At 39.0% G+C, this 231,495-nt stretch overlaps 3 protein-coding genes and 1 long non-coding RNA gene across 8 annotated transcripts; all 4 read left to right on the top strand.

The window, feature by feature from the left end:
• The first annotated feature begins 11,308 nt into the window (after positions 1-11,308).
• Positions 11,309-39,508, top strand: LOC102404153 (E3 ubiquitin-protein ligase RNF113A). 3 transcript variants are annotated; one of them, XM_006046243.4, is made up of 3 exons: positions 11,314-11,503; positions 28,905-28,941; positions 31,329-33,253. In XM_006046243.4, the coding sequence occupies exon 3, from the start codon at positions 31,446-31,448 to the stop codon at positions 32,508-32,510; it is 1,065 nt and encodes a 354-aa protein (XP_006046305.2). In that variant the 5' UTR covers positions 11,314-11,503; positions 28,905-28,941; positions 31,329-31,445; the 3' UTR covers positions 32,511-33,253. The 3 variants fall into 3 exon arrangements, 1 of the variants encoding a protein (XP_006046305.2); XR_006551336.2 differs by lacking the exons at positions 28,905-28,941; positions 31,329-33,253 and adding an exon at positions 39,299-39,508 and having other exon boundaries at positions 11,309-11,503; XR_006551335.1 differs by lacking the exons at positions 11,314-11,503; positions 28,905-28,941; positions 31,329-33,253 and adding exons at positions 36,681-37,650; positions 39,299-39,508.
• A 1,715-nt stretch (positions 39,509-41,223) lies between these two features.
• Positions 41,224-55,608, top strand: HTATIP2 (HIV-1 Tat interactive protein 2). Of its 2 annotated transcripts, none has more exons than XM_006046242.3 (6): positions 41,224-41,360; positions 41,883-42,078; positions 43,964-44,071; positions 53,321-53,458; positions 53,955-54,016; positions 54,610-55,608. In XM_006046242.3, exons 2-6 carry the CDS (start codon positions 41,884-41,886, stop codon positions 54,833-54,835), a joined length of 729 nt encoding a protein of 242 aa, XP_006046304.1. In that variant the 5' UTR covers positions 41,224-41,360; position 41,883; the 3' UTR covers positions 54,836-55,608. The 2 variants fall into 2 exon arrangements, with proteins under 2 accessions (XP_006046304.1, XP_006046303.1); XM_006046241.3 differs by lacking the exon at positions 41,224-41,360 and adding an exon at positions 41,367-41,545.
• Positions 55,609-59,343: 3,735 nt separating this feature from the next.
• PRMT3 (protein arginine methyltransferase 3) lies at positions 59,344-189,044 on the top strand. 2 transcript variants are annotated; one of them, XM_025286293.2, is made up of 16 exons: positions 59,345-59,560; positions 59,784-59,904; positions 61,501-61,583; positions 63,385-63,434; positions 64,079-64,181; positions 73,661-73,820; positions 75,017-75,161; positions 79,756-79,821; positions 87,012-87,133; positions 105,795-105,894; positions 129,370-129,448; positions 140,820-141,007; positions 142,964-143,050; positions 173,675-173,725; positions 173,897-173,984; positions 188,118-189,044. In XM_025286293.2, exons 1-16 carry the CDS (start codon positions 59,533-59,535, stop codon positions 188,225-188,227), a joined length of 1,581 nt encoding a protein of 526 aa, XP_025142078.2. In that variant the 5' UTR covers positions 59,345-59,532; the 3' UTR covers positions 188,228-189,044. The 2 variants fall into 2 exon arrangements, with proteins under 2 accessions (XP_025142079.2, XP_025142078.2); XM_025286294.2 differs by lacking the exon at positions 63,385-63,434 and having other exon boundaries at positions 59,344-59,560.
• Positions 189,045-221,381: 32,337 nt separating this feature from the next.
• On the top strand, positions 221,382-226,396 carry LOC123333781. The gene is made up of 2 exons (XR_006551334.2): positions 221,382-223,043; positions 223,350-226,396. It is a non-coding gene; the product is annotated as an uncharacterized LOC123333781 (long non-coding RNA).
• Positions 226,397-231,495: the final 5,099 nt, after the last annotated feature.

The following is a 231,495-nucleotide window of genomic DNA, read 5'->3' as shown; positions in this document are numbered from 1 at the left end:
TCTCCTCCTGCCTTCAATCTTTCCCAGCATCAGGGTCTTCGCCAGTGACTCAGTTCTTTGCATCAGGTGGCCAAAGTATTGGAGTTTCAGCTTCAGCATCAGTCCTTCCAATGAATATTCAGGACTGATTTCCTTTAGGATGGACTGGTTGGATCTCCTTGCAGTCCAAGAGACTTTCAAGAGTCTTCTTCAATGCCACAGTTCTTTGGTGCTCAGCTTTCTTCATAGTCCAACTCTCACATCCATACATGGCTACTGGAAAAACCATAGCTTTGACTAGATGGACCTCTGTTGGCAAAGTAATGTCTCTGCTTTTTAATATGCTGTCTAGATTGGTTATAGCTTTTCTTCCAAGGAGCAAGCGTCTTTTAATTTCATGGCTGCAGTCACGAACCACAGTGATTTTGGAGCCCAAGAAAATAAAGTCTGTCACTGTTTCCATTGTTTCCCCATCTGTTTGCCATGAAGTGATGGGACCAGATGCCATGATTTTAGTTTTTTGAATGTTGAGTTTTAAGCCAAGTTTTCCACTCTCCTCTTTCACTTTCATCAAGAGGCTCTTTAGTTCTTTTTTGCTTTCTGCCATAAGGGTGGTGTCATCTGCATATCTCCTCTGGAAAATAGCAAATTTATCTGCCCATTATGGAAAGAGGTATCTTTCATCCTCCTGGGAACAATCCTACAATAAGTTGGACTTGTCAATTTTTTTAACTGTTACTTATTTTCCAAGGAATATTGTAACATACTAAAAAGCCAAGAGAGAGGGAGAGAGAAAGAGACGAAATGACCTCTAATCCCCGTTCCACACTGTTTTTATTATTTTTTCATGGTGTCTCTTACAGTCAGCCCACAAGCATACACAATTATAACACAATTGTTATCATAGCTTAAAAATAATTTTATATTCTATCCTTTCTTTTCATTAAGGCAAGGAGAAAAGGGGATATAACCGAGTTCTATTTGCAATTCCTTCTATGCATTGAATAATTGCCACTAATGCTTCCAGCAACCCTCTCCCCACAAATGTCACCTTTCTTCCAGATCCATACAGTTAAATTTTGTAGTTTATAGGGTTTGGAATTAGTTTCTTGTATAGTCACTTTGGTTTTACAAATTTTCTGGCCTATCATTGTAAAATCAAGCTGAACTCCTATCTGATTGGTGCCATGTTCGTATGAATTTGCCATGTGATCCTTTGCATTCCATCACTGCTAACATCTTCAGAATTCAGAAAGGTGATATGAACATTCTGGCTCTGGATAAATTTGACCAGAGGCCTTTTCAGAGTATGTTGTACAAACATCTAAAGAAATACTGTTTTCTCCCTTCAAAATGTCATTTTCCAGGTTCCTGATCTCATTCCTACAGAACTGCTTTTGAATAACAATGTGGCCAAAGCCAATGCTTAAAGACTTCGATGCATGACTGAAGACAATTTTTCTGGCCTTGGAATGTGTAGGGTTAGAGGGTGGGGCGAGGGCAGGCGTCCAATGAGTTTCTTTCCTCGTACTCTGAAATTGTTCCCTTCTTACCTGCCCTTGCCTCAAACCTAGTTTTTACTGAAAAATTCATTGCTCTTAAAAGTAAAAGAGCTATTAAAAGTATTCAGATGTCAGGGTATCAGGCAACCACTTGTATTCTTGGTGGTTCTGTTTGCTCTCAGGAAAAGTAATTCCAAATAAAAGTTATTGAACAGGGAGTCTTGCCAGCATGATGTTGGTTCTCAGAACACAAATGAGCTGCTGCGTGTGTGTTTATCTGTAATAATGTCCTCAAAATACAGGGAAACTTTTTAATCTTTTTGGTTCCCTTGGAGAAGAGAGGACCTAACTAAATTTCCCGAATTCTTCCACACAAAAGTCTTTTTTTGTTCCCTAAATACTTTTGCTGTTGGAAATAAAGAACTCGGCAGACTAAGTCCTTCAGCAAATGTTTCAAACACCTCGTTTGGGCCAACACCTTCTCCTGGGATTGGCCTGTTAACCTTTCACCCTTTACCCAGCCTGCCATGGGGCAGTGATCCTCTTAGAGTCCTCCCCAGAGAAGGCTGCAACATAGGATGATGCTTAAGTCTATTTAACCTGGGGATTTGGGGAGGCGGCTTTTCCACAATGCATTGTTCATCATCTCCATTTGTTTTCTATAGTTCTTCCCAATTAATTGGCCAGGGCTTTGAAAACACATGTGATTTTTAAGGCCTTGTAGGCTGTTCCTCTATGTTAAGTGGGAGAAACCAGAGTAGGCTCATGATTTATAAATGTCCTTATGTTTACATACTCAGAAATAGTCCATAAAGAAATAGGGGTCACACGTATTACAACAACACGTATGTGAACAACAATAACTGGCATTTGTAACATGCTTTAGAATTTACAAGCTGTTTTCTATGTCTAATTTATTTAGCTCCTTACAACGAACCTGTGGAGTAGGTGATAATTATAAATGCCCATTTTACAAATGAGCAAATTGAAGTTGAGGGAAGTAAAGGGCATTCCGAAGTTGTTTGGTTAGGTAAAACTGATTTTATTGCCTGTTTCCACTTGGATTTTTCACCATATGAATTATAAGCTTTAAAATTTCAATAATTTGCTTTTTCACTTGATTAACTTATTTTTATTAATAAACAACAGCTAACCAAGGAAAGCAAAATTTACCATAAGTCTCCTGTTCTAACAACAGAGAATTGGCAAGCACATAGAAAAAGAAAACTACAGTGTTGGAGCCAAATAGAAAAATCTAAAAAAAAATAGATACAGTGCATTTGAGAGCTTATTATATGAGACGTAGCATTCCATCTCAGTAAACATAGATATTCCATTTTATAAATGGTATTTGCTCTCGTCTCAGAAGAAAAAGACCCCTTAACTTGTACCTTATGTAAGAATTACAGGTGGATTAAATATTTCAACATTTTAAAATAAAGTGGAAAAATTTGAAAAATATTTGTAGGAAACCTGTTATATGGGAGACCATCTTCATCACAGGAAACCAGGAAGCCATGAAGGAAAAGACATGTTTTTTTAACATGGCAAAAGACACCGTGGCAAAATCAAAAAGCGAGTAGTAGCTTAGAAAAAATATGAAATGTATGGCAAACAAAACCAATATTTCTACCACACTAAACATTCCTACGAATTTTAAAAGGCACCTTAAAATTTACCAAATAATATGAACAGGAAATTCACGTAAGAGGAAATCCCAAAGTCTCAAAACACAAGGAAAAAAAGGCTTAACCTTAATAGTCAGGAAGATGTCAAATATAATAACAATGATGTATCGTTTTGACTCATAAAATTGACAAAGAATAAAAAGAACAATACTGTTGTGAATTGGAGAAGATGCTAGAGAACTAGCATTCCCATAAATTTATGGGGTATGGAAATTTGTCAGTTACTGCAACCTTTTGGGAAAGCAGTCTGGCAATATCTATTATAATATTCTTCATTTTCATATGTGAGAATTGCATTTGGCCTGACAATCCTACTTTAAAAAAATACATTCCACAGAAACAAAAACAAGAATAAGATTTGAAGTTCAAGGGTGTTTATTATAACAATGCTTATCATCATAAAAACGAAAATGAAACAAAATTAGAAATATTCAATAATAGTGGTATATGGTAAATGGTCAAGTGAGTGTGTCTACTCTATAGACTATTTTTCAGCCTCTAAAAAAAGTAGATTGTCTTTATTCTTTAACCCAGGTGAACCATGATATATTTAGTAAAAAACAGAAATGAATATGGCATGCCATATTTTTACTTTTTAAAACTTTACATGTGTGTGTATATGTGTGTATATCTATATGTATTTTGAACTTATCTAAGTCAACTTAGACATGCACCATTCTTAGGGTCATATGGGTCTAGGAAGTCAATACTAACTTCTTAATAGTTCCAGGCAGGTAAAGGTAGCTAGTCTCAGATAATCTCACTACTGGGCTATAGTAAAAGCAAGTGTCTGACTCAATTCTGCTGCATAAATAAACACTTTTAGCAAACAAGCATAAACAGAGCCTATCGCTAGTTCTGGAAGCTTAGTTAAGCCCTCTTGTTGCTTTACTCAGTCTTGCACAGCAGGCTCCCTTGAGCCAGATGTGACAATACTGCAGGGCTGGGATTCTGTTCTCTTTATGGTCTTTCGGGTCATCAGAAATCCCCCAGAACACACTGGACAGTACCCTTCAGGATCAGGCCTCAGACACCATCCCTAAGGAAGCAGGCTGCAGACCTTGCTGGAGTCTTAATCTCTGTCCATACAAGGAAATGGAGTGTCTCTAAAAGACTTTGGATAAGCCATATACAATTGAATACCACCAATTTCACCAATAAGAGGGGATTTTAACATCTATGATGTTAAAATCTACTCATTTTACCTGTGAAAAATCCATTCCTGACTTTCGCTGAACAATCAGTCAGGTGTCCTTGTGTCCATAAAGAAGATGAAAATCACTGAAGCAGTTATAACAGCCACATCTGGGTCACAGCAACTAGCTGTTCTTGGCTTGTGACTTCAACCAACCAACACACACATAATACCATCCTGTCTGGGTCCAAGCATTATGAAACAATTTAGCTATATATTAACTGTTTCATAGAGAGGAAGAGGAAGATTCCACATAAAAGTAATTCATATTGGCTGGGTAGAAATGGAAAGAGAATGGAGATAAAGAGAATATTAACTTATTCTTTTTTTTAAAGGGTGTTCCATTATCCTTTTAAATTGAAGTATAGCTGATTTACAATGTTTGTTAATTTCTGCTGTACAACAAGTGACTCGGTTATACACATATGTACATTTTTTAATATTATTTTCCATTATGGTTTATCCTGGAGATTGGATATAGTTCCCTGTGCCATACGGTAGGGCTTTGTTGTTTATCCATTCTATTGTTTTTGGCTGAGCTGCATGGCATACAGAGCTTCCTCCATCAAGGATGGAACCTGTACCCTCTGCCCTGGGAGCGAGCAGTCTTAACCACTGGACCACCAGGGAAGTCTTTTAACTTCATCATTTATAGACCTTTATGTTGTTTCATGTGGCACAACATACTTATATTATTTTTGTACTTTTAAAATCTTAGAAACATGTTTTAAAAAGATGCAATAACTTTACAAATATAAAAGCAAGATTGCCTTTGCACATATTCTTTCTTCCAGATGGAACTTCTCTGTCACCATTTATATCATCAGGAGTCTCTTCCTCCTTCAGTTCTCAGTTTATACTCTACATCCTTTGGGAAGTCTTGGAGAAGGCAATGGCACCCCACTCCAGTGCTCTTGCCTGGGAAATCCCATGGATGGAGGAGCCTGGCAGGCTGCAGTCCATGGGGTCGCGAAGAGTCGGACATGACTGAGCGACTTCACTTTCACTTTTCACTTTCATGCATTGGAGAAGGAAATGGCAACTCACTCCAGTGTTCTTGCCTGGAGAATCCCAGGGATGGGGGAGCCTAGTGGGCTGCCGTCTCTGGGGTCTCACAGAGTCGGACACGACTAAAGTGACTTAGCAGCAGCAGCAGTTCTAACTGTTCCAAATAGTCACAAGCCTGTTTTGTATGCTCCTACAGCACCCTAACCATTTCCTAGCTGAACACTCATAACAACGCTTATGTTTTTTTCTGTTAAGTTATACATTTTATGAGAGCAGGAGCTTGGCCTTATTAAGTATGCCTCCTAACACCATGCCTAGCAATCATAGACACTTGAAAAATATGTGCTTAATTTATGAAAGAAATAATGGATGAATGAATGTCAAGATATAGTATTTATTTTTTTTGCATTTTACATTTACAGTGTTTATGAAATAGACCTAATAGGATTTCAAACTTTCTGGCTCAACTAGTTTCTTACTATCATTTCATGAGAAAAGATATGGGTCACCAGCATAATTTTCAATACCAACATTTGCAATCCATAGGGAGGGAGTAAAATTCTCCTCCTATAATAAATAATCAAGCATCATAGAGTAGTAGAAATTACACTATTCCAGACCTATATGAATGGGCTCACCGTTCATTAGATGTGGAATTTTGAAAGAGACACTGAACCACTCCCTCTGAGTTTCAATTCCATCATCATCTATAAAACTGAATAAAAATTGCTACTGCAAAGGCTTATGGCCAGGATTGAATGAAATAATATATGTGAAACTGTGTTAACTATAAAGTGAGAGATACAATGTATTTTGATTAGAATGAAGGTGGAATAAGTTTCACTTTTCCTTCTGGAACATTAAGGTTTATCAATCGTTAGGTGCTAGGTGCACCACATTTAATCTTTTGGGCACATCAGAAGGGAAGAATCATAAAATAAGAGTTAGAACAGATGACAGAATCCTAGTTCACCCTCCCCATTTTGTAGTGAGGAAAACCAAGGTCCAGATAAATTGTATGACTTTACTTGGGCCACAGGGCAAGTTGGTTCAACTGAGGTCATCATATCCAAAGGATCATCTTAGCATCTTTTTCTAATTTACTTTTGTGTGTGTGTGCTGCAAAAAGAAACTCATTTCAGACAAAACTTGCCTTGCTTTGATAGAAAGAAATACTCTTAATCCCAAGCACAACACAAAGGCTTCTTTGAGGAATTTACTTGTGTGTTGAGCAGTGAATTCAATTATTGCAATGACAAATGCAAATTTCCCTGAAAAAAAAAAAGTGTCATCTGTTGGGCCATTCATAAATGAATCTTACTGCACACTTTTCATGAGCTTGTGCAAGTCTTATGCAATGCCAGTGAAACAAATATTAACAACTAAAGAACCACAAAAACTCTGAAGTCTGACACAATATAAAGAAAAACCATGAACCACAGACCTGGCCTTCCCGTTGATTTTGTGATTGCGGGAACTGTTTTGGGAAGAGAGCTTAGGGTTTTGGTTTTAGTATGGTGATAATAATGACTCCTTCCATTTCTGAAGGCCTTCAGAATTTTCAAAGTGAGATCACACACATTCCCACTTTGATCCTCACAACAGCCCTGTGATGGAAGCATGCAATTTTCTCAGAAAATCCACTCATGTTTTTCAACTGATCTCCTCTTTTGTTTCAGGCATATTGCTACTCAAGGAGCTACAAGTCTCAAGTGTGAAGGGTCAGAATAATTCAGAAAGACAAACATAGTGGTCGAGTTTTTCTGAAGGAGCTGTGTGTGTGTGTTTATGTGAATTGATAAAGAAATAATAAAACAAGAAAATGTGGGAGTGGAGTAGTGAATGAGAATCCTGGTAGCCTAAGGGACTAGAAAACCCACAGCAACTGGATTTACTGTTTTAAATTTTCTCTTTTTATGCTTCTCTTAAGATAAAGCTAAAGACTTTGTAGCTTCAGTTTTAGGGAATTTTTAAGTTGTGGCCGTGGTTGTTGTGGTTGGATCACTTCTTTAGTAACTGACATCACCAGCTATGTGATAGCACACATTTGGGACAATATACTATGGCCTCTGGAATCAGAGTATCTGAGTTCAAATCCCACATCTAAAACTTACTAGTTGTGTGAGATGTTGTGTGAGGCACTAAATCTTGCTGCCTGGTTTCCTTTCCTGAAAAATGGGCATAATAATAATACCTACCTAATAGGGTTATTGTGAAAATGGGATGAATATTAATAAAGGGCTGAGAACAGTCTGATACAAAGTAAGTACTATACGTTCCGCCCTCAGTATCTGCGGGTTCTGAGTCTGCAGATTTAACCAATCATAGATCAAAAATATTACAAAATATATTTTTTCATACAGTTCCAAAGAGCAAAACTTGAACTTGCCAACCAGTGGCAACTATTACATAGCATTTGCATTGTATTGAGAATTATAAATAACCTAGAGATGATTTAAAGTATCAGGAGGATATATGTAGGTTATATACAAATACTATGCCATTTATATGAGAGACTTGAACACTCAAGGGAGGACTGCTATCATCTTCATTGTTTGTGAATCTATGTCCCCAGCCTCTCTTTTCACTAGATATTAGAGTATGCATGTTATATGTCTATAGAGTATTGTGTTATGATGTACAAGGCTTCAAAGCTTGAGATCAATATTTTCTGAACCTTTTCACACAAAATTGGTGTGAAAGTATTTCACAACTTGGCTTAGAATTTCTTACACTGAGATTAAGAGTCCTGGTTTGAGAGCCAGATGACATGCACAGAATTTTTCCTCTATGATTTTCAAGCTGTGTGATCTTGAGCAAGTTATTTAATCTTCCTGGAGCTGAGTATAATAATGTTACCTATCCCACTGGGTTGTTTTCAGGGTTAAATGAGATAATACAATCAAAACATTTGCCAAAATGGTTGCCAAGTAGTTATGGAATTTCTCTTAGTCATCATAGGAGAAGAGGGAGGAAGAGAAGTATACTTGTACCCAGAAACTAAACTTTCATGTTTTAAAAAAAGGCAATCAAAAGAATAGCTAAAGTGTAACAGGTGCTTACTATTTGTGCTGAGTCTTATGCTAAACTCTGTATGTGCATTATCTCCCTTAATTATATTGTTATAATAGTATTATATATTACACATACAATAACATATGTGATATTATTGATAAATATATATATTGCACATATACCTCCTTTGGGGGGCTTCCCCAGTGGCTCAGTGGTAAAGAATCCACCTGCAATGCAAAAGACGCAAAAGACCTGGGTTCTATCTCTGGGTTTGGAAGATCCCCTGGAGGAGGGCATGGTAACCAATTCCAGTATTCTTGCCTGGAGAATCTCATGGATAGAGTAGGCAGGCAGGCTACAGTCCCTAGAGTTGGACACGACTGATGGTACTGAACACACAGACATATACCTCTTTTATCTCTGACACAATTTTGATGTCATTTTTTTCCTTTATTTTTCTCTCTGGCCAATCATTGTCAGCAGGCCTAGGCTTATGACACTTGAGTACGAATGCTAAAATAGTGAGAACCATGTCAGCTTCTTCAGCAGCTCATCAAGACAAAGTCCATCCTACAGTCCCCTGGTGAGGAAGGGCATTAGGCATCAAACTGCTGTTAATAGAATACATCTTCTGTAATCAACAGTGTGTTCACTTAGTATCTTTCCCTCCCTCATTGGGTAAGTGGAAAAAGTACAGATGGAGAAGGGAAATTAAAATTTCTCATTTTAGTTGGTAATACAGCTTGGAGGGAATCCTTGAGAAGTTTCTCTTAGAATCTCTGGTGTCCTTTGAAAGCTAAAACTGACTTTAAGTAGATAAACTGCTAGCCTGAAAGGCAACTTTGAAGGCATTGCTCTTTCTTTTGCTCTAAAGCCCATCCTGGATTGTTTGTATGCTTGTTACAGGTGGCATTGTATATTTAGTTTTTTAATGCCACCCCACTCCAGTACTCTTGCCTGGAAAATCCCATGGACGGAGGAGCCTGTTAGGCTGCAGTCCATGGGGTCACTACGAGTCGGACATGACTGAGCGACTTCACTTTCACTTTTAACTTTCGTGCATTGGAGAAGGAAATGGCAACCCACTCCAGTGTTCTTGCCTGGAGAGTCCTAGGGACTGGGGAGCCTGGTGGGCTGCTGTCTATGGGGTCGCACAGAGTTGGATACAACTGAAGCGACTTAGCAGCAGTAGCAGCAGCATAGTTGATTTACAAGATCATGTTAGTTTCAGGTGTATGGCAAAGTGATTGAGTTATATATATATATATTTAAAGATTATTTCCCATTATAGACTAAGATATTACAGTTCCCTGTGTTTTACAGTAAATCCTTGTTGCTTATCTATTTTATGTACAATAGTTTGTATTGGTTAATCCCTCCCCCTTTTCCCTAATGTATCTCTCCCTTCTTTCTCCTTTGATAACTATAACTTTTTGTATATTTAATTTATTGATGTTATGAAAAGTTTGACTTGAGTTTTATGCTTAATTTTTACAAGCAAACTGAAATAAATAATGCAGACAATTTGGGGCAGAAATTATCTAGATGGGCACTGCAATGATAGAAATGTTCCATATCTACAATGTCTTAGGTTTTTGTCACCAGCCACATGTGACTGTTGAGCACTTGAAATGTAGCTCCTGAAACTGAGGCATTAAATTTTAAATTGTATTTATTTTAAACTTATATATAAATAGCCAGGTAGCACTATTATCTGTGGTACCATGGCTGCTTCTTTTAAGGTCTGATCACTGAGAGGACCCAAGAGCCATGAAAGGGTCTGGAAGAAGCAAAACCCAAAAGCAGTAGCAACAGCAAATAGCGATCTAGCGCCCAGATCTTGGCTCCTAAATACCATTCTCTATAAAACAGAACCAGAACTCTTTTAAGAAATGAATGATTCAAGAGCTGGACAAAAAAATATAAGATGACCCTGGAACACCTTATTGAATCCAAAAGCAAAGATGTGTTCAAAGACTAATGGAGACATGATGAAAAAACACAGAAGATTTCTGGTTTTGGTCAGAATGGAATAAGCATAATACACCCCATTGCTTTCTCTGACTACAACTAAAAATTGTGGGTAGAACGTGTAAAGCAACTGTCAGAGGACTCTGCGAGGGGGATCGAAGCAGGAGGACTGGGTAGGGAACCCAGTCCTTGAGGGACAGCCCAGCTGTGGATCTCCTAGGTTGCTGCCTTTGTCCCTCCTGGACAGCCTGTCTCAGACTCGGGGGCACCCTGAAACCTACAAGTAGATACAGATGTAAAAGGCTTTGAGGAAAGCCCATGCATTCAAGGACCTGCAGGAGAGAATCCTGTGGACAGAGGTCTTTTAATGTTCCCTGGCTTACTCCAGGCAAGAGCCAGTAAGGAAACAGCAGACCTCTCTCCCCACCTGTGTGGCAGCAGCAGCAATGGAAGTGGCCCCAGGAGGGTGAAGCACTTGGGATTCTCCCCACCCTCTACCAGGTGAGTTCCAGCAAAGAAGGAACTTCCTTTTCCCCACATTCATGTGGTGGAGGTGGCTGCTTCAGGACTGAGCCCTTGTGAGTTTCTGACATACACCAAGTGCAACACAGGTACATTATTGAGATACTCTTTTTGCTGTGGCCAGCCATTCAAGATGGTTGTATCTGCCTGAGCTGGAAAACACGAATCTTTTATCAACTCTTTAGGTTGTACAAACAAAGGAAGGGGACAAGACTTTCCTGGTGGCCCAGTGGTTAGGAATCCACCTGCCAATGCGAGGGATATGGGTTTGATCCCTGGTTCGGGAGGAATCCACAACTACAAAACCCATGCACTTAGAGACTGTGCTCTGCAATAGGAGAAGCTACAGCAGTGAGAAGCCCCTGCACCACAACCAGAGTAGACCCTGTTCTCTACAACTAGAGAAAGCCCACACTCAACAATGAAGACCCTTTGCAACCAAAAATAAAAGAGCGAAAATAAATTTAAAAAGGAAGGAGATGGAATACAGAATAGAAAATAATATTGGGATGCAGGTATAACCATAGCACAGGGAAGCCTGGCCTGCTGTATTCTCTCTTCCTGCTGAGTACCCTCCACCTGGCTCTGTCGGAGACGGCCATTGACTGAGATGCAGCCTGGAGGTAAGAAAACATCAACTGTTTCCTACCTTAGGCTTTTATTTTGCTTAGAAGAGGCTAAAGTGTCACCTACTGATCAGAGTGGGAATTTGTTAAAGTGGGAAGACTGTTGCTAAGAGACAGAAACCACATTGGTAATGTCTACATTTAAGGATCACAGATAAGATCTCGGATTTGGACCTGAGTTCACGGTCACAGAATACTAACGGGAGCAGCCAACTGCAATTTTACATATTGTTATTGCCAGAGAGGTCAGAAGCTTGCAGAATAATGTCTTGAAATCAATCAGCTTTTTGTTTTTTTAGTTGGAGGAAAATTGCTTTATAGTGTTGTGTTGGTTTCTGCCACACAACAATGTGAATCAGTCATAATTTTATATGTGTGTGTGTATCCCCTTGTCAATCAGCTTTTTTGGTCAACACCTAGACGCCAGAATTCAAACTTATAGGAGAGAATGGCTTAACAGTAGAGCCTTCAAAATAGGAATTCCACTAGAATATACCTCCCTGGAGTGGCCATGGAGGCAAAGGACAATCAAATCTCTGCCACTTGCAACTTAAAAAGCCTTTACTAATAGAAACAGAACTTTGGTTCTCTTTTTCCCTTGCAAGTTGTCTCAGATTGTCTTGTTTTCTCTCATAGATTCCCAGTCCCAATATCCCTCCTTGGGTCATCCTTCCAGTTTCATGCCAGCTTTCAGAGTAGAAGGGGAAACGGTGTTCTCTTTGAACCCAGCTGATATCTTGATGTTCCAGTCATGACCTGGCACCTTTTTCCCACTTCAAGAAATACCCTAGCTTTGATGAGCATCATCACTGCTGACTGTAGTTTCCATCTTATGTGTAAAATGAGAGTTTGAACTAGATGAGTTTTCAAGTTTTTTCCAGATTCCTCTAGGGCATGGGACTCAGGCATCTCATTAACTAAAGTGCACCTGATTTAAGGAGCCATGGCGTATGAATGGGTCCCTCTAATTTCCTGGCACAAAGCCATGCTTATAGTAGGTTTCTTAGCGACTATTCTATTGATTATTAATCTGGGGCAAAGCCCACACAGCTAAAGCTTTCTCCATATAGGTTCATTTTGCCTTACTGTTCTTGCCTTGGGCTGTTGTAGTCTTCTGATGGAGGTCTTAAATTAACAAACTCATTTCACGTCTAGAACTAAGACAACCCTTCCTGTTCTCGCCATTCCAAATGAGGGCAATTTCATCCCAATCACTCCAAGATCCCTCGCCTCCGAAAGCTCAGATTCCAATTAGCCTCCACTGGAGATTAATCAACAATACAATAATGACAGATAAAAAGACGAATTCTGTGGCCAAGAGAATCACTTTAATTAATTTAATCCCAGCTGAAAGATCAGCTGTATTCAGGCCTGCACACCAGCAGGGCCCATTTATCCCAGTCTGTCCCTTCCTTGAAAACCAGGGTGTGCTTGGGAGCCGGCACTTAAACAACAATGAGAAACAGATTGTACTGTCAGGCTTCATTAAAGGTCATCATTAGTATTCCAATTTGAAGACAGTCACTCCAGCTCAACCTTTTACCAGTTCTTCCCCTGGTGCATTTGTGAAGTTTGGTTCAGCTGCGAAACGGAAAAATTCTCTCTGGGCTCCCAGCGTCGGGATGGGTATCATTTGATGCCTGTCGGCTGTGCAGCTTAAAGGGCAAATCCCCTGGGGAAGAGGTGGTCTGGGACTCTATTTGAAAATCAGGTCATGTGCAGCTGCCTATAAGCCAGACATTTCAAGGAATGGAACTTCCTAGGACTCAGCCATAGCAATCAAAAATAGAATAGCTTCATCTTCCCCAGGAGCCTATTTCCACTGTTTTCTTGTAAAAAAAAAAAAGGCCGAAGGAGATTTTTGAATGGAACCAGAGAGAATGACAAGTAGGAATCATCATCAAAGTAGGAAATTTCTCTGGGCCTAAGGCTCCAGAGAGGTCAGGAGATGAGCCTGGTAGACCTTTAAAGGCAACGACCCCCAGGGCACAATCTCAGCTGGCTTAGAGGAGCCAGTTTGCAGACTGCTCACTTCATACAAAATGTGAAATTTTAATTTTCTTTCTCTGCAAACTGCCAGTGTTTTTTTTTTTTTTTTAATTGGAGGATAGTTGCTTTACAATGTTGTGTTGGTTTCTGCCATACAACAACGTGAATCAGCTGTAAGTATACACTCATCCTCTCCCTCTTAAACCTCCCTCCCAACTCCCACCCTATAAACTGCCAATTTTTAATTGCTTTCACTCTGCTGAAGCAGTTTTTAGCTGTAGGTGATTGTGTGCAAAGAAGTAACATTTTACATTTTTTTTTCTTTTTTTACCTTTTTTTCCTAGTAAGTAGAGCAACAGCCCAGCCTGCTGATTGGGGAATTAGGTCATCTGTACCACGTGCTGCTTGTCACCTTTCTTCTCTGACTTACTCCTCTCAGAGCTTTTCAGTCCCTTACTTGATGGTTATTTTTTCCACCTTTTCCACATGCTTTTTCTCATTTGGTGCCAGTCTGTGCTGTTCCTTTCTAAAACTAGTGTCTCTTTTGCACTAGATTCTAATCTCAAATTAATGAGCCCCCAGAATCAACCTCTATCCTTTACTCCCTCCCCTCCCTTCCTTCTCTATCCTCCCTCCCTCTCTCTCTCTCTCTCCATCCTCCCTCTCTCTTTTTCAAATTGGTAAACAACATGTAAGTTTAAAGAAATAAGTAGAAGAGTCAGTACATCAGCCAGTCTTGTCAACATCCACCCAATATCTGGACTGGTACTGGAGTGGTCTCAATGGGGACATTTTAACAAAATCAGAGGGAAAGCTAATTTTTAAGTAACTGTGCTTGTAAATGAATCAAATGAAGCCTAAATCTGCTTTGCTGCAGTTGTTTCTGTTTCTCTTGGTATGTTTTCAGAAGCGGTAACATTTTGAATGACCCATTGTTAACCCTAAGGATGAAATCTTAACCCAACCTTCACAGATCCATCTGGTGAACTCTACTCTGTCCTTCCAAGCTCTTCCATGTCAATACTTCCTTGTGGTTTTCTCTGACTCCTTATTCCCAGTTAGAAGTAATAGCAACTTCACCTGTGCCCTGGAGCTCTAAAGTATGTCTTGGATGATAGCGATTTTCATATGTCAGCTTAGCTGCTGTCTTTGTGTCTATGAGTACCCTGCAAGTGAGGATGGATGGTTGTCATTGGTGTGCTTTGTTTTTTAATCTTTATATGTCTAGCACAAGGCTGGTACAGAAAAAACACTCAGTAAATACTGACTCAAAGAAATTACAATCACCACTGGCCCTTGACCCTCGATCCACTAGAGTTTATTTCCACAAGGACACAGAATGCATCGGTCTCATTCACTGCTGTAGCCTTAGCACTTACCATAGTACCTGGGGATACAGTAAATGATTACATGATCAAAAAATAGCTTTGATCATCCTCCAAGACTCTATCTTCCTGGAACCTGAAGCAGGGATCATGTGTTAAGCCCCTTCCTCCTCTATCTACAGTGATACTGATGATAATGGAAATCTCTGATATTTGCACGAAATCCTCTAGTTCACAGAGCCTGGCCCTTTAACTACCCTGTCAGATCTGTGTTTTCAATGCCCTTTGAAAGTAGCGGGTGAAGAAAAATGATGATAATCTCTTGGAATCACTGTTTTGCTAGCAGATCAATCAGCTGACAAGTTCCTGCTGCCCGGGAAAGAAGAGGTGCGTGAATATTTGATGAATGAACAAGTTAATGAAGTGTTTATTTCATGATTTGAATGTACAGCTCTGCATTACAGGTCCTGGGAAATATCTTTTCTTAAAAAAAGTATAAGATACAGAATTTGGCAAAATAGGCTCACTTGACTTTCGGCCACCCGGTTTGTTTCCTGCCCTTCTACACAGTGGGCTTCCCAGGTGGCTCAGTGGTAAAGTATGCCTGGCAATGCAGGAGATGGTCAGGGAAGATTCCTTGGAGAAGGAAACGGCAACCCACTCCAGTATTCTTGCCTGGGAAATCCCATGGACAGAGGAATCTGGCGGGCTACAGTCCATGGAGTCGCAAAGAGTCGGATGTGACTGAGCGACTAAATAACAACAACAACTTCTACGCAATAGTGTCTTTCTTACTGCTCTCGTCTACTTGGACATCCGTGCTGTCTGTGGTTACAAGTCCTACCAGTCATGCAGAGAACAGATCCAAGAAGTCATTTATTCTTTAGTGTAAATTAGTGCCAAAAGCTCCCACCACTGGTTGAACTCGGCTTCTCAAGTATACAAGGTAGGGTCAAGCACTGAACAGTTAGTCTATAAACTTGTAGAATGTGATAGAAATAAGAGGGGCGGCAGAGGACCCAAAGGTGGGCATTATCGGTGAAACAGTTTGCAATGTATATTAAGCTAGCAGGGCCTTCTTTGCTCCCGTTAAACTCTAACCAGCTACCCTTCCTTCACCTAATCCATGCCACACCCCATGCTTTCTGTAGAACTGCATGATTTAAAATAAATGCTCTTTGTTAGAAACCATTGAGTTTGAGGACAGGCTTATTAGGCCAGCTATCTGGCAATAATAGGTGACTCTCATAGCATCACACGGGTGACTCAAGAGAGTTGTCTGGGGAGTGGGGAGAGTGTGGATGAAGTAGGGGAAGCTGAACGGGTGGCTTAGAATTGTACCCCACTTTTTAATGAGTCTTTTCACCACTTTATTTTTTAATTGAAGGATAATTGCTTTACAGAATTTTGTTGTTTTCTGTCAACTCAACAAGAATCAGCCATAGTGACCCCACTTTTGTCTGCTTTCCATATCAGGCTCTGAAGAAGTGTGTCTGCAGCAAAAATATTTTCAAACCAGTGTGCTATTTGATTTCTAATGATTTTTACAGATTGGAGTTTCTAGGAATCTCTGAAAACTCCCAGGTTCTTAATTTAGATCTCACTGAAGATAAATGTGAATCTCGGACAAAAATATTATAAGGACATTCACCCGTCCCTACCTACTGGATCTTTCCTGAACTGTAGAGGTTTTGCTTGCACAATAGAGCCCCTGCATGTCATATAAATGGGAAGAATATGAATTTGGAACTTCTTTTGGCTCCTTCTTGGTATTCATTGGTGGTGCTGTCTGACCACCCATATCACCTACTTTTAACACCCAGGGAGATGTTTTCCATAAACAGGCTCAGTTTTCCTTGGAAAATGCTTTAGTCCAGAGATCTCTGCAGCGGGCATTTGTCATTATTTGGCTACCCAGCATCTAGTCGCATTCCTTTAAAAAAAAAATGACTTTATTGGGACTTCCTTGGAGGTCCTGTGATTAAGTCTTTGTGCGTCCACTGCAGGGGCCACAGGTTCGATCCCTGGTTGGGAAACTGATCCCAACACATGGCATTCAGCCAAAAAGAAAAAATTCCTGAACTGAATAAAAATGAAAACACTGGGACGACCCAGAGGGATGGTATGGGGAGGGAGGAGGGAGAAGGGTTCAGGATGGGAAACACATGTATACCTGTGGCAGATTCATTTCGATATATGGCAAAACCAATACATACTGTAAAGTTAAAAAATAAAATTAAATTAAAAAAATAAATAAAAATAAAAAAATTATATGGGAAAAGTAACAAAACTTTAAAAAAATGACTAGATATAATTTATATACAAAAAAGGCACATGTTTAATGTATACAGTTTGATGACTTTGGATATGAGCATATACCCATGATACTATCCCCATAATCAAGGTAATAAGCATATTCTTAACTTTCAAAAGTTTCCTTGTGTTCCCTCATCCTTTTTTGTGGTAAGAATGCCTAATGCAAGATGTGCCTTCTTAATGTTGCTATGGACATCCCTGGTGGCTCAGCCTGCAATGCAGGAGACCCATATTTGATACCTGGATTGGGAAGATCCCTCAGAGAAGGGAATGGCTACCCGGTCTAGTGTTCTTGCCTGGAGATTCCATGGACAGAGGAATCTGGCAGGATACAGTCCTTGGGGTTGCAAACGTTGCCCAAAAGTTCTCTAGAACTTATTCATCTTGCATAATTAAAACTTTATATCCATTGAACACCAACTCCCCATCTTAAGTTCCTGGCAACCACCATTCCACTCTCTGCTTTTAGAAGGTTGACTATAAGTTTGACTATTTATATTAGTGGAATCCTATGGTATTTGTCTTTCTGGGATTGGCTTATTTAGCTTATCATTTGTCCCAATTTTATCCATGTTGTTGTAAATGGTAAGGTTTCTTTTTTAAGCTGAATAATATTCTTTTGTGTTTATATGCCACCTTTTCTTTATCAGTTCATCTGTTTTTGGACAATTTGTGTGTTTGCATATCTTGGTTATGGTAAATAATGTTCCATTGAACATGGGAAAGTAGATTCCTCTTCAAGATCCTGATTTAAATTTTTTTGAGTAAATACGGAGAAGTGAAATTGTTAAACATGGTAGTTCTATTTTTATTTTTTTGAGGAACCTCCATGCTCTTTTCCATAGGAGCTATACTATTTTACATTCCCATCTACAGTGTACAAGTGTTCTGATTTCTGTACATTCTTGCCAATATTTATCTTTTTTAAAAAATAGCTATCCTAAGTAGGGTGTAAAGTGATATCTCATTGTGGTCTTGATCTGCACCTTCCTGTTGATTCGTGATGCTGAGCACTTTTTCATGTACCTCATGGCCGTTTATATGTCTTCATTGGAGAAATACCTATTTCCTTTGCCCATGTTTTAATCAGGTAATTTTTTTTTCCTTCTTACCTTCTTATAGGTAAGAAGGCCTCACTTCTTATTTCTTCTCTGGATACTTCCCTTTTATATATATAGTCTTCTTAGAAGAGAGTAGCTTTTAATTCAGATCCCCAAATGCCAGATTTCATTCTCTATCTCATGTGCAAAAGAACAGACATGTGATTTTCATTTGACCATTTGATCAAACACCTTCTCATCATCTCTACCTATTAATAATATCTAGCTAATGAACCCCCCTTTTTTCTAATACAGCCAGAATCTGTTTTTATTGCTGCAATAAAAAATCCCAGTGATATTCTCTGAAAATTCACTTCCATCTGCCTCTCCCTCTGTAGATTCCTCTGTGAAGACAGTGGTGTGTGTGTCAAATGTCTGAAAGGAAGGACACAGGCGAAAGAGACCTGAGTGAAACATCGTGTTAATAGAGTCTCAAACCTCAGTTTCTCTCTGAGGGCCTTTGGAATGAGGATGAATGGATTGCGCTTTAGTAAGTAGTTAGCTGAAGCCCTATAATCGTTGTAGGCTGTGATTGGGAAATCTGGAATAGGACTATGTGCTTTCTGCCTTCCTCTTTCAGGGCTCTCCATTGGTTTCTAATTTTTAGCATGTCTGAGTTATCTGAAATATTGCTCAAACATAAGATTCCTGGACATCCGTTCCCTACCATATACCCCAAGATTCTGGTTCAATAGAGTCCGATGAAGATGGTCTCAGAACCATACTCGGAAGAAATCTGGAAGCCAGCCTGAGGATAAATCCATTACACAAAGCAGGAAAAATTAGAGAAATTCGGAGAAAAATGAAGTTAGAGGCCCAATCAAGCTGTGCCTGAAGCTTGCTTGATCTACTATAGTTTTAATGTATTTCTCTTTGGGAAAGAGAATAAATTCCTTGTAGTATGTATGCCAAAATTAAAATTGGTTTTCTCTTACTTGTAACTGAACGCACCGCAACTGATATAAAAATACTTTCATTTCAGACATCATTTGATTGGATAGTCATCTCCACCCCATGAAGAAGGCTGTAGTTTTATTCCTATTTTATGAATGATGACATCAGCTTTAAAAGCTGAAATCTTTGCTTAATTTAAAGCAGTTAGAGTCAGATGCATGGAGGTGAATCTTATCAAGGCAGAGGGACCCTCTGTTAAGGAAAATTAAAAGTTTGCCCCTATTTTTACTGGATTCACGTTTCACCACCTTCTTTAAGTCTTTTCTGAAAATTGGACCCACGTTGATATTCATTATGTAAACAGATTCAGTGCTACAGACATAGAATTTAATTATTTTTAAATAGTTTGTTTCAGTATTTCTTTTATTTTCTCCAGCTCTACTGGAGAGTAAAGTTCTCCAGTACCATGCAAAATACTGGGTTGGTCAAATTCTTAGGTGGTACTAGTGGTAGAGAACCCACCTGCTAATGCAGGAGATGTAAGAGATGCTGGTTTGATCCCTGGGTTGGGAAGATACCTGGAAGAGGACATGGCAACCCATTCCAGTATTCTTGTCTGGAGAATCCCATGGACAGAGGAGCTTAGTGGGCTATAGTCCATAGGGTTACAAAGAGCTGGACATGACAAAAAACAACTTCTCACACACACACACACACAAATTTGTAATATCTTAAGGAAAAACCCAAACAAACTTTATGGATAACCCAATATGTAGATTCTGGACAATGAGTGATGTTTTCCCAACGAGAAAAGTTAAGAATGGAGGGAAAAAAAAAAAGAAAATAAATGCTGAGTGGGCACAAATCCTTTGTATGAATGGCACAGATTTACATTCTGGTGGATGGTAGTACCACAGCTCAGTTTGGCATACATCTGTATATTTATTTTATAGTTTTAAGATATTTAAGTGGTTTAATTCATGATCTTTCACTCTTTCCTTTTTGTTGCCACCTCTCAAATGCCTGAGATTACTACCATGATGAAAGTCATTATATATTTGGTTTGTAATATATAGAAGAGCTTAGAGAACTGTAAGATGTGGGATCTCGTTCAGGACCCGACGGTCGGCAGCCGCTTCTTTGGGGAGATCCCATGTGTTCTGCGGCTTTTTGCGGGGTTTGCTGTCACCTCAGCTGAAGGTGGCGGAGAAGGTGATGGCACCCCACTCCAGTACTCTTGCCTGGAAAATCCCATGGATGGAGGAGCCTGGTGAGCTGCAGTCCATGGGGTCGCTAAGAGTCGACTGAGTGACTTCACTTTCACTTTCCACTTTCATGCATTGGAGAAGGAAATGGCAACCCACTCCAGTGTTCTTGCCTGGAGAATCCCAGGGACAGGGAAGCCTGGTGGGCTGACCTCTATGGGGTCGCACAGAGTTGGACACGACTGAAGTGATTTAGCAGCAGAGAACTGTAAAGCAACTATTCAAATAGCAGATACTTTTCTTGCTACTTTGCTTGTCAGAATGGAGATACTAGCGAGTATGTTAGGATTGTGTGATTCTCTGAACAGTTGAGTTCCTCAGTAACGAGATCGATTCATAAAGGATAAACTTTATGGGCTTCCCTGGTGGCTTGGTGGTAAAGAATCTGCCTGCCAGTGCAGGAGACACAAATTTGATCCATGATCTAGGAAGATCCCTTGGAGAAGGAAACGGCAAGCTATTCCAGTATTCTTGCCTGGAAAATCCCCATGGACAGAGAGCCTGGTGGGCTACAGTCCATGAGTTCACAAAGAGTCAGACATGACTTAGCAACTGAACAACAGCAAACCTTAAGGGTTCCAAGAAAAAACTCAGCCCAGCTTTTATTAGACAATCTAACCCCAGGCTTTTCTGAAACAGGTGACTCACTGGCTTTTTTGTAACAGCTTAATGTGTATGATGACTTACAGTTCGTAAACTGTTTGAGAAGAGTCTGAGAGCAATGGATGCTGAAATTTTGTATATTTTGAGCCTGGGGTCAGGCCCCTAAGAGAGTGATATGTCTAGGCTAGCCTGAGAACTGACATAATCAAGATTCCTAATAGCATAGGTATTTAAGATCTAGAAACCCTAAATCTTCATTTCTTTCTGAACTTCCTAATTATCATAAGACGTAAGATAAAATCTGCAGTTTTATAATTATTTCAGGTTTTTATATGTCTTAGCTTATTTGATCCTTCCAACCTCCTTTGAGACAGGTAAGTGTTATTAGCTTTGCAGATGAGGAAACTGAACCCCAGAAAGGATAAAGGACTTGCCAAAGATCAAATAAGCTGTGTCAAGTCCCGGTTTTTTTATTCCGAGTCCAATACTCTTTCTACAACAGCATGGCATATACATTTGGAAATTTATGGGGACCCCAAAATATCAGTTTCACTTTAGACTCTAGGAAAGGACTTAGACATCTGTGTTAAAAAGCACTTAGAATCAATTAGTAAGATAGGAGTAGAATCTTCATCCTTAGAGAGTTTTACAAGTCAGAAGAATCTCCAGCCTAATCCGAACAGAGGCTACAGGAAGAGCTAAATGACTTAAAGGGTCCTTTAACTCTTAAATTTGAGAATCCATATTTCAAGGGCAGATCATCATTCCAAGAGTTTTGATTACACTGTTAAGAATAACTTACCCGTATTAAAGCATCTGTTTCTAACAACTGGCAGGTTTTACTAACAATCGGGTCCACTTTTGAACCATGACTACAGAAGGAACAAATGTTCTCAGGCAGTCCATCTTATCTTGGAAAAAGAGAGTAATACCAACCAAATGAATTCATGCTGGCTCTGTAGAAAGTGTGTGATCACCTCCAAGCAATTTCAAGGGAAAAGGCCATCCAATTTTAAACTGAGGAATTTGGTTTGCAGATGAAGTCATTCATCTTGTGGCCACTAACCACAGTTATCCAATTGATAACCGTGCCTCTCTTTGAATTCGAGTAGGTTTGATTTAAATCACTAGTTTTCCTACAAAGAGCACAGTTTTGTTTTTTGTTGTATAATCCTATATAACAGTCCTTGCAAGTTAGATAGTTACAGCATGCATTTCATTACAAAAGCACAATACATTTAAGGCAGTAATTTTGATATCCCATTTTTGTAGCATATTAGAAAACAGAAGGATAATCTTTTAACAAGCAGAGCTAATTTTAGCAGATGGATTTGAAGTTACTGGAGAAGATGGTGAATCATCTTCAAAGTGGAGATATGAGGGTTATTTTTTGTTGTGTTTGCATAGTGAAACTGTTACCAAAATACATTATCTTTGAATACGTACTTGTATTTTGGATGTTTTTTCTTAATCAGCATATGTAATTATTTTAACACAACAAGCACATGTTTATTTTAAAATGTAATTACTATGTTTTCGTTTAATTTCATTTCTTTACATATAGCTAGATTTATACCAAAGAGAATATGAAGCAAAATGTTAACTGTGCTCAGTCACTCAGTGGTGTCCAGCTCTTTGTGACCCCATGGACTGTAGCCCGCCAGGCTCCTCCTCTGTCTATGGACTTTACCAGGCAAGAATACTGGAGTGGGTTGCCATTTCCTACTCCAGGGGATTTCCTGACCCAGGGATCGAACCTGCATCTCTAGCATCTCCTGCACTGGCAGGCAGATTCTTTACTACTGAGCCACCTGGGAAACTTCATAAAACAGAATTCTGTCTTTTAATTTACAAGATTTTTAAATGAATTTACAAAGATTATTTCAGATTAACAAAAGAAATTTAAAATACTATCAGCTAACTTCACTCTCTTCTTTTTGTTTATATACAATTTGAAAGTAAACCTGAGTCTTTCCACTTTTCAATTCCCAAATGAATTCCTTTTTTTTTTTTTTTAATGAGTTCACTTTCATTTATACAAAAAACTTTTCCAGGAGCTATTCAGGCTAGTTCAGCCTGCATGTTCAAAAAGGTACACATATTTCCCTGAGAAAGAAATAGTAACCAAATGTAAAAGTAACAATTTAAGGAAAATCCAGCTTGAATGGACATGAATAATTTCCAGCTAAGGTGTTTTCTGGGCTTCCTGGTGGCCTAGTGGTAAAGAATCTGCTTTCCAATGCAGGAGACGCAAGTTCCATCCCTGGGTCAGGAAGATCCCCTGGAGTAGGAAATGGCAACCCACTCTAGTATTCTTGCCTGGAAAGTTCCGTGAACAGAGGAGCCTAGTAGGCTACAGTTCATTGAGTCGCAAAGAGTTGGACATGACTGAGCAACTCAACACACATACACAGGTGTTTTCTATATTCTATATATACCACCTCACTGATTACTGTCTGGAGTATTTATTCAGTCTTTGGGTCCAGCTGTACTTTCTGAAATTAAAAAAAAAATTTTTATTGCAATCGAGTTGATTTACAATGTTGTGTTGATTTCAAGTGTATACAAAGTGAATCAGTTATATATATGCACATATACTCTCTTTTTAAAGATTCTTTTCCCATAATAGTCCATTGCAGAGTATGGAGTATAGTTCCCTGTGCTATACAGTATGTTCTTACTAGTTATCTATTTTATATATAGCAGTGTGTATATGTCAGTCCCAATCTCCCAATTTATCCCTCTCCTGCATTATCCCTTAGTAACCATAAGTGTGTTTTCTACATCTGTGATTCTACTTCTTTTTGTAAATAAGTTCATTTGTACTCCTTTTTTAGATTCTATGTATAAGTGATATTGTATGATATTAGTCTTTCTGTTTCTGATTTACTTTGCTCAGTATCACAATCTCTAGGTCCATCCATGTTGCTGCAAATGACATTCTCTTGTTCTTTTTAATGGCTGAGTAATATTCCACATGAAACTGGATTGAACACTGAATTTGTCCAGGTCAGCAGTGATGGTAGAAATCTTTCTGAACTGCTATTAAATTTTAGATTCTCATGCAATAATCTCTAATGAACCAGCTATCTTCCATGACTCCTTCTATTCCTTGGTGCTTTTTTTCTCTATACTCTTACCAGCCAATATTTATTTGCTGAGTGATTTAACCATAGCACAGTGATTTATCATGACTGACATTATGTGCAGAATAACTGCTGGGTGCCCAGGTGAATTCTTCTCATCAATTAAGGCTTAGTAGTTTTGTGAACTGGACAAATAAGGACTATTGTCATTATCATGACTATTGTTATTGAATCGGGTATTGGGATTTGACAAGAAAAACTGGATTATAGATTCTTGGCTTGATGGGTTCTACTCAGAAACTTTTCCTTAACATCATCTTAATACACAATTGGACATTTTTATCTGCTGTGGCTCCGTTAGAACTCTGATTTCTATATTCGAATGAGTTATACTGATCTCTATCATCATTAGATGATTTTTTAGCCAGAGAATGAATGTGGAAGGGCTAAACTAATTATAATTTTCACCCGTGATGAGGACAAAAGTGAACTATTGGCTATTGTAATCAGATTGTGTATTACCTGACTTGTTCAGAAATGGTAGGTACTATGAAATTAATGTTTGGCAATAATAAGAGTTACCAGTTATGCTGCAGCTTTTAGGTCCCAGGCGCTTCCCGTACACTGTCTTAGATAATCCTCCCAAGACTCCTGTGTTCCCAAAATATCCATTTTACAGAATGCTTGTACCCCTCCCCATTCCTCCAACCTCCCAGCCCCTGATAAACACCTGTTTACTTTTTGTTTGTATGAGCTCGGCTTTTCTCCTTTGCTTATTGCCTTGTTTAGATGCAAGTCAGCATACATTTCAAGCAGTCGATGCTGCGATATTTAGCACTGCACTGCCCTCTTGTGCTTTTGACCACATTTACAGCATCACAGCGATTAAAACCTCACTGCCTTCTTTGCACTCAGTCTTCCCTCTTGCACTTCAACAGTTGAGTTTGCCCGCTTGTTTTAAATTTAAATGAAGGTTTATGAAGGCTCTTGGCAGAGAATGGTGTCTTTGTCCACACTGGAATCCTGAACGCTTCCTCCCCTGCACTCAAGATTTTCCCTTCTTCATTGCTCTCTCTTAATACTAAATTGTATAAAAGAGGTAAAAAGACCCCAAAGCAGCCAGTTTCCAAGAGCTCAAATGTTCGAAAGAGAAACTGCCATATCTATTGAGCTGCAAAGTTGTGTGTGTTCCAGTATTTCATTTTTATAATTAGACAATTATGAATTCCCAGTTATAAATAATTAATCAATGTTATCAGATCTGAGAGGAAACACATTTGACAAATGGTCAAACCAATGAGAAACCTAATTCAAGGCATCCTTAAAATGACTTTAAAAAGAAAAAAACTCTGAGAAATTCTTTAGACTGATAAAAATGCTGACATGTAAAAGACTCCCAAAGTAAACCAAAATAACCATTAAAAAAAAAAATAACTTGCTTCTTCAAACTATTATTTTGGCCTAATTGTCCCCTGAGCCAGTTTGATTTCAACCAAACTTGTTTCTTCCAAATCATATTTTGAGAACTTGTTTCTAATTAGTCTTTGGCCAAATCCCATGCTACCCACACAAGCCAATCAATACAAGGAATTCAGTCATCAAAATGAGAGTTTTTTTTAACCTTTTACCTAGAAATGTATGAATTCAATTTGTCTTCCCTTATATATACTGCTTGATTTTTTAGTGTTTTCATAACCATGTAATTTGATCCTCACAAAAAGCTAGGAGATTATTTCTGTTTTACATGGGAGGAAATGAAGTTTCAATGAGGCTAAAGGTTTGTCCAAGGCCCCATGGTTCGCTAGTGGACAAGTTAGAGACCCCAGATCTTTTAGGTTCTATATGTGTGTGCTCAGTTGCATCCAACTCTTTGCGACCCCATGGACTGTAGCCCACCAGGCTCCTCTGTCCATGGGATTCTCCAGGCAGAATACTGGAGTGGGTTGTCATGCCCTTTCCAGGGGATCTTCCCAACCCAGGGATCAAACCTGAGTTTGATCCTCTTAAGTCTCCTGCAATGTCAGGCGGGTTCTTTACCACTGAGCTTCTTTAGGCTGTATACTGGGACCAATTCCATCACAATAGTGGCAAGAATGTAGACCCTGCCTTGCCCTCAGGGGTGGAGCCTAGAACAGAGTTTAGGAACTTTTACACTCAGTTTCAATGTACTAACTGGGTGTTCACAGAATTTTGCTATGGAATCTGAGGGAATTGAGCTTGTTTTTAGGGTAGAGTTGGTATATCTATCAGTCAATTTCTGTGTGTGTATGTGTGTTTAGCTCCTATGATACGACAATATACAAAAACACACAAGGATTTTTGACCAGTGCTACCAAGTGTGAAATGTTCTCAAACATTCTGCTCTCCAAGTTGTGCAATATGATCAAGGAAAGCCCCATCTGTTTGTTCATTCATTCAGGAAATATTTATTTAACGTCTATGCTGTGTCAGGTACCATCCTAGGTGTTGGGGATATAACAGTGAGCAAAACAAAGTCCTACTTCATAGACTGTTCATTCTAGCAAGACAGTAAGTAGTATATAGCACAGTAGGTATTTGAGGGATAAATTAGATGGCTTTTCATAGTGACCATGGCCAATACTCAGGAAAAGGAGAAGTCAATGAAGGTTCAAGGAAGTATGTTGCTGTTACATGGAACCACAAGTGACTGAGGTCAAACTTTTTAAAGTGTGTTATACCAGAGGGTATTTGTGCCATTTTGGGGAATATCAGTTTTATTATAAGAGTAAGACTAGAAATGGATTCAGATCTTGATTCCTCTCTTTATTAGTTGTGTGATCTGAGATGTGTTACTCAGTGGTTTTTACTGTTTTCTCATCTGTAAAATGGAAGTAATATTAGTACCTATCATATCTCTACCTCTCTCTACTGTGAAAACTAAAAGGATAGATAAGATATGGAAAATTTAGCACAGTAACTAACACAAATCAAGAAATTAAATATAACTGCTGTGTCAGTCAGGAGGCTTTCTGTTGCAGGTGATAGAAATAAAAAAGTTACTGGTCCACATAGTTATATCAAACAATGCCTTTGGACCCAATCATTCTGTCTATAAGTTCAGCTGTGTTCCCAAGAACAAGTAATATCTGAGTAAAAATTCATAAATATGGAGCTCTTAAATATGACATGGTTCCAAGCACTTCGTATGGATTGTATTATTTAATCTTCACAACACTCAATGAGGTAGGTGATATAACCATCTCATTTTACAAGTGAGGAAACTGTGACACAGGGAGGTTAATAGCTGGAAAGAGCAAAAACTTTTACTTTAGAACCTTTGCGCTTAACTATTAAACAGAATCCTTCTGAAGAAATTAATAGGTGAAGAGGATAGAGTTTCAAATAAGAAAAAGTAAAGTATTATAGATAATTTTGACTTCTCATGTGACTAATAAATTCAGTGAAAAATTGTGGGCTCATTTATCTTGTCACCCAAAGCATCTAACCAGCATGCACACAGAAAGCAACTAATAAATATTTCACAACTGACTGATTCAGCATTAGCAATCTTCTTTACTCTCTGCTTTCTCCAACAATGCTTAAGTATTTTAGCTTTGCATTTGTTAACTACTCAAGGCAATGGCACCCCACTCCAGAACTCTTGCCTGGAAAATCCCATGGATGGAGGAGCCTGGTGGGCTGCAGTCCATGGGGTCGCTAAAAGTTGGACACGACTGAGCGACTTCACTTTCACTTCTCACTTTCCTGCATTGGAAAAGGAAATGGCAACCCACTCCAGCATTCTTGCCTGGAGAATCCCAGGGACAACGGAGCCTGGTGGGCTGCTGTCTATGGGGTCGCACAGAGTCGGACACGACTGAAGTGACTTAGCAGCAGCAGCACCTTGATCAAAAGTATTAGCCAACAAGCTTTGGCACACAGTTATTTCATTTTAAAAAACTCGAAAAGAACTAATAGTAAACACCCCTATATTGAGATCAGAAAGGACTTTCTAAAGTGGGTCCCTGGAAAACAAAACTTTCCACCTTCTCTGGCGCCCTCTTGTGCTTTGTCATGGAAACTAATCCAGGAGTTGAGAAGTCAAACAATCTTAAAAAATTCAACACACACACTCTTAGAGATTAAACTCTTTTCTGCCCATCTTTCCATGTTACACTAATCAGTGCTTGTGTCAGGAATTGTAAAATATTGTGTAACCTGGTTTTACCTAACCAGGTAGGCTGTAATTTACCTAACCGGTTTGAATTTCCTCCAGCTCTTGTTCCTAGAGATTCATACAACCTGTAAAATGAACTTATGTGTTTTTTGGAAGCATATGTGACTTGGGTTATCTGGCAGGACTGCCTTCTCTCTCTCTCTCATCCTTGGGTCAAGGCTCTGATTTCCTTAAAAAAATTTAAAGCTGCAAGAAGCTGTCTTTGGAAGAGGGCAGACCATCTACTTTTCCTTGACCTAAAGGGCCCCCTGAGGTAGTGCTGTTTATTCATCAAAGTCTTGCAGAGTTTTCATTGGTTCACCGGTACCACTTTTCAAGTCCCCCTTTCCTGTCCCCCTGCATCATTGGACTCTGACATGTGAGCACTGGAAAGGAATAGAGGCTTGGGAGGTAAAAATGCAAGTGACAGATTCTACATTGCCTTAAACGAGCTGTCCTGCCCCAGGAGCTGGCTAAACAGGCTCAGATGTTTCAGATTATTACACTTTAGCTGGAACCTGCATTATATTTCCATGAAACTGAATAATGATGATATTAAAATTATTAATAATAATGACTGAATTTTATTTAGTGCTTAATAGTTAAGCAATAAACACTAAATTCATGGCTTCATGTTTTACAGGCAGCATCTTGCTTCATTTGTACAAGTCTCCTAGGAAGTAAGTACTGTTATCATTGTCATGCACAGGTAAGAAAACTGAGATGCACAGAAGTGACATACTTTGAGAGACACCATAGCTTTGAGAGAATCTGTCTGCTGTAATTGAGCCATAAGACTACAGTTCCAGTGCTGGCTCTACTACTTTCTAACTGTGTGACTTCCAGTTATTTGCTTAATCTCTCTGTGCCTCAGTTTCCTTATCTATAATAACTCCTGCTTCAGAAGCATATTGCAGGTATTAAATGAGCTAATGGTCCTTATTGCTGCTGCTGCTAAGTCGCTTCAGTCGTGTCCGACTCTGTGCGACCCCATAGACGGCAGCCCACCAGGCTCCCCCGTCCCTGGGATTCTCCAGGCAAGAACACTGGACTGGGTTGCCATTTCCTTCTCCAATGCATGAAAGTGAAAAGTGAAAGGGAAGTCGCTCAGTCGTGTCCGACTCTTAGCCACCCCATGGACTGTAGCCCACCAGGCTCCTCCGTCCATGGGATTTTCCAGGCAAGAGTACTGGAGTGGGGTGCCATTGCCTTCCTTAGCATATCGTTAAGTGCTATAAAAGTACTTTTACAAAAGGAAGTGAAGCCTAGGTTGGTTCAGACCACTATATAGTCTCACTACGATGAAGATTATGCTTTTTCTCTTAACGGATATTGTTATGAAATGGATCCTAATAACATGTCTAGCCAAGGTGAATTTCTTCTGGGTGCAGCACAATCATCTAAGGATCTTTAAAAACGACTGATCCCAATTCAATAGGTCTAGGGCAAAGCCCAAGCATCTTTATTTTTCTGAAGTTTAAGAGATGCTCATCTATAGCCAAAACTACAAGTCACTGCTGTAGTACTTAGATGTTGACAAAGATCTTTTCCATAATAAGGTAATATTTATTCAGGGGTTGCTGCTGCTGTTGCTGCTGCTAAGTTGTTTCAGTCGTGTCCGACTCTGTGCGACCCCATAGACGACAGCCCACCAGGCTTCCCCGTCCCTGGGATTCTCCAGGCAAGAACACTGGAGTGGGTTGCCATTTCCTTCTCCAATGCAGGAAAGTGAAAAGTGAAAGTGAAGTCGCTCAGTCGTGTCTGACTCTTAGCGACCCCATGCACTGCAGGCCTACCAGGCTCCTCCGTCCATGGGATTTTCTAGGCAACAGTACTGGAGTGGGGTGCCATTGCCTTCTCTGATTCAGGGGTTACTATATGCTATATACTGAGTGCTTTATTTGAATCATCTCATTTTAATCCTCCAACAAAAGCTTCATGAGTTAGCTAACTACTGTCATCCACACTTTACAGACGGGAAAACCAAGGAAAAGAAGGTAAGGAACTTGCCCAAGGTCACTTACATAGCTGGTGGCAGAGTGGGGATTTTAAACCCAGTGGATCAATACCACGGCTTGTACATTTAACTAGCAGCTTAGACTACCTTCCCACATAGGGTCTAATTTGAACTTTGAATAAATCTTTCACATTAAAAAAAAAAAAAACAAACTTGCACATAAGTCTGTGCAGTAAGCTGGTTTTGCCATTATTCAAAGTTTATAACTGCAGAGACTAAAACTAAGGACTGGGCCAAATATACACAGTCAGTGTACAAGCTGAGGCTTACACCTGGGTCTTATAACCTGAAATCCTATTCTCTTTCTATATTGTCACAGAGAACTTCATATAAACCATATTAGTTGCTCAGTCATGTCCAACTTTTTGAACAGGAGCCTGCCAGGCACCTCTGTCCATGGAATTCTCCAGGCAAGAATACTGGACTAGGTTGCCCTTTCCTTCTCCCAAATAAACCAAGATAGTTCTTTTATAAGATCTATCTATCATAGGCTTTACCTTCTCTTTCCTACAATGACTGCTTTGATCCATGTCATCATCCCCTCTGGCAAGAGCTTCAACCAAAAGCCCTCTTCTATCTTTATCTCTTTTCTGCACACTACTTCCAGTTTCTTCATCTATTAAATGCTGCTGCTGCTGCTAAGTCACTTCAGTCGTGTCCGACTCTGTGCGACCCCATAGACGGCAGCCCACCAGGCTCTTCCGTCCCTGGGATTCTCCAGGCAAGAATACTGGAGTGGGTTGCCATTTCCTTCTCCAAAATGCAGAGCTCATCAATCAACTCTTTAGATTAAAATTTGGCTAACATCTGTTTTGTCTGCCATTTGCAGTAGGTTGAATGGTGCCTCCAAAATTTTATATATATATATATATATATATATATATACACATACACACACACACACACACACACACACACACACACACACACACATATACACCCTAGCCCCTGGGACCTGTGAGCCTGACCTTATTGGGGGGCGGGGGGAGTCTTTTAAAATGTAGCTAAGGAGTGGCGCGCGCACGCTCTCACGCACCCTTGCTCCCACAGTCCTCTGCGCAACCGGCTTTGCATCCACCTCGTGGCGGAGCGGAGGAGTGCAGTGACGCGCAGAAGCCCGCGCCACCCAGCAGGCCACAACAGTTTCAGAGCTCGCGACTCTTTAAAATGGCAGAGCAGCTTTCCCCGGGAAAGACGACGGACCAGGTGTGCACCTTTCTTTTTAAAAAGCCTGGACGAAAGGGGGGTGCAGGCCGCAGAAAACGCCGGATCTGCGACCAAGAGTCCGGAGGCGGCGGCGGCGGCGGCGGCGGCAGCGGCAGCAGCAGCAGCAGCAGCAGCGGTGACGAAGGCAACAGGGTGGTTCGCCCTGAAAAGAAGCGAGCGATCCACACTCGGATGATCCAGAAGACCTGGGGCGGTGGTAAACAGAAGGGGGCTTCCGGGGACCGGAGTAGCGAGGAGGAAGTAGAGGAGCCCGAGAGTCTCGGCGTGGTCTATAAGTCCACTCGCTCGGCGAAACCCGTGGGGCCGGAGGACATGGGGGCGACCGCTGTGTACGAGCTAGACACGGAGAAGGAGCGTGACGCACAAGCCATCTTTGAGCGCAGCCGGAAGATCCGGGAGGAGTTGAGAGGCAAGGAAGATGATAAGATCTACCGGGGAATGAATAATTATCAGAAACACATGAGGCCCAAAGATGCGTCTGCGGGTAGTGATTCCTCCGGAATGGCGAGGAAGGGCCCCATTCGAGCTCCCGAGCATCTGCGTGCCACCGTGCGCTGGGATTACCAGCCCGACATTTGCAAGGACTACAAAGAGACCGGCTTTTGCGGCTTCGGAGACAGTTGCAAATTCCTCCATGACCGCTCAGATTACAAGCACGGGTGGCAGATCCAACGCGAGCTCGACGAAGGTCGCTATGGCGTCGACGAGGATGAAAACTATGAAGTGGCAAGGGATGAGGAGGAACTACCATTCAAATGTTTCATCTGTCGCCAGACCTTCCAAAACCCTGTGGTCACCAAATGCAGGCATTATTTCTGCGAGGCCTGTGCACTTCAGCATTTCCGCACCACCTCGCGCTGCTACGTCTGTGACCAGCAGACCAACGGAGTCTTCAATCCAGCGAAAGAATTGATCGCCAAACTGGAGAAGCGTCGAGCTGCAGAAGAGGGTGGTGCTTCTAATTTCCCAGAAGACCCCGATAAGAGTCCAATTCCCATTACTTAATTTTCCCATTATTCTCAAATCTCGAAATGTTTTGTTGTTTTGGAAAAAAAAATGTAGCTAAGTTACAGATCTCTAGGTGAGATCATTCTGTATTTTTCGGGGTTGGCCCTAAATCCAGCGTTAAGTATCCTTTTAAGTCAGAAGAAAAGGCCATGTGAAGACAGAGGCAAAAAGACTGGTGTCCCCAGACATAAGCCAAGGGATCCCTGAAGCCACCAGAAGCTGGAAGAAGCAAAGAGCCTCTAGAAGGAACATGACCCCACCAACACCTTGATTTCGGACTTCTAGCCTCCAGAACTGTGACAGAATACACTGCTGTTGTTATAAGCCACTCAGTTAGTGTGAATTTGTTATGGCAGCTGTAGGAACCTAATATACCATTTCTTTACCTCTTCTTGACTTTGAGGGTTCATGACATCGCTGGCTTCCCTGCTCATCTGACTCTGTGTCTCAAATAAACCCTCAGCCCTTCTGGGACTCCTTCACTGCTTTCTGCGTGGGACCCTCGGGTCCTTTATGTGATATCCCTCATGTTGCTTCTTCTTTGTTGGAAAGAAGACATGCCATGGCAACAGAAGTCCCCCCTCAGAAGGGAACTGGCTTTTGGGTAACATGGGGAAGGAGATGAACTCTGTAAGGACAGATGGTGTGTAAGCAGAGCACCATTTGCCCATGAGTTCCTTTCTATGTTTTCTCCTTTCTTTAAAAAAAAAAAAAAATTATATATATATATAGTTTATTTACCTTTGGCTGGATCTTCATTGCTGCATGTGGGCTATTCTCTAGTTGTGGGGGCCACTCTTCTCATTGTGGTGGTGTCTCTTGTTGCAGAGCATGGTCTCTAGGCGTGCTGGCTCAGTAGCTGTGATGCATGGGCTTAGTTGCCTGCAGCATGTGGGGTCTTCTCGGACCAGGGATCAAAACCGTGTCCCTTGCATTGGCAGGAGGATTCTTTACCACCCATCAGGGAAGCCCCCCCTCCCCACTTTAATCCCTCTCTGTATGGTTTCCATTAAAGAGCACATCTGAGGGTTACTACCTGCACAATTTGTACCTCATTTTTGGGTACTACAAAGTAAGAATGTTTGACAAGTTGACTCCTTCCTCTCCTTCGGGGTCATATAAAAGATGAAATATACAAAAGTTTTTCATGAGTACCAGCTAAGTGTCAACTACAAATTGGCACTTACCAAGAGCATTGCCAATAACTGAACAACAAAGGCATTTGCCACCTGCCTCTATGGAGATTGAACCCCTTGCTGCTCTAGCTGTTGACCTTCAGCAACCCCTGAGGGAGTTCAGGGTAGAGTGAGACACTCTGTGCTCCAGGGAATCTGGTAGGACAGGTCTTTAGACAGTTGGATGTTTTTAGGAACAGATTTTATGATCTCAATCCTTGCATCTAGAGAAGCACTAAATCCCTTCATGGTGACATCATGACTAACAAGCCTTTTGTAAAATGAGTGCTTCATGGTACTGAACTCCGCCTTCACCAAAACCTTATAGACTTTCCCCCACTGCCGCTTTGGAGCAGTCTCTCAGAGCTATCTGAGATGCTGCCTCCTGGGCTGCAGTCCTCATTTTGCCCCAAATAAAACTTAACTCAGAACTCTCAAGTTGCACATCTTTTTTAGTTAACATAAGTATTAAACACTACCCCAAGAACCAGGACTATATCAGTGAGATAGATGTGGTGCCTGAACTCACAGGGTAGTCTTCCTGGGTTGATGAATACCATGCTTATCTACTTGGACTTGCCCAAGGTCACATAAGCTATTTTAGTGGCCAAGATTCAAATCTTCTGTCTGATTTCAAAGTTCACGCTTTCCACCACATCAGGCCTATTGATCAGTGTTCTGGCAGGACCAGGGCTTCCCTGGTGGCTCAGAGGTTAAAGTGTCTGCCTGCAATGCGGGAGACCTGGGTTTGATCCCTGGGTTGGGAAGATTCCTGGAGAAGAAAGTGGCAACCCACTCCAGTATTCTTGCCTGGAGAACCCCATGGACGGAGAGTTGTTCAAATGGGACAGTGGAGGAGAATTTAATAAGAGAAGATTTATAAGAGTGTGGGGAGGGTCAAGAGGGAATGGTGCTGTGTCTCAGTGCTAACAATAGCTGGGTCTGAAGAGGTGTAGCGGGGAGGTGGTTACAGGAACTTGGAGAGGGTGTCTGTATCTTTGAGGGAGATTTGAATGATGGGAGTTGTGCCTCTTGGCAGAGGACCAACCCCAGTGACTCTGTAGAGAAGGAGATGGGGAAATAAAGACCCTTAACTCACTCTCTTCCCCCTTTCAGATAACCAGTGCCTCCCATTGGCCAAATCCAACTAGAAACTAGAGGACAAGCCAGAATGTTACAGGCTTTAGAGGTCAGCTCTGCCGTCACAGAGAGAAGGGTGTAGAGGGTAGAAAGTGGATATGATGGGGCAAATGAGAAATGCCCAGTACACCAGTATTTCACAAACTTTTCCCATTCAGATATTACCTTCTTGAATTCATCATATCCCATATATCCTATATAATCATCTATTCTTAATATTTTTTAAATGTCCTTACTTTAAAATACCTTATTAAATGTATTAATAGGTCACAAAGAGTCAGACATGACTCAGAGACTGAACAACAACAACTAATAAATGTATTACTAGTAATTCAGGTAATATGTGGCTACCTTAAATAGAAGAAAACCAATAAAAATATAATGAAAAGAAATCATTCCCCCAAATTTAAAAATTAAAATTAATAATTATAAGTGATTGTTTATCTTTTGAAGTCAGGTACTGTCTGGCCCTGCCTGCTTGCTTATCCTGTCCCCACCCCTGCTCCAGGTGTTTATCCCTCCAGTTCAGCCATATTGATTTTTGGCCCCTTAAAACCAGCCATACTCTCACCCACTACAGTGTCTTTGCATCGGTTATTCTTTAGCATTGGTCAATGAGAGAACACTCTTAAAAATGCTAGGGAACTGAATAATACAACACATACAGGACAATCAGCTAAAAACAAGAGAAACTATGCTTTCCTGAAGACTATTCTAGAATTGCACTGGAATCACTAAACATTTGGTCATTGATCTGGGTATCCAAGGTCTTGTCCTGGTATCAAACTTTAATTCTATGATCTTACATAAAATATTTAACAGAAATGTGACTCAGTTTTCATCTATAAAATGAAACAAAAACTAGCATGGAAGCAGGAAACATGTGGGTACATATGCCAGCATCTCTTCACTTCTACAGCTTCCAAAAAGGAAAAAAGTTACTGTCAAGAACATGATAAATATACCAAATCAGCACCTAAATTGCTGAATGCAGTTCACGCCTGTATTTGTTCTGTGACAGGAATATAGCACAATTTTCTTCTAAACACCTACCTTTACCAAATCTAAATTCTTTGTGCCCCACCAGATATCTTAATAGTGCTACATTTATTTATAGCTCTCCTTTGTAAAAAAAGTCATCCAGCATACGTATTTATGAATAAATGGGATAATAAATGGGGAAGAAGTATGGCCACCTTGAATACTGTTTAAACCCATTCTTCTTTCTTTTTTAATAGTGACCTCTATTTTCTAGCCACAGCAATCAGAGAAGAAAAGAAAGGAATCCAAATTGCTGCTTTCCTTGAGGTGGTACTTTCAGACATGAGGAGTTGACCTCATCTAGGCTTCATTCTGGAGAAGGCAATGGCACCCCACTCCATACTCTTGCCTGAAAAATCCCATGGATGGAGGAGCCTGGTAGGCTATAGTCCATGGGGTCGCTGAGGGTCGGACAAGACTGAGCGACTTCACTTTCACTTTTCACTTTCCTGCATTGGAGAAGGAAATGACAACCCACTCCAGCGTTCTTGCCTGGAGAATCCCAGGTATGGGGGAGCCTGGTGGGCTGCTGTCTATGGGGTAGCACAGAGTCGGACACGACTGAAGCGACTTAGCAGCAGCAGCAGCAGCAGCAGCAGCGGGCTTCATTCCTCTGTCTACACTGATGGTCAGGATGGTCTCCTTAGTTCTTCTCAGTCAGAACTAAGGAGATGCAGTTAACTAAGAAGGAACTTTTACTTATGATTTGGCCTTTTCCACTGGACTTAAATCTCAGAGGATGCACTGATATCTTGAATAATCCACTCTCTTCATCCCTGCCCCTGTCTCTGTGCCCTGAATAAAACTGGTCTGCACAGTCTAAGCTCCTTCTGATCAATTAGTACCAGCAGGAGATCAAGGGAGGGGGAAGAGGATTCCCTGGCCAGCTAGTGATTAGGAATTCATGCTTCCACTGCAGGGGGCATGGGTTCAATCCCTGGTCAGGGACCTAAGGTCCCACAAGCTGCACCAAAAAGGTGGAAGGGAGTGAGGTTGGGCTATTATTATCTCAATTCCTTCTCTGTGCAGTTGCTCCAAACTCACTGTGTCCTATAAGACAGCCCTCTCTGTCTCAGTTTTGATGAACTGATCCCCTCTTCTCTTTTGCTCTTTGAAACATCATCCATTTTATACCCTTGCCTTCAATTACCCATTTTGAGTGCCATGTCTTTCCTATCTTGAACCTTTACTAAAACGGGGGGTGATAGGCTGGACCTTCCCACCACCTTTGAGTCACCTCGTGAGGTCTGAGAGGCCAACATGAAGGAGAGAGGAGCCAAGGGAGGACGAGGGACTGAGTCCTGGCTCTACTGGCTGATCGCCTGACTTCAGTGATGCCCAAGGCTTTCACGCACAGAATTTTTTTATTATTATTATGTAATCCAGTATATATTTTTTTCTTTGCTCAAAACATCTTGAGCTGACGTTTCAATAGCTTGAAACAGAAGTCTTAATGAAGGTGTTACTAAAAATATAGCTCTAAAGTGAAGACACCTGGATCCCTGATGGTAAAGACTCCACATCTGACTTAAATGCAGAACTACCTTCTAGTTCCATTCTGCCTGAGGCCTGATCCTACAGCTGATTCTGTTTTCAGATTTCTCTGAGTTTCTGTTTCCCATATGCACTACGTGGATATTACAATATTCATTGTCTTTACTGTAGTTAGCATGAGTGAGTCTCTGTTTCTTGGAGCAAAGTGAACATCATAAAACAATTCCCATTTTACACATAAGAAAATGGATGCCAAGATAAATGAAGAAACTTCATCTAAGTCAAAGGTAATGTCAAACGTGGACTTGGCAGGCAGGTCTTCTGGCCCAGGGCCTTTCCATGCTACCCTAGCTTTCTTGTGTTCCCTTATCTCCTTCCCTTATGCTTTTCCCTTCCTATTTGCTCTGAAATGTTGTGGCCCTGTTGCCTTAGTAGTCTAGGTTGTGTCCTTTTATCTAAGGGCATTGATGCTCACCAACTGTCAGAGAAGAAAAGTCACGGGCTTATCTTTTTCTGAGTTTCTATCCCTTGTCACTCATTTGCATTTAGCACGTGCTACCCTATGAAAGTTTGGGAGATGTTGGATAATGTTAACTTGTACTTTTATTTAGCTCCCCGAGTATTCATAACTTACCATCTCAGGTGAGAGTACATTTATCTTGTATTGGATTCATCCTGGAAAAGTCTATAGTACCTAGAATAGTATTTAGCTCACATTAGAGAATCAGTGTCCAGTATCCAGTGAGTATCCATCGACATGATTGACTCAAAGCATCTTATATTAGGCAAAATGCTGATGAAGCTGCTGTGACACATGATAGTGGCTCCAACATGCCAGAAGTCGACCTATCCCACAGCCCGGAAGTGGGCGAACAGTCCAGGGTAGTAGGCAGGTAGCTCTGTTCTATGAATTGATGCAGGGACTCAGGGTCCAGCTTCTTACTCCACCATTCTGCTTACGGTTAGAGCTGGCTCACTCATACCACATTCACATCTTGGCATAAGGAAAGGAGGAAAGGGAAAGGGAAGGGAAAGCAGGTAGTTTTCTTATTAAAATGTGACTTGAGTGCACACATATTATCTCCGCTTGTAGCTAATTGGCTAAAACATTGTCACATGTTCAAACAGACTTGCAAGTGATGTTGGGAAATATAGAATATAAATGGTCAGCCGTGTGGCTTGATAAAACTCAGAGCTCTATTGTTAAAGACAAGAAAGACCATGTAATATCCAGTGAAATGACTAAATTTTTAAAAGAGCGGGTGGGAGAAATCCTTGGTCATTCCTGTCCTAGGTATTTACCTAAGAGTAATCAAACCTGTGTCCACAGAAAGACAAGGAGATAAATGTTCATGGGAGTCTTAGTCATAATAGCCAAAAACAGGAAACAGACCAAATGTTTGTCAGCAGAATGTTTAAACATGTCATGGGCTATTCATTCAATGGACTATTACTCAGCAATAAAAAAGGAACAAAACTGCTGATACATGAAGCAACCAAGGTTGACTTACCCATTTAGCATAGTAGGCACAGTTCCCAGGCCCATGAAATGTTTTAATTTCTTTTAAAATCAGAAGGAAAAAAATGAACTTTTAGGTTGGTGAAAATGTTTTATTACATAATATATATTTGTCATTATAGCAACACAGTTATAAGAGATAAATTTTATTTTTTATGAAGGAAGGGGCTCATTGAAGTGCATAGGATCCATGAAAGTCATAACACAGAGCTACAAACAATAGAGATGACTCTTAAAAACATTATGCTGAGCAAAAACTTGAGACAGTAAAGAGTATGTGCTGTATGATTATATCTAATGAAGTCCTACAGCAGACAAAACTAACCTACTGACAGATTAGAAAATGGTTGCCTTTGGGATGGAAGGGATTGAAGGCACTTTCTGGGGTGACAGAAATGTCTGTATCTTGTTTCTAGTGGTGGTTGTGAAGATGAATACACAATTATCTAAAAGCATGGAACAGGACCTTTTCCATCCATGCATTTTATTCTATGTATCCATGCTGAAGAATTGATGCTTTTGAACTGTGGTGTTGGAGAAGACTCTTGAGACTCCCTTGGACTGCAAGGAGATCCAACCAGTCAATCCTAAAAGAAATCAGTCCTGAATATTCATTGGAAAGACTGATGCTGAAGCTGAAACTCCAATACTTTGGCCACCCGATGTGAAGAGCTGAGTTATTGGAAAAAAACCCTGATGTTGGGAAAGATCGAAGGCAGGAGAAGGGGATGACAGAGGATGAGATGGTTAGAACGCATCACTGACTTGCTCATAAGTTTGAGCAAACTCTGGGAGTTGGTGATGGACAGGGAAGCCTGGCATGCTGCAGTCCGTGGGGTTGCAAAGAGTCAGACACAACTGAGCAACTGAACTTAACTGATTTTATTGTATATTAATTATGACACTTTTTTTTTTAAAGAGAATTAACACTACAATGCTAATCATCTCTGCAACAGATTTGATTAATGAATTCTTGAGACAGTGTTAGCTGGCATGGTTTTAAGTTGCCTTTTAGCAGAAAAGCTCTAGGAACTCTAATAGAAGAATTCAACACTGTGGCACACCAGCAGGGAAGGAAACACTCTGCTCTGTATCAGTTAAGGTTTTTGGTTGCAAGCAACAGAAAATAGCTCTGGTTAGCTAAAGCAGAAAATGAAACTATTGCCAGAAAAATAGAAAGGAAAGAAAGAAAAGAATAAGAGGAAGTATAATAAACAGCCTTTGAACACAGGCAGGAATTAAAGAAAGTGAAGCAAACAATCAGACCATCAGATCACTGGCAGATCCCAGGATGCCATTACCCTATACAGTTGCTCTGTCCAACCAAACTCTATCTCAGCTTCCCACAGCATCATTGTATAACCTTCCAAAGTGAAAAACCTAGATGAGAAGTGTCTGACTGGCTGAGCCTAGGTCTCACCTGCATGTAAAATAATTCCCTGTCAGTTGGGAGAGGAAACATGTTTTACTTGACTTCTAGAGTAGGAGGTAGAGCCCTGTATCCCATTAATTTTGGAATTCCCTAAAATAAGACTTGAAGAAGGAAATGGCAACCCCCTGTAGTATCCTTGCCTGGAGAATCCCATGGACAGAGGAGCCTGACAGGCTACAGTCTATGGGGTCGCCAAGAGTTGGACACAACTGAATGACTAAGCACAGCACAAAATAAGACTAGTATTTGAATGCTGGGCAGCCAAAAATGACCAAAGTCCACAGCACAATCTATCTCTGTTGTACAGGTTCTGGCTTATGATTCTAACTCCTGTCCAGGACTTCCAAAATCCGGGACAGTCCCAGTGTAGATAGCTATGTTCTAATCCATGGATCTTGGCTCCAAAGAGTGTACAGGGGAACGGGTGTAGAAGGTTGCTTTGGCTCAACCATCTAGAACCTAAGCAGGGAAACCAGTTGTACTGGTGAGATAAGGTGCGAGCCAGAATTGTATAAGAGAAATATATAAAAGGCAGAGAGGATGGAGGCCTTGGTGATTAATCTAGAATGTGGAAAGGCCTGCCAAAGGAGTCAAAGGGGAGAGTCGGAATTTCTGACTTGAGAGGGAAGGGGTGAAGATTGCGCAAATGAATAGACAGTGACATCCAAGAGAGGCAAGGAGCAGACTGGTTTTACTGCTGTTTGGGGGCGGCTGGAAGGGAAGGGTTACGTTTCAATGTTGAATTCAAGATGAAGATGTTTGCAGTTGACATTATAGGTTTTGAAAAGGGTCAAACGCAGGTCAAGGCTACTGGCCGGAGACCTTGGATGCAGGCCAGCTCAGCCCAGAGAGTGAGGAAGAACGCTGGAGAGAGGAGCCCAGAGATCCCCGACATTGAGGTAGAGGTCTGCGAGCTTTCTACACAGATGGGCGCGGCCACGTGCTCAAGGCGCGCCTGGGCCGCACCCTCCGGCCCCCACAGGGCCCCACCCCTCTGGGCGGGGCGAGCAGCGATACCCGGAAGTCACCCGGAAGACGAAGTCCCGGTAGGCTTCGAGCTGGGAGGGGCCCCGCCGAGGCGTGCCAGGGGACGAGGAACTCGGGGCTGAAGGGATGGCCAGATGTCCCGGTGCGCAGCGCTGAGCGCCGCGGCTGCGGCGGGGGTGGCGGCGCTAGTAGCCGCCTTGCTCCTGCTGCAGCCCGAGGACGTGGGGCAGGGGGCCAGCCTCAGGTAACCCCTCCGCTTGGGGGACCGAGGTGGGCTCCGTACCCCCTGTGGTTGGAGGAAGGAGGGGCCAGAGTCGGGGACACGGGCTCCCTGGTAACTGCAATTTGTGGCACCTGGGCGCAGCCCCTGTTCCAGCCCCTTCTGAGGTGTGGATTGGCTCAGGTGCTGGGGAACGGCCAGGGAGCCACGCCCTGCCGGTGACTCTGCACTTTCCCCTGGGCCCCGACTGCGGAGAAGAACCGTACCTTCCTCCAGACCAACCCATCCACCTTGTTCCGGGGGAAGCACGGCCGCCCCTTAAACGTCCCGAGACCAGCACCTGTTAATGTTATTTCTGCAGCATGGCCGAGACAGAAGCCCTGCCGAAGCTTCGGGAAGACTTCAGGATGCAGAATAAATCCGTCTTTATTCTGGGCGCCAGCGGGGAAACCGGCAGAGTGCTCTTGAAAGAAATTCTGGAACAGGGCCTGTTTTCCAAAGTCACGCTGATTGGCCGGAGGAAGCTCACGTTGGACGAGGAAGCTTATAAAAACGTGGTGGGTATTTGCACTGTGACTCAAAAGTGTCCCCGCAGTGTTTCTGCAGGGTGAGGGTATTTTCTGCGGCATGGCTTGCGGTGGCCCCAAGAGGTGTTCGGACTTCCTTATAGCTCAGTTGGTAAAGAATCTGCCTGCAATGCAGGAGATCCCGGTTCAGTTCCTGTGTTGGGAAGATCCCCTGGAGAAGGGAAAGGCTACCCACTCCAGTATTCTTGCCTGGAGAATTCCATGGACTGTATAATCCATGGGGTCGCAAAGAGTCGGACACGACTGATTAACTTTCACTTCACTTCAAGAGGTGTGCAAGTGTGACCACGATTGGTCTATGAGAGGCTTTACTGGAAGCTGGATTGTATGTCCGAGTGGGCTTCCTCCTCACTTGAACAAAGTCCTTCTTTCAGTCCAGACCCCCATAAGGTGGAGCCTAGGTGAAAGGGAGGCCAGGGACGAAGAAAAGAGTCACATTGCCATGGCTTCTAGAGAAAACAGTCCTTGGGCAATTTTCTCAACCCCATTGCTTGTTTTGTTTACCTGTCTACTCCACACTAATGTCAGTGAATCAGAAGATGGTTTGTGGAGTGGGAAACACTTTCTGGCACTGAGAGGTGCGGTTTTTCAGCTGCAAGAATTTGCCCTGCCTGACTTCTCAGGGCTGCAGGCTTGTGTCTGTAAGTTGAATCATCCTTTTCCTGTCACTTACAGTTTCTTGGTTGACCCACTGACACAGCAGATTGCAGTCTGGTGCTAATTCTCTAAATATCTGAAGCTTGATCTTGGTGGAAATTTGTAAAGGGAGTAATTTGTAAACTGTGGTAAATTAAACTGTGGTGTAATTCTGATATCTCCAACTGTTGCCACAGGTTTCACAGGCAGAACATTCCAGTTAACAACTGTCTAACAGATGAATGTCCTTGACTCCTGCAGGTCATTTTGCATATGTTTTTGGTCTCAGGATTTTTCTGTTCCAAATAGACATCTTTGTTCAGACGTAGGCAGGTAATATGTGATCTTCATAGTCTGACTTCATGGGGCATGAAGTCGGACACTTCTGGCCATTAGAAACAAATGGAGTTCTGTGCTTTGATGGTGGAGTTTTGGTGGCACTTCTTTTGGTCAGGCACTTTCTGTAAGCATTCTTTTCTTCAGCATTCGGTACAGTGCCAGGAAAATGCTTTTGAAAGAGAGGGAAAAGCAACATTTTATGTAAACTCCTGGATGATGGGAACTTCTGAAACTTTTCTTTTTTAAATTTCACAGCAAACTTAAGAGGTTAGATGGAGTTTCATGAATGTTCATGAGTGTGAGAATTAGCAAGGGTGCTTATCGAAAGTGCAGTGTTGGCATGAGACCTAGGAATATGGCTTTTTGTCAAGCACCTGCTGCCTGATTGTAATGCTGGTTTAGACTGAAAGAAAGATTATCTTTCACATTTTATTGCTGAAGGAACTGAGGCATATGAATAACTTGGCCAAAATGATTATCATGCCTACCAAGCAGCAAACCTAAGACTCAAACCTAGGTTTTGAGATTCCAGACACCATTTCCTTCCTTGACATTATATCTCATTGGTATTTCTTCTGGTAATATACAGAGAGGTCTTTTATTTTTCCAGAGAGAAAATTATATTTGAACCTGACTTAAGAGAGCTAGATCACCTGTAGTCCAGTTGTGTGTACTGTAGACATTTAAGTACATTGTTGATGTTTAAATTTAGATTTATTGCTTTTTCTGGAAGAAAATGAGCTTGCAAAATGTGATCTTAAGTGAATGGACTCTACTAATATTCTCTCATTTATTCTTTAAATCTAGAGGGGGTATTTTTTTCCTGTTTGTTTTGTTTTAATAACGTCAAGTAATATACAACTATGTCTCTGTTGTCTAGAATCAAGAAGTGGTGGACTTTGAGAAACTGGATGACTATGCTTCTGCCTTTCAAGGTCATGATGTTGGATTCTGTTGCCTGGGTACCACCAGAAAAAAAGCCGGGGCGGTAAGGAAGAAATACACCCTTTTCCCTTTTCTCTTGTCAGTCACGTCAAAGATTCTGTTTTTGCTCCCCCTTTTGCTTTCTATTTGCTGTGCTTAATTAGCACATTAATTAGCTAATATTAGCACTTAACACTTAAGATTCCATGTGCTGCCCTAGTATTTGTTATACTTTGAATAGAACTGATAAATTCATCTTTCCTTCAACATAATCCTTGAGTTCATATCCCATCATAGATATTTCATGGTCTTGCCTTTTGCAAATATTGTGGTCACTCCATCCTCTAACTAAGGTTTGAGTAAAAGTAACTGGCTTATGCTCTTAGCAGTAAGTTTTTTTGTTTCTTTATAAATGTTTTAAATTGATCTCTCTCACTTGAGTGATTTGCTTCAACCTATTTCCATGCAGAGCCTTAAGCTTCTGCGCTAGAACATCAGAACAGAGGCATGATTCAGCTAGCTTCCAGTGATGACTCAGCCTCCAGCGATGATTCAACCCCTGTGGTGATTCAGCCTTAACTGATGAAGAACTGTCTTCACACACATTTTATTTGCTTTTTAATGATAAATTGCATTCTAAATTGTATCGGCCTCTATCTAGAAGTCAAACTTTACTATATAGTTAGAAAGCAAAGCTTACTATGTAGATCCTGGGCAAGTGTTAATGAGTACATCTTATTTAATTTATACCTTGACTATAGTTTATCTCTCTGACAGAATTTACTTGCTGGAGTTAAACATGTCTGTTAATATGCAGGACGACGATGGTCCCATGTGGGCTTACCATAGGTTTATAAACAGGCCCAGGCATCAGAATCATCCAGAGAACACACAGTTAAGAACTATTGATTCATACCAACCAAGAAGTTAGGCTCAAATGTATTTCTCTGGGCTCTCTGGGTGATCCAAAGAATAATTCTATTTATGCTTTCATTAGGGACAAATTTCCAGATTTTCTGTGGTTTTGCCATGTGCACAGAGGAACAGTCTGGTTTTTGAGTTCTTTGCTAAGAAGTGAGGATTATCAAGAAGTTTGACTCTCCCAGGAATTGGCACATCATCTCTCCTGCGAAGGGTCATTTTCCTGCCGAGCAGCTCATGCAGTCTTTTCTGTCCCAGGGACAGTCACAAGCCTTGTGTCCTCTAAAAGCATGGAAAAATTTTTGTTCTAGTACACTGCAGGTTCCACGGTCTCAACTGCCAACCTGACTTTGGTGGTGACTCAGCAAAATAAAAAACACTGCATTAGGCATAGAGCCGTTGATTTTCATGACAGAAGGCAAATCTCATAGGGCTCTCCAGGGGAGAAGGTCTAAATTGTTTTATTGCATTCAAATTGCGTAATGCAATTTTAATCAGGATTTGGGTGTGTTCCCTATCTAGAATATTTTTTGGGGGGAGGGAGTTTTTTCTCCACCCCACAGGCTGCTCAATACCTTTTATTCTCCAAACAGTTTGAAAAGATAAAAGTAACTAATGAGTAAGGAAAAGACTAGTAAACCAAATATATAATCTCAGAAATTAGTTAAGGCATAAATGGTTTAAGATAGTGACAGGAAATAAGCTGACATTTCCTCCAGAAAGTCTTTTTTGTTTTTAATTTGAAAATAATTTAGATTGGATGCAATATGAAGCTTGGAGGCTGTGATAACTTAAGGCAGTTTAAAAGAAGTAACAGTTGACGAGTGGCTAGGTAGTTGTTTGATGGGGGCCTCACCCCACTTGGTATTCTGGTCAGGAACCCTGTTTTTTTTTTTTTTTTAAAAAAAAAGGTCATTGGATGGCTTTTGCAAAGGTGGTGGCTGGCTAAGTGTCATTCTGTAGCTGTTTTGTAACTGAAATAGCCCACATTTTCATCTAGTACCCGGAGTTTCCAGTACAGGAACTTCAAGAAATTCAGGGTTTCTATCTCTAGTGTTGAGGTCATCTGAGTAGCCCACTTATTTCCCGCCGCCCTTCATTGTATTAGTTTGCCAGGGCTATCATAACAAAAAATGATAACCCCCGTCGCTTAAACAACAGGAATTTCCTATCTCCAGTCCTGAAGCCTGCACATCTGAGATTGGGGTATTGACAGTGTTGGTCGCTTTTGAGGGCTGGGAAGGAAGGATGCTTTCCAGGCTTCTCTCTTTGACCTGCAGATGGCTGACTTCTCCCTGTGTCTCTTCTCATGGCGTTTTTCCTACGTACTTGTGTGTGCATGCTAAGTCACTTCAGTCTGTCTGACTCTATGCGACCCTATGGACTATAGCCTGCCAGGCTCCTCGGTCCGTGGGATTCTCCAGGCAAGAATAACTGGAGTGAGTTGCCAGGCCCCTCTCCAAGGGATCTTCCTGACCCAGGGGTCAAACCTGAGTCAATGTCTCCTGCATTAGCAGGTGGGTTCTTTACCACTAGCGCCACTGCCTGTGGCCGTGTTCAAATTTTCCTTTTTATAACAAGACTAGTCGAACTGAATTAAGAACCACCATACTCAGTATGGGGCTTCCCTTGTGGCTCAGACTGTAAAGAATCTGCCTGCAATGCGGGAGACCTGGGTTCAGTCCCTGGGTCAGAAGGGTATAGCTTCCTGGAGGGTGTCCTCTGGAGAAGGGTACAGCTACCCACTCCAGGATTCTTGCCTGCAGAATTCCGTGGATAGAGGAGCCTGGCTGGCTATAGTCCATGGGGTTGCAAGGAGTTGGACATGACTGAGCAACTACTCAGTATGACCTCATCTGAACTAATTACATCTGCAAACAAGGGCACATTAACTGGAGATTAGGCCTTCAACATATGAATTTTGAGGTTGCAACCTCAAATGCAGTCTACCAAGATTTCTACTGACGCTGGTGCTAGGGTCTGTTAGCCCATCTTGAGCTGTTTGCAAAACCATTTCCTTTAGCAGCAGCTGGTGAGATGCTGATCTTCTTTTCACATTCACACGCCATAGTTGTCTAATCAATGCAGGGACTTCATGACCTAATCCAGATGTGTTGTATCAGAGGTTGACTTCATGACCTGGCCCTAATCCAGATGTGTTGTATCTGAAAGCGTGTTTTTAATAGGCTTCTTGGGGGGTTCTGATGCAGCCAACTCTCTTCCTCTTGTTGGGCCTGCTTTCAGGAGGCATTGGGCAGTATTAGTCCGCCTCACCTGTGGGTTTTCCAGGCACTGTTGACCCAGGTGACCTTCACATTGCTTTGGTATGTAACTTACGTGCCAGTGAAGTTTGAAATATCCCTTGAAAACCAGATCTACATTGGCTGTAAGTGAAGTGCAAAAAACTCACAGGTGCCACTGAGAATGGGGCTTTCTCCTTATTAAGAGAAGGATTTGGTTGGTGAGTTTGAGGGGGGTGTTATTGTAGTTTCATCTTTTCATTTATCTCCTCACCAGCTCAGCACAGGATTCCGAAGTCCAGGCTTTTGGAGTCTATCAAATGAACGGTGCCATTAATGTGATTAACACAGCTACTGACATGTTTATTAGGCATCATTGAAGTCTCTGGGCTTCTGATTCTAATAATACACTCTTCTAAACCAGGCGCTTGCACACTGCTGTGGGCCGAATACAGCCTGCCTGTTTTTGAATAGCCCTTGAGCTATGAATGTTTTTATATTTTTAAGTGGTTAAAAATTTTCAAAGAGGAAAAATGTGTCATGACACATGAGGATGTAAGAAATTCAAATTTCTGTATCCATAAATAAAATTTTATTGAAATATTCTCATTACTTTATATATTATTAATGGCTACATTTGCACGATGATGGCAGAGCTGTGTAATTACATTTGTAAATCTGCAAATATTTACTGTCTTATCCTATAGAGGGAAAGTTTGCCAGCCCCTGTTGTCACCTCTACTGTTTTCTTTGATGTCTAGAAGGGGACTTGTGAAGTGGTAAGGTCCCAGATGGTTCAGGGAACCCAGATTATAGGCTCTGTTTGGATACCGAGTGGCTATGGGGCCTTGGGTATGCCAGTTAGCTCCTGTGGACCACAGCCTCCTTGTCTGTGCTGAGAGGGAGGTGACCACTGCAGCTCCTTTGGCCTGCAAAATTCTTTGACTTTTAAAACACAGAGAAAAGAGTGCCCCGAATGGAAAAAAAAAATGTATGAGAACATGGAGATTGACTCAGGAATCTCTGTAAGATTTTGTTTTTCTCTCCAGAGCTCCTTCGCTCACCAAGACCTTGCTTCCTACTCTGTACATGAAGTACAGATGTGCTCTCCAGGACAGGAACAAATGGGGTCTCAGGTCCTACTGTCCACTGTTGGTCAGCATCTCTTTGTTTTCTAGTCTAATTTGTAGGGTTGGATTGAAAAGGGAGTGGAGGAGAAAGAATCTGAAACAGAAATATGGCCAAGTGGGACCCTTTGCGGGATGATAGATCCTCCTTTCTTGGAAAAGATTCTTCTTGACCTTGCGTCATTCCCTCTGCTTGCTTGTCGTATCAGTCAGAATTGAAATACTGTGTCAGGATGAATTATTCCTAAGGCACAGTGTTCCCAGTGTGCAGGCGTTGGCAGATTAGAAAGAATACTTAGTAGCTTTGGATTGTCATAAGATTTAAAGAGTAATTAGAGAATTTGTCTCCTTAGATGTTTGTGGAGCTCACAAAGCTCTCTCTGCTGTGTCATTTAAGTATATTGTGTTTATTCTTTTGAGCAGGTACTGGAAAAGGCAATTTATAGTGGCAATTTATTTAATCAATTCCTTTTTCTAGAAGGACTCTGATTCCTCTCTTAGGGTAAAACACACCGACTGTGGATCGTAAAGACACAATAATATAATGGACTTAATGCTCTCAGAAGAGACGTCTTTTTTTTCCTGCTATATGGTTAGGGAAACTAAATGTGATTTTTCTGAAAATTGTGTTTCTGGGATATGGAGTAGCGTGTTTTGGTTTCTTTTTCTATTGCTTTTTTATTTGAGTTGCTAGAGAACAAGAAAGGGTGTTAATAATTAGATTTTAAAGATAGCTCCCTTCGGTCTATAAACAGCATCTTCCTCACTCCAGAGAAAACCAGTTGTGTGTCGGTGTCTCTGACTCCGTCGCTGGGATCCGCGTTTAGTTTGGTTTCCAAGTCCTTGAAAGCCGTTGACCCCTTTGCTTTTGAGTTTCATTCACCAGCTAAAAGGCCACGCATCAGGGTGGGGGAAGTGAAATTCAAAGTTTGTGGGCTTGGAAAAGAGCGTATTTATAATCAGCTTGAGGGCTCAGAGGATTTGTGAAATCGTTTTGGATTAACAGCCATTGATTGCTAATAAAACAGTATTTCGCTTTGTCCAGAGAACAGCGGTGGAGAAAGGTATGGGCACCTTGTCAACAGGGCCCATTGAGCAGGGCTGATGGGCCAAGCGTGGGGGTCGCAGCAGCAGCGTGGGTGCTCGTCCCGCAAGGCGCCCTTGTCAGCCCTTCGCCAGGCGGGTGACAGGAGGGACGCCAGAGGCTGATGGCTGGGGTGCTATTGATGTGCCTTAGCTGACTAATCAGATTGAAAAAAGTCCCATGGTATTTATGTCACTTTAATTTTCATCAAACAATCGGAGACGACAGGACTCTATTAAGGAGAGGTTGATCCAGAACTAAAGCCAAATAAATTGGGGTCTCAGTTTAATCAAATTATCCCTTTACTGGCCCTGGATTAAGTGAGAGGCACGGCGTCGGTCTAGAGCCTTGTGATTGGCTGAAGCTTTCCCTTATTTTTAAAGATGCTGATGAAAGAAGAAACGTTTTTTAACAGATAGTTCTAATAATCCTTCTAAGAAATAGTGCTAAACCAGCAGCAGCAACAAAAAGGAATTTCACTAGTCACCAATGTAATTTTATTGGTAATCGAGGACCTGTTACCAAAATCAGAGTTCTGCTGAATTGGAGTGAGGGGAAGAAAATAGATATGGAAGAGAAGTAGAGTGTTTTCGAATTTTTTGGTGTCATTTTGGGTAGTTCTTGGCACATTTTCAGCACATATAAAATCTCAATTCAGAGAATGGCTCAGAGGAGATCCGTCCCATCCCACTCTCAGAGTGTGCTGAGTATTAAAGTGAGTGTGCTGCACACCCATCAAGAAAAGCAGCAAGAGGGAACTGCGATCAGTGTGTAGGATGGGTCTTCGAGTCCAGTATTAGGATTGAATCTCAAAGTCTACAGCACAAAAGGAGATGGGGATGATACCTGGCTAAGAGTGAAGGTTATATCATCTAAAAAAAGGAAAGGCAAAGGAACAACAGATGTGTCCTGCAGGTCGTGGACATAGTCAAAGATTCTCTGTGGGGAGTGATGAGAAGAGAGGACAAAACAGGATTCTGGGGTAACAATGATGCTCTGTTTCAGGGTCTGGGAGCTGGTTGCAGAAGATATTTAGCTTATGAACACTTTATAGCCAGTCCTATACTGAGAATATGTTTTCTTTTATGATCTACTGCCATACAAAGTCTGGAAAGTTCGCTTGGGCCCCTTGTTTTAGAATTGAATTCTGTATTAGTTTCCTATTGCTGCTGTAACAAATTCCCTCAAAGTTAGTGGCTTAAAACAGTGTAAATTTATCATCTTCTGGTTAGCAGGCTGATGTGGATTTTGCTGAGATAAAATCAAGGTGTTGACAGGGCTGCATTCTCTTCTGCAGGCTCTAGGGGAGAATCCATTTCTTTACCGTTTCTGGCTCTAGAGGCTGCGGGGGTTCATGGTCCCTTCCTCTATCTTTAAGGCCAGCAATGGGGGATCTAGTGCCCCTCACACTGCCTGACTCCAACCTCCTTTTCTGCTACCCTTTTCCACCATAAGGACTCTTGTGATTACGTTGGGTCCACTTGGATAATACAGAATAACCTTTTTCAGCGTCAAGGTTGTTGTTACTGAATGTTGTTGTTCAGGCGCTAAGTCGTGTCCGACTCTCTGCGACCCCATCAAACTGTGGAAAATTCTTAAAGAGATGGGAATACCAGGCCACCTTCCATATCTCCTGAGAATCCTGTATACAGGTCAACAGTTAGAACCGGACATGGAACAAAGGACTGTTTCAGAATTGGGAAAGGAGTACCTCAAGCCTGTGTATTGTCGCCCCACTTATTTGATTTATATGCAGAATAAATCATGCAAAAGCCCAGGCTGGGGTGAATAACAAGCTGGAATCAAGATTGCTGGGAGAAACATCAACAACCTCAGATACACAGATGATACCACTTTAATGGCAGAAAGTGAAGAGGAACTAGAGGGCCTCTTGATGAGGGTGAAAGAGGACACTGAAAAAGCTGGTTAGCAGCCGTAAGTCCACCTGCACCCTTCATTCACCTTGGCCATGCAGGCTCGAGCACAGTCACAGGTGTGGGGATTAGGATGTGGGCATCTTTGAGGGGCCAGTATTCTGCCTGCCACAACAATGGATTAGTCCTGTCATTAGCTGGGGATGGTGTGAGGTAAGAAGGAACATGGGTACAAGTGGGAAGCCCTGCTTAGAGAGTTGGGAATTTGCATCCTGCTCTCAGCTCTCTCCCTTATTAGCCGGGAGTTCTTGGATTGCTGGACCTTGTGGTCGGTCACATCTCCACAGTGAGGGGGTTGGCTGTGATGTTTCCAAAAGTGCCTTCTATCTATCCTATGAAAGATACATACATTTAGGGTCAAAAACTACGAGAGGGCAGATTTTTTAAAATTTATTTATTCTTAATTGAAGGATAACTGCTTGTTGTCAAGCATCAACAAGAATCAACCTTAGGTACACCCATGTGCCCTCCCTCCCAAACCTCCCTCCCATATCTCTCCCCGTCCCATCCCTGTAAATGGTTACAGAGACCCTATTTGAGCAGATTTTTAATTAAAAACAAACAAAAAAAAATCACTGGGACAGTAATCCAGCCTTCAGATTTGGAATCTTCCTTATGTGTAACCTCATTATATAATTGTGGGTACTTGTGAAGTTCAACTTCAGTGGACTTTAGACTTCCTTTCAGCTGTCCTGAATTTGAAGATGCCTGGCTTTGTGGTGGTCCCAAGAAGCTATTACATGGAATTCTCTTTTCTGGATACAGGCATATGTCCTTCAGTTAGACCCTAAAAATAAAAATGAATCTGTATTCTCTTGTTTACACCATCCTCTCCCCTCCTCCTTTGATTGCCTCTTATTTTTTTCCTAGTTGGATTTGCCTTTTTTCTGCTTTCACTGGACTTTTATTCATTCCAATATTTTTGGAGCCCCTACCATGTACTGGGCGTGTACAGATGCTGAGATGTGAACTAAGAAAGACCCAACTGCTGCCCTCACTGGACTGAGTCTAGATCAGGGGTCTCCCAACATTCTTAATTATATGTTGTTGTTTATTCAGCTTTTTTGTGACTCCATGGACTGTAGGCTACTAGGCTCCTCTGTCCATGGAATTTCCCAAGAAAGAATACTGGAGCATGTTGTCATTGCCTTCTCCAGGAGATCTTCCCAGCCCAGGGATCGAACCCATGTCTCCTGCCTGTCAGGTAGATTCTTTAACACTGAGCCACCTGGGAAACCCCCTTGATTATACACCTGTCAGTAAAAAATTTGCAGATGTACTCCTTACTAACATGTAAAGTGAAAGTGAAGTCGCTCAGTCATGTCCGACTCTTTGCGACCCCATGGACTGCAGCCTATCAGGCTCCTCCATCCATGGGATTTTCCAGGCAAGAGTGCTGGAGTGGATTGCCATTTCCTTCTCCGGGGAATCTTCTCGACCCAGGAATCGAACCAGGGTCTCCCGCATTGCAGGCAAATGCTTTACCGTCTGAGCCACCAGGGAAGTAATGTATGTTGTAAAACATACATAAAAGTTGGAAGTTAAATAGACTTCATTCTCATAGTGGATAGTGTTGGCAGCCATTCTTCTGAGACACTACCATGTTAAAGTTAACACTGAAAAAAACAGAGAAGACAGGAGGAGGGTGGTAAGGTTGTAAGTGACTAAAGACACAGAAACATGAGGCTAAACACCGTTTCCAAGCCTGATGATATTATCGTTCCTTTTGTTCGTTGCAGATTTGCTCGGTGTCTGTGTTTCAGTGTCACTGTCCTTGTTTTTTCATCACAGGCTGGCCTTGCTACCGAAGCTGGAACATCCATCCTGAGTGACATATCGGAGCCCTTCCCGGGGTCTGAGCCTGACGTTCATGTTTTACTCTGATTCATTTTGCTTGGATCCCCTCCCCTCCCCACCGCTGACTGCTTACCTGCCACCCAAGCTGAGGAGTAATTTTTAAGATGAACTCACAGCTGTTTGGAAATAACTCATTCTTTTTGCCCTTAGGAGGGATTTGTCCGTGTTGATCGTGATTATGTCCTGAAGTCTGCAGAGCTGGCGAAGTCTGGAGGGTGCAAGCATTTCAACTTGCTTTCCTCTAAGGGAGCTGATAAGTCAAGCAATTTTTTATATCTGCAAGTCAAGGTTTGTGCATGTTTCTGTCTTTTATGTACTTTGGGGAACCCTGGCTTTTTGGCAGTAATAATATAAAATGCTAGGTAATACCAAAATGCATTAAATGCATTATGTTATGCATTTTTTATAGCTGCAGGGACTGCTCTTTTGCAGGGTTATATTTAGTAATCAAGAGTGATTTGAAAGATAATTTCCCGTGTCTTCCCCTTTGTTGATTATCTGGTAAGCATGAAATGAAATGTTGCCATCTCTGGTATTAAAGATGCTCAGAACCCTAGCATTAGAAGAGACTTTGAGATAGTTTGGCACATCTTTTTTCATTTTCTACTGCACGTCATCTCTTCCTTCACTCTCCAGACTCTAGAATCTAAAACTCTGGAAGAGGATATTTACAAATATTGAGACCTGCAGAAGCAGATTGTCTTCAAAACCCCAAGTTACTCTTGTTGTTAGCATTACAGCAAGTCGGTCTTGATTACATACTAAACGTGTCTTTTGCTAACAGGGGGAAGTGGAAGCTAGAGTTGAAGAGTTAAAATTTGATCGTTATTCCATATTTAGGCCTGGGTAAGTATTCCTTCTGCCTAGGAGTACCCCTTTAAGTTGGTTATTCTCTAGGAGCTGGTTTTTCATTTGAAGAGACTGACAAATAAGATATCTATGATGTGAATAGAAGTTGTATGGAGGGAGAGCACTTCCTCGAAGAACCCAGCTTTGGGCTTTCAAGAAAGGGGTAGATGCCACGTTGTTGTTGCCACGTGCAGAATAGTCTGGAATTTCTTGGGTAGCGTTTGCTGCCTTCTTCAGAATCCTCTTCATGCCCAAATAAGGCTGTTTTCATGCTGGATTGGTGTTTGGGCTGTCCTAACAGAGTAACACCACAGAATGGGAGGTTACCAGTCCAAGATCAAGGTACCATCAGGTTTGGTGTTGGGTGACGTCACACTGGGGATTAGGGCTTTATCATGAATTTGGGGAGACACAGTTCAATTAACATCCTGTATGGTCTGAGACTCCGGGAAATAGGGGAGGAAGGGGAAGCCTGGTGTGCTGCAGGCCATGGGGTCGCAAAGAGTTGGACACGACTTAGTGACAGCAACAACAACAATGGTCTGAGTGCAATTTACCATCTCTTCCCCTGCTTTTCTTTTTCTCTTTAGAGTTCTCTTATGTGATAGGCAGGAATCTCGCCCAGGTGAATGGCTGGTTAGGAAGTTCTTTGGCTCCTTACCAGAATCTTGGGCCAGTGGGCACTCTGTGCCAGTGATAACTGTGGTCAGAGCAATGCTGAACAACGTGGTGAGACCAAGTGACAAGAAGAAGGAACTGCTGGATAACAAGGCCATCCATGACCTGGGGAAAGCTGATGACTCTCTCAAGCCATGACCACACTGGAGAAATGTTTTTTGTTTGTTTTTTTTTTATTGTCAGATTCAACACCTACCAGCTAATTGGTAATTTCAGAGTCTAAAAATAATGTGCTTTGACTATGGTTTTCAGTTTTTGTCCAGTCAAAAAATTATTGTGCTCTGCCTTAGTGTTTTAGAACCTGGGGCTTACCTCGTGGCTCAGATGGTAAAGAACCTGCTTGCAATGTGGGAGACCCAGGTTCAGTCCTTGGGTGGTGAAGATCCCTGGAGAAAGGAATGGCTACCCACTCCAGTATTCTTGCCTAGAGAATTCCAAGGACAGAGGAACCTAGCGGGCTACAGTCCATGGGGTTGCAAAAAGTCAGACATGACTGAGCAACTAACATTTGCTTGCTTGTACATAAGTAGACATCACCTGGGTAGCCTTTCAAAAATAGAGATCCACCAGCTCTCTGGTGGCCTAGTGTCTGATATTCTGCACAGAAATAAGGGGTTCATAAGGAGGGCCTGAGTCAGAATTTTCTGACTCAGAACTTTTGCGTTATGGGCACAGGAATCTGTTGTTGAAGCTTAATGTTCTGATGCTGCTGGCACAGAGGCCAGCTTTGAAATGCTTTTCTGCAGAGTCACAGCAGCAGTGCACACTTTATGTATCATGCAGATGAGTTCTGAACTAAAATTGTTTACATTTGTGTCTCTGAGTTACCCCGTGCTGACTGCATGTTCAATGTGTAAGTGAATATTGTGCCTTACTACTTCTTTTGGATATATAATAAAAGTTACTATGTAGCTGAGCTTATATAATTCATGGGAGAATTAAATAGAATAATTAGTATGAATGGATAAGTCGTGGGTGCCCTTAGATTGTTAGAAAATGCCCAGGTTTCATTCGGAATATGCAGTGCGTTGACCAGTGGGGTGATAGAATAGCAGCTAATATTTATCAGGGGATTGCTAAATGCCAACCTTTATACATGCTGTCTGTCCTTTAACCCTCCAAGCAATCCTTATAATTCACATCATCCCCATATCTCAGATGGGGAAACTGAGGCTCACTGTGGCTAAGTGCCTTGCCCAAAGGCCCAAAGCTAAAGCCAGGAAATAGAACCAGGATTCTAACCCAAGTCAGCCTGAATCCATAGCTTCTGTTTTCAGCCACTCGGCAAGAGGGTCCAGTGTCCGTGTATTTCCAGGAAATTCCACCTAGTTGTTACTGGATCAGTACATGCCATGGATGCATAAGATAGAAATATTTGGGTTTCTGTATTGGTCTAGGATTTCTCTAATGATTAACCACAAAATGTTCACATAGCCAGTTAACATGTCTCAAAGTGCTTCACTTTAAAAACTATGGAGAAGGAAAGGAAGATGCAGAAGGAAAGGTCAGAGTCAAGAGGAGCACACATCATGGGGCAAAGGATAGCAGTGAAATTCGTCCTAACTTCTGTGCTGGGGGAAGCCAAGTAGTGAATCTCAAGCTTCAGTGGACGCCAGAAGATAAACAGGCTATCCCCTTTAATGGGTGTGTGTGTGTTGTGCTCATTTGCTCAATCATGTTGGACTCTTTGCGACCCCACGGACTGTAGCCCGCCAGGCTCCTCTGTCCACAGGGATTCTCCAGGCCAGAATATTCAAGTGGGTTGCCATGCCCTCCTCCAGGGGATCTTCCCAACCCAGGGATGGAACCTAGGTCTCCCGCAATGCAGGTGGATTCTTTACCATTTGATCCATAAGGGAAGTGTGCACGCATGCGTGCATGTGTCTGTCTGTCTTAAGAGGGTATTGGACATTCCCAATGTCAGTCATCTAGGAAAGAGGCATATCTTAGGATGGGATAAGCCCAATGTCAATCATCTGGGAAAGAGGCATATTTTAGGATGAGATAAGATTTTGGAATGTGGCCTTTAAGAAGGAGGTAGAACATCTTCCTTCTTCATGGAGGGTGGGGTTCTTTTGGGGCTGAACTCTTGAAGAGTCTGTGTGGGTGATAACAAGCATGGGCTGCAAGAAGTGTGGCGTGAAGTGAGAGGACCCCACGAGGATATCTTAGGCTGGTGGGCTCTAAAAGCAGCTATACCCAGTGCCCAGTTTTAAATTATTCTGTTTGTTATTTCCTTACCCACAAACCTTCTGTCGGGTCTTCAACATTCTATTCTGATCTCAGTAGTGAAGCGGGGTGATGGGAGAGGGTCTGTGTTTTATCTTTGGAGTAAAGAAAAAAGCTGCTCCCTGCTAAGCCCAGCATTGTGGTGACAGATAAACTTCTGACCCTATCACCCCTCTAGACTGGATGTTATTTTGATTACTGTTAACATGGAGTTGTTCAGTCTCTTATGTTGTTCATGTCCGACTCTTATGCAACTCCATGGACTGTAGCCTGCCAGGCTCCTCTGTTGATGGGATTTTCCGCAAGAATACTGGAATGGGTTGCCATTTCCTTCTGCAGGGGGTCTTCCCAATCCAGGGATCAAACCTGTGGCTCCACTGAGCTACCTGGGGTGTTAATGGGATTTAGCACATTTTCCTCCAAATGTTACGCGGACAGGGAAAAGATAAGCCTTGCTGGAGAGTGTGTTGGAAGGATGAAGGAAAAAGCTGAATGAGCCCAGGTAACAAATGACTTTGAATTCATTAGTTCATTCAATAATATGTGGCACTCCTATGTGCCACTGGACATGTAGGCAGTGGGTTTACCACAGTAAACAGTAAACAGTGAACAGTAAGTCTAACCTAGTGGAGCCAGCAGATGGTCTGGCAGTATCCTACAACATGGGCTTCCCTGGTAGCTCAGCTGGTAAAGAATCCACCTGCAATGCAGGAGACCCTGGTTTGATTTGTGGGTCAGGAAGATCCCCTGGAGAAGGGATAGGCCACTCCAGTTTTCTTGGGCTTCTCTGCTGGCTCAGATGGTAAAAAAAATCTGCCTGCAATGCCAGAGACCTGGGTTCAATCCCTGGGTTTGGAAGATCCCCTAGAGAAGGGAATGGCAACGCACTCCAGTATTCCTGCCTGGATAATTCCATGGACAGAGGAGCCTGGCGGGCTATAGTCCATTGGGGTTTGCAAAGAGCTGGACACGACTGAGCGACTAAGCACAGCAGAGTGGCACATCCTGATATAAGGGGACCTCAAAACTAGTATTTGATAGATTCTGTCCCCTATGGGTTACAGTAAAAGGAGTAAACTTCAGAAGAGTGTAGCAATAATACAAGGAATTCTCATTAAGGAATTTTTTTTATTCACTCAGCAAATTTATTGAATACCTACTATAAGTTAGGCCACATATTATGTGCCAGAGAAATGAAAGTAGAGACATGGCCCTTCCCTCATGCTCAAACAGTACTGTGGCTAAAGACTGAAAGAAGAAAGGAAAAAGGGCTTCCCAGGTGGCGCTAGTGGTAAAGAACCCACCTGCAATGTAGGAGACAAGGGTTCGATCCCTGGGTCTGGAATATCCCCCGGAGAAAGAAACGGCAACCCACTCCAGTATTCTTGCCTGAAGAATCCCATGGACAGAGGAACCTGGTGGGCTACAGTCCATGGGGTCGCAAAGAGTCGGAGGCGACTGAAGAGACAGCACACACGCAGGTGCTAAGAAACTGGAGGCTGCTAGATTAACAATGGAAACTACTTTAGAAAAATGGTCTGAGGAGACTTGCTTGCGAAGACAAAAAGTACCTCCCAGGTGGGAAAATGGGTGGCACCAGATGAAAGGCTGGAGTGAAAGTTTAGTCGCTCAGTCGTGTTGGATTGTAGACTACCAGGCTCCTCCGTCTACAGGATTTTCCAGGCAAGAGTACTGGAGTGCGTTGCCATTTCCTTCTCCAGAGGATCTTCCCAACTGAGGGATCGAACCCAGGTCTCTCACATTGTAGGCAGACTCTTTACCATCTGAGCCACCAGGGAAGTCCCTGGAGAGCAGGGCCCAAGGAGGAGGCATGAGTTGAGATGTTAGATAAAATAAGAGCCTGGCAGGCCATAGCAGTCAGTTTAACTGGATAAATTTGTGGCAAGCCCAGTGCTAAACATCTGGTACTAGAACTTGGGACATATACTTCAAAGACAAAACTGCTTAAAACAGCCCTTCAGGCTTTGGCCCCTGGTACATTCCATTCAGTGGTCTCTGCAGTTCCCTTCCCCCAGTCGCACCCCAGAGGCGCCTCGGGCCCCGAGCCAGGGCGGAGTCCCAGGCTCTCGCCTGTGCTTGACCTTCTCCGCCACCAGAGGGCGCTGCAAGCAGCTCGTCCTCCACTAGCTGCTCTTCCCTCGAATAAGGAGTGGACTAGGGGAGCGAGGCGGGCCGCGGAGCCGCTGTTGGCTCTGGGCTGTAGGCGAGGGCGTCAACGCTAATGTCTGCCGCAGCCCGAGGAGAACACAAAAAGTACGTACAAGCTGCAAGGCCCAGCCCAGGCTTCCACGCACATTCGGCGCGCGCTGCTCCCACCCTGCCTTGAGGGGGCGGAGCCCCGCCCACCCCAGCTCACGCGAACGACGCCGCGCCCCTGAGGCCCGGAAGCTCTCGCGAGCCGGCGCGCGCGCTCTCGCGTTTCCGTCCACGAGGTTTCCTCGAGGTTTCCCCGAGCAACGGCGCCGCTGGGCGCTCACGTTGCTTCCGGGATTCCCGGACTGGCGTTGCTCTGAGGCGGCTACGCGCGCGCTGCTCCGGCCGTTACCCGCCCCGAGGCGCGCTGGTCTCCCGGGGCGGCCTCAGCCATGTGCTCGTTAGCGTCAGGCGCTGCCGGTGGGTACCCCGACCCCTCAGCGCGCAGGCCGCGCCGCCGTGGGGCCAGTGAGAGCCCCCTTTTCCCTCTGTGTCCCTGTTGGGGCGGAGGGGCCCAGCGGAGAGGGACGGGGAGGTGCGCGGGGGGAGGGCCGGCCGGGCCCAAAGCCTTCTCCCCTCCCTGCCCCTCGTGCGCCCGTTTAGCACTGGTGTCCGAGGCCGTCTGACCGTTTGCGTGTGCTAGGCGCCGCGGAGGAGGACCCGCCAGGCCTGTCAGACAGCGGAGATGAAGCCAGCTGGGAGGATGAGGACGACGCGGATCTCCCGCACTCCGAGCAGCAGACCCCCTGCCTGTTCTGTGACAGGTTCGTCCATCTCAGCGCCAGGCTAAAGCCCAGGGTGGCCGAGCCACGTGGGTTTTCGTGGCCGGTTCAGCTGGAGTCTGTAACCCAAGTGGCTGCCCTGGAAATGTGGAACCCATGTTTGGGAGTGAGGGTTTGTCCAGAGGGAGGAGCCATGAACTGGAAGCCAGGTTACACTATTGGTCTTCGACGGGCCTTAGTTTCCCCTTGTGTAAAAAGTGTTCTGGACTGGATCTGTGGTTCCCTGGTCTGGTTGTCACCTAAAATACTTAAGAAAAAGAATAACAGATGCTAAAATTTGCACCTCCGCCCTTCTAAATCAGGGTTAGTGTCTAGGAATCTGCTTTTTAACAAAGACACTGTCCGAAGGGATTCTAAAGAGTAACAAGGGAGTCACTAAACTAGATTAATCCCTCAGAATCCTTCCAGCTCTCCCTTTCTATATTTGTTTGACAAGTAGAAAGTTTTTCAGGTGTAAATAGTTCCATTTGAACCATTTAAAGAATCACCTTTGTTATAGGATCCCCACCTGTTGAAGGTTAAGGAAATTGATGCCTTTTTCGCTTTGAGAGAAAGACATTGCAATACCAGTAACTTGTTCAGAGTTGCAGAGCTGTGGTTTGTCTTATATCCAAAACTGTTCTTTCCATTTAAAATTCTGCCTCTTCATCTCAACAGACTTTGACTTTGGCTGCTTCTCTGGGCAAGTGGAGATCAAAGAGGACTGATTGCCATTGACTAGTATTACTTGAGTAAACATTTTACTAGTTCCCCCTGAGTTTGGGTATGCTGCTGATTGATGGTATATTAGCTTCTCTTGATTTCCTCAGTTTCCACGTGTAGCCTCATTTGGATAAATAAGGGATGTGTGCATATACTCTAGTCACAAAATAATATTTATTGAGTATCAGGGAGGTGCTTCTTTGTGGTAGGCTTCGTAAATACTACAAAAATAACCTGTCTTGGTAAATGTTTATTTAAAACTGCTGCCTATGTGCTAAGCATAAAGATGTGTCTCTCTTGTAAATTCCTAACTTATTGTGCATCCTTCAGATTTGCAGATAACATAATAAAGAAGCGTGGGCCTCCCAGTGTCTGTAATGCAAATCCTTGTGGAGCACGATAAGACCACTTTTTAAAATATTGCATTTTGGAAATGTGCCAGTTATAAAATTACATTTTATGCTTTATTTCTAAAAGATGTTTGAGCTGTGCCAGTTCACAGCCTCTGAAAACGAGAGTTGATACTTTGAGGAAAAAAGAGTCTTACATGGGGAATGTTCATGTCTTGAGAGAGAGAGATTATCAAAGGGATTTCTCTCTCTCAAAAGCTTTGTGATAAATTCATTGCTATTGTTTGGCAAGTTAATCTTGACTTTTAAAGGATAGTTTGTTTTAGGTGTAAAGTGGAACTCAGAAGTACTAATTCCCTTTAGAAGTGCTGGGATCCTCTTTACAGGTGGTTTTTATTATTATTAATTGGAAGTAAAACTGGAAACTTATAGAGTGAGGGGGAAAAATTTATATCTGATTAAGTATGAAATCAATACTGAGAGTTGTTAGGGGACTATTCCATGAAGCTATTGCTTGGTTTTTCAGGTTATTTACATCTGCTGAAGAAACATTTTCACACTGTAAGTTGGAGCATCAATTTAGTATTGATAACATGGTTCATAAACATGGTAAGTATTTTTTAGAATAAAGAAAATTTTATAATGAAATTCAAATTCAAACTTTGTTTTTCCACATTTCTTCTTTTTCTATGCAAGTCTAATAGAGTGAAACATATAGTAACAGTTTATGAAAATAAGGTGTTTTTGGCAAGTGGCTTTTGAGGAAAGATTAATAAGTCATTCTTCTAGATAAGAGTCACTCTTTTTAAGCTTAAATTGGCTTCACAGCTAAAAAGGAAAAAAAACACCCTTGGCACGTGATTGCCTTTTAATCATTTTAAGAGAAGGGGGGAATATTAGAATTAGGGAGAATAAGGGTAAAGGTGGACTTTGGAAAAGGAGGCAGATCATTATGAAAAAAGACAACTTACCAGCTCAGAGCATAACATAGACTTCAGGGCATAGAAGATTGAGTTTTATAAGGAGTTCGATAAGAGAGTATGGAAGTAGGGAGTGATAAAGTTAAGGTGGTAGCCAGAGGTTCAGATGATGATTCTGTTCTAACTTGGATCTGCTGTTGCTGTTAAGTCGCTTCAGCCGTGTCCGACTCTGTGCGACCCCATAGATGGCAGCCCACCAGGCTCCCCTGTCCCTGGGATCCTCCAGGCAAGAATACTGGAGTGGGTTGCCATTTCCTTCTCCAATGCATGAAGGTGAAAAGTGAAAGTGAAGTCGCTCAGTCATGTCCGACTCTTGAGTGACCCCATGGACTGCAGCCTACCGGGCTCCTCCATCCATGGGATTTTCCAGGCAAGAGTACTAGACATACTTAAAGCCTTCTACTTTAAATAAATATTGAAGAGCTACAGTATGGTACTAAAATTAATTCAGTAGAGAATTGACTTTTTGGTCCCTGTATTTACTAATAACTAGAAAGGACATTACTGAAGAATAGCAAATAGGCAGATTTTAGGTCTTAGATATACAGTTATGTTTGTGAACCGTAAGTTCAACCCCAGCTATTTTTGTAAGACAAAGTACTGTTTTCATTGTTTTTTTATATTTTATATTTCTAATGTGCCTTTTTAAATTGGAATCATGTTTAATATAGTTTTATGTTTTCACTTATCAAATGGGGGTTTTGTATGTTATGCATATGAAACACTTTCATATGCCAGTATGTTCTCATAATAGTCTTTTGCCAGGGCTTTCCTGGTGGCTTAGCGGTAAAGAATCTGCCTGCAGTGCAGGAGGCACAGGAGCTGCATGTTCAATCCCTGGGTCGGGAAGATCCCCTGGGGGAGGGCATGGCAACCCACTCCAGTGTTCTTGCCTGGAGAACCCCACGGACAGAGAAACCTGGAAGGCTGCAGTCCATAGGGTTGCACAGAGTCAGACATGAGAAGTGACTGAGCACAGCACATGTTCTCGTAACAGTCTTTCTCATGACAAATAATAATTGGTTGGACATGCTATTTGCTCTCCCTTATTTTAAATGCTGCTTCATTTCTGAAAAGATGAGAACCAGATAAAAGCCTTATTGTTTTTTCATTTGTATCATTTAACTTAATGTAAAAGCTAGTACATTTTATATACTCTGTGTTTGGTAGATACTATAAAAATTGGGAAATTAGAAAATTTGGCTCTAGTGTCAACTGCCAAATACTTGGTAAAATCTAGGGCCTAATTTTCCTTATTGATATTTTTCTGAGAAGAGTAGAATTCTAAAAATTCCCATTTTCTAGAAATGCAAGGAAGGCGTTCAGAAATTTGTCATCTATGGCTTTTGTCTCACCAGAGAAGCATCTCTGGAGCAAGTCAATGAAACAAAACTCATGTTGAAATACGTGAATTTTTTTTTCCCTTTTAGGACTTGAATTTTATGGATACATTAAACTGATAAATTTTATTAGACTTAAGGTAAGATGGTAGCTTAATTTACAATTTCATTTAAAACCTAAAGAAATACTGCAGTGATTATCAGTGCACCCATTTTTAAGAGAATATGAAGAGCTGCTGTATAAGGAAGTGTTTTAAATTTGACACTCATCATATTGGAATCCTGGACATTAGGAACTAGCACAACACGTAGCACCAGGTAAATGCATGGTGCTTACATGCATACACAAGTACTGTACTTAACGTGTGGTACCATACGTACTTACCATGCTTGAGTATGGTTTTTAATTGCATGTGAGAGATGAATCAGTATTATGTGGCAGAGTAATTCAGTGTCAGATAAAGAATACAGTCTTTCTGTAAAAGCAGAAATTTCTGATTTCTAGTGTGATTTTTTTAAGTGCTTTGGTTGCAATTTTTTTGTTCTGGTCAGTTGATATTTATATTGCCATTTCCCCCAAATCCAAACAGTATAAAACTGTGCACTGAAACAATTAAGCAATCATTCAGTCAAGTTAATGAAATGGCAGGTTGACACAGGTTCATTTTAAATAGCAATTGTGTGTTAATGTAGACATGCTTTCCTTTTTTGTTTAATTTTCTTTTGGTAAGGGGATTGTGTGATTATGTGCAGTGAAAAAATATGCAATTGGTTTTACTTCCAGAATCCTACAGTTGAATATATGAATTCCATATACAATTCAGTGCCTTGGGAGAAAGAAGAATATTTAAAGCCAGTATTAGAAGATGACCTTTTACTTCAATTTGGTAAGCTGAACATACGGCATCTACTTTAAAATAGGGTCATTTGTTACGGCAGAATAGTGGTTAGGTTTTACAGGAGATATGTTACGTCCTTGATTCTCGAAAGACCTTTTGGGTAGTTGGTTTCAGTAGGTAAGTTAAGTCACTTGAAAAGTGAGTCACGCTAACAGTTACCAGGGAGGGCTATGAGCTTGGGATAAACATTGTGTACAAGATGTTTGGAAACATAGGAAAGTTTAGAGTAATTTTTAGTTGGCAGACTAATTTTTAATGTAACTCAAATTGACAACTTTTAAATCTAAATTAAAAAAATTAAATCAGATATAATATTTAATAGATTTAAGTAAATTTAGCAATATTTGTTGTTTTTACCTCATCATCAGATAATTGACTTTTCTTAAGATATCTAATTTACAGAGCTGTTGTTTTGGTGCAGAGCAGACTCCATGCGAATTCTCATGGCCTTTCCCATGTACACTAACTCTTAAGCCTGCCTTGTGGCAGGTTCACTCATTTCTTGACTGTAGCTTTCTTTCTGAGTTATTTGCTCTGTGCTTTGGTTCATTCCTTATTGAACTGGAATCTTGTGAAAATTCATTTGGCTTCTTAATTGTCCTTTATAGATCTAATTTATTGGAGTTCATAATTTATTATTGTTATTTTTTAATTTATTACTTTCTTTCATGTTTCTCTGCCAGTTGGGTGACATAGAGGTTTGCTGTCTTTAGACCAGCAAGACTGTTCTAAATAGATACGTACTTTCACAGAGAGTAGTTGGACAATATATATTTGTGCAGTTCTCTGATAAGTGAGAACTGTGGGAAACCACTCCTTTCCTTAAGTGCCATTAACGGGAGTTGTATGGCAGTGTGATGCTGTAGTAAGAACCTTAAAGTATGATTCAGGGACTGAGTGACCCTGGACAAAGCACTTATGCTTTCTGTTTTTAAGTCTTCATCTGTAAAATGAGAACTGGGGCCAGATTTCCAAATTTATTTCTAATTCTAAAATTTAGTGAGGCCTAGGTTGATCCTTTCTTGTTTTTATAACCCCTCTTAAATTTTATTTTCTCCTCTGAAGTGACCAGAGTGATCTCTTTGATACATGACAAAGTGCCCTCTAGGTGTTCTTCATGACACCCTAAGCTCAAATTGAACACTCACAGGTTAAAAGTAGTATGTTAAATTCTTTTCATACCTAACAAATGAGTCCTTCTTATAAAGAGCCCATAATCTAATAGTAGGTATGTTTTGTTTTTGAGTGACTGTCCTGTGTATTTTATTAATAATATATGGTGGAATGTAGTAAGTTTCATGAGAAGTAGGAAGAATAGGGCAGTTCAGAAGAGAAAGCAATTACTCAGATCAATAGATACTGAGTGCTGTGTGCTGATGACAATGGATGCAGACCAGTATTGAACGCTTTACTTTCCAAAGGTATATAAACTTCATTCAGCCTTAATTTTAATTTGTAAAAAGGAGATAATGACACCTGTCTTACAAAATTGTTGCAAAGATAATGCATATTAGCACCTGTCAGGGTAAGTGCTTAATGACAGAGAATTTGTTATTACTAATAAATAGATGGACAAGGCAATGGCACCCCACTCCAGTACTCTTGCCTGGAGAATCCCATGGACGGAGGAGCCTGGTAGGCTACAGTCCATAGGGTCGCTAAGAGTCGGACACGACTGGGCAACTTCACTTTCACGCATTGGAGAAGGAAATGGCAACCCACTCCAGTGTTCTTGCCTGGAGAATCCCAGGGATGGGGGAGCCTGGTGGGCTGCCGTCTATGGGGTCGCACAGAGTCGAACACGACTGAAGTGACTTAGCAGCAGCAGTAAATAGATTCTAAGGAGTTAGATGAAGAAGTCATGACTGAGATTTGGAAGAGTTAAAGGGCCTAGGGAAGGAAGTGGACCTTGAACTGGCTATGCTCACTGTGTACTATTTGCATCTCTCAAAGGATCTGTGGGCTTCCCTGGTGGGCCTGCTTTAGGACTCCATGCTTCCACTGCAAGGGGCGCAGGTTCAGTCTCTGGTTGGGAAACTAAGATCCTGCAGCCAAACAAAAAAGCCTTAGAAAGGATCTGTGCTCCTGGCCGTTGGTGGAGCGAGATGGAAGAGAAGGTCTTCATTCCCCTGACTCCTAGCTTGGTGACCGACCTTTTCACCTCCACTGCCCTTCAGTAAATATTTATTGAGCATCTGCTTTGTATTTTGGCTTTTGAGGATATAAAGATGACTAAATTTAAAAAGATGACTAAGAAAATAGGCAATGAATGTCTAGTGTAAGAGGGGAGAAGTAACTATATGATGGAGAAACCTGTCAAACACTACCATAGCCAGGTAATCCAGGTTAGCATCATCAGTAATAAGTCATGTTGATAGTATAAGCCCTTTGTACGATGTGATGAAAATAACACTTTACTTCAGTGGTCTTCCCTCCAGACCAGTAACCTGAGTATAACCATGAAAAGCCATCAGACAGACACAAAGTGAGGGACATTGCACAGAGTGTCTGGCCAGTGCTTCTGAAAACTGTCCATGTTGTTAAAAACAAGGAAAGCCTGAAAAGCTGTCATAGACAAGAAGGGTTTAAGCTAAACACGTGTAGTATCCTGGGTGAAATTTTGGAACAGAAACAGGACATTAGGGAAAAACTAGTGAAATCTGAGTGAATAAAATGGAGTTTAGTCCATTTTTTCTTTTTAAATATGGTATAGTATTTGAAACATATTCCACAAGGGATTAATATCCTTTTCATATAAAAGGCCTCTTAAAAATTAAGGGACAGAGGATCAAACAATTGATGGAATAATAGGGAAAGATACGTAGTTGGACTGTAGACCAAAAAAAGGTATAAAAATAACCCAACAACAAGTTACCATTTCTCACTTCTTAGACTGGTAAAGATTTTTACAGTACGACGGCACAGTCTGTTGACAAGGCTTTGGAGAGATAGACATGTCATACACTGCTGCTGCTGCTGCTAAGTCACTTCAGTTGTGTCTGATTCTGTGCGACCCCATAGACAGCAGCCCACCAGGCTCCTCTGTCCCCGGGATTCTCCAGGCAAGAATACTGGAGTGGGTTGCCATTTCCTTCTCCAATGCATGAAAGTGAAAAGTGAAAGTGAAGTCGCCTAGTCGTGTCGACTCTTAGCGATCCCATGGACTGCAGCCTACCAGGCTCCTCCGTCCATGGGATTTTCCAGGCAAGAGTACTGGAGTGGGTTGCCATTGCCTTCTCCAGTGCATGAAAGTGAAAAGTGTTTGCCAGTACCTAACAAACCTGAACATGAACTTTTAAACTGAGCAGTTTCTCTCATAAGAATTGGTCTGGAAGATACACCTCCAACACTCTGAAAATACATAGAAAACGTGGTTATTCATTGCAGCATTGTAATTTCACAGTGTTGAAAACAACCTAACTGTCCATATATGGGAGAGTGGTTGAATAAACTGTGGCACGTCCATACTACAGAGCAGTATTCCTGTATTACAAGGAATGAACTGAGCTGGTGCAGAATGCTGTCCAGGACATTCTGTCTTTTTTGTTGTTTTCGTTTGTTTTTTTGTAATTTTTTGGTTGCTCTCTGTAGCATGTGGGATCTTAGTTCCCTGAACAGGGATCAAACCTGCACCCCCTGCATTGGAAGCACAGAGTCTTAATCATTAGACTGCTAGGGGAGTCCCAAGATGTAGTGTCAAATGAAAAAGGCAAAGCTCAAAAGAATATCTAGTATAATACTCTGTGTAGGGAGAGATTTGAGAAATGCTTATGGGTCTGCTCATTTTTGCGAATGAAATACAGGAAGCATAAACTAGAAATTGAGATTGGTTACTTACTTGGATTTGTGAGACAAGGATGGAAAGGAGAGCAGAGACTGATTGGTAACAGATGAGGGAGTGACACCTTCACTGAATATATCTTTGTACAGCTCTGACTCTCAGGACTGTAGTCATGTTTTTTATAGCCTTCATATAGTTAAAGAAATCAGCAATGATGAGTCTGAATGGGTATGAGGGTGGTGTTGGTGTGAGGTGGAATGCAAGCACTAACAGATGAACTGAACTGTAATACAAAGGAATAATGTAACCCTACTGCAGAGAGAGGGGAGGAAAAGAACTACGTGAGACCTTGACTGGATGTTGTGCTGAGGCTACAGATAAAAACAACTGCATCAGTGCTATAATCCAGTAAGAAAAGGGGTTTCTTGTGGGGGGCGCTGTGTGTGTGTGCACACGCATCAGTGCCATAATCCAGGAAGAAACGATGTGTGCATCAGTGCTATAATCCAGTAAGAAAAGGGGTTTCTTGCAGGGTGTGTGTGTGTATATATGTGTGTGTACTCAGTTGCTCTGTCATGTCCAACTCTTTGCGACCCCGTGCTCTGTAGTCTGCCAGGCTCCTCTGTCCATGGGATTTTCCAAGAAAGAATACTGGAGTGGGTTGCCATTTCCTTCTCCAGGGGATCTTCCCAACCTAGGGATTGAACCCATGTCTCCTGCATTGGCGGGCAGATTCATTACCACTGGCCACATGGGATTCCCTTCTTGGAGAGTATGGATTACCAATTCTGACACTATTTTTGCATATGCCAGAATGGAAAAAGTAAGTTAGTATGTATAAGAACCAGGTTTCTCATTGTTGGAGAAGGAGAATGAATTGAAGGATGAAATAAATCTTGTGATGATAGATGAGAATCAGAAGTACAAATTCACAGTATTTCTTATATAGACAGATAGACACAGAAATAAAGATGTGTGTGCATATATAGGCAGATACAGAAGTATAGATGTGTGTGGGTTAGTATAACATATTTATATATTGTCTAGCTCTGCTGAAAGGGCCTAGAAAAATGTCAGTAGCAGTGAGCATCCCTTGTGTTCAGACCTTGATTTACAATCCTTGATTAATATAAGGTGCCAAGGGTCCTGAGAGAGGTGATTGATTTAGTGATAAGGCAGGGAAAGTACAAGATAAACCTGGGACATCTTGTTCCAGAAAGTAAGGAAGTATTTAAGAAAAAGTGAAAAGAGACTTACCTAAAGAACTCAGGAAACCAACCTGAAGGAGCTCCTAATGGCCAAAACTAATGGAAGAATTTGATTAACACAGAAAAGGACAGTGTTCAGTTTTAACCCTTAGGATAATATAAAGTGAAAGTGAAGTCGCTTCATCCTTGTCCGACCCTTAGCAACCCCATGGACTGCAGCCTACCAGGCTCCTGTGTCCATGGGATTTTCCAGGCAAGAGTACTGGAGTGGGGTGCCATTGCCTTCTCCGATGCATGAAAGTGAAAAGTGAAAGTGAAGTTGCTCGGTCGTCTCTGACTCTTAGCGACCCCATGGACTGCACCCTACCAGGCTCCTCCCATCTGTGGGATTTTCTAGGCAAGAGTACTGGAGTGAGGTGCCATTGACAAAACTGGAACGGCTTCAATGCAGAAACCAAGGGGTTTCCAATGCCCATAGATAAAGATTTGCCCAAGCAAATTCTAGAGGACATGTACATAATTTCAAGAAGTGAGCTGCATGTCCATGAATTCATACTGACATGAATAATCAAATAAATGGGAAGAAGTAGCTCCACTTGAGCGTTCAGTTCAGTCGCTCAGTTGTGTCCGACTCTTTGCGACCCCATGAATCACAGCATGCCAGGCCTCCCTGTCCATCACCAACTCCCGGAGTCCACCCAAACCCGTGTCCATCAAGTTGGTGATGCCATCCAACCATCTCATCCTCTGTCATCCCCTTCTCCTCTTGCCCTCAGTCTTTCCCAGCATCAGGGTCTTTTCAAATGAGTCAGCTCTTCTCATTAGGTGGCCAAAGTACTGGAGTTTCAGCTTCAACATCAGTCCCTCCAATGTACACCCAGGACTGATCTCCTTTGGGATGGACTGGTTGGATCTCTTTGCAGTCCAAGGGACTCTCAAGAGTCCTCTCCAACACCACAGTTCAAAAGCATCAATTCTTCGGCATTCAGCCTTCTTTATAGTCCACCTCTCACATCCATACATGACTACTGGAAAAACCATAGCCTTGACTAGACAGACCTTTGTTGGCAAAGTAATGTCTCTGCTTTTGAATATGCTATCTAGGTTGGTCATAACTTTCCTTCCAAGGAGCAAGTGTCTTTTAATTTCATGCCTGCAATCACCATCTGCAGTGATCTTGGGGCCCAGAAAAATAGTCAGCTACTGTTTCCACTGTTTCCCCATCTATTTCCCATGCAGTGATGGGACCAGATGCCATGATCTTAGTTTTCTGAACGTTGAGCTTTAAACCAACTTTTTCACTCTGTGCTTTCACTTTCATCAAGAGGCTCTTCAGTTCCTCTTCACTTTCTGCCATAAGGGTGGTGTCATCTGCATATCTGAGGTTATTGATATTTCTCCCAGCAATCTTGATTCCAGCTTGTGCTTCATCCAGCCCAGCGTTTCTCATGATGTATATATCTGCATATAAGTTAAATAAGCAGGGTGACAATAGACGGCCTTGATGTACTCCTTTTCCTATTTGGAACCAGTCTGTTGTTCCATGGCCTAAGTGTTGCTTCCTGACCTGCACTCAGGTTTCTCAAGAGGCAGGTCAGGTGGTCTGGTATTCCCATCTCTTTCAGAATTTTCCACAGTTTATTGTGATCCACACAGTCAAAGGCTTTGGCATAGTCAATACAGCAGAAATAGATGTTTTTATGCAACTCTCTTGCTTTTTTGATGATCCAGTGGATGTTGGCAATTTGGTCTCTGGTTCCTCTGCCTTTTCTAAACCAGCTTGAACATCTGGAAGTTCACGGTTCACATATTACTGAAGCCTGGCTTGGAGAATTTTGAGCATTACTTTACTAGCGTGTGAGATGAGTGCAATTGTGCAGGTAGTTTGAGCATTCTTTGGCATTGCCTTTCTTTGGCATAGAATTTCTATTAATAAATGTTGGAGGAGAGAGACAGAAAATCAGCATTAGGCAAGTAGGCAGTAGTAACTTGCAGAGAATAGCCGCCCATGGATGCTAAGATTAGTGGGTGAAAACTTAGGTGGGTGAGATAGGATTTGCATAGCTCAAAGTATCTCCCCTAAGAAATTTGTTACAAGGGGATGTTAACTTTTGTGGAAAAGCCAAGCAGACCCCACCACAACCGAGTGATCAAGGTTAACATCACCAGTAATAACCTTATTGACATCATGAACCCCTTTGTGTAATGCTCTGAAGAGACAGCATTGTTTCTCTGTTGTCCTTGCCCCAAGTGTATAATCTCATTCCAGTAGTGAAAAGCTCATCAGACAGTCCCAGGCTGAGGGACATTGTACAAAATTACTGATGAGTGTTCTTCACAAGTGTCAAGGTAGTTATTGGGCACATTATTGTATAAATGGGTCACAGTTCTAGTATTTTTCTTCAGATCTTTTATGTCTTTTTGGAGTTTTAAAAATCTGCCTGTATCAATTGTTGATTGAGGTATATTTGAATCCCTGACCGTGATTAGAGGATTTTCTGCTTTTACCGTTAATTGTGTCAGCTTTGGCTTCATGTATTTTGAAGCTGTCTTGTGAGATTTATTCTCATAATTGTTAGGTCTTCGTGATAAACTGACTATCTTTTGTGGTTGTTTCCAGCTGCCAAGATGGAGTGTCCAGGTGATTTGAGCTTCCTCAGATAGAGTATAGATGTGGCAGTTCTTCCTGAGTGTGGTTTAGGACTTTGAATTAGACTGTTTTGGTATACTATAGGTATGAATGTTAATGTTTACTGAATCCTTTCTCATTTTCAAAGCTATACACTTAACCATTAATTTATAATTATCTGTGTGCAACTGGCCTGTTATATCCAGGAGTTGTACATCTTTGGATTCAACCAACCTTGGATCAAAAATATTCAGGAAAAAAAATTCCAGAAAATTAAAAAAAAAACTTGAATTTGCTGCCCAGTGGCAACTACTTACATTGTATTTACAACTATTTGTATAGCATTTATATTTTACTAGTTACTATAAGGACTCTAGAGATGATTTAAAGTGCTAAGTGTAAATTGCCATTTTATACAGGGACTTGAGCATTTGTGGGTTTTGGTACCTGAGGGAGGTCCTGAAACAGAGCCCCTGCAGATAGCAAGGGACAACTGTATTATTAATACTTAGTTTTTATTCTGACTAACTTATTGCAGCAGAAAGCAAAACAGAGAAACTAGCTGAAACAAATCAATTTCTTTGTTCAGTTCTTTAACAAGGTGGTTTGCAAACAGTTCAAAGAATTTTGAAGAGAAGATACACAATGAGAGTTGTAGTAGGAAGTAGAGAAATGGTACACCGTCCTTTAACAGTTTGGCAGTATTTTGTTGCTGCTGTTAATTTTGGGTGAATTAAATAGTGGATGAATCTATAGTTTTTAAAGCAAAGAGTCAGTATTCTGCCATACTGATTATCCTGCACTGCTTTTATAACAAGTTCAATTTATACGTTAGTCTTTAAGTTATATAATATTGTGAATTTGTTAAACTTAGTATTTTGTCCCAGCTCTAAAGAATTGTTGCAAGTAAAGACTGAATGGGGAAAAAAAAAGTCCTGTTTCCCTCAGTGCTGCTCTGAGGAGACAGTATAATACCTGCATTGTTTTTATTGCTTTAGGTTGATGTGAAAGTTAATTAGACTAGTCAATGGACATTGAAGTTCTATACAACTCACTAGCTCCGTATATTAATTTCTGTTTTCAGAATTAATGATTTGCATACATTAACTTCTATAGCAGAAGTTACTAATTTACATATAGTGAAATTAAATTTAAATCAATTTTTAATAATATTAGGAATTAGGATATTTAACAATATCAGCACTAAGGCAGTGTATAGATTGCATACCACCTTACCCAAGATGAAAAACTTAGTGAATGTACAAAATTCCTTACCTCCATGGTGTTCTTAAGGAATATCCAAATGTAATACCTGTTTTTCTACAGGTAAAGACCCAGAGACTAGAGGTGGCCCTCTGTGATGGCAGGACATGGGCTAGAAAGGCAGGAATGGGTTTGAATCATAGTTCCCTCATTAAACAGCTGTATGACTTTGGGCTAGTCAGTTTCTCTGAAATTTATTTTTCCCGTGTCTTAAAACAGGGATAAATGTTTATATTTTAGGTTTGTTTTGAAGATGAAATGAGATGTGATACATGAATTTGAAACATACCGGATCAGTAAATATTAGAACTTTTTTTCCTTGTACTTTTTTGCTTTGTCCTGGGTTTGATTCAGTGCAATTACTGTTTGTTTGTGTGTTCAGTTTAGCCAACTAGTGAAAAACTTAGACTAATAGCATGTTCTTTATAAACTCAAAACAATTTGGATATTAAGTATTTAATTAAATGTACTGATTTTTCTCAGTTGGCTGCATAATAGGCACTTAGTATATATTTATTTGTAACACATGTATATGTGCTTCGTTGTTATAAGATGGCCTGAAAATAATGTCCATTTATTTTTTTAGATGTAGAAGATCTTTATGAACCGGTCTCAGTCCCATTCTCATATCCCAATGGGCTCAGTGAAAATGCGTCTCTTGTTGAAAAATTGAAACACATGGAAACCAGGGCACTATCTGCTGAAGCTGCATTGGCTGGAGCACGTGAGGACCTGCAAAAAATGAAGTAATTTATCAATCTTACAGAAAATTAATGGTTTAGATCCCCCAAATAATACAGTTCAAGTGGAATAAAGTAAAATATTTCATGTACTAGAAGGCACAGTGTAGATATTTAATTTTAGTAATATTGAGGATATGCAGTATTTTTGTACATTGTGGCTACAACTAATTAACATAAAATTCTATTCTCATATACTTCTATATAATTACTTTTATATTAATGGTAATTGTCCTCAGGAGTGTTTTCCTCTTGAGTGCTTTTGTTCCTTAATACTACCTTCTTTCTAATAGCTTTCTCCACTTTACTTTTCTTCTCCTGGGCTTTTTAAAGTATAGGGATTAGTACTTTTTAGACTTGGGGAAAATACACAGTTGAAATATTTGTTTTTAAAGAATCAAGTGATAATTATGGTGAAGTATGTAATCAGAAAACTAGCTCCATAAGATGGTTTTCTACAGTGCGTAAATTAGCATTCTGCTGGCTTAGTATATATAGGTCACCTGGGTAACACAATAAACTATAAATTCTGATTCAGGAGGCCTTGAATAGAGTCTGAGATTCTGCTTTTCTATCTAGTATATATACCTCCAGCTTAACCTGTTAGATTTGTAAGTTGGTTGCTACTGCCTGAGTACCCATTTGCCAGAATATCCAGCAGGAAAAATAGTCAAGCGAATTGTAGTTTCCCTTCCCCTTTTCTGATATTTTATGCTGAGTAACCTAGTAACCAACAACTCTTTTATCTGCTTCTTTACACTTCTTTCCCATGTATACGTTATAGGTTCCTGATGTGTTGTGATCAGAGAGGGAACTGAGTTAGAGCCTGAGTGGATGGTGTTGGTGTGTGTAAATAATTTCCAGTTTGGATTTGCCCATATAACCCTTCCATGATATAATAAGATTTTGGAACAGTAGAAAAGTGAATATGAGTCATAGTATGCTTATTTTGTTGGTCGAAAAGGATCAACAGCCATAATTTGCAGTTGCCTATGCTTTTGTGGTGCAGAAGGAATGCTTCCAACTGGGTTTGAATGTGCCCGTTGCTTAAAATCCAGCAGGGGGAGCTTTTCGTTGCTTAAGGTAGAGCGTGATTTAGAGGCTCATCACACTCCACACTCCCCTCCTACCTCTGCCTCAGCCTTTCCTTTTTTCATGGTCCAATAAACTTGTCTCAAGGGTGTATTTCAAATTGATTACAGACAATTTGCTCAGGATTTTGTGATGAACGCAGATGTCAGAGCCTGCCCGTCATCTACCACTGCCATTGCAGACCTCCCGGAGGATGAGGATGGTGTTTATTTCAGCTCCTACGGGCATTATGGGATACACGAAGAAATGCTTAAGGTTAGAAAAGAGCACAGATGTGCAAAGTCCGTACTGAAGGAAAGATAGAGTGAAACTGGTTCTTAACACACATGCTGTGGTAGAACTGCCTTTTTCTTTTTTTTGAGAACTGCTTTTTAGATCTTTTTGGTACTTGATAGCTCATCTTACGTTGAAAAGATTATAGAAGCATCAGAATTACTGTAAATTCTACTTAAGATCATTATTAATCTTTGTTGTGAGATTACTTTTGCTTAAAATAGAACAATGGGAAAAATTGCTAATTTTAGGTTTCTCATGAGCAACTTTTAAATAGGAAGAAATAAATTCTGTGTTTGCCTTTTAATGTGTGAAGGAGAAATTAGTGTTTTAATTAGCAGTACTGTCATTAGTTTAGGCAAAGAATAATTCTTTGGTACAAAGTTAGTTGTAGATAATTCTCACAGTTATAGCATAACTTTTTTAATTTGAAATCAATGATAGAATTTCCTAAGTTGGATCAGAGACTTGAACTTGGTTGGTTTTAATTTTTGTAATGGTAATGATTATATAAACTATAAGTAGATTTCTAGCTGTACCTGGTATAATAGATACATTTTATCTTCTATTATAAATTATAAAATATCAAAGTGTAATTTTTTAATTTAGTAAAAGTGAAAATATCTAACAAATAGTTGGAGTTTAAAAATTATTGAAAATTTTCGATGTTTATCTCTGTCAATTTTAGATGTCACTACCTTTTTTTTTTCTTTCTTTCTTAAAACCAACAAAAGAAAAATTCCCTTTTGAATCCTTCCTCAGAAGATTGATTTATTTTACGGAAGCCTGAAGACTGTGTTCCTTGAAACATACCTATTTAAAATAACCAGGAATATTTAATAACATGTATATATTTTGTTGAGTCAGTTTTGCAGGATTGCAGAGTTGGAGGTTTGCTGATTAACAGTAATTGTAATTATTTGGAGTCTTTTAAAGCAATGTCATTTCATTTCTTCACTAATGACTTGTCACGGTTGGTTGTGCTTTTTGTTGTTACTTGGGTAGTTGCATAGGATTGCAAATAACAGTTGTAAGTAATAAATTATTTTAAGTCCAGGATGAATTTATTTAAAAGAAATGGACATACACTGTTTTCCTCATTAAAATTAATTTTATTGTGTCTAGAATATTTTCTTTAAAGGAGTTTTTCTTTGCCCATGTTTGTCATTTTAAATCACCCCATCAGTTTCAATGCCATGAACCTTTAATGCTTTTGATAGGGAAATTGTATTGGATTTTTCAGACTGGTAAGTTACTGAGACTCCTAGAAGATAGTACATCTGAGTGCTCTTGGTTTAGTCATCTGGAAAATCCAGTTTGGACTTATTTCCAAATCTCTCTTCTGGACCCTTGTAGCTATATTTCAGTAACTAGAGGATTTCATACCTGATAGAGTATCTTTAAGTCCTTTTGATAATACATTAAGAAGTTCCAGCTGAAAGTTCCCAGTGCTGTCTTTTTCTTTTAGATCTGGAATCACTTAAGAATTCTTATTAATATAATTTCCCATGCCTTAATTCCCCTTAGCTGATATATAGTATAACCACCTCTCCTTGTATCATAGGAAATATGGATATAGTTCATTCAAAAGACTGTCCATTTTATATTTTGCTGAGTTACATACTGTGGGGAAATATGAAATATTGCCTTATGTCACACAATATTTCTTCTGTTTCCTATCAAAACAATTCTTAGCACATACAATTTGTTTAAGGTTGTGCTACTACCAGAATCTTACATGATCTTTACAAATCATTTAAAATTGAGAAGCCATACATACAGGACTTGTTTTTATGCTTAGAATTGGCCTTGCTTTTATAAAAATATTATTTGGATTTTTTGTTGCTTAGTCTCAGATACAATATTTTAATGACACTATTTTGGATATGCCTTATTTAGTGATTATAAATAAGGGTAGTTTGTAATCTTATTTTTTAGAATCAAGATGAAGGTAACTTTGAATTCCAGAGATGTAGTTGATCCCAGAATAGATGACATGAACTTTCAAAATCCTTCGCCACTTTATCTTTCCTTTGTTGCTAATGTTTTAAATCTGAGATGTAGCTCTCTCTCTCTCTCTCTGTTTTTTTCCCCCCAAGAAAAACATTGTTTATCCTGGTGAACATTTATCCAAACTATAGTACCATTAAATAATTTTTCTTTACTTCATTTTCCTCCTTGTATTTGTAGCTGACTCAGGCATTCTGTCCACCTTCATGAGCCTGTATTTTAAAACATGCTGTTACTTATATCGGTAAAATTTATAGTATATAATTTTTCTGTTGTCTTTAGTCTCATACTTAAATTTTTAAAATATTTGTAGGAATAATTCCATGACACCATGTATTAGTCTTAAAAGATTATTTTGCTTCCTAATATTGAGAAGCAGAAGAACCTCTTGTTCTTTTGTGTTTCTTAGTTTTAATAGGTGAGTGCAAAAGATTAGTTTATTTTTGTTTATTACCTTATTTTGTATTGAACAGTTTTAGTCTTTTGTGACTGAGCGACTTCACTTTCCTGCATTGGAGAAGGAAATGGCAACCCACTCCAGCGTTCTTGCCTGGAGAATCCCAGGGATGGTGGAGCCTGGTGGGCTGCCATCTCTGGGATTGCAGAGTCGGACACAACTGAAGCGACTTAGTAGTAGTAGTAGTAGAATAAATTTTTAGGAATGGTTTGAGGCTTGTCTTTAATTTGTTTGGATTTTCACATTCAGTGGATTTTCCTCTCAAACATTCATTTATTAAATCAAAGCTCTGCTATGTCCAAAGCACTGTGTTTAGTATACTTTGAATTTCATTGCACCAGGGTGAGCATATGAGTGAAAGCAAATGGATGTGTAGGAAGAGCTGGATGAAGGGTTATGGTTGAACTGAGCAGCAGCGCATGGACTTAGGACAGGAGTTGGGGTGCTAGTGATTAAATTAGAGCAGTGTGATTGGTGAGAGCTTTCTGAATGGCTGCCTTCTTGACTGATGTGTTCACCCTCTGTGGGTTTTGTTGTGTCAGCAAAAATCACTGGTTATAGCGTAAGAGGAGTATAAAAATAGTAAGAATGTATGAAATGGTATTCTTTTTAAAGATTTGTAAAATTAATTACTTAATAGTATGTTTAAATTAATTTGAATATTAGATTCTAATAATCTTAAAATACATAAATTTAATAAACCTGATTTAAAATTTTGTTTGTAAAGCAGTTAGAACTAATACTATCATAAAACATGGAATTAATTATGGAATTCCCCCTGTAAAACAGCTTCTAATTTAAGACTTAGATATCTTTTTTTTTTAATTCCAATATTGGCATGAACATGGTTTTGTCAGGGATGTGAATGGTATAAATGTTGTAGTATTTGATGTTAACTACTTTTTACCAAGTGTGAAATTTAAAATTCCCGGTTTGAGATATTTTTATCAGACTCGTTTTACTCCCTTAGCAACTGTGCCCTTATTGCTTAATTTGCTGTCAGTACATGCCTCAGCTGAGGTGATTTAAAAGGGAATCGGCACTCTTCAGGAACCAACATAAATGTTAACGTTCAGTGCCTGCCTGAGTTACAGGTCATGTGAGACTCTGGAGTGAAGTCTCATAATGTGGGCTGTAGGGCTCCAATGATTTACTTTTAGGCTTATAGGCTTTTAAGCATCATTTCCTACTACAGACAGTTCTAGAAACAAAACAGGATTATAAACCACGTAGGTGCTGATTGACGACTTTCTTAGAAAACTGTACTTGGTTTAGCTTCATTTTTCATTGCTGCTGCTAAGTCGCTTCAGTCGTGTCTGACTCTGTGCGACCCCATAGACGGCAGCCCACCAGGCTCCCCCGTCCCTGGGATTCTCCAGGCAAGAACACTGGAGTGGGTTGCCATTTCCTTCTCCAATGCATGAAAGTGAAAAGTGAAAGTGAAGTCGCTCAGTCGTGTCCGACTCTTCGCGACCCCATGGACTGTAGTCCACCAGGCTCCTTCATCCATGGGATTTTCCAGGCAAGAGTACTGGAGTGGGGTGCCATTGCCTTCTCCGTCATTTTTCATTATGTAACTGTAATTTTCACATCTGTCTGTTTTGTCTTTTTTCTCTCATATTTTAACCTAGTTCTATTACAGGGAATCAGGCCCATTAGTATTAATCATCACTTGGAGTCTTATAGTGATGGTGCACATCAAGGCAAAAATATGTACATTTTTAAGAACTTAGGCCTTATTTGACTTTCATTGATGTTATTAAATGTTTTCTTTGTGTGTTGTTGCTGTTACTGTTCTTATTTTCTGTTTGAAAAAATATTTATTTGTCTGTGCTGGATGTTAGTTTCACCACACGAGATCTTTAGTTGTGGTTTATGGGATCTAGTTCCCCCACCAGGGATCGAACCTGAGACCCCTGCATTGAGAGCTTGGAGTCTTAGCCAGTGGACCAGAGGGAAGTCCCTATTATTTTCTTCTAGCAAAAAAGGATTAAACATGGGTTTCCAGGCAAAAAGTAGCTATAGAAATGTATGTGATAATTAGCAGATATCTTCCTTAAAAAATTTTATTTGTAAGTATAATGTGATGTTTTCCTTTCTCTGCCCTAGGACAAAGTACGAACAGAAAGTTACCGAGATTTTATATACCAAAACCCACATATCTTCAAAGACAAGGTGAGGAGCATAGGCTATAGAATTACATGTTTCATGTGGATCTTGGGTAGCAGAAATACTCTCTTGGGTCATTGTGACAGCAGTTGATTTCATGTGTGTACTGTGCTTAGTCACTCAGTCGTGTCCCACTCTTTGTGACCCCATGGACTGTAGCCCGCCAGGCTCCTCTGTTCACAGGGATTCTCCAGGCAAGAATACTGGAGTGGGTTGCCATGCCCTCCTCCAGGGGGTCTTCCCAACCCAGGGATCAAACCCAGATCTCACGCATCGCACGTGGATTCTTTACCATCTGAGCCACCAGGAAAGCCCAAGAAGACTGGAGTGGGTAGCCTATCCCTTCTCAAGAGGATCTTCCTGTCCCAGAAATTGAACCAGGGTCTCCTGCATTGCAGGTGTATTCTTCACCAGCTGAGCTACCAGGGAAGCCCGATTTCATGTATACTGGCTTTATTTCATGGAAGACTTTTGTGATGCTGATCTGTGGTGCAGAATACTGATAACAGAAATGCTGATTGGTGTTATTCATTACACTTTTTTTTTAATTGAAATTCATTAATTATAGTGATTTAACTTAAACTTTGCTCAGTCAGGTAAGTTTTTCTTAAACCATGTTTTTGATTTACTGTGATTCTTGTTAATTTCAAATGTACAAGATAAACCCCATATCAAAGCATTTATTTATTATTTTAGTTCACATTAATTAGTTAAAACTTAGTTTAAAAACTCATTTGGTAAATAGGGTCAAATATTTTCAGGTAGAATTTATTTTATGTGCTTTTTTTTGAGACCATTTTATGAGATACTTTATATTTTACAATTAGTCTTTATATTGCCTCTGGTTATTTCAAAGATGATCTTTCATGGTGTGTATATGCATGAAATTTGTGTCATATATTTTTTCCTTCCTTGTGAATTTTTCCATTTTTTCTTCACTTTCTCTTTACCTCCTTCTCTACATTGGCATGGTACCTAAGAGTTCAGGTTTTCTATTTGTTCTACCTTACTGGAAGTTAGTCCACTAATTTAGCCTAGTATATGATTGTCTCTGCCACTCACATACCTTTGCTTGGAAATTTTCCCCCTCTCTTGCTACTTCAGGGTCTTCCCAGGTGGCTCAGATGGTAAAGTATCTGCCTGCAGTGCGGGAGACCTGGGTTTGATCCCTGGGTCGGGAAGATCCCCTGAAGAAGGGTATGGCAACCCACTCCAGCATTTTTGCCTGGAGAATCCCATGGACAGAGGAGCCTGGTGGGCTACAGTCCATGAGATTGCAAAGAGTCAGACACGACTGAGTGACTAACATACACACACACTTTCTACTTCAAGACTATACTGGTAACATCAGGTTTTCATAGTTTCCCTTAATTTTAAAAGATACTTTTCTAAAGTTATTTCATGGACCTTATATGATATTGCAGTAGTGACCCACAACCTTAATATATTGAAAAGACTGTTTTCCTGAGTTTTATGTTGGTTGGAGTAACACATATATATATATATATGACTGGCTTTTCGTTTTCCATACCTAATGCCTAAGAGCAGTGTTTAACTTGTGACTTAGCTGAGTTGGAGATGTGAAATTTATATGGTTCTGATATCTTTTGGCCAATGCATTACCTATAAGGTAATGATGGTGTGTATTTCTTTGTTTTTGCTAATTCCCCAATAGGCAGATTATTTCCTTTTTTAAAATGTTAGTTTTTATCAGTTCTTTGTTGGCTTTTTTATTTGCGTTTTATTTATTATAGCAAAGACTAATTATTTTTTTAGTAGTTTTTATATGTGCATCTAAAATTCTAGAAGTTTATTTAATATCTTAAAAAACACTTTCTAGTGAAGCAAATAATGTTACTGTTAAAATTTTGCTTTAAAGTTACAGTTAGATTATGCCTAGGTTTTCATTTTATTTTTTGCTTAATATGTTCTATACAATTTAAACATGTACTAGTCTGGGAATCACTAGTTCTGCCTGGCTACTCAGGATCCAGCCACATAATAATTTTAGACAGTGGTGAGTCTTTGTGGGCCTCATCTATAAAATGATTTAAAAAAAAATTTTCTGGTTCTAAAATTTTAGGACTTCTGTTTTTATAAAAGCAGTATCTTTGAGCTATCTTGTAAAATATTTTAAAAATACTTTTTGATATGAATGCTGTAAATACTTTTTGATACCAATGCAGTAAGAATCTTTTAAGTAAAAGTAGTTTCTTTTTCAGTATGCTTTGAATAGACTTTTGTATTACATAAGAAAATAGTGAAAAGACAAAAGTATTAGTAATCATAAGATTAATCAGGAAATTAAGTAATTATGAATATTTCTATGTATATGAAACACATCTTACTGGGTTCATAGACCTGTACACAGTCATTATCTGCTTTAAATTTTTTATTTGTAACTTATAGAAATACCATATATATTATACACTTTTGGACAAAATACATGACCATGGAAAATATATAAAGTTTATTTTATATTGTACCTACTGCTTTTACTGAAGAGATTAAATCTGCCACACCTAAGAGAGGGCTTATTAATAAATTGGAAGTATTTTTCCTTAGTATTTTGGCTAACATGTTTTCTTTTATCAATGTGTGGTTAGGTTTGCTTGGCATTTATGGTTTCTTGAGTATAATGTAAAATATGTATCAATTTCTAACTCTTTAAAGCATATTCAGGATATAATTCTCTGTAATTAACAGTAGTAATCTGGAGATTTTATGTGATTTGGAATACTCTTCTTTGTATTGTACTATGGCTGCAGATGTAGAAAATATACTACCATACATTTAAATAGTGTTTGATAATTTATAGAATATTTTCAAACGTGTTGTCTCTGCTGTAACTAGGGATGGTAGGTATTTATCTCCATTTAATACATGAGGAATTTGAAACCAATAGGTTAAAGACTTGTCCTAAAATAGGCAACTAAAAACACAGGACTTGAAGGTTTTAGTCCTAGTCTAGTGCCCTTAACCCGGTGCCACTGTACTTTAAGGAGAAAATAATTAGGGTGGGATTCATTAATGAGTTGTTAATTCTTATTATTTTTCATGCATAGGTCCTGTGTGGCATGACAGAACATGTTCATGAAATTACTTAAATATAGTTCTTTTAAAAAATGTATGGAATAATATGTCTTCTTAAGTTTTATACCATTGTTTTTGTTTTCATTTTTCTTCATTAGGTAGACAAATTTCATATCACAGCTCTAGCTTCTGTATCATGTATTGTTTAGGGCACAGTAGAAGTTTATTTTTCAGAAAAGGGATTAAAATTTCTTTTCCTCTCCCTCCATCCTTCCTGCTTCCTTTCCTTCTTTCCTTTCTTAATATTGTTTTAATTCACAAAGCTCCTGTGGAGGCCATATGGTTTCTCAGATTTAATTTAACTTTGGGTGGCATAATCTTGTTATCGCTCACTCATAATTAATTTCTATTTGTAGTTCATTGAAGAAATTCACAGTTTGGTGCCTTTTTTATGCTTTTGATTATTATCTACAGTTAAAATGTTTTATATACATTCCTTCATTGTTTTATAAAATAATGTTAGTGTATTCTGTTATCATTCTCCCTCTTTATTGGTTCTATCAAGTTTTAGTTTATTTGCCCAAATACCTAAATCTGAGCTAGATGTAATAAATAATTAGTATGCAACTAAAAATATAATTTAAGTATGCACTTTTAAAAAAGCAGCTTGACCTATGTTTGAGTTCAAGCTTTACAGATTACCCGCTGTATGATCCTGAATCTGTTTCTTTCTCTAAACCTCTCTTTCCTTCAGAAAGAATTAAGTAAGATTTTATATATATATATATATGTATATAAATTATGTATGTGTGTAGTTTTACAAGATAATATATACTCTAATTGGAGTACATGATATATATCCTGCTGTACTTCGTTGTTGTCACTTAGCAGTTTCTCTAAGATAATCCCTTATTTAATGTTATTTTAATGGCTCAAAAATTCAGTGTAAATTGGTCATAGTTCTAATTTTTTATATTAGAAATAATGCATGTAAAAATATAAAATATTAAAAATCTTTTTATAAATGTAGGAATAGAATAATAAGATAAATTCTTGCAGAGGACTCTCTGGTTCAGAAAGGTTCTACCCTGGATGGAGTTAGTGCTGCCAGCTTGCCTTTCCAGAAACTGCATGAATGTTGATATTCAATATTCCCAAGCACCATTGCCAAAGCACTGTGCTGTCAAACTTGGTAAATTCTACACTGATCTTTTATTTTTAATTTTGCAAATATTTCAATGAAAGTTTCTGGGAAGTCATCACTTACTGTTGTGTTGTATATATTTTTACATTTTATTATTTTATGCCATGTAATATTTCAGGTTGATATACTATAACCATGCTGTAAATATATATGCTCTGTGTTATAGTATTTACTTGATGATGTGGTTAGTATATTTATTTGTAACTTAAAAAAATGGTTTTGCAGTGGTATTTTATAGATTTCATTTTACAGTTTTGAACTCTCTTAATGTGTGAAGTGGTTATGTTAAAATGTGCTGACTCACCCAAACAGGTAACATTACGGTCGGGGACAGTCGCATTCTCCCTAAGCAGCCTCAGCCTTCTAAGGGGGGCAGAGAGGATAGGGGACACAGAGTAGCAGCCTTTTGACAACCTTATTTCTTCAATAGAAATTAAGACTATTTAGATGCTGTCCTCTGGAGTCAGTTCTGATATATTTTAAAAATGTAATGAAACAGACTTCCCTTATACTAGTAAACAGTGCAGAAGATAAAATGCATAGGAACAGACTTGAGTGTGCAGGACTTACATGAAAAAGATTTTTAAAAAATGCCAGACTCCTTAAGAACATAACAGATGATTAAAACAAATGAAATTCTTACCATGTTCCTGAATAGAAAACACAAAATGAAATTGTCTGTGTTCTGTAAATTTATGTTTTCAGTCCCCATAAAAATACTGAGACTTAAAAAAAAAATAGACAAGCTGATTTTCTTATGTTTGTGGAAAAATGAATATATTACCTAGTGAAAAAGTAGTTGTTGAACAATGTAATAGATTCTTTTTAAAAAAATTTTATTTTATATTGAAGTATAGCCAGTTAATGGAGAAGGCGATGGCACCCCACTCCAGTACTCTTGCTTGGAAAATCCCATGGACAGAGGAGCCTGGTAGGCTGCAGTCCATGGGGTCGCTAGGAGTCGGAGACGACTGAGCAACTTCACTTTCACTTTTCACTTTGCATTGGAGAAGGAAATGGCAACCCACTCCAGTGTTCTTGCCTGGAGAATCTCAGGGATGGTGAAGCCTGATGGGCTGCCGTCTATGGGGTCGCACAGAGTTGGACATGACTGAAGTGACTTAGCAGCAGCAGCAGCAGCAGCCAGTTAACAATGTTATGATAGTTTCAGATAGACAGCAAAGGCACTCAGCCATACATATACATGTATCCATTCTCTCCCAAACTCCTCTCCCATCCAGGCTGTTTCATTGAGCACAGTTCCCTGTGCTATACGGTAGGTCCTTGTTGGTTTCCATTTTAAATAAAGCAGTGTGTACATGTCCATCCCAAACTTCCTGACTATCTCTTCCCCCAATTCGTCCTGCTCCGGCAACCATAAGTTTATTCTTTAAGCATGTGAGTCTGTTTCTGTTTTGTAAATAAGTTCATTTACAAAGATTTATTTCGTGTCTGACTCTTTGCAATCCCATGGAGTATAGCCCACCAGATTCCTCTGTCTGTGGGATTTCCCAGGCTAGAATACTGGAGTGGGTTGCCAATTCCTCCTTCAGGAGATCTTCCAACCCAGGGATTGAACCTGCATCTCCTACATTGCTGGCAGATTCTTTACTGTTGAGCCACTAGGGAAGCCCTATAGATTGAATAATACGATAGATAAATTCTAGTTCTGTTTTTCTTACAGTGGCTTCCCAGGTGGTGCAGTGGTAAAGAATCTACCTGCCAAGCAGGAGACGTCTCATGGGTTTGATCCCTGGGTCGGAAAGATCCCCTGGAGAAGGAAATGGAAATCCATTCCAATATTCTTGCTAGGAAAAGCGCTTCATGGACCTATTTAAAATTCTAAAAGAGTGTGTGTGTCCTCTCCCCTTGCCCTAAGCTCTGCTCTGTGCTTGAGTTTTCTTTATCACACTACTTTTCCCTATTACTCTCTATTTATTCTTGGTTGTTTCTGAGTATTTTGCTTAATGTGTTTCCTTGGTAATTTGTTTTGTTTATCTATTTATTTATTTTTTACTGTGAGCCATGCAGATTTCATTATTATTATTCTGGGAAGAACCATATGAAATTCTTGATTAGAAATAATTGTTACATTCCAATCCCCAATAACATATTAAATTTCATTCTTCTTACTGTTTCTACCATTGATAATGAATATCTTTTGAAAACTTAAATTCTCAAGTTACTGAATTCTTAAAAGCCTATTTTTTATTGTATCTATAATTAAATGAGTTGAATATTAAACTTTGGAAGTGGAGTGGGTATGACAATATTCTATATTATAACCATTTTTAAATTATATTGGATCAGACTATCCTGCTTAGGTTAACTTCTGGTCCTTAAACTTGAGAAAGCTTATTTCTGTTAAAATTTAGGATTACTGAATCTAAGTTAGAGCGTACATACAATAAGGAAATAAAAGACAGACTACTTCCCTAGTAAGTCTGTGGGAATTGCTCATTTCATATAAAACATTTCTTAAATTTACATTGTTGCATATGATTGCAATAAACTGTGGCCAAAACAGTTATGAATTTAAAATAATATAATTATATGTTCAATTTACCCAAGTAGAAATTATTACCATGTTTGGTGAAGTTTAAATTTTGTTATCTATTCCTAGCCAGAAACATCATCATGTATGAATAGGATTTAAAGTGTTGCTGCTAAGTCTGCTAAGTCACTTCAGTCGTGTCCGACTCTGTACAACCCCATAAACGGCAGCCCACCAGGCTCCCCCATCCCTGGGATTCTCCAGGCAAGAATACTGGAGTGGGTTGCCGTTTCCTTCTCCAGTGCATGAAAATGAGAAGTGAAAGTGAAGTCGTTCAGTCCTGTCTGACTCTTCGAGACCCCATGGACTGCAGCCCATCAGGCTCCTCCGTCCATGGGATTTTCCAGGCAAGAGTACTAGACCTTCTCAATAACATGTATTCTTTTTCTTTTATTATTATACCAGGTAGTTTTGGATGTTGGTTGTGGAACTGGAATTCTCTCTATGTTTGCTGCTAAAGCAGGGGCAAAGAAGGTTCTTGGAGTTGATCAGTCTGAAATACTTTACCAGGCAATGGATATCATAAGGTAAATGCATTTTAAGGCTTGAGTTAAGATTATTTTTAAATTTGATGATTAGTAGATTTTCTTGTCTTTAATAGCTGTCCAGTGCAGACCTAAAGCCCTTATCTTTCAGTAAAATTTCATTCCAGCACAATAAGATTTTAAGTTGAATTGACCTAAACATGTTTGAAGTATGAACAGTCTTTTCACTCTCCTTATTATGAGAATTATTTTTATATAGTTTTCTGTCTTTTCAATTATGACTATGGATATGCTAATTATAATAATATTAAATTAGAAATCATGGACGTATAGGGTAATGTTAGAAAATGCGCTACAAAAGTCAATATATCAGTCGTATTTTGTTTACCAGATAACAGTTCAGCCAAAAGAAAACTAAAGGTTATCATTTTCCTTTTAACAGTACTGGTAGCCCTATGCCTCCTCAAATTAAGATGTGAAGTCCAAAATGGCTACACACGGATTAGAGTGGATTTAGTTTATCCCCTAAAACTTAATTTTATTCTCTAAAAATACATCCTCTCTTTGAGGACTTAAGTTAGGTTAATTGACCAGTGGTTGATTTTACAGTTGGTTTATATTCTAGTAAGAAGACCTTTATTTGAATTACAACTTATAAAACTAGATTTGGTTAGTTGAGTACCTAACCAAAGCATGTTACACTTGCAACTCTTGAGTAATTTCCAAAATAATTTTAATAACAGGCTTCTCAGCAATTCTTTTTCCCCCCAGGGTTATTAAGATATAATTGACACATAACATTGTGTGAGTTTAATGAAAACAAATTATAAATGTATTTCTTTGCTACTTTAATGTATTAACATAATAGCTACCACCATAGTGTTAGTTAACATCGCCATTGCGTCACATGAAATATTGGGTTGGCCAAAAAGTTTGTTCCAGTTTTCCCTCACATCTTACAGAAAATCCTGAATCAACTTCTTGGCCAACCCAATAATTACCATTTCTTTTTTAGAGGGAGAACACTAAAGGTATACTCTCTAAACAACTTTCACCATGCTTATGTTACATTCTTGGCAGTGATCCTTCAATGGTCCTGTCACTGATGTGTATATTTTATTCTTAAAATTGATTAATGTTGATCTTTTCTGATTTGTATAACATTTAAATAAATACAATTGTGTAAAATGTTTAAATTTACGATTTTATTGCATAGTGTAGAGTGTAGTGTTGTGGTTAAGCATGCAAAGTGTCAGGCTTCCCTCATGGCTCAGAGGTTAAGAAACCGCTTGCAGGCAAGAGACCTGGGTTTGATCCCTGGCTTGGGAAGATCCCCTGGAGGAGAGCATGGCAACCTACTCCAGTATTCTTGCCTGGAGAATCCCATGGACAGAGGAGCCTGGCTGGCTACAGTCCATGGGGTTGCAAAGAGTCAGACATGACTGAGCATCTAAGCACATACATGAGAAGTTTCAGTTGGACAGTTTTGAGTCCTTGCTCTGCGCCTTCCCCATTGTTTGAACTTCGATTAAATATCTAACCTCTTTGAAACCTCAGCTGTTTCATTGTAAAAATGAAAGTAATGATGATAAGGAGTCAGTAATGGTTATGTACAAGGTAAATAAGTTGTAAGTAAAATACACACCTCAGTCTCTTTGGCATATTGCCTGACCTGATATGTAGTAGGTATTCAGAAGTTAACAACTGTTACTGTTAACAAGCACCAAATGAATGTTAATGAAAATATGCCATTGCTCTTGCTTAGATTTTTTTCATAGATAGAGGATGGTGGTTATTATTTTCATATTGGAGAATGTGCATATGTGTTGCATGTGTGTATACAGTTCCATAATCTGGGAAAGTTTTTTTAGTTCTTTTGTTACCATTAACTACAACATCATTTTGTGGATTCTGTAAATAGCACCCTGTCTTGCTTGCACCTTGCTTTCCAAACAGGTGTGAGAACTGATATCCCAGAGAAGAGATTGTTTTACGTAAATTAACAAAATTTATTGTTGATAGTAAGATTATGGTAAGATATTTCTATTAGAAATATGGGAGACCCATGTTCATTTATATATTTATTTGTCATTTTTGATTTCTGTGAGACTAGATGTGCTCTCATTTTTTTTAAAGAATACTTTAAAAAAATTATTTATTTTTGGCTGCTCTGGGTCTTTGTTGCTGTGTGCCGACTTGAGTTGCATTGAGTGGGGTCTGTCTTTGTTGTGATGTGCAGGCTTCTCAGTGTGGTGGCTTCTCTTGCGGTGGCGCATGGCTTCTAGGTTTTGGGCTTTGTAGTTGGTGCTTGTAGGCTCCAGAGCTCGGGCTCAGTAGTTGAGGTGTATGAGCTTAGTTGCCCCGTGGTATGTGGGATCTTCCCCGTCCAGGGATTGAACCCATGTCCCCTGCATTGGCAGGTGGATTCTTCATCACTGCACCACCAGGAGGGTCCAGTGTACTCTCATTGTAATTCCTCTGTGGAAGAAAACGATGGTGATACCACTCATTTGGTTTTCATTTTATTTCACAGAAGCCCTAATTCCTAGTGATGTTTTAGAAATACATTTTTACAATGATTATATTCAGATTCTTTGTGTATAAAAGTTAGTGCTGGAATATATAGAAATTTTACATGAGAGCATTTATGGAAAGTGACTTAGTATTCAGTTTTAGGTACTTCAACTTAATAATAAAAGTTGCTAACATTAACTTAGTACTTCCTATTGAATTTTTTTTTTTGAGGTAGGTACAAAAACAGTATAATATTATTTTTTTAGTAGAGATTAAGCAGTTGAGACATGGAGAACACATCCGTTTCCTTATTTGTAGTAGTGCCAGGATTGGATCCCATAGTTGATCCTGCCAGCCAGTCTACTATGCTGTGTCTCCGCTGCACTGCTCACAGGGCACATATTTATTGTGGCCAGTAGTTTGCTTTACTTAGAACCTAGCGTTTGAATATTAGACCTTTTTGTTTTGGATGAGCCAACATTATACTTTTCTTCAAAGATGTTCTCCTTTGCCTTTTTTATATCGTGAAAAGATAAGATAGCTATTTCCGTAGTGTTCATAGTATCTCTCCGTTGTTTTCCATTCAAAAACTTGAAATGTACACTGTGGATGAAATAACCTCTGTTCTTCTATTTGTGGATTTATCTGTAGAAGAATTTTCATGAAACAGTTTATTGTTAATGTGTGCAGCATTTTCTGGCTCTTTTTTCTACCAAATGAGAAAGCAGAATAGCATACTTCTCTCAGCATCTAGAACCATATGACTTGATTTCTAACTTTGGCTTTTTGACTAGCTTTATGCTAATGGAAAATTGCCTAACTTCTTTAACCCTGGTTTCTTCATTTATAAAATGAGGTTGATGGTAGTATCTGTCTCACAAGATTGTTACAAAGATTGAATCCACTTACAGTGTTTTGCAAAGTGGCTGACATGTAAGTGAAGTGAAGTGAAAGTTTCTCATTTGTGTCCGACTCTTTGTGACCCCACGGACTCAAATGTGACCCCATGGACCCCAGGCTCCTCCATCTGTGGAATTCTCCAGGCCAGAATACTGGCAGTGGGTAGCTGTTGCCCTTCTGCAGGGGATCTTACCAACCCAGGAATTGAACCCAGGTCTCCTGCATTGCAGGCGGTTTCTTTACAGTCTGAGCCACCAGAGCAGCCCGGTTGACGTGTAACTGCTTACTAAATGTTAGTAGTAATTATGATAATATTAATAGATAATTATAGTGATATGTTTGATTTGGCACCAATGCCTCCAATAATACTTTACATTTGATTGGTTATATTTCTGAAATGATCATTTCTTGCCACTATCCCACCAACATATGCTGACTCTCTTTTCTGTATTCTGTTTCATGATCTCTATTCTTTTATACCATAAAGTTTCAAGCTTTAGTCAGCTTTATTATGTATTCACTCTCCTCGCTTGAAATCTGCTCTCAGTTTCTCTTATACTTGTCTATTATTGCACTGGAGCTTTCTAGAACCATCATGAATCAATGAAAGCAGCTCTTCTGATTAGCAGGCTGTGAATTGTCTTTAGCAATTCTGAGGCTGCTTTTGCTGCCAGAAATTTGTACACAGCAGAATTTCTGTAAAACTCCCTAAGCTTACATCTATAACAAGATACTTTAAATTCTAAAAGATGGATAGTTCCCCCCCCCCCCCCCCACTTTGAGTAGGAAAAAATTTTTATTGTACCAGTCATGGAACTAGATTTCAACCAATAAAATCTACCACTGGCTATTTTAAGTCAAACTGATTGAAAGAGATTTGTTTTGTTTTTAAATATATTTATTTTTAATTGGAGGATAATTGTTTTATAGAATTGTGTTGGTTCCTGCCATACATAAAAGATGAATAATTACATGTTTCATATTCTTTTAAACATATTCAACTTAACAGCCCTTGAATTGTGCTCAAAAAGATGATAAAATAATTTTATCTGTTTTATTTAAAAAGGAGATGTAGCATTTCTAAAGAAATGAAAGATGTTTTATTAGTAGGGGTAAATAGAACTCAAAGTCATACGTGGGAGGAATGAAAAATTGTTTCTTTTTCTTGCTCTCACTCTCCGGTGAATAATCATTCCAGAAGCATAAATGTCCTGAGGATAGCAAAGCTATTCAGTTGTCAGGTTATCGTATCCATTGTTCACCCTCAGGAAGCAAAGGTAGCTTCTGGTAATATTTACCTTTACTCTGACTGCCTTTGGTTTTGCATTGACTCTGCAGTGGAAAGCTCATTATTCAGATTTTTGGATGTTTTTGCAGAATTTTCATGAGAAGGTTGATCTGTCATATGACTGTAATGCAGTATTTTCAATCTCACTATGACTTTAAAGATGCAATCTTTTATGTTACCTGTGCCTAGAATACTGTTAGAAATGAAACAGATCTGTTTCATTTTTATGCCTAGATCTGTTGTCATATTCATGTAAGTGTTCTCTAGATTCCAGGACTAGAGCTTTATCTTCTTAGTATTTTTAGGCACTTAGTAACTTAACACAATGAATTTAAAGATAGTGGTGGTATATATAAGATTTGGAACAAGATCACAAAATATACTAGGACATATTCTTGAAGTAAGGGATATTCTGTCATATCTTGTTTCTAAATTCATTTATTTTTGTTCATTTATTTATTAGCTCTGCTAGGTCTTCGCTGCTGCGTGCAGGCTTTCTTTAGTTGCTCAAGTGGGGGCTACTCTTCATGGAGGTGGCAGCTTCTTACTGTGGGCGCTTCTCTTGCTGTAGAGCGCACTAGCTTCAGGAGTTGCTTGTGGGCTCTAGGGTGTGGGCTTAGTTATTGTGGTGCACAGGCTTAGGTGCTCCATGGCATGTGGAATCTTCCCGGACCAGGGATCGAACCCTTGTTAACAGCATTGGCAGGTGGATTCTTTTTTTTTTAACTTAGAGGTTAACTCTGCTTTACAGTGTTGTGTTGGTTTCTCCCTACATGAACCATAGGTGTACACGTGTCCCCTCCTTCTTGAACTTCCCTCCCACCTGCTACCCCGTCCCACCCCTCTAGGTTGTCACAGAGCACCAGGTGAACCCCTTGTGCTACACAGCAACTTCCCATTAGTTCCCTGTTTTACACATGGTAATGTATATATTTCAATGCTACTCTCTCAATTCCTCCCTCCCTCTCCTTCCCCTACTGTGTCCATAAGTCTCTTCTGTCTGAATCTCTCCTGCCCTGGCAGGCATATTCTTAACCACTGAACAACCAGGGAAGTCCTCTAATAAATTTAATAGAAATAATAAAAAAGTAAGTAAAAGCTGAAGGAAACTTTGAAGCAGTGATGAGGATAAAAATGGTTAAAAACAATTTGCTGCTCAAAAGTCTTCTAATGAAGGTGATTAAGATGGTTTACATGGAAACTAAATTCTGTTTTTCTCACATCCTGCCACCTCCTTAATTTCCTGTCTACTCAATGGTCCTGTCTTGGGGATCCCATGACTACCTACTAGTTCAGTGATTCACTGAAAGAACTCACATGATTCAGTATAAAGTTGTATTCACAGCTTCACTGCTAAGATTTATGATAGCAAAGAATACAGTCCAGGGACAGCAAAGAAAAGGTACCCATCAGTAAAGAGGTCACATTACAGGCTCCCACAAAATCCTTTCTTTGCAAGAGTCACGCAAGATGTGCTTTTCCCTCTAGCTGTGAACCTCAGAGACTCTCAAGAGATGCCTCAACCCAAGCAAGTTCGAGTCTTAAGAGTTTATGGTTCTCAAAGAGAGCTGGTGGCATAGGCACATGACCGCTGTGTGATCAGCCATTGAGCAGTGGTTTCAGATGCCAGGTGCGTATCAGGAATCTTCCTGTTAACTTCACACATGCTGTTCTCCTGATTTGTCTTAGTTCACATCTTCAGGTGTTGAAGGCAATGGCACCCCACTCCAGTACTCTTGGCTGGAAAATCCCATGGACAGAGGAGCCTGGTAGGCTGCAGTCCATGGGGTCACGAAGTGTCGGACACGACTGAGCGACTTCACTTTGACTTTTCACTTTCATGCATTGGAGAAGGACATGGCAACCCACTCCAGTGTTCTTGCCTGGAGAATCCCAGGGGCGGCGGAGCCTGGTGGGCTTCTGTCTATGGGGTCGCACAGAGTCGGATATGACTGAAGCGACTTAGCAGCAGCAGCACATCTTCAGGTGTATTGAATAGCATCATTAACCAGTAAATATAAGAATGTTCAGGAATTTTGTTTTTAGGATTTGATCAAGAATTATTGCCATGGTTACAGAGATAAGAACCAAGAGAACAGACCTGTATTAACTCTTCTCATAGGTTAAAATTGAAAACCTGGGGCTGATACTTGACCTCGCCTTCTCTTTTACCAGCAGACTTACTGGAGATAGAGTCCTCGTGAGAATCCTTGCTGTTTCTCAAATCCATCCTTCTTCTACTCGTTGATGTAGCTTAAATTTATGCCTTCATTCACATTCTTGTATTTTTTATATACTTATCTGAATTAATGCATTTGTACATAAGTAGCTCAGTTATTTGGCTCTCTGTCATCTACTCTCTTAGTGTGGCCAGGTTGATTTCCTACCAGTTCTCGTCTCTTTTAAATAAATAAAGGAAGAAAGGGAGTGAAAAGATGTTTTTGTGTTGGGAAGATGTGAGAGGAAAATGGAGAAACTAAAAATTACCTCTGATCCTGGTATGAGATCTCACTATCAGCACTTTGGTAGGGCTTTTTAAAGACTTATCACATGAAAATGTAAGCTTTACTAGAATATCAGCTCCCCAAGGTTAGACAGGGATTTTTTTCTTATTCATGGACATACCCCAACCATCTGGAAGGGTACCAGGCATGCAGGTATTCAGTGTAAATACTTGTTGAATCAGTGAATGGGTTTTCAAGACCCAGGACATGAAATATTCAAAGCTTGCTGAAAACCCATTATCGTTCTGCTTGAATTCGCATTATTCTCTAACCTCCCCCCCCTCCATTTTATTAGAAGCTAAGCTATTGCTAACTTTAAACAGTAAATGTCCTCAGTGTTAGCTACACGCCTATAAACCTATAAACAGAAATTATACATTTGGGAGGGAGATAGCTTATGAAATACACTTAATAAAGGAAATTGGTATGTGTTTTCTGTTATCTGCCTCAGAAGAAAAGAGGGAGATCTGTTCTGGGCAACACTTCAGTCTTCTCTGATGTGTGCACTGAGCACTGGGTCCTTCCTCACGCGTTCACCAAAATGATTTGATTGCCCTTTTTTCCTCCACTGAATCATACCTTTGGTTCTTTGATATTACCATCTAAAATCTCCATGCATTTATCAGTTTATTACGTTTTACTTTGTTGTCATTTTGGCATGCTTGGGGAACGGGAGAAACATGTATGTTTGGGTGCCATGGTGAACTGAAAACAATATTATGCCTTGTATATTTTTGTATTGTGGTATTCCCCCCACCCCACCCCCATATGCATTTTGAAAAAATTATTACCTAGGTATTCTGCTAGGTGAATTTTATAGTCATTTTGTCACCAACTTTAAATGTCATTTAATTGATAAGATGTTCTTTGTATGAACACTTGGTGGTACTTTATGTTGTTTACACGTCTGTCTCCCTGCTAGACCATGTTCTTCGTTAGAATCTAGACTGTGTCTTTTTTTATCAAAATTGCATTGGGCAGAAGTACATTACAAATTTGATCCTGTTTTCTCATTCTGCTGCTGCTGTTGCTAAGTCCCTTCAGTCGTGTCTGACTCTATGCGATCCCATAGACGGCAGCCCACCAGGCTCCCTTGTCCCTGGGATTCTCCAGGCAAGAACACTGGAGTGGGTTGCCATTTCCTTCTCCAGTGCATGAAAGTGAAAAGAGAAAGTGAAGTCGCTCAGTTGTGTCTAACTCTTTGCGACCCTGTGGACTGCAGCCTACCAGGCTCCTCCGTCCATGGGATTTTCCAGGCAAGAGTACTAGAGTGTGTTGCCATTGCCTTCTCCTTTCTCCTTCTAAAAATCCTGAAATGGCTCCTCATTGCCTCTAAAAACTAGACTCCTTAGCATTACCTCTAACTACTTCCCAGCTTTGTCACTACATACTGCCTCTTGTTGCTCTAATCACACTAAACTATTTTTAGCTCTTCAAATTTGCGATTTGTCTTCCATACACACACACATACACACACAGGCAGTTTGTGCATACAGAGATGAGGCACCCTCTTTTACCCCCATATTCATACATATCTTTATGGATGCTCTCTCTTTTTCTGATTAAAATCGAATGTCACTCAGTTAAGGTCTTATTATATTAGCTCCTATGAAGCCTGTGTTCTTTACCTTTCTCAGTGCCGTAGACCATGTTCTTAAGTGCATGAACTCTCTCTCTCTTATCTCTGTAAGCCCAGTATCAGATAATTACTCATGATGATGTCCCTGTATCATGAGATATAAGTTAAATTGCTGCTTCTGAGATAGGAATTAATATAGGATAGTGATTATTACTCTAACAAAATATCCACTCGGAAAAATAATTTCAGTGTTTATTGGATTAGTTAAGAGACTTACTTAACATACCCTTTATATTATGGTGTTGTATTTCTGAAAATTAAAGCTATGCTAGTTTTTGAGCAGGTGTTTTCAGAGATAGAATTCATTTGGAATGCTTTTATGCTAAAGTAATGTTTAGTGATTGGCCTCTTGAGAGAAGAAAAGTAAGTAAAAATCTATAGTTTTTTTTTCATGAATGGTAAAATCAGGTGGTGATTAAGATGAGCAGGCTTGCAAAAGGGATTATCTCTGTGAATCACATCTGTGTTGCAATGTTTTAATACAGAATCACTGGGAATTATGGCCTTTTGTCTGTTTTTCTGTGTATTCCCTGAAATCTTAATCTTTCCAGTTGTATTTATATTCCAACAAGTAATTACTGAGGCAGATAGGATTATGACTTGTAGCAGACAATAAACAGCCTGAGCAGATGGCCTTTTACAGGACATGTCTTGTTTCAGCATGAGCATCCTGAAAATATTTCTAGGGCAGTAGGAACATTTTGATCTTCTAAGAATATTGCTCTTTGTTTCTTTTGAAGTGTTCGTACTTATTAAGCCTTAATAAAATATTTCAGTAAATGTAATCAACTACAGCAATTTCATCATAGAGAATTTTATTGAATACCTCTTTTAAAAAGCTCAAATAAGATATATAAGCATCCTTTTTAACCTTTGTCTGAAATGCACATATTAAAAAGTACATAGCACATAAATTACGTGGTAACATAAGTACAAATAAGTAATAGGAAAGAATATTTCCAACACTTTAGATTTCCTCCCCTCTCCATCTGTCCTTTCTCAGTAAGATGCTCTCCCTGTTTGATTGGGTAATGACCATCCTGGCTTTTGTAGTAATCACTTCCTTAATATTGCTTTATATTTCACTTTAATCATTTATTATGCATTATTTTAGTCTAGCTTGTTTTGTTCAACATTATTTTTAGTGTTCATTTATGTTTATTGTTACATAGAATGGTATTGATTAGTATATCCCAATTTATCTTATCTATTCTTGACGGGAATTTTTGTGTTTTCCGGTTTAGGTCTATTTAGAACGATTTTGTTATGAACCTTTTTGTCCATGTGCCTGGTACACATCTGTGAGGCATATATTTAAAAAATAGTTCAGACTTTAGGGAATACATATCTTCAGATTTTCTTGGTATTGCCAGACTGTTTTCCAAAGTGGTAATACCAATTTATACTTCTACCAGTAGTATGTAACAGTTCAGGTTGGTATTGCCTACCTTTAAGAACTTTTCCAGTTGGTTGTATAGCAGTGTCTCATTGAAATTTAAATTTGCATTTCTGTGATTGTCAATGTGACTGAGCACTTTTTCCTGTGATTATTGGCATTTGGATTTCCTTTTCTGTGAAGTATGTGTTTGTCTTTTTTTCACGTTTCCATTGACTTGGGCCTTTTTCTTATTTATTTGTAGACAGTCTTTATTTTGTGTGTGTGTTTGAAATGTTTGTAAGCTTTATGTAATGAAAAAATTCTTCTATCTTGCTTTTTTACTCTCTTCAAGTATCTTTTGATGTACTGAAATTCTCAGTTTTCATGTATCATCATCATTGTTTATGGTTATCACTATATGTGAATTGGGTAAAAATCCTTATGGAGGTGTTTTCCTATATGCTTGTGTAAAATTTTATAGTTTTTTAAAAATATTTAGATTTGTAATCTACTTGGCATTGTTTGTGTATATGGTATGAGGTAGTGGTCCAGCTTTTTAAAACTTAGTAGCAGTAGTAATAGTAGTATTACTGTTAAAAATGACCTAGTTTTTCCAAAGACCATTTTATCCCCTCTACTTCGTACTGTCATCTTTGTACAGGAATCAAGCATACATATATGAGGCCATTATAACCTTTATACCAGAACTCTGCTAAGGCAGGACAAAAACTTACAGGTCAATCATTTATGAACATATATGGAGAACATCCTGTTCAAACTATTAGAAAACTTAATTGAGCAGTGTGTGCTTAGTTGCTCAGTTGTGTCTGACTCGTGCAAGCCCTTGGACTGTAGCCCACCAGGCTCCTCTGTCCATGGAATTCTCCAGGCAAGAATACTGGAGTGGGTTGGCAAGCCCTTCTCCAGGGGATCTTCCCTACCTGGGTCTCCTACATTGCAAGCAGATTCTGTACCTTCTGAGCTATTGGGAAAGCCTATCGAGCGATATATTGGAAGATAAAGTTTATCCCAGGAATACAAGTTTGGTTAATTTGAGAAAATTAACCATAAAAATTTATTGAAGTATCTCAGTAGAGAAAGTTTGATAAAATTCCATATCCTTTCAGTCTATATATTAAACTCTTAGCAAACTAGAATTGGAATGTGTTATATCATAACACTTTACAGTGTATATCCAAAAACAAAAACTACAGCCCACAACTTGATGAAGCTTTGAAAGTTTAAGTTCAGGAACAGGACAGGGACGCTTGCCATCATCTCTTCTATTCAACACTGTAAAGGAGATCCTGGACAATGGAACAAGGCAATAAAAGAAAGATATAAGAATTGGAAATGAAGGATCAAGACTTTTTGTGTTTCCTAGTAGTATGTTTATGAATATAGATATCAGAAATAAACTATAAATAAGTTATTACAGCAGTAAAAGTATTAAGGTGCTTAATATTTTATTATGTATTTTTAAATGTGATACATAATTTTTAAATTGATATGATTTACAGTGCTGTATTAGTTCCTGGTGTACAGCAGAGTGAATCAGTTATACATATATATATATTCTTTTCCATTGTGGTTTATTATAAGATATTGAATATAGTTCTCTGTGCTATTCAGTAGGACCTTGTTTGTATCTATTTTATATATAGCAGTTTGTATCTGCTAATCCCAAACTCCTAATTTATTCCTGCCCTCTCCTCGTGCCGCCTTTCCCCTTTGGTAACCATAAGTTTGAATTCTATTTATATGAACCTGTTTCTGTTTTGTGTATACATTCATTTCTGTTACTTTCTGGATTTCACATATGAATGATATCATACAGTATCTTTCTCTGACTTCACTAAGCGTGGTATGCTCTAGGTCCATCCACATTTCATATTTTAATGGCTGGGTAATATTTCATTGTGTGTATCTCTGTGTGTGTGAGATCTTAAAAAAAACAAATTTATTTGGCTGCCCCTGGACTCAGTTGTAGCACGTGGGATCTTTTGTTGTAGCGCAGAGACTCTGGTTGTGGCACGAGGGCTCAGTAGTTGCTGCGTGTAGACTGCAGAGTGCTCGACCTTCAGTAGTTGTGGCACACGGGCTCCACAGTGTGAGGGCCCAGTCGTCATGGCACGTAGGCTTAGTTGCTCTGCGGCATGTGAGATCTCAGTTCCCCGACCAGGGATTGAGCCTGCATTACAAGGCAGATTCTTAATCACTGGACCATGAGGAAAGTCCCTGCCATATCTTATTAATCCAGTGATCTGTTGATGGACACTTGGGTAGCTTCCATGTCCTGGCTTCTGTATATAGTACTGCTGTGAACATGATGGTGAATGTATCTTTTTGAATTAATGTTTCTTTTTTTTTTTTAATATTTACCTAAGAGTGGAATTACTGGATCATATGGTAGTTCTATTTTTAATTTTTTAAGGAACCTCCATAATGTTTTCCATAGTGGCTGCACCAATTCACATTCCCACCAGCAGTGTAGGAGGGTTCCCATTTCTCCATACCCTCTTCAGCATTTGTTAATTGTAGAATTTTTAATGATGGTCATTCTGATCAGAGAGGTAGTATAATATTATAGTTTTGATTTACATTTCTCTAATAATTAGTAGTGATAATGAGCATCTTTTCATGTGCCTGTTGACCATCTGTATCTCTTCAGAGAAATGCCTATTTAGGTCTTCTCCCTATTTTTTTTATTGAATTGTTTTTTGGGTTGTTTTTTGTCATTGTATGAGCTGTTTGTATATTCTGGAAATTAAGCCCCTGTCTGCTGCATCATTTGCAAATATTTTCTCCCAGTCTGTCGGTGGTCTTTCTGTTTTATTTATGGTTTCCTTTGCTGTGCAAAGGTTATCAGTTTGATTAGGTCCCATTTGTTTATTTTTGCTTATATTTCTATTGCCTTGGAAGACTGACCTAAGAAAACATTGTTATGTATGTCAGAGATTGTTTTGCCTATGTTTTCTCTTAGGAATTTTATGGTGTCATGTCTTTGAGTCTTTAAGCCATTTTGAGTTTATTTTTATATATGCTGTGAGGGAGTGTTCTGACTTCATTGATATATATATTGTTATTCACCTTTCCCACCACCACTTGCTGAAGAGTCTTTCTTTTTTCCATTGTATATTCTTGCCTCTTATGTCAGAGATTCATTGACTGAAGGTATGTGGTTTATTTTGGGGCTCTTTTCGGTTCCATTGACCCATATGTCTGTTTTTGTGCCAATACTATGTTTTGATGGCTGTAGCTTTATAGCATAGTCTGAATTTCAGGACTCCAGCTTTGTTCTTTTTCCTCAGGATTTCTTTGGCAATTCTGAGCCTTTTGTGATTCCATATAAATTTTAGAATTATTTGTCTAGTTCTTTGAAAAATGTCATGGGTAATTTGATAGGGATCACATTAAATCTTTGGCTTGCTTTGGGTAGTATGACCATTTTAACAATATTAGTTCTTCCAGTCCAAGAGCATGGGATATCTTTCCATTTCTTTAAATCGTCTTCAGTTTCCTTTATCAGTGTTTTATAGTTCACAGTGTATAAGTCTTTCACCTTGATCAAGTTTATCCTCAGTATTTCTAGAGATTTCTTTTTCCTATTTCAGTGTAAAGAAATGCAGTGGATTTTTATATATTAATCTGCTACCTTCCTGAATTTGTTTATCAGTTCTAGTAGTTTTTGTGTGAAGGCTTTAGAGTTAAGTATCATATCATCTGTATATCATGACAGTTTTACCTCTTCCCTTCCAATTTGGATACCTTTTATTTCTTGTTTCATCGCTGTGGCTAGGACTTCTAATACTATGCTAAACAGAAGCAATGAGAGTGGACATTCTTGTCTTCTTCCTGTAGTCAGTTGGAAGGCTTTCAGCTTTTCCACCATTGAGTATATGTTGGCTGTAGATTTCTCATAAGTGGCTTTTATTATTTGAAATATGTTCTCTCTGTCACCACATTGATAAGAGTTTTTATTTTGAATTTATGTTGAATTTTTTTCAGATGCTTTTTCTGCATCTATTGAGATGATCATGTGGTTTTGTCTTGTCTTTTGTTGATGTGGTGTATCACATTGATTGATTTGAATGTGTTGAAATATCCTTTTGACCCTGGGATGAATCCAGCTTGATCATGGCATATGATCTTTTTTATGTGTTTTTGGATTTAGTTTACTAATACTTTGTATCTATATTCGTTCAAGATATTAGCTTCTTTGATGAATTCATCAAAGATATTAGAGACCATATATTTATATATATATATATATTAGGTATTCTGGCCTCTAATTTTATTTATATATATATATATTAAGTATTGTCTTTGATTTTGATATCACCGTGTTGATGGCTTCATAGAATGACTTTGGGAATGCTCCCTCCACTTTAGTCTTTTGGAAGAGTTTGAGACGGATCAATGTAAATTCTTCTTTGAATGTTTGGTAGAGTTCCTCAGTGAAGCCATCTGTTCCTGGACTTGTGTTTGCAGGGAATTTTTTATTATTATTTTTGCAGATTCTATTTCACTTCTAGTGGTTGGTCTGTTCAAATTATCTATTTCTTCTTGATTTAGTTTTGATAGGCATATATTTCTAGAAACTTGTCCATGTCTTCTAGGTTGTTCAGTTGGTTGGCATATAATTGTTCTTAGTATGAAAACATAGTATGTAAAAATTGGTTGTATTTCTATAAAAAACACAAAACAAGACAGTGAAAATTAAAGCATATCAAAGTGTATTGTTCATATTTCTAACAATCTTTCAGACAATGCTAGGATGCTGAGTCACATTTAATGGAAAATTCATCCATGAAATGAATGTCCCCCAGTAGGTGCTGTGCATGAACTGTTTTGACAGCTTCTTCCCCAGTGTACCCTCTGACATTGGTCAGTATTTCCTTGCCATGTATTTCTCTGGTATCTTGCAACATTTTCTACAGTAATACCTGCAAAGAAAAAGCCTGTGAAGATGCTCATGATCACCAGGATTTGAACCATTCCCTACAAAACTTACTAATAACTCAGTAGAAATGTTTTCTGATTTCTTTCTTTTTTTTTTTTTGAGGATATTTTAAATACTTATTTTTGCCTGCACTGGGTCTTCGTTGCTGTACACGGACTTTCCCTGGTTGTGGCAGGCAGGGGCTGCTCTTCCCTGTGGTGCAGAGCTCCTCACTGAAGTGCCTTCTCTCATTGCAGAGGACAAGCTCCAGGTGCACAGGTCTCCCTAGTTCTTTTTGTGGCGCAGGGCTCCTCACTGAAGTGCCTCTCTCGTCGCAGAGGACAGGCTCCAGGCGCACAGGTCTCCCTAGTTCTTTTTGTGGCGCAGGGCTCCTCACTGAAGTGCCTCTCTTGTCGCAGAGGACAGGCTCCAGGCGCACAGGTCTCCCTGGTCGCAGCATGCACGCTCAGTAGCTGCAGCTTGCACTCTAGGTAGGCTGGCTTCAGTAGTTATATAACACGTGGGCTTAGGTGCTCTGCAGCACGTGGAATCTTCCTGAACCAGGGATCCTGTATTGGCAGATGGATTCTTAACCACTGGACCATTAGGAAATGTATCTTAAGTAATAGTAAATGAATGCTGTCCCCTTATAACTGAAAATAAAACAAGGAATGTCCACTCTTGCCAATTCTATTCAGCATTGTCTCGGGGGATCTAACAAGTGCCATAAATACATTTAAAGGAAGGAAATAAGTGGCAGTAAATACAATAGAACTAAGACTCATTACTCCCAAGTGACATGATCAAGTACACATAAAATCCTAAGAAATCTATAAAATAGCCACTAAAACTGTGCTAAAGCTAAACCCTTTATGACAGTCAGTGGGATTCAGGGTCAAAATATGAAAATCAATTATGCTTCTGTTACTATCCATAAACAACTAGAAATTGAAACTTAAAAAGTACATACCATTACAATGCAATCAAAATCATTAAACATTTAGGGGTAAATTAACAAAATATGTTTAAGACATAAACACTAAAAAATGCAGAATGATACCATGAGCTGATCCTAAAATTCATATGGAAACAAATGGCCTAGAATATCCAAAAGAATTTTAAAAGAAGAATGAAGTTAAAGGATATATTCTGTCAGACTTTGTGACTTTAAGTATAAGAATCAAGAAAATGTTGTATTAGTGTGAGGATGTGCATCTAAATCTTGGGGCAGAATTGAAAGTCCAGAGATAAGCTTACACATCTATGCTTAGCTGGTTTTTGACAATGATTCTGAAGTAATTCCGTGGGTTGGTGAAACTTTTTCTTCAACAGAGTTGCAGCTATCACTCATGATAGTTTTTCTAACAAAGTTTTTTGATTATATATGGGAAAAAGATCATGATGATATATTGGAAAAATCAACTCAAAATGGAAACTAAAAAAATTTAGAAGAAAGCATAGGGCAAAATACTTGATGTAGGCAAAAATTTCTTGGATATGAAAAGCACCAAAAGCATGAACCATGAAAGAAAAAAAATGATAAATTGGTCTTTATCGAAATTAAAAAACTTTAGCCTTTAAAACATTACAGAAAAAAAAAAAAAACCACAGGTTGGAAGTGAATATTTTCTTCCAAAGTTTTTATCCAGAAATGTAAAGAATTTTTAAAATTCAAAAATAAGAATACAACTTTTCCAGTTTTTTAAATGGTTAAAATGTTTGAGCAAAAGATAATAGAGGATTATGACTGGTAAGCATATGGAAAAAAGACTTGCATTAGGAAAGTTCAATTTTTAACCATAATGAGATCTTACCAAAAAGTTAATATTAAAAAGATCCTATACTGGCTTCCCTGGTGGCTCAGATGGTAAAGTGTCTGCCTACAATGCGGAAGACCCGGGTTCAATCCCTGGGTCGGGAAGATTCCCCTGGAGAAGGAAATGGCAGCCCACTCCAGTATTCTTGCCTGGAAAATTCCATGGACTGAGGAACCTGGTAGGCTACAGTCCATGGGGTTGCAAAGAGTCCGACACGACTGAGCAACTTCATTTCACTTCACTTCATACTAAGTTTACAAGGATGTGAAACAATAGAAATGCTCACATATTGCTTTTAAGAATGTAAAATCATATATGAACTTTGTAAAACAAACTGGCAATTTCTTAAAAAGTTCTGTCACTTCCATTTGACAGAGTACTTCTTGTACATACATATTTATAGCAGCTTTGGAAATCCAGAAATCCATCGTCAGATGTGTGGATAGACAAAAAGTGTTTTATTCATATAGTGGGATACTACTCAACAATAACTAGGGATCGAACTTCCAATATACAGAAAAATAGGCATTAATTTAAAAGTACACTTATTGAAAGAAACCAGACACAAAAGAGTACATTCAATATGATCTGTTTATATAAAACTCTACAAAATACAAATCATAATATGTAGTAAAAGAAAGAAATCAGTAGTTGGGTGTAGATAGGGATAGGAAAGAGCAGTGATGAATCTTTTTGAGAAAATTGTAATATTCTACATAAAATAATCTATATGATGATGGTGGCCACTCAGGTATCTGTTGTTTTTTTATTTTTTTAGTTCAGAAAAATTTACCCTTAAAAATGCATTTAGTTTTATGTATATAATACTTCAGTGAAATTTACAGGAGGAAAATCGCTCCATTGTTTGCAGAAAAAAATCTTTTGTAATTCAGATATATAGCCTTTGAAGACTGCAAATTTATTTAGCTAGATACAAACTTAGTAGATTACTTTTAGCTTTTTGAAATTCTCTGTTATTTATTTGAAATTGCAAAAGGAGGGGATGAAAAATATATGCTAATCTTATGGCCAAGCATATAAAAGTATCTAATGAATGCTGTTGGACAAAGTTAAATAATTTATGATTGGAGGAAAGTTTCAAGTTTATGTAACATGCAATAAATTGTTATTCATGATAATGCCTTGCTGTTATATAGTGCTAGAGGACGTGTACATAGCTTTCACAAATGTCTCATCTTCATAATAGACTGTTAATAGAAGTGTTAATAGTTTGGGAAGATATCTATTTCTGTTTTACACATGATTTCAGGCTCAATGAGATGTTACATAATTTGTTGAAAATCACTTAGCTGACAAGTGCTAGAGGACCTGGAATTCAGAGTAAAGCTTCTGGGCCTAACTCTCTGCTGCTATGGCAAACTACTTCCCTTTAAAATATACTTTTGTTGTCTGGTCTGTTTCCACCTCTCCCGTTAAAAACTTTTTTTTTTTTTAAACTTTATTGATATGTATTCTTAATAGCATTTGAGTTTCTTTTCATGCTGTACTTCTAAACACTGGTTCGGCTGTATTGTGGTATTAACCACAAACATTCTTGGGGATTCATGAAGTGACCAAAGAGCGATTATAATGCCACGGAATAAGAACACTTTGAACAAACATACTTTGAGTTCTGTAAAGTAATAACAGTTGCCAAGAATTTTTGTAGTTTGACTAGTTTTCAGAATTTGTTTTAATTTGTCCATTATGGCATTTTTCAGATTAAATAAACTTGAAGATACTGTTACACTAATTAAAGGAAAAATTGAAGAAGTTCGTCTTCCTGTAGAAAAAGTGGATGTTATTATATCCGAGTGGATGGTAAGTGTTTGCACACAGAACTACTTTTATTAATTTTTTTTAAAGGCAATGAATGAAGTAGCAAGTATTATGTATTTTATTATATTTGATAAAGGGCAGAATGATAGCATTATTTTAAAAATAGCTACAGTGTTTTTAAGGTAGTTTATTCTGCAGCGGCACTTATTTACTGGCAATTTGTAATCTTTAAGAGAATAAATTATCTTTTTTAATTTTAAAGTCTTAATATTACTTTCTAGATTTGTTGAGACCTATGTTTGCCTAAAAGCCTGCCAGGATTCTTTAAGGATTTACTAAGACTGTTCATGTCAAAATAATGTGATGTTGCTACTGTTGTCATATCGAATAGCCTGTCTTTCTGATCTCTTTAGTCATGTGTCCTATACCACATAAAGTGAAAGTGAAAGTGAAGTCGCTCAGTTATGACTCCTAGCAACCCCATGGACTGCAGCCTACCAGGCTCCTCCGTCCATGGGATTTTCCAGGCAAGAGTACTGGAGTGAGTTACCACTGTCTTCTCCATGAGTTATTGAAGTAAAGTCACTCAGTCGTGTCCGACTCTTTGTGACCCCGTGGACTGTAGCCCACCAGGCTCCTCCATCCATGGGATTCTCCAGGCAAGAATACTGGAGTGGGTTGCCATTTCCTTTTCCACCTATACCACATAAAATAGTATTTATTGGCATTATTAAAATAATGAAATAAAGATATATTATTATATAGCTTTATAGTTGCTTTTAAAACCACAAATCAAGGTCAGAGTATTTAAAGTGTCTGTAAAGTAAAATTAATGGTATTTGTCAACTGATTTGACCTGTTGATACGCCACTTCTGTTAAGACTAGTATATAGTAGTTCTGGATAGCCATTTGGAAAGTGTTAAGGTTTTTTTTTTTAAAGAAACTGTATTTGATACCTGTATTTTAATTAAGTGAATTTATCAAAATTTCTTGAATGAGTTTTGCTTTGTAATTATCTATAACTTTTGAATAACAATTCTAGCAAAATAGCTAAAATTAGAGTGCTTTTGCAATGTTCAGATTTAATGTCGTGATTTCAGTTCAGAGCCTATGACAGTCACTGTTGTTGGCAGTTACTCTTTTGCATCTGAAACAGTATGTTGAGTTTTTTCATGCTAAGGTTGGCTTCTAACAATTCTTGATCATAATACCCTTGTTCTTCTTAACCAAGTAATGTGTATCTGTAAGTACACAGTACTTACAGTAAGTAATCGGTACTCTGATTTCCCTTTAAAATTGAGTGAGAAGTAATTTAGTTATATATAACTGAAAGTTATATATATATTATATAATTAAGTAATCAGTAAAATATATATAAGTAATCAGTATAATATATATAATATTATCAGTATAATATATATATTATAATATAATCAGTATAATATATATAAGTAATCAGTACTCTGATTTCCCTTTAAAATTGAGTGAGAAGTAATTTAGTTATATATAACTGAAAGTTATATATATATATAAAGTTATATATAACTAAATTATATATAATTTATATATTACAGTAAGTAATCAGTACTCTGATTTCCCTTTAAAATTGAGTGAGAAGTAATTTAGTTATATATAACTGAAAATCTAACATCTCTTTAAAGACCACAAAAAGGTGCTTTGGAAAAAGTGCATTTGAGGCATCTGCTTGACAGCAGCTTTAAGTAGTTTGTACTAAGTGTTGCCTAATGTAGTCCTTATTTCTCTACGGATCATTTTATTTTTCTTGGGAAATGCATCTTTTAAATTACCCCAAATTACACTGTAAGCAAACTAAAAGATAGACCTTACTAAAACTTCCTGTCACCTCAGTTAACTAGCTGGTAGTTCTTGGCCAGGCTAGCAGAATTATCCTTCTGGATATTGATGTTTCAGGAACTTTGATTTTGAAACTTGAAGCACTGTCTAGAAGTATTGTCATTCAGTCGCTCAGTCATTTCTCTTTGCAACCCCACAGACTGCAGCACACCAGGCTTCCTTCCTTAACTGCGGGAGTTTTGCGCAAACTCTTGCCCATTGAGTTGGTGATGCCATCCAACCATCTTGTCCTCTGTTGTCCCCTTCTCCTCGTGCCCTCAGTCTTTCCCAGCATCAGAGTCTTTCCCAGTGAGTCTGCTCTTCGCATCAGGTGGCCAAAAGTATATGACTTTCAGCTTCATCATCAGTCCTTCCAGTGAATATTCAGGACTGATTTCCTTTAGGATGGACTGGTTTGATCTCCTTGCAGTCCAAGGGACTCTCAAGAGAAGTATTAATATGAAATTGAAATCTTAGAACCAGTTGGTATAATAACAAAAACCTAGCTAGGTTGAGTGAATTTATGAGATTGTCACAGTTATGATGTGAGCTTTATGGAAAGGTGTGCTGGTCTTGGGCTTGTTTCCCTAAGACTCATTTTACACCCTTCTGTTTTCTGCTGTCTGATGGAGAAGGGCTAACACTGGCTTTTCCTCGGCTCCTGTGACAGCCAACTTCAGCTGGGCTTGGGAAATCTAATGGGAAACACTAATGGGAGATTTATGAAAGGAGAAGCCAGGGCATTTTCTTTTTTTTGTCTCTGGTGGTGTTGCTGGCAGAAATTGTTTGTTTTGTGGCTCCAATTCCTACCTGACAAACCACTCATAATTCTAGCATCCACTGTGTGACCCTGACCCTGGGCCCTTGTTGCAGTACTTTTTTATTTTGGGGGTTTGGTCAGGAATGATCTCTGCTTCTATCAGGAAGGCAGCGTCACTGAGCAATACTGAGTCACTGGAACCCAAGATGAAAAGGTGCATTCTGAGATGCTTTCGGAAACCCTTCAGAAAGGGAAAAAAATACATATGTCCAGCATGTGATGGCTAAGAAATTTCTTTTTCTCTGCACAAAGGTGTAATTTTAGACTTTGCATTATCTTGCTGTCAGCCTTTGCTTGTATGCATCAGTGAGGGTGGTGTCTAGTAGATTTGTTAAACACGTTAGAAGGAGCATTAGACACTGTAACTTACAGCAGTTATAGAGTCATCTTTGTGGCTTGGCAATATCATTTATAATATATTCTAGATCCTCTCCTAACTTTGGTACATATACTAGAATTTCTGAGCCTGGATGCTGGAAAATTCTAATTACGTAGTTAAACAAGAAGCAAGTATGCTTCCTAAAATACATCCAACATTTTTTCAGATCAGATCAGATCAGTCGCTCAGTCGTGTCCGACTCTTTGCAACCCCATGAATCGCAGCACACCAGGCCTCCCTGTCCATCACCAACTCCCGGAGTTCACTCAAACTCACGTCCATCGAGTCGGTGATGCCATCCAGCCATCTCATCCTCTGTCGTCCCCTTCTCCTCCTGCCCCCAATCCCTCCCAGCATCAGAGTCTTTTCCAATGAGTCAACTCTTCGCACCAGGTGGCCAAAGTACTGGAGTTTCAGCTTTAGCATCATTCCTTCCAAAGAAATCCCAGGGCTGATCTCCTTCAGAATGAACTGGTTGGATCTCCTTGCAGTCCAAGGGACTCGCAAGAATCTTCTCCAACACCACAGTTCAAAAGCATCAATTCTTCGGTGCTCAGCCTTCTTCACAGTCCAACTCTCACATCCATACATGACCACAGGAAAAACCATAGCCTTGACTAGACGAACCTTTGTTGGCAAAGTAATGTCTCTGCTTTTGAATATGCTATCTAGGTTGGTCATAACTTTCCTTCCAAGGAGTAAGCGTCTTTTAATTTCATGGCTGCAGTCACCATCTGTAGTGATTTTGGAGCCCAGAAAAATAAAGTCTGACACTGTTTCCACTGTTTCCCCATCTATTTCCCATGAGTGGTGGGACCGGATGCCATGATCTTCGTTTTCTGAATGTTGAGCTTTAAGCCAACTTTTTCACTCTCCACTTTCACTTTCATCAAGAGGCTTTTGAGTTCCTCTTCACTTTCTGCCATAAGGGTGGTGTCATCTGCGTATCTGAGGTTATTGATATTTCTCCCAGCAATCTTGATTCCAGCTTGTGTTTCTTTTAGTCCAGTGTTTCTCATGATGTACTCTGCATATAAGTTAAATAAACAGGGTGACAACATACAGCCTTGACGAACTCCTTTTCCTATTTGGAACCAGTCTGTTGTTCCATGTCCAGTTCTAACTGTTGCTTCCTGACCTGCACACAAATTTCTCAAGAGGCAGATCAGGTGGTCTGGTATTCCCATCTCTTTCAGAATTTTCCACCGTTTATTGTGATCCACACAGTCAAAGGCTTTGGCATAGTCAATAAAGCAGAAATAGATGTTTTTCTGGAACTCTCTTGCTTTTTTGATGATCCAGTGGATGTTGGCAATTTGATCTCTGGTTCCTCTGCCTTTTCTAAAACCAGCTTGAACATCAGGAAGTTCACGGTTAATGTATTGCTGAAGCCTGGCTTGGAGAATTTTGTGCATTACTTTACTAGCGTGTGAGATGAGTGCAATTGTGCATTAGTTTGAGCATTCTTTGGCATTGCCTTTCTTTGGGATTGGAATGAAAACTGATCTTTTCCAGTCCTGTGGCCACTGCTGAGTTTTCCAAATTTGCTGGCATATTGAGTGCAGCACTTTCACAGCATCATCTTTCAGGATTTGAAAGAGCTCAACTGGAATTCCATCACCTCCTCTAGCTTTGTTTGTAGTGATGCTTTCTAAGGCCCACTTGACTTCACATTCCAGGATGTCTGGCTCTAGGTCAGTGATCACACCATCGTGATTATCTGGGTCGTGAAGATCTTTTTTGTACTGTTCTTCTGTGTATTCTTGCCACCTCTTCTTAATATCTTCTGTTTCTGTTAGGTCTATACCATGTCTGTCCTTTATTGAGCTCACCTTTGCATGAAATGTTCGTTTGGTATCTCTGATTTTCTTGAAGAGATCCCTAGTCTTTCCCATTCTGTTGTTTTCCTCTATTTCTTTGCATTGATCGCTGAAGAAGGCTTTCTTATCTCTTCTTGCTCTTCTTTGGAACTCTGCATTCAGATGCTTATATCTTTCCTTTTCTCCTTTGCTTTTCGCTTCTCTTCTTTTCACAGCTATTTGTAAAGCCTCCCCAGACAGCCTTTTTGCTTTTTTGCATTTCTTTTCCATGGGGATGGTCTTGATCCCTGTCTCCTGTACAGTGTCACGAACCTCATTCCGTAGTTTATCAGGCACTCTATCTGTCAGATCTAGACCCTTAAATCTGTTTCTCACTTCCACTGTATGATCATAAGGGATTTGATTTAGGTCATACCTGAATGGTCTAGTGGTTTTCCCTACTTGCTTCAATTTAAGTCTGAATTTGGCAATAAGGAGTTCATGGTCTGAGCCACAGTCAGCTCCTAGTCTTGTTTTTGCTGACTGTATAGAGCTTCTCCATCTTTGGCTGCAAAGAATATAATCAGTCTGATTTCGGTGTTGACCATCTGGTGATGTCCATGTATAGAGTCTTCTCTTGTGTTGTTGGAAGAGGGTGTTTGTTATGACCAGTGCATTTTCCTACTTAAACCCAAGTTGTTGAAACAATGATTTTTAAAGCCATGTTTTCTTGGACCAGCATTTTAGAATTAAAATACCTTGCATAGAATCCTGTCTTCGGAAGTTTCTTTTTTTTGTTGTTGTTGTTACATATAGCAGTAGGGATTCAAAAATTAGAATAATTCAAATTTAAACTATGGCATAGTTTTTTTTTTTTTTCTTTTTAAAAGTATTTTGAACCAGAAAGAACCAAAAAAAAAAAAATGTACCTTGAAGAATTGGACACAGATGTTTAATGAACTTGTAATCCAATATAGCAATGTAGGCATCATGTATTGTAGAGGTGTACATCTCTTTGCTTTGACTATGGTCTGCTGTTTCATGGCTTAATTTAGATATGTTTTTTGTCTGCAGCTGTTCATGAACTTTGCTTTTATTTTGCAAGATGTTCTCAGATAAGAATGTGTTTTTAAAACCCAAATCATTGTTGTTATCATGTCATTTAATAAACTTGCCTCTTAGATTTACAAATTTCCATATTTAGGCCTCTCTTTACTTTTACATTTTCATTTTTATTGAATGAAATTTCTATTTGATAAAATTGTTATCGGTTAAATAGAGAGTTTAATTTCTATAGGATGTTACTATGTATGCCTATGAATATCTGTTCTCATATTTTACATTTTACTGTACCAATAGAGCCATTCTTTATGACCTCTCATTTCTGATGGCCTAATATTGCTGTTCAAAGTAAGCATCCCTGATTCTTGTCCTATGAGCCAGTAAGCCCAGATAGACTGATTTGATGATGTTGTTTGCCATCTAAGTTTTCAGCATGGTCTCCTTACAAATATTTACATAGATAAGATCCTGGCACTGCATAATACAATTGCCAGAGATGAATCTTGTTTGGACATGTTATTTTCTGTCATCAGGACCATCAGCAAAATTATAGATTAGGTGAACTTTAAGTTACCTTGTCACGATCACGTACTGTATACGTTCAAATTGTCCTTTGTAATTTTTCTGTCCAGGCTTGCTTTTCACAGAAGTGACCTAAAATTTTCTCAGCTTTCCCATCCCATTTCACCAGCACCAGTGTCTGTGTCATGTGCATGCATGTGCCGCCCACGCCCACAATGATGGGATATCTTTCATTCACATTTAATACTCTTTATTGTTGGTAAATAGCTTTTCAGGCTTTTATCACTTTAGACTTGATCACTTAGAAACATGACTTGTCATTTGGTTTATCAACACTGTAGAATCTGGGCCGTGAAGCGTATCATATGTTACATTTTCAACTGTTGGAATGTTTTTGTTGTTTTTAGTTTGGTCTGGCAGTGAAGCCATGCCATGTCAGCCAACTGCCATGAAGATTAGGTGGCCTCTCCTGATTTCTCTTCTTACCTTAAATGATGTAATAATAATTATGTAAGTAGTTTAGAAAGTTATATAAGCTAAATTAATCTTAGTGTTAGGGAAAGTATAAGAGATTGATTCGCAACACAAATTTTTAATCATACAGGTATATTTTTGCCTTTCCAGTCGTTGATAAGAAATATGCTTATGACCTGAATTTAAGGATTTGTTTAGTGTTTTTTCTCTTTTATGTATATTACCCTGAAAATTTTAAGCAAAATAAAGTTGTCTATGTCTAGTATGTATTTTGTTTACTTAAGAGTAGACATAATCTAATGTCCCGTGGTTCAAGATAAGGAAATGTAAGATGTAACTTTCAACTCTATATTCTCTGGTCAGTTTTTTCCCTTATTTTTCTTATTTTTTTTTTTTTTTTTTGTCGTTCCATCAGACAAAAAGTCATCTTTTTATTGCCCGACTTCTGGTATTTTTTAAAATCAATCAATATGATAATTAAAAAAACAAATGCTTAATCACTTTAGTCGTGTCTGACTCTGTGCAGCCCTTTGGACTGTAACCTGCCAGGCTCCTCTGTCCATGGGATTCTCCACATAAGAATACTGGAGTGGGTTGCCATGTCCATGTGTCCTGCATTGGCAGGCATGTTCTTTACCATTGGGAAGCCAGTAAATGCTTCAAAATAAAAAATAAGGTAAATTGTTACATAAAATTAATTGTAAAACATGTTCTTTTGATTACAGAGACTACTGTTGTTTTACTGTCCTTTATTTCTCTTTCTAAAATCATGTTATTTATATTTTTGACAAATAATTTGTCTTTTAATGGAATATACTGATGATGAGAGAAATATGTGTTAGCAGATTGACTTATTTCATTTAATGTGTTCTACCTTCCCTGTCTGGCAACCTGCCACAATTTCTGCACGACTCATTTCAGACATCATCTCACCTGTGCAGCTTTCCCTTTTTGCCCCTTGATCACATAAAAAATCTCTTTCCCCCTTTCTTTGCAATCTAGTTTAAGCTTCTATTATATACTTTTACAGTGTGTTAGAATTAATTGTTGATAAACCTTTCTCCATTCTCTGAGATTGGGAACCAGGTTTTACTTGATATGGTCAGAATTTGTCAAAGGGATCAGTATAAGTAAATGATGAGAGAATATATAAGAGAACTTTTCCAGATAGAAATTCACTGGCCACAGACACAATCTTATTTATAATTTTCTATATATCAGAGGAAGGCACAGATGAGACAGAGGTAAGAATATTTATTGCTCTAGAGTCAGACCACCTGAATTCTTGGTGCTCTTTTGCTGCATCTTGGTTTGTTACCTTGGGTCTATTACTGAACCTGTCTGTGCCTCAGTTTCCTTCTCTCTAAAATGAAGACAGCAATAGTACCTACTTTATATGGATTTTGTGAGGATTAAATGAATTAATACATGGAAATTTCATAAAACATTCTGGCACATAATAAGATCTCAGTAATTAGCCACTCATTTTGAAAGTTGTACAAACTTTTAAGGACTCTAACTAAAGAATGAGCTGCTTGAGTAGATTATTCAGTTAATAAAAGCTGGAAATGATAATATATGTGAAATCAGGAATATTAATACTTGAGGGAAGAACATACTTGGTGCTTCTCTCTTGGCTTTTGAGCCCTTTGTAAAAGCAGAACACCCTCTATTTCAATGGCTAGTATTTACTAATTGACTCTGCCTATAATGAATGCAAAGAAATACAAACATCAGCTGATGAATGTGGATTATTGGGGTTGGGGTTTTTTATATTTTTCTTCATATTAAAATGTATTATATGTCTATTTCAAGAATAATTCTGAGTTTGCTCTGTAAATAAATTAGAGACAGTACTAATATTATATAATGATTTCAGCTAAAGTATAAAATACACATTCAATAGGCTTTTTTTTTTAGTATTTTAAATATTAACAGAGAAATAGTTATAGTACTTGAATGCTGAATCAAAAATTGTGGTTTGTAAGTATTTTTTTTCTTTATTCTGAATTAAGAATAAAATGAAAACAGTAAAAATATAATTAAGAATAGGTCTCTTATGTTCAATTATTTCAGTTTTATAATCTTTATATATGTCCTTACTTGCATTCTTAATCACTCCCCAGCCTCTCCTTTATTTAATCTTAATATTTGTTTAAAGTTTAGATCACACTCTGCAGCCATTTTATTTCTTACTCTAGAGAGAAGGCTGTTTTGTAATCTTGAAAGCTATAGGAGAAATTTAACACTTTGGGGCTTGAGACCAAATGTAAGTGAAAATATTTAGTCCTTTAAGCAAAGTGTTTATATTGAAACACTTAGGTATTGTGGATAAAGGTTTTGCTTTTGAAATATATTTTAGATGTTTTATGTCTCTTTCATCAAAGTTCTGAAAGTTGCATTTACCAAGAGATTCTGTGCTCATATATGATATATGATTGATTTGATTGGATTTATTTGTTTTTGGCTCTCCATTATTATCTGTGCCATGTTGGATTCTAGTTGTGCTTAAGTCCTTTATGCATTACTTAAAAAAGTTTGCTCAATAAGTTGTAAATTATTCTAATTATGAAGGTAAAGGGCATAGGTTACTCAGAAGTATGAATCAACTGTCCTTAAAAAATTTTTCAGTATATTAGCTAGAGAACAGGAAGTTTTTGTTAATTTTGATTTCAAACTCTAAAATTGCATAGCAATTTAAAACATTTTTTTTTCCAATAATACTGTTTACCTCTGCCAGGGAATGAAAGTAAGCTCCTAAAATTTAACAGTTTGGATTTGCAAGCAGATGGGTGTTCATTACAAGTTCTGTTTCATGTAACTGAGTTGGCTCAGTCATAATTATTATAATAATTAGTATGAAGTGGTTCTACTAAATAATTATCCTGGGACAGATATTTGATTCATATGCCATGAGTAATCATATAAATTCCACCAGTTTATAATAAATAATCTTGATCCAGTGCTTCACAACATGGCTTTAGAAAACCCCTAATCATGTGCTTGAGAAATGACAAATTATATCTGTATGAAGCTTCAAGGGGGGCATCATTATTATTTTTATGGAGTGAAATACAAAATTCTCACAGATTCTTAAGATAAAACACCTGCCTTCCATACTTTTTTGAGCCCTTGCAGAGCTGATTTTAGTTAAGTATTCCCTAATTCCTTGGAATTTCAATTCATTCTCTTGAGCTATTCTTAGTACTTCAAGGGACAAGTTAAAGAAGCCATGATTTTCATTACCTTAGAAGGTGGGTCATAGAGGATCTTTCTGTGATTTATGTCCAAGAGTGTTCTGCTTATGTTTCTCTCAAATAGTTGTATAGTTTCTGGTCTTACGTTTAGGCCTTTAATCCATTTTGAGTTTATCTTTGTGTATGGTGTTAGGAAATGTTCTAATTTCATTCTTCTACACATAGTTGTCCAGTTTTCCCAGCAGTACTTATTGAAGAGACTATGTTTTCTCCATTGTCTTAATATATTCTTAGCTCCTTTGTCAAAGACAGGGTGCCCCTAGGTATGTGAATTTATCTCTGGGCTTTCTGTCATGTTCCATTGGTCTGTATTTTGTTTTGCACCAGTACTGTACTCTCCTGATGACTGTAACTTTGTAGTATAGTCTGAAGTCACGAAAACCAACTCAGTTCTTCTTTCTCAAGATTGCTCTGGATATTTGTGGTCTTTTGCAATTCCATACAAATTGTGAAATTTTCATTCTAGTTCTGTGAAAAAATGCCATTGTAATTTGATAGGGATTGCATTGAATCTATAGATTGGTTTGGGTAGTAGTCATTTTTACGATATTGATTCTTCCAATCCAAGAACATCGTATGTCTGTCCACCTGTTCATTCGTGTCTTATAGTTTTCTGTATACAGCTCTTTTGTCTCCATAGAGGTTTATTCCTCAGTTCAGTTCAGTCACTCAGTTGTGTCCGACTCTTTGCGACCCTGTGGACTGCAGTACTCCAGGCTTCCCTGTCCATCACCAGTTCCCGGAGCGTACTCAAACTCATGTCCATTGAGTTGGTGATGCCATCCAACCATCTCATTCTCTGTCGTCCCCTTCTTCCACTTTCAATCTTTCCCAGCGTCAGGTCTTTTCCAAGGAGTCAGTTCTTTGCATCAGGTGGCCAAAGTATTGGAGTTTCAGCTTCAGCATCAGTCTTTCAGGTGAATATTCAGGACTCATTTCCTTTAGGATTGACTGGTTGGATCTCCTTGCAGTCCAAGGGACTCGCAAGAGTCTTCAACACCACAGTTCAGAAGCATCAATTCTTTGGCGCTCAGCTTTATAGTCCAACTCTTCTCCTAGGTATCTTTTTTTGGTTGTTGCAGTGGTGAGTGAGTTGATTTCCTTAATTTCTCTTTCTGATTTTTCATTGTTAGTGTCTAGGAATGCAAAGGATTTTTGTGTACTGGTTTTGTATCCTGGGACTTCACTATATTCACCTATTAGCTCTAGTAATTTTCTGATAGTATCTTTAGGGTTTTCTCTGTATAGTATCATGTCATCTGCAAACAGAGTTTTACCTCAAAAAAAATTGCAGCCAAGGAAGGCAAAAAAAAACAAGATAAAAAGGCAGCCCTCAGAATGGGAGGATATAATTGCAAATGAAGCAGTTGACAGAGGATTAATCTCCAAAATATATAAGCAGCTCATATAGCTCAGCATCAGAAAAACGAACAACCCAATCAAAAAATGGGCAGAAGACCTCAACAGACATTTCTCTGAAGAAGACATACAGATGGCTAGTAGACACATGAAAAGATGCTCAAGACTGCTCATTATTAGATAAATGGAAATCAAAACTACAACGGTTTTAAATGAGCTTATAGCTCATTTCAGCATTTTCTTCTATAAAATTTCTGTTCATTTCTTTTGCTTATCATTCTGTTTGTGACTTTTGTCTTTTTATTTTCTAAAAGAGTTTCTTATGTGTTATAATTATCAAACTGTTACTTGGACTACTCTCATATCTTTTGCTTCTCTTTGTTTTGAGGCACATAATAGAATGTTTCTTTCTGTCTCCTTTGAAGTTAGGTATGGCCCTGTGACTTCCCTGATCCCTGAGTGATTATAATAAGCAATGTTTCTTGTCAATCTGTCGTATCAGAAAGAAGTCTGTTTTGGTTTTAGTTGGTTAATTGGGTGTTTGTTAATGCAGAGTAACCTAGCTTGTCTTAACAGATACATTATTCTCTATCAATTATATTTGTTGGCAGTGTGTGGCTTGTCATTTCTCTCTTTTTTTGGTGTAATTTGATGAATAGACATTCTTAACTTTGTGTATCAAATTTATCAAACTTCTTTATGGTTTGAGTTTTTTGTATCTTGTTTTAATAAATCTTTCTAAAGTTACCATTGTGTATTTATTAGACTTCTCCACTTTCCATGCCTGTTCACCTCTTTCATATTTTCTAATGTTTTGGTTTTCTGAACTGCACTCTGGATAATTTTTCAGTCCACATGTTTTTTTCTGAAGTTATTTTTCACCATCTGTTAAACTCATCCATTTTTTTATAGCCTCTTCTCTAGATATTTTTTTTAATTGAAGGATAGTTTGATTTACAATATTGTGGTATTTACAATATGTGTGTTATTTACAATATTGTGTTACTTTCAGCATGGTGATTCATGATTTTTGCAGATTATATTCCATTACAGGTTATTATAAGATAATGGGTATAATTCATCTGTTATATAGTATTTCCTTGTTGCTTATATGTATCTGGTGGCTCATACAGTAGAGAATTTGCCTGCCAATGCAGGAGACCTGAGTTCGATCCCTGGTTCAGGAAGATCCCCTGGAGAAGGAAGTGGCTACCCACTCCAGTATTCTTGACTGGAGAACTCCATGGACAGAGGAGCCTGGCAGGCTACAGTTGATGGGTTCACAAATAGTTGGACTGGACTGAGTGACTAACACTTCACAATTTGTACCTGTTAGTCTGTACCCCTAATTTGTCCCTTCTCCTTTTTCTCTCTCCTTTGGTGATTACCAGTTTGTGAGTCTATTTCTGTTGTACATGAACATTCATTTGTGCTATTTTTTAGGGTCCACAGATAGATGATATTATATAGTATTTGTCTTTTTCTGACATTTCACTAAGCATAAAATTCTTTAGGTCTGTTCACATTGCTGCAAATGGCAGTGTTTCATTATTTTTTATGGCTGAGTAATATTCGTGTGTGTGTGTTTCACATCTTCCTAGGCCAGTCATCTAGTGCTGGGCACTTGAGTTGCTTCTATGCCTTATTGTTGTTCAGTCTCTAGGTCATGTCTGATATTTGCAACCCCATGGACTGCAGCACTCCAGGCTTCCCTGTCCTTCACTATCTATGTCTGAAGTATTACAGATGGTGCTGCTGTGAACATTGGAGTACATGTATCCTGTTCAATTAGTGTTTCTGTTTTTTTCAGGATAGACACCCAGGAGTGGAATTGCTGGATCTTATGGTAGTTCTGTTTGTAATTTAAGGAGCCTGCAGTCTGTTTTGTATAATGGCTGCACTAATGTACGTTCCCAGCAACAGTGTAGAAGGGTTCCCTTTTCTTCACATCCTCTTCAGCATTTTTTATTTGTAGACTTTTTGATGATAGCCATTGTAACAGATGTGAGTGATATTTATTTCATTGTGATTTTGATTTGCATTTCTCTAATAATTAGCAGTATTGAACATCTTTTCATGTGTTTGTTAGCCATCTGTATGTCTTATTTGGAAAAATATCTGTTCAGATCTTCTGCCCATTTTTTAATTGGATTTGTTTGTTTTAATTCTTCAGTTCTTTTAAAATTGAATCATACAAACTAGTCACGGATTTAGTTCTCAGAAGTCACCACTTTCCCATCACAACATTTCTCTCTACTCCATGTGGCTTTAGTGGGGTTGTCATGGTGGAACACTCTCCCCTTCCTTCCCTCCCTTTTTCTGTTCTCAGGATCTTAGTTGGAATTCAGAACAGGAAAAAAAGTTCCCTATCAGTGTTTGACTTAAAGAGTTTAGAATTCATTGAAAATGATTTCTTAGATTCAGTATTTCATTAGCAGTTACAAAATTGTGGTATTCTATCATTTATTCTTTGTTACTAAGTACTTTCATCAAGTACTTGGTTATGAACTATAGCTTATAGTTGAAAGGGCGATAAATGCTGGATATTTTCTACCTAACATTTTTAGAATAATGAATTGTTCTGCAGCATTTTCTAAAGAGATTTTTGGAGGGTTTTTTTTTTTTTTTGCAGTGTCATTATAAACTCATATTTGGTGTGTTTTGAACCATTGTAATTATTATTCTGATTTTTGAATTGGCCCATGTTTAATGATAAGCATTTGAATTAACCTCTTAGATCCCTTTAACAATTTCTAGTTATCCTCGGTATAATGATGAGAAGAAAAAAATGTATGTTTATATTTCAGATTATACTTTCTGATAGTATAAAACTCTTTACCAGTCACTTTATACTGCCTAAACTTGGAAGGAACCAAAGAATCCTGATTCTTTCATTGGGAAACAGTATCTAGAGATCACAGTCTGGGTTCGTTGTATGTTATTCTTAGTAGACAGATATAGCTATTTTTTTTAATATTAAAAAAGCCATGAGTTTACACTGATATTTCCAATTTAAGATTATGGAATTTTTAATTCTTTAATTATATACTGTATCTCTTTGTAGAAAAATCTTGATTCTTAGAATAATAATTGCTTATTTGTTCTATCATATATCTGTATAATAGTTTCAAAAATTTTACATGAATTTTACTAGTAACAAAATTTGTAAATAAGTTTTATAACTTCATTTATGATTTTCTTATATTTTCTTTTGTCCTAGAATATATATCTCATGAGAAATATATAGTCTAAATACTGTGTTTTAAAGTTACTTGAGGGGGACTTGCCAGGTGATGCAGTGGTAAAGAATCTGCCTGCCAGTGCAGGAGATGCAAGAGACATGGGTTCAATCCCTGGAGTAGAAAATGGCAACCTGCTCCGGTATTCTTGCCTGGAAATTTCATGTACAGAGGAGCCTGGCGGGGTATAATCCGTGGAGTCACAAAGAGTCAGGCACAACTGAGCATACACACACAAAGTTATTTGAAGTAATTAGTTTCCTTTGGTTATGTAGCCAACCTGACATACCTTCAGATGTATTTGTTTTCTTTTTCTTCAGTTTGGAAGAATTGCTTCTTTTTTCTCTTTTTAGTTTAAATTTATGTTTTAATTACAAAAAAGTTCAGTGATTCCATTCTTATGTCCATTAGTTAACAGATAAATTTTTGTTTCCTTTTTAGCTTTTGGCTTATTTTTGAAATATTAGATATGTATGTATTTACATTTTTACCCTTGTGTTATGCAGAGTTAACACACACTATGTATTGTTCTATGCTTTGTGCTTTTTAATTTAAAATTATATCTTGACCATCATTCTATATCATTATAGAGAAATACTCCTCATTCTTTTCTATGGCTGGATAATATTCCATTGTCTAGATAAATGTAATGTAAATAACTAACATTCATGAAAATGTCTATCATTCTTTTGCTGTTACAAATAATAATGTATTGCATATTCTTATACATTATTCATTTTATTTCATGTTCCCAGAGGTGGGATTGATGGGTCAAAGACTTAATGCCTATGCAGTATTAACAATTTTTACCAAATTCTTCTTAGCACTTATCTTACCATTCTACTTTCTTGCCAACAGTAGTATGAGAATTCCTGTTTTTTCAGTCTTACCAACAAAGTATGTTGCAGAATTACTTTTAAATGATTGAAGTTTTTCTTGCCACCTGGACATTGTAAATTAGCATGGTGAATTAACAAGAGGACTAGCTTAAGTTAATAATTATTGGAAACGGTGTTGGGGTGGGGAGGAGATATGTGTTTGACCACGGTTCTCAACTGGGTTGGCAGGGAGGGGGCAAGGTGGCAGCAGATGAGATTTTAAGTTTATATTTACTCTGCAGATATATTTGGTTGTCTCTGTTTTATTATTTAGGATCATTTCCTCTTCTGTTCCTCACTTTGGCTGGATGATAGGTTTTATCTCCTGTTTCCCAGTTTATTCAGTTTATAATAGCTTTAGCAAATGACTCTCAAGGTGACAACCAGCTTACTGATGCATCTAACTAGATGGTCTGTTTTCTTTCTTCTGGTGTTGTTGAACTCAGAGGATCAGTAGCTCCTAAAATGCATTTTTGCAGGAAACAGAGTGCGATCTTGTTCTTCAAGCCTTGAATCATACTGTTAATAGAGTTCATCTTTCCTGTAGTCTCAAATACCTATAACTTATGAATATTGTATGACTACCCTATTATATAAATGTAACTTAATATGTCAACAATTCTCTTTAATAAAAGTGCTAGCAAGTAATTATTTTTATAAGTAGAATATCCAGTTAAAATTAACAATTTTTTTCAGTCACTGTGGGGATTGGGAATATTGTTTCAGAAATACACATATATCTTTCTCCAAAGAAGACATACAAGTTGCCAGCAGGCACATGAAAAAAATGCTCAGTATCACTAATTATTAGAGAAATGAAAATCCTAACCACAATGAAGTACACCTCACACAGATCAGAATGGCCATTATCCAAAAGTTTACAAATGAAAATACTGGAGAAGGTATGGAGAAAAAGGAACTCTACTACACTGTTGGTGGGAATGAAATTGGTGCAGCTCCTATGGAGAATAGTATGAAAATTCCTTAGGAAACTAAAAATAGGGTTAGCATACGATCCAGCTATTCCACTCTTGGGCTAATAAATCCGGAGAAAATTCTAATTTGAAAAGATACGTGTACCCCAGTGTTTATAGCAGCACTATTTACAATACCCAAGTCATGGAAGCAACCTAAATGTCCATTGACAGATAAATGGAAAAAGAAAAAACTGTGTGTGTGTGTGTGTGTGTGTACATGCAATGAGATATTAGCCATAAAAAAGAATGAAATAATAATGCTATTTGCAGCAGTATGGATGAACCTAGAGATTATCATAGTAACTGAAGTAAGTCAAATAAAGACAGCTAATCATGATATTATTTATATGTGCAGTCTAAAAGAAATGGGGCAAGTGAACTTACTTACAAAACAGAAGTGACGCATAGAAAACAAACACGGTTACCAGAGGGGACAGGGGGAATGTGATAAACAAGGAGTTTTGGACTGACATATACACACTACTGTATATAAAATAGATACACCACAGGGACCTCCTGTGTAACGCAAGGTGTGCGCATGCACACGCCCAGTCACGTCAGACTCTTGGCAGCCCTATCAACTGTAGCCTTCCAGGCTCCTCTGCCGTGGGATTTTCCAGGCAAGAATCCTGGAATGGGTTCATTTTCTCCTCCGGTGGTCTTTCTGACCCAGAGATTGAACCTGCATCTCCAGCATTGACAGGAGTATTCTTTACCACTGAGCTACCTCGGAAGCCCATAACACAAGGAACTATATTCAGTATCTTGTAGTAATCTGTAATGGAAAAGAATATGAAAAAATTTGGGATTAGATTTTATAGGCTTGTTTAGTTTTTGGAATAATCTTTTATTTTTATCTTTAAATCCATATCATTGCCTGTTTGTCACTAGACTTTCTACAGATTAGCTTTTTGTTTTATTTTTGCTTTCCCCTAGCCTCACTTTTATAACTAGTTAGTTCTGCCTAAGAGTGTATCAGTAATTCAGTTATTTGACCCCCCCCAAAAAAAAAATGAGTCAGGAGAAGCACCTTATTCTGAAGGTATCACATGAACAGACATTTTAAAATAAGGTTCCTATTTCAGTAAATAATGCTAATGGCTCTTTTAGTTCCAGATTTGATCCAGTGTGTTCCTTTAGTAGTAATTAATTTTTGAAGTGTAAATGCAAATTTTAATTTTAAAAAATGAATGTCAATTTGGGAAGAAGAGTGCTCCATGAGTATCATGGGAGAAAGTATGGAGTATAATTCTCTTCCAGATGGCACCCCTACAGGTGAGGCAGCAGCCTGTGAAATTACAGTCTGAATCACACTGCAGACAAGCAGGGCATTTGGAGCAAAGCCTTCTGATATCAGTAATAAATGACTTGGTTCAGAACCAAGGACAATTCCCAGGAAATTAAAGCCCATTCTGTCACGTAGGGAGCCTATAGTAAAATGAAGTTTAGCAAAGTGGAAAGTTGCGAGAAAGGACAATAACTGCAAGCAGTCCATATATGAATCTTTTCATCTGCTAATATACTTAACTAGACATTTTAATTTATCTCACAAATAATTAAGTTTTGTTTCTACATATATTTATGGATTTTCTAAAGTAATATTTTTCACAGTGAATGCTGGCTAACAGCCACTTGCCAACTAAGCTTTCACTCTGAAATATTATCAATCAGGTACCTGTTATAAAGCTAATCTTGTTTAATATGTGCTGGGCATTTTTTATTTCAGAACACTTGAGTCCTTAATTACAAATGTAGTATAATATAATACAGATGTGTGTGATAAGTCATGTCTGACTCTTTGCAACTCCATGGACTGTAGCCACTGAGCTTCTATGTCCATGGGATTTTCCAGGCAAGAATACTGGACACTGCCGCCATTTCCTCCTCCAGGGGATCTTCCTGACCCAGGGATCAAACCTGCATCTCCTGTATTGGCAGGGGGATTCTTTACCACTGAGCCACCTGGGAAGTCCCATAATATAATATGAATACCATGTCTTATTTTTACTCAGGTAAATCAGCAAGAAGCAACATAGAATAGTTACTCAGAACTTGGCCTCTATAGTCAGATAGACCAGGATTCAAATTCTGACTCCTTCAACTGTTTCTTTAACTGTGAGCTGTTTTTTTTTAAGTCTTATGATTTTAGGTTATTTAACGTTTCTAAGCCTTAGTTTCCTTGTCAGCTGAATGAAAATAATAACATGTGCTTTAGGGATGAATTAAATAAGATATTCCATAAAGGACACTTAATATTACTGTGATGATATTTACCACTATTAACATTTGAAAATTAATTTTAGAAAGCAAAACAGCATTTAAAAATAACCAGTTTTCATTAAAGTGCCATGATGGAGTACAAAGCAGAATAAAGAGATGGAGTTTGGTGGGGAAAGAAGATATTTAATATGGAGAATCAAGAAAATCCTTTTTGAGGAGGTAGTAGTTGAACAGATATCCAGATACTAAGTGAAATAAATGACTAGTAAAATTGTCAGTCTTCATCAAGTATTAAATAATGTGGCTTGAGTTTCCCCTGGTGGTCCAGTGGTTAGAGGGGCTTCCCAGGTGGCTCAGTGGTAAAGAATCTGCCTGCCAGTGCAGGAGACACAGGTTCAATCTCTGGGTCAGGCAGATTCCCCTGGAGGAGGAAGTGGCAACCCAGTCCAGTATTCTTGCCAGGATAATCTCATGTCTTGAGGAGCCTTGTGTACTAAACAGTCCACGGGTTTGCAAAGAGCCAGACCCAACTGAGCACGTACGCCAGTGGTTAGGACTCAGCATTTTCACTGCCAGGGCCTAAGTTTGATCCCTGATAGGGGAACTAAGAGCCCACTAGCTGCAAAAGTAGACCATAATAATAATAATGTGGCGTATTTAGTAGATAGGCTAAATATGAATATGTGTAATCCGTTGTTGTTTTGAAGAAATGCTGTTCTACTGATTTGCTAGTTCAGTTGATCTTTTACCATAAAGTTTAGAAGAGTACTCTGACAGAATAGAGCCCTTGTCGTATACTTACACTAGAAATATCTTACTTGTTGTTGTTCAGTTGCCAAGTTGTATCCGATTCTTTGTGACCCCATGGACTGCAGCAAGCCAGGCTTCCCTGTCCCTCATCATCTCCTGGAGTTTGCCCAAGTTCATGTCCATTCAAATATCTTGCTACAGAAATGAAGAAAGGTATTATCAGAAATAGATATAGGGTCTTTTGGTGAGGAGTTCGCCTGCCAGTGCTGGAGAGAGGTTTGATCCCTGTTTTGGTAAGATCCCACATGCCACAGAGCAGTTAGGCCCATTTGCCACAACTGTTGAGCCTGTGCTCTAGAGCCCGGGATCCAAAACTGCTGAAGCCCCCCACACCCCCCGCCCCTGAGCCCGTGCTCTGTAACAGAGCCACCACAGTGAGACCGTGCACCACAGCCGGAGAGTGGACCCTGCTGGCTGTAACTAGGGAAAAGTGCAGCAGTGAACATCGAGCACAACCAAAATAAAATTATTTTTAAAAAGTTAAAGAAATAGATTTAAAGTATTGTTTTTAATTATACACCAATGAAGAGAGAAAAAGGAGGGGGGGAAAGGAATGGGGAAAGAAGAAAACCTTTTGCTTCTACCATTTTAGCCCAGTTCTATCCCATAGTAGTAGACCCCATATGACTTCCGCCAAAATAGAGTCGTGTGATACAGTCTTTAGTAGGTTTTATGTGTTAACTCTGTGCCAGGCACTGTGCTAAATCCTTTACATGTATCAACAAAAACATTTAATTATTTGCTTTCAGAAATTCTCCTACCTAATAATGGTGGCTCACTCTAAAAATTGTGACATAAAGGCATGGCATCTAGGAAAGGATGTTCAAGCTTCGAGGGATGACTATCCTTCTTTTGTTTGCTTGCCCTCTATCTCAGGTTGAGTTTGGTTAGCAGCATTTGGAATTGAATCCTAAAGCCAGTGTTTATGATGGGATCTGAAGATTGTCCAGAGTTATTTTTCCAGCTACACATCCTAAAATAAGTCACTTAACCTCGCTGGTGCTGATTTCTCTGATGTGAAAATTATGTTGTTTAAATAGTTAGAACCTCAGAAGCTCTCTCTAATATTGTTTGATCAGGATTCTGGGTAATCATCATGGGGTATGTGGAAAAGGGCTTATTGATATTTTTTATTTTGAATGGAAGTAGACATATAGGAAATTCTTTTAAGTATAAATACCAAACTTCAGAGGATTAAGAAAAATTGACATTTTTAACCCAGGGGAAAAAAAATCTCTCTGAGAACCTTGAAGTTGGAATTGGCACTAATTTGGCCAACCTGATCAGATTATTTTGATTGGGTTTACAATTTTGTTTATCAATTTTAAAGAAATTTCAAGGATTTTAAAAAGAGTCTTTTTATTTTTTGTATGCACACACATATACATAGTCTTGGATAGTCTGGAAAAAAGTGAATCCTGGGGGAAAAAAGAAAAGGAATTTTAGTTCTGACTCAAGGATTTTAATAAAGGACCATTCACTAAGTAAATACTATATGATTCTGAAGAATCTGGTAAACCTTCCTTCTCTAATGTATTAAACATAATTTCACAAAATCTCCGTAGCCTTTACAAATATAATTTTCAGTACTTATTTAGTTAAACTGATAAGATTTACTGCTGTAAACCCTTTTATTAACATTTATTAACATATTTAGATCTCTCAACAGCACTATGATATAGAATACCGTTGTTATTGTCACTGTTGTTATCATGCATTTATGAATGCATACTCAGTTGTGTCCCAACTCCTTGAGACCCCACTGGCTGTAGCTTGCCAGGCTCCTCTGTCCATGGGATTTCCCAGGCAAGAATACTGGAGTGGGTTGCCATTTCCTCTCCAGGGGGTCTTCTGGACCCAGGGATTGAACCTGGGTCTCCTCCATTGCAGGCAGGTCGTTACTGTTTGAGCCACTAGGGAAGTCCAAATCCTTAATTTTCCTAAGTAAACACATTAATAAAAGAGTTTTGTTGCTAAGTCTGTGTTTTGTAGGCAGTTATTTTCTTATCAATCAATTAGTTGGGGGGAAAAGGTAAATGCCGGTGTAGAGTTGCTAGCAGCAATTTAATTAGGTTCCGTTATAAGTGATTCAAACATGAGAGCTGTATTTTCTGTAAATTTAAATTTGTTGTTAATCTCTTGGGAAAATTACACATTCTGGTTTTACAGGTTTTTCTGGTTGTATAGAAACTTTTGAAATGGCAACCCACTCCAGTGTTCTTGCCTGGAGAATCCCAGGGATGGGGGAGCCTGGTGGGCTGCCATCTATGGGGTCGCATAGAGTTGGACACGACTGAAGCAACTTAGCAGCAGCAGCAGCAGCAGAAACCTTTGAAACATCGTTCACTGTGTTGTATATTGATCTTGTTAGACACTTAATTTGTGCACAGAGCAAATGAATGAAAACAGTTTAGTTTCACAATGCTGAACGAGGGTAACACTCATATTCATTCACCTTTAGCAATAATAGGGTTTACTGTATGCTAATAAGCACTGTACTGAAGACTTAACTTTCCCTACTGTTCAGGGCTATTGGGAGATAGGCCCCAGAAGAAGACTAATAGAAACTGGCTTTGATCTCTCACTTATAATTACTTTATCATTTCTATAATAAACTGTGTAGCATACTGCTAGAATGTGTTGTGTATGTGACACTGATAGAGTAAGCCCCCTACATAACGAACCTTCAAGTAGCGAACTTTGAAAGATTCAAGTGTGCCAAGCTAGCACACTGTACTACTGTACTTTTCAAGTTGCTTTACTGTAAGAGTAAAAATGTTTCCTTAATTTTTTGTTTTTTTATGTTTTATTTGTATGAAATGTATTATAAACCTGTTACAGTACAGTACTATATAGCCAGTTGTGTTAGCTTGTTACTTAGGCTAACTTTGTTGGATTTACAAATCGGACTTACAACTGTGCTCTCAGAATGGAACTGGTTCATATGTAGGGGACTTACTGAAGTAGTGAGTTATCTTTTTATTTGTGCTGTGATTATCCTTTTTTGGTGAAGGAGTCAGCGGTGTTCTCCAGAATCTGGAGTGCACTGGGGCCAAGTTTCACGCAGTGTGTTTCACAACAGAGTTGTGCAAGATGTTGATACATGTTACATAGGAAAAGAAAGGTCTCTAGTCAGAAAGTGGGCGATACTTATTTAAAATATGTTCAGCCATACTCTTCACTGTAACACTTTTCAGAACTTGTTAATGTGCTGTTGTGCATTATGAATCTCTCCGAGGAGAATAGAACATCTGATCTCTTTGATTAAAAGTCCCCTCCCCTCTTTTTTAAAAAAAAAAACTCTTCAAAGAGAATGTCTTTGGGCAGAAAATAACTTTGGGAAAAGATATTCTAGACCAGTTTCTCAGCCTTAACCCTATAGACATTTGAGATCAGACATTTGTTTGTTTGGGGGGCCATCCTGTATCAGTAAAAGATGTTTATCAGTAAAGGATGTTTACCTCCTAAATAGTTGTGACAATCAAAAATGTTCTCTGGGGGCAAATAGAACAATTGGTCTAGATTCATACTGCAGTATTCCAGGAAGTTATACAATACATTAGCAATTTCTATGTGAAACTTTGCTTTTAATGGGGAAGAAACAATAGTCTAGGAAGTGGAAGCACAGGTAGAGAAGGTTCATTACATTCTACTGTAATAAACATTCTCGATCCACTTTGTACCCTGGCTTGATTTAATTATTACATGGGGAATTTCCTGCAAAAGGTAATTTCAAACTTTGAAGACTATTATATAGTAGAGACAAAAAATTATTTTTTGCTGAAATACTAGCCTAGATATTTAAAGTTATCTGCTTATGATATTGCACATTTCTGAAAACCACTTTTTCCTTTTTATTTATATAGGGCTATTTTCTTCTCTTTGAGTCTATGTTAGATTCTGTCCTTTATGCAAAGAACAAATACTTGGCAAAAGGAGGATCGGGTGAGTATAAAATTCTAGTTTTAGTAATCTAATTTTACTCTGGCAGAACCAAATGAACCTTTGGATTTCAAATAAACTATGCATGACTGAGAAAGTTCCCAATAGAGATGAAGGATGTTTCCATTAGAGGAAGCTTTAAGACATTTGTTTAGTGTACTGTTGGTAGTAGAACATTATATTAATATAAGATATGCAGGACTCCCAAGTTAATGGTATTCTCGTGAACACTTGAGTCTTTTGATTTGTTTGTTTGTTTTTATGACATTTAGTTGTTGTTTTTCCCCCAAAAGAGTGTTTCATACTAGGTTGAAAATCATTCACTTTGGTAGCAAATTTTCCATGACTTCACTAAATGTATAAACCTGTCTTCTCTGTGATTTAACAGGAACATTTAAATATTGGTTTCTGTTAAATTTATAAAGCACCGCATACCAGTCAGTATTTTTAAATAGATCCCAATAAATGTGGAAGGCTTCCTTTTCATGTCTGTAGTGAACTTTCACTCACATTATCTGCATACTTGGTGAGATTGTGTTTTATAGGCTTTCTGCTGTAAACAGCTGTATACAAATAGAGTGTCCTCAGGATTATGTTTTGCTCATCTTTGGCTCTCTACTGAGCTCTACAGCTCCTGGACTATAGATGGATCATAATACATGTTTATTGCATTGAATCATTAAAACTGAGTTGAATAGCATCTGTCTCCCTTCACTCACCTTTCCCTGGATCTTCCCTTTCTTAAAGCTTTAGAATTAGTAAGTCATTTCTGTGGTCAGAGTATAGTTGATAAAACTGCTATATAAAAGTAGATGAAAAGGAGGATACATTTTGAACTGATATCATAAAAGCACTTGAGCATACATATGCCTCCTGCGCATTCGTGTTCTATGAAATTACTTTGGCAGTAAAAATCAGTAAGGCCAAAACAGAAAGTGCACAGAAAATTCTCCAGTACAATTGAGGACTTTTTATAGTAGCATTTAAGTGGATTGCCTTTCTTTTGTAAAATGCTCTCATTTTATCGCTGTATTTTCTGCAACCGTTTCAAGATATGTTTCTGATCTGTGACATGAATGTGGCTAGAATGTTTTAGATATATTTTACCCTGTAATAATTGGCTATATATCGTAATAATTGCAGTTTTTTTTTTTTATGACAACTATACTTAATGACTAAAAACTAATATTATCTACTTTTGTCTGCTGCTGCTAAGTCACTTCAGTCGTGTCCAACTCTCTGCAACCCCATAGACAGCAGCCCACCAGGCTTCCCCGTCCCTGGGATTCTCCAGGCAAGAACACTGGAGTGGGTTGCCATTTCCTTCTCCAATGCATGAAAGTGAAGAGTGAAAGTGGAGTCACTCAGTCGTGTCCGACTCTGTATGACCCCATGGACTGCTGCCTACCAGGCTCCTCCGTCCATGGGATTTTCCAGGCAAGAGTACTGGAGTGGGGTGCTTCTCCACTACTTTTGTCTACTAGTTGCCCAATAATACAGTGTACCTTTATTTATTGTATTACATATAATCGTCACAACAGCCCTTTGAGATTTTAGAAACATAGATGTCCTGGATGGTACATTTAAATATCCAAGCCTTGAACTTGTTTTTCTAAACACAGATCTGCCAGACTCTAGTATTCATGTTCTATTGACTGTTCCTTGTTGTTTCTTTACTAAAATGCATTTTATTGAATCTCATTCTTGCCTTGAAGTTGTTTCAGGGGAAGATTCAGAAAACTGTTTCCATACCTCCCTGAGTGGTATTCATTGATCTTACTGAAGGACTGACAGCAGTTTAATACATTTAAATTGAATTCTTGATGAAATTCATTAAGAACTTACAGCCATGTGAATAAAGAGGTTGTAGCTGCAACAGTGGCAGAGCTATTTTCCATCATCGGAGGGATAAAATAGAGACACATAAATCTATCTCTTGCCATATTTTTATATAGCTGCTTTTAGCACTCAGATATTCTAGGGGTGTATTAAAGAGAGGTCAGCATTCAACTGCATCAGTGGTGCTATTGAATGTTACTTGTCAACAGAATTAAAAAAGTAGGAAAAGACAAAAATGAGTAACATGAAGTGGTTTAGCCTATTTTGTGTATTTGAGCATGCTTCGATGAATATCATTGGTCATCTAGATGCTCATTCTTTTATTGCAAACAAGAGTTTTATGTTTTTCTTAATGAAAGATTTACTAAGCAATTAGTAGTGTAAAGATTTAAGAAAGAATAACTGAATTATGAGAAACAGACTATTGAAGACTATATAAGCATGAAGGGACCACAATTTATTTTTACAGGAATCTTAGTTCAATTTATGTCTCACTTTATATATAATGGCAAGGCCTTCATAAAACATAGTCAGCCAATAGCTTAAGTATTCACTCTCCTAATCACCAAGTAATCCACAGTACTTTAGAGGTGCTCATTTTCTGTTATCACTAATAAAACTTTGTGGGGATTCCCTGGCAGTCCAGTGGTTAGGCTGACGCAGTGCATTCACTGCCTTGTGCCCTTGTTCAGTCCTCGGTTGGGGAACTAAGATTCCACATGCCATGTGGTGAGGCCAAATAAAATAATTAAAAATAATTTTTTTTAAGTTTTGTAAAGTTACTGAAAGTGGGTTTACTACTTTCTGCTTATTATCAGTTTACCAATTGTATATCAGAAATGTAGTGTTTTTACATCCAACCAACCAAAAACTCAGGAGGAACACCAGGAAAATGTTAGATCATGACCAGTGCATATTTTTACAAGAAATTAAGCAAAGAATCGGACACGACTGAGCAACTGAACTGAAGATGAAAACCAATGTATATTTTAGGATTGAAGCATAGATATAAATGTTTTATACACTAAAAGTGTCAAAATACCTGCACAGATTTATCTTTAATAGGAATTTATGTAATTCATTATTTCATAGTTCGAGGGTTGGCTGTTTTATGTCGTTTAAAAATGACAACTCACATCATAGCATTATAAGTACATTTCGTACTACAAAGGTAATATTAAAATGATACTGTTGATTAAAGTTGAATGGTGAGGCTTGTGGTCATGAGTCCTGTCTGTGTCTTGATTGTGGTGGTGATTGTATAACTGGTGTATTTATCAAGTCACATAGGATTATACACTGAAAAGGGCAAAGAGAGTGAGTTTTACTGCATATAAATTTTACCTCAGTAGAATTGACTTAAAAAAAAAAATGAAGCAGTATTACCTCCGTCAGGTCAAATGAATCATGATATAATTTGATTTCTAGCTGTTTTGAAAAATAAAGGTATGTACTAACTTTATGCCCACTTCTGTAATTTTTGTTAGTATTATCAATGTATCTCTCTATAACTAAAAAATAATTGGGTGATTAAGAAGAGGAAAGGAAAGGGAAGAACCAAGTAAATACACTAACTTTATCATTACTCGTGATAGGAGATTAGTAAATACTATTAAAAAGAGAAACAGAAGATATTTTGTAAGGTTGTAATTATAAAGTTAGCTATTAGCACAAAAAAGGCAGACTTTGTAAATAAAAGAATACCTAAGAAAAAAGGAAAAAGACTGTGCAGTTGAACTGCTTAACAAACAAAATAAAAACTACAGATACAGAGTAACATGATAGGAACAAAAGTTTTCATATCAATAATGTACATGGACTAAACTAATTTATAAAAGAAAAAAATTTTTACATTGGAACACAAGAGAAACCCCGATTCTGTGGTACACTTAAAACAAAATTACATAGAAAAGTCAGGACAAAAAAAAGATACTCAAGCAAAGAGGAAAATACAGTTACATTATTGATACCTAACAAAAGGGAATATGGGCAAAATATATAATTATTCATAAAAATAGGGCTTAGCACTAAGGAGCAAAGTCATGCCCATCTTCATAGCTACTGAAAAGGTTGATGTATATAAAATACGTGAACAATCTGAAAATTTGGTTAAGAATGGCATACTTAAGTTGTTTGTTTCTGAGAATCTTCCCCCATGAAATATCTTCTCATTATAAAAGGGAAAAGAGTAAATTTATCTGTAGAAGCCTAGCAAACTCCACTTTTAGTCATAATCAGAGTTGGCATCCTCGAGAATTGGGCTAATTAATACTGTTGGAGCACGAAGAAATAATTTGTTTCTTTGAAACATCCTCAGAACTGATGAGTTTTGTAAAATTATAATGTTGCATAGAAATGTAGAGGCCCATTAAAGGAGACATCTTCTCTGGTATTGGAAAAGAATGTTATTTTCATTGCCTTTCATTACAAGGAAAATGAAAGTTTTCTTCCCCTCTCATACAGTCAGAACAAAACTTAACTTCCTTATGAGGTCCTTCTCAGTATACCGCTTCTCTAATTTATAAATTGTCAGGATTATCAAGTTGAGAACTTTGTTTATGCAAAGCAGAGTTTTAAGACAGCCATTTCCTAAGTCATTATTTCCTGACCTTGACAGACCATCACAATGTCTGGGACCTTTTATTAAAATTCCGGATACTTTTGAACCAAAAACCACATCAGATACTTTTGACCCCGAAACTTGGGGAATCATCCTGTTTTTCAAATTTATTTAAGGTGTACACAGTAGTGGACTTCTGTGGTGGTTCAGTGGTAAAGAATCCGCCTGCCTAGCAGGAGACTCAGGTTGGGTCCCAGGGTCGGAAAGATCCCCTGGAGAAGCCCACTCCAGTATTCTTGCCTGGGTAATCCCATGGACAGAGGAGCCTGGAGGGCTACTGTGCATGGGATTGCAGAGTCTGACATGATTTAGCAAGTAAACAGCAATAATACACAGTAGTAGGTATTGCTGAGATTTAGGTGTGTATCATTAGTGGAGCCTCAGTCATGGACTCGTGCCTAACTTGCAAAGGAGGGAAAGCAACTTTTTCTCATTTTCAGCTTCTGTAAAAGAAAGCAGATCTGTCTCATAACAGGAAATCTCATGCAGAGTTCAGAAGAGGGCAGCAGAACAGAGTGGCAGATACATACATTGGAATCCTGGTCTATGCTAATAAGAAATTGCCTCTGTTAAGAGTTCCAGGTTTACAAATGCCTTTCCCTTGCAAGCTGAACTCTAGAGTGTATTGACTCCTCCCCCATTTCTGCTTGGTTGCTCTCCTTTTTAGTCTCTTTTTGCTTTATCACCTTATTCCTTTACTCAGATGAAATGGGTAAGGCAGAACGTTCCCATTTTCCTCACTTTGCCCTGAAGTTTTTATTATCTCTAATCTTTCTCAACACTTTTCTCTTTCCTCATTCTTTTCCAACAGGTGCTCATTAGGGCAGTTGAGTTCCTCTTTCCTTTTTCTCTGTTTGAAAAGCACAAAATGTGGCATCATGAATAATGGAAAGCACAAAATTTTGCAGTCAGACCTCGAATTAAATCCCTGCTTCATCAGATGACTAGTTACCTAGTTAGCTGATTAACAGTATTTAATTTGGGCAAGTTACTTTATTCCTCTGAACTTCAGGTTCCTTATCTTAAAAATGAAGATTATAATCTAGCTTTATAGAATCAGTCAAAAGTTTAAATGAGGTGCTTGACATAAAGTAGTTGCTCAATAAAAGTTAATTCCACTCCTGAGTTTTAGCTGATAAACATGAGATTCATGTTAAATTTATACATTATAAGAGTTTGCAATCAATTTAGGCATTTTCACCTGTCTTTTGTATAGTACTTTTACATAACTTATCTCAGTATAATCAGTCACTGAGTCTGTGTCATAGTGCTTAGAGGTTTCCTTCAGTATTTCCATAATTCACTGTGTACTTCCTCATCTTCAGATTCATTTTGCCCACATTTATTATTTTGGTTTTGTTCAGTGATATTGCAGTACTATTGTTTTCTACCTTTTTTAGTATAATTTTTTCAGTGTATATTACAGCCACAATTTAGCCTAGCTAAGCTTTAGAGTGGGCCCAGTCAGTATTTATTATAAGTTAATGATGAGAAAATGTTCCAATTTCCAAATAAACAGTTGATTTTTAAGATAACCTTATTATATAAATTGAAATTAATGTTTTAAAACTCTGCGATTATTTGATGATGTAGTTACCTAGTAGTACATTTTCCTTGATGTGTGATAGTCATTTTATCATTGACTATTATTTCACTGAAGTTTTCCTCTATGTGGTTCATATACTGTGAAAAGAACAGTCTATATTGACTTATTTTTTATCTCATTTTTGTTACAAACCTTTTCCTTCTCTGGTTACTTATATACAAACAATGATGCTAGTGTTTACTAGGAGTAGTTTCTTCATGCATCTCAGTCTTATCCTTTAGTGTTCAAAAGTTTGTGAGGCATTTCTAAGGGATAAAGGATTTCCCATCTTTATCTGTTCACCATGTGAGCTGTTCTAGTGACAGATGAATTCTGGGCAATGAATCGAGAAGGACACAGATGTCAAAGCCATGAATTTATAAATGGTCTGCTAAGAGAAGGCTTTTGTCCAATCAGTGCTTTGTTAATTTCACCTACAAGAGGGAATAATTATTCAATTATGCTTCTATCTGACAAAAATCAGATGACAAATGTGTCAGAATGTGAAGGTAAAGGGTTAGTCAGGATTCTGGCAGGTGGCCCAAAATGTTAGCCAGCTGTGAGGAGGTGGATAAAGAATCAGATTGACCTATAGCACTGATAGCAGGTCTTTTATGAATATTCGTATATCTTACTAACTGAAAGATAAAAACTTATTTCTAAATTCTAACACATACAGAGGCCATGATTTTTTATATCTTTGTGAAATATATTTGATAATTAGCTTGAAAAATAAACTTCAAAAAATTAAATCATATTCCTCTTTAGTCTGTTTCTTCTTATTACCAACATATTTTTTAAATTGTTTAACAGTTAAAATATGTTATTGTTACTTCCTATAATCTGCTAATTGTGTGAGCAATTTTTTTTAATTGGAGAATAATTGCTTTACAGTATTGTGTTGGTTTTTGCCATACATCAACATGAATCGGCCCCAGATATACATATATCCCCTCCCTCCTCAACTCCCCTTCCATCTCCCTCTCCATCCCACCCCTCTGGGTAGTCCCTGAGCACTGAGTTGAGCTCCTGTGTCACACAGCAAATTTCCACTCGCAGTCTATTTTGCATATGGTGATATATGTTTCCATGCTGTTCTCTTGATTCGTCCCACCCTCTCCTTCTCCAGCTGCGTCCACAAGTCTGTTCCCTATGTCTCTCTCCCTTGCTGCTCTGTAGATAGGTTCATCAGTACTGTCTTTGTAAATTCCATACGCATGTGTTAATATACAATGTCTTTCTGACTTACTTTACTCTGTATAATAGGCTCTAGGTTCAACCACCTCATTAGGACTGACTCGAATGTGTTCTTTTTTATAGTTGAGTAATATTCCATTATACACCCCACCCCCACCCCCCCCACGATTTCTGTAAGATTCATCTGTCGATGGACGTCTAGGTTGCTTCCATGTACTGGCTGTTGTAAAAAGTGCTGCCACAAACATTTGGGTACTTGCATCTTTTTCAATTATGGTTTTCTCAGGGTATATGCCCGGTAGTGGGATTTTTGTGTCATATGGTAGTTCTATTCCTAGTTGTTTAAGGAATCTCCATACTGTTCTCCATAGTGACTATATCAATTTATATGCCCACCAGTAGCAAGAGGGTTCCCTTCTTTCCACATCCACTCCAGAATTTATCGTTTGTAGAATCTTTAATGATGGTCATTCTGACTAGTGTGAGGTGATACCTCATTGTAGTTTTGATTTGCATTTCTCTAATATCAGAATTGCTTTTTAATTAGTTTAGTAACTGAGTTTTTCCTTATAAAAACAGTGGAAAAGTTATCCTTATTTCTTAATGCTATTACTAATGAGTACATCATATTACTTGATTCAGTGCCTGATTTCGGACATTTCTACAAAAGGCTAGATAGTATTTTAAGTCCAGTAGATTTTTAATAATATTCTAAAATAGAAGAATTATACACTGCCTCATCTGTATTAGGAATATCCGTAAGACGCTTGCTCCTTGGAAGAAAAGTTATGACCAACCTAGAGAGCATGTTAAAAAGCAGAGACATTACTTTGCCTGTAACAAAGGTCCGTCTAGTCAAAGCTATGGTGTTTCCAGTAGTCATGTATGGATGTGAGAGTTGGACTATGAAGAAAGCTGAGCACTGAAGAATTGATGCTTTTGAACTATGGTGTTGGAGAAGACTCTTGAGAGTCCCTTGGACTGCAAGGAGATCCAACCAGTCCATCCTAAAGGAAATCAGTCCTGAATATTCATTGGAAGGACTGATGCTGAAGCTGAAACTCCAATACTTTGGCCACCTGATGCGAAGAACTGAGTCATTTGATAATACCCTGATGCTGGGAAAGATTGAAGGTGGGAGAAGAAGGGGACGACAGAGAATGAGATGGTTGGATGGCATCACTGACTCGATGGACATGATTTTGAGCAAGCTCCGGGAGCTGGTAATGATGGACAGGGAAGCCTGGTGTGCAGGACTGCAGTCCATGGGGTTGCAAAGAGTTGGCAATGACTGAGGGACTGAACTGAACTGATACTTAGTGTCCTGCTTATTTTTGTAGATAAAGTTTTATTAGAAAATAGCCATGCTCATGTATTTATAATTATCTGTGGGGCTTTTACATCATAGCACACCAGAGATGAATAGTTTCAGTAAAGACCATATAGCTTACAAAACCTAATACAGTCACTTTATATAAAATGTTTGCTGACCCCTGATCTATTATGTTCCTCTTTAAGGGTGAAACTACAGGACATAATGTTGGAAAGCTTCTGTGATGGTCATATTAAGTCTGACAAAGTGTACATAAAAAACTTGGTGGTGGTTTAGTTGCTACGTCGTGTCCAGCTCTTGCGACCCCATGGACTATAGCCTACCGGCCTCCTCAGTCCATGGGATTCTCCAGGCAAGAATACTGGAGTGGGATGCCATTTCCTTCTCCAGGGGATCTTCCTGACCCAGATATCTAAAGTTGCTTCTATTTCTTCTTCAGTGTTCCTCATCGTAAGGACCTGGTTCAGAAACTAAACATGCATACCTTTCCTATAGCAGATAACTCGTGCTGAATCACCATTTGCAGTAGCATATCTTTTACTTTGAAGAATTTATATCAGTCAGAAATTTAAACACAGTCAAGAGGCTTACCACATTAGTGGAGGAAGAGGAAAATAGAAGTAATCCAGGTTACCCAGCAGTCAACTCCAGCCCTGGGGAGCTGTCACACCTGACTCACTTGCTGCTTTAGACAAGACTTGGGAAACTTACCAGTATCATAGCACCAGGATTTTTTTTCTGGGTATCTCAGATGTCAGGTTTGGAAGAAGCAGTTGCTTTGTTGTCAACAGATCTTACCATGGGCTTTATTTAGAAGATAATTTAGTACTGCTGTCATTGAATAATTCCTACAGCTGTGGAGAGAAAGTTTGGAGGAAGGAGGGTTATTTCTCTGATGTTTAAGTCTGAAGGCTAAGTTAATAATAGTGAAATTATTTCTTTTGTTTCTCCGGCACACATGTACTTGCTTTCATTGTGTTGATAGAGTAATGTGTACTTTATATTTTAATTCGCAAATTCCCTAAATGTTGACATTTGAAGGACAAAGTTAATTTTATTATTAACTTTTATAGAAATTTATATATTAAATTTTATAGAAATAATTTTATTATTGCCTAAAAAGCATCAGTATTGTTTTAAAATTTTTGTGCTGTAGACTTTTACTTGTTACTAGAAGAGGGTTTCTCTCAGCTTCCCTGGTGGCTCAGTAGTAAAGAATCCACCTGGCAATGCAAAGGACACAGGTTCATTCCCTTGTCCGAGAAGGTCGTATGTGCCATGGAGCTACTAAGTCCATGCGCCACACTGCTGAGCCTGTGCTCTAGAGCTCATGCTGCGCAACAAAAGAGGCCCCCGGCGTGAGAAGCCCGCTCACCACAACTAGAGAGTAGCCTCTGTTCTCTGAAACTACACACAGCAATGAGGACCAGAACAGCCAAAACTAAAAAAAAAAGAAGAGAGTCTCTCTGAACACACTATTCCCCTACCTCTCTTAACACTTTTCTCTTGGTATTGAATCCAGATCACCTCTTTTGAATTCCAGGCCTATGTATCAGCAGGTATTTGCATATTTTTACCTATTTGTCTAAGCATTAAACTCCCATATTCCTCTTGAATCTGCCCTTATTTTATTCGCTGTTGCCCTGGTTAGTACCATAGTTTGCCCAGTCACTAAGTATAAATCGTGTCATCCTTGCCTCTTCCCTGTTTCTCGCTTTCGCCAGCCTGTCTTACAGTCTGTAAGTTCTGCCTCCTAAACTTACCTTGACTGTATCTCCTCCTTTCCATTCCCACAGCCGTCACTCTACTTCAGATCAGCTGAATTATTACAAGTGCCTCTTTAAGTCTTGCTTCCTACCATTTATTCTCCACATTGCACTCCAGGTGGCTTTTCTGAAACCAAAATTTGACCAGGTGCTTCCTCATAGAAAATTTTTCACTGGCTTATCCTTATTCTCAGAATAAAGTCCAGTTTATTAATGTGGTTTACTCAGCCCTGGCTTTATTTTTTTTTGGTTTTACTTAGCTTTGTAGCTTAGTATTCCTTACTTACTCCTCTCAAGTTGGAGTGTACTATGTCCCTAGATGCCCACTGCCCACCCTACCTAGAACATATCTTCCCCGCCCCGCAAACATTCCAAACTTTCTTGTTCTTCAGCTCTCATCGTAATAATTTGTTTCCCTGCCATAAACAAACCTGAGTTAGCTGGGGAGTTTTTTTGTTGTTGTTTTTTTTTCTTTTCTGTAGGTCTCTTAGTACCTTATGCTTCCCCTTTCTTAGTATTTATTACATCACAAATAATTGTCAGTTTATTTGTCAAAATTATATAAATGTAAGTTTGAGTAGGGTCATGTATCCACAGTCTGTAAATTAGAGTAACTTGCACATATTTAGTGCTCATAAATATTTACCTTTTATAATAAATAAGAGAGGGTAATATGAACTGGTCTCCTGCACAACTATAAAATTCTGTCCCATAATTTTCTTTACATGTCACATAACATCTTTAGAAATGACTTATCTTTACACGTTTCAGAAGAACATATAAGGTAAAAATCTAGTACCTCTTTACAGTTAGCATGTTTAATATTAATAATTTCAAGCTTGTGTCATCCTTTTAAAATAATTTGAATAGGAGCTCATCATTGAAATCCTTGTTTTAATCTTACTACCCTCCATTGCTAGTAATCAATTGCTAATAATCTCTACTTTGGATTTGGTATTTCTGTTTAGCCTAATGATTATATTTTGTTATAAAGGGAGACAACACTAAATTGTTGGGTGTTTTATTTGTTACAGTCTACCCTGATATTTGCACTATCAGCCTTGTGGCAGTAAGTGATACGAATAAGCATGCTGATAGAATTGCTTTTTGGGATGACGTCTATGGCTTCAACATGTCCTGCATGAAGAAGGCAGTCATTCCGGAGGCTGTGGTGGATATTTTAGATCCAAAGACACTTATTTCAGACGCCTGTAGTATTAAGGTGGGTACTTACCTAATTTTCTTTAACGGTGTAGCTTTTTATTATTTTTCACTTATGAGGTTAGTATTTCAAATTAATGAATTGATTTTAAGTATGGGTCTTCAAAACTAATCATTCTTCATTTTAATTAAAGCGACTTGATGTCATAATATTTACCAGTTGATTGTGCCATCCGTTTGGAATCACTTCTCTTTATGTAGTAAAGTTTCTTACACTGAAGGCTTGAATCATTGACTTAGTAAAGGCAGAAAGTCCTGTTGTATTGTCATTTCTGCTTTACCACCACCTCTTGCCCTTAGTTCTAAGCTTCTTATTTACAGCCAGGTTATTCATTCATGTATGTTTCACACAGTTTAACTTCTCATTCAGATTTCTTCCAGCCTGTTCAGATTAAGTAATTATAGTGACTATGTCCATGAGACTACAACCGTGCTGTTTTAAATTTTATATTCTTCACCATGTTAATCTCTAGTTTTATTGACAGTTTGCTACGTCGAATTTGCATAGGTTGAGTAATTTTGCCGTTAGTGATAGTACTGTTGGTTTTGGTGAAAGACTCCTTAATTTATGTATTTCAATTGTATAATTAAATAAATATAGCTTGTTTAGTATTAAATTCAGAACACTGTCTCTTTTTAGTCACACTGTTACTTTCATAGTATCAATAATTATTCTTGGCACAAAATATTCAATAGATACTCAGTAAAAGTTCGTTAATTTTCTTAAGTGGATGAAGTCTTAATATGTAAAGTTTCTCAACAAGAAAACAAACTGATTAAAATTGCGTTCAGCTTTTAAGAAAAAAAATATAGCATGGTTAATGACTATAGGACTGTTCAATGCCCTGGTACACTGAGTGTAAAGGATCTATTTGGATTCTTCCACTCAGGGAAGGGGTATGGTTATAGCCAATTCAATCTTAAGATGGAACAGAAAGAGAAGGGTCCCATGTTGTAGTGCTAATTTCTCTTTCTAGTTATTTCTTGGCTTAATTCCCAAAAATGCTATGGGTAAATAAGATAGTTGAAATAGAAAATTTAGGACTGATAAACAAAGGTGTTTAAAAAGTATACATATCCTTTCTCTTTTTGTTTGTTTAGGTAAATGTTGCCTGTTCTGTATTCCCCAATCCTGTTATAAATAAAAGGCAACCACAGTGTAGCTTCTTTAAAATTTTCTCACTGTTTAAAATAGAGTAATGCCTCAAGTAGTCGTGTGAATTGTGTTCACTGTGTTATAACCTATTCATGGTCAGCCAAATGCCAATGACAGCCTTCACAGCACAGCATCCTTTGGTCACACTGCTGTACCCAAGTCCATCTACTCTCCATAGTGAATTGGAGAAGGCTTTGAACTGGGACAGAACAGGAAAATAAGGATATTTGGCCATTTTTTTCCCTGAAGTGAATCTTCGTAGTTGATTTTGTTCATTGGTTGGAATTGTTATGGTTGTTCTTAATGTCTAACAAACTTCAAATGCACTTACAAAAATGAATTCTAAAACATCTTGTTCTTCTAAATAGCATATGTTTTCAAGTTGGCATGTCCTACAAAAAAGATTGACTTAACCACACATAATTTATTGTGAATGTGTACCACTGGTGGTTTACAAAATGATTTTAGTTGGAACACAGGAAAACACTTTTTATTTGCGAGTATCTTAATCTATCTTAGAAAAAACTTGAGCACAACAGAGCCATGATTTGATATATATTATTCATATAACAAGTCTAAGTAAAAAATACTAATTTGATTAAAAGAAGATATAATTAAATATTAGTGCTAGTGGCCCTTAAGTTTAGAAATAATCCCCAAAGTAGAGTGTGGGTGATTAAAGTTTGCAAAGCATTGGTGTACAGTAATTTTTTTGCATAAAAAGAAATATTTATGTGTTTCTGATTTTGTTTTTACTATTTTTACTAAATCCTTCCCTCTACTCTTTTCTTTAATGGGTAGCATATAGATTGTCATACGACATCTGTCTCAGATTTGGAATTTTCTTCAGATTTTAACCTAAAAATCACAGAGACATCATTGTGCACGGTAAGCTGTTTCATTCTACTTGCACAAATCTCTCTAGTAGTGTGGTTGATTGGCAGGCTAATGAATTAATTACCAGGCTTGTGATAAATGAAAAAGACTATTGCCTTTGACAGTCTATCGAATCTGTCTGTTGAATAGATCTGTTTTAATAAGTCAGTAGACTTCAGAAAATTGAGAAGAGAGAGTATTAGGAAACCATGTTTACATAGTGATATTTCTTTATGAACTCTTCACTGTTACTTATATAATTAATGGAGAACACTCAACTTTATCTTCATAGATAAAAGTGAAATGCCCTGCTCCTCTCACTGACTCTTAACACTCAATTTAGATGGAAATAAGATGATTATTTGGTATAATATTTTATATTCCTGTGAGAAAAATAATGAAGAAACTGATGGTGTACCTGTCTTGAAAGATTCAGCCTGCTCTAATAGAAATAAGTAGATGTTTTAGAAAAGTTAGACAAATCTAGATTCACATTTGGTTCTGCCACTCCATAGTTTGTTACTTTGTTCAGCTTACCTAGGTAATAAGTACTGCAGACTAATTAACTGCTTTAAGAAAAATGGTTATTCTTTCTGTGTTGAAGACTAATTATATAGATTAGTGAGATATAACATGTGAAAACACCTACAATGTAGCCAGAAATGTTATTACTAAAATACATTAATTTTTCTTAAATAATTTCTAAATGTGTATTAACACTAAGTTTACAGTATATACCTTTACCAGGAGACTTAGAATGTTAACAAAATGTGGACCTTTCCTTACCAACGTATAAATTTACATAGGTATTATAGGTATATTTTTATGATCTTAAAATTTAATTACATGGTTTAAAAAATACTAACTATATCTTCAAAATGAAAAATTTTATTGAAAACTGTATCGTCAGAAACTGTGAAACAGATTATGGTCATGTAAACTTTGACTCTTCAACCTGATTCTTTTAAATACTTTGCTCAAATCAACGTACAAAGATTATATGATTTCTTTAAGAGTTTTTTCAGTTCATTTTGAGCCAAAAATTATTTTATATCCAAAAATGTTTTAGCTATTCTTTGATGTTATGAGAAAGTCTTTTTTTCATCAACGTTGGTTTTGTAGTTTAAAAAAATATCTAAATCCCAGACTTATGATTGTTAAGCACCCATTATATTAATGTATTTAGTTGGTGAAAAGCAAAATTTCATTTTTCCCATTTGTTTATCCCAGACTTTCTAATTCTGCTTTTTATTAATAGAAACTGAAGTTATTTGGTCAGTTGAAATTACAGACCACAGCCTTTAACTCCTAGACTTACTCTGTGTTTTGGTATTCATAATCCTTGAGTGTTAAAAATGACCTCGTTTTTAAAAAAAATATTTTATTGAAGTGTGGTTGATTTACAAATGTGTTAATTTCTGCTGTGCAGCAGAGTGATTCAGTTATACATATATATACATTCTTTTTCATATTCTTTTTCATTATGGTTTATTATATGATGTTGAATATAGTTCCCTGTGGTATACAGTAGGACCTTGTTGTTTATCCATTCTGTATATAATACTTTGCATCTGCTAATCCCAACCACCCACTCCATCCCTCCCCACTACACCAAATCACAGTCTGTTCTCTGTATCCATGGGTCTGTTTCTGTTTTGTAGGTAATTTCATTTGTGTCATATTTTAGATTCCACATATAATTGATGTCATATTATATTTGTCCTCTGACTTATTTCAGTTAGTATGATAATCTCTAGGTCCGTCCTTGTTGCTGCAAATGGCATTCTCTCATTCTTTTTCTATGGCTGAGGAGTATTCCATTGTGTATATCTGTACCTCATCTTTTTTATCCATTCATCTGTCAACATTTAGCTTGCTTTCGTGTTTTGGTTATTATGAATAGTGCTATTATGAACATAGGGGTACATGTATCTTTTTGAGTTATAATTTTTTCTAGATATGTGCCTAGGAGTGGGATTGCTGAATCACATGGTAGCTCTGTTTTTAGTTTTTTTAGCAACCTCCATACGGCTTTCCATAGTAGCTATACCAATGTACATTCCCACCAACAATGTAGGAGGATTCCCTTTTCTCCACACCCTCTCCAGCATTTGTTATTTGTTGATTTTTAATGGTGACCATTCTGACTGGTGTGAGGTGGTACCTTGTTGTAGTTTTGATTTGAAAAGTGAAAGTCATTCAGTCATGTCCAACTCTTTGTGACACCATGGACTGTAGCCCACTGGCTTCCTCTGTCCATGGAATTCTCCAGGCAGGAATTCTGGAGTGGGTTGCCATTTCCTTCTCCAGGGGATCTTCCCAACCCAGGGATCAAACCCAGGGCACCTGCATTGCAGGCAGACTTTTTACCGACTGAGATTTGATTTACATTCCTTTAATAATTAGTGATATTGAGCATCTTTTCGTGTGCCTGTCGGCCATCTGTATGTGTTCTTTGGAGAAATTTAGGTCCTTATTTAGGTCGTTTATTTAGGTCTTCTGCCCCTCTTTTGGTTGAGCTGGTTTTTTGTTCCTGAGCTGCATGAGCTGTTGAATAGTTTGGAGATTAGTCCCTTGGTGGTGGTGGTGGTTGTCATCTTTCCTCCCGGTCTGTAGGTTGTGTTTCCTTTTGCTTATGGTTTCCTTTGCTGTGCAACAGCTTATGTTTGAGTAGGTCCCATTTGTTTATTTTTCCTTTTACTTCTATTGCCTTGGGAGACTGCCCTAAGAAAACAGTGGTACAATTTATGTGAGAGAATATCTTGCCTATATTCCCTTCTAGTTTTATGGGGTCATGTCTTATGTTTAAATCTTTAAGCCGTTTTGAGTTTATTTTTGAGTATGGTGTGAGGATATGTTCTAATTTCATTGATTTACATGTGACTGTCCAACTTTGCGTACACTGCTTGCTGAAGAGAGACTGTCTAAAAGAGAGCTTGATTAATGGCCATTGATCTATAAAGTAACTCTTAGAAGTTACTTGTTGTATTACCACTACTATTAAATAATATTATTTCAAATCTACTTGCAGTGATCTCCACACAAATCAAAGTAGAGCAAATATGAAACTTGTGAAGACTTCAAGACTGTGTTTGTTTTTAGTTGTGCATATTTTTGAACTTTATTTATATGAGTTTATTGAGTTTTATTGAAATGTTTTTTATTTTCTGGGTATCATTTGAGGTTCTTAGTTTCAGACAACAGAATCCAGATAAGCTTGTTTAAGCAGAAAGAATTTGCTAAATAAGAGGATTTCCAGACACAGTGGCAGAGCTAAAGGATAGACTACATTTTGAACTTCCAGAAACAACTTATAGAACCACACCACCTTAGAACTCGCCTGCTACAAAAGCTGTCTTCCCCACTGCAGGCCCTATAAGCCCCAGTACCCTTGGCCCACTGAGGCACCACCAATGACAGCCCCAGATGCATAACCACTTCACTGCCATTCTATTCCTGTCCTCTACCCACCACCCAACTCATGCTGTCCAGTTCCTCCTTACAAATCTTCATTCAACACCTCTACATAGCTGAATGCAGATTATGTTGTACCCTAGTTACAGAAACTCTTGGAAAATACTTTTAGCCACAGAAGTGTTAGGCTGGAGAAAGTATCATAACACATAAGCTGGGTTCCCTTGCTATCTGAAAGTAGAGTGTTCTGTGAAACTTTTTGTAAACTGAAATGGTGTAAAGCGAAGAAAGTTACCTTAGAACCACATCTTGCTAAAGATGCATAAGCTAAATTGGTATAAAGTGTAGATGCAATTCATAGCTCTGGTGGCTTGATGCTGAGGTGCCTAGTGTGAATCCTGGGAAAGGAGTGTGGCACTCTCTCCAGAACAAACACTGAATGCTACTTTTGCTTTTCACCTTTTTTTGTAAAAGCAAAAATCCTCTTCAAATTTATTTCTGTTAGGGAAAACATAGTAACGTAGGTCTTTTTTAAAAGGGACATGGTGTAAAGCGAACTTTTGAAAAGCAGGAGATACCTATATAGAATTATTTTTATTGTTATTTGGGATAGAGTACAAGAAAGAAGCTTTATGTTAAAAGAAATTGTATTTATCCTTTGATGATCTTAGTTTTATTTTGTATATTTAAAAGAGTAAAATAGAATGAAAAAAGGGAAAAAACTGGTAGTCTGCTTAATCCAAAGATTGTAATCAAAATGTTTATGTTGAAAAATAATGTGTCAAATAGGTGTTATTGCATTTGTCCTTGTACATTTGGAGTTCCATATCTGTGAAGAACCATTTAGAATTACATTTTTATTCCGAACTTGCCTGAATGATTGTAATGTAAAAGTCTGGATTGAGACTGGCCCAGAGTTTGAGAGAAAGGTGGCAGGAGATTGGAGGGGACCCGTATGTGTGTGATCACACTGCTAAATAACATAGTTCTGTAACTCACCTTGAGAGGAATGTATAGTCTTAAATCATATTTATTGGTTGCGTGCCAAGTTTTGAAGATAAAAATTTTAGTACTCAACGTTTATGCTAACTCCTCTGATACTATGTGGTCAAATAGTCAATATAAATTATCTTTGATGGTGATAATATCTAGCAGGCATTGAACATTTGTATGTCAGGCAATGTGCTAATCACTTTAAAAGCATTATTTCATTTAGTTTGCATAATGACTAGTTGACATGGATACTAATATTCCCATTTTATGGGTGAAGAAAAAGGTAAATCACTGTAATATTTTGAGCAATACACTTACTCTTTCCTAATCCAAAGAAACTTTCATAGTGGGATCATACAAACTATTAAAGGAACATTGAGAAACGTTATGAATGAGTTCTTCCAGGTGTGAAAGACAGGAGGTTGCATGTTCTCTATTTGAAACAGGTTTGAAAAATCTTATTCCCAGCCAGTAGTCTAGCAGTTGTTGAGAGGGAGAGGGAAGAGAATGTGTATGATCACAGTGTGCTCTTTATCCGGGGTAGGACTGACAGACTCATAGGATACAATAAGCCCCATAGTCCATCCTCTTGGCAGCAAAGAAAAAGTATATCTTAGAAAAATCTTTTCTTTACCCTGTCAGAGTAAGCTTATAGTTGTTTGATTAATCATGTACATTTTGTAAAACCCTCCTTTCCTTCCAAGTATGTTACTCTAACATGAACCTGACTTGAGTGAGATTTTATGGCCTAATGCTTGTATTGCATTTTCATTGTTTGTGAATCTCAACCATCCACCCATATCTACTCCAGGTATCTTTGGCTCTTTTGCTGTTGTCGTTGTTTAGTCACTCAGTCGTATCCAACTTTTGCCACCCCATGGACTGCAGCACACCAGGCTTCCCTGTCCTTCACCATCTCCCAAAGCTTGTTCAAACTCATGTCCATTGCATCAGTGATGCCATCCAGCCTTCTCGTCCTCTTTCATCCCCTTCCCCTCCTGCCTTCAGTCTTTCCCAGCATCAGGGTCTTTTCCAATGAGTCGGCTCTTCACATCAGGTGGCCAAAGTATCGGGGCTTCAGCTTCAGCATCAGTCCTTCCAATGAATTTTCAGGACTGATTTCTTTTAGGATGGACTGGTTGGATCTCCTTGCAATCCAAGGGACTCTCAAGAGCCTTCTCCAACACCACAGTTTGAAAGCATCACTTCTTCGGTGCTTATCCTTCTTTATGGTCCAAGTCTCATATCCATATGAGACTAGTGCATAAACCTTAACTTTGACTATATGGACCCTTGTCATTAAAGTGATATCTCTGTTTTTTAATATGCTGTCTTAATACGCTGTCTAGGTTTGTCATAGCTCTTCTTCCAGGGAGTAAGTGTCTTTAAATGTCATGGCTGCAGTTACAGTCTGCAGTAATTTTAGAGCCCAAGAAAATAAAGTCTGTCACTGTTTCCATTGTTTCCCCATCTACTTGCTATGAGATGGGATGAGATGCCATAATCTTAGTTTTTTGAATGTTGTTTTAAGCCAGCTATTTCATTCTCCTTTTCACCTTCATCAATAGGCTCTTTTGTTCCTCTTTGCTTTCTGCCATAAGAGTGGTATCATCTGCATATCTGAGGTTATTGATATTTCTCTGGCAATCTTGATTCCAGCTTGTGCTTCATCCAGCCTGGCATTTAGCATTTGCTCTTTGACAGAGTGCCAACTCCTTAACCTCTTCACTTAACAACTGTCTGGAGCTACTCTGCAAGCCTAGTCTTCAAGGCTACTTTTTAGATTATTTGCCTGGTTACTTGGTAATAATCCATTAATAAAGGTGTTAAGAGAGGATGAGTGCCTAATTGGAATTTAGTTATTCTGTTACATAATCAGAAGAATTAATTAAAATATGGGAAATAAAAAGCAATGTCTGGTAAAGAGATGGAAAAAGTTACTCTGGGGAGGAAGAGGTATGGCTTTCTTAAGTGAAGAAAAAGGTCCCCGATTTTGTGGAGAAAGTTGCTCTGGGAGGAAAAGGTGTGCTTTTCTTAGAGTTAAGAGAAAGGTGCCCAGTTTTGTATTGCTAAGTACAAACCTTCAAATACATTAAACGCTTTCTTTCTTGTGCTTGAAACCTGAATGCGTAGCTAAAAAATAAGATAGAGAATTTCTCTGAGTAGTTAAGCCCATAAAGCTCAACATTCAGAAAACTAAGATCATGGCATCTGGCCCCATCACTTCATGGGAAATAGATCTGTGTCAGACTTTATTTTGAGGGGCTCCAAAATCACTGCAGATGGTGACTGCAGCCATGAAATTAAAAGACGCTTACTCCTTGGAAGAAAAGTTATGACCAACCTAGATAGCATATTCAAAAGCAGAGACATTACTTTGCCAACAAAGGTCTGTCTAGTCAAGGCTATGGTTTTTCCAGTGGTCATGTATGGCTGTGAGAGTTGGACTGTGAAGAAAGCTGAGCGCCGAAGAATTGATGCTTTTGAAGTGTGGTGTTGGAGAAGGCTCTTGAGAGTCCCTTGGACTGCAGGGAAATCCAACCAGTCCATTCTGAAGGAGAACAGCCCTGGGATTTCTTTGGAAGGAATGGTGCTAAAGCTGAAACTCCAGTACTTTGGCCACCTCATGCGAAGAGTTGACTCATTGGAAAAGACTCTGATTCTGGGAGGGATTGGGGGCAGGAGGAGAAGGGGACGACAGAGGATGAGATGGCTGGATGGCATCACTGACTCGATGAACAGGGAGGCCTGGTGTGCTGTGATTCATAGGGTCGCAAAGAGTTGGACACGACTGAGAGACTAAACTGAATTGAATGCAGCTTTAGTTAGCAATTGACTTCCTACCTATCATATCAGCCTGTCTAACCTTGCAGTAAATGAACAATAAAGTCCATTATTTTCATGGAAATTTCATAGGTGTTCAGAAGCAAATGATTTAAGGCTATATAATTTAGAACCAGTGTGTTTTATCTTGTGAGTTAAGGTTTATTTTTTAATGCCATTTATATAATTGTGTAATGTTCTCTTACTCTGTATTCTAGCAGCATTTGTATTGCTATCAGTTTGAATAAGCTCCATAAAGATACAGAAAAGCATCCTTTTTCCTAATCCTGGGTATACATTAAATGACTTCTCATAGTTCCTTTCATATAAAAATGAGTTGTTTATACCTTAAAAATGAAAATACTTAAGCTAGTTATATCAGATTACATGCTCACATATATAAAGTCTTTGACATGTAAAGATTTTTTATTTAATGCATCATCTCTTAAAGCGATCATTTTTACATCTTAATTTTAGCATTATGTTTTCTTTTGTTCTACCTCTATATTGGCATGGACTAGAATAATGTTCAGTTTGTATAAACTTTCCTTAATATGATTTTAAACCTCATTTAAAGAAGAATATTTTTCCAGCCATTTTTTTTACTGCACTTGTTAAACATAAAACAGTGGATTAAATTTAAAAAATCAGACTTTTTAAATATTTGGATTTAGTAACCTTTATTTTGGATTTAATGATCTCTTACAATAAAGTCTTTATTTTGAATTTTATCAAAGTGCAAGAGTTCAGTGGCATTTGAGAGCTATTTGGTTTTTAATGTAACTTTTAAAATCTTTATAACAATGTAAAATTTTGTATCAACAGATATTTCAGTTTGTTAAACAAATATGAAATGCTGACCATGTGCCAGATACTTGTTTGAAATGTTTGGTCACAGATAACAACAACCAAAAAATCTTTCCTGTATCCTGAAAAGACACTTAAGTGAGAGGAGGCAGATACTGACTGACTAGATTTTAGTATGAAAAGTGAAGATAGGAATATAGAGGGATGAATAGGGTGGTCTGAGTTTGGGGGCTCAGAAGTGAGGTATTTTTCTAATGGAAAAATTACAGTTGGTGATCAGATTTTATAGCCAAGATTTCATGACAAAGAATGATAAAAATCATTGCCCCCTCAAAAAAAAAAAAAATTTGTATTTTAAACAAGAAAGTCTATTCTGTTTCCAAGGATGAAAAGACTGACAGAAAGCTGAGGTATGGTAGCCATGTAATAACTTGACTTTGGGATAATTTTTGTTCACCTAATTTTTAATTCACTAGTCTTTTCTTTATCTGTATTCTTTCTATTGCTAAGGTCACCAATAAATATTTTCATTTTAAATATCATGTTTTTTAGTTCTAGCATTCTTATTTTGATTTTTTTGAGTTATATTTTGTCTTTCTAACCACTTTGGTTAATCTTTTTATCTTAATTGCTTAACATATATATAATAATTCTTTTAAGACCTGTTTACTGATTCTATGAGCTGCCTGTGATTGTACTTCTATTGCTTTTTCTTTTGACTGTGGGTCAGATTTTCCTATTTCTTCTCATTTTTCATACCTTTGTATTTTATGCTAGTCATTGTGTTGGGTTGGCCAAAAAGTTTGCTCCGGTTTTTTTCATAAGATCACATAGAAAAATCTGAACTAACTTTTTGACCAACACAAGTTAAAAGATAGTACAGACTTATCTAATATTTTCACCTAGAAGGACCTTTACTTACCTCTGTCTGGTAGCTACTCTGAGGACCTGATCCCTTTTATCTAATCTGAAGTTGAGCTTGATTGGGTCTAGATTCCACTGCAGTTAATTTACTTGGTCTTGAGCATAAAATTAGACTTCTGCCTTTTTCCAACTTCATAGAAAGACCATCAAAATGAAGCTGACTTTAGGGAGGAGAACAAAATCAGGATATTTGTAAGGTTTAGGAGATCTGATTTTTGAAGGATCTCTCACTTCAGAGCAAGAGATTAGAGGGGAGAGGAAAGGTTCTGCTCTGGGTTTGGCATGGTTCATGATGCCAGTCAAAAATTGTCAATTGCCTTCTGCCTCCTCAAGGTCACTAGCTACTGCAGTCGCTGACCTTTAACACTCTTAAGAGTTCAGAGTGGAATGATGCCCTTCGTGCTCTGGGAAAAAACAGGGGGGTGCAGATAGATATTTTGGTAAGATTTTATGAGACCAGTTTCTTGCATCCCTCTTATCTAGAGAAGCACTAAAATCATTGAAGGAGACATCTGTTCCTCATGGCTAGCAACAGCTTTCTCGTGACTAGCAGCAACTCTCTGCCCAAATGTGTCCTTGACTGCACATGTCCCCCTTCACCAAAATGACAGGTGTACTAACCCTCCCCACCCCATCTCTTCAAAGCAATTCCTCAGAGCTGTCTTAAGATGCTGTCTCCTGGGCTTTAGTCCTCATTTTGCCCCAAATAAGGTAACTCACAACTCTCACAGGAGAAGGCAGTGGTACCCCACTCCAATACTCTTGCCTGGAAAATCCCATGGACGGAGGAGCCTGGTAGGCTGTAGTCCATGGGGTCCCTAAGAGTTGGACACAACTGAGCGACTTCACTTTCACTTTTCACTTTCATGCATTGGAGAAGGAAATGGCAACCCACTCCAGTGATCTTGCCTGGAGAATCCCAGGGACGGGGGAGCCTGGTGGGCTGCCGTCTATGGGGTCACACAGAGTCGGACACGACTGAAGTGACTTAGCAGCAGCAACTCTCACATTGTGCTTTTTTTTTGGTTGACCATAGACATAGTAATGGTTGGGTTTCAGCTTGAGTTTTGAAGAGTTAACAGTGTAGTTGAGCCTTCTGTTTGAGAAGAGGGTATTTTACTGTCAGGGTAACAAGGTTATTGTTCATATACATGGATTTTCTTGAGGTACCTGAAAGAAACTGCCTCATCTTCCTGGACAAGAGTTTGTGGAATAACAAGAGAGCTGAATAGCAAGACCATGCTAATGGTGCCAGTGAACCCTGTGGTTGCAGATGATTTTGGCTTTGCGATCTAAACACCACAAGAAAACCTCTCTCTTCCTACTTTCTAGTATAAGCACCAGCTTCATCAACTTTCTTAGCTTGCAGAGAGGACTAGCCAAGCCTTTGAGAATTTTCCAGAAGCCACTGCACCATACTACCCCAGACTTGAACATTAAAAATTGGTTGGTTTTTCCTTGAACCAGCAAGGTTGCTATGCCGTGACATTTTTGCTTCTTTGCCCCTGCATTGGATAGATGCTCTCAGGTGAAAGCAACTGTTTGCTCGACTAGGAAGTGCTAATCCCTTACTTTTACTTATTTGTATCCAAAGCTCTTTGATGGTTGAAAAATATAGTTGTTCCATTTACTCAGTGTTTTGTTGTAGTAGCTATATCAGGTTGAGAAGAGGGTCTTTTGTACACTGGAAAGAGAAGTCCCTGAAAGCTTTGTTTTAAAAACCCTGGGTTTTTAAAGATAAATCTTTAAAAATCTGGAAGATAAATCTGTGTCTGCTTATTCAACTTTTTTTTTTTTAAATTAGGAAGAGTAAATGAAATTTTTTTTTTAAAAGTTACGGTATTTATGATTTTAAGTTAGGAAAAGTAGAATTTTATGAAAATAAAAATTAACTGAAACTGAATTATGTGTTATCTCTCAGTTCTTTTTTTTTCTATTTTAAAAAAGTATGATATACTTGATAAACAGTAGAAACATATTTAAGAGTCACTGGTACTTAGAACAGGTCTTGAGTTACAGTTTTTTAAGGATAATATAGATGTTATAAAAGAAACTTTAAAATGTTTGCCATTCAAACTTTCATGGTTCTCAAGGAGTACTCATGGTACTCCTAGTTTTCATTTTATGTTTTAATTAAGCTTTAAATTTTTCTAATGGTTTAAGAAGAAACATGAAAATGAGCCCATTTATTTGCAATTGTATTCTTTAAGTCTTCTTTTAAAGCTTTTGAAAAATTCCTGACACGTGAAGCCTACTAATTTTAAACTCATTCCTTGGTATTGAATCAGTTCTTAGTACTTTTGGGTGCAAATTGACCTAATTTTGACCCAGTAGAGCTAATCAGCTAAAGAAACTAATTATTAAAACACATCTGCACTGCTTCAAAATAGTAAGATTTTTCTTGAACTTGCATCATAGATTTTAATGGGACATCTGCTATATATTTTCACAGGCTTCATTAAGTAAGTTTTATGTCTTAGAGGGAGAGCATTTCTAATGAGATTCCACCTCTACAGTCAGTTTTAGGTTTCTACTTTAATGAATGACCATACAGTCTAGAGCCTGGTCCTGAACTTCCTGTTCTCTCTGTGAACCTTTGGAGTTAGGCTTAGATGTTGTTGAGAATACTTACATCTATTTCCATGAACTGGTTTTTGAGTAGTAGGATGTGTTAAGAGCTACAAGGCATTGGGAATATAGTAATAAGCCAGAACAAGCAGCTCTTCTCTTCATGAGGCATTAATGGGGGAGATAGATGTTAAAGTTCGCTTTGTGGATATTAGATAATACCAAGGAATTATTGAAAATTTAGTTACATGTGATAAAGGTATTGTAGTTATATAAGGAAATGTTCATATTTTTTAGAGATGTACACAGGTAAGGGAGAAATGATGTGTCAGGCATTTGCTTCAAGATAGTTGAGCAAAAAAGGGGGAAGCAGAGGGAGAGTATATGGAGCAAACGTGCCAAATATTGGTCACTGTTGTATATAGGTGATAGGTGCTCAGGTTCTATAATCGTGTATATGTTTGAAGTTTTTTGGTAGTCCAATCTTTTTAAACAATCATACTAACAACAGTATTCTAAGAAACGCATAAGAGTGATGAGGCAAAGGTGCTAGCCTACATTGTTTCTGCAAAACTCAGCTCTCTGCTGTAGCTACCAAGGCTAAACACATACTTGCACTGTGCTTCTCGTTTTCACACTTAGACATGTGTTCATATGTTCACCAAAAAGACCTATACAAGAATTCTATTGCAGCATTGTTTCTGGAAACCTAGACCAGGAGTAAGCCAGACATTCATCAGTAGTAGAATGGATAAACGGTGCAGTATATTTATGAAGTAATATACATCAGTGGGGAGAAAAATGTGATCTTGACTGTACACTATGACATGGATGAATTTCATGAATAGAACATTCATGAAAAAGGAGGGGAGAAAGCCAAATACACAAAAGCTTTTGCCTTTAAATTTGCATAAAAAGCTAAATTAGTATAGTGATAAACATCAGAATAATGGTTACATTTTGTGGGAGGACTTAATGATTCAGATCAGTTCAATCACTCAGTCATGTCCAACTCTTTGTGACCCCATGGACTGCAGCACACCAGGCTTCCCTGTCCATCACCAACTCCTGTAGCTTGCTCAGACTTGTGTCTGTCGAGTCGGTGATGCCATCCAACCATCTCATCCTCTGTCGTCCCCTTCTCCTCCTGCCATCAATCTTTCCCAGCAGCAGGGTCTTTTCCAGTGAGTCTGTTCTTGGCATCAGGTGGCCAAAGTGTTGGAGCTTCAGCTTTAGCATCATATTCCAATGAATATTCACGATTGATTTCCTTTAGGATTGACTCGTTTGATCTCCTTGCAGTCCAAGGGACTCCCAAGAGTTTTCTCCAATACCACAATTCAAAAGCATCAGTTCCTCAGCACTCAGCTTTCTTTATGGTCCAATTCTCACATCTGTACATGACTACTGGAAAAACCGTAGCAAACCATAGCTTTGACTAGATGGACCTTTGTTGGCAAAGTAATATCTCTGCTTTTAATAGGCTTTCTGTGTTTGTCATAGCTTTTCTTCCAAGGAACGAGTATCTTTTAATTTCATGGCTGCAGTCACTGTCGGCAGTGATTTTGGAGTCCAAGAAAATAAAGTCGGTCACTGTTTCCATTCTTTCCCCATCTGTTTGCTATGAAGTGATGGGACTGGATGCCATGATACTTGTTTTTTGAATGTTGAGTTTTAAGCCAGCTTTTTCACTCTCTTCTTTCACCTTCATCAAAAGGCTCTTCAGTTCCTCTTCACTTGCTGCCATAAGGGTGTTGTCATCTGCATATTTGAGCTTATTGATATTTTCCCCGGCAGTCTTGATTCCAGCTTGTGCTTTATCCAACCTGGCATTTCGCATTATATACTCTGCATATAAGTTAAATAAGCATGGTAACAGTAAACAGCCTTGACATACTTCTTTCCCAGTTTGGAACCAGTCCGTTGTTCCATGTCTAGTTTTAACTGTTGCTTCTTGACCCGCATACAGATTTCTCAGGAGGCAGGTCAGGTGGTCTGGTATTCCCATCTCTTTCAGAGTTTTCCAGAGTTTGTTGAGATCCACACAAAGTCTTTGGCATAGTCAGTAAAGCAGAAGTAGATATTTTTCTGGAATTCTCTTATTTTTTCTATGATCCAGATGTTTGCAATTTGTTCTTTAGTTCCTCTGCCTTTTCTAAATCCAGCTTGAACATCTGGAAGTTTTTGGTTCATGTACTGTTGAAGCCTGGCTTGGAGGATTTTGAGCATTACTCTGCTGGCATGTGAAATGAGTGCAATTGTGTGGTAGTTTGAACACTCTTTGGCATTGCCTTTCTTTGGGATTAGACTGAAAACTGACCTTTACCAGTCCTGTGGCCACTGCTGAGTTTCCCAAATTTGCTGGCATATTGAGTATAGCACTTTAACAGCATCATCTTTTAGGATTTGAAATAGCTTCATCATTGGAAGGGGAATAATAGAGGCCCTGCATCTTGATCTGGGTAACAGTTGAGTGTCTTTACTTTGTAAAGGCTCACTGTAAAGTTCACTGGGCTCTGTCAATGATTTCCTCACTTTTAGATGTGTGTTGTATGTTTTATTCTTGTATTCTTCAGTAAAATATTTTTTTAAAATAACTGATTCTTGCATTGAGCTAAAAGAAACATCTATAGTTTTGCATGTATATAATATTTCGGTTAAAAAGTTTATAAAGAACAAACCACAAAAGGGCCCCCTTTGGTCAGAAACTTGGTGAGTGAAAGGAGTTCAGAGAAGCCCAGTGTGGCTGGAAGACGTAGACTACTGTTGAAGAAAAGTGGTAAGCTGTCCAGGTCATTTAGCACCTGTGCTGTTTACACTTTTCCTTAAATCAGTGGGAAATAATTGAGGTTTTTGTTAAAGAGAATGATGTGACCTGAAGGGCACATTGAAAAGATCATGGATGGAGTATGAAGAACAATTAGGAGACTAGAGTATATATATGGATGTGAGAGTTGGACTGTAAAGAAAACTGAGCACCAAAGAGTTGATGCTTTTGAACTGTCATGTTGGAGAAGACTCTTGAGAGTTCCTTGTGCTGCAAGGAGATCCAACCAGTCCATCCTAAAGGAAATCAGTCCTGAATATTCATTGGAAGGACTGATGCTGAAGCTGAAACTCCAATACTTTGGCCACCTGATGCAAAGAACGGACTCATTGGAAAAGACCCTGCTGCTGGGAAAGATTGACGGCAGGAGTAGAAGTGGATGACGGGGATGGAATGGTTGGATGGCATCACTGACACGATGGACATGAGTTTGAGTAAGCTCTGGGTGTTGGTGATGGACAGGGAAGCCTGGCATGCTGCAGTCCCTGGGGCCGCAAAGAGTTGGACACGACTGAGTGACTGAACTGAACTGATGGGTCTGCTGTCACAGTACCTCAGACAAGAAATAGACTTACATAAAGATAGCTTTAGTGGAGATGGAGAAAAGTGTATGTGTTTGAGAGCTACCTAGAAGGTAAAACGGAGAAGGCAATGGCACCCCTCTCCAGTACTCTTGCCTGGGAAATCCCATGGACAGAGGAGCCTGGTGGGCTGCAGTCCATGGAGTCGCTAAGAGTTGGACATGACTGAGTGACTTCACTTTCACTTTTCACTTTCATGCACTGGAGAAGGCAATGGCAACCCACTCCATTGTTCTTGCCTGGAGAATCCCAGGGACAGGGGAGCCTGGTGGGCTGCAGTCCATGGGGTCACACACAGTCGGACACGACTGAAGTGACTTAGCAGCAGCAGAAGGTAAAATGTCCAGACTTGAGGATGGATTAGATAGGGAGGGATGAAGGAAGGAATTCACAATGGTGACTCTATGGTTTCTCTCTTTTACTGTTTGAAGAATGATGATACTATTTTGTAAGACAAAGAAACCTGAAAGAAGAACAGGTTTAGAGTTAAGGATAAGAAGCTCATTTATTGGTGTGTTGAATTTGAAATGCCTCTGAGATATCCAAGTGGTGATTTCCAGTTGAAAATTAGGATACTCTTCCATGGTCGGTTCTATCAAGTCAGACTTATGACATATTCCATCCAGATATGATATATAATAGTGGAAGCAAAAGCAATCATAAAATTATACAAATTGCTCTTGCCCTAGGATGCATTTTCTAACCTGTGGTACTTCTCAAGGTTGATAGGCTCTAGAAGTTTTTTTTTCTCTTCTTTCTTTTTAATAATCAAATCCGGTGGAGTAGCATCATGTGCAAATAGAACTTAATCCAAATTAACTATTCAAGTAGAAGAAAAAGAGTCCATGAGAGAAATAATGGTCTAATTAGTGCAGATGATACTACCCTCCATTTTACTTAATGAATATGTGCCCTAGAATGAGCCTGAGGTGGGAAACACATACGTTCTTTCTTCAGTTATGTTCAGTCTGCAAGTTTATCAGTAGTATGAATATCTTGCTGGATTGCATGTGATTCTTTTCTCAAAGTATTTGCAGCTGTCACCTTCATGCTCAGAGGACACATTCTAAGACATGCCTAAAATCAAGGATCGTACCATACTTTTTATATACACTGTGTTTTTTCTTATATATACATACCTGTGGTAAACTTTAATTTATAACTAGACCTAATAAGGGAATGTTCAAACTGTCTGCATCATACTCTTGCACTTCGAGGCCGTTACTAAATACTATAAGGTTTACTCAACAATCTGATAACTGAGTTGTCTATTAAAGTGATTAATGACACTTTAATTAATAAGTAGGGTAAACTGCAGTGGTACTGTTGGCAGAAGGATTATTGTCAGCCTGAGCGAAATGGAGCAGGAAAGCGTGAGGTTTTGTCGCACTACTCAGAAGGTCTTGAAATTTAAAACTTACTGCTGCTTTCTGGAAATTTTCATTCAGTACTTTCCTGGGTAGCAGATAACCAAAGAAATAAAAATTGCAGGTAAGTGGGGAGTACTGTATTTTTAATACAGCATGACACCCTGAAAGCCATCTACTTCATCTGGATTCCAGCCAAAGAAATGTTGATCTTTGCCATTGCCAGGAGATCTGGTTGTCTTGAACATACTGAAGAATGGTTTATATTTCACTCTCCAGTGCAAAACCTTAAGGGATTTTCCTGAGTGATTTTGATTATCTTAAGATTTTTCCTTATGTGACTTACCCACTATATAATATATGACTCTACTGTAATAGGATGCTTTGTCTCTTATTTGAAGAGATTCTAGTTAGTTCTCATTTTTTTATATTTGATTAAAATCCAGGTGTACCCTATGCATTGTCTACAAAATTTTGGACATTTCCACTTAATCCTCTCTTAGTTTTCAGTCTTCCCAGCCACAGAGGGAAACTGGGCCCCTGAGGGTTTTAACCTTTTAAAATCTAGATTTCTTAAACCCATTCTCTATGTTTAGTTGCCTTCTTACCTACTTCCATTCTCTGTCCTTGGAAACATATCATTAATAAAAACTTAATTTTAAAAAGTTATCTTTCACACTTCATATTAACTTTGAATCCCTTCAAATAAGAGACAAAGCATCCTATTAAAGTCTTTTCACGTTCATTGAATAGAATAGTGGAAGGGATCATCAGCAATATTAAACCATTATTTAACCAACGCAGACACAGTGCAGAAGTCCAAAAAATGAGGAACCCTGAAATTGAGTAAAGGATTCTAACCTCAGTTCTGAAATACAGTTAGAGTGCAATGTTAAAATCTTAAGCTACATTACAATCACAGTTTAATTCTAGATAGGTATAGGGTCATGCTTGAAGTTAGCCCAGGGAGAGAATAAATTTATGAGAGAAATAATCACACTGAAGCAGGACTAAAATATTGTCTTCAGCACAGCAATAAGCATAAAAATGTAATAATCAGTATTAGTGAACTCTTGATTAGAGATGTCAGGGGAGTTCTCCCCAGTCTTATCTCAGAGGCTGCCAATTAGCATTGTTATGTTGTGATAGTAAATGAGTTTGACCAGGTATTTTCCTCTCTGATTCAGGCAGTTATCCCTGGAGTAATGACCTCTAAGTAATTTTCTGAGTTCAAATTCCCTTTGACTTATGTTCTGGCAGAAACCATCATTAATATTGGCATCCAGGTCTTCAAAAAATCCTAAAACATCCAATGTTTCCAGACATATATATGTATGTATGTATGTATTCATAGGAACGCTCAGTCCTTGTGGAAAGATGAGTCAAGAATTGGAAAAATAAATTTTTGTTCTATATACTAGATGGCTCAGAACTTAATATTTACCTTAATCTGTCTTTCTGTTTTCTAGAAGACTAGATGAGAAAAGGACCAGTCTTAAAATAGAGTTTTCTAAAAAATAATGTAAATCATAGAAGAAAGTTTAGACGATGGTAGCATAGTGCTGCAGTTAAAAACTTCAAGCTTTAAACCCAGTGGGCCACGTTTACCAGTATGATTTTTTTTTCCCGGAATGACTTTAGAAAAGACATTTAACTTCACCTGACCTTGGAATTTCTCATGTGAAAAGTGGAGATTATAACACCAATAGTTACCTCCTGGGTGTTATTTTGAGGGTGAAATGAGGCAGTGCATAAAAGCATTTACCACTATGTCTGGCACATAGAAAATGCTCATAAAATGATCTGGTTAATATTTCCATTCACTTCCCTATCTTTTTAAAGAAGGGATTGTTTGTTTATTTTTAACTTATTCATTTGTTTATGGGGAGTGTGATTTCATAGGTTGAATTTACTTACTCCATCAGGATTAAATAAGTGTCACTGGTTTGTCTATCGTGCGTGCTAAGTTGCTCCAGTTATGTCCGACTCTTTGCACCCCATTGGACTGTTGCCCACCAGGCTCCTCTGTCTGTGGAATTCTCCAGGCAAGAATACTGGCATGGGTTGCCAGGCCCTCCTCCAGGGTATCTTCCCCACCCAGGGATCGAATCCACATCTCATTATGTCTCCTGCGCTGCAGGTGGGTTCTTTACCACTAGTGCCACCTGGGAAGCCCTGATTTGTCTGTCAGTACCAATTTCTTCACAGCCAAAGATATGCAGTAAACTTTGTAAGCTGTTCATATCCCTGAATACCTAATGTATTAGAGAAATGAGACATTCTTTCAAAATGCCACATTTATGCAAGCCAGGTGCTCCTCAAAGCAAAATCACTCTTTAATGCCTACAGTTTTTCAGAGTCACAGTTTTCCCCTCTAGGTCACTAAGACAGTGACATAACTATTACAGTAGGTGATATGTCCTGGCTGTCCCTGAAGACTGTACCATAGCCTTAAATCTGATTTCTTTTTTCTCTTCTTCTCATCCTTTTATTCAGCATCCAACCCATGAATATGGGATGGGCTAGTCTCACTTAGTATTCAAAGATCACAATAAAAAAAAAAATCTGAATGTCTACTAACTAGATTTTTAGTTCTCACCCCAGATGTTGGATGCTTCTTAGAAGGGCTCAAATGGAAAGGTAATAGCTATCTTTTTAGTTCACATTTCAAGAGAGAAAAAACAGCCCTATTCATTCCTGGAAATTAAAGTATATCACATCTTCTACCTGCCCCTCCTTTTTCTTTCCTGTCTGTCAGGATTTCTTTCAGTATTCCATCTCTTAGTTTATACTTCTGAAGGTTTATAAAGACAAGAAGTATGTTGCAGAGCTTGATCTCCTAGCCACAAAAATGAGTTTTAGTAGTTTTCAATTTTAAACCTCTGTAGCAGTCAGAAAACTAATTTTTTTTGTTCTGCATTGATTTTTTTAAATTCAGTTTATCTACTATTTTGTTCTTAAACTTTTAAATTTAATGTTTTCTTACCATTGATAGTATTTTCTGGCATTTGAAGAATGAGTAATGGGCCATGTAGTTCTTACAGCTTTTATGGAATATTGGAAAGCAGCATGAAAGGTGGAATATAATGAAACAGTAACCATTGACATTGAGCTGTGAGAAACTGATGACGTGAGGAACCAAGAGATAGAAAAGAGATAGAAGAGATAGAAAGCTCGAGAAGCAGTTGCTGCAAAAGTTCTTAAATGGCAAGCAAACAAGCACACACACACACACCTTTTCACGATGACTTTTTATTCAGATATGTATTGGATTCTAGTGCTGTGTTAGGCATCGTGAGGGCAACAGAAAATAGAGTCTCTGATGCCAGAGACCTTCACTTAGTAGGAGAGGTCAGCATATAAATAGATGATTGTACTATGTGCTCTGTAATAGAATTTTAATGATACAGGCATATGTAAAAGGGACCCTTGACCTGGCAAACTCTCACTCACATTTAAGGTTTTACCTTAGGCATGACTTTCTTCCAAAAAGCCTTCATCATACAGTTTGCACTAAATTAGTGGGGAGTGATTAATTGTTAGTACAGACATCAAGGAATATTCCTCTAGAGCAGTTGACATCAAATTCCAGTTTTGAATAAAAAGTAGGAAATGATAAGAGAAGTAAAGCATCGTAGTTTTCTTTTCCTGAAGGTTGATAGGAGTGCAGCATATGATATCATTTCATTCTTTAATTGTTCTCTCAATTAACAAATCTTTATTAATTTCCTGTGGTCCCTGAACATCCCAGGCTATTTCATGCCCTTGTAACTGCATGGCAGTTTTCACTAAATGTTTAGATTGAACACCCAGTCATTGTGCCTAGGCAGTGAATATAGGGAGGTAAGCACAGATACAGAGAGATTGCCCTAAAGGGCCTATTGGGATTTTCAGTCGAACAGAAAGCATTATGAATATGATGAATATTGTTACAGGAAACGCAGGAACATTTAATGAGTATGTTATAATCTCTGCGGAATTAGGGAAGGCTGCTCAGGGAAAGTAACATTTAAACTGAGACATAACAAGTGAGAAGAAGCTAGTTTAGACGATGACAGACCTTAGATAGGAAAAAAACCAAAAACAGTCCAGTGATGAATCTGCCTCCTGTAACAGCAGACTGTGTAAAATGGAGTAACCCTTTTACTGAGACCAACTTCAAAATATTATGTGGGTATAGAAAATAGTGAAATCCTGATACATGCTGCAGAATGTATGAACCCTGAGATAATGAGTGAAAATGCTAAGTAAAAAAGGCCTGCTGTGAAAGGATTCCATTTATATGATGTTCCAGTTCTATGATTCCACTTATCTGAAATGTTCATAATAGGAAAATCTGAGGACTGAGAATAAAAGGAGCAGTATGGATACAAGGTTTCTTTGGGTTTGATAAAAATCTAAAATTAGATTGTGGTGATGGTTGTACAATTCAGAATATACTTTTTAAAAACTGAATTATACAGTTTACTTAAATGGGGAAATTTTTATGGTATGTGAATTGTATTTCAATCTAAAAAGGAAGAAGACTTTCCCTAGAATATCCCTAGATACATTCTACTAAAACCAAAAAGGACATCTTAGAAGCCTCAGTGGGGTTGTAAGAAGAACATTGAAATTATCTTCAAAAGAACAATAAATAGTTGATTTCTCCACAGGAACAATAGAATTGGAAAGACAAAAGGTAATTCAGTGATGACATCCTCACTGTGCTGAAAGAAAATAACTGCCAACCCTGAATTTTACCCAACTAAAATAACTTTGCCAACAAAGGTCCGTCTAGTCAAAGCTGTGATGTTTCCAGTAGTCATATATGAATGTGAGAGTTGGACTATAAAGAAAGCTGAACGCCAAGAGTGATACTTTTGAACTGTGGTGTTGGAGAAGACTCTTGAGTCCTTTGGACTGCAAGGAGATCCAACTAATCAATCCTAAAGGAAATCAGTCCTGAATATTCATTGGAAGGACTGGTGCTGAAGCTCCAATACTTTGGCCACCTGATGCAAAGAACAGACTCATTGGAAAAGACCCTGCTGCTGGGAAAGATTGACGGCAGGAGGAGAAGGGAACGACAGGGGATGAGATGGTTGGATGGCATCACTGACTTGATGACATGAGTTTGAGTAAGCTCTGGGAGTTGGTGATGGTCAGGGAAGCCTGGCATGCTGCAGTCCATGGGGTCACAAAGAGTCAGACGTGACTGAGTGAACTGAACTGAACTGAAAGTAACTTTTAAGAATGAAGCTGAGAGCTTCCCTGGTGGAACAGTGGATTGGAACCCACCTGCCAGTCCAGGAGACATGGGTTCTATCCCTGGTCTGGGAAGATCCCACATGCCACGGAGCAGCTGAGCCCATGTGCCACAACTACTGAAGCCTGCACCCCTAGAGCCTGTGCTTCGCAACAAGGGAAGCCACCTCAGTGAGAAGCCTGTGCACTGCAACAAAGAGTAGCCCCACTCACTGCAGCTGGAGAAAGCGCGCATGCAGCAGTGAAACCCAGCATGGCCAAAAACAAACCTAAAAAATGAAGAACGAAGCTGAAATAGATACTTCAGGTGAACAACAACAAAAAAGGATTTGCCCCAGGAAACTGATTAATGAAGGGAATAAAAGCAAACAAAAAGTGATCCTAGATGGAAGTCCAGAAGTACAGGAAGCAATGAAAGTGAACAAAAGTGGTATATGTGCATATAGCAGTAGTTCCACTCCCAGGTATATACCCAACAGCATTGAGTACTTAAGTTCATCAAAATACGTTCATAAAAGAATGTTCATAAAAACGGCACTTAATACTTGTCAACAGTAGACTGGATAAATAAATTTTATAGTCACATATGTCTTAGAGCCATATAACTATTTAGGTGATATGCAATCGTATAAGTGAATGTCAAAAACAATAATAAAATTAGCTAGGCACAAAAGACTATGATATTGGTGAAGCATGTAATAGGGAAAATGAATCTGCGCTTAGAAATTGGAGAGAGAAGTCTTGGCAAGGACGTAGAGAAAAGGGAACTCTGTACACTTGTAGTGGAAATGTAAATTGGTACAGCCACTATAGGAACAGTACAGAGGTTCCTCAGAAAATTAAAAATAGAAACACCATATGACCCAGCAATCCTGCTTCTGGGTGCATATCCAGAGGAAATGAAAACAGGGTCTTGATTATTCACAATAGTCGAGATATAGAAACATCCAAAGTGTGTACAATGGACTAGATAAAGAAGATACGAGATTATATATACACACACATGCAGTGGAGTATTATTCCACTGTAAAAAGAAGGAAATCTTGCCATTTACCACAGCATGGATGGATCTTGAGGGTATTTGGCCAAGTGAAAGAAGTCAGAAGGAAACAAATAACTCGTATACATAGAACCTAAATAAAAAGGCCAGACTCAGAAACAGAGAACAGAATGGTGGTTACTGATAGGTTGGGAACTGGGAAAAATGGGGAAATGTTGGTTAAGAGTACAGACTTCTAGTTAGAAGTTGAGTAAGTTCTGGGGATCCATTGTACATCAAGGTGATTATACCATAGTTAATGATGCTATATTATATAGTTGAAGATTACTAAAAGTAGATTTTAAATGTTCTCACTGCAAAAAAAAAAAAAGGATAATCATGTGGCATGATGGAGATTTAGTTAATGCTCTGGTGGTAGTCGTTTTGCGGTATGTAAGTGTATCAAATCAACACATGGCACACCTTACATTATATATGGTTAGGTTGGTTACATCATTGACTGTATAAATTAATAGTATCTTGTGTTTCTAGCTAGGAAGAAGTGTTGAGGAGTAAGGCCATATAAGCTATTGATTTATGAAATGTCAGAATTCAAGTACCTATGTTTTAGTCTCTGAAGCAGTGATCCCTTCTGCTTTCTAAAACTGCCCTTTTAGGTAATTTTGTAGGTAAACTACAAGGGAGCAATCTTAGTAAATTTTAAAGGAATTTCAGTTGTACTTTGGGAATATTTTAGTAGATCAAAAATGATTTATGTTGAGTTTCTTTTAGTAAAAGTACCTTTTAAAAATATTCTTGGGCCTATTGTCTGTTTTGATGCTTTCCATATTGCTTGATCCATTTCTAAACGATACTCAGTTTGGTGATACCCTTGGGAAGTATATGGCACTTAATGTGTATTGTTCCCTAGAGGAATCATGAAAGAAAGAAAAGATGCAAATTTCCTCCTGGGATAAAATAGAAAATTAATTGAAGAGGGAAGAGTCTATAATTTAAGCTATAGTTAATATTGGGAGAATAATGTAATATGTAATTTTCATTTTCTTGGTTATGTCTTCTTAAATACCAGTTATCACCAGCAGAGTTCATGCTCTTTATGTAGCAGCTTTTTATGGCCTGTATTTGTATTTTCATCTGATTGGTTTATAGACAATGATGTAAGTTTAAAATGTATAATCTTTTTTATGCATTATCTTCTTACTCTTGCTTTACTTGCTTCAGACTCATCATCAGTTAGCTTTTGAATTCCATGTTAAGGTTTTGAAAGAAATACTCCAACAAAAAATGAATTGTATTTTTGTTATAGTGATTCTGCTGCATGGATTACATGCACTCTATCTCCATGCTTGGATAAACTCCATCAAAAGCACATTATCCTCCTATTTCTGTGGCCAGCTGCCTAATTGTATCTGCTGTAACCACACGCTGCTGGAACATGATACCAATGAAGAACAGAAATGATAAATTACTCCCTGCAGGTGATAGTGATAATGATAATTTTTAATTTCCTTCTTCCTCATAAGGTCTAGTCTGATCTCACTTCATTGGCTGCCATCCTGTTATACACACACACGATATGTCCTCTTTAAAGAAATACTCATCACAGTAAAATATATGAGAAAGCAATTCATTTTTATTCCATGTCATTGTTCTTCATATGAGCATGTATCATACTACTTTGTATGTATGGGATGAAAAAACAAAATGTAGCTTAAAACAGATTTTTTAAATGGTTCAATGTACACATGAAATGATTTGTGAAATCCACAAAGCAGAAACAAATAGCTCATTCTGAAACTATCTTATAATACTTCAGAATATTTAAGATGCCCAATAGAGCTACATGTCTGTATTATTTTCCTATGTACTTCAGAGTAATTATGGAAGATTCTCACCAAATTATAAGCATGATCAAACTATCCCAGAAATTTACTGTATGCGTATATTTTCCTTTCATTCTGTTTATTTGTTATCACTGTTGTTCTTAATTACTATTAACTTTCTCTCAGTCTTAGTGACTTTATACCTGTATTTTTCTGCCTGTGGTATAAGGCAGTGAATTTTATTTCATTGTGACCTTGCCTTTGCAAACTAACCTAGCTCCTATAGATACTTAATTTAAATGCTTATTTCTCTCCTTAGCATTCCCCTTGCCCCTAATTAGAGATATATATGGAACAAAAGGGAAATTCATTCTGCGGCCAGGTCTTCCAAACTATCTGATCTTTTTTAAGCACATGTCAAGTTGTGCCCCAGTTATTTATTGCCATTGCCTGTTTGGCATCATTTTCAATTTCCTGTGCTGATTGTTTATTCTTGTATTTGAATGACTTCCAGAGAGAGAGTGAGTTCATTGAAATTAACATTTAAAACACCTAGAGATATCGTGTCAAAGTGGTGGTAACAAGGAGGTTAAACTGTAATTGAAAAAACAGTTGCATGTTTATATTCTGCAGTGAAATGAATAGTTTTGTCCCCAAATCATCTGACATATTTGACTGTTTATAACATCCTTGCAGAAATAAAAACAGTGATCATAGTTCAACTAGTTTATATGATGTTTCAAGTTTAAGGATTTTTTTCCTCTTTTTTCCTCATCTCTATTTTAATTATCAAGGATCACTTATATATTTAAAAAGAAAAAAAGCTCTTTCCTTAAAGTGGCATTCTAGGCATTGCTAGTATTAGAGGGTAAATACCATTTAGTTCTCTGATGAGTACATTATGTGCATGTGATTTTAAATCCCAGGTGAATTTTTTCCTGACTTCTCAAGCTTCTGCTTAATGTTTGCCGTGGAACTGATCTTAACACTACCCTTAAACAAACATCATTAGGAAGGTAGATCTGCATGAAGAGTTGGATATCCTATAATGTCCTTCACAGGGAACTATGATATAGATATGTCTTCTATTTTTCTTTCTTATTTTATTTATTTGTCTTTGGGTTTATAAACTATTTGTTTTTTGGTTATGCTAAACTACCCAGTATTTCTTTCACTGTATTTTTGGGTTAGTTTCTTATTTGAGAACTAAATTTCATAGAAAATTATATTTAGGGATTGAAAGACAATTCTAAAATGCCTTTATATTCTCAGATCTTTTTTATTTTTTAACTTTTTGTAAACTTGTGTATCAGCCTCTTGTGTTCATTAAGACCTATACTCCATGATTATAGTTCTGTAATGTTTTGTTATATTAACATTACCAGCCTGTTTTTGCTTTTTTTTTAACCAGAGTTAAATAGGCCATTTCTCTTCATATAGTTTATATATTTCAAACTCTGGTCGCATTTTCTGATAACGTTGTAAGAGCTGCTTTTCAGCCCAAATTTTGTTGTTTCCACAAAAGGTTTTATTAGGTCACTGAAGTTTTTCTTTCTTCACTTCCATTTTTGGTAACATAGAATATACAACATATGTATAACTTAAAGAATACTTATAAAGTAACCCTCTCCCTCTAGAACCCTAGAAGTCTTCATAATGTTTTCATATATACACTGTGTGCTTGCTCAGTTGTTCAGTCATGTCTGACTCTTTGCAGCCCGACAGACTCCTCTGTTCATGGAATTATCTAGACAAGAATAGTGGTGTGAAGTGCCATTTCCTACTCCAGGGGAATCTTTCCAGCACAGGAATTGAACCTGCATCTCCTGCACTGGCAGGCAGATTCTTTACCACTAAGCCACCTGGAAAGCCCATCCCCATATATACACTACTATGTATAAAATAGGTAACTAATGAGAGCCTACTAGATAGCAGAGGGAACTTTGCTCAGTGCTCTGTGGAGACCTAAATGAGATGGAAATCCAAAAAGAGGGGATATATATATACATGTAACTGTTTCAGTTTGCTGTATAGCAGAAACAAATATTGTAAAGCAACTATTCTTCAATAAAAATTAATGCAAAGCAATACAAATAAAATTTTTCATTTTTCAACGATTTTATAATAAAATATATATATACATATAGAGAGGGTTTCAATAATTTCTATTACTTTCCCATTTGCATCTTTTCATCTCTATGTGCAACTTTAGGGACTTCCCTGGTGGCTCAGACGGTAAAGTGTCTGCCTACAGTGTGGGAGACCCGGGTTCAGTCCCTGGGTCGGGAAGATCCTCTGGAGAAGGCAATGGCAACCCACTCCAGTACTCTTGCCTGGAAAATCCCATGGGCGGAGGAGCCTGTTAGTCTACAATCCATAGGGTCACAAAGAGTCGGACACGATTCAGTGACTAAACTTTCACTTTTGCTACTCTCCTCATTGGAAAATGTGTGTGTGTGTGTGTGTGTGTGTGTGTGTGTGTTAGTCGTTCAGTCATATCCAACTCTTTGTGACCTGTGGACTGTAGCCCACCAGGCTCCTCTATCCATGGAGTTCTCCAGGCAAGAATACTGGACTGGGTGGCCATTCCCTTCTCCAGGGGATCTTCCTGACTCAGGAGTCAAACCCAGGTCTCCTGCATTGCAAGCAGATTCTTTACCATCTCAGTCACCAGGGAAGCCCTGGAAAATGTTATTTTTCTAGAATTACTAGCTGGGGAAAACTTGTCATTCTTTTTATTTAAATTAGTTTAGTTCCTTTTACATGTTAGATACTACCCTAGCCTTTGGGGTACAGAGAGGACTGATTTTTTTGAGAGTCACTAAGGGAAATAATCAGAGATAACAGCTGAAATGAATGCCTCTCCATGCAATACTATGGATTATTTAGCTCAAGTCCTATTAAAAATAACTTATCACAGTTCTTCATATTTGTGAGAAATGGATAGATAAACATGAAGAATATCGATATTCCAAATCTATCTGTTACTTTCAATAGCTTGGTCAGATCTTCCCAGATAGTTATATATTCACATTTGTGTAACACAGAATAAGTGCCCCAAACAAATATATATTATTTTTTTCACTTAATAGTATACCACAACTCTTTTTCCAAATCAGTAAGTACTTACTGTAGGTTTACTTTTGATGGCCAAATAGTATTCTATTATTTGTAGATTTTATGATTTAGTAACTGATTACCTGTTGTTGAAAATTTGGGCTAAAATTGACATAGTTAAATCTTTGCAAGCATACTTAGTAATTTCCTTAGAATAACTTTTTGAAGTTTTGAATTACTGGGTCAACCAGTATTACATTGTAAAAAATCTTAATTGAGTGAATGAAAACAGAAAAGTATACAAGTCATAAATAGTTTAATAAAATTACACAAAGTGATTTTTCCCTCATGTATATATACCCAGCGTTCAACTTAAGAAACAGAATACTACCAGAAACCCAGGAGCCCACCAGGGAATCCCTTCCAGTTTCTATCCTTGTTGCAAGGGTAACTCCTCTTCTGACTTGTAACACTATGAATTAGGTTTGCTATTTTTGGATTTCTGTATATAAACTGAGTCGTATCATGTGTGCTATTTTGCATCTGATTTCTTTGTAATATGTATTAGTTATTTTCCCTAGAAAAGTTATTTCATTTTATTTTCCCAGCATGAATGCTTCTTTCTCCACTAGCTGTGAATACTGCCATTTAAAAAACACAGTCAAGGAAAATTGTATCCAGTTGTCTTAATTTACCTATTTTTTTCTAAGTAGGTGAAACAGTTTTTTTTAACATGTCTATTAATCATTTGTTTTTCTTTTGTGAATCTCTTGCTTTGTCTTTTGTTAGCTTCTTTTGATACATTGCTGTCTTGCTAATTTGTACTAGCTTAATATACAAAGAACAGTGACCCTTTGTTATATGTGTGGCAAATATTCTCCGATCTCTTGCTTATCTTTTAGTTTTGATTCTAAAATTTAAATATTTCTTATATTAAGTTTCTGCCTTGTGTATGATGTTTAAGAGCCTTCTTTATTTGCAGACTTTATAGACATTATTTATTGTTTAGATTTCATTCTACCTCCTACCCTCCAGCCCCTGCACTGATCTTTGTGCTTATGTGTGCTTACATTGAAAACCCCACCAGATGATGATATAATTTGTGCCTTAAATAATCATAGGTATCAAATTCAGAGGGGATTATAGTTACCCAACTATTTATCATTTCTTTTGTTTTCTTATTTTTGATATTTCAGGTTTCCTTCCAATATTATTGCCTGTCAGCCTAAAGAACTTCCTTTAAAATGTCTTCTAAAAAGCCTGTTGGCAATGGATTCTGTAATTTTCCTTCACTTGGAAATATTTTTATCCTTCATTCTCTAAAGGATGTTTTTCCTGGATATAGAATTTTTAAAGTGGTTTTTTTTTTCCCCCTCCTGTTCCATCATATTTTTCTTTTCAGTCTGGACCTCCAGTCAGATGTCTGTTAATTCCATAGGTCCCCGAGTCTCTGGGCATTTTATTTCAATCTTTTCCCCTTGTTTTTAAAAATTGGTTCATTTCTATTGGTTTCACTTCAAATTCAGACTTTTCCCCCTGTATCTTCTCCATTCTACAATTGATCCTAGGAAGTTTTTTGTTTCAGTTAATTGTGTTTTTCAGTTCTGAAATTCCCTTTAGGTTCTCTTTTTGTCGTTTCTGTTTCTCCACTGAGAATCTCTCTTTTGATTTATTTCAGTGTGTCTCTGCTGTGGCTTTGCTGTTAACTCATACCAACATAGTTATAGTTTCTGCTTTAAGTCTTTGTCTGATAGTCCAGCATCTGGGTCATCTCAGCACTGACATCTGTTGACTGTCTTTCCTCTTGACAGTTGGTTCCATTTTCCTGGACTTTGTATGCTGAGTAGTATTAGATTGTATCCTGGGTATCGTGGACTCTTTGCTGACTTATCATCATCTGGACCTTATTGATGTTTGATGTTAACAGGCGATCAGTGCAGTTAAAGTCAGGACATAAGTTCTGTCAGCAGTGTCTCAGCAGATAGTGGTTCAAACCTCATTTCTGCTCTCTAAGAGTGTGCTGTTCTTTCTGTTTTGGGGTTCTCTCCTGCAGGAACACAGTTTAGGAATTGGTCTGAGACCAATGTTTTTTTCTGTTTGACAGAATTATAAATAGTATTTTGATTCTCTCTTGGTATCTGAAGCATAATGAACCTCAAGGTTAAATACTGAATTTGGTTTGGGCCCAATCTGCATTAACCCTGTGGAATCGGTAAAACTCCACGTTTTTAACAAAAGCAGGAAAGTACACAAATCAGCTTTATATGACTTTCTGATAATCAGTTTCTAATTTTTAACACTTTATAAGCTTTATTTAATGCCAGTTTTAAAATAGGTTGAGTCAAGCCTGTCCCACTAGTGAAAGAAAAAGAAATGATCATTTAAATTTTAAACAAAAAGACATTAAAATTTATATTTGATTAACATATTAATTTCTTCTAGCAGCCTTTTATACAATTACAGTGAACCTTAGAGTTACATCAGATTTCTTCTTTGTGTGTATACCTAAAACATAAGTTTTATTTGAATGATGTAATTTTTATTTTCCGAAACCAAATATGTAATATTTTAAAATTTCATTTATCTCATCATAAAAATAATCATACTACTTTAAAATTGGATGAATTAAATCAGAAGAAAAATGAAACGAACTGGGTTTGTACAAAAGAGTATGTGTCAGTTATTTATTTCTGTGTATCAGACCACTCCAAAACTTAGTGTCTTGACGTCAAAATCATGTAGATTTATTTGTCTGTGTTTCTATTCTGGATTGTTCTGCTGGTCTAGTTCAATACTAGTTCTCCTGGTCTCTCCTGGGCTGTCTCACACTGCTGCGGCTGTATGGGGACTTGACTTACATGGCAGCATCTCAGTGGGGGAGTCTGGATGGGTAAGGGGCCGGATGAGCCTCGCTCCATGTAGATTCTCACTTTTCAGTGGTCCAGCACTGTCATTTCTTTAATTGAACACATATTGAGTATCTGATTAGCCTTATTATCTTGTTTATATGGGGAAAAGCCAAGTTACATTACTTTATTTTTATTTATAACATCTTTTCTAGAGAAAATAGTGACCTGCCATTTGTTTAAGAGTGTCTGATCTTTGAAATGGTTTCTTACTTGCCTTGACTTAAAAGACCATGAAATCAATTGTCACATGATTTGTTTAATAATTATTTATATTACTTCTTTTTTAAAAAAAACAGGCAATTGCTGGCTACTTCGATATATATTTTGAGAAGAATTGCCACAACAAGGTAAGTATTTCATAACTAGGCAAGTATTTTATCTTTGTGCCCCAAGGTATTTGATCATAAGCATTTTGCTTTTGTAAGTAGTTGGAGCTTGTATTTGATGTAGTAAATTAATGTACCGTGATATTAAAAATCTTGTACTTCATCAGACATTTTTGAACTCTACCAATGCAGGTTGTGTTTTCTACGGGCCCACTGAGCACCAAAACACACTGGAAGCAAACAATATTTCTATTGGAAAAGCCATTTTCAGTTAAAGCAGGTAAGAAAGGGGGGCGGGTGTCTTATTCATTCTGAAATAAACAGTATTCATCCATTCTACAACCACTTTTCCTGTGCCCACTGTATTTGAAGCAATATAGCATACTAAGGTAAGTAGTTCTTAGAGTTTACCATGTACATAAAGTTTAGGTGGCATATCATTTCATTAAAGAAGTAAGTTAAAACTTTTATTTGAATCTAATGTCTGCCAGTTACAATGTATGTGCCATTATGTAGCTCTTATGTTGAGTACTACAGAGTAATTGAGAAAATTTTTCGTTAAGCATTATCTAGTATATACTAAGTTGAAACTATAACTAAAAGAAAATATTTTAATTTCCCAAGTGACTAAACAGAAATATTACCAATAGAAGTAAAGTGTAAATTAAAAGAGAATGTCATTCAGTAGTTATTATATTCAAAATATATTTGTTTAGAATGCTCTCCACTGGGTCCACCTCCTCACATCTAGCCTAGTGTTTAAAGACTGATCTGATGCTGCATTCCTTTGTCTTACATCTTGTTGATTGTTCACTTACATGAGCACCTATAGTTCTTATGTATCTACACATTTAACACCAAAAGTTAGAATTTGATTATGGACTCTTTTTTTTTTTAACTGCTTGTTACATGTATGTCTTGTCCCATCTTCACTGAAAGCCTCTTGACTGTGGGAAAACGGAATGCACACCAAACTTCAGTGCACAGATACTCAACATCAGATTATTTGTGTGTCTCTTAAAAGCAACATTGAGCAAAGATTTGCAGAAGGATTTCTAAAATATATGATTTTGATTTATATGAAGTTTTAAAAACATGTAAAACAACAGTCTATACACGCACATAGTAAATTAAGAAGCAGCACTTATGATAACCACTGAATTCATCGATGTGGTCACCTCTAGAGAAGGATAGAAATAAGATTGCAGAAAGGGGCTTTAGTGCCATATATCTGAACTATTTCTTTGAAAAACTGAAGGAACTGTGCAGAATGTCAAGATGTGACAAAACTGAGGAAGTGGTTGTTATATCATTCTCCATGTTTAAAATATTTCATAAAATTGTAATGTTTTTATTTCACTATTGAAGTGTAAAGGAATTTAGTAGATGCAAATAAACACCATTAGAGTAAAGCAGCGCTGTGTTGTCATTCTTTCACTTTGAGGTTGTAATGCTATGGAAATAAAACTTTGATGGTGTCATTTTCTCTTTCTCTGGAAAGCTATAGCACAGCAAAACTGAAATGAAGCAAAGACATCTTCATTTATGTTTCTTTGCTTTTTTTTTTAACTCTTATATTTGGATTAACTTTGGGAAAATTGAAAATACTGCTTTTTCCCTCGCTGTGACCATTTGTTGTCTTACTACTAGAATTCTAAAGGCAATACTAATTCTTTCATGTTTTAATCTTGAGAGAGATTTAAGATAGCCTTTGAATTTTCTCCTACCTAATTGCAACACAATATTATTTATACCTAGTGAAAATTTGAAATCCCAACTATTCTTTACACAGTAATCCTTCGAGTAATTGATTTCTCAGAATACTGTGTAGAAGATATATAATTCTAATGTTGCCCTGTGGCACCATCTACATTCTATATTTCTTTTATTGCCATTGTGTGTACTTACATTTAAATAGTAAGTCCAATAGGCTCCCCTAAAACAGTACAACCAGAGGAAAGTTTGTGAAAACAAAATTTCAAAGAAAGGAGAAAAAATAGTCATTCTCAGTTATAAGAATTTTTTTTTACTCTACTAATCATTAGCCTCTGATGGTATTACTGATAAATAGAAGCCAGAAGCTGTGGGGCAGAGTATTGGGATAGAAGCTAGTCAGAAAAAAGAGCTCTAGGGACCTCTGTATCAATATCGAACATGTTGATAATTGTATTAAATATAAATGGTCCATACATCTAGAAGATAAAATTTCATTCAGTGCTAAAAAAAAATGAACTATCAACCTGTGAAAATACATGGAGGAATCTTAAACCCATATTCCTGAGTGAAAGAAGCCACCCACTTAAAGAAATAACACCAACTCGACACAGTCTCTTCCAGAAAAAAGAAAAGGACTGATTTTATGAGGGTAGTATTTCTTTGATATCAAAAATTAGACAAAGATAGTACAAGAAAATTAAACTATAAACCAGTGTCCCTCATGAATAAATCCTCAACAAATAGTAGCAAAATGAATCCAGTGATGTGTAGAAAATACACTGTGACCAAATGGGTTTTATTCCAAGAATTCAAGGCTGATTTCATTAGACTGCTAGCAGTCTAAAGAAGAAAAGCTTCATGATCGTATCAGTGGATGCAGAAAAAAAAAAAGTTTGACAAAATGTAGTATCAATTCATGACAAATACAGCAAACTAGAAACAAAAGAGAGCTTCATCATCCTGACAGAAGGCATCCATACAGGCATCCATACAGCCTATCGCTAGCATCATGCTGAATAAAGAAAGACTAAATTTGAGATAAGGCAGTGGTGTCTACTTGCTCCACTCCTACACTGTTTTTTTTCCTTAGAATTTATTTTAATTGGAGGGTAATTAATGTACAGTATTGTGATGGTTTTTTCCATGTATCAGTATGAATTGGCCATAGGTAGTACATGTGTTCCCTCCATCCTGAACCCCCTCCTGCCTCCCTCCCTACCCTATCCCTCTAGGTTGTCACAGAGCACCAGTTTTGGGTGCCCTGCTTCATGCATCAAACTCGCACTGGTTGTCTGTTTTACATATGACAGTGTATATGTTTGAATGGTATTCTCTCAAATCATCCCACCTTCTCCTTTTCCCACTGAGTCCAAAAGTCTCTTCTTTACATCTGGGTCTCCTTTGCTACCGTTTATGTAGGATCATTGGTACCATCTTTCTAGATTCAATATATATGCATTAATATGCAGTATTTGTCTTTCTCTTTCTGACTTACTTCACTCTGTATAATAGGCTCTAGGTTCATCCACCTTGTTAGAACTGACTCAAATGCATTCCTTTTTATAAAGGCTGAATAATATTCTGTTGTATATATATACCACAACTTCCTTATCCATTCATCTGCTGATGGACATTAGGTTGCTTCCATATCCTAGCTGTTGTAAATGGTGCTGCATTGAACGTTCAGGTACATGTGTCTTTTTCAGTTATGGTTTCCTTAGAGTATATGCCCAGAAATGGAATTGCTGGGTCATATGGTAGTTTTATTCCTAGTTTTTTAAGGAATGTTCCTACTGTTCTCCATAGTGGTTGTATCAGTTTGCATTCCCACCAACAGTGTAACAAGGTTCCCTTTTCTCCACACCCTCTCCAGCATTTATTTGTAGACTTTTTGATGATGGCCATTCTGACTGGTGTGAGATGATACCTCATTGTGGTTTTGATTTGCATTTCTCTAATAATAAGTGATGTTGAGCATCTTTTCATTTGTTTATTAGCCTAAGCAAAAATTAGACAAAGATGGTACAAGAAAATGAAACTACAGACCAATGTCCCTCGCGAATAAATCCTCAACAAAATAGTAGCAAATTGAATCCAGTGATGTGTAACAAGAAAATACACTGTGACCACAGTGTGTATGTCTGCACTCCTGCACTCTTAAACTGGAAGTGTTATTAGCCAGTGCAATAAGAAATGAAAAAGAATTAAAAAGCATTGGGAAGGAAGAAATAAAGCTGTTATTATTTATGGATAATGTATACATAGAAAATTCTAGGAAATCTACCAAAAAAAAAAAAAAAATACAGAGCTAGTAAGTGAATTTAGCAAGAGAGAAATTACTGTGCTGATTCTAAAGTTTATATATAAATGATCTAGACTATTGTAGCCAAACAATTTTAAGTACCATATTGTACTTCTTACACTATGTAAATTCTGAACTGAAAAATTATATTAACACAAGCAGTATAGTGTTGACATATAAAAGATGGATATATAGATTAATACACTGATAGAAAATCCAAAAATAGCCTCATTTTTGTATAGTCAATTAAGTTTTTTCAAAGGGCCAGTATAAATTTAATTGGAAAAGGATAGTCTTCTCAGAAAATTGTGTTAGAACAACTGAATATTCATAAAGGAAAATAATGACTCTTCTTATCTGACACCAAATATATAAAAACTGACTTTACATGAATAATAGACATAAAAGCTTACAACTGTGAAATTTCTAGATAACATAAGACAGCATCTTGACACTTGAGGTAGGTGAAAGTTTACAAAAGTGAAATATTAAGTAAAACTCATTGTACTGCAATTTTACGTGTTACAGTTTTATTATATATAAACTACACCTTAATAAAGTTAAGGTGAGGGTGCGATGATTTGAGAGAAAAGCAGTGAAACATGTATATTATCATATCTGAAATAGGTCGACGGTCCAGGTTTGATGCATAATACAGGGTGCTCAGGGCTGGTGCACTGGGACGACCCTGAGGGATGGGATGGGGAGGGAGGTGGGAAGAGGGTTCAGAATGGGAAATACATGTATACCCATGGCTGATTCATGTCAATGTATGGCAAAAACCACTACAATATTGTAATTAGCCTCCATTAAAATTAATTAATTTAAAATTTAAAAAAAAGCCCTCACTGGACCCTCAGTATATCCAGGATCAAATCCAGATTCTTTCCATGACCCTTTACAGTCTGACCATTTTTCATTGTTTCCAGCCCTGACCTGTCAGAACCGTGCAGAAGCCCATCATACGCTCCAGCTGTACTGCTCATTTTTTAGCTAGTTTTCCTATCTTTTCTTCCTCATTGCCTTTATCTGAGATACTTTTCTACCTAGGAAACTACTTTGACCTCTTTCACTTGATGAATTACACTTTTCGCTTTATAACCCAGCTTATTTCTGTACATCTTTCCTCATTGTCTTAAAAAGTTAACTGTTCTGTTATTTTTTTCTCCCAGATCAATTCATACGTATATCTGTGTTATAACATACCAGTGTGCTCTGATAAGGGGTTCTCGTAGATGAGTTATTTGCCCCTCTCACTTCTTTTTTATCTGGTGCAGTATTTGGCATGTCATAAATACCCTCCTGAATGAATGAATAAGTACAGTAATATGCATTGTCATTGAAATATAACTTCCTTTCATCACCGTGGGTGACACATGCCAGGGGCATTTATCTAGTTGCTGTATTGGGTTGCCCCATTTTGTCAACTCTGATGTTCTCTGAAATTGTGGCATGGCTGAGGAGAGTATTGTTGAGTTGAAAAATAGCTTGAGTCAAAGACTATTTTTTGACTTAATATGGTGTACAATTTTTAGATAAAATTAAATAAAGCCAAGTGTCTAATCATGACAATTTGCTCTTGTGCATAAAGTTTATTTTACTGTCCAGACAGTAATGTGACAAAATTTTTTTAACAAAATATTGTGAACATACCTATACAGTTATTCCACCCAGCTTGTGTGTGTGTGTGTATGTGTACATATTAATATTTTGAATAATGATAAGTCTTTTTTTGGTAATGGTAAATCTACCATTGGACTTCCCTGGCAGCTCAGTGGTAAAGAATCCACCTGACAATGCAGAAGACATGGGTTTGATCCCTGTGTTGGGAAGGTCCCTTGGAAAAGGAAATGGCAACCCACTCCAGTATTCTTGCCTGGGAAATCCCATGGACAGTGGAGTCTGGCAGGCTGTAGTCTGTGGGGTCACAAAGAGTTGAACACAACTTATCTACTAAACAACAACAAAATCTACCGTTGGGGGCAGACAGGATATTTGGAAAGCAAAGAAAAAGACAGTGTGAATAGGAAATTTCTCAGAATAGGAATTTTACACTTGACCAAAAGCACAAGGTAACTATAAGATGATGAACCTAATATGTTTTTGCTTTGGTTTGGGATTTTGTCTGTTGTTGTTACTGTTATTTTCACAACATAGTTCTAACAATAGTTTCCAAAGAAATACTGTACAACATTTGAGCATTTCCAGCACTGTGGGAGTTAAGAGACTAGCCTCCCAGAATGAATACTTTTAAAGGATTTAAAGGTCAGTTTTAAAGTTTAAATTCAGAGTGTTTTTTTTCCCCCTTTTTCTTTAAAAAATAATGTATAATTTTATTGTACAAACTTATGTGACAGTATTTATTTTAAAGATCCAGATTTTTTTTTCTTGTGGTTTGGCTTTGAAAAATATTATTAAAATCATACTGTTTAGATCTCTTTATATGTTATTCAGTTCAGTCGCTTCTATGTTATTAGTAAGCTTTTATGTGGTGGAGCATCCTTTTTTTTTTTTTTTTTTTTTTTCTTTTCATTTTTTTAACTCGAAGCTTTGGTAGTGATAATACTGATTTTTATTTATCCCCCTTGTGGGGAATGAAATTTTATTGCTCTGGAAGAAACTAATTTGAAAAAACCACTAGGACCAAATTGAAATGAAATCAATTTTGTTCTTGATTGAACTGCAGTGCTGCTTTGTGATATACTAATAGCCGTCTGCTGATGATAAAAACAAGGTGATACAGCTCAGCTGCATAGAGACTGTCCTTTGCAGCTCTCACCAGTTTACACACTTAACAACATTAGTCATTTTATATCTATTTGACACTGATTAATTACTCCTATCTCCACTGCATTATAGCTGTTACCTTGGCACTTTAGCCAGGCTTGAACAATTGAAGTGGGTGCAGCAGTGTGAACTGTGTATTTATTACTGTGACCCTTCATGCTGTATAATTAACTTAAATAAGTATTGTTTTACATCTCCATTTTGAAATTAAGCTTACAAAATAACTATTACAGCAAGAGTTATTTTGCTTGTATTTTGTTTTAAAACATGAAAATTACAATATCAGCTTATAAGACAGTGTTAAGACTTTTTAATTACTCAAATATTTTATTTAATATTGATGCTGAAAATTTTTTCTTCTGTGAAAATTTAACAAAATTATCTGCTATTCATGCATCTTGAGCTGTATTTTAAGTTAAGGGATACATAAACCTCTTAAATACATTCTTCTTTTTAAACATATTTTTTAAACTTGAAATGCAGTATTTGATAACCTGCTTTATAGGCACCAGAGAACATTTGCATTTTGACCCTACACTAAGGATCAAATAGGACATTTATAAACAAGCGAACTTAACATTTTTAACATGTCTAAAGCCGCTTAAAGAGCAACTACCCTTAGGGCACATCAACAAGAAAATCACTGAGTTAAATAAAATGCTCAAAGAATCTTTTTAGATGGTGGTTAAACATTTGAGATAATAGCATCACTACTGATAATCACCAAAATGCAAATCAGAGCAGTCAGATACTGGTTGTTGTTTGTTACTGGTTTCTTTCATTCTTTTTCTGTTGTGGTTGGATTCTAACAGCCAAATTTTGGTAAAGATGGCTGGAATGTAAAAATTGAACACATTTTATGCCTTTTTAAAGTATCTTGCTTTATAGAATTTGTTTCATTTTTGTATAAACAAATCATCAACCTTTTCCTTTTGGTTTCTAACTTTTTTTCCATACTAAGAAATACTGTGTTATTATATTTATACATTTCTTTTGACTCCTTTCGTTCCTCAGTGATGTAAAATGCCCCAATTAGAATGTACTGAATCTCTATAATGAATCTTTATTCCATTTATCTATGAGTTTATTCCTAAGCCATCACATTTTTAAAAATTATTTTTTTTAATTATATTTACATACAGTAAATATATTTAAATTAAATTATATTTACATACAGTAAAGATTTACGCATTTTATTTATACAGTTTAATAAATTTTGGCAAATGTATGTTCCACTCTATTCAGTTCAGTTCAGTGACCCCATGAACCGCAGCACGCCAGGCCTCCCTGTCCATCACCAACTCCCAGAGTTCACCGAAACCCATGTCCTTTGTGTCGGTGATGCCATCCAGCCATCTCATCCTCTGTCATCCCCTTCTCCTCCTGCCCTCAATCTTTCCCAGCATCAGAGTCTTTTCAAATGAATCAGCTCTCCTCATCAGGTGGCCAAAGTATTTAAGTTTCAGCTTCAACATCAGTCCCTCCAATGAACACCCAGGACTGATTTCCTTTAGGATGGACTGGTTGGATCTCCTTGCAGTCCAAGGAACTCTCAAGAGTATTCTCCAACACCACAGTTCAAAAGCATCAATTCTTCAGCGCTCAGCTTTTTTATTGTCCAATTCTCACATCCATATTTAACTACTGGAAAAACCATAGCCTTGACTAGACGGACCTTTGTTGGCAAAGTAATGTCTCTGCTTTTTAATATGCTGTCTAGGTTGGTCATAACTTTCCTTCCAAGGAGCAAGCATCTTTTAATTTCATGGCTGCAGTCACCATTTGCAGGGATTTTGGAGCCCAAAAAATAGTCAGCCATAGTTTCCTCTGTTTCCCTATCTATTTGCCATGAAGTGATGGGACCAGATGCCATGATCTTTGTTTTCTGAATATTGAGCTTTAAGCCAACTTTTTCACTCTTTCACTTTCATCAAGAGGCTCTTTAGTTCCTCTTCACTTTCTGCCATAAGGGTGGTGTCATCTGCATATCTGAGGTTATTGATATTTCTCTCGGCAATCTTGATGCCAGCTTGTGCTTCTTCCAGCCCAGCGTTTCTCATGATGTACTCTGCATATAAGTTAAATAAGCAGGGTGACAATGTACAGCCTTGACGTACTCCTTTTCCTATTTGGAACCAGTCTGTTGTTCCATGTCCAGTTCTAACTGTTGCTTCCTGACCTGTATACAGGTTTCTCAAGAGGCAGGTCAGGTGGTCTGGTATTCCCATGTCTTTCAAGATATAGAATATTTACTTCACCCTAAAAAGTTTCCTTGTTGATCCCTTGTGCAGTTAGTCATCCCCATCTTCAGTTTTCAGACTGGACAACCATTGATCTGCTTTCTGTCACTACGTATTATATTACTATTAATAATAGTAAGGCATTAGTATTCTTTTAGAATTTTATATCAAAGTTACTATACAGAACATACTCCAGCTTTGCTTTTAGCATATTTTAAAGTGCATCTGTGAATCAGTAATTTGTTCCTTTTTATTGCCAAGTAGTGTTCCTTTGTATGGACTTACTGTAATGTGCATAGGCTTTCACTTGCTGATAGACTTTTGGATTGTTTTCAGTCAGGCACCATTATGGATAAAATTAATATGAACATTTTTGTAAAAGTTTTTGTGTGGACATATGTTTTCATTTCTCCTAGGCAGATACGTAGGAGTAGAATTATTAGGTCTTATGATAAATACTTCATAAGAAGCTGGCAAACTTTTTCACAATGACTGTACTATTCAAGGTTCCTACACTGTTGTGGGTTTGTTTGCTCCACATCTTTGTCAACACTTATATAAAAGGGCAGTCATTTTAATATGTTTTAATATGTCATTGTGTTACAAGTGTATGTGGTGACAGCTGTGTTTTTAATTTGCTTTTACCTCATGACTAATGATGTTGGGCATCTTTTCATATGTTCATTGGTCATTTGTATGTCTTCTTTGGTGAGGTTTCTTTTAAGATATTTTGCTCAATTTTGGTTGGGTTGTCATCTTACTGGGTTATAAGAATCTTAATAAGGTAAAAGTTGTTTGTCCGATATATGCATTGCTGATATTTATGTCTCAATCCTAGTTTTTCCTTTCATTTTCTTAAGGTCTTTTGAACTTTGTGCTATTGTGGCCTAAGTGAAGAAATCTTTGCTACTCTAACATCACAGCTTTTCCTATACGGTTCTTCTAAAAGCTTTATATTTTTGCCTGTACATTTAGGATTATAAACAATTTCATGTTGATTTTAAAAGTAATATTCATCTTTTTCCAAATTTATATTAGGTGGTTTCATCATCATTTTTTGAAAAGACTTTTCTTTTCCCATTTAATTACCTTGGCTCTTTTGTCAGAAATTAACTAACAATGTATGCATGTCTGTTTCTGAACTTTGTTTCCTTGATCTATGTGTCTTTTCTTACGCCAGTAAGACACTGTAAGATGATATAAATCCTCCTGCTTTATTCTGTTCTCTCACTATTCTGGGCTCTTTAAATTTGCATATGCGTTTTAAAGTCAACTTAAATTCTGCCCAAATAAAACAGTCCTGCTGGGATTTTGATTGAGACCGTGTTGAATCTATAGATTAGTTTGGGGAGAATTAACATCTTAAAACAGTATTGAGTGTCATCCACAAACAATATGTCTCATTTACTTAGATCATCTTCAGCAGTGTTTCATAATTTGATATAAATAAATGATGCGTATATGTTGTTACATTTATCTCAAGAATTATATGTTTTTTCAATGCTATTATAAATGCTATTGTTATTTCAGTTTCTAATTCTTCATTGCTCATGTATAGAAATGCAGTTATGTCCTGAGATTGCTAAACATTCTGAGAGTTTTAGTAGCTGTTTTCCTTTTTTTTTTTTGCATAGTGCTTAAGAATTTTTTATGTGTAAGACCATATGGTCTGCAAATAGACCATTTTACCATTTTTTCCCCCAGTCTATATTTTTTTTCTTCCTCTGCATCTTAATGCCCTGACCAGGACATCCAATAGAATACTAATTAGAGGCAGTCAGAATGAAGATCCTTACTTCAGTCCCAGTCTTAGGAAGAAACCTTTCAGTTTTTCACAGTTAATAATGATGTTATCTATAGTTTCTCATTGATTTTCTTTATCAGGTTAAAGAAGTTTCCTTCTATTCCTAGCTTGCTGAAAGTTGTTCGAAATTAACTTTGTCAGAGGCTTGGCAACCCACTCCAGTGTTGCCTGGCAAATCCCATGGACGGAGGAGCCTGGTAGGCCGCAGTCCATGGGGTCACTAGGAGTCGGACACAACTGAGCGACTTCACTTTCACTTGTCACTTTCCTGCATTGGAGAAGGAAATGGCAACCCACTCCAGTGTTCTTGCCTGGAGAATCCCAGGGACGGGGGAGCCTGGTGGGCTACTGTCTTTGGGGTCTCTCTGAGTTGGACACGACTGAAGCGACTTAGCAGCAGCAGCAGAGGCTTTTTCTACATTTGTGTGACACAATCATGTTTTTTCTCTTTTGTTCAAAGAATTTTTGAATCTTTGTTCATGAGGAATATATATCTCTGTAGTTTTCTTCAAATAACTTTATCTAATTTTGGTATAAGGGTAATGCTGCCCTTAAAAGATGAACTGAGGAGTATTCCTTCCTCTGTTTTTTATACATTTGTTATTATTTTTCCTTAACTGTTGGATACAGTTACCCCAGTGAAGACATTTGTGTCTGTCTGCTTTTCTAATATAAGCATTTAAAGTTAACGGTTTTTCATCTAAGCAGTGTTGTAGTTATAGGCCACCTATTTTTATATGTTGGTTTCATAATCATTCAAATCAAAATGTCATCTAATTTTCTTCTTGATTTTTATTTTGATTTATGAAATTTTTTTTTTCACCACATGGCATGTGGTATTTTAGTTCACTGACTAGGGATTGAACCTGCACCCCATGTAGTAGAAGCATGGAGTCTTACCCACTGGACCACCAGGGAGGTCCCTGATTTATGGAATATTTAGAAATCTGTTGTTTAATTTCTAAATATTTTGGGATTTACTGATTTTTACTTTCATTCTGTTTTGGTCAGAGAACATAATCTATATGATGTCTGTATGTTTAAATGTATAAAGATCTGTATCTATTAAATAAGTTTTCAAAAGGAAAAAACATCTTTTATTTACCAGATATTTACTATAGTCGAGCACCGGTTTATTCCTTTGTGTAGATTCAGGTATCTTTTTGGTGTCATTTTCCTCCTGTCTAAAGAACTTCCTTTAACATTTCTTATAGTGCAGGCCTCCCGGAAAAGAATGCTTTTGTTTCTTTGAAAAAATAAATAAATAAATAAAAACTTGTTCTTAGTTTTCATTTTTTTTTAAGGATTTTTGCTCGATATCAAATTCTTAATAGGTTTTCTTTCATCACTTCAGAAATATGTCTAGCTGATAAAAATTTTGAGGTTGCTCTTTTTTCTCTTATACGTAATATCTTCATTTTCCCCCTCTGGAAGTTTTAACGATTATTGTTTTTATCACTGGTTTTCAGGAATTTAATTAAGATATGCCTAAATGTGTTTTTGTTATTACTGTAACTTTTTTTTTCCTGCTCATAAGCCTCATTTTGCAGCTATTTAAAAATCTAGACATTTTAAATGAATGTCAGACACAAGAAATACTGTTTTGCTGAATGTTTGCATTTTGGTTATTTTCTTTTAAAAGCATTGAAGTTTGCTTAGGCAGACATTTAAGTTATTTAAAGATTACCTTGATCTTTACCAAAAAAAAAATGTTTTAAAGCTTTGTTAAGGAGCATTGGTGTTGACTTTACTCTTAAGGTGGTTTAACACTAAACTGTAACCTGGAGTCTCTAGTGAATCATCCTAAGTGTTCAGCAGTCTTCTATTCTAGCTGCTTGAGTCCTTAGATAATTTATCCCTTTCTTGTTGTTCATTCATTCATTCAGTCATGTCCGACTCTTTGCGACCCCGTGGGCTGCAGCTCACCATGCTTCCCTGACCTTTGCTATCTCCTGAAGTTTGCTCAAACTCGTATCCATTGAGTCAGTGATGCCATCCAACCATCTCATCCTCTATCGCCCCCTTCTCCTCCTGCCATCAATCTTTCCCAGCATCAGGGTGTTTTCCAAGGAGTCAGTCCTTTGCATCAGGTGGCCAAAGTATTGGAGCTTCAGCATCAGTCCTTCCAATCAGTGTTCAGGATTAATTTCCTTTAGGATTGACTGGTTTGTTCTCCTTGCAGTCCAAGGGACTCTCAAGAGTCTTCTCCAGCACCACAATTCAAAAGCATCAATTCTTCAACACTCAGCCTTTATGGTCCAACTCTCACATCCATACATGACTACTGGAAAAACCATAGCTTTGACCTTAGGGACCTTTGTTGGCAAAGTAATATCTCTGCTTTTTGATACACTGTCTAGGTTTGTTATAGCTTTTCTTCCAAGGAGCAAGCGTTTTTTAATTTCATGGGTGCATTCACCATCCACAGTGATTGGAGTCCAAAAAAATAAAGTCTGACACTGCTTCCATTCTTTCCCCATCTATTTGACATGAAGTGATGGGACCAGATACCATGATCTTCATTTTTTGAATGTTGAGTTTTAAGGCAGCTTTTTCACACTTTTCTTTCACTTTCATCAAGCGGCTCTTTAGTTCCTCTTTGCTTTCTGCCATAAGAGTGGTGTCATCTGCATATCTGAGGTTGTTGATATTTCTCCCGGCAATCTTTGCCAGCTTGTGCTTCATCCAGCCCTGCATTTCACATAATGTACTCTGCAAGTAAGTGATATAAGTGACAATATGTAGCCTTGACGTACTCCTTTCCCAATTTTGAACCGGTCCATTGTTCCATGTCTAACTGTTGCTTCTTGACCTGCATCAGGTTTCTCAGGAGGCAGTTATGGTGGTGTGGTATTCGCATCTCTTTAAGAATTTCCAGGTTATGACTGTGGTCCACACAGTCAAAGGCTTTAGTATAGTCAGTGAAGCAGAAGTAGATATTTTTCTGGAATTCTCTTGCATTTTCTGTGATCCAACGGATGTTGGCAATTGATCTGTCGTTCCTCTGCCTTTTCTAAATCCAGATTGTACATCTAGATAATACTCAGTTCACATACTGTTGAAGCCTAGCTTGAAGGATTTTGAGCATTACCTTGCTATCATGTGAATTAATTCTTGTGAAACCTTGCCTTTTACTGCCTTCCAACCATCCCCAGTCCTCTGTGCCAGCATACCCTATTAGACCTCTTGCATAATTGTCAGTACCTCTATTTTCTTCTCCGTGAACTGTGAACACTTTGAGGTCAGGGACCACGTCTTTTTTATAATAAGCCCAGGACATACCTCAGGGCCTCATATTGAGGAGTCCAGTAAACAGTCCCCAACCCTGCAGTGACTGCTGTAGTTATGCTTTTTCACAAGCATTTGACACCCATGCTAGCTAAGTTAGATCTGCTTTCTTCAAAAATTAAACATAAAATTGTCCTGAAATTTTTTAAGTTAAAAAAAAAGTGAAACATCTCACAACAAAAAATAAGAAGTATCAATTCTAAGTGTACCATGTTGCTTTTCTGCTGCACTGTATTCCTTGAATTCTGAAACCCAATTTTTGCCTTTCTTCTATAGGTGAAGCCTTGAAAGGAAAGATCACAGTACACAAGAATAAGAAAGATCCGCGTTCTCTCATTGTGACCCTCACATTGAACAATACAACTCAAACTTATGGTCTCCAGTAAAAAGGCTACAAATGCACCAACTAATCTGCAGCTTTTATGGTTGGGGAGGGGCGGGCAGTAGGGGAGGAAGCTTATGTGAACACATGGATGTTGAATCTTTGAATCTGGTAATTCAGCTACAGAGGGAACTGATCCTCGTGATCCACCTCTGGAATCACATTCTTGAAAGTCTAGTCAGTGAGATTTAACAAAATGTAATCCCTGCATTGAGTTCAGCTGTATTGAAAGTCATTCAAATTGGCCTAAATTTGGAACAGAGGTATAAACTTTTGTTGTTTTTAATAATTTTCTTACTATAAATTTTAAACACTAGTAATTGTTATTTGGATAATGTTTTATGAAACTAGTAACTGTACACAAGGTATTACACATTTTATTGAAAATTTCCTTTCTAAGAAATAGTTTTAATTGTATCTGCTAGAATATCAGGATATAATATAGAGCAAGTGTAAGGGACTAAAATGTGGAAGAGACCACACAAACTGTATTTGAAGACAGCTTAGTTGATTGTTGTATATAATTCTGTTCTCATTTTTTAATCTTCTTCTCTCTTTGCAAATATTCTTCAGTCATATAGTTGTCTATTACTGCCCAGGACATCTAATTTCAATACATTTGCCCTAGATTTAAAAAAAATTTTTAAAGATTGGGATAAATATGTATGTATTTACTAATAGTTTTTTTAAACTAGATTTATGTACAAAGTTAAACATGTAACTGTTAATATACTTTTATCACTTTATACAATTGTGTAATTTACAATTATTAACCCAGTTTGGAATACAGAAAACATTCAAATAAACATATACAACAGCCATTAGTATTATAAAGTGACATTTCCACATACCAAAGCCGTTTACAAAATTAGAAGCATTTACAACAAGTCTTAGCAAAGGAATCGTTTTTAAGAAAATAGGAATTTTAAGGCGAGGGGATCACATGGTTCATTTCCATTCATCAGCTGGTTCATTTTCACAACAACACACATACAAAGCAGCATAGCGTTGTGTTGAGAAGCATGAATTCTGGAGCCAGTTCAAGCCTTGCCTGCAGCTCTTAACTTGCTGTGTAATCCTATGTTCCTTAACCTCTCTCTCCCTCCATAAATGTGCCAGTTCATGAGCTGATACATTTCAACTACTGAAATGTATACATTTCAACAGCTTGTATGTGCTTAGTACATAGAAAACACTTAGTCCATGCTCAGTGATATCATCATCATCAAACAGTCAAGGACCCCTTCCAAAGACTGTAGTGGCATCTGCATTAGATCAGTTTGAGAATTGTCAACCTTATGAGACACTACTGTAGTGTGTGAATGAGTGGGAAGATTACAAGAGAATTTAATATTCATTTAGCAAAAAAAATGCATCAAAAAGAAACTGTCTTTTGGTCTTCAGTAGAAAACTGGAGTTCCAGCAATAGGAAAAATAGCCCCATCAAACGATGGTATTTCAGACCTTAATGTAAGTCTTCCTTCTTCGTAAGCATGGTTTCTTTTTTCACTGAGCCAAACTAGTCAGCTTGTTTTCACGGTGGTTTGGATTCCGGCCACTACTGGAAATGTGTACTGCTGCTAATACAGCTCAAAATATTTTAAATTTCTGTCTAGGGTGTTTCATGTAACAATTTGAGTAATGGGATGATGGATCAAAAGTAAAAAGATTTACCATTGATTTTTAAAAATTTTTAATAGCATATACTTACTTTACAATGTTGTGTTAGTTTCTGTTGTACAACAGTGTAAATCAGCTATATATATATATGTCTGTCTGCTCCCTCCTGCCCCCCATCCCCCTCTGGGTCATCACAGAGCCCCGAGCTGAGCTCCTGGTGCTTACGCAGCAGCTTCCCACTAGCTATCTAGTGGTGGTATATATATGTCAGATTTACCATATATGAAGATTTGCCATTAAATTTTTACAGTAACCGAAAAACATTTATTTTTTTTGTTTGTTTTTCTTTCTTAACAAATATTTTTTACTATTTAAAAAAGTGCTTCTCAAAAATGATTTCTCATTAAAAGTCTTGTTTGATTTTCAGGGGATTTTCAGCCAGTGTCTCTTGATATTCTCCTCCTGGTAGCCTCCCCAGGCTGGAACATCCTAATTTGTGTACCTAAACATTTTCTGAGATGTGAGAGTCTGAATATTAGCTCTTTGGTTAGAATTTCAGCCATTAAACTGCTATAGAAAATAAGCACTTCATAGCTCTTTATAGTGATAAATACAGCATTCTTTCCTGCTGTGGCAGATGGGCACTTAGGGGTAGCAGTTTGCTCTGTCCCAAGAATCTTATTCCCATTAAGAAAATACATTTTTCTCCTATTTTCCTTTGTGAAAACTAATGTTATAATGTGTGGGGTTCATCCAAGGTTAATAGTCATCTCTGATTGGTAGAACAGTATTTTCTAAACAGAGCACTTTGGAAGCAGTGTTCCAAGAAAACAGAACTGCAGGTGTACAGCATTGCCTAGACAAGGTGGTCCAGTGAGTAGCCCTGAATGCTAGGAACACACTTCACAGTGAATCAGGGAGCTGTCAGATAACTGAAATAATCCCTCTTTGTGGAGGTGAGTAAGTAATACTGCTTAAATATTGAATTTTTTTCTTTCTTATCACTTAATCTGAATTGTAGTCTGGTTCACCTGTGTCTTTCAGCATTCTACCCCTATCACTTCTTAGAATGGAATATTTAAAATGTACTGTGTGACCTTATGGATTTGAGATCACTTTATACTCATCTCACTGATGATGCCCATGCTATCAAGTAGAGGAAGTAGGGTAACAGTGCTCTAAGAGCATTCAACAGGAAAAATTGAAACAGGATGAGGCACTGTTTAGCTTCTGCTGGCCATATATTAAGCTTCTGGACCATAGCAAATCTAAACGTCCCAGTATTCAGACTTTTTCTGTGTAGTGAAATATCTCAAAATGCATATCTCATATGCAGTTACTGTCATGGAGTTTCAGCCTATTATGAAAGGTTAGGTAAGTAAGATATAGCTGAAGTCAAGTGTTGTCTACTATTGGATTGGTGAACTACAGGCCAGAGCTGACTCCACCACGTTGCTCATTTCAGTCAATAAAATTTTACTGAACCTGAGATAAGCAATATTTTAGAAATCATATTTCTTCATATGACTCACTAATGGCCATGGCAGAGAAGATACAATAAGTTATAGCTTATAAGGACTATTTCTTAAAATATGGAGACCTTCCATTTATGAAGACTTCAAGGATTGACCAAGATGTACCAATTACAGTATTAATGAGACTGATGTCTTAAACTGTAACATTTAATGCTCTGCAACAGGAATCAATAAGTAGAAACTAGCTGATTATCAGCTTCATGTAGAAAGTTTTAAAAAAGAGTAGAGAAATGGACAAATTTTCACAGTTAGAGATGGTAGAAGGCAATGGCACCCTACTCCAGTACTCTTGCCTGGAAAATCCCATGGACGGAGGAGCCTGGTGGGCTACAGTCCATGGGGTCGCGAAGAGTCAGACACGACTGAGCGACTTCACTTTCACTTTTCACTCTCACGCACTGGAGAAGGAAATGGCAACCCACTCCAGTGTTCTTGCCTGGAGAATCCCAGGGACTAGGGGAGCCTGGTGGGCTGCCGTCTATGGAGTCGCACAGAGTCGGACACGACTGAAGCGACTTAGCAGCAGCAGCAGAACCTTACCCACAAGCTGCAAGCAGAGTCAGCTAATGAATGACTGCTGAGCCTAAAAGAGAATTTGCATGCAGCTCATTAACCTCTGGGTTTTTAAGAGACTTAGGGCCCGAAACTGTCAACCTTAGGAAAGACAGTTGGGGGAATGGCCTTATATCAGTACTTTTCAACATGCCTGAGGCTCCTCGGTGCCTTCCTTGCTTGGTTTTAGCCTAAAATGTGGTATTGCTTTTGTACTAAGGTACTAGGCATCCTGGGAAGGTATGTGAAGTCCCTTTCCAGCTATCAGATAAAGCCACGTTGCTTTTTTTTTTTTTTTTTTTTAAGATGTGTTCATTTATTTATTTTTGGTTGCACTGGGTCTTCGTTGCTGTCCGTGGGCCTCCTGTAGTTTCAGCAAGCCGGGGCTGCTCTTCATTGTGGAGTGCAGGCTTCTCTTGTGGACCGCAGGCTGTAGGTGCGCCGGCTTCAGTACTTGCAGTGTGCATGCTCAGTAGTTGAGGTGCATGGACTTAGTTGCTCCTCCTCATGTGAAATCTTGGATCAGGGATTGAGCCCATGTCCCTGTGTTGGAAGGTGGGTTCTTAATCACTGGGCCACCAGGGAAAACCCAAAGCTGTGGTGCTCTAAGGCCTTGTGTCTGTTTCCTTGCCGAAAAGGTAAACTTTTCCACGCAGAATGATGAAATATGGTTAAGATTCATTTACATCTAGAGTATAGTTACATACATACATACATAAAGATTGTCTATCACTGAGTTATTTAAAATTAAGGAAATCAACAGTAGTCTAAACCTCATTCTTCCAGCTCAAGTCCTTGTTTCCTATTTTATTAAGAAAATCAAGCCAGTTGGAGGAGAACTTAACAGGTTTCCATACTATACTCCCCAGCCAACCTTGATGCCCATGTACGGGTTTCACACCAAGTGAACTTTCACCACATCTGGCCAAGCCAGCTCCTCGCCCTGTGCCTCACAGCCCATTCCCTCAGTCACTCAGATACTGCTTCAGCATGTCTCCTGTGTCACCAGGTTTTCCCTCTGCTGCTCCATGATCAGCATGAAAGGTGAAAAGTGTTACTCAGTCTTGTCCAACCCGTTGCAACCCTGTGGACTGCAGCCCACCAGTATCCTCTGTCCATGGGACTTCGCAGGCAAGGATACTGGAGTGGATTGCATTCTCCTCTCCAAGGGGATCTTCCTGACCCAGAGATTGAACCCAGGTCTCCTGCATTGCAGGCAGATTCTTTACTGTCCGAGCCATTGTCCAGATTTGATCAGCATTCAGAAAGGATGTTGTTTCTCCTACAGCAAAAAAAAATTTCAACTCCCACTTCTACCTCCCACTGTTGTCACAGTTCTACCTTCCCTTTACACTGAGACTACACAGAAAGGATTGTCAGTGTTCACTGTTTTCTCTCTCCCCATTATTTTAAACAACTATAAAGAGTTGGACCATATAGAAGGCTGAGCACCGAGGAATTGATGCTTTTGAATTGTGCTGGAGAAGACTCTTGAGAGTCTCTTGGACAGCAAGGAGATTAAACCAGTCCATCCCAAAGGAAATCAATCTTGAATATTCATTGGAAGGTCTGATGTGGAAGCTTCAATACTTTGGCCACCTGATGCAAAGAGCCAACTCATTGGAAAAGACGCTCATGCTGGGAACGATTGAGGGCAGGAAGAGAAGGGGGCAACAGAGGATGAGATGGTGGAGTGGCATCACCGACTCAGTAGACTTAAGTTTGAGCGAACCAGTAGATAGTGAAGGACAGGGAATTCTGGCGTGCTGCGGTTTATGGAGTTGCAAAGAGTGACATGACCTAGCAACTGAACAACAACAAATTGAGGTATATATATATATACAATAAAATGTACAAAGTCCAAGTGTATGGGAAATGAGTTTTAATGTATGCCTATAATCAGCACCCCTATTCGTAGTTTAAAAATTTCCTAAGTACCAAAAAGTTGTGCCACTTTGCAGTCAACACTTATCCCCAATCCCCTCCCTAGGCAAACACTAATCTGGTTTCTATTTGTTTTGCCTGGTTTAGTACTTCATATAAATGGAATCAGGTAGTAGGTACTTTAATTTCCAGCATAGTTTTTTTTTTTTGAGATTCATCTATGTTGGTGTGTGTCTGTAGTATATTTTTTTATTACTGAATATTCCACTTTATAAATGGAATTCTGCTCCTTTGTTATCTATTCATCTGTCGGCGAACACTTGGATTGTTTCCAGGTTGTAGGTATTGTGAATAAAGCTGCTATGAACATTTGCGTACAACTCTTTGCTTGAGCCCACCCTCACCAGGACTTCTGCCTTCACAACTCCATTGAAACTACTCTTATCATAGTCACCAGCGAACTGCATGTTGCCAATTCCAGCCAATTAGCTTGTGACCAATTTTCAACCCTGGTTTTACTTGCCCCACCAGTAGTACTCAATGCTGATGATCACCCTTCTGGAAACATGGGGCTTGGCTTTCCCCACCCTCCTCCTTACTTTTTGGCCAGTCTTCAGTTTCCTTTGTTGGCTTTTTCTCACCTTTTCACCTTTTACATGTTGGCACCTTAGTCTTGGGAATGTTTTTCTGTCCATCTTCCCTCCCTTGGTGATTTCACCTAGACTTATGGTTATAAATACCAAGGCACTGATGATTCCTAAAACTATCACCATGGCAATCTATATCCAACTTCTCACATAACATGTCTATATAGATGCCTCCTGAACATCTCCAAATTAACATTCAAAGCTGAATTTCTGATCTTCTCCAAACCCTGCTATTTTCCTCCATCTTACTAGGACAGAAAACAGAGAGACATCCTTGACCCCTTTCTTTCACTCCGCATCCAAGTTAGGCAGCAAATCTTACAGAATCTATCTTCAAAATATGTCCAGAACCAAAATAGATCTCACTACGCCATGCTAGTCCAAGCTGCCATCATGTTTTACCTCCATCACTGGTTCTCAAACTGTGGTCAGCGGACCCCTCATGACTCTTGAAAACCTCTTAGAGAAAGTCCAGGAAATCAAAACTAGTTTTGCAATAGTACTAAGGTATTGTTTGCCTTTTCACTGTATTCATATTTACATCGATGGTACAAAAGCAATCGGGTAAAATTGCTGGCTGTAGCACAGATCAAGGCACCAAAGTATACTAATTGTCATTGTATTCTTCACTGCCACATACTCTATTTAAAATGTCCTTGATTAAAAAAATTTTTTTTTCATTAAATCTTGACCGTTGAGTACTCAGCTTTTTAACATTCTATATGATATACTAATAAAGCACTTCTTTTGCATATGGCAATAACAATATCTGTCTCCAGGAAAGCATTTGTGTGAGTTGCAAGCTGATCTGGCCACTTTTTTAATGTAACATTTTTACTTGGAAAGAATAACTATGACAGACATTGTCCTGGAAAGAAAAAAAAGTGACATCACTTCAAGTGAAGACAACTGATATAATTTGTTTCTAGTTTCCAGTTTTTAAGCTATAGTTATAATTTTGGAAAGTATGTATCCATCACCAAGGACTTGACAGCTTCCTAATTCTTTCAGACTGGTGGGAAAAGGAAGGAAAACCTTTTCCTCTACCACTTGGAGAAGGAAATGGCAACCCTGGAGAATCCCAGGGGTATGGGAGCCTGGTGGGCTGCCGTCTATGGGGTCGCACAGAGTCGGACACGACTGAAGCGACTTAGCAGCAGCAGCAGCTACCACTTGAGGTTCTCAACTGAAACCTCTGTAACAAAGGACATTAACAAGAGAAAAGCATATGGATGTATTTAATAGAAGTTTTTATGTGATACACAAGCCTTCACAAGGAAGTGAATGAAGACCTGAAGAAGAAAAAAACCCAAGTGGTTTTAGGCTGAATGAAGAGTGGAAAGTCTTGGGAAGACATCACAGGACAAAGATGAGCTGAGCTTAGTAGACGGGGACACTGCAAGCCCTGACTGATCGGGTTCTTCCTGGCATCCCAGTGTCTGGAGATAAGGACATGCCTTTCCTCCGGGCACTGGGAGTGCAACTCTCGCATGAGGGTGTTATGACCTGGTTCAGGGGAAGCCTAGGAAGTCCTTCCTGAAGATGAAAGAAATCACCAGAACAAATGAGTGTTGATTCTAACGGCCTCTGTTGGACACTGTGGGTTTCAGTTCACCTGTTTACTGAGAAGCAATGAGTCAAACAGACAAGCAAATAGAAAAAAAAAGACTCTTCCCCTCATGTGCCATCTCGCAGATTTCTTCAGCTTGAAATACTATGCCAAGATGCCATATTTGGAGGTCACATATGGTGAACCAGTAATGGTGTAATAACTGATTTTGATGCTGTATAACAAAACATGTCAATCTTGGAATATCTGCATGATTCACTGAGCTAAAAGTATACCCCCCACCAGCACCAAATTGCATAATGTTGACAAATATTCTTTCAAAGGATAAACTGTTGGTCCTGTTTGGCTTTAGTATTGAAGATTATATGAGGCTGTAGGGAAGATCCCCTGGAGGAGTAAGTGACACCCCACTCCAGTATCCTTGCCTGGAGAATCCCATAGACAGAGGAGTCTTGTGGGCTACAGTCCATGGGGTCACAAAGAGTTGGAGACAACTGAGTGTCTAGGCACACAGCACATATTTTCTTCATATACTTCAACCAAAACAGTGTATCATAGCAGACTGAATGCAGAAGCCACTATGATAATCCAGCTGTGTGCTATTCCAAACCTGATAATAGAGATTTGTAAACATGTTATATAATACCACTCATCATTAAATACTATTTTGCAAAAGTTATTAAAAAATGTTATTCCTGTCAATGTGTGTGTTTGTTATTCAATATAATTAGTCCAGAAATGTAAGTTCCAGAAGAAAAAGGATTTTTGTGTATTTTAATAACTGCTGTATTATGCCCTGGCATATAGTAGGAGCTCAACAAGTATCTGTTGAATTTAAAAATGAATGCAGGTAATTACCTTGTGGTCCAGTGGTTAGGACTTGGTACTTTCACTGCTGTGAACCAGGTTCAATCGCTGATTGGAGAACTAAAATCAAGAAACAAAAAAAGGAATGCATCATCTAACGGGCTGATCATCTAGATGAGTGGTTTACTGCAATTAACCAATGATACTATGCCAGTTTCTTCTACTTAATTATTTTATTATGTATGACTTTATTTTTGCTTTTCTGAATTAGGAAACCTCTTGCATATCATTTTTACATATTTAAATGTTTATTTTTCTCAACCACTTGGATGTTTTAAAATTTCAGAGCCCGTGACCATCACATGGTTTTGAGCCCACAGAACCCTGGGTTTGCAAATGGTTAAGTCGTTTAATCGACATATACACATTCACATAGTTTGTAATTGATTTGTATGTTGATCCTTTTCAAAAAGTAGATAATTTTGTGTAATTTAGATTTGGCAAAGGCTAATTCTGGTGTTTCAGTAAGTGTGTGGAAACAGCACACAGATGTAGCTTAAACTTCTTTTAAAACATTAAAAAAAATCCAATAAGTCATTTCTAAAACAATACGGTTTTTCTTCATTAGGAATTAATAGCTAAGAAAATAAGGACACAATTATGAGTGACTCTCAAAATCTCTAAAGCACACAGCTACATAAACTAATGACATTAATAATTAGGAACATTTTAGCTAATGAGAAATTCTGAGTTTCATAACAGTGACAGCAAGGAATTTTTTAAGTCAAATTTTTGTCCCCATCTGTACCCTAGAGGATGTTTACCCCTAGAAAGACAGAAGGTCTTGTGTGGTTTAAGCAGGGCCTTTGGAGTGCTTTTTGGAAGCAGACAGCACGTTTTTTCCTCCTCGGGGACTGGAGCTGAGTCCGCGTGAATGTGAATACAGCCCCAGGTCTTTATTTCATTAGCGTGTGTGTCTCTCCAAGGAGCCTCCTGCTGGGAACCCTAATAGGATTTCTTCCCCTTACACCTTCATCTGCCCTGGCTTCTCATGCTGCGCTATGATGTTTGGTTTAATGAGTCAACTCCTGTGATCCAGGAAAAAAAAAAAAAAAGCCTTTTTCCTTTAATAGATAGCTGAGGAAATTCAAAATTATGTTCTCTGTTTCCTGCCATTATATGTGACCAATATTTGCTGACGGGCCTGAATATGTTGAGCCCGGAAGATCACAGTGGTTACTTAAGTTCAAATCTCAGCCGTGGCTGGGCAGGTTATATCTTGCAAAAGCCCACCTAGCCTTCATAATGTGAAAAGACAAGCCACAAGCTGGGAGCAGAAAGGAGTGTGTGCAGGAAAGCAGAGGAGAAAGCAGAGACACTAAAATTCTTCTGCTGAAGTAACTCAAAACACAATCTAGTGTCAATGGGATAAGCCAAAAAAAGTTTATGTGTAAGGTGTTTGAAGTAATCAATTATGGACATAGGAAGAATATTAGATGCTAGGAAGGTTAAAGGCCTCTCCTACTGTAGAGAAAGACAGTAACAGATACTGCCTAAAATGGATGTGTCACAAAACAGTTACATTATTTAAGGATTTAAAGATGATGGCAAGAAAAATTTAAAGCAAATTGTTTAGCAAGTTAAAATAGGTCAGTTCTGGGAAGGAGGGGTGGAGTTGAAGAGGAATGGGAAAATGGAGTCTTCTTACAATGATCTCTTATAGTTTTCAATTTTGTAACCAATGTGTATGGTCATATAGATATATCTTCTAGGTAATAAAACATTTAAAATTGAGCCAAAACTAGTGACCCCTCTGAAAGTGAGGCTGGGATGGGCTGGAGAGGCAGGATGGTTTCTGGGATGTCTGGGTCAGGGGTCTGGTTTGGTACATCAGCTTTGGTTGGCTTTTGGCCTTGTTCAGGGGCTTCCCTGATGGCTCAGTTGGTAAAGAATCCACCTGCGATGTAGGGGACCCTGGTTTGATACCTGGGTTGGGAAGATCTGGAGAAGGGAAAGGCTACCCACTCAGTATTCTTGGGCTTCCCTCGTGACTCAGCTGGTAAAAATCCACCTGCAATGCAGGAGACCTGGGTTTGATCCCTGGGTTGGAAAGATCCCCTGGAGAAGGGAAAGGCTACCCCCTCCAGTATTCTGGCCTGGAGAATTCCATGGACTGTGTAGTCCATGGGGTCACAAAGAGTCGGACACAACTGAGCAACTTTCACTTTCTGGTGTGAATGATGCATGGAGAATTAGAGCAGCCTGTACTTAAATCCTGGTGTCTCTGCCTTGCTTTGTTTGCAAGACAAGTTAAAAAGCTCCTGACAGTAAAAAAAAATTACTGAATAAAATTTCAAAACTGTATTTGCACATCCTTTAGATGGCCTAGAGAAATGGTCCTGGCCTAGTTTGGTTACTACAGAGAATAATAGACAGAAAGTAGCTGTCAGGAGCAGGGGCACCCTGTCTCACCTCAGCTCTGTTGTTATTCAGTTGCCAAGTCATGTCCAGTTCTTTGAGACCCCATAGACTGCAGCATGCCAGACCTCCCTGTCCCTTGACATCTCTTAAAGTTTGCCCAAGTTCGTGTCCATTGAATTGGTGATGCCATCCAACTATCCATCCTCTGTCGCCCTCTTCTGCCTTCAATCTTTCCCAGCATCAGGGTCTTTTCCAATGAGTTGACTCTTCACATTACATGCCCAAAGTATTGGAGCTTCAGCATCAGTCCTTCCAATGAATATTCAGGGTTGATTTCTTTTAGGATGGACTGGTTTGACCTCCTTGCTGTCAGTGGGACTCTCAAGAGTCTTCTCCAACACCACAATTTGAAAGCATCAATCCTTTGGCACTCAGCCTTCTTTATGGTCCAACTTTCACATCCGTACATGACTACTGAAAAAACCATAACCTTGACTATATAGATCTTTGTTGGCTAAGTGATGTCTGCTTTTTAATACACCTTCTAGATTTATTATAGCCTTCTTTTGAAGAGTCAATCATCTGATTTCATGGCTGCAGCCACCATCCGCAGTGATTTTAGAGCCCAAGAAGAGGAAATCTGTCACTGCTTCCACCTTTTTCTCTTCAATTTGCCATGACGTGATGGGACTGGATACCATGATCTTAGTTTTTTAATACTGAATTTTAAGCCAGCTTTTTCACTCCCTTCTTGCACCCTCATCAAGAGGGTCTTTAGTTCCTCTTTGCTTTCTGCCATTTGAGTGGTATTATCTGCATACCTGAGGTTGTTGATATTTCTCTCAGCAATCTTGATTCCAGCTTATAACTCATGCAGTCTGACATTTTGCATGATGTGCTCTGCATATAAGTTAAATAAACAGGGTGACAATATATGGAATTGTATATATTGAACAATTTTTCAATATTGAACCAGTCAGTTGTTCCATATGAGGTTCTAACTATTGCTTCTTGACTTCCCTGATGGCTCAAATGGTAAAGCATCTGCCTACAATGCAGAGGACCCGGGTTCAATCCCTGGGTCGGGAAGATCTCCTGGAGAAGGAAATGGCACCCCACTCCAGTATTCTTGCCTGGAGAATCCCATGGACGGAGAAGCCTGGTAGGCTACAGTCCATGGGGTCGCAAAGAGTCGGACATGACTGATCGACTTCACTTTCAATTGCTTCTTGACGCACATATAGGTTTCTCAGTAGACAGGTAAATGGTCTGATATTCCTGTCTCTTTAAGAATTTTCCACAATTTGTTATGGTCCACACAGTCAAAGGCTTTAGCATAGTCAATGAAACTGAAGTAGACATTTTTTGGAATTCTCTTGCTTTTTAGTGATACTCTTCCATGGTGTGATACTCTTCCATGGCTTACTTCAAGCTATTAGCATGACATCACTGAACTTGGAGGTGGGAAGAGATGCCCAAGAGATCACAGATATTTCTATCCTGTAGATATGACAACATAAATAGACATATAGACAGAAATAACCTTAAGAGCACAGATTAAGGTATAATAAAATAATTAGGAAGTGGTAAATTTTGAGTATCCATTACCTGTGTTATATAATCTAATTGTAAAAAGTAAAGTGAAAGTCGCTCAGGCATGTCCAACTCTTTGTAACCCCATGGACTATACAGTCCATGGAATTCTCTAGGCTAGAATACTGGAGTGTGTAGCTTTTCCCTTCTCCAGGGGATTTTCCCAATGCAGGGATTGAACCCAGGTCTCCTGCATTGCAGGCAGATTTTTTACTAGCTGAGCCACAAAGGAAGCCCTTTATCCAATTTAATTTTTAATATTGATTGAGTTTAACAACTGGCTTTCACAATTTCTGAAAATTTAACAGTTGGCTCTCATGAGCTGATGCCAACCCGCTCCAGTGGCCTCGTGCATCTGACCCCAAAACCCTCTATCCTAGTGTTTAATACCATGTGGTCTATGGAATATGAGTTCTTGAGAATCTCCTGAAACAAGATTTTAAAGAATCAAATGTGTTAGGGAAATACTGCAAGGTTAATTTGCTTCTTTAAAATCTACCACTGAGTCCTAAGAAGTGCCAAGGAAAAGAGGCCTGATAACTTCAACCCAAAGATTCCTTTCTGTTCCTTAGAACCCCCTTGGAGACAGGCTTTGCATTTGGGCAAAATCTAGCAGGTTGATTAAAGCATAGACTCTGGAGCCAACCAGACAACTTGAGTTTGAATCTTGGCTCCACCATTTACGAGTTGTGGGTCTTTGGGCAAATAAAACCTTCTTGTCTTGGTTCCTCAGCCATAAAATAGGTATAATAATTATAAGCATATCTCAGATATGCCTCAGGTATGGTTCCACACCACTGCAATAAAAGCATGTTGCATGAATATTTTGGTTTCCCAGGGCATAAAAGTTATGTTTATGCCATACTGTAGTCTATTAAGAGTGCAATAGTATAATATCTTAAAAAATGTGTATGTTTTAAAAATACTTTATTACTAAAAAAGCTATCATCTGAGGCTTCAGCAAGTTGAAGGAGTAATGTCAAAGATCTCTGATCACAGGCCACTATAACAAATAGAATAATAATGAAGTTTGAAATATTGTGAGAATTACCCGAAACGTGACACAGAGACATGAAGGGAGCAAATGCTGTTGGAAAAATGGCACCCATTGATTTACTCAGCACAGGGCTGCCTCAAACCTTCAGTTTGAAAAAAAAAAAAAAATGCACTATATGCAAAGCACAATAAAGTGAAGTAAAATAAAATGAGGTCTGCAACCAAAAGACATAGACTGGCTGAGCAGATGAAAACATGTGCTTGTATGCAATTCTACTTACCACATCACTCTGCTTGACCACTCCCCCCCACAAATTATATGTAATTTATATTGTGAGGTTAATCATGTTCCCATTATGGCTTGCAATTGTAATTATCTTTTTTTTTCCTGGCTATTGACTATATGAAAACTGATAGTAATAGTAATAGTAAAGTCATGTATGGATGTGAGAGTTGGACTGTGAAGAAAGCTGAGCGCCGAAGAATTGATGCTTTTGAACTGTGGTGTTGGAGAAGACTCTTGAGAGTCTCTTGGACTGCAAGGAGATCCAACCAGTCCATTCTAAAGGCGATTAGCCCTGGGTGTTCTTTGGAAGGAATGATGCTAAAGCTGAAACTCCAGTACTTTGGCCACTTCATGCGAAGAGTTGACTCATTGGAAGACTCTGATGCTGGGAGGGATTGGGGGCAGGAGGAAAAGGGGACAACAGAGGATTAGATGGCTGGATGGCATCACCGACTCGATGGACGTGAGTCTGAGTGAACTCCGGGAGTTGGTGATGGGCAGGGAGGCCTGGCGTGCTGCAGTTCATGGGGTCGCAAAGAGTCAGACACGACTGAGCGGCTGAACTGAACTGAACTCAACTGAAAATACTATTACTAAATAGTAAAAGATTTAACTATTGTGATTATGTAACTATTACTCAGTGCCATTGTATCATGATTGGTCAATGGAAAAATAATAGAATTCTATATCACCAAAACTACCATTCAGTAGAAAAACCTGTAATCACTTTTTAAAATCCAGATACATAGTAGAAATATCTTGAAATTCTTTGCAAAGTACAAATGTCCCAGGTATTGCTTTTTTTCCTCCAGAGCTCAAGATATGTTTCTAATGAGCAGCCATGTTTAAAAACAACTGGAATATATGAGAATCTTTTATCTAGTTTGTTTCACTTTTTCTATTTTACATTCAGTGCTTCCATTTCATTTAGTTTGTTTTCTAATTTCTCCATCTCTCCTTTTATTAGATGTTCTTTCTCAAGCCTTTATCAAGCATAATAGAAAAACTTTTGTATACATATATATAAATGATATGTATGATAATATATTTTAGAAAACTTATAAATTTTTGCCTAACTAAAAATTTATGACATTTTAAAGCCACTTGTTTGACTTAGTATGAATAGAATGCTAGATTTCTAATTTAGAAGAATAGATATACAACAAGCAACAAAGGTTTACTGTATAGCACAGGGAATGACAGTTGATATCTTGTAATAGCCTATAATGGAAAATAATTTCAAAAATAATATATGTGTATATGTATAACTGAATCACAGACACAAAAAAAAGAATTCTACTTTTTGAAGGAAAAAAAATGAGGTCTGCCTGTAGTACCTATTTCATATTTGTTAAGATTAAATGAGTTAACATACAAGTAAAATTCATAGAGCAATGCCAGGCATCTAAAAAGTGCTATGTTGGTATAAGCTTATATTGTCGTTGGCATTCTCATGCCATTCGGCTTCCAGCCCAATCATTCCAGTCTCCCCAACTCTCAGATCTCCTGTCAAGCGATCTGGAAGAAGGCAGAGGGATGGGAAGGAAGCATCTCTTGACATTCTTTTCTGAGTTCAAAGCATTTCTAACCACACTAGGATATAGGATTTACCAGTTTCTTTCTAGAACCTGCCAACTGGGACTGTGGTTTTAGATGTGCATATATTTTAATAAAAATGCCCTTAACTGGAAACCATTTAGATATCCCATGACACTGGTTATAGAGGAATTTTCCCTTCCTTTGAAAAAAAATAAAATTGTGATTTTTAGCAGGCCTCTTCCTTCTGAGTCAGCATCATCAGGAGCAAGAATTGTTACCCTTCATAGAGGATTGGTTCCAGGTTCAGACCCATAGCTATCTCATATCCTTGAATTTTTCCCAGTCAAATGAAGGGCATGAACGCTCCAATGCTTTGTTTTCTTGCCAACTTGGCTGATTGCATTCTTCTCAGTAAAGGAGATGGTGGTGAGGTGACAGTATACAGAATTCCATAAGGGCTGGGTTAAGAGAAGCTAGTGGTGACTTCATCCTAGTTTTGTGAAAATGATTTTATTCAAAAAAGAGTGAGTTGAAGTAAAGACAATGAAGAAGTCATTCAAAAAATATATATCTAAAAGGCCAACAAACATAAAAACATTTCTAACCTCACTAATCATCAAAGAAATGTAATAAAATTAGGATGTCGTATTTCCTCTATCAGAGCGAAGTTTTTTTTTAGATGACAAAACCTAGTAGTGGCCAAAGTGAGAAAATTAGCACCTTATACAGTGTTATTTGGAGTATACAACCTTTTTGGAATAATATTAGATAATATGTCTCAGTATTCAAAATGCATATGCACTTTGACATAACAATTGGTCTTTAGAAATTTACTACAAGAAGAAATTGAACATGTAAACAAAAATATACCTTCAAAGAGGTTCATAGTGGCTCATAATAAGAAAAAATTGGAAACTATGAGTCCCTTGGACTGCAAGGAGATCAAACCAATCAATCCTAAAGGAAATCAACCCTGAATACTCATTGGAAGAGCTGATACTGAAGCTGAAGCTCCAGTACTTTGGCCACTGATGTGAAGATCTGACTCATTGAAAAAAGCCCAAAATATCATATTGGGAAAGGTTGAAGGCAACAGGAGAAGGGGGCAGCAGAGGATGAGATGGTTAGATAGCATCACCTACTCAGTGGATATGAGTTTGAGCAAACTCTGAGAGAGAGTAAAGGACAGAGGAACCTGGCGTGGTGCAGTCCATGGGGTCACAAAGAGTCATACACAGCGTAGCAGCTGAACATCCATACTAGTTATCTGTATAATAGATTGAATGGTTGGCCTCTTCACCTCCATCTGTATATGTCGTCATTGTAGGCAATACCTGTTTCCCCACCCTGTGACTTTGGGCTTGGCCATGTGTATGCTTTGATCAGTGATATGTGGGCAGAAGTGACATTAAGCCTAAATTTTAAGAGGCTTCAAGTGTTTCTGCTTTCCCGCCTGTGTTTTTGTATTCTCTCTAGCATTCCTCAGCTGGCTCTTTGGCCCCAGAGAGAGGATAAAGAGATACACAGAGAAGAGCCATTCTTGCTAATCTATAAATAGAGCAGCTATAGATCAAGCAGAGTTGCCCAGCTGAGGCCAGGCTAGGTCAGCCAAACTCCAGGCCAACCTGCAGACATGTGATATATAAATGAAATTTACATAGAATGTGTATAATTTATACAGAATATGTATATTGCTTATAATTGTTTTAAGTCACTGAGTTTGAGGATGGTTATGTAGCACTAGTTATCCAATACAGTCTATCAGTAGAACATATTTTAGTAAACCATACTATGCAACTGTTATAAATGGTGATATGATCAATATTTACTGACATAAAAAGATGTCTGTTCAATATTATTAAGTGAAAGAAACCAGATTTCAGAACACTATCTAGGCATAATTACACACACATACATACGCACACAGAAGTAAGAAAGGATGTTTTATAGTGGTTATTTCTTAGGTGGGTGAGGGGCTGGAATCTGGAAATTTTTTTCCTTTCCTCTGTAGTTTTGTGTGTGGTTTGATTTTATTTCTCAAAGTGCATCCACCCATTTTATAGTTGGAAATAGGGCAGTAGCAATGATTATCATATGTCCTGTCCTGGGAGAACAAAAAGATGAACCTTTGTAGAATAAAGAGAAATGTTAGGAAAAGAGCCTAGATTACATGCAGCCTTGAAAGGTGTCTAGAGATCAGAGTTGATGTATAAAGAATTCGAAATAGATACAGTAATATAGTTAGCATTGATTATTGCTTATGCTAAGTATGCCAGTACATACACAGCCATATTTGGTTCTCATAGCAACCATTTGAGGGGGCCTCCCTGGTGACTCAGTGGTAAAAAAATCTGCCTGCAATGCAGGAGACCCCGGTTCAATTCCTAGGTTCGGAAGATCCTCTGGAAAAGGGATAGGTTACCCACTCTAGTATTCTCGGGCTTCTCTTGTGTCTCAGCTGGTAAAGAATCTTACTGCAATGTGAGAGACCCTGCTTCAATCCCTGGGTTGTGAAGGTCCCCTGGAGAAGGGAAAGGCTACCCACTCCAGTATTCTGGCCTGGAGAATTCCATGGGCTATTATCTATGGGTTGCAAAGAGTTGGACATGACTGAGCGACTTGTACTTTCACACAGCTTGGATTTAAACCCAGTCTGTGTCCAGAGCTCATCTTCTCTCTGGAATACACACTTTTTCTCATTGCATGCTGTGAGAAGAAGGAGTGACATGGAGAAGTCACCTGGAAGCAGCAGTTATGGAATCCAAATACCTGAGGGTCTGTGAATAAGAGATAAGTAGAGAGCATTAGAGCACAGGGCATAGGTCACAGAATCAGCCAGAATCAGGGGTCAAATCCCATGCCTACACTTAGGAGATGAGAAATTGTGCACCTCCAGTTACTTCAGCCCCTCCACCTCTGGCTTTCTCCTTCCATGAAGACATAGAGTAAATAACAAATATCTCTGTCATACTCATAGGAATCACTTCAGCACCTGGTACGAAAGACACCAATAGATGATTGCTAATATTTTCATTTACGTGGAGGCACTCTGGAAACTGTAAAATGCTGCTGCTGCTGCTGCTGCTAAGTCGCTTCAGTCGTGTCTGACCCTGTGCAACCCCATAGACGGCAGCCCACCAGGCTCCCCCATCCCTGGGATTCTCTAGGCAAGAACACTGGAGTGGGTTGCCATTTCCTTCTCCAATGCATGAAAAGTGAAAAGTCAGAGTAAAGTTGCTCAGTCATGTCCGATTCTTAGCGACCCCATGGACTGCAGCCTACCAGGCTCCTCTGTCCATGGGATTTTCCAGGCAAGGGTGCTGGAGTGGGGTGCCATTGTAAAATGCTAATCAGATACTAATCATTGTGATCTGTAATTTGAATGAATACGGTAGTTAAAGGAAATTCACCAAGTAGGCTGACATGAGACTGGAGTCGAGTGAGAGCCTGCTCGCCTGACCTGTGAGTGTAGTGATGAGCTTGGCTTATGGCCGGCAGTGGGAATGCTGGTCAGGCAAAATAGTGATGATCTTCATTATCTGTTTGTTGAAATGTATTGAAAAGTCAGGAGAAAACTCTCTATGAAGCATTTGTTCATTCATTCATTTATTCACAAATGTGTGAAGTGCTTGCCATGTGCCTGGCACGCTAGTCTCCTCAAGTAGATTAGGGTGTGTGTGTGTGACGTAGTGAGGGACAAATATTAATCTAACGTGCATGCAAATAAATGTAACATATGCCTGTGATACAGGAGGTGATGGAAGCATAGAACTGGAAAATGTTTCCTGGGAAAGTGATGATTCAGCTGAGATCTGAAGGAGAGTAGAAATGTGACCAGAGTTTAGCTCAGGCTATTACTCCATAGATGCACAGATCAGCTGTCCCAGAGGCCATTTATATCTCGCTGTATAAATCAGAGATTCTCAAACTTGGTGTGCCCTTGAATCATCCGGGAGGGCCTGTCAATACACCGACTGCTGGGCCGTCCCTCTCTGAGTTTCTGATTCCATATGTCTGGGTGGGGCCTGACTATGTGCATATCTAACAGATTCCCAGATGTTGCTGTTCTGGGGGCCACCCTTTGAGAACCACTACTCTCAATGAACACCCACACCACCTCTTACCAGTTCATAGTTCAAAACATGAGCAACTTTTTAACAAATGTTTCCCAGGTTGCTCACCACAAAAATCAATTTCTAAAGTCTTTGGGTTGAAATGTTTTTACACCAGGTTGAATGTTAACATTACAAGTTCAACCTTTCTCTTGATTGAAAAAATAAGACTCCACTGTAATTGTAGAATTGCCCTGCAGTTAGCTCTGGGTGAACAAATGTCAAGGTGCTGCCAACAACTGTAATGGAATCTTTGAAAGGGGACGGTGAGGGCCTGGCCTCTGGGATGGGCGTGGGTGCAGAGCCAGGTGAGGCCCATGCTGTGGGGAGGGGGTGGTTTGGGGTGATCCTGGAGTAGGAATTCTGTTCCTTGGAGCCTAGGAAAAGGGGAGACTGCCAGCCATCAACTGCTAATATATTTTAATATTTGAAAAAAAAATCTTTAAGGTTACACAAGTCATGCACAAATACATTGCCTTTCTAAACAAGCCAGAGCAGTAAAGACAGGGGTTCCCCAGCAGTGATTCTTGTTTCCCTTTCCCCAGCACAGATTTATGCTGTCAATTTGGCATTTATGTTTCCAGGCTCTCTTCTATACAGTTTCTATGGGAACAATTGATTACTGTTTCCTGATGATGTGATGGTATCATCACATCATGTGATGATGTGATACTCTTTTATTCCACAACTTACCCTTTTTTTTTACCCATGGGTGTGTGTTATGGATTTTTCCATGTCAGTACATAACACCACCACACTTTTCTTTTTTTTTTTTTTGAAATGTAGTAACATATGCAACTTATTTTATGTTTCATGAGGGTTTTTAATTTTTTTTTTCCCACTGGAGTATAGTTACTTTACAATGTTAGTTTCACACTCTTCTTGTTTTGCATATTACTGCATAATATCAAACACAGGTTTATTTATAGACCAGCCTTGAAGTGGCTTCCTCTCCTTCTATATTTGTTGCTGTTTTGTCTTGTTTGTGTAGAAATGACAAACAATGCTGGAGTCACCGTGCTTTATGGGCATCCCCATAGGCCGGTGTGGGTGCTCCTCTAAGGGACATATTGAGAAACAGAACCACTGAGTCCCGATATTTGAAGGTTTTACATTTTAACAGCTACTGCCAAACTGTCTCCCCCTCCCACCAGCGGGGTCACTGCTTGTCCATTCAGCAAGCTCCTCTTGTCCCCAGGTTTCACGCAGCCCCAGGAAAACCACTCCTCCAGCCTCTGCCTGTCCTGTAGGGCTCACACATGAGTCTGCGGGACCAGGCGGGGACGAGCAGCTGAGCAGACCCCCTCCCCCAACCCTGTTTTTCCCCCTTAACTCCAGCCACATTTCAGGATTAGGAAGCCCAGCTCATCTGTTCATCTCATGGATGGCAGAATCCTATCTTTAGACTTTAGCTGAGTCTTCTGGTATCAGTTCAGTTCAGTTGCTCAGTCGTGTCCGACTCTTTGCGACCCCATGAATCACAGCACGCCAGGCCTCCCTGTCCATCACAAACTCCCGGAGTTCACTCAGACTCACATCCATCGAGTCAGTGATGCCATCCAGCCATCTCATCCTCTGTCGTCCCCTTCTCCTCCTGCCCCCAATCCCTCCCAGCATCAGAGTCTTTTCCAATGAGTCAACTCTTGGCATGAGGTGGCCAAAGTACTGGAGTTTCAGCTTTAGCGTCATTCCTTCCAAAGAAATCCCAGGGCTGATCTCCTTCAGAATGGACTGGTTGGATCTCCTTGCAGTCCAAGGGACTCTCAAGAGTCTTCTCCAACACCACAGTTCAAAAGCATCAATTCTTCGGCACTCAGCTTTCTTCACAGTCCAACTCTTACATCCACACATGACCACTGGAAAAACCATAGCCTTGACTAGATGAACCTTTGTTGGCAAAGTAATGTCTCTGCTTTTGAATATGCTATCCAGGTTGGTCATAACTTTCCTTCCAAGGAGTAAACGTCTTTTAATTTCATGGCTGTAGTCACCATCTGCAGTGATTTTGAAGCCCAAAGAAATAAAGTCTGACACGGTTTCCACTGTTTCCCCATCTATTTCCCATGAAGTGATGGGACCAGATGCCATGATCTTTGTTTTCTGAATGTTGAGCTTTAAGCCAACTTTTTCACTCTCCTCTTTCACTTTCATCAAGAGGCTTTTGATTTCCTCTTCACTTTCTGCCATAAGGGTGGTGTCATCTGCATATCTGAGGTTATTGATATTTTTCCCGGCAATCTTGAGTCCAGCTTGTGCTTCTTCCAGCCCAGCGTTTCTCATGATGTACTCTACATATAAGTTAAATAAGCAGGGTGACAATATACAGCCTTGACGTACTCCTTTTCCTATTTGGAACCAGTCTGTTGTTCCATGTCCAGTTTTAACTGTTGCTTCCTGACCTGCATACAAATTTCTCAAGAGGCAGGTCAGATGGTCTGGTATTCCCATCTGTTTCAGAATTTTCCAGTTTATTGTGATCCACACAGTCAAAGGCTTTGGCATACCTGACTGATAAAGGGTCCCCAGGAATTTTACTACTGCTGATGCCTGTGCTTCAGGTGGAATCCTTTTCACTGGCCCTGAGACATAGCCCAGTGGCTTTCATTCACTCTCAGAACTTAGCTCAGCCCCTGTGGCCCCAAAGCCTTTTTGGCGCCCCTTCTCCAGACAAGTGGAGGGCTCCTTTTGGTCTTTAGACAGAGGCCTGTGGGGGATCTGACTCCTGTCTGACTTGGTGGCAGCCGTTCATGTTTTAATTTTTAAATTAATTTTCTTCAGTGCATACTGTGGGATGTTAAACGTTGAAGCGCACAGACTCTAGTTGTGACTCGGGGGCTCAGTAGTTGTGGTGCTCAGGCTTAGTTGCTCCACAGCATGTGGGATGTTAGTTCCCCCATCAGGTATCAAACCCTTGTCCCCTGAATTGCAAGGTGGATTCTTAACCACTGGACCACCAGGAAAGTCCCAGCTGCTGCCATTTTTAGTGCTGCCACTCCCATCAGACTGGCTGCATCTTGAGAACAGATGATGCTGCTTGCCTTTTAAATTCCCAGTTTACAACCTGGAGCTTCTAGGCACACAGAAAAGGTTTTTGCAGTGATTGAAGGAGGCAATGAGACATTGAGATCTTCTGGAAAGCAGAACTGTCACCAACAGATGGGTTCAAACACAGACCAGCTCGACATGGCAGGGTAACATGGAGGCCTCTCAGTGTGCGCTGGGTGACATCTGTCCCTTTCTCTAGGCTGTGCACTCATGACAACAAAGACTCCTTCCTGCTTACTGCTGTATCCCCACACCTAGAGCAGAGCTTGGGACAGATATAGGCCCTCCTTCAATATTTATTGAATAAATGAATGAACTCCAAGCATATTTCCATCTGTCTTCTCTTTGGAGACACTAGCTTGATTTTCTGGTTTTCTTCTCCTCCTTGGGGAGGAGGGCATGGAGCTAATATTTCTTCTCCCTCCTAAAATGATGGTGTACTGCAAATGTATATTTGCAGATGTGAGCTTGAACCTCAATGGAGGCAAGACAGAAGTGTGCCCCAGAGAGCTGTCAGCCGGAGTCACGGTGAGCTGTCACCTGGAGTCACGGTGAGCTGTCAGCCTGAGTCACGGTGAGCTGTCACCCGGAGTCACGGTGAGCTGTCAGCCGGAGTCACGGTGAGCTGTCAGCCGGAGTCACGGTGAGCTGTCAGCCAGTGTCACGGTGAGCTGTCACCCGGAATCACGGTGAGCTGTCACCCGGAGTCACGGTGAGCTGTCAGCCGGAGTCACGGTGAGCTGTCCCCTGGAGTCACGGTGAGCTGTCAGCCAGAGTCACGGTGAGCTGTCACCCGGAGTCACGGTGAGCTGTCAGCCGGAGTCACGGTGAGCTGTCACCCGGAGTCATGGTGAGCTGTCACCCGGAGTCACGTGAGCTGTCAGCTGGAGTCATGGTGAGCTGTCAGCCAGAGTCACAATGCTACGGATGGGCTGAGGGCAGGTGAGAATTTGGCCACTGAACCAAAACTGTAGGGCAGAAGGTAGAGGTTATTATGCTATATTTTTCTTTGATGTAGTGCTTTTGTAAGAAGTGGCCCATGTACCCAGAGAACGATAAAGATAACATAAAAACCACTACAAACCCTGCACTCCTGCGGCAGTCACTGTTGACAGGATGATGGACATCCTTGCAGGCATGTTTTTAGGCATGTGCACACCCATATGTGTGCACACGTTAGGTTATGCTTGGCTACAAATGATGGACAACCAGAATTATCGATGATGGAAGTGGGATAGCAGCTCATTCCTCTCTCACGCGCAGCTCTCGGTGGGTGGTTCAGGGTGGCAAGGTTCTCCCTGATGTTGGTTGTACAGGCTTGTGCCATCTTCTTCTTATACTGTTTATGGCCTCCACCTCATGGTCCAAAGGACAGCATCTGCATTCTAGAAAGCAGGAAGAGGAAGAAACAAAAGAGAGATTGAGAGAGAGAGAGAGGGAAAAATGCCAAAGGAATACATAATATTTCTGTTTATATCCCATTGGCCAGAACTAAGTTACATGGTTAGACCCAGCTGCAAGGGACTTTGGGAAATGTAGTCCTTATTCTGACAGCCATGTGCCCAGCAAGTGGGATATGAAGGGGTATCTTGCAGTCTTTGTCATACTGTTTATGCAACATTATTTAACAGGATCACAGAGACAGTATAATATAGATTACAGGCTCTGAAGATGACTATGGACTGAAATCTGGCTTCACCAGTTACTTTTCAGTTCACTGGTTTATAAATTAGGGATCATAATAGAACAAACCTACTTCACAGGACCAATGTGAGGATTGAATGAGCTAATGTATATAAAAGGGCTTAGCATGGCGCCTGGCAGTAATCTTTCAGCATGAGTTGTTAGTCTGCTTTTTTTTAAAACACCAGTATAACATGGGCAAAGTTCTGTGTTATCACCTGTATTATATTATCCTTTTCAATAGCTGCATACGCTTTCATTATATGGCGAGAACATAATTTATTCAACTAGTCCCCCATTGATCACCATCTTAGATTGTTCCTGGTTTTTTCCCAGTGTCAACAATTTCTGCATCCACATCCTTTTGAACTTGATTATCCCTTTAGGATAAATTCCTAGATGTGGGCTCTCTGGGTCAAACCTACACATATTTAACATGTACTGACATATCACCAAAAGTGGGTACAGTATTACTAACAGCTGGATCTGGGAACACTGGAGCGTTGCACATTGACAGCAAGTTTTTGAGCACCTGCTGTGTGCTGAGCCTTGTTCTAGGCGCTACAGAGAGTCCAGAGATAAACAAGACGTGCCCTGACATCAGCAAGGAAATAACCGGTCAGGATTTGTGGATAGGAAATTCAGGAGGTGAGAATGTCTCCCTGAGGAAGGGCTATTTCACCTCAAACCTGAGGCCTAAAATGTGTGGGTGTGGTGGGACGGGGAGAATTGGAGAAGGAGAACATATTCTAGGGGAGAAGGAATGCCTGTTGAACAGTAGAATGTAGGGGTGAAGCACATGCGTTGGGCAGCCAGAGTGTCTAGGTCTAAGTCATGGCTCAGCCACTTATTACCTGAGAAAGACATCTGTGCTCAGCTTCCTCATCTTTACAATGGGGGCACTAGTAACAATGGGATGGTTATGAAGATCGACAAAGATAACACACAAAAGTACTTAGAAGAGTCCTGGCTGGATAGAAAGTGCACTGTGTCCATTAACATCAATAATTTCATTCTGCCTTTGCTTAAAAGTCTTAGCCCAAGACTGTGAGGGTTCAACAGCATCAAAGGCCCCTTGTCATTTTCCCCAATATTGAACTCATCCATTCAAGGAGTATGACTGAACACCTCTAAGGGAGATGTTATAAGGAAAATCCTCCCAGACCCACGCTTCAAGGAACAAACTGGCTAGTGGTGAAGGTATTTTTTTACTTTAAATTTGTCTATTTTTAATTGGAGAATAATTGCCTTACAGTATTGTGTTGGTTTCTGCCGCACAGTAACATGAATCAACAGTAGGTATACATATGTTCCCTCCCTCCTGAACCTCCCTCCCACCCCCCGCCATCCCACTCCTTTAGGCTGTCACAGAGCCCCAGGCGGAGGTCTCTGTGTTATGTAGCTATATGTGCTATATAGCTATATAACCATTAGCTATCTGTTTTACATGTGGGAATGTATATGTTTCAATGCTACTCTCTCAGTTCACCCCACCTTCTCCTGCTGTGTCCATAAGTCTGTTCTCTCTGTCTGAGTTTCTATTCCTGCCCTGCAAATAGGTTCATCAGTACCATTTTTCTAAATTCCATATATATGTGTTAATATATGATATTGGTTTTTCTCTTTCTGACTTATTTCACTCTGTAGAACAGGCTGTAGGTCCACCTACCTTTTTAGAACTGACTCAGATTTGTTCCTTTTATGGCTGAGTAATATTCCATTGTGTATATGTACCATAACTTTATCTATTCATCTGTCAATGGACATCTAGGTTACTTCCATGTCTTGGATACTGTAAATATTGCTTCAGTGAACGTTCGGGTATATGTGTCCTTTTCTGTTATGATTTGCTCAGGGTATATGCCTAGTAATGGAGTGCTAGGTGGTGGTGAAGGGGTTTCAAATGAAAAATCCCAGACAAACAGAAGCCATTTAGCTACAAACCCGATCTGTGCCCTGTTGAGAAGCACAGGGTGATCTCTGAGAGCCCATGAGGGGCTTGTCCAATGAGGACATGACAAAGAAAATGACAAAGAAGACAAGACCAAGGGGATGAGGAGGCTCCAGCCAAGTGGAGGGAGTGAAGGAAGAGAATAGACCAGGCTGAGGGAGAGCCTATGTGTGCAAAGACCCTGAGAAGGGATGTCTAACACATCAGAGGAAATGGGGGGGGGGCGGGGGTGGACAGTGAGGGGAATGCGTGGAGCAAGTGGGGGAGAAGTCAAGGGTGACACGCAGAGGTGGGTGGGGCTGGGTCCCATGGGGTTTCCAGCTCCCCAGCCAAGATGATCCCTGGAGTCTAATGGTGAGTATGGAGACCAAGTCCCCTCACCAACACATCTGTCGCCCTGCCAAGGTCTTCATTCTTGCCAAGCAAAAGGTACTTCCTATCTAGTCAGTCCTCAAAACTTTTCTTGCCTTTGGCTCTCAAAGAATCCTGAGACTCAGCAGAAAAGTCCTCCACACCAGCACTTTCTCAGGAAAGAAAGAGCATTTAATGGACACCTGTTATGGGCCAAGGAATGCTCTGAGTCTTTACCCATTTTACTTCATTTACTGCCCAACAATCTGTGAGATAAGTAGTAGTACCAAGAAAATAGAGACTCAGAGAGCACAAGTCACTTGCCCAAAGTCACACAGCGGTCAAATAGTAGAGTCAGGTCACCGAAGGCAATGTTATGATCATTGACTCCACGTTGCTCTGACCATGTGGCAGGCCTGGCCTGTTTCACACAGGCTTCTTCGAGTCTCAGGAAGCCACTTCCTGTGTATTGTGATACATTTTCAGGCAGCAGTGAGCTAAAAATTACAGAAATCTCTCTTCTACCAAATATAGAGTTCATTAAGCTGCAGGGAGCTCTTAATATCTTTGGCATTTCCAGGCAGCTCTATGCTCCACGAATAAAGGAAAGAACTAATACCCATCCCTAAAAAGGTGAATGAAAGCCTTTGCTAACTAAATACTGCAGATAAGCATCTTCCCCATTTGACTGCAATTACCTTGGTCCCAAGTTACAGCATTGCTAGTGAAATGATTAAGAAAATAATGGTAATGATACCGATGGTAAATTAAATGGAAATAAAAGGAGCTCAGTGTACTGTTCAATTTCTCACTTGGGGACCACTCCTAAGTTGTGTTCTTCAGCTTCCCACTGGGAATTTCCACATGTAAATAATATGCCTGATTGAAACTGCAAACCTAGACCTCTGTGCATGGCTAAGCCTAGGATTGCTTCTCTTCATCCTAAGACTCATGTCAGGGAAGATGGATTTTCCCCTCATGAAATGTTCTAATGAATTATGTAAATAGAGATAAACACCTTATAGGACTGACCTCTGCCACAGAATTTGACATCCTCCTGCCCTGGCCAAACCAAGTGGAAAATTGGATTTAAAGGAAAATGATCAAGACTTCATGGCAACCCAAATGCTTGTTGTGTCTGGGTTCTCGCCTCCACAAATCAACACAACCCCACCAAGAGAAATTACCACAGATGTGACAAAGAATGGGCATGACAGTTGGGGTCCAGTTCAAGTCATCAGGAGATTCCTATCTTGTTAGAAGCCACTTATTAGGGTTTCAGCAACCATCATTAGTTTTTCTAATAGGACACCCTACAAGAAGAGCAGGAGCTGTGAGTTTAAAACCCAGCTCTGCCTCTTATTAACTGTGGGAATTTTAAGAAAGCTTACTTAAAAAGCTTTCTGAGCATGCATTTCCCCATCTTTAAAATAAGGATAATAATAGCATTTACATACTATGTGGCTTTGAGAATTAGAGAATACATGTTGCACAGTGCCTGACCCAGACTGATTGCTCAAGAAATGGGTTCTGTTCTTATCATTGTTGGCCTCAAATAAAAGGTTGATTCTATTTAAGGGTGAATATAAATTGGGTTTTAGACTCTGATTTTTTTTTTTTTTTTCACATGACTTGAGACCCTCTTTGGTCTTAAAGTTATATTGATTTAAGATTGTACACAATTAAACTATTTTTTAAAATTACTTATCTGACACTTATTAGCAATGTAATTTGGAGAAGGCAATGGCATCCCACTCCAGTACTCTTGTCTGGAAAATCCCGTGGACAGAGGAACCTGGTAGGCTGCAGTCTATGGGGTCGCTCACAGTCAGACACGACTGAGTGACTTCACTTTCACTTTTCACTTTCATGCATTGGAGAAGGAAATGGCAACCCACTCCAGTGTTCTTGCCTGGAGAGTCCCAGGGACGGGGGAGCCTGGTGGGCTGCCGTCTATGGGGTCGCACAGAGTCGGACACGAATGAAGCAACTTAGCAGCAGCAGCAGCAGCAATGTAATTTGGAGCAAATCATACCTTCACTTGGTCTTAGTTTCCCTGTTGGTTTAAATTAAATAGTTGAAGCTAAAACTATAAAATTCCTAGAAGAAAACAATGGAGTAAATTTTCATGATCTCGGATTAGGCAATGATTTCTTAGATATGACAAAAAGTGTGTAAGTGATAAAAGAGAAGTTGGGACTATATCTGAATTGAAAATTTTGTGCTTCAAAGGACACCATCAAGAAAATGAAAAAAGTAATCGTCAGTCAACGGACATTTGGTTGTTTCTACTTTTTGGCTATTATGAATATTGCTGCTGTGAATATTCATGTACAAGATTCTGTGTGGACGTATGTCTTCATTTCTCTTAGGTACCAGGATTGGAGCTGCTAGGGCTTATAGTAACTCTACATTCATCCTTTGAGGAACTTCCAAACTTTTCCAAAAGTGGCTGAGACATTTTACTTAACACTGGCAATGTACGAATGTCCCAATTTCTCCACATCATCACCAACACTTGTTATTGCCTTTTTTTGTTGTTGTTGTTATTGTCTTTTTTATTGCGATTCATGGGGTCGCAAAGAGTCGGACACGACTGAGTGACTGAACTGAACTGAACCGATGGGTATAAAGTGACGATGACTCTTGAAAGCATTAGGCTAAGTGAAGAAGTCAGTGACAAAAAACTACATATTATATGATTCTATTTTTATCAAGTGTTCAGAATAGGCAAATCTATAGGGACAGAAGTAGATGGGTGGTTGCCCAGGGCTGGGGGCTGGTGAGGAGAGGAACTAGAAAATGACTGCTCCCAGGTACCATTTTTGTGGGGTGGTGTGATGAAAATGTTTCAAAATTAGATTATGGTAATAGTTGATCAACTCTGAAAATATACTAAAAACCACTGAATTGTACATTTAAAAAACCAAATGGTCTGGACATGATGATTCGTTTGGATCTTGCCCAATTTAACATTTTCTGGATGAGAAGCACATCTTAGAATGGAGCCAGGCCCTACTGGAAAAGAATGACCCTGGCCATGTGAGTGCATCAAGAAGGGAGAAGGGGTGGGTAACTTCACCTGCGTACATGACAGGATGCCACCTCTGTAAGCATTAGATAATTCACAAGCTAGCTGCCAAGTATACAAATTAGTGGTCACGTGATTGGCAGTCACCAATGCTTCATGATGACTAGACCATTCAGGTATGACCTAAATCAAATCCCTTATGATTATACAGTGGAAGTGAGAAATAGATTTAAGGGCCTAGATCTGATAGATAGAGTGCCAGATGAACTATGGACAGAGGTTCGTGACATTGTACAGGAGACAGGGATCAAGACCATCCCCATGGAAAAGAAATGCAAAAATAGCAAAATGGCTGTCTAGGGAGGCCTTACAAATAGCTGTGAAAAGAAGAGAAGTGAAAAGCAAAGGAGAAAAGGAAAGATATAAACATCTGAATGCAGAGTTCCAAAGAATAGCAAGAAGAGATAAGAAAGCCTTCCTCAGAGTTCAATGCAAAAAAATAGAGGAAAACAACAGAATGGGAAAGACTAGAGATCTCTTCAAGAAAATTAGAGATACCAAGGGGACATTTCATGCAAAGATAGGCTCGATAAAGGACAGAAATAGTATGGACCTAACAGAAGCAGAAGATATTAAGAAGAGGTGGCAAGAATACACAGAAAAACTGTACAAAAAAGAGCTTCACGACCCAGATAATCACGATGATGTGATCACTTACCTAGAGTCAGACATCCTAGGATGTGAAGTCAAGTGGGCCTTAGGAAGCATCACTATGAACAAAGCTAGTGGAGGTGATGGAATTCCAGTTGAGCTCTTTCAAATCCAGAAAGATGATGCTGTGAAAGTGCTGCACTCAACATGCCAGCAAATTTGGAAAACTCAGCAGTGGCCACAGGACTGGAAAAGGTCAGTTTTCATTCCAATCCCAAATAAAGGGGATTGGAATGCTTTATTGACTATGCCAAAGAATGCTCAAACTACCGCATAGTTGCACTCATCTCACATGCTAGTAAAGTAATGCACAAAATTCTCCAAGCCAGGCTTCAGCAATACGTGAACTGTGAACTTCCTGATGTTCAAGCTGGTTTTAGAAAAGGCAGAGGAACCAGAGATCAAATTGCCAACATCCACTGGATCATGGAAAAAACAAGAGAGTTCCAGAAAAACATCTATTTCTGCTTTATTGACTATGCCAAAGCCTTTGACTGTGTGGATCACAATAAACTGTGGAAAATTTTGAAAGAGATGGGAATACCAGACCACCTGACCTGCCTCTTGAGAAATCTGTATGCAGGTCAGGAAGCAACAGTTAAAACTGGACATGGAACAACAGACTGGTTCCAAATAGGAAAAGGAGTACGTCAAGGCTGTATATTGTCACCCTGCTTATTTAACTTATATGCAGAGTATATCATGAGAAACCCTGGACTGGAAGAAACACAAGCTGGAATCAAGATTGCTGGGAAAAATATCAATAACCTCAGATATGCAGATGACACCACCCTTATGGCAGAAAGTGAAGAGGAAATCAAAAGCCTCTTGATGAAAGTGAAAGTGGAGAGTCAAAAAGCTGGCTTAAAGCTCAACATTCAGAAAACGAAGATCATGGCATCTGGTCCCATCACTTCATGGGAAATAGATGTGGAAACAGTGTCAGACTTTATTTTTTGGGGCTCCAAAATCACTGCAGATGGTGACTACAGCCATGAAATTATAAGATGCTTACTCCTTGCAAGGAAAGTTATGACCAACCTAGATAGCATATTCAAAAGCAGAGACATTACTTTGCCAACAAAGGTTCATCTAGTCAAGGCTATGGTTTTTCCTGTGATCATGTATGGATGTGAGAGTTGGACTGTGAAGAAGGCTGAGTGCTGAAGAATTGATGCTTTTGAACTGTGGTGTTGGAGAAGACTCTTGAGAGTCCCTTGGACTGCAAGGAGATCCAACCAGTCCATTCTGAAGGAGATCAGCCCTGGGATTTCTTTGGAAGGAATGATGCTAAAGCTGAAACTCCAGTACTTTGGCCACCTCATGCCAAGAGTTGACTCATTGGAAAAGACTCTGATGCTGGGAGGGATTGGGGGCAGGAGGAGAAGGGGACGACAGAGGATGAGATGGCTGGATGGCATCACTGACTCGATGGACGTGAGTCTGAGTGAACTCCGGGAGTTTGTGATGGACAGGGAGGCCTGGCGTGCTGCGCTTCATGGGGTCGCAAAGAGTCGGACACGACTGAGCGACTGAACTCAACTGAGCAACTGAATTCAACTGAACTGAACTGAATGCTTCATGGGCTACTTGCCATTTGCCTGGGTCTAAACATCTATTTCTGCTTTATTGACTATGCCAACGCCTTTGACTGTGTGGATCACAATAAACTGTGGGAAATTCTGAAAGAGATGGGCATACCAGACCACCTGACCTGCCTCTTGAGAAACCTGTATGCAGGTCAGGAAGCAACAGTTAGAACTGGACATGAAACAACAGACTGGTTCCAAATAGGAAAAGGAGTACGTCAAGGCTGTCTATCGTCACCCTGCTTATTTAACTTATATGCAGAGTACATCATGAGAAATGCTGGGCTGGAAGAAGCACAAGCTGGAATCAAGATTGCCGGGAGAAATATCAATAACCTCAGATATGCAGATGACACCACCTTTATGGCAGAAAGTGAAGAGAAACTAAAGAGCCTCTTGATGAAAGTGAAAGAGGAGAGTGAGAAAGTTGGCTTGAGGCTCAACAGTCAGAAAACGAAGATCATGGCATCTGGTCCCATCACTTCATGGCAAACAGATGGGGAAACAGTGGCTGACTTTATTTTTCTGGGCTCCAAAATCACTGCAGATGGTGATTGCAGCCATGAAATTAAAAGACGCTTACTCCTTGGAAGGAAAGTTATGACCAATCTAGACATCATATTAAAAAGCAGAGACGTTACTTTGCCAACAAAGGTCCATATAGTCAAGGCTATGGTTTTTCCAGTGGTCATGTATGGAGGTGAGAGTTGGACTGTGAAAAAAGCCGAGCGTCAAAGAACTGATGCTTTTGAACTGTGGTGTTGGAGAAGACTCTTGAGAGTCCTTTGGACTGCAAGGAGATCCAACCAGTCCATCCTAAAGGAGACCAGTCCTGGGTGTTCATTGGAAGGACTGATGTTGAAGCTGAAAGTCCAATACTTTGGCCACTTGATGGAGCTGACTCATTGGAAAAGACCCTGATGCTGGGAAAGATTGAGGGCAGGAGGAGAAGCAGACGACAGAGGATGTGATGGTTGGATGGCATCACTGACTCAATGGCCATAGGTTTGGGTGGACTCCGGGAGTTGGTGATGGACAGGAAGGCCTGGCGTGCTGCGGTTCATGGGGTCCCAAAGAGTCAGACACGACTGGGCGACTGAACTGAACTGAAGCATTTTCTGGTCGCTCTATGGTAAAGAATCTGCCTGCAATGCTGGAGACCCAGGTTCAATCCCTGGGTTGGGAAGATCCCCTCGTGGAGGCATGGCAACCCACTCCAGTGTTCTTGCCTGGAGACTCTGATGGACAGAGGAGACTGGCGGGCTACAATCTGTGGGGTTGCAAAGGATCAGACATGACTGAGCGACTCACACACAAAAGCATTTTCTGTGGATCTCATTTAATCCTCATGAAAGCCCTTTGAGGCTTCAGATCAGAAACAATATCAGAGGATTGCAAAGATAGAAAGTTGAGGGGTCAGATGCAAATGCAGACAGCTTGACCGGTGGTCCAAGGCCTATGGTCCTAATCTCCCTCCATCCTGCCCAGCTTTCTCTCTACTGCTTTCTGTCTACATCCACCTGGGTGCAAGGAAGCGTGTGCTTCATCAGCAGTGAGCAAATAACTGAGTTAAAAATAACCTTACCGTTTCTTGCTCTAGTTCTTGAAAGCAATGGGTATGATCATTTCATTTTTAAAAGCCCTGCATTCAGCTTTCTCAGTGCTCAGACAGGCACTGCTGTTTGCTTGCAAGGCACACGCTCCAGGCTTCCCAGAGCTAAATGTGCGCTGCTCATCTAAACCAGGATGCCTGTTCTCTTTCCTGTGCAAATGTCTTTAATCCAGCAGCTTCCTGCTGGGCTCCAGGAGCTCCAATCGCCCCACACCTGGGAAGTTTGCTACAGATGCCTTACAAGAGCCAGATTTTAAAGTGCCTGCTATTTGTTTTGCCTCTCACCTCCAACCATAATGCTTTGTTTGCAACACAGTGACTGTTCCACAGCCAGTGATTCCTCCATCATAAACACACGAAAAATGACTCTGGGAATGTGGTGAGCAGCAGGAGACAGGAATTGTGCTGCCAGCCTTTGCCGTGGGCTGTCCTGGCATCAGAGCCCAGGCTGCAGGGCGGTTGCCTCTCCACCCACCTCTTGCTGCTCACCCAGGAGGCCCAGGCCAAAGCTTAAACCCAACAAAGGACTTAAACCCACAAAAGGACTTGCATGTCTGCTTTTAACTCCAGTCCAGCTTTGGAGCTTGCTGTGGCTATATGGAAGGTTGGTGCCCAAGCCTGGGCAGGAACTGCCAGCTCCATACAGGTATCTGGGTCTGCACCCCATGGGTGGTCTGTCAGGTGAGATGAGTCTGCCATCCTGCCCCATCCTCGCTCGCATCTCTGTGCAGCCACAGTCACGGGCTCTCTGTGGACTGCTCTGGGTACCAGAGGTCTCTTCGGAATGATGCCTCCTTTGAAGATAGCTACGGGTTATGTGAATGAAGTGCCAAGGTCTGTGTTTTCTAAAAATTCCAAAACCCCACAACTGAAGTTACATGATGATGTCATCTGGGATGTCAAAACAGCCTGGAGCACTGGATTTCAGCCCCTCCACACACCTCACTTCCAGTGAGGGCCCCCCTGGGAAGGGCTGAGCCCAGCCCTGGGACTCCTTGTCTACCACAGATTTAAGGGGTGGTTGAGAGAGGGTTCCAGGGCTACCCTTGACCTACCTTGTTGCATGGCCTGATCTCCTCAGAGTCAGATTTACTGTTCTAATGAATGCTCATCTCTGCTTTAACTATCGAGGCTGCTGGGAGAGAGAAGAGCCTAACTGGGCACAGAGCCAGGTCAAAAGGCAAATCTACTGTCTCCAGTCCCTGCAACAAGGAGTGCCCAGAAAGCAGCAGTAAACCTAAGGGAAAGGAGAACATTCTGTATATTCTTCCAGGACTCCATGGAGGTAAAGGAACACAGGCATACTCTGATAAATCACCAAGAGTGGGTGCAGGTGGGGAGACCTTAACACCATTTCCAGAGTAACAGCAGATAAGTGTTGCCTTCTGGGCTGGAAAGGTGGGTCAGGTTAACTGGAGGAGACGCAAGCCTGAGCCGGGGCTGCTTGAGGAAGGAAGGGGACACAGCTCTGCTCTCCGCGTTCTCCATCTCAGCCATCCCCCACATGGCTCAGTGTTAGTGGTTTTGTTGCTAAGTCATGTCCGACTCTTTGCAACCTCATGGAATATAGCCCACCGGGCTTCTTTTTCAGGCAAGAATACTGGAGTGGATGGTCATTTCCTTCTCCTGGAGATCGTCCCCACCCAGGGATCAAACCTGGGTCTCCTGCTCAGACTCTTCTCTAAATGACTGCAGAATGTCTGACTGAAGAGGCATCTAATTACCAGGCCTCCTTGGAGCCCCCAGACCTGGGTATGGGGCTGGTCCATCCCCCAATCCCACTCCTCTTCCAGCCCTCCCTTTCTGATGCGTGGAATATAGACCCCCCCACAGGGGTCTCTCAGGGTTGGACTTCTTGCACCAGCCTGTCTGAGCTGTTATTCACGCTGAAACCCAGGTTGAGTTATAGAATCTGAAGCTCTTTCTGTAAGTTTCATGATGGTTCTCATGGGTTTGCTTACCCCTCTCAGTTTCTCTGACTCTGGCCTGAATCTGAATCTAGGCCACAGTCTGATGATCAAAGCAACTGGTGCAAGACAATTGCTTAGATTTGTTGTTTGCTTCAAATCTGGATTACCAGTTACCCTTCTAATTAAGCCTTTCTGAGGACAGGATTTAAAAATTCACAGGTATCAAAGTCCTTAAAATCACCAGTCCTGAAACTCTTTCTTTATAAAACCCTCCTTACAATCCTGAAGTGAAACTCACCTGTGTACATAATTCTTAAAAAATCACTATTATATCCTTATTTATATATAATGATCCATGTCACAGTACGGATGAACCTCAAAAAAAATATGCTCAGTAAAAGAAGAGAAACACAAAAGACCATATATACTGTATGATTCTATTTATGTGAAATTTTAGAAAAGACGACTCGGGGGGAAAAAAAAAGAAGACAACTCCGTAGAGACAGTAATCAGATCAGTGACTTCCTGGGGCTGAAGGTGAGCATGAAAATTAACTGCAAAGAGACCAAAGAGAACATTTTAGGAGGATGGAAATGTTCTGAAATCGCCTTTTGGTGATGGTAGCCCAACTTATCAACTTTACCAAATCACTGGATTGATTAAAAACTTGCCTGAATTGTTAACTCTTTAAAAATGAGTGGATTTTATAGTATGTAAAATGAGTGAAGTCTTCTCTTTTATTTTTTAGAGTTTCACATAGAATCATACAGTATGTAGTCTTTGTGTTTCTCTAATTTTTCTTTCTAATTGAAACTAGATTTCAATTAGAAAGAAAAATAGTTATGATTTACATACTGTAAGTGTACTTTATCCTTGATTTACATGGCAATTCCGTTTTTTAAAAATTCAGTGTATACAGGTTGTGAAAAAATGAATCGTGTTCCTAATTTTTCAAAGATGGATTCATTTTTAAATCCCAGCGGTTATTTTTGTTGGTTTTCGGCTGTGCTGTGTTTCTGTTGCCGCGCTCGAGTTTCCTCTGGTTGTGGCGAGCCGGGACTGCTCCCTCGTGGTGCACAGGCTTCTCACTGCGGTGGCTTCTGGCGGTGCACAGGCGCTAGGGTGCTTGGGCTTCAGTAGTTGGTGAGCTTTAGGGCGTGGGCTCAGTAGTTGTGGCACGTGGGCTTAGTTGCCCGGCAGCATGTGGAATCTTCCCAGACCAGGGATCAAACCCGTGTCCCCTGCATTGGGAGAGGGAAGTCCTGCATTCATATTTAAAGCAGAGCTACATTCCAGAGTCAGATAACTGTGAACAAGTTCTTCAGCTCCCTGTGTCCAGTAGCACCTATGACAGCTGTGTTGGGTATGGGATAATTCTTCACTGTGAGGGACTTTCCTGGACACTGTAGGATATCTAACATTCTTGTGCCCTGCCCACTAAATTCCAGAAGCAGCCTCTAATCACTGTGACACTGAAAAATGCCCTTACAGAAGTCCACATCAACCCCTAGGAGTTCCTATTATGTGACCAGACCTGGTGCTAGATACTAAGTTAGAGTGGTGAGCAAGGCTTGATACTGCCCACTGCTCAAACCCCATCCCTACACCTCAGAGAGGTCTCCTTGCTAATCTGGAATCAGAGCAGTTTCTCTCCCTGCTCTTCATTTTGCTGGGCTGGCAATACCCTAGCTTCCTAGCAGATTAGAGTGATCACAAGTATCTTTGAATAGGTCTCTTTCCTGGAGAAAAAGAAGGAAAAGAAACAACACAAACCAGATGGGTCTAAATTGAACACTCTTTTCTCGGCACTTAATTTCCCTTACATGGAGCACTGAAGGCATTTTGGCGGCCTTCTGGGAATACTTCCCAGGCAACGACTGGGGTTTTAACCATTCGACAGCTATTAACCATATTGAGCCTCACAGGGCTTAGCTCCCCACCCACCACTGAGGAGCTCGATCGGAAACTACCATTTACCCTGGGAAAATGCCCCGTAAGTATCACCAACCAATCTTCCCCCAATAAGGACAGCCCGCAAGCAGTGCTGACAGTGGTGCTCAGAGGGCCTCATCTGAACATGCCGAGGAGAACAGAGAAAGACCCAAGAAAGCCCCTTAGAAGCAAATTCCCCCATCTTCCCCAGTTAAGATGTCCATGCCTCTGTCGTTACATTTTGTTGGTTGTGCTGTCCCTGAGCAATCATGGGGTTAAAGGCAGATCTGTAGGAGCTGGAATCACAGACATTGTTACTATCATCTCTTATATCTAGTTGGCTATGGGTCAGGTCTACTCAACGATGGGTCTTATATGTCCATGGGATTCTCCAGGCAAGAATACTGGAGTAGGTTGCCATTTCCTTCTCTGGGGAATCTTCCCTACCCAGGAATTGAACCCAGGTCTCCTGCACTGCAGGCACATTCTTTACCAACTGAGCTACCAGGGAAGCCAGGATGTCTAATGAGCTGTGGGTCAGGTCTACTCAGTGATGGGTCTTCTGTTCATCCCACTCTGTGCATTGCTAGTGTGTATTTCCTAGATCAACAGAGTTCACTGCAACTATTGGAGTTCTGTCAACACTCAGCTGAGGGCACAAATCCTAACAATGCTTCTTTCTAATTGTTGACTTCCAGCAAGTTACTTAATTTTGAGACATGGTCATAACAGTTTAAGGAAGAAACCAGAGACGAATGAATGTTATTGTAAAGATTAAGTGAGAGTCACATTACAAGTGCCCGTTGCTGCTGATACCTACTAGATGCTCAATAAATATAACCTGTTGTGCTGATGAAGTAAGAGTGGAGACTTCCAAGTAAATGTGGTATAATTTACATATATGAGTAATCCCTTCTCCAGGGGATCTTCCCAGCCCAGGAAATGAACTGGGGTCTTCTGCATTGCAGGTGGATTCTTTACCAACTGAGCTATCGGAGAAGCCCACTCCTTTAGCAAACCACACTAAAGTGGTATTACAGAGCTAAAAAAAGGCTTAACCTGCAAGGACCCATAGAACAAAAGCAGCACAGCCTTGATATGTGAAGCCTACAAATGCAAAGGGACCCAAAGAGAACCTCAGTGTAACACCTCTGATTCAGTATCACGTCTGTAACAAACCACCCCAAAACTTAATGGTTTAAAATAAGTGTCATTTTATTTGCTCACAAATGTGTGAGTCAGTGATTTGGGCTAGGCTCAGGTAAGTGGATCTTCTGTTGGAATTAACTAGCTCACTCATTTGCAGTCAGCTGGGAGCTGGTATGACTGAGTGCTGGGCTCTGCTGGGATGATTTGACTTCTCCCTCCATGTGGTCTCACCATCCAGGATGCTGGCTTTTGCTTCTCCACCCAGTTCACCAGAGGATAAAACTTGGTATACTAGCCTCTGTGTGCCTCACATTTGCTAATATCCCATTAGCAAGTCACAGATTCAGGGAACAAGCCCAGACTCGATATGGGAGGGATCTACACAAGGTCACAGATACTCTGGTTCATTACTGCAACCGTCTACCACAAGCTATGAACCACATATACCATCTTCCCCAATTGAGATATCATGTCTCTTGTCTCTTTTTAATGGTGATGCTACCCAGTGTTTCTGACAGTCAAAGCTAGATTAAAAGATATGAAAAGCGGAAAAAAGTTGGGCAAGAAAGACCAACTTAGCAGATCAGAGAAAATGGAAACCAAAGCCTGACTGGTTCATTCTATAAAATCCTAAAGACTCAGAAATTGAAGGCACCAAATGCATCTGAAATTCAGAGTGCAAGTGGGACTAAAAACAGAAGAATAAGCTGAAAGTCTGTGTAAGAGGTAGTGTCTTGACCTTCTTTATTGCTGCCCCGACACGATCAACTGAATACTCTTCCATATCCCAGGATTGAGGGATAGTCTGGAGAGGTAAAAATGGAAAGATTCTTATATTGGGATATCAGGCATTGCTAAAGGTAGGGGCACCATACTGAAAACAGGGAGATAAGCCAGATGACACTGAAAAAATTAGATGATTCCACAACTGATTAATGGAGAAGGCAATGGCACCCCACTCCAGTACTCTTGCCTGGAAAATCCCATGGACAGAGGAGCCTGGTGGGCTGCAGTCCATGGGGTCGCTAGAGTCGGACACAACTGAGCGACTTCACTTTCACTTTTCACTTTCATGCATTGGAGAAGGAAATGGCAACCCACTCCAGTGTTCTTGCCTGGAGAATCCCAGGGACGGTGGAGCCTGGTGGGCTGCTGTCTATGGGGTCGCACAGAGTCAGACACGACTGAAGCGATTTAGCAGCAGCAGCAGCAGCAACAACTGATTAATAGTAATTCCAAAGAACAAGAAGACAGAGAAAAAAGGAGGTGAACAGGTTATCAAAGACTTGAATACATTTCAATAAAAATTTCCAGAACTTAAGGAAATGAGTTGGAAAAAACCTAGTGCACTTTGCAGATAATTAAAAACAACAACAACAACAACAAAAAAACAAAAACCGAACAGAACTAAGGCAAATCATTGTGAAGTGGATACCAGGGTATTAGGATACCAGGGATAGGATAAAGAGAAAATCCTGAAAGCTTCCACAGAGAAAAGATCCAAGAGACAAGAAGGAAAACAGGTGACATACAAAAGTTCAGAAACCCACATGGCATCAGACTTAGTGGCCACAGGAGATGCTAGATGATAATGGAGCAATGCCTTCAAAATAAGAGTGGAAATAATTTGCACACTGGAGTGCCATACTCAGCCAAACCAGAATTGTGATATAGACTAAGCATATTTTAGACATTAAAGATGTGAGGAAATATACCTTACATGCCTTCTTCCTTACAGAGTTACAAGAAATGAGGAAGACCTAGAAATCTGAGAACAGGTGTGCCAGTTATCAGCTTACTGACCCTTAGTTTCAACCCCATGTGTCTATACTGTGTTGTGTGATGCTGAAGCCAAGGCTCTAAAAACCTCTTTGCCTTGGCCAGCTAGCCCCCTGTTAAGCTCACTAATGGGGAGCGGTTACTAGAGGGAGACTGGAGAAGGAAGAAGGAACTTGCTCCTTCCTGTTTGCTTCCTGTGTGCTTGTAGTTCCTGAGAGAATCACACTGGCCTCACCCCGGCAGAACCAGTTCCTTCCTGTCGTGACAGTTGAGTCCAGTTTGCAGCTTTCCCAACACTTGCAGAAGCAACCTTACTATGGCCCTTTAGAGATACCAGCCCTGGCTAAGCCACCTCCTTCATGTCCCATACACACAGATAAAATAACTGGTATGGCTTCTGAAGCCTGACTGATATACGGGGGATCCGACAATAAAAAATAAGAACTCCAAGGATAATAGTGACAGGAGATTCCAGGGCAATAGCTATGCATCAGACTGGTGGGTTGCTTGAGTTGAGGGCCCCAGTTCATGACCTTCCTGTATCCTTTGCAGAGTGGCTTTTCAGATTCTTCCATCAAGATGGGGCATCGATTTCTGTTCTTGATTCTGATCATGTGACTTGTTTGGCCAATGAAATGTGATAGGAGTTGTGGTGAGCCAGGAGCAATCCTGCGCTCGAGAAGGCGTGCATATTTCCTTTCTCTCTCTTGGATCCTTATTTCCTCCATGAAGTCTTGCCTAACCTACTGGAGGATAAGAGACCATGAGGCATGCCATCCAATAGCCAGCTACCCAGCCTTTCCCCGGGCAGAGTTGCAGTTAACTACGGATGCCTGAAGGAGTTCAGCTCCTTCTGAGATCAGGAGGACCATCCAGCTGAATTCAGGCCTAAATCCAACCTGCAGAATTGTGAGCTAAACAAATGATTATTGTTTTTAACCACTAAATGTCAGGATGATTTAGTATGTAGAAACAGCTAACTGATCCACAGACTGAGAGAATAACCACTCCACACTGGACCAGAAGGACCAGATGTATTCAAGAATAAAAAGTGATATCATTAGAGAAGCTAATGTGTTCTTTTGAAGGCAGTGGGGTGAGTTGGGACAAAGGCTTGAGGCTTCTTATTGTAAACCTGGTGAAAATACTCGATGTGAGCTGTGTGTATGGGTAACAGAAATAAAATTCAGATTTACAAAAATGAATGGACTTTTTGGATTTCCTTCTGTGGTGACTGCCAACTCACGATCCTGGACTTGCATCCTCAGGCTTGGTTTCAGCAATCTCGTCTTTTCATGACTGCTGTTTTCACTGGTGGAAATGGGGCAGTATTCATCAGTAGCTCTCATCATGCTGCTTGGGCCCTCATTCCCAAATCCAGTCGTCATCTTTGATTCTACTTCCTAACCACGGCAGTCCACCTCTCTCCACCACCATGCCCCTGCAAGAGCACAGGACGCCGTCGCTCTTCTGAACCGCTGCAGCATCTTCTGAACTAGTTTCCCTGCCTCTCATCTTCCTTCTTCCCCTCCATTAATCTTCACTGAGATCCCAGAATTATCTTTCTAAACAAGTCATCTGGGGTCGTGGCCCTGTCTAAAATCGGTTATTGATTCTCCTTTGTCTACAGGACAAAGGGTAAGCTCCATAGGATGGCACACGTGGTCCCTCATGCTCTGGGCTCTCACCTTTCCAGACTCACCTCTTGCCCACTGTCAAGCTCGCCTCCAGATACTGAGCCTCTTCCCACCTCTCATTTTTGCCACGCTCTGCTTTTCTGTCAAGTTTTTGCATGTTGGATTCCCTCTGGCAGACTTTGTTGGTTGCCTACTCAAAATTCTTTGATTTTTGCCTACAGAATCCTGAAGACCCCTTGAAGATGAGCCTTAGCCCTGGTCTAGGGGTGGGCATGTAACCTAGTTCTGGCTAATTCTCAATGTTTATTAGAGGAAGTCACTATGGAACACATGGAAAGATTTTCCTTTCCTGCTAAGAGGAAGGTATGTCAGTCAAAACTCTCAACTCCATGCTCTCTTAGTTTTCTTCCCTGGAAACTGGACCTGCTGTTGACCAGTGGGAGAAAGGAAAGGGAAGGTGACTAGAACCCAGACTTCATAGAGCTTCCGCATCAATGTCAGAAACCCCTTACTGCCAGACATTTTGTTATGTTGAAAAATAACCTCCTCTTTGTTTAAGACACTGTTCACTGGGCATTTCTTAAAGCCTAAAGCATTTATTCTGGATATACCTACCTTCCCAAACTACCATACTCAGCAAAGTTACCACCTGAACCAGATTGAAACGCTCTGTCCCCTGACCCTGTGTGCCTAGAGCTTCTTTAGGTACAAACATAATGGAAAAAGCACCAGCTCTGAAGCCATGCTGTCTAGGTTCAGAGCCCAGCTCTCCTACCTACTAGTTGGTCACCTTGGACAAGTTATTTGCCTTCTCTGTGCCTCATTTTCCTTATCTATTTAATAGGGGTGAGAATGTTACTAACTTCATCTAATTGTTATAGGGGTTAAATGAGTTAATGTATGTAATATACTTCGTATCTGGCTCCTGATAATCATTCAATTAATGCTTGTTGTTTTTAATACAAGCTTAATCATACTGTATTACAATAGCCTAAGAGTCATCTTCCCTGAGATTAATGAGTGAATTTCATTCAGTATATGAATAAGGTTAATGAATGAAGAGAGGCATCTGTCACGTTTATTGTATTCCCAGGGATACTTTGCCTAGAGATACTGCCCAGTAATATTTTCTTGTTCAGTCGCTAAGTTGTGTCTGACTCTTCAAGACCCCATGGACTGCAGCATAGTAGGTGCTTAATTAATGATAATATGTTGATGTGATCCCTTGATCTTACTTTAAGGCAGACTTTCCTTCCAGGAAAAGATTTTGGGCACCACAGCAATCAAAGGAGTTGTTCAGTTGCTCAGTTGTGTCCAACTCTTTGCCACC

The sequence above is a fragment of the Bubalus bubalis genome, chromosome 5 (assembly GCF_019923935.1).
Source record: "Bubalus bubalis isolate 160015118507 breed Murrah chromosome 5, NDDB_SH_1, whole genome shotgun sequence".
Classification (NCBI taxonomy): Eukaryota; Metazoa; Chordata; class Mammalia; order Artiodactyla; family Bovidae; genus Bubalus; species Bubalus bubalis.
The sequence above is the reverse complement of the archived record's forward strand: the minus strand, read 5'-3'. Positions and strand labels throughout refer to the sequence as shown.

Coding starts and splice junctions, on each gene's coding strand:
- HTATIP2 (XM_006046241.3), top strand. CDS start 41,436: ATGTCCCGGTGCGCAGCGCTGAGCGCCGCGGCTGCGGCGGGGGTGGCG. Junction 41,546..41,882: donor GGGCAGGGGGCCAGCCTCAG/GTAACCCCTCCG, acceptor TTATTTCTGCAG/CATGGCCGAGACAGAAGCCC. Junction 44,072..53,320: donor CCAGAAAAAAAGCCGGGGCG/GTAAGGAAGAAA, acceptor TTTTGCCCTTAG/GAGGGATTTGTCCGTGTTGA.
- PRMT3 (XM_025286293.2), top strand. CDS start 59,533: ATGTGCTCGTTAGCGTCAGGCGCTGCCG. Junction 79,822..87,011: donor CACATATCTTCAAAGACAAG/GTGAGGAGCATA, acceptor TTATTATACCAG/GTAGTTTTGGATGTTGGTTG. Junction 87,134..105,794: donor CAGGCAATGGATATCATAAG/GTAAATGCATTT, acceptor GGCATTTTTCAG/ATTAAATAAACTTGAAGATA.
- LOC102404153 (XM_006046243.4), top strand. CDS start 31,446: ATGGCAGAGCAGCTTTCCCCGGGAAAGACGACGGACCAGGTGTGCACC.